The 288,358-nt window shown below is 43.7% G+C and overlaps 1 protein-coding gene across 2 annotated transcripts; it reads left to right on the forward strand.

Annotated features, from left to right (window-relative positions):
• The first annotated feature begins 1,703 nt into the window (after positions 1–1,703).
• Positions 1,704–232,254, forward strand: BRINP1 (BMP/retinoic acid inducible neural specific 1). Of its 2 annotated transcripts, XM_065737611.1 has the most exons (9): positions 1,704–1,721; positions 152,204–152,430; positions 178,530–178,797; positions 208,385–208,575; positions 213,696–213,865; positions 215,119–215,224; positions 220,598–220,834; positions 225,421–225,643; positions 230,238–232,254. In XM_065737611.1, exons 3-9 carry the CDS (start codon positions 178,580–178,582, stop codon positions 231,376–231,378), a joined length of 2,286 nt encoding a protein of 761 aa, XP_065593683.1. In that variant the 5' UTR covers positions 1,704–1,721; positions 152,204–152,430; positions 178,530–178,579; the 3' UTR covers positions 231,379–232,254. The 2 variants fall into 2 exon arrangements, with proteins under 2 accessions (XP_065593683.1, XP_065593681.1); XM_065737609.1 differs by lacking the exon at positions 1,704–1,721 and having other exon boundaries at positions 152,182–152,430.
• The last annotated feature ends 56,104 nt before the right edge of the window (positions 232,255–288,358 follow it).

Raw genomic sequence — 288,358 nt, forward strand, 5'->3', positions numbered from 1 at the left:
TCAGGCAAATAAGGGCAAGGTCTGTGGTTTGGAACATAACATCTCATGTCAGATTCAGTGGCTTTAGATACACTGAAATATCTCAGGAGGATAATGATTTCATATAGAAGCAAATTAGTTTGACATCTGAAATAGGGTTGTCTCTGAAATGGCTCACAACCAATTATATATATTTTTCTCTATATAAGCAGTGGTTACATACCATCAGTAAAACGTTTCCCGAATGAAATAAAGCAGGAAGGAACAAAAAGTAGTCCTATTTCCCGTGTGTGCATGTTCCTCCTGAAATGCTCCTTCTGTTCAGCTCCAGAAACTCCTGCCATGCCTCCCAAACACTTAAGGATGCAATATGTAAGAATCACTTTGGTATACCCCGTGTATTTTCAGTGCTGCTAGCTCATCCTGGGCCTTCCTTATCACAATGTGAGCAGCAGAAATTATGTCCCATGTTGGGAGATTAAGATGCACTATAGGACTGAGTCACCCATTGTTTGGGCATGCTGATCCTGGCTTCATCCCAAAGACATCCTGTCAATGTACTTAGGGGCCCAAGGTCTCCTCTCTGCCCCTTTTACTCAGTTGGGCCTCCCAGAGCCCCACGGCTGTTGCCCCCAGCTATGTTTCTATTTTATTTGCAATCCTTTGAAAGCAATAGCCAGTGCTGGCAGATGAATTATATTGAGAAGCAGGGGGGGATGGCTGAGACTGTCTCTTTCTCCCTCTCTCCCTGAATTCTAATTTAAAGTGAGGAAACAAGATTTCATTGAATTTTAACAAATTAACCATTAATCACTTATGAAAACCTCCTGATGAGGACATGGATAGCCTGGGTTATGAATGGGAACAGCTTCATTTTGCTGTGATTGCTAGACCGTGATAATCCCCAGATCTCTTTCTCTACCTCCATCGTGCTCCTCACCACATTCCCTGTGTCCCTCATCACTGCTTTTGTCTCCTTTCCCCCACCTCCACCCAGCACACACACCCTGCTCCCTCATGTCCTCTTCCCTGGATGCACAGCCCCTGCTGAACTCGTCTCTGAATCATTTTTTGATGTCATGCTGAATATGGAAATTAAGGAAAAAACAATGTCTTCCGCTGGCTGTGCGCTGTGAATATTTATGAGGGAGCCAGTGAGGAAGCTAAATAGGAGCTGCGAGCAAGCCAGCCAGAGAGGATGGCAGCTGACAAGGGCTCATTCAGCAGCACATCCTTGGCTGCCGGCAGCATCCCGGCAGTGGGGGTTGTATGAGTGACAGAGCAGCAGCAACCTTGCCTGGGCAGCACGAAAGAAACCCTAAGTTGCAGCCGTTTCTCTGCCTCCTTTGTATTCCTCTCGTCTCCAGCTGATCAATTCCAGCTAAAATAATAATAATAAAAAATCCTTGGATGGCATTCAGCTCCAGCAGACGATTAGACCCTAAAAATCAATGTTTATGTTCAACAGGGCTATAAAAACCAATGCTTCCCTCCACTTATCAAATCAGAATTGGAATCAGAAAAGCCCCTTGGCTCATCGTACAAGGGGTCATGGATGGTGGCACGTGGTGATGAAATCTGTGGCAAGCCAAGGCTCCCCACAGTGCTGTCTTCCTTCTGCTGCTGTATTCCCATACTCGATAGCAATCTCTCCCACAGGGAAGCATCACTCTGCTGAATGCCACACAAGAGGCCTGAGCACAGATGGGTACCAGAGGCCCAGAGAGAAAAAAAAAAGGATGGTGTAAGTCTATCCATTGGAGCCCCAGATGGAGCTCTAAAAAGTGCCATCTTTATTTTTCCCCTGAAGGATAAAACAGATCTGGGAAGGAAAGTGATCTGGAGATGGTACTGAGCATGGGCCAGATGGGGAATGATGCAAGTGTTGAAGTGAAGAATTGATCCTTTTGCTTCCTCTGTAGTCTGCAGAACCTCTGGGCTGTGGTTACTCCATGCCTTAGCTTCTGGGGATGGGGCTGTTCCTGCTTCCAGGTGCAGGATGCATAGGGGGTGGGGAGAGAAATTCTGCCTCTCCAAGTCACAATCTTTCTTATAATAAAATCTCTGATCCTCACAAGGAGATGCTCATGATTCCAAATGTGAAATTATTAAAAATTAATTACTAACAAAATTACTTATAAATAGACCAATTTATTGACTGTAGGATGTATAAGCCCCAGGGATTGGATAGTGTTGCTTTTTTGAAGAACATCATGACTTCTGCCCCTTGAATGGATGGACATCATTTTTAAGGATGTTACGTACAGCAGGTCTCCCCAGAAAGCATGTTTCAAATGATCCAGCAATTAGCTGCCAAAGGAATGGATACGCATGAGAATCCATGCCCTAGGTGACATCAAAGACACTCAACCACAGACCAGATCTATTACACCTTTGCACTGTCAGAGCCCTCAGCCATCTGACCCCAGGCTGAGTGCAGAAGCTCCTTCTATAGTTTCCTAGTCCAGACCCAGGGTTTTCCCCACCCAGTATCTTTCACTGATTCCTTTTCAGAGTGCTCTGGACTGACTCTTCTCGTGGTCACTTGCAAACAAGCACGTGACTTTCTGTAATGATGTAGGACTATGCATTCCATCCTTAATTATAATCTTTTCACAATGATATATAGCCTTGTCTGACTCAGCTGGAATATCATTTCACTTCCAGACACATACTGTGGCTTGTACATATGTCTGGGCTCGAAATTGCTTGGTCCATCTGGGTAATCCTGTTAATCCTTCTGCTCACAAACACTACATTTCTGGTCATAAAGTTGGTCTTCACTGCTGCTTTTCATCCTTTTCCCACCAAGATTTTATCAAGGCACTCAAAGTGTATGGCAAGCCACAGGCCAGTGGATGGACTTGACAGTAGAGGAGCATCCTGAACTGTGAAACAAAAAGGCAAGAGGGTGAATCTAATGAGGTGGATGGAACTATTGATATATTAATCCCATGGGATACTGTGTTGAAATATATCACTGATGCCATAAGAAAAAAGTGGCTCTACTGTCTGGCACTGCAGCAAATAAGATGTCTGTAACATGCTATAAACTTATGTGAACCACATCACTGCAATATAGGAGACTTTTAAATTAAAATTGATTAGTCTATCTATCTCCATTGACAAATGGTACTGAAATCCATATAGGCAAGTTGGGCAAAATCATCCTAAGGACACTCTAAATTTTGTGACTCTGCTCATCCTTCTGCATAGATGGACATTTATATAAATTATGGGTGCAAAAATAAACACCCAAAAGCCAAATCTCAGACCTCCTATTTCCAGCGCCAGTCAGACATGGCCGTGATATAAGATGCTTTAAAGGTACCTGGATATATCTGTGTTCCCAAAGGTATCACCATTTGGATATTAGTCTTGATCATTCATTTTCTCAGTTATTAAGTCACTGAAAATATCTGTCCTCAATCATAGTTGGTATTAAATTTCCACTTATTTACTCCTTGCAATCCATCAGTCATTTTAACATTGAGAAGTTCAAAAAACTTGAGGGCAGCAGAAGGATTATTGCAGAGTTGGCTTCAGAGAAATGAGAGAAGCCACAGCAAATGTAGCTTCAATGCCATGTGTTCTCGGAGTTAGTGCGAATCATATGCTTGTTGTCCCCAACTCTGGGTCAGAAGAACATAATTTCATTAGAAAGATTTGTTGAGGGAAGCGCAGCTAATTGAGATGACCATTAACTAGCTGATGTACGAAGGTATATAAAGCTCAATATTTTACTGCATTATAGCTGATTAATAAATACGAGGACTGGTCATAGATTCTACAGTGGAAAGCTCTGAGCAATGAGTAGCTGCTTCCTTATTATCATTTGTGAAACTGCAGATAAATAGGCGAGCAGCCTTCCAGGTGGATAGTAACTCACTGAAATGTATTAATGGCTTGGCTAACATGGTTGCAGAAATGGTGTAACATCCTGACAGCAACTTAGTGCTTCTGCCTTTCTCTGTAACAAAAGAACCCAAACACCCAAGCTCAGAAGAGGCCATTATTTAAATAGCTGTCTCATTTCGTGTAATTTCAAGTTCAATGGTGCGGCAATTCTGCAGTATTAGATCTACTGAATGATTATTAAAATCATACCTATTCAAGATTAACCATGAATTAACTATGAGAGGAATTCAGAAATTCAGATGCCTTCTGGGATAGGCTCTAGGGTCAGGGTAGGGTAAGAGTCAAAATCTGGCACAGGCTAAACTTGCTGTGATTTTTTCCAAGCATATGTTCCTCTTCATTTTAACACCTGTACTGGACAGGTGATTACTTGCACCCTGGATCTGCAGAAGGGATGCATCTAAAAAGTTATATGAGACATATCTGAGATGTGTTCTTTCTTCGAGATAAAGGGAATCCAGATGATTATCTCGGAGGTAGAGAGGGACACCCACATCTAGAAAGGATGAGTCCCCATTGGGAAAAGCTAAAGCATGCAGCCATTGAAGGAGATAAAATGTAAAATGAGCTTCAGCCCTTGATGTTCTACCACATTTGAATTTGTAGAGTACACTGTGGGTTATCTGTTGGAGTTCAGCTGTGGAGTTATGCCCCACATATGAAGCAAAGCATGCCCTGCGTACCTGGGCAATAGCAGTGCTTCTGCTTGGTGCTGTATTAAAGTCTTACACATCCAGCCTACCTCTGCTCCTCCGTTCTTTCCTCTCTCAAGTCTACTTCTGTCAGTTTTATGCAGGGATTCCTCAGGTTCTGTGGCAGTAGGTGTTTTTTTACAGATGTAAGATAGCTGGCTAGGCAGGCAGAGAGTGGAATAGGTCCAGATGCTTCCGTGCATGGCAAAGTAAGAGAAGAAATCAATCGTGTTTCCCTGTCTGCAGCAGGTCGTCAGAAGACAGCCACTGCATGTCAGGCTCAGAGAAAGGTCTTTGGCTGGACTGGCAGCGTGGGGGACATCTGTCATTTCTAATAAGGGAAATGCTCCCTGCTAGAGCTCCTTCTGGCTCTGCAGTCTGGAATGGGAATCTCCAAACTTTTGGTTACAGCTGCCTCAAACGCTTGCAATAATTCACTTGTGCATCTTCTGCTGGGCAGTGAACGTTTCTGCTCTGCTTCTATTTCTTTCCAGGTCAGAAGGACACAGTGTTACTGGGAACCAGCAGGAGGAGGGGGCAGTGCATGATGGATTCAGCCCCCTCTCTGCTGGAGACGTACAACCCAAATGCATTCGGGTTGTAATAATTTTATTTTCTACAATGGCATTCACACAGACATGGAAGAAATGGGGGCATGGCATAGACTCACAGTTGTTAGTTTGCCAACTGTCCTTTTCTGCCAAGGTCTTGTGTATGCACATTTATTCTTTCACCACTGTCCACAGAATCAATCAATTACTGTGGTGCCCAACTAATATAGGTATTAAATAGAGCAGTAGATTTCAATGACAGAGGAGATAATCTCTAGTGATTAGATAGAGCAGTAGATTTCAGTGATCTAGGAGATACCTTCAGTGATATGGCTGAACCTCTCTGGAGCCAGCTGTGATGTGTAGGCATTACTCAGAGCACAGCTTGATGCGTAACAGACTTTTGCCCTTGCAGTAGGGGCACTATAGCAACTTCTTAATCCCAACCTGCTTTTCTTCACCTCTTCTCCAAAAGACAGACATGAAGGCCATACCAGACTTTGTCCATTAAAAACCATCTACCAGGTAGGAAAAATTGGGGTTTGGACCCAATATCTCAGGCAATATCCTCATCTTCCCACCTATGTCAAAAAGAACCTCAGGAAAGGATCTATCTGGGAACAGGCTGAATTTTTCTGTTGGGGGCCATCCCCTTATTGCCACATTGACTTTACTCAGCAATGTGGGAGAGTGCAGAGTTTTAAGACAGGGCATGAACAGCTGCAAATATGTCAAGGAAAGATAGTTTCACGTGATTTAAAGGGCAACAGATTGCTCTGTGAGGCTGACACTAAGCAAAGGCCAACACTCTGGAGGCAAGCATGAATTTGTATCAGAATCACTATTACTTTTTCAGCAAATTTCTAACTTCCTCACTTGTGAAATGACCCTGAAAGAAGCTCAGCTGGAGATGCACGTACTGGATTTTCTCATTAGGGTTTGGCTGTCCCCTCCAACTTCTGCTTTCTGTTTCAAAATGTCTCCTAAGGAAAATGTGAAGCCGCCAGTTTTCCAGTGGGTTCAGCATTTGGCAGAATGAATTTGTTCATTGCTAATTAAAACAAAAGATTTCAGAAGCGCTTTCCACTTTGGTTTATTAGCTTCCCTGTGCGATAGCAAATCGGAGCCCTTGTTACACTGTCAGCAGAGCTATTATTATTATTATTTATTATTTACAGTACAACTTGTGAGTCACTTCCTATGTTGGTGTATCTTTCACCATCTGTTAAAAAAAATAATAGCAGTCATTTTCTGAAATATTATTTTAATCCAAGTGTTAAAATAGAACCATATGAAGCCAATTAAATAGAGTGCGTGTTGTTAATCTGAGCTGCTTCAGCTCAGCTAAAGAGAAAGCACGAAAAATAAAATAAAAGATTTGAGAAAGGCAAAAATGTATAAGCAAAGATGCAAGCTTCAGAAATCTGGGAAGGTTCTGCCAACATTTTCTTGGAATTCTAAATTTCAAAAGAAAAGGAAATGTAAAAAATGTCATCTTTTAGTGTAAGTTTAGGAGGGGACATGGATCCAAATCTGGATGTAAGATTTCAACTCCATACCAGGCTTTATGGGAATCTTTAAAAGACCAGAAAATTTCTGTTTTAATCCCTTTAATATTTAGTGCTCTTAGCTGTTTTTGTTCTTACTCCGAGTGAAAAATATATTTGATCTGGTTTGGTTGCCTCCACCTGAGAGTTTTATGTAAGCTTATGACTAATTAACATGAAGTTCCCAGGTGGTGCTTTGAAAGACATTGCCCCTGCCTGCAGAAGTCAAGGAGAGATGAAGCAAATACATAACGAGGAAATTACAGTGGTCAAGCATGAGTCTGCTGTCCCTACAGCACGGTGATCAATAGCAGCTTCACATCAAACATGTACATGTGAGCATTTCTTTGGACTTCAGATTTCTGAGTTTGAGCCAAAGCATGTTTGAAACAAGCAGATTTCTACCCCATTTCATGCTCAATATATATATTTTTATGATCCCTCTGGAGCTACATGTCCACTGGATTTTTTTTTCTAACTGAATTTGGGCTAGACATTACAAATCCTCAGCCAGATTCTGGAAAGGCAACGCATGAGAATCATAGAATCTTAGAATGGCTTGGGTTGGGAAGGGACCTCAAAGATCGTGTAAATTCCACCCCGTGTTGTGGGCAGGATTGCCAACCAGTAAATTGGGAACTAGATCAGGACCCCATCCAACCTGGCCTTGAACACCTCCAGGGATCAGGCATCCACAGTGTCTCTGGGAAAATCTTGCAGAGTATGGGGTTATTCAGTGTGATCATCTCATGACCTATGTACAAATGAGGAATTGGTCATCTCATGACTTAATCAGTACAGTGGAAATCCATACCAGTTTTAGAATATGCGATGTTTGCCTCTGTTAAAACCTAAAGAGAGCTCTTTTGGTTGTGGTCACAAAAAAACAGTACCTGGCCAAAGACTCCAGCATAGAGGGACCACAAATGCATGAATGTTGAACAGTTGTAAGATTTTTTTTAATCCATTTTTCATACCCGAATGGAAATGTCCCTTGAAAACTGATCTCTAGAGAGACAGCCTTGGTTCTCCAGAGGCTGGAGATGGAGCCAGAAAGGCTGGAGTGCAGCAGCATCCTCCATTCTGGGAATGGAGCTGGGAAATGGCAGGGGTTGATCCCTGCACATTGTCTAACTCCTGGGACTGAGTGGCCCAACTGCATTCCTGGCTGCAGTTATTTATATTCCCTGAACAGCGTTGTTTACACAAACTGCATGAATGCAAATCAATGTGAGGAAGTGCTGGAGCCGGTGAGGTGTGCAGCAGTAACAGTCTCCTGGGATTGGTTTTAGTAATGTAGTGTTAACACAGCTACACATGGCTACACACACTTTCATATCCAAGTGAGGGAGAGGGAGAAGGAACACTCATTACCTGGGACACTGGCCGAGTCCTTGTACCTCGACAAGAGATAAAAAATAAAAATGGACTTCATTATCACAGGGTGCCTGTCAATCAGCTGCCATTGCACTGAGCCTGCCGTGCATTTCTCCGGCTGAAAGGTTCCCATCACCACTGGCAAGGGAGAGATGTGTGAAAGGAGCCAGAGCAGGTAACACAATGGCTAGCATCACTCTGCTGGCTGCTCTCTTGCCCTGCAGTACACATACAATCGAGCACAGCCTGTTAGGAAAGGGTTTTTTAAGACAAATACCCATGCAAATGAACAGAGTGTAGGTATATCTCAGATAGTGGTCCAGTGGGCAGTGGCATTGCTCACCTGCAGGTGATGTCAGATAGCAACACTGGGAGGCTGTTCCTTAAATATTCACTTCATTTCCAGTGCTACAGTATCCCTACACCTCTAAATTTACCAGTTTGCAACCAAGTGAGACAAAACTCACTGATATTTAGGTATTGAATCTCCCTCCGGGGATCCTAAATACTGTTGTTGGAGATCTTTAGGGCTGCTTCCTTCCTCCGTTTTTCTCGTGAGTAAAAGAGGGTTAATGATGCCTCAAAGCAGGTTTACCGACGTGTTGCCGAGATCTCTTGAGTGCCAGTGACCTTTTATTTAACCCATCAGCATCAAGCTGTCTTTCATTCCATCACCGCCTATTCTCAGGAGGCTTTGATGGCAATTCAGTCTTTTCTTTCTTGGCACTTACGTTTTCTCAAGTACAGTAAAACAATAATAATAAAAATCTATTTAAACAAGCTCCTTGCTAGTTTATGGTAATTAAAGGAAATAAATATTCCTGCACGCAATGCTGTAGACCTTGACTCAACGGTGGGTCAATACTGCTTTCCTGGTGAGGCTGAGTAATAAATCTTTATTCCTTTTTGAATGGAAATAAGGACGGGATTTTATTCATGAATTCTGTGACCCGTTGAAGTGACATTTTCAAAACAAACACTCCAGAAATGAGAAGTTTTCTCTGCAGAGTGGGTTAATCTGTTCTCTTCTCAGCATGTCTCTTTCAGCCTGATGATTTGCCTGATGCCTTTTTAATCCCAGCAGCAACTTCTCAGTGAGCAGGAAGAAAACTGAAATAAAGTAGCTCGGAGAGAACCGAGACACACGTGCTGCTGGGAAGCTGCAAGGAAAGGGGTACATAGGTGAAGAAGACTGTTGAGAAGAAGTCCCTGAAGATCTGGCACTCCAGATTCTGTGTCTGCTCATGCTTTTGCTTGCTCTGAGGCTCGGTGTGGCTTTTGAGTCCCAGTCCTACACAGCTACATCACTCCTGCTTCCTCAGCTGTCGGCCTTCATTAGCTTCTACTACTAGACAGAGGGTGTTCCTCTGAACCCAGACCAAACAGTAGCTTTTGTGCTCATCTGCAATTGACTTCATTTGGTTATGTAATCTAATTGGCTTGGGATGCTCCGTGAGCAGGGGAGTGAAGCCAGGGGTTTATAAAACAAACATGCAGTGCAAAGCATGCACGTTTCCATCAAATCCCATTCTTTCTGTACAAGTCAAGCACCAAGATCAAGTCTTTAGGTTATTTTTTCTCTTTCTGAGAGACTGCTCCCTCTTTGGAGGAGGCTAAGCATAGCAAGGGGCATCTTCTCCAGTAGAAAGGATTAATCATCAGCTAAGTTGCTGTTTGTCATTAAGCACAAAATGAGCTTGGGTCCAGGCTTGCCATGGTGGGATGGAGTATTTGAGATGCTGTCTGCATTAAGTGGTAGGGAGAGAGCTTTCCTTCTGCAGTACAAGCAATGGGTTTTAAAAGCCTCAGGTTCATCCTCCTCAGGTCCCTTCCTCAACTGTGATGGGACAGAGGGGCATCTGTTTTCTTTCTATTTATTTGGAAGTTGGAAGGAAGGCTCTGCAACCTGCCCCGACCCTGTACTTAAGGGAGTAGACAGAGGGAAAAGGCAAGGTCCATTAACCAACATGAGACCAAATGTGTTGAAATATATGTGTTACCGACACGTGGTCAGGGAGCAGTTCTGCCATCACCCACTTCCCTGGGCAGCTTTTTTCCCATTCCACTGAAACTGAAGCACCATCAGGATTCACAGGGAAAAGCTTTGAGGTGTTCTGACCTACAATAGCTGCTGCAAGCCATGGGAAGGACGTAGATGCTACAGTCACCAGAAAAGCATCCCTTCAAATGGGACAGAACTGTTGTTAGGTGGTCCCCACTCAAGCTGCCATGAAAGAAAAAAGGCAGGATTAAAACCATGCTTTCTCCTTAGACTCAGAGCACTGAAGTGTCAGGGGCAGTCACCAAGACTAATTTAAGTTATTTTAATTATCATTCTCTCCTCTCTCTCTGACTTCCCTTCTCCTCTCTCACATACGCTGCATGGACATGGAGCTGCAGGTTTTCTTCCACTTAGGATTAATTAAAAAGGAAAAGTCAATAAGTTTCTCAGCAATTACTGTCTTTTCCATTTGGTCATTTGAGACAGTCAGGGGCTCAGAAATTGAATTTCTAGAGAGAAATCATGTCTTGTGGATCCTAGCACAGGATTCTTGGAGGGAAAAATAACCACATTCTCTTTAGACTGTCACCACACTGGTTTCCCAGCTTCCTACCCTTCACAGCAGAATCAGTTTTGCTATTTCAATAACCCTCAGTTCAGATGATCTGGGAGGATTTTCTCCATGTCTATACTGGGTATGTAAGATGTCTGAGAGAGGGCGAGCAGCAACACAGACAAGAGGCTGGAGGTGATAATGACAAACTATGACCGGTCAGGGATTTATTGACATTTTCTTTACCAGATAAGGTGGCTGGTCATTATCTGAGCTCTAATCTAAAGCCTCGGTAAGTCAATGGAAATCTTTCCACAGACATCAGTGATCTTTAGATCAAACTTCACCTGATATCTGTGACCATATATACATGTAGTTCAGCAGCAACGTGTAGCTGCTTTCCATATTTTTAGTGTGACTCTGCCATTTGAGACCAAACCAGAACAGAGTGACACGCTATAGAATTCTATTTTTTACTTAGGAAAAACGGGAGCTGGAGTGGAGAAAAGGTGTTTCAGATCCAGAACATGGGAAAGGGAAGTAAAATGATCAGAGGCCAAAAGAGGGTGATGGAAAAGAGAATAATAAGAGAAAAAAAGGAAAAAAATAAAAAAGAAGAAATTACTGTGCCATCTCACTTGGTTTTGGTTTACAGTGGGACTACCCCATGCTACTGTGTATAAGAATAAGTACAGATTTGTTCCTTCTTCTCTCCATTTAAACTCAGCAGAAGCATAGCTTCTGTTTTATTTTCATATTCCCATTGAGTGTTTTTTTTTTCTGCAAGTATTTCTCAGAATGAAAGAGGAGAAGAAAAAGAAAACAAATATCTCTGCCTCTGTGCATGCTTTTTTGCTAACCAGGCTGCTTTGCCCCAGAGACCCTGCTGGGTGTGCGGCAGTGCTCCCTGCAGCTTTGTTTAGGAAAGTTACATTTGCTTCTCCCTTGGTGAGGCTATTAGCAGCCTCTTCCAGAAAACCAGCCTCCTTTTGTTTACTGTCACCTGAAATTGCTGGGGAATGAAATAAAACTAGATTCAATGGGTCAATAAATAAATATGATGGAAAGGAGAGGAAAAGGGAAAAGGGAAAAAAAGGGAAAAGAAGGGAAAAGGAAAAGGGAAAAGAAGGGAAAAGAGGGAAAAGAAGGGAAAAGAAGGGAAAAGAAGGGAAAAGGGAAAAGGGAAAAGGGAAAAGGGAAAAGGGAAAGGAAGGGAGGAAGGGAAGGGAAGGGAAGGGAAGGGAAGGAAGGGAAGGAAGGGAAGGGAAGAGGAAGGGAAGAGGAAGGGAAGGGAAGGGAAGGAAGGGAAGGGAAGGAAGGGAAGGAAGGGAAGGGAAGGGAAGGAGGGAAGGAAGGGGAAGGAAGGGGAAGGGAAGGGAAGGGAAGGGAAGGGAAGGGAAGGGAAGGGAAGGGAAGGGAAGGAAGGGAAGGGAAGGGAAGGGAAGGGAAGGGAAGGAAGGGAAGGAAGGGAAGGGAAGGGAAGGAAAGAAGGAAGGAAAGGGAAAGGAAAGGAAAGGAAAGGAAAGGAAAGGAAAGGAAAGGAAAGGAAAGGAAAGGAAAGGAAAGGAAAGGAAAGGAAAAGGAAAGGAAAGGAAAGGAAAGGAAAGGAAAGGAAAGGAAAGGAAAGGAAAGGAAAGGAAAGGAAAGGAAAGGAAAGGAAAGGAAAGGAAAGGAAAGGAAAGGAAAGGAAAGGAAAGGAAAGGAAAGGAAAGGAAAGGAAGGAAAGGAAAGAGAGCAAAAAGAAAAGAGAAGAGAAGAGAAGAGAAGAGAAGAAGAGAAGAGAAGAGAAGAGAAGAGAAGAGAAGAGAAGAGAAGAGAAGAGAAGAGAAGAGAAGAGAAGAGAAGAGAAGAGAAGAGAAGAAAGAGAAGAGAAGAGAAGAGAAGAGAAGAGAAGAGGAAGAGAAGAGAAGAGAGAAGAGAAGAGAAGAGAAGAGAAGAGAAGAGAAGAGAAGAGAAGAGAAGAGAAAAAGAGGAGAATTGGAGAGTCAGAGAGATTTTTACTGGGAAAAACTACCCCAAAGAAAAAAAAACCCTGTACTTCAGTACTATGTTGTGTCTGATACAGGCTCTCTGCAGCTCCTGGTTGGTTGGACTCTGGCTCGAGCACGCTCACAGCAAGACTGATTATGCTGTCACCACAAACAGCGTGTAAAAAATTGTGCCTTATTTTATTAGCTGGAAAACAGTGTTTAATGCAGCTGGAGCTGCAGCTCAGGGTAAACGATGGAAGTTTCCCTCTTGGAAAACTGTCAGTGCGGTAATGACATCATTTCTCCATGGGTTTGATCTAGTTAGGGCCGTGGATATCTGTGTTTGTTCTTCTTTACTCTCTTGCCTGGCAAATACAGCATTCTAAGAGAGCTCAAGGGCTTTAAGTCTGTACTGACACACAGGAGAAGCCATGGCAGCACGGAGTGGACCCCAGCCTTGGTTAACCTGTCACTGGAGGACAGATAAAGATTTCCCTCATGCCATGGCAAAACCATAAGTGTGCCATCGAGAACTGGGATTAATTCTCATCTACTAACAACAGCAAATGACTTCAGCCAGTGTTTAAACCCCCTCTCTGCACCCTGTCACTGTGAAATACAGGAGGGCACAGTTTCCCTAATTTGTGTCCTTTTGCACAAGGATCCTGAAAACCTCTGTGGCAGTAAAGATCATCAGGTAAATCCATGGCTGTCAATATCTCGTTTCCATCTATGAATGTAATGTTACATTCTCCAGGTGTGACAGTACGTAACACAAAGGCAGTCAGGAGGAATAGCATCCTCTGAAAGACCAATGAAAAGGTAATTTCTGAGGAGTGAAATGGGCTGACAGCACTGGGACCCAACTGTTGTAACTCGTCCCTACAGCAGTACAACCACAGGACAACAGCACTGGGCTGAAGGCACAGTGAGCCCTATGTCCAGGCAACTTAGACAGTATTACCTGTTTAGCAAGGTGATTCATGGAGGGCTTTCTTTCAAGGAAAGATTGCATGGAGAGCCCTCTCTTGTTGCCAATGGAGATGGGGGTAAATCTCTGCCTGTGTCAATCCACAGCACACAGTGAACACAGATTTTCAGCTGACTACAGTGGAAAATGTGACTTGTTACTGGTTTTCTGTCTATTGAGCTGGAGTATTGAGCTTTCCTGACATTCAGAGCTAGACATATAACAAGCTATTCATTAGAAAAATGCAGTTGTCCTCTCCTACAAATTGGCCACTCACAAATTGCAGAATTCCCAACTGCTATTCTTTGCTAAAATGGCTATTTACAAATATCTTCGGAGGGTGAGAATCGAAGTTACTAAGCTGTTCACCAAAAGTTGATTGAAAATATCCAACATTTGAAGTTAGAAATTCAAGCTGCATGGATAGTTACATGAGTTATATTGTATTATTTCTGTTCTCTCATTGGGCAAGTTCTGTAACTAATCACATCAGAACCAGCATCCATTTCGAACTGCATGTTCATGTGTGTAATTTGGAATACGCTTTTGGAAAATATTAAGCTATTTGAGTTCCAAATTGACTTCTGATGAGTATTCACACTGGTAAAACTCATTTGCTAGAGTATTTGTGGAAAGCAGCCATAGAAACAGACCAGGAGATTCAAAGCAAATTTGTTCAGGACTTCAAATGAATATACACAGGCATCTTTCTGCAGTAGTCACTCACCATTAGTAATGTTGCAGTAATACCTGCAGTACATACTTATAACCAAGTTGGACTTCCCCCTGCAAAGCTCTTGTTTGTGAGATTTATTAGCTCAGAGGTTTCAGATTTTTTTATACCAAGTTCCTAGCTTGGAGAGCCACTGTCTGAGTCCATCCCCTTACGCTCCCTCTCCTCTTCCCTCTGCAAACCATCACAATAATTTCAGCAGTTGATCTCTTCTATAGCTCAAAAGCTCGAGCACAGAAAAATAGAGGAGAAAAAGGGTAGCTGAGGGGAGGGTCAAAGAATTTTAAACACTGAAGCGGAGAAGCTTCGTGTTCTCTATAACCTGACTTTCTCATGCTCACTGAGAATCCCCAGAAGCGTGAGTAATAAAAGAAAATGCTCTAAAGGTAAAACTTAAAGGACAATATGTGAAATCTCATTTACAAGAGGAAGCAAATGAGGCAGAATCCAAATGCTATATAGCAAAGTCGACTCTAAATCAACATTTATAACACTGACTTGGCAGGTGGGTTTTACCTGCATATGCTTTAAAGTTAACAGGCCAAAATCTGTTCTTTGTTACATTCAATCAACTCTGAGCTAAATTTACTGAATATAAGAAGTTGTACGCACGTAACTATGGGCAGAATGTGCCCTCAAAAAGGTCTCCTAGGGAACTTTGACTTCTAGGAAAACTTAGCTAAACCGAAATATCTCCAAGAAGATCTCATTTGCAGAACCAACAGATCTTATAGAAATAAATATCTAAACTTCTCCCCAGTAAGGTACAGTCTAGTTGTGATGTAAATGGAATTGTACATAAACATTGTTCCATTGCATTTTCTCTCTTTTATTCTGCTCTACCTCATCATCAACATTTCCTCTATGTCTGTGCTTTTCAAAACCAATTTGGATTTAGTTGAGACAAGCTGGATGACCCCAGAAGTTTCTTAACCATGGCATCAGAGATTGGTGTTTCCGCTAATCACCACAGTCAGAATTCAGAAGACACAACCAGGATTCATGGGGTTGTTCTGGGATTGCCATCTGTCAAATTGATATGACAGGTGAGACTGTCAGCAGACCCCATGCTGATGGTGTCCTGGCACACATGGGCCCATCCTCTCAGTGCTTGATCCTGGTGTTGTCCTTTTTTGTTTGCCCACGGAGCTCAGGGATTCACCACTTTGCTGCAAAGCGTCAGAGTCCAAAGTTGAAGCACTTGAGCTCTCAGAAGAAGAGTGGTTGTTTTTGCTGCTAGACAGCTGTATCTCAGTACACTGTTTGCTATAACCGCATGCTGATTGAGTCTTGTAGTAACAAAATGCATTGCCCTATAAACATAAAACAAGCTGTCACAGCATATCAGCACATGAAGAGGCAAAGCAATATTGGAACAGGGGACCAGAATAGTGTGTGTGCTTCCAGTATCATTCTGGAAGAGGGCTGTTCTTATCAAGACAAAGAAGGTTTTGCACTTGATGTTTGAAAACTCTGGTGCTTTTTGTAAGAGTTATTTCCAGTTGTTTTCTAGAATGGATAGAAACATTAAAAAGTTAAATCATGCGTCCTAAGAAGGGAACAGAGTTCACCTGAGGCAAAATTAGAACTCAAACCAAAGGCACATAATGGATATTTTGCTCTTACCACTAGTCAATGGAAAGGCAAAAATAGAAAGGGACCACCTGAGGGTGATCCCAATCCCATTTCCTCTGATTGCAAGCAGGCATGGAGTAGAAATGTCTATACCAAATACAGAATATTCCCCAATGTCTAATCTGAAGAAAAAAGGAAATTTTTAACAGGAAATATGTTTCAAAATCCAGTCAAACTGCTTTTTCTTCCTGCATGAACCCTCCTGTCCAATGTGGAAGGCTGTAGATTGTTCACAGCAGCTGCCCTATATCCTCTCAGCATCTCTGACTCCTCTGCTGAGCCTCCCTCATGGGCAGAGGAAGCAGTAACACCTGGCTGCAGAGCCAGCACATGCCTCCCCAGGCACCCATATGTCTAAAGGTGTACCTTTGGTCTGAGGAGTTGCTACTTTGGCTTTTTCTGCAGTTACCATTTGCAAATATTTCCGGTGTTAGAGTTTTCTCGTTGAGCAAAGGTTTGGGCACCGAGCTGTAAGTGAACAAAAACACATTCCAAAATAACACCATGCAAAACACAGATTTGCTCCTGACAAAAGATACACATTTACAAAATTTCAGTGTATCTGCTTATTATATCGTCAATGCCTGCAGTTAGCTTGATAATTTTGAGCCTCATTGCTGGGCTGTAATGTGTAGCCTGGAACTCCTTGAAGCAGGTATTGTCTTTTTGTTCTGCACTCAGACGTTCCCAGCATAAAGGAATCTTGGTCCAGGGTTGAGGGTCCCTCAGTGCTACTGGAATGCAGATCAATAGTGGGAAGAACATCTTCAGTACTCAATTTCATGCTTCTAAGTGTCTCTGATTTGTACTTGGAAAGCAATTATTGCACTATTACAAACCAACATATGACAGCTGTGAATAAAAATGCCTTTCTATAGGGTAGTAGGATATTTCAGGTTAAAGGCAAGCTTTTTTTTTTACATGCAACGTAGGTAAATGAAGAGGACTTGACCCACACTTTTCTTTAATGTTAAATTAATGGGATGGATGAGTCACCAGATTGTTATTAAAATGAGAGAACTGCATGGCTGACCATGCTAATAATACTCCCTCTGATGCTCAGCTGTGTTTAATATGCACCTGAGAGAATATGCATATTTGCTGGGCAGCTAAGGAAGCCAGGAGTACATATCTGAAACAGAGCCTTGCTTCACCTTGGGGAAAGGAGAATATGAACTTAGTCCCATCCTCCTCCATTGACAGTGAGGGGATAACCATAACTTGCTCTCCAGCTTGTGTAATGCTTGTTGGTGTAATAAACCATGGTTGCATGCATGTTTTTCTCTTCAGGTTTTGGACCTGATTCTCACCTAGGATTTACCTTTTTGACTGAACAGAGACCGAAGATGATTTGCTCAGACATGCACACATCAAGCCTGGGACTGATGGTTCCCTTCTGCCAGCTATTGATTGTTCAGGAACATCCAACTTGTCCTTACCCCCGCTTTGGTGGGGTGGTCAGTAGAAAGGTTGTAGAGTAGAAGGGTTTTCCTGGAACACCTTCTCATCCTTGATTCAGAAATGTGTGCTAAATTCTGAGGCTCCAGAATTGCTCTTTGGAGAAGGTGTGTTTGGCTTGGAGTGAATCTCCCAAAAGCAAAGAGGAGAAACTCATTGTGCCCCTCTTCTCTCTTTCCTTCCGTACCTGTGTCCTCATGGCTTTAGCTTTCAGACCAAGCCAGAAAAGCATCACAGCCTCTGCAAACCTGCATTGTTAATAATCTCCAGGTTGGTAATTTACCACACAGTTAATTACAACTCTTCCAAGGCTCCTTCTTATGTCTCCTCCCTCCTCTGTCTCCTTTTCATTTCCTGTGTCCCAGGCCTTGAAATGGTTGGCCTCAACATGATAATTGATGGCTGCTGGCTGTACAAACACAAAGATCTGGAGTATAAATAGAGTCAGATGGAGATGGAATCGTACTGTGTATTTTTCTTAAATGAGGGAAAGATTAATAAATTGATGAAATTTATTGTAAATAAGAAGTCATTGTCCCTTTGTAATAGTTTACTGTAATTGAAAAATATCTGTGACTAATCTGCTCATGGGTCATGTCGCTTTGTTTTCTCTTTGTTGCTCTCTTGAAGTGCTCACACAGATGCTTTGTGCCTCCTGTGCCCAACTGGGCTCCGTGTGTCACATTCACTCTTACTGAGTGCTGCTGAGCTCAAAGATACTGGTGTTATGCATCCACAACTTCTGTTTTGGATAGGTCTTAACTAAACGAAATGAGGCCAAGTGCCTCAGTCCAGGGAATATCAAAACCTGGGCTGAAATTTTGGTTACTCTTGAAACCATTGGACACTGTGCAAGAAGAGCAGCTCTTCTGGTGTGGGTCTTGGATTTCACTGCAGTTCCATCTTGCTCACCTTTTAGGGGCAGCCCATGGGAATTGGGAAAGGCCTGCCAGATTCCTGTTGCTCTTTTGCTCACTGCACAATAAAACCCACCATAAATCCTGCTCTAAAAATTCTTTATGGAGTTCACCTGTCCACAGCAAATAAATCAATTGCTCTAAATTAAATTCTGTAAAAGCTGAGTGGCATAGGGTACCATGTCTGGATTTATTTGGGAGCCAGCAAGACTGTAATTTTCTAAGTCAACACTCTGACCCTGTTTTATTCATTTGCTGTTCGTGATAAAACTGGATCTCTCCCTATATTTTTGGCTGGTTGTTTCTTCTCTCTGTGATAGCTGTAATAAGCATGTCCCTGAGAAGGGGGGTAGTGGGGAGGAGGCACAGAGGGCTGTCATCCAAAGGAGAGAATTAAATCAGGATGTATCTGCTCACGCTGGCTCCTGTTTTTGCACAGCCTTCTGCTTATATTTTCCCTGCATTAACTTCTCACAAGCAAAGCTAAAGTGCCAGGCAAAGGCCTTGTTAGACACACATCTTGGGGAACTCTGATGTGCCATTAATTAAGCTCTTTCAGTGCCTCTTTCCTGCTGGTTTCAAGGACCAGCCTGCGTGCCTTAACTCTTTTCTGCTCTTTCATCTCCTTCTCTCCTCAACAGTGCTCTGACAAGAGCAGCGCGGATCTCTGCTGCAGATGGGGCCAGGATGGTGAAGTGCCCTCTGAGTGAACTCTCAAGTCTTCTCTAGTAGAGGGAAAGCCCTTGCCAAGTTTGTCAGACAGCGGTGTGCAGAGCCATTCTCTGTCAATGGATTTGCTGGGCAAAGTCAGGGCTTGACAAAGAAGAAGTAGACACCAGCACATTCTGGCATGGCAGCACTGTACGGATCCATCCCCCTGCTGCTACCCTTCAGCTGGTGGCACTGGGAGCCTTCCCATCAGAAGGGTTTGCACTGTCAGCCTGATTGATACCCCCAGCTAATGACTCAAATCAGAATCCATAATATATCACTCCCAGTGTTGCTTTTCTTTCGTTTTATTGTTTTTCTTCCTCTGTTGACCCTCTCAGCAAAGTTTAGGGGTAATTTAACTCATGGTGGCATGCTCTTAGAAATGCAGGGTGTACTGGCTGAGCTATTCCCCACTGCATTTATGCTCTGTCCCATAAAACCACTTTACCAGGTGAATATCCTGTCCCCAACCCTCACCCCACAACCAGTGGCTGATTAAGCCAAGTCACCCTCCCCCTAAACTTGAACTAGAGACTATAGATGTGCTTCAAAACTGCACCTATCTATCCTAAATACACTTCATGCCAAGAAATGATCGGTCAGGTCTAATTCAGCTTCTGGAGGGATATTTTAATGTGTATTTATGTGCTAGAAGAAGGGGAAATGTTACACCATATATCTCTCAGAGCTAAGAAGCTATGAGATGGAGATGATGCTAGTATTTTGATCTCTATCTTCTCTTGGCAGCTCAATCTTCTTTTCACACATCTTAGAGGAAAATTGGGTGTCACTTTCTGCTGACTCTACTGCCTACTCTGTCCTTAACGACACACTTTGTCCCTATAACCAAAATCCCAACTATACAAGGATTTAGCAATGGATCTTATTTCAGGTCCTGAACCATCTCTTTCTTCTCTTGCAGCTGCTTCAACCCTCACTCCCTGTCCCTGAACTGGGTTTGCAGGCAGGGATGCTGGTGCCAGGGAGCATGAAATCCCTCTGCTGGCTCCTCCTGCCCTGCCATTTTGCAGGTAGTAGGGCCAAGCTCTATTCTGTGTGAGAGCCGAAGCAGAGCTCTGTTGGTGACACAGAGAAGGTGACAGCTCAGCAGGAGGACTTCTCACTCACGGCAGCTCCTCTCCACTCTCTGCCTGCTGTAATTAATATCCTTTTCCCTGCAGGCTGTGAGGCTCTGACAGGCTTTATTTTTAACTCCACTTAATGACAGAGTATTAAGACAAAATGCAACTTTGGTGTGCTCCAGGCCTCAGGGAGGCGTGAGGGTCTCAGAGCATTGCTGTGCTGGCAAGGCAGGCCTGTGTGCACAGCACAGTGAGCTCATCGTGCCAGGATGCATGATCATCTGACATATGTCCAGGAGTGGGTTTTCAAGAGGATGATCCCCATGGGCCCCACAAAACAAAGAGGTATTTGACAGAAATGGGAGAATCTCCACCAGGAGGTCGTGCATACACGATCTCGAGACAGATGGAGGTTCAAGTTTTCACGTTTAATGAGGAAAGTGAACGATGGGAGTGGTGGCTTGAAGTTTCCTGCAATGTAAATTCATTGAAGATGAGGAGTGAAAACAGGCAATAAATGATACTCACAGTTTAACCAGGAGACAAGTCAGGGAAAGATAACAAAGAGTTGGAATCAACAAAGAGTGAGCAGCGAATGCATTGGTTCTTAAACAAAATGCTGGCCACAGTTTGTGTATCCCTCACATAGAATCATGGAGTGACTTGGGTTGGAAGGCATCTCAAAGATCATGCTGTTGCAACTCCTGCTGTGGACTGGCTGCTCCCCCACCTGCTCAGGCTGCCCAGGACCCTATCCATGGCCTTGGGCACCTCCAGGAATGGGGCACCCACAGGTCTGGGCAGCAGTGCCAGGGCCTCACCACCTTCTGAATAAAGAATTTCTTCTAACATCTAACCTAAAGAAACAAACGAGAGAAGCATTTGGAAGTGTAGTGTGAAAAAATATTAACACAGAAAAATGATCTTCCTAGAAATAAAAGTTCTGGTCATTCTTCATATACTTTTTTAGGTTAATAGGTTCATAGGTTCATAGTTTCATAAGGTTGGAAAGGACCTACAAGATCATCTAGTCCAACCATCCTCCTATCACTATCCCTACCCAACTACTAAATCAAATCCCTTAGGATTTGGGATGTTAGAAAGATCAGGAAAAGGACTACCACACACTTTATCTCCTTCTAGATCTGAATAAAGGATAAAGTGAAAAAAAAAGATATTCTAAAATAGCTAGACATTGACAGTTTTTATTTCAGAAGTTACGCTTTCAGCGTAGCTTTGAGTGAACATCACAGATTTATTTTTCAACTGTCCCTTAGAAATAACAAAGATAATAAAGACTTGTTTTCACTTCATATCATGACAACTTTTCAGGAGCAGCTCTTAAGGCAAAATTTCTGATTAAACTCCAAGATTCTAGGCTGGGAAAAGGGCAATATGGAAAATTTTGGCTCAAGCCTCGTCTCTGGCACAGGTGTGTAGTATACTCGTGACTGACTGGAGGCATGATATGAATTCATATTTCTCTGGGTTAGCCTTATGCAGCTGGAAAGAGATTTCTTTTGCTTGAAAAAGAAGCAAAGCTTGATCAGATCAATCATTACAGAGATGTGCATGTATCTGGTTAACATTTCTTCCAAGATGAAGCTGCCATTCTCCACTACGTTTTACAGGATTTTTATCTCTTCTCTCTTTTCTGCAGAAAGTGTGGGCAGTGTGAGTTAAAGAGGGAAGTGTTTTTCTGTGAACACTCTGAGCATTTACTTTCTGTGATAATACTGTGTTTAGAGTGTCACCAGACATTGTTTTAAGCAAATGATGCCAAAATTTAGGGGCAATAAGCAATGAAATTAGCAGAAGCTGCAGATTTGACTTTTATCATCGCTTTGCTTACCCTGAAGCCTCAGACTGTATTGTGAAAACATCCTGAGTCTATACTTGTTCTTGCAGGACTCAAAATCCTGCAAAATTCAGTTAATACGTCACTTGCCAAGGTGTCTTCTTCTACTGAGAAGGAACCAGCATCTCTTCAACATTACTTGAAGTAGCTGCAGTGACTTTTTTCCAGCATGTTCTCTCCTGACTTGCATTCTGTGAAGAAAACACCACCAATGGTCCAAGGTGACCTCAAGCACATTCCTGATTTATTTTTACTTGCAGTCCACAACACCGGTAGCAAGAGGCAGGTGTTCCCCTTTTAGGATATTAGACTTTCCATCATCCCATATTCCCAGTGGCCTCTTTTGAATAGTGATACTTCCTCATAATCCTCTGTCCATCCTCCAGCTGAAGAAGCTCCCCTATAATTAGCACCACTGGTGCTGCCGATGGATTCCAGGCCAATGCGCAGAGTAATTGCTGCTCGAGATTACTTATGACACAAATGTTGACATTCTGTTGGCATAACTTGCAATAATGTATGCAGATTGCATCCTTCTAGTGCCTTAATTATTACTTCTCTGCAAGAAATAGTCAGGTTATCCTCTGCTTTGATTTGAAGGAGATAATTCCACCTTGAAGCACAGTTGTTTAGAGAAAGGGAAAGGGCAGAAGGAGAGGAAAGGAACAGACTGAGATGCCATTATCATGGTTTTTCCTCCACATGGGATGAGTTTGTAGCTCAACCTTGGCTACAACTTCCTCTTTTTTTCTGCCTCACTGTGGGAGTGGGGAGGTCTCTTTCAAGGTGAAACTTTCCCTGGGAAAACACAGAAGTGCCGCATTTAATGAGCCAAGACAGATGTCCTATTCAACAGCCAGCAGCATGCATGAAAATACTTAGTATTTATTATCTACAGCATGACAGTGTCTGGAGTCCACAACCAAGGCTGAGGTTTTGTTGGGTTGTTAGATAAAATTCCTAACCCACAAAGTTTAAGCTACACATTAAACAGGAGGCAGAGTGAGGAGAAAGGAAAACGAGATCCATCTGCAAAGCACAGATCAATGAAAAAGCCTGGAACAGAAAAACAATAAATTTAATGCCTTACCCTTAGAGTCTGCATTTTGTCTCTAGCTAGAAGAATCCTGGGAAACCTGAGATTTTATTATACAGAAATGCTGTTTTCAGACAAGTTTATGTTAAAGGAACAACAACAAATAAAAAGAACTCTAGAAACCCGATCTAGGAAAGGGAGCACATGGCTCAGATTCTCCTACATGTATAACATTATAATTTTATTTTTATAAACTGACTAACACCTGAAGACATTCAGAATAGAAAATGGGACAGAGGAAAATATCTAGCAAAGTATATCCTTGGAGAATACAGTTGCACAGCAACAGAGGATGTATTCCTGAAGCTCTGGAAATAAAACTGCTAAAGACTCATGTTTCATACATGGGGGAAGGAGAATGCTGCATGTCTTTGAAAGGTGGGGAAAAAGTCTCTGCAAGAGGACGGGCCACTGCTTTGATGTGCAGATAAACAGTTATTTCTTTTTCCTGGCCAAAGTGCTTTCGAATTTTTGAGTTATGCAAAGATTTTCTCTATCCTGCTTTTTATACTGACTCATATTTTCTGGTATCCTGCACTAATACCCAATGACTTGGAGAAATTATGTTGGTCAATCCTATGCCCAATTCCTAAACACTACAGAGTGTATGTAGCCTCCTGTGAAAATCTCTGGTGGAGAAGGAAAACCCCTGCTCAGGCCTGCCCAAGTTACCCATGTAGCTTGAACTGAGATCTCCCTCTCAGGCTTGCTTGGAAATTGATGCTGTTACTATATAGGAAAATAACTAACATTCTTAAGAAGAACGGGAGCCTGGTGGATTCCTTGTCTCAACAACCTCCCTGAGGCACCGAACTGTGAATGTCACCTTAAGCTGGGTGCACCTCCCCAAACTGTCTTTTTGGTTTCTCTAATTGTGTCTGTATTCTTGCACTCTCTAATGGAAAAGGAACAGGTCTGCTCGGATTAAACTGAAAGGGATTGTGAGAAACAAGTCTCCTGAGATAATCTGTGGAAGATAATTGACATCACTGGGAGCATTCGATTTCTGTAAGTCCTTTTTGGTCAGAAGGGATCAATTTTCCAGGATCGAGATAAAAACGGAGTCCCCCTAAATCATTTCCTATCATTGTCCCAGAAGCCAATAAACACAAGGAACCATGACCATTCTTTCCTCCTGGGGACAGCTGAATCGAAACCTGAAAGTTAAGTAATATACTTAGATACTATGGTGATCGAGTTCTCCCACAATTGTAGGCACAATCAATGAATAACAAATCATCTCATTTCTGAACAGCTAGAACTCCATCTTTCCAAAGCAGAGGGAGAGAGGTTGTAGAAAAGATCGATCTAATTATTTCTACAGGATCTTGGTGCTACCACCTCAACAGCTCCAACACAGCTGTGGGTCTGCGTTGCAGTGAGTCCCTTAGCATCGATGCTGTTGTGTGCCAGGCTGGAAGACAATAGTTCAGTGTTAAAAATGAAGTCGAAGAAGATCATGATGTTGTGAGTGTTTTACACCATTTTTAAAACAGCAGCTGACCTGGCAGGACTCTCCTTCATGAACCAATTTCATTCTGCCTTGTTCAATAAATGCACAAACTGTTGCCCAGAGTGTGTATATATATCTGTGACAGCACAGCTTTGTGCCATATGAGCCTTATATGCAGGAATTTGGCTAACCCCTGGGCCAAGATCTCGTTTGCATTTTCTAGGAACAGTTTACATTCACTTTCTAATAGATTTGGGGAAATTCGTGTACAATTTACTCCTCCCTTTTTCTTTCTTCATCCATCCACTCCTTTCTTCTGTTCTTGCCCCCAAAAAGTGTTGTTTTTTTCCCTTCCTGAGTTGCCTTTCATTTATCTCCCATCTCAGGTGGACAGGAGGAGCATGACATTATGCCCCTGCCATTATGGGTCTCTAGGGCATGGCCTCCCTTATCTCTGGCTCCTTCCCTTTGCCTTTAGCCCCAGGCTCTTCCCTCCCAGCCATCCCCAGCATGATAAGGACCATGGGCAGCAGCACTGCCCCAGCCCTGGCGCTGGGAGGGAGACAGTGTCCTATTCCCATCATTCACTCTGTCCCCACCACTTCCCATCTGCACTGCTCTCTCCCCCTCCAGTGAAACACAGCCTAGGTTTGTTTAGTCAACTTGAAGCGAAATGCTGCACGTTGGCCAAAACCCTCCATGAAAATCCTGTTAATTTGTTTGATGAGCTGCCTCCAGCTGCAGCCAGACGAATAAATGCTGATTGGCTCTTTTGCTTAAACTCTCCATAATGAAATGAGCCAGCTCCGTGCCTCGGCTGCGTGTGCCAGCCGGGCTGGGCGAGAGGTGGATGTGAGGGGCTGCGTGGGGAGGGAAGCGAGAGGCGGGGGGAGACGCATCTAGTGGCATCATTTCCACTTCACAATAGCTAATCCTGCCTAAATCAACAGAGCCCTGGCATCCTAATGAAATTGGGTTGGAACTTGTTCAGTTTATGATGAGCTTTTTAACCTCAGCTTCTTAATTAGCCTGATGTGGGATTGAAATGGGAAAAAAAATGGAGAGTTTTTCTCTCTGACCCATCTCTTACCGGCAGTGTAGAAGTGGTGAAATTAGATGCTAATCTGTTGGTTAGGTTTAAAAATAATCTCAGCATTTAATGGTTTCGGGGATGTGGTGTGGAAGATAGAGCAGGTTTTTCATGTGTATGGTGTTGGCATCTTGCTGGGATGTGTGTTTCCCACACAGGAGGGAATGGGAACTCAAAGAGTCCTGCAGAGTGAGGGCAAAACCCCCGGACAGTGGGGAGGTGGAAGGGAGGATGAGAGGAAAGAGAAATCTTGTCCCAATTTGTGAGATCAGATGGAATAGAAATGTTGCCATTTTTTTCTGCAGAAATGACAGTGTTTTGGAATCAGATGAGACCTTCTGATGGAATTTGAGGTGGTTGTCCTGAAAAGCATCTCAGGGAAGGAAGAAGACCTAAGAGCAAAGGGACTGAACCAGCTTGAAGGAAATCAACACTCCGGAAAGGGAAGGATACACCCTCCTCTGTCAGAAGCACTCCAGGTCACACTGTTAACTATGGTTTCTTTGAGCACAAAACTTGTTTTCATAGCAAGGGGGAGAAAACATCTCTGCAACTCCTTTGGTAGGTCCTTCCATGGGAAAGGAAGGCCAGACATCTACCCACTTCTCTTTACACCCAGGAGTTATTCTTTGGTGAAGTCTCACAATACTAGAGAGAATTGGGATGTCACTGGGAGACATTCAGGGAAAGAAGCAGCTCCTCTTGTTCTGCAGCTTTCTCCCCAAAGAGAGAGGAAAGAAAACATACCTTCTTTTCCCCCATCATCCTCTCCAGCAGAATAAAATGTGACTTTTTCTCTAAATAATTTACAGCCTGTCCTCTTCTTGAAAGTTTTGGTTAGTACAAAATGACACTTCTTACCCTTTAATGCTCTGATGAAATATCCTTCCATGTATAATTTAGGAACTGGCAGCTGGTAGTAGCTGGGCAGGTGCAGTGCTGGCGTCTGCAGGCAAATCCCTTGGCACTGGTTTGCTCCTGGGTGATGGGAGGAGACAGCATGGGAAGAGCTGAGGACAGGATCAGCTCAGAGATGCCCCTGCCAAACCTGTGCTTCTGAAAGGGTAAAGAGCAGCTGGGAAACAAGCACTGATGCAGCTCAGGGGAATATCACTCTTCCAGGGAAGGTAGTGCTCAGCAGAGGCATACTGGGCCTTTGAGAGACGAGCCTAAGGAAAGGGAAACAAGGTCAGAGGCTTGCTCTGCTGCAGGTTCCTTTGTGGCTCAGCTCAGTGCTGCAGGCTCAGATCAGCCAACGTGTCAGTGGTGTTTGTAGGCTGTTCTTCAGATGCTCCTCAGCTTTCACAAGAATAGGCCCTCCTCTCTTTGTGTCCAGAGAAGAGAAATGACTGCTTCTTGTCTGAGTGCTTTAACCAAAGAAAGAATTACTTCCATTTTTAGAGATGCATTTTGAAATACAACAGGTGTTCCATTGCTCCTGGAGCATTATCATCCTGTTTCAGGTTCAATTTTCAAAACTGTACAAGGAGGAGCTACCAGCAGTGTTCAGGCTATGTTCCAAACACGTTCTGTGCAAAATCTACCATTAGATTTTGAGGACGTTTGTTTTTCCTGCTCATTTTCTGCCAGCCAGAACATCCCTTGCGCAGCACACAGAGAGCACAGATTGCACTGTCCCACAACAGAGAGATGGTACGCTCCCATCCCACCACTATGACACCAAAGGAGCTCAAGGTACATCCAGACACAGACACGTTGTATCCAGCAGCAGGAGCATTACCCGCTCTTTATGGGAGATGAAATAAAGTGACAGTAAAATGGGAAAATGAAACCGTCCTGTTTGCAAACTAGTGAGGGCACTTTTGACTTTTGCCCTTCTCCTGCTGCCCACTGCCCCGCCTGCAAGGCATAATTAGCCTTGAGCTCCTGCAGCTCTCCTGTGCAATGGCTGTGCAAAGCAGGCGTGCCTCCAGCCATGGGCTTCTCGCAGATATTTCATTAACGTTCAGAAATGGCACTTACTCGCTAATAATCTCCCAACATTTAATAAAAACAACCCAAGAGCTTTATAACCTGTTAACTTCCGAGTGGCAATAATTAAACAAAAATGATAAATAATTAAGGCTTAATTACATAGTATCAGTCATTTCATTTTCCAGCACGCATGTTAAGTGCATTTGCCACTGGTGACTGGGGGCCCGTTCCGCGGGTGCTCAGCTCTTTCTCTGCGTGCCTGGATGGAGAGACAGGTTCCATGCAGCTTAATGGTGGAGAAGAAAGAGGAAAATGTGCTTCATTAACTAGGTAATTATCCCCTTCCAACACTGAAAATAATTCCCTTTGAGGCTGTTCTATGTCATGAGTTTGGGAAACGGGTAAATGGAGATGTTTATGTCCCCGGTTTCTGTGAGATACTGACTTGTAGGAGGTGGGACAGATGTGGAGAAGCAGCTTCATGCTGCCCATAGAGATATCTCTTTTCACTCTCCATCATTTCGTTTCTGGATCCCAAATTAATGGTTGCAAATTGGTTCTTATATAATGAGATGAAACAAAACCCAGTGACTAGACAGATGGCAAACATTTTAAATAGTTGTATCAGGGCTCAAACACATCATGAGATCTACAACAGACCAAGATCCACTGTAGCACCAGTTTACAGCAGCTGAAATTATCTGCTCTGGAATTCTTGTGGCTGGATATTCATAGAATCATATAATCATAAAATCACAACAGCCATTAAGGTTGAAAAGACCAATAAGGTCCAACCATCAGTCAGTGCCAGTGACTGCCTGAAGACAGGCTGGCTTTCCATAGCCTGTCAGCTGGGAAACTCAGGACAGAACTTGCATGGAGCTGGTGAGAAAAAGGAGGGCTAGATAGCACTGAAGCTCAGCAGGGGTAGGAGTACGCAGCAGTTACAAGAGCAGGACACCAAAGTTCTCAGTGCACTTAATGGACACAGATAGATGGCTGAGCCTGATACAGGCTAATAACAGGGGAGATGAGCTGACAGCACAGAAGACTGAAGCTCTCTATCTGGCCAGAGCACAGGGATAACACAGGGCTGGTGAAAGGATCAGGAGGGAAAGCATGCACTAAATCCACTTAGTTATCTGCTGCCAGGGCAGCATTTGTCTGCTACAGGGAATAAATGGCCTCCATTGCTTCGAAAGCAGGGAATTGGTTTAATTGATCTCTAGTGGACCTTTAGTCAACGAGGAGCCTTGCTCATGCTTTAGTTGTTTCCCTGAAGCTGCTCATTGAGCTGGTTTGCTTCAGTTAATTTTCAAATGGTTGCAACAGTATTCAAACCCCACACAATTTTTTTTTTGTTGTTGTTTTTTTGTATTTAGGTTTGTTGAGGTTTTTTTTGCCCAGCTGATTCTACTTCAGCCCCTCCAGGTAGGGGACATAATCTGATTTTCTGCAAAGAATCTATTTCCTCATTACTGAGACCTACTGGTGCAAGCTTTGTTTATGCCTGGCAGCCCATTGGCAATCCTCAACATCCCAGCACCATGGCCCTAGAGTATACAAATTTACTGCAATAGGAGGAGGGGTGAGATGCAAACATGCTCCTAGAAATGTTCTTCTTCTCTGTTTTTCCATTTGATTATCTTACTGTTAAAGGGCAAGGGCTATAAGCCTCTGTACTACAGAAGAGTCTTTTTAAGTCATGAGTCATGCAGGTGATCACTTCAAATATCTTAACTATTTCTAGGGCTTAAGAAAGGCTGTGATTGCCAGACTTTTCTTCCCAGCTGGCAGTGGTGTATCACCAACTGCTTAATGAACTTTTATGTCTGGGTTCCAAGGCTTCCATAGATTTTGTTTTCCAATTTGTTTCTTCTCCAGATGGAAAGAGACCGAGGATGAGGTATGAGGATGAGGTGCAGGGTCAGGTGGTGACCACTCCATGGTAGATCTTCTTCAGGAACTTCATGTAATCTGGAACCCTGCTGCAAATACAGAGCAACACAGCTTAGAGGAGAAGCTGGAATGAGTTGCCCTACATTTGCCATAGTAAAGGAATTTGCTTCACATGAATTTGCTTCACATCAGACATGGAGCCTCAGCTGAAGAGTGAGGGCTATTACTCCGCAGCATCTAAGTGCACATTTCTAGGTCTAATTGCACACTGCGGGTGCTGGAAGGAAGTCTGAACCAGCATCCCGAATCAATGTTTATCCTTTCTGCTCTCATTAACCAGCCCTACCCAAACACTACATTCACGCTCCTGGCCACTCACTTGTCTTTCAGCTGAGATTCAAAACTGCTTTGGGAAAATCAAAGTGCCCTGCTAGCAAAATTCATCCCGCAAATCACAGAGAACCCTCAACATCCACCAAAAGCTCAATATTCCCACTTCAGCAGCTGGGGAGTCAATCAGGCAAGGTGTTTCTTTACCACCCGGAGCATTACATAATGAAATGCTGAGGAAACCACCTCACACGGACAGAAAGTAAATTCTCCACAGGGGAGAATATAGTGAGAGAAGCAAGTGGGGATGCATTAGCAGAACAATGCAGATCCTCACAGAAATGGGGGCACATGTCAGTTGCATCCCACTGTGAATGATGTGTGGTGCTGTGTTCGAGGAGCTGAAGCATCATCAAGCTCACTGGATTGCACAGAATTGCAAGACTGCTGCTAAGTAAGTAGCAACCCCGAATTGCTGTCTCTGTGTGCCTGACTTGGTGTGCCATTGGGGATGTAAGGGCTTACACTGCCTGGATCCAAAACCAGACATTCTATTGTAGGTGGGCTGATGGGGGATGTGAGGTTTGACTTGAGGTTTGCCAGCCCTCATGTTTGTGGGTTTGAAACTATGGACCTATTGGAAGATCCTTCTTGGAAGAAAGCCCAGTGACAGCTCCCTGTGTTCCTATCTCCTGTTGTTCCTATTATATTATTTGCAAAATGAGGCTTGGGGAATGGTTTATCTTCAAATGACACTGCCTTACCCCAAGGTAGACTGCTCCATTCTGTCTGAGACCAAGCTTCTTCCAAAGATGGCTTAAAAGAGCGTTATTTCCACACTCAAGAACCCACTTAGCCAGCAGCACTAAGATATTTAGAAATGTCTTAAGTACTGATTTTAGAGACTACTGTTAGAAGTGCTAGTGTAGCCTGTTCTGAGTTAAAAATAGACCTTCTCTACCCAGAGCTGGAGGAATAACAGCATTTTCCCATTTTCCAGTTACCCTTAGATGGCTACGTTATCACAGCATCCATACTTAGTCCAGCCATTAGAGTGCACTACTGTGCTAGTGGATTTCACTCTGGGTTAATGCAGTTTCAAGGCAAAGGGATACCTGCTTAGCACAGTATTAACACACAGAGCCATTGCTGGAAAGGCTGGATGCTCTGTCTGCAGAATCTGCAGAATGTATTTGCTGGGCCAGAGGCTCCAGCAGCTGCGGGGAGGTGATATAGAAAGCATAGCTATTACAGTAGGGATGCAGAGACTTGACTCATTGACAAAGATCCATTTCAGCATCAGAAAGGCAAGTTCAGAGTGAGTAGTGCTGGATCTGAGCATGTGCCTGGTCTGATGCTTTCTGGGATGTAACCAGTTGGCCTTGCACCTGCTGCTTGGACATGACAGTTGTGCTCCTCACCAAGACTCTGGCCTGCAGGTAAGCAACTCTGGCATGAGACAAAGAAGCACAGTTGCTAGGAGCTAAGATAAGCTCGTTTCCACTGAAGCTACTCTCCTGCAAGCTCTTCAAAGAGATTACATGCACCCAAAATATTCTCACCATGACCAGCTTCTTTCCTCCTGTCCCAATTTACATTATCCAGTCCTCTCACCAGCCGCTATTGTACAAACTCAATTGCCTTAATTACTAGAGCCCCTGGTCTACTTTGCCATATATGTTGATGTCTGGGCATTAAATATTTATCAAAAGATTCATTATTTGGGCATTAAATATTAATTTGTCTGAGGGAATGAATGGGGTGATTTGTATTTGTTTCTCACAAACTGTCTTCGAATTGGAAATTTCTGGTTCCTATGGGGCGATGCTCGGGGGCAGCTGATTTCTTCCTCCTGCCCTTTCTGTGGAAGTCCTTATTGCCTGTCCTTCAGACATCTTTTTCCCCACTGTGGCTGGCTGCCTGGGCTCGGAAGATTAACTTTGCTATCAATATGTTTGAGTTTTGTTTACTAACCATACAGTTTAGGAATACTTCTTTCTGACTTCTCACTCAGTCTTTCTCTCTTACGCACACACAAAAGAGACTTCACTTAAGACGCTCGAGCTTTAGTATAATTGTTTTTGTTACCGGGGGATGTCTGGTTCTGTTCTGCCTCTTTAAGTGAAGTTTATGGCCTGAAAGGTAATTGATTTGCAATGGTATTTAAGACAAGAGCTGGAGGATACTGCTGTGCTCTTCTGCAATACAGTTGCCTGGAGAAAACCATTGCTAAAGCAAAAGCATTGACTTTTTTTTTTTTTTTGTGATGTGGTCTCTTCTGATGCACTCAGCAGGGGAGAAGTTTGCTCTATTTTTACAGAATTGTCTGCTATTTTTACAAAAGCAGTTTGGACATTGCACAGTCTTGCAAGTTGTGCTGTAAATTAGGCAGTGGGTGCAGGAAGGGAGGGCAGGACGCTCCATGCTTTTGATTGCTGTCCACTCCTTTATCTTTTTGCATTGGATTAAGTTTAACTTGTTTTATTTTTTCCCAGACAAAGGTGGTTTTATGAAGTAGTCAAGCAGAGCTGGGCAGTCTGCTGAAGTTTTGCAGTGTATAATGGCACTATGGGAGGGATAAATACTATGGTGATTATGGGCAGTGATAATGCCAGAATAATATTAAGGGGCACAGGATAAAAGAAGGCAGACAGGAAGATTTTCCTAACACACTTGAGTCATTTCCACAATAGGACCATCTCAGAAAAACTGTGTAAATTGAAGTTGGCTGCAGATACGAGAGAACACAAATGCCCCAACATCAACAGCACATCTCCTGCATTCAGAAGAGTTTTAATTTCACCCACTCTCTATGGAGCAGGAATACAAAAGCAATTGTTTCTCTTAGCTTTAAAAAAGCATTAGGCAGGAGGAACCTCAGTAAGATACGTGACCAACCGAGTGTATCAAACTGTTCTTGTAGATCACTGGACTATGTAGGACCTCCATCCCACAGATATTTCCCAGATTAAAATTATGGAGATCCTGGAATGAGTTACTACTGCAGTATGTACAGAAATAAGCAAGTCGATCGTTTCATGCCAAGACTTCTGCCAGGAGCCAGCAGATCTTCTCAGGGAGAGACAAACTGCTAAAAATTGGTTTCCAGAAATCCATCTACACAGCTAATGAATTCCCCTAGGCATTGACTATACCACTGAGATGTACATTGTGACTCCAGATTGCTGCATGCTAGGAGAAAGCCTGTCCTGGGATTGATGCAAGTGGCACTGATGCATCAAAAATCAGGGTGCAACAAGGACATCGTGACAGTAGGAGTTAGAAATTCTTTCACTGCTCAGACATGACTTGCCAAGGGAATATCTACCATACACTTTAACTCAGATGAATTTTCCTTCTTATGCTATGTAACTTAAATCTAAGGGAATGTGACACAATAAAGAAGTTTTCTGCCTCCAAAGGAAACTGAACACCTTCTATAAGTCAGCTTTCCTCTGAAATCATGCTTGGAAACTAAGCTACAGGTAAATAGGAGCTGCTCTATTCCTCCACAGCACAGGTCAAGACTAAATTGGAGAGTTTATCAAAGATTATTACACAGGTCCTATGGGAAGCTGCTGAGGGAACTGGGATGGGTCAATCCAGAGCAAAGGAGGCTCAGGGGAAATGTAATTGCTCTCTACAGCTCCCTGAAAGGAGGTTGTGGCGATTTGGGGTAGGCCTCTGCTCCCAGGTAACAGTGATAGGATGAGAGGTGATGGCCTCACGTTGTGCCAGGGGATTTTCTGGTTGAATATTAGGAGAAATTTAGTCTCCAAATGAGTGGTGATGCACAGGCTGCTCAGGGAGTGGTGGGGTCACCGTCCCTGGAGGTGATCAAGAACAGTGAAGATATGGTACTGAGGGACATGACATGTCTGTAGGCATGGAGGGGGGGGGAGGTGGTTGGAGTTGAACTTGGGCATTTTAGATGTTTTTTCAACCTTAACAATTTTATGATTCTGTGATTACTTATTTGTAATGACGTCCTGAACTGACACCTGAACAATGTCCTTTCTCCTATCACATGGAGTCACAGATTCTCTGTGCTCTCTTTCCCTCTCCACCTTAAGCAGAGATGACTCCAGCCCACCTTAATTTTTTATGCACTCACTGAATAATAACCTTTTTGGTCATTTACTCAGGAAGGATTTGTCATTCCAATACTTCATTAATCCTATAACATAAAATCCAAAAGATACGTACATGGCTGAGAAGAAGCACGTAATTCCTTTGGTAGTATTCACACTTAAATATAACACAGTGTAAGAGCAAATCAGTCTTAAAGTGAGGTGTCAAAGCCACACTCTTCCACCAGTTTTGGGGATCACTGTCACCAGGATGTTAATTAGGCATGGAGAGGAGATATGGCTATTCCAGCAGATCAGAATTCCCTGGGAAACTCTTAGCTGCATCAATGTGTAAATGCTGGGAAATACAGTTTATTCCTGTAATTTGGTTTCATCCTTGTGCCAATGGCTCCACTTTGGACAAGGGGGTGCTCTGAAAGTTGCTGGAGATGCTCTGCCTGATACTCGGGGCACAGTCCCTCTCACACATGGTTTTCTGAGGAGAGTGCCCACTCTCTCAAACACCTGGGGAGAACTGCTTTTGTGGGATTATTACAGAACCCCCTGGGGAAAAGACAAATCAGGCTTTTTATCTGCTTTTTGGCTTGCCACAAGCTAGTCCCAACTTCCTACCACTAAAGGCACTTCTGCTTCTCTCCGCTCTGTCAAAGGACTTAAGGTGATCAATTTATAATGTCTACAGAGTGCTGGGATGAAAAGATGTTCTGAAAATGCTTTGGATGAAAAGAAGCTGTAAAAAAATAATCTTTACCCTGATAGACTGATTACAATCTATTGTGCCATGGATTAGTGGGTGAGTATTTATTCAGCTTATATTTTATTCCTATGTACAGATGCTCTGGACCACAATGACCCCTTTGAAGTCATTATTGGCTCTTGCATCCATGAGAGGTATGGAGGGCACATTAATAAACTGTGTATAGAAAAAGACAATGAAGTCCCCAAGAAGTCATTAAGAGTCTATTGTGACAGTCTGACTGTGGCCCACAAAAGACACTGAATATGTAAGCTAAAAATATCCTTCGGAAATGCTGTTGACACAGTTATTTTACATTGGCAGCAACATCTTCCCTCCACATATACATGCTCCCCTTGCTAATCCTGCTCAGAGCAATCCATGTTCTGGGAATCATCTGTTTTTTCTTGGGATTCAGAGACCTCCAGATACCAGCACTCTACTGGCACTTTGCAGCTTTGTTAGTGATGTACAAGGGAAAAACTTGTATATATACATGCATTTTATTCCTGCTCCACACTCTCCTATGTAGGAAGTGCTGCACAATTACCCAACAGATGACTACTGCTATGTCAAAGGGTGGTCAGCTGAAAAGGACAGAGGATAAAAATATGGGAAGGGAACAGGTACACACAGTTGTTCTGTCCTTTTGGACCCAGCAGTGCCCTCAACTCTCAGCCCCTCTGCTTTCAGTACTTACATCCAAGAGGGGCACTCAGCGCAGCAGTGGGGCAGTTGACCTCAGGTTTTTCTGATGACACCAGCACTGATACACTGCCTCCTCCACATTGGCAGGGATGCTTAGAAGAGCTGGTCCCAAAGGTAAGGAACCTTCTCAGGGAATGGAGAAGCTCAGCTGACTCAGAGCACTGGCTCCGGGCTGTCTGCAGGCTCAAGCAGCATTACCGAGTGCACCTCTCACAACCATTGTGCTTAGGGACGTTTTTCCTTCTTTGAATAGAAGCTGAAATTTGGTAGTTGCTAGCTGAAATCAAGACTGAGAGAGCAGTGCATGTTCAGTCCTAAATTAAGAGGACAGCTCATATCATCCTTAGAGGTCGTATCGCTGATGACCAAAGAAAATAATGCAAGACCCTCCAGTGGTGCATTTACATTATAAAAACCTATATACCAACACAACAGACCTACCCACACACCTTCAACTGCTCTGATCCCTTCTTGCAAGTGCATTATGCTTGAAAGTTATTTCATTAGAGGGCTTGCATAGTCCTCTAATATGAAGCTGCCCCAGCTCTGCATGTTCTAATCCTGCAGGAAGACAATGCAGAGTATAAACAACAACGGAAACAAGGAGAAAAAAGAAGGGAATTGATGTGATATCCAGGTCTGCTTTCTCGTTTCCTGCTAAAAGAGGATAAGAAGCAAGATAATTCGCTGCCTCACTTGGCCGTGAAATCTACAACACTGTGTCTGACTCACGCTGAGTAATGTGTATTGATTGCTTGGTTACAAGTTTTCTTGTTCAGCCCATCACCAATAAAAAGTTTATGTAAAACAAGAGTTGAAGTAAGCCAGTGAGAGACAGCAAGCAGGAGAGTGTAAATGCACACGGGGGGGGTAAATGCTGTTTTTCTTTCCACATCTTGTGCCCAAATTTTGGTGGCAGGAATTTATTTTTAAACGTTTTAAAGCCTTCAGATGAAGAGGTTTCTGTTTTGTTTTGTTTGGCCCAGTGTTTTGTTTTGTTTTGTCTTTGTTTCCCTACTTGCTCATGTGCAGATTTTCTTAGATAAACAAAGCACCAGAATATAAAGCAAAAAAAGGTAACAATAAAAAATTTACATATGAAAAGCAGTGGCTGAATATTTTTCTGCATTTAAAAGGACGGAAAAAAAGAAAGAATGGGGATTAACAAGTAGAAAAACAGAGTTGGTGAAACAGCTTTCATGCCTGGGTTTCCTAAATGCAGATTGGGAGAACTGGGGGACAAAACTACCAGCATGTCTCTCTGCTCCCAAGTGGCTCTGGGCTGAAAACTACTTCATTTCCATGATCAATCGTCTTGCATACAATATAGTTCACTAGGATGTCAAACGAAATGGGGCCAGCCTGTTTGTGAAGGGGAATGATTCCCTCTGTTAACAGCTTGACCGTGATCCACCCAATTTGCTTCCTAACCACTGGAACTGCCCCACCAGTGAGTAGGTAAGGACACAGACACAGGCAATTAAAAGGGCTTGGATGATGGACCAGCCCTCCAGCACACCATTATGGGATGGTACTATGTCACAAAATGAAGATGGTCCTCTTACCCGAGCCCAGCCCTCCGTGCGAGCTGCTGTTGTTGCTGGGTGTCCCTGTAGAGCATCAAGGACATTTGTCAACACTGAGGTCACATTAACTTTTCTTGGCCTCAGAAAATAAAACTGTGGAGTTAACTTCATTCATTTAACCAGTGGGATGGGGGTGGGGGGAAAATAGACAGAAAGAATTTTCTTTTAGTCTGATGGATACAGGATGCCACGTTCGCATTCCCGATGCAGTCGGCAGTGTCAGCACTCGTAGCATCTCAAGCTTGGCAAATAATGATTCACTTGGTTCAGTGGTCAAACTGAAGGAAAATCAGGAAAGAAAAAGAAAAAAAAAAGTATTTCACGGTTATTCTGCAAAGTATTTTGACCCAAGACAAAAGAAATGATCTTCATTTTAGGACTCTTTCTCCTTTTTTTTTTTTTTGGATTCTTTTCTAATTAGCAGAAGACAAAGAGGCCAATTTCAAATGTGCAGTTTCAGAAGGGAAAGTGGAAGACTTCTGGTGGGAAATGAATGTTAGAAAATATTTTGATCTCTTTTTTTTGTTTCTTAATTTTAATTTTGTATTTTTTGCCATAAGTGAAATTGTCCACATGCTGAGTTTGTCCTGGCAGGTAGTGCCACTTTCCCTAGGTGCTGTGTGTCAATGAATTAGACATTTACACAAAGAACATCACCCCCCTCTTCTCTCATGATCCTGGTCCTGCTGAGGTGAAATGCAAGCAAAAAAAAAAAAAAAGACTGGAACAGGTAGCAGAGAAGTGGCTGCTGAAGTATCAACATCACACTTTAAGAGTTGGAAGAGGGATAAACATGGAGCATTTATCTTATTTTATTTGTGTTTTTCTCATAGAGCTGCTCACCCTTCAGCTCGAAGGCTGTCTGTCTGGGGCTGCTTCTTGGCACTGTAATGAGTAGGGCAGAATTGTTTTCTGAGCTCCAAGAAAAGTGGGGGCTGTAGACTCGAAGTTTAACCATGGGTCACTAGAATAGGATAGCATATGGAAATCAGAGAACAGTGCTTAGCAGATGTGAGAACAGTGAAAATAAGAAACAAAACCCCATTACCCACAATCGTTAACAGCCTCCCTCCTCTTGGAATTAAAAACAAGCTATTTAGGCTTTTATTAAGAAGCTGCTGGATATTGGCATTGATAACTTGCCACTAAAACCAGGCAGGGAGCCTTCTGTACCAAATCCCTTTTAACAACAAAATAAAGAAGCTGGTTATCTGTGTAACTCTCCATTAACCATGCTTAGTTTGAAAAGAATATACTGTCTCTGTTTCTCATGATCTTGTTCGAAATCTTTGGGCAGTCTTCACAGTATGATTAGATCACCTGTTTCACAAAGACACTGTAACTGGAAATCCAAATTCTAAGATGGTAAGAAAAAAAAGTGAGAAAATAACCTAGAGGTGACTTGTAAAAAATTACTTCAGCTGTGGAATGGCATTGGAGGCAAGCTACTTGCTGTGGTTGTTACACATCCTGCAATATGTTCTGTGGGCAGTGGATGAACATCCCTGTTAGTTATTGTTGGCTAACAAGAAGTGCTGACAGGGCAGTGCAACACACCACCATTGAAATGCAGCCACTTCTGGGCACTGATGTGGTGGAGGTATGTGGAAAACTCTATATGCAAAGGATAGAAAGCAGAGAGTAGGAGAGGAGCAGAGAGGATCTCAAAAGCTAGGTGATCCTTGCCAAAACCTGACACTTCCTGTGGCAGATGTCATTTTAGACATGAACAACGAAGGATTCCACCTAGACTAAAGAAGCAATTCCTGATGGTTTCACTTGTTTTATCCAGTTGCAGCACTCTTCCTTTGATAGGTATGGCAAATTCCTTTCATTGAATCAGGAACAAGAGGTTTTTGCTGTGTTTGAGTGAGCAAAAACCCAAATGATTCTCTTCCTAATTAGCCTAATGAGCCTTTTGGCTCTCACATGATGACAAGTAAATGAATTTGCCCTTTCCTTGACAAGTTCTTATGGGAATGATCCGAAGCCTTTTGTAACAATGCATCAAAAGTACAAAGTCATTAAAAACAGTTGTCCAACTATGAAATTAGTTATTGATTAATATTGCTTCCAGACAGCCATATTGTTCATTCAAAAAAGAAAAAAAAAGAAGGAAAAAAAAAAGGATAGAAATGAATCTCAGTGTTCATATTTCTTCATGAAAGTAATTTATTGAGGTACACAAAACATTTGAGACCCTGAGATCATATCTGTCAGTATTCCTGTGCTCAGCCACGCTTACTTCTCTCATTTGGAGCTCAACAGGGGTCTTGCACTGAGAAGAAGTGGTTGATTACCATAAACATCTTGACTAATTTCGTCTTGATATCCCCATTCCCAGGTGTAGAGATCAGCTTCTTTTGGAAGAAACCTATCTAAAATGAGCAGAAGTGCCCTCCTGTGTATCACGGGGATGCTATCATCTCCCAGGCTGTGATGTGTGGTTAAAAAAAGAACAGAGGGCTCCTAAAAGTAGCCCAAAAGCACATGATCTGTGAATAGAGCCAGGAGAGAACTGAGTCATCTCAAGTGCTACAAAGGGCCAGAAGAGTGGTCCTGGAGTGAACACAAGTGCAGAGCAGGCTGTGAGCAATGGCCCCATCTCCATGATTTCCATAGTCACACTGGCAGTACAAGAGATGTGTGCTTCTGCATTTGCATCATTCAGACTCCGTATTTTCTCATTCTTTGAATGGAGAATAAGGAAAGTGATGGACAAAAAGAATCAGTAGGACAACACTTGAAATCACATCTGCCAGAAAGCCTCTGCTCTGCTAAGACTGGTGGTTGACAATGGGAAAGAACTAAACTCCTACTACAGTGATGTTGATACTGACAGTTGCATGTTTAAAACAATCATGTATTTTGAATTCCACTCTCTTTCACAGAAGTCATGTTTGCCAGAAACTTGAAAAAAATCCAATTGTGGTTCATGTTTCATTTCACTCTGAGGTAACTGCCAGTCAGCAGCCATTTGTGGTCTAAGATGACTGGAAATTTTAAAGCAGAATGTAGACTTTTCCCACTTAGCTACTTACCAAACCAATGTCCCTTGGGAAAAAAAAAATCGGCACAATAAACAACAAAACAAAACAATCTCAGAGGAATCTGGCACACAAATGACACAGTTAAAATGTTGCTCAGCTATTACAATTGCTTCAGAATGATTACTATCCTTCTATTTCATCCTCAGCTGATTAGTCTCAAGGCTCAATTGCTTTCAGATGAATAAAACACCATTTATTTGTGTTTTCTTTTTTCTTTTGCTTCCGTGAGAAAAAAAAAAAAAATTCTACTTACTGTGATAAAGAGATTGGTTTTGTCTGTGTGGACTTTTGTTCTGAGGAATGTAATAATTTTGCTGGTACTGAAATTCTGATTTTTGAGTGTCTTTAATTGGACTATTGTCTGTTCCGTTGATTTGAGAAATGGTTTGCATAACTGACCCAAACACCTCTGGAAGCTTAAACTGAATTTTGGAAAGCATTACAGAATATTTTTCCTGTCTTTCTCCTCACTGGACAGAAAAAGCTGAAAAGCCCAGAGCATAGTTAGACACACAAACCCACAGAAATGCTTTTCTCATCATCAGTTGTTCAGGAAATTCTGTACTTAAAAGATATCAGGTCATTGCCCTTTTTCAATACAAGGTGTTCAGATAGTTTTGAAAAATGTTCAATTGTCATCCAAGATGAATCTTATCATGTTTGCCCATTATTTCTTATCAAATCTGAAACATGACAAGCATAATTTGGTCTGAGATACTTGGCATTTCCCAAACCCTTGCCTCATGTCACTCAAAGCCATTGATGGGCACTTCAAAGAAAACCAGGGTGCGACTTTGAGCAATTCTTCACAAGTTTCTTTGTGGCAAAATTTCTTACTTGGAAGCTCTCTAGTTAAAGCTCGCATTTCTGATAAATTTCCATGCATTATTAACCTAATTGGACCCAACATATATTCTAAGATTCTCATTAATATTTTTTAACATGTTACGGCATCTTTACCCTTGAGCAGTCAACCAAATGTTCATCTTCATAAAAATGGGTTCCTCATAATCAGACAGTCCAATCATTTCCAGTCCATAAGGTAAATTTCCTCTATATTCTTTGATTTTACAGTTTTTTACCGATCAGCATAATACATTTCACCCTATGGATTATTTTGCCATAAAGCTTGCCACTGTTGCTGGAAGCTTCTAACTGGAAAGGATGCCAACTTGAGCTGGAGGACACATCTAAGAGATGACCTCAGGACAAATGAAAGAAGGTAGAATTCAGAGCATTTTAGCTGGATTGTTCCATTTATTCTTGTAATTTAGACACTTCACTGACTCTGATCATCTTCAGAATGGATAAAATGCCAATGGACCATACTGAATGGTAAATAAATGGTACTGCAGCCCACTGATCATTAGTCGTTCATTAATATATCTGCCTAGGCATAACGCTGGAGACTATAAAACTGTTAAGAATATAAAACCGAATAAAACTGTCTGAGGTGTTACAAAAAAGAACATGAAAAGGATGACCCTGAACTAAGGAGGTTGCTGGTGCTTGGTAAGTGCTGTGTCTATAATAACAACAATAATCAGATAGAACAACTATTGGGTAGAAAAGAGACTTTTTTCATATAAGCGCAGAATGGTTTTATTGTTATTATCTAAAATTGAACTATGTATATTATTTTAAGAGGGTAAATTTTTGTTTTGTACCCATGAAATTGCTACCACATTAACAAGATTTTCCAGACATTAATGGATTGATTTCTGTATAACTGTAACTATATTAATTCATCCCAATTACCTCTAAGTAAAATTTAAATTAAGTTAAATTGAAGAAATTAAAAATGTTTGAAAACCCTGCATGGAAACCTTGAGGCATCATAAGATTGTCATTTCTCATCTTCAGTGTCATTCATTTTGTAACTGAGAACACAACATAAGTAGTCTCAGTTCTCCCAAGATTTGTAAACTGCTATATTTCTGTACAATTCAAAGGTAAACTGAAGATACCTTTATGAATCCAATTCAAAGCATTTTTTTCCCCACTGATGGAAATGGCCATTTCCTTCTTTCCTAAGAAGGAAGTTGATGTACAGATTATCCATTTATAGATATAGAAGATATTCAGCCATAATGAGAGGTTTAAATGAATGCAGGAAGCACTGCCATTGGCCTCACAGAGATAGCATTCAGAGTAGGCATAGAGGGAAGTGCTGACCACCCAGTGGTGAACCCCCAAAAATACCCTTCTTCCCAAGGTTATGGCTAGGTTTAGCCTTCTGCAAAACTTGGTGGCAGACCTGGGCTGAAATAGTTTTAATTTGATACTTGATAACACAGCTATATTCTGGTTTAGCCAGCCTCTGAGTTGCTGATGACTGGGCAAGAAGTACTTGAGTTGAAATTGACTTTAAATGGCAATTGTTTCAAGAATTCTGCCAAATTATGTTAAAATTTACAGGGTAAAAAGAATGGGGAATAGAAATGTGCTTTGGGAATCTCAGCACACGTTATCTCAAAGTGCTTGTTCATCTTCTGATCAACTGCTTCTTGAAAAAGGCCCTTCCAAAGGTATACCTCTCCAGATCCTGATTTCTGGACACATTCTGAGTTTGGAAGGGCCTTGGCTGCATGTCTGTGAAGGTAGACGGTGGGCTGCATTGAGATGGAGATCAGAGATCGAGATTTATTAATGGAGGATGTCATGCTGCAAAACTGTTAGCAATTCGTGTCTTCTCTTGGACTACCCTTGTCCTTGAAAGCTGTGTAGGCTCCAAGGTTGGCCCAGTGGTCTGCTCAGAGAGATAACAGCTAACCAGAACTAGCAGAAACCAGACAAAGTACTCAGTTTAGATCATCCGTGCTCTGAGAGAATTAGACGGATGCAGGTCACGCTGAGGAGAACCAGGGAAGCTGTTCTCCTCCCTGCAGCAGAGTCATTCAAACTGAGAGAAAGCTGCTCGCAGGAAGGAGGCTCGTAGAAAGGTGCTTCTTAATTGCATTTTGGTTCTGGACCCTCTGGTGAGCAGAGACACTGGGAACAAATGAAAGTTTCTGGTGCTGGGAAAAGAAAAAAAAATAGGAGGAAAAAGTTTTGCCGCTTAGAGCAGGGAAATAGTTTGAGGCTATGTTTTAATTAAAATGAATATCTGCGCTATCTTAATGTTATTGCCAGTTAAGTGTAGCAGGGTGATTTAGAGTTCTATAACACAATTATACTCCGGTAATGAAGCTCCGCAGAATTATCCCAGGAATTCAGAATGCAGAGGGGAGCAGTAGCTCTCATCTGTAACCATGTTATAACCTTTATTGTTACAATATTTTCTGTTTTCCTCAAAGATTAACTCAGTCCTATTTAAGTCTCTGGTTACATTAAAGAGAAATTGGGAACGGGTGACAGGAGCTTTTTTACTGTCCCTGCAGCAGTTCAATTCAGTATGTTCCATAACAGACTGCTGACTGCCTTAACCTGCTCAAGCTCTTGGTCTTTCTAATGGGGGACAGCCTGTATGATGCTAGCTAGGGATATCACAAGAAATATAGCTTTTCAGGTGAGGCCTCAAATAAACAAATGTTCCAGCAGGGAAGTCTTTATTGGTGATGTCTTGACAGCTGGTATGAAGCCTTTCAAAGGTGCTCTGCTCCTTTGAAATGCATCTACATCTGTTTCCTGTGGGTTTGTGTTACATCCAGGAGCTGTGTGCTGAGGATGTCTCCTTTGCTCCTGAGCTCGTGGTTGGATTTCCATGTGGTACAAGCTCCAGTGGAAAAGAAGGGCTGCGTGGGAACCAGTAGATCCCTGCTCTGCTCACTCCCATCCTGTATACTTGAAAAAAACTTCGGTATTTTTGTAGCTGTGTCTCCAATAGAGCTCAGGAAATGTGGGGCCAAACTCACAAGACATTGAGTTTGAACTCAGAGGAGTACCCACGTCACGCCTGGCTTCTGTACCTTGGTGTGGAAACATTCCTGTCTCATTCATGAGACATTTGAGGAGAACACTCAAATTCTAATGGTTTGACCTATCTATGCACAAGAAGCGCTTTATTTCTCCACCCCAAGAATTAACTTTATCAGTACAAAACTGAGCTAGAGCATGAGCTCTTCGTGGCCACAGAAAGGCTGGCCTTTAGTGTGGTACTGAGTTAGAGTGCACGTGATGGGGTATCCACACCAGAAATTGCCCTTTCAGTGTGATTCCTCATCACTGACTGAGAAAAGTACAATTTCTTATTTCCAGAAACAGGAAATCTGCTTGGAGAAAGCAAGAAGTCCTACTCCATCTGCAGTCCTATTGGGATATAAAACTGTTCAGCACTGAGGAAAGCAGGAATTGAAACTGAGCTAACTTTACTCGAGTGTTCGATTTGCAGCAAACAGATTAAAAGCAGAAATGAATCGATACAGTAATACGATCAATCCTCAGGAACACCTCCAGATCCCTGTGGCAGACCCCAGCAGTCCGATTAATCAAAGCATACAGCCTGTGGATAAGACTCTTTGCCTTTGTTTTTCCCACAGTTTTATGTCACAACTGGGGTCCAGGCTGCTCAAATGAGGCGTATGTGTCAGCCTACAGGATTGTCACTCTTCAAACCTCAAATCATATTCTTGCAGATGCAGAGAGTCTAGCTCCAACCTACTAACACTTTCAGGGAAAAAAAAATTACAGAATGGACAATAAAAGCATGTTTTATACGTTAGTTATTGTTTCACTTTACAATTCGGTTTGAAATAAATTAGGAAGAAGGAAATGCTTTAAATCTGAAATATGTGTGGGTTTATTTTAAACATTTTTTAAAAGGGAATATTTCAATTTGCTCGCTTATCAGTATGCTTAGTTTGTTCATTTCTTTCCAGAAGAGACTTTTGCAACCATGTTTCCTAGACCTTAACAATAAGAAAAATCTTTCTTTCAAGTTCTGGGCTATTCACACTGAGCTGCACTTTTCCACCTTCAGGCCCTCTAAAACGTTATCCACTGGGGAAAAATGTGATTCAACATGCGTACAGACCCCAACTTTCACCTTTAGGTCAATTTCAGCTCTACAGCCCCAAATGTACAATTCTTCCATTGTTAAGCTTTACCTGAGGAGTAAAGGCTGTCACCTCACAGCTGTGTGAAAACCCACAGCTTAAGCTTCAGCTCCAGGAAGAAGCAGACTGTTAGCATAAAAAATAGGTCAGGCTGTTTTCTGCAGAAAACAGTCTTTCTGCAAATCTTTGGTCCCTCTCCAACAGCTCACTAAAAGCTCATGACCATGGAATAAAGACTAAGGTCAAATGGCCTGTAGCTATGAGACGATATCTCAGGATGCAGGTGTCCTTGGGCTCTGATTTAGGTTTCCATGTGTCTTATTGCATTTGCTTAATGATTTTCTAGGCACCTATGGCCATAGCATCTGGGCTGCTGCCACAAATTAAATGCAATCAGACATTAAATCAAACTGTCTACAGCAGACTGCAGAAACAGGCCTCCTCCTGCTGACACTATCAGACATCAGTAACCCAGAAATGGTTCAAATCCATGCAAAGCCATTGCTGAAATGACGTATCTTATGGTGCTCTTGGAAAGTCAGCAATCACTGCTGTATTACCAGGAAATCCATGCTCTGAACTGGAATTCTTCTACTATAAATATCAAAGAAAATAGGCCTGGAATGCATCTCAAGGGCTCACACATTCTACAGCCTCACTGCGTAAGGAATCTGCCCTTGGTTTTCCATTTAGGCAAAATCTTACACATCATTTATATAGCACAAGACCCTGAGGTTCAGACAGTAAGATTTTGGTGTTTTATGGCTTGTTATTAGAGATTTATTCCCAGTGTGACTACTTGAATCTACGATAGTGCATGTTGAGGAAGATGCATACCTTTCAGGAGCTACTGCCTGGTGTGAGTGTTCGTGCCTGCCCTTATATTTGATCTCATTTGGGATTTGATATTCTGTATGTTACTATTGGAGATAGACTCACGCATGGCCATTATCTACCATAGTGATAGCAGCTGGAATGTACAAATTGTCTAGTACATACAAAAGATTACCAAGAAATGTTTCCAAACTCAATAACATAAATTCAGCCTTGTTCTCAAGTATGAAAGAATGGCATATCCCGAACACCATGACAATATGAAGTCATATCTGAAATAGTGGCTCAATTATAGTTTGTTAAAACAGCTTGAATAGCCAAAAATATTCAGCAAGTGTAATCCCCTTCATCATAAGGGAGGGAGGCAGAATCTCAGAGCATGTAAAATCTGTCTGCGTGTGCCCATCTGCTTGCACTGGCTTTGTATTGCAGCTTGTTTGGAAAGTATTATTGGTTCTTCACATGAGAAAGAAAGGTCACTGTTCCTGAAGGACGAATTCCGCCTCTCTGTCCAACCCTCTCCAGGAGTCATTGGTCACCCTCAGATGACAGCTCTGAAGTGGAGGGCAATGTTTGCTGCACTTATTTCGCAGAGTAATTCAGTGGGCGTGGGGAGGAGGGTGCTGTGCAGTAGGCAGAGTTCATGGTGTGAAAGACACTGTAGGCCACGGTCACCTCAAAAACACTCAGGGATATTTACAGAACAGAAAAAAAAAATAATCAGAAGCTGTTTACTGATTAAACTTGAAGCAAGCCCAGTCCTTCCAAAAGAGCAATCATCTGCTATTCATCACAGATTTCTGCAAGTCTGGATGCAGGAGCTACTGCACAGCTCTGAAAGTCCTTCGCATTCAAAGTCACTTCCCGTTGTCAGTAATAGTGATAACAGCAGCTCCTAGAAACCTTGACTGAGCCTTGTTTTAACTTGACAGAAAAAAAACATTCCTAACTGCAAGGTTGGCACAGAGAGCATGTAACACACCTGCTGTTGTGGTGTCATGGTGGTGGCACACCTAGGAAGTGAAGCTGGACTTCAGTCACACTCGAATATCTCAACTGTGGAGCCACACAGCACCAAATTATGGTCAGCCACAGCTTCAGACGAAGTTAGAACTGAAGGTCATAAGCTGCAAAGTAGCTGAACAAGAAAACCACTCTCTTGAGTGAAAAAATCCCAAGATATTAAATTAATTTGTAGACCCTCTCTGCATTAATCTGTAGACCCTCTCTCTCAACCAAACCCTCTCCTTGGTTTTAAATAGGCTTCCTAAGAAAACAAGTTATTGCAATGGGATTGTCCCATTGTCTGCCTATTTTGGATCCAGTTGGCCAGTGTCAAACACAATTGGTAGAGTGGACAGAAGTTCCTGCCAGCTTTGTTCAGAGGTTCATAGGTTCATAGGTACATTAGGTTGGAAAGGACCTACATGATCATCTAGTCCAACCATCCTCCTATCACCATCCCTACCCACTAAACTACTAAATCAAATCCCTTATCAAATCCCTTGTGAAGTCAGGCAGATGAGTGAAGAGAAAGGAGGCCAAGCAGAATTGCATGGCACCAGCCAATACAGTCATTGCTGCACACCTGAAATAGTGGAGTTCTCTCTTGACTCAGAAGTCTGTTTTTAAACACAGCCTCTGCAGCTGCATCAGGCCAGCTTGTGTGGCATGTGTCTCCTATGCTGATAATCGCCTTCAGAGTTGTAGAACAATGGGTGCAATTGGGCACTAATCATAAACTATTAGTTTTGGTTTCATAAGCCACTGAACACTTCTAAATACGGAGGTACTGCCATGTGAGTGGCAGGACAGAAAAGGCAGTGAATTTTCCCAGCAGTTTCCTTCCCTTTGGACTGAGATCAGAGTTTTCAGAGATGTCACAAACTGAAGAGTTAAATTTGATTTATTTTCCACAGCAGAACACCAGATCACCATGATAGTTTTTTCCCCTTTAGATAGTCATCTTCCATTAGGAAAAAAGAATTCATTTGGCAAGAATTTTCTCTTGCTCCTAGCAGAGCTGCTGTGTAGGTGGAACTGTCACGTATTAAAACTGCTTTCGATCATCAGCAAAACTCAAAAAGCAGCAACTTCATTTCTCTGCTTCGCTCTCAGTTTGATAGAACACTCACAGCCTTTCCTGAGAAACTGTCTCATACCTTGAACACAAATGAGAAGGTAAAGGAAGATCGGTTTGGTGCTAAGCAGATAAAGAACCTGACAGAGAAAATGAAGCAGCAATCTTCAAGAAAGGCATGCCTGGTGGGACAGACCCCATAGGCTTGACCAAAGCACACTCTCTAGCACTGAACTCAAAGAAAACTTGAGGCAGGAATGAATTATACCACATACAGTTTCTCATCTCAGGGACATCATTGCAGACATTACCTGGATAACGCAGATAAACCCTGTAGCCAGAAGTGTGCTTTGGTTATTGGAAGTCAGAATGAGCTGTGATAGGACATGGGTTTTAAACTAAATTGAACAATGACTCTCTGCACATTTTAGATCAAGTTATTTCATTTCTCTGCACTTCTCTGCTTAGTGAGGACCATAATTATCATAGGTGCTGGAACACTGTAAAGCTTCATCTGCTGAAATTACTGTTGCTCTTTGTTACTATGGAATGTTATGGGAAGAGATAACAGAAGCACAAGTGAGTTTCACATTTGAATGGTAGTCATTATGACTTGCAAGAGTTCTCTGATTTTGAAGATGCTATATTTATTCACTCTAGTGAAAAAAATCATCCTGCTGGGAGTCATCTTGTGTATAAATCTGGAGTACATAGACCTAATTTTTATTGTATTACCCATGGTGGTATTATTTACTCTAGAGAAAAGTGAGTGTGTAACTACTATTTTTGACCAGCATCCCAGTTAGAAACACATGCCCAAAAAGGAATGCTACAAGAGGATAAAAATTCCCCACTGTCTTTCACTGGTAGCAATAGTGACATGCATTACACTTCTGGTTGACAGAAGTCAGGAATGTGTGGCTCAAATCCTCTTCTGAAGATCTCCTTTGGAAATCAAGTACAGTCCCTTGTCTAAATATTTTTTCTTTATGGATGCTTGGTACACAGATAATATCTTCCATTACAGGAAAATGTCAGTCCTTCTATTTACAGATGGGTGGATGCAAATGAAGTGGAAGGATTGTCACAGGTCTATGCAGGAGTTATTTGATGCACATGGATGAGCACAGTGTGCACACATGGCACACACAGATCGTGAGCTTGGTGTATTTTATTGCATATGCTCATGTGAATTGCAGACGAAGCTTTCTCAAACTCATGATGTGGTTTCTGGGGAGCTGAGCTCATGTGCTCAGTGTGCACACAGATATCTCCTCCTCGAGTGTCTACCAAATGTGCAAGATGGACATGGAAGACATATCCCAGAAAATGTGGATGGGGAAAGGGATACCTGGAGAAAGAGACATGAGACATACCCATGAAAGCCAGGAACTGAGCCCTAGCTCTCCTGGTGTTCAGCCAAGTGTTTATGCATTACATCCTTCCTTCTGGCTGTACATACCATCTCAAGCTGCTGAAACACTTCTGTAGGTTAGATCTAGGGTTGTGTGTCAGTCTAGTCCTCATGCTAAAAATCACCAAAAAATAAATGCTTTGAAACGGAGAGGAGAATTTTGTAGAGAGCCAGGACTGTAAGAGTTGTGACAAATAAATGGTTTTTTATTCGTTAAAATTCAAATGCAGATAAATAATCAACAGCACCAGTGAGGATTATGGAACTTCAGTATTTATGAAGCAGCAGAAATTTTATAAACATTGACATTGTCTATTTTCTGCCTATATACCTTTCTTTTTCTTACATCTTCTTTTTCTTCCTTTTTTTTCAAGCAATAACATTTGCTAGTCCAGCAATAATACTACACAATTATGCAGCAGCACTTCACTAACTTTGGCTGATGAAGCTTTACAGAATTCCTACAGGGGCAAATGATGTATTGTTATCTCTACTTTACAAACTGACAAAGGTTTGCACTAAATATCAGAGTATTCTGTCCAGAGGCAAAGGCTGAGAACAAGGCTGAGCTCTAGAGCTTGGCAGCAGCATAGAGAAGATGTCCTCCAACTGAGGGATTTCACCACTTTAAAGATGAAGTTGAAGGAAGTGGAGTTAATGTGATAACTGGTGGCCCAAACTTAGAGCATGTCAATCACCTCGTGCTCGCTGTCTATCTGCATGTTGTAGATTATGGTAAATGAAAACAACTTACTCTTGCAGGTCAGCATCAATATAGTATGCAATAAATAGGATCCCAGAGGGTAGATCAGCTCAGACAGCACTGGGTAGTAAATAGCTGCGTTGCTTTGTGTATTCTGTTAGGTTAGGTATCTCTACATAGCACTGCATTATGCCATGTAAATGTCACTTTTATGGATAAGGTCAATTTAAAATGTGTTCCAACAGCAGCAGCACCAGGCACAACAACAACAACAACCCCGAAGATGTTTTAAAGCTTGTCAAAACTTCTCCTCTACAAGGCTTTTTAATGAAATTTCCACCTGCTTTAGAATGGATTTGAAAATAGAAGTTCAATCATGAAGAATATGTGAAGGAAAAAAAGTGTCAAAATCAAAGTAAAAATAAATACTGACTGAACAGAACATGTATAAGGAACAACTTCTATCATTTAAAAAAAATACAGGAAATTAAAAGTGTAAATAGATGCAGCCTATTTTCAAAAAGAAAACTACTAGAATGTCAAAATATGGAACAGGAGCCTTGGGCCATTCCCTGCCCAGACGAGAGTATCCTCCACCAGACATCACAAAGTACCTCTGACAATTAGGAGGTAGGTCCTTTCTTATATTCAGTTCTTTTTTCTTTCCATTTTTGTTATCTATCTGACACTCCTTTAAGTGATCAAGATTACAGGACTGAATAACCACCAAGCAATTAATTGGCTCAACTGAGGTTAAGTTGATTAAGTAATCTTAATGCCAGAAGGGAAGACGATGAGATTCCATGATTCTATGGTGCTAACTGAATCTGTGGGTACCCAAATTTATTTTGCTGGTCACAATCCCCAGCTGATGGGTTGCAATCTGATGGTGGGCAGCAGGTGGCATTGCTCTGTCCCGGAATCACTCACATGCCATTTTGAAGTGGATTTTGCATCAGCACTTTTGCACATAATGCTGCCTGGGAACTTCTTATTTAATCTGAAGTCCTGTCTCTCACCTGCTAATTTATATCAATCCTTTCCTTTTCCATTTATACAGTAACACCTCTTTAAATCAAGCACGGGTGTCTTTTTAAGGGCTTCAGGTGGCAGGGAATCCACATCATTTAGCTCTGTAGTGATTAATTACCACTGCTGTTTAGAGTCACACCTCCATCTAAGTTCGAATGCACCTTTGAAGTTTGCATCCATTGGCTTTTGCTAGAATTTATTTGGCTTTAATGTAAGTGCATTTTGATAGCAAGCTTCTAGCCCACGTAAATACTGAATGATCACGATGGAGTCATCACTTTGTTCTTTACTGCGTTAACACGACCAGGAAACTGTCATTTCAACTTCTACATTTTAGCTCTCGAGGAATGAAAGTACAGCCCTCCGTGAGGCACACAGCTTCCTCTTGGCATGCACAAGGCCAGAGTTCTCATCTGATGTTATTAAAGGAAATCTGCTCTGAAGGAAGATGTTTGAGAAAAAAAATTGCTCAGATTTTCTCATTTCATTAGGACTTGCATGTCTTACCCTTGACTGTTTCTCCCCAACTTTAAATATAGCTGGGCTTCAGTGGCAAAGCCATCACTCATGATCACCCCCTTCAAGAAATTCTCTCTTATGGCCTGAATATCCTGAGTTCTGTCCAGATTCCCAGGCAAAGAACAACACTAAAAGGGTTTCTTATTGTCCCTGGTGACCAGTACCTGCTATGCTGCTTTCCTACTGCTGGCCCTCAACAGATGGATCGGGCAGCATCAGAGTGGAAGGTTCATAGTCCAATGGATTAATGACTCTTTGATTGACTTGATGTTGTCTGATGTGTTGTAGATACGCTCTGTCTGTGTCTCCTGTCTCTTTATCTTCCCTGTGCAGTCCCACTGACAGCTTTGCAACCTCCCTCCTGAAGCTGTTCAGCAAAGGAGTTTCTCAGCAGGAAGTTTTGCCTTTGTTTCCTGGGTTCTCTCTATCACCCATAAAGCAATCCATCCTGGTTTTGTAATGAACACGATAACTCATTTATAAAGGAAAGTGCTTAACTTGTTCTTTGCAAAAGAGTCACATCAAAACCCCTGGACCCTAATCCTTAGGAGTACAAAAGACTGCTGCACCACAAAAGCTGAATCCAAAGCCAAATTTGTCACTCTCATGCACGTTGCTCAACGTGCATAATCACTGATGTGCCACAGGAGTGGGGATGGCTTCCCACCACCTGAAAGTCACAGTGAAGAAGGCTGCCAGGCACAGACTGCACCTTCCACTAGTGCTCCTTATCTTTTGTGGCCCTACCAGAACACACAGTCCAGACTACAGCACAGTTCTGGGCTCTTTTCCCAGTGTGTGAATGTGGGAGATGCTGGAGGTGTAAAGAGGAACTTAGGTGCTGGAGTTCTGGCACATCTGATGGGATGACAGCTGAGGTCTAGGAAGACTCAAATATAGAAAAAGAAAAAGAAAGGTGAATCTGACTGCAGCAATACTTGAAAACCAAATATCTGATGGCTCTAGTGATAAATTAGCTGCACTGCACAGGGGTCTCAATCTCCAGACTCTGACTGACAGTAAGTTCCATTGTGTTCTGTTCTTTCTCTTAGTGTTAAGTGTAGCTCTCATCACCCTTCCTTTTAACTGTTTGAGCTTTCCAGGAAAATGACAGGATTTCTTACAAAGCTTACTGAAACTCAAAGAAGTCAGAGCCTTGTGTACCTAGTTACAATTCCTGTAAATACCGATACTACCAGTCAGAAAGGGAAATGCTAAATTTCAGAATTACCCCACTGAAAAAATGCCTATTAAACCTTCTCCCCCCTCCTTCCCACTTTGAGAAAATCTTCCATGATTTGCAGTGTGACTTTCTATGTGTGTATGACTAACTCAGGTTTCATCCCACTGAAAGTTCTTGATTTGCTGAGACCATGTCTGATGCTCTGGGCATGATCTTCACAGCCAAGGAGGTGAAAGTACATAGAATCACAGAAAACAAATTTAAAAATAGTAGGCCTCAGGAGGTTGTTCTGTCCATCCCACCCCAAAGATGGATCATCTGCACCTAAATCTTTCTTGACAGGTTGTTTTTTAACCTGCTTTTAAAAACCTCCAGTGGTTCCAACCTTGTAGGAATCTATCCCAATTCTTGACTGTCCATGTTGGTAGATGTTCTACCTTCAAATCTAATCTAAAATAGACATTTATTCCCATATGATCGCTCCTTCGGAGACAGAAAATATCTGCTTTCAGATGATGAGACAGCACTTCTTAACTCGAAAAGCATCATTCTCCAGGCAGGATGTATAGGCAGCCTTCTTGTCCTCTGAACTCAAACACTGCTGTACTTTTCATTGTATTTTTGCACATTTTTCTTTGCCATGAACAAATCCCCTTTTGTTTTTCTTCCTCTCTCTCTGTATTTTCTCTCGCCTCACGTTATAATCCTTGTCCATGCATCCAGCCCTTTCCAGCCCTAAATCTTCTGACTCTTTTTTGCTTGTGTTTGCAACACCTCCTTTGTCACTTCACACAGCAGATGCAGACTGAGCAACTGCAGCTCCGCATCAGTAGATGTCTTTGGAAACTGAACTGCTGCATCTGATGTCAAGGATAGATTTCAGTTTTGTCCTACTGGCTCTTCTCTGAACTATTGATGTAAATAGGTGGCAAGAACGTCCCTCATGCAGGCTGTTACTCTCAAATGAAAACATGACATGTCCATAAAATGTGATCTATGTGTAATCATCATACACATGCCTTCAGATAGGGGAGAGAAGTGACTTGCTAATTAAGTTTTACAATCCAGCGGTTGCGAGAAAGATAAAAACATGTCCCCGGTCAATCCATTACGAAGAGAACAGAACATCTGACCTTTTCATCCTGCCTTCCGTTTGCACTCGCTAGATCCATAACCTTTTCCAGCTGGAACGGAAAGTTCAATTAAGTTTTGTTGGCTCAGAAAACTGCCCATGTCCTGGAGAGTAGATTAGGCACTCAGGGGCTGCAATTATCCATCTGGTGCCACTTCAGCTATAATATCTATATATTTATATACGTACTGTCATTGTTTGCAAGGATAAACATTGTGCTGAGCTGCTCAGGGTCACAAGCCTTCCTGCAAGGGATTCTTCTGATCCCCAGGACTGAAGATACCAGGCTCCTTGCAAAATTACCCCAGTGTCAGTGCAGTTTGTGCCATTCGTAGCCTCGGAGGAAATGAGTCCAAGAGGAAAAGATTCATCCGTACCACACAACCTTTCAGGTTTGAATCTGTAAATCCATTGATTTATGGATTTACACTTCTCCACTTTCTGGGTGAGGCATACAGAACATTTAGAAATCATTTAATCTCTATTGAGATAGAAATTAAACATATACACACACATATATATTATATAATTAATACTTTTGAGGACAAAGTACCTGGCCTTGGCAAATTATTCATGCAATTACATCAAAGATGAGGCACTGACAGCAACCAACGCATCAATCATCCGACTGATCGATAATGCCTGCAGAACACACAATCAAACCTAATCAGACTCACATCGCCTCAGGATGAGAGAACATCTGAGTTCCTTACCACACGCTGCGAGGCTGCAGCTTCAAGGGCTTGTCGGAAAGTTTGCTAAGCAGATTTTTCCCTCTGGGGCTCTCTCTGTCCTGTTTGCAGATCTGCAGCTCTCTCTGAATGGGAAGCATACATGCTTAGGACTTCATGCCAAGCTAAGTGGGCTCCTTAAGTAAGGAGATGCCACATTCATATTTATTCAGTGTAAATCTCAAGCCCAGTGGGCAGTACAACTTGTAACACAAGTCTCTGCCTTAACTGGAATTTTATAAAATGTTATTAAATCATAAATTTTTTCTTATCCACTGGCCACCAAGAAAGCCAGCAAACAAACAGGTATTTATATTACAACTGATAGTCCACTGGGGTGCAGGCTGTTACTGCAGCAAGTCAGAGTATCTTTTTACCCCTAAAACATGAGAACAAGGACTGCTTTGCTCAAAATACTAAGAGTTCTTCACCCTACCATCAACAACAGAGAAATTCTTGGCTTCCTGCTTCAGTAGTTCCAAGATTTGGATGTATCTGTTCCAAAATGTATCTGAGCTCCATCAGGGGTTTTAACCCAGATGCTGATGAGCACAGCTCTTCCCCAAGAGGCCACTGCAGTCATCAAGTCCTTCAGCTGCAAGCAGTAAGCATACCTCTTCCATCAGTACTGGTGTTGGATGTAGGAGCATTCATCATGTGTAACAGGCAGCAATTTCTTAATTACATCTCTGTTAGAGTTAGATCAACAGTTTTGCTCAGCCAGTTTGGTTGATCTGATCACCAGTTCCCTACTGCTAAGGCTTATTTAGCTTGGAGAAGAGAAGGCCCTGGGAAGATCTCATTGTGGCCTTCCGGTACATGAAGGGAGCTTATAAACAGGAGGGGGACTGACTTTTTACATGGCCTAATATTAATAGGACAAGAAGGAATGGCTTTAAACTAAAACAGGGGAAATTTAGGTTAAATGTTAGGAAGAAATGATTTATTCAAAAGGTGCTGATGTCATGACACTGCTTCCCAGAGCTGTGGGTGCTCCATTCCTGGAGGTGCCCAAGGCCATGGATGGGCCCTGGGTTGCCTGACCTGGTGGGAGACAACCACAGAAGGAGCTGGAGCCTGATGATCTTCAAGGTCACTTCTAACCTAAGCCATTCTATGATTCTGTGATGAACTCCATCCTGAAATAATAACTTCCAGCAGTGATGCTGCACTATAAATGACGAATAGTCAAGCTACAATTGTTCTGTTTCTATCTTCCAGGGCATTACTTGGCTGCCTATTGCCCACAGCCTGCTCCATAACGCAGCTGCCATCCAGATGTGCCCCTCATTCACCACGGGGCCAGGATCCCACCTGGCCCAGCCCACCCTCCCTCTGCCACAGCTGTGGGCTGAGTCTGCAAATCTTCAGGAGCCTCCTGCCTTTCCCCGACAGTCCCCATGCTGCGCCTCATTAGCTGCTCAGCTCCCTTCAGCTTGGAGACAGGAATCTGGCAGGAAGGTGTAAACAGCCAGTTTAATTGGGTGTTTAGAACAAAAGGAGCAGTGGCAGTGCTGTCATTTTCAAGCTAGCTTACAAACAGGTAGTTTGAAAATCATTTCCTTCCATCTGCACAGAGTTAAATCTCCCAACACATGCAAGCGAACGTCTCTCTGAACATGGGAGAAGCAAACAAACAAAGTGATGCCTTTTCAGTGTAAGACTCTGTTTCTGTCCTGGATTATATCCTGTCCAGTGCAATTGTTTTTGATCTGCCTTGAGGCTCAGCAAGTTTGAAACTACCCTTGTTTTTTTTTCCCTACCTCCTTGCACTTGTGCGTAAATGCAATGTGCACATCTTTACCTTTCATCGTCTTACTCCTGATGATTGTCAAGGCCTGGACAGTCAACAGTAGGTGCCAAAAATGTCCAGATGTGATGACAACAGTGTTATGTTATACCTTGAAAATGGGGGCACATTTTCTGCTGCCTTTCTTCGTGCAGTCTCCTAAAATTATCCATCCCTATGACAGACAGCTCTTTGTTTATTATTTTTCTTCCTATGCTTAAACTCTGTGTTTCTGAAGGGAAAGAAAAGAAGGAAAGAAAACTAAAAACTGTCCAGAGATGTCCTGCCTGCACTCCTAAATGCAGATGTAGATTTATTTAGGTTGCTTAGAAACCTGCATTTGTGGCCTGGCTGGTCCCTTCGTGTTTATTTAAAATCATATCTAACAGAAAAAGACACAGCCATAAGGCTCAAGAGTGAAAGTTTACCAGGGTGACTGGTTCTGCACCTGAACCATTTAACTGATCTCTCCTCCCAAGCCAAACAATCCACTTCTGTACCAATGGGATCCTAGTGAGCAAAGCACAGGACTTCAGCAGGGGGGTCTTCACCCAGGGCTTGTGCCCTGCCCCAGGAAAGCAGTATTCTTGTGTGATGGGAGTGACAGAATTTCAGGGTGACAAGCATCTTTGTTTCCCTAGAAGTATCCCATTTTTTTTCCTAGATATCTCCTTGATACAGATCCAGGCTTTAGGACCCATACTGATAGAAGCCCAAGGATTGCTGACGTCTGGCTGCAGATTTGATTTCCAAACCAGTCTGATGGTGGCTTAATTTACACTTAAGCACAAAGCCCAACTCCTTACTATTCTCCTTTCTTTCAATGAAATAAAAATGATCTAGAACCAACAAATTGAAATGTAACTAATTCAGAATGTAATGGATTCATAAATTTCGAACATGAGACCATTATGATTTAATGCTCTGCCTCGCTGCATAACCAAGGCTGTAGATTTTTTACGCTTACAGTTTCTGCATGAACCACAGTTTAATTCTGGTTTAAGCAGAGACATGCAGTCTTTGACACGAGTCCCAGCATGACCACATTCCTGAAAAGGGTTTTCCTGTGACCACTTCCACTGGGAACTGGGTGATACCTTAATTCAGCTTTGAACTTATATCTCTTGTTTCCCATCAGAAGATGATAATGCAACAGCTGAAAAGCTGAACTGAAAAACTCTTGAGGATCTGTTCAGCGTAGCCATAAACAGAACATAAAAGGAATCTCATCAGTCTGAGTTTGCTGACAGTGTCTGCACTGGAGATCTGCAGCATCGTGCTGGAGAGGAAACAAACTTTCAGAGTGCTGGAACCATACCTTTGACATTTTAGCAGTTCACTGCCTATAAATAAGGGTTTTTTAACGGAAAGTCTTGTCACAAATCACAGCCACGAGGGCTTAGAGTGCTGTCTAATTTTTCAGCTTCCTACACTGGGGCTGGATTGTTTTCAATGGGCTTTTGTGTTCTTAGTTTATGAAAAATCAATACTTTAATATAGAAAATGAATCTCCTAGCTCTCTATTTAGGGTAGTGTTACCTCCAGCACTGTCACTCCAACACACTGGCACACATGTTCAACCTGCACGGTAGGATTCCCTCACTCAAGCAGTGTCATAGATTCACAGGATCAGTAAGGGTGGAGAAGACCTCTAAGATTCCCAAGTCCAGCCCCAGTCCATCCCATCATACCCACTGACACATCTGTCAGTGCCACATCTCCATGGTTCTGGGACATCCCCAGGGATGGTGACTTCACCTCCCTGGGCAGCCTGTGCCAGTGCAGCACCGTTCTTTCTGGGAAGAAACTTTTTTGACTCTCCAACCTGAACGTCCCCTGGTGCAACTTACAGCTATTACTTCATGTCCTATTGATTTCTTTTGTCCTATTCTCACCTATTTGTCAGTTGCAGGACGTGCATGGGAAGGCAACACGTCATCTCTAGCAAGGAGTCGCTTCCCTCCTCTGAGCTCCTGTGACATGGATTTTGAATGTAAAAAGCCTGGAATTTGCATGCTGCCTGCTCCTCAGTACTATGTGACTAACGAGGAATTTTCTGACTGAATAATCTTGTCTGATTGGAAGGTAAGGAACTGTTAACATAAAGAGGAAAAACACCATATTTTTTTTCCAGTTCTGAAATAGACAAACAAAAAACCGAAACATACCAAAAAAATAAAAAGAAAAAGAAAAAGACAAGACAGCTTTCAGAAAATTACACTTTCAGTATTCATTTGGCTGTTCACAGGAAATAAAACAGGTTTGAGACATTCAATTTTTACAACAGGTAAACTCCAGATTCAAAATAGAACGTTTTGAAAACAACGGATACTCCGTTATAAATACATCAAATGATTCATTTTCTCTGTGCTTTGCATTTGGTGCCATGGACATCTGCCATGGCTGGGGCAGCTCTGCAGCAGCACTGCAGACACCACAGTCATGCACAGCTCTGCTTTTTCCTTCTCTAGCACTGTTTCTATAGGAAGGGATGCTGTAGCAAAGCCCACTGCTGAGAGCCATCCGGTTCCTGTTACTCCTGCTGAGGGCAGAGGGACTTCGTGTTGGTGTAAATCACTTTGCTTTCTCCTACCACATTCCTGATGCCCTCCAGTGAGAGCTCATGAAAGCAAATCTTTTCTTTTCTCCACTTCCTTTATTTTTTCTATTCAATCACAGGCCTGCCTAGTGCTGAGAAAAGTTGCCTCAACCTCATTTCTCCTCTCTCATGGCAAAAGGAGAGGGTGGGAAACATGAGGATCAGCTATTTGAAAAAGCAGAAACGTGTCACGATGTCATACTGCTTTCTCCCATCCCTCAAGCTCCAAGCCCAGTGGCTGTTCACCCCCCTGCCATACCAAGAAATCACCCTAAAACAAAAGCAAAGGAGTTGGGAATACATGGTCTCTGCAGGTAGGTAAGCAGCTTGGTGCACAGAGTTATTTTTGGCTGAGGATGAAGCACCACGTGGTACAACCTGCACAAAATGCCAAGCAGTCAGAACCAGAGCCACGTGCTCCTAACCTCTTGCACTGAGGTAAAAATAAACCTTAATAAAAGGGCTGAAGAGGCTTAATGGGAAGTGGAAATGCAAAAAGGAAATAAAAAAAAGAGACCTCTGTTCGGATGAGCCTATTCAGAGAGGAGGGGACACAATGGGATGTCTCTGTATTGACTTCCATTGTTGCTGTCTTTCTGTCACAGGAGCTTGGTCCTCCAGGTTGCAGCTATGGCAGCACTGGGAGAATTTGAAAGTGTTTGGCTCTTATTTAACAATGGACTCAGATGTGATGAGACTGACACAAAGGATAGCCATAAAGCCAAAGCACTGTGAGTTTCCAGTTACCAGCACTGACACTGGTTTTGCCAACACCTATCAGCACTTCATTTTCCTGTCTTGCCCTTTTTAAGGACTCTGGAAAAAAAGTTATCCAAAAATGGGCACAACTGCCCCTACTGTGATTTCCTACATCTTCAGCACACTGAACCTCAGTCTGCAAGCAGTAAGCATTTCCTAGTTGTTAAGTGGGTGCTTACAATTTAAGACAGGCTCAGAAATTATCTTAAAATATCTATTTGAACACTTTGAAAACCTTAGTAGTGGTTTCCATCTCCAGCTTTGCAACTTCAGACTCCTGGTAGATAGTCCACCAATGTGGTTTCATTTTACCATGAGTTTCCATCCCTGGAGGTGCTCAGGCCCAGGTTGGACAGAGTCCTGGGCACCCTGACCTAGTTCCTGGTTTAGTGGCTGGCAACCCTGCCTGCAGAAGGGGCTGGAACTGGATGATCTTTGAAGACCCTTCCAACCCAAACCGTTACATGATTCTGCGATTCTCCTGGGAAGGTGTTTCTCAAAAGTCTGGGGTGGTTTATGAGACAGGTTTATGAGGTCAACTTCAGCCCCAATTTTCTTTCATTTTGCCAGAGTTCTTCCATCTATTTTATTTATTTTTTTCCATCAGTGCTTGTCATCTAATGGCTGGTGAGGAAAGAAAGACCAGCTCCACCATCCAACGACACCAAACTACAACACAGTAAGAGAACTCTCTATGTCAGCATAATTGCTGAAACAAAGAGTATGCTAAAACAGTGTCATGACACAACTCCCTCTGTGTTTATGTATATATCTGTCTCAAACAGCTCTGAGTAAAGCAAACTAGCTGGAGGGTGAAAGTCCTCCGAATGGGACTGTGGCTGTCTGATAGGAACAGCGCTGCAGATCTGCAGAGCAGCTGTCCTCCTGCAGTGCCTTATCAAAGGAGGATTAAGCCTGCCTGCTAGCCTGGGACTGTGCCTATTTGCAGGGCTCCTGGGAGGTCAGACTGCCATTTGCCTGATAAAGGAGGGCTCCTGGAGGCAGGATCCATAGGCAGTGTAGCCAAGATGGAGCTCATCTCATCTGACCCATCCCGGCTCTGAGCATTGGTTCTGCTGTCCTAGGTATGGAGCATCCCTGGGCACTGAGAAGCACTGCCATGATGTAAGTGTTCCAGAACTGAATTTAGAGAGGCTTCAGTAGGTGGCATGTATAGGCTGGAGTGGCTGATGATCTCAATCACAGCACAGTCCATCTCTGTCTTGTGGTTCTTGTCAGTGCAGGAGATGTACTTAAGCACCAGGACCCAGCAACAAAATCCAAAGCCCTGGCATCAAAGTGAGGAGGAAGGGATGGACAGGCTCAGAGGTTTGAGCTCAAAGGAGAAGATGAATGTTCTGGATGCTGTAGGGCACTGCAGCAGTTCTCCCCAGTTTGGTAGCGTCCTACTATCTGCTGCCAGGCTGATCAGTTTTTGCCTGGACTGGGGGCACAGAAATGCTAGGAAGAGCTGAGCATCCCCTGCCCTACGGAGGGAGTGGAGGAGAGGGGAAAGCGGGAAAAGTGAGATAAAAACATTTTTACTTCAAATTAAGTCTCCTCTTGAGCCATGCAAACATGAATGCAAAACCCTTACAGAAAAAGAAAAAAGATGGTTAAGAAGTCAGGGAGCACAGGGTCCTGAGGGGAAGTGAGTGTGCATGGCTCTGCCCAGGGCTGGCCCAAGAACTGTGCAAGGAATAAGACAGAAGATGGCATGTCCTAAGGTCACAAGGGATTCACTCTGCTTTTAAAAATGAAGCTAAGAGAGGAGTGTAAAAAATCCAGCGAGGAATAATAATTAAAATGTCCCAGAGCAGAGACAGAGCAGTGAACGCAGGCAGTCTGACAGTTTCAATTTTCACTTCGACAGGATTTCTCAGGACTGATAGCCTTCTCCTCCTGCTGACAAGCATCTCTCACTGCTGTAAATCCTAGACCTAGCGGCTGCTGCTCGCCTTCCTGCCCTCACCAGTGCCAATGAGCCTCTATAAGGTGGTGGCAATGGTGACAACACTGTCTCATACTGGCAGAACACCTCAAACTGGAAGAGACAGTGGTGTGAGGCAGTAGTCAAACAGTCAGCATCACCTGGGTAAAACAAATGCTTTTGCACTGGATTAAAATGTCTGAGTAGGACTGTGCTAACAACACTCCTTACATTGGTTGTTCTGTCCTCTGTGACCACAGGGATGCTGCTGAGAAGGAAAACAAGGGGAGATGCCGAGATGGGGGAGACATTGTGAGGTCAGGGTGCTGCTGTAAAATAAGAAAACAGATCAAAGAGGTGGGCCATGCTGGCAAACACTGGTACTGAAACTGCTGGACATGCATTTCCCTGCTTCTCTCTGCATTTTTAGTATCAGGATGGGAGAACACTGACTAGTACCACTGCATAGGAATCCCTTGAAGATTTAACCTCTCATGTTAAGGAGTGTTAACAACACTATTACTGGAGGGGGAGAAAAAGAAAAGTAAAATAGCCCATACTGAGCCTCAGGAGCTCTAACTCCACCCTGAGCTCGAGTGCTGGATGTTTAAACCATGGTTTTGCTTCCCTTTGCCTGACAATGCCTGACAATTGCCTGACAGTTCATTAATATTCAGAGCTAAACCTGGGGGGGTTCAGGAAAAGTCAGAGATCAGAGAGGGTGCAAACTCAGAATCAGAGATGGACCTGAACCAAACCCCTGGGTCAGACCAGGACTCTGCTAAAGAACAGGCAGGCGGGGTGAATTTTGCAGCTCAGCCCAATCTATAATTCATTATGTATTGCTGGTATTTCTAAGAAGGCTACAGCTGTGATATTTAAATGCCAAACCTTTGTGCATCTTTAGACTCATACTTCTGTTGTTGTTTTTGAGAAGCTGAAATAGTTTTCTCTCCACCTTGTTTCCAGAGAAAACCAGAGAGTGAGAATGTGTTGGCAGCATCCTGGATGGACTTTTTTCTTGCTACTGCAGCATCCAGAACACTCTGAACTAGTGAGCCTGAAGCTCCAAGCCATCTAAAGACCACTTCACTCTTAATTTCAAGGTGAGTGGGTAGAGAAAAATCCAACTACCTCCAACCTCAACAGGACAAACACTGTGTTCTCTATGGGTTATGATTCTTTGGGGCATGAATTCTGTGACACTTTATTCCTATGAACAAAGAGAACAAAGAGGTGTGAACTGATATCACTCACTGAGCATATGGGGAGGCTTCTGTGGTAAATAGCTTGAAACAGTAAAAGGGGAAAAAAGGAGAAGAACTGGAGAAGATTTTGGCAGCGCAGGGGAAATTAAATCATGAAACCACAGAATTGTTTGAGTTGGAAGGGGCCTTTAAAGGCCATCTAGTCCAACTCCCCTGCAATGAACAGGGCTCCTACAGCTCGATCCCATCTATAAATGAAAAGTATCTTTTTCTGTCTCTCACCCCTTGTCAGGTCTGTCAAAGAAATTTATGAGCGTTCTGGGGGCTGATAATTTTTTATATTAAAAAATATGCATATATGCAACAATTAGTTGAAATTCTTCACAGAAAAGCTCAAGCAATGTATTCATTGACATTTAACCCCCTCTCCCTGCAATCAAAGTCTTTTAAATAGAGATTGCATCAAATCTGATTCCATTTTGGCAGTTATATTTCTTGAAAGGAAAAGAAAAATAATAAGAGGGAGAAAAAATTCTGAAGTGAAACAGGCTGTGACAAAGCAATATGTATCTGCAGAGGAGAAAAAAAAAACCTTCTAAAAGCACTAGAATTAAGATGTCAAGGAACAGAACACAAGGTAAGGAATGGGAGAAGGAAAGAAAAATATTAGGAGAAATAACGATGGGGTTAAAATACAGTGATAATGTCCTCCATAATGCCCTGAGCCCCAGTCCTGCTATGCCCTGATGAGAATCAGGCACAGCCAATGGAGAGCTGGGGACAGCCACAAAGCCACGGTGCTGTGGGAGACGTGGCAACATCAGTTACTGATATTTTTCCTTCAAACACAGCATTAAGCGAGCAGTTGCAGCAGGGTATGAGGTGAACACAGGCTGAATGGATAAACATCCTTCCTTTCAGAAAAGAAAGTGAGCTAAAAAGCTGTGTTTAGTCTGGAGGCAGCTGGCTCACCTGGAGAGGGGCAGCTGTGTTAGCCAAGGCTATTCTGCAGAATCTTTATGGCAATCCCCCCTCCATCAGTATGAGCACAGTATCCACTGCTTTTCATATTTTGATTCATACACCTGCCATAAGTTTCATCCCGAGACGCAGCCTGTGCTTATAGGGGACTATAGCTTGAGGATCCCTCAACTCCCAAGCAAGGAACTGCTTATCTCATACAACACTCCCATCACGGGGCATGTGCTGCATTGTTCTGCAGCTTTTTGGGATGCATTGGGTGGATAGCCTATCTCCCTCCAGAGCCTGGGAAGCCTTTTGGGACCCAGAGGAATGAGAAGCTCTGTAAGATGCTTTTACCATTATTAATGGGAACACTTGTATTCAGAGGGAGATGGAGAGGAGATTTGGGAAACGTGAGACCTGTAAGTCCCGATTCCAGCAGCAGGGGGTTATAGATACTGGCTACGCTAATCAGCAGCAGAAGAGGGAAGCTACCCTGGGAATTGTGATTTAATTAAAGATAGCTGCCAGGGAGGAAAAAACAAGCCTAACAAACTCTTTGAAGGAGCATACAAAAGGAAAAGTTGCCAAGACCAAGCAGAGGAATGATCTTAACTTTGGCAGGAGGAAAGCTGTGAATAGGTGTCAAAATCCCTCTGCTGGGTGTTTTCTCCCAGCCTTCAGTATGGAAAATGGTGGCACAGTGCAGGCAGCACAGCTGGAATGGGATGGCAGCTTACATGTGAACGTAAAGTTCTGGGCAAGTTCATGAAGGAAAGGTGACTTCACCTTGAACTTGCTTGCTAATCTTTGACAATTCTTCATTTCAGTAATGAGGCCCATTTCAGAAAGCTGGAAGTCCCATTTACAACTTGTGGAACTTTGACTTTAGATTATTATTCCATTGGACATGTTTGAACATCTCTTCCCTAACAGGATGACATCCCTCTCTCATCTAAACCTGTCACCAGTTAACAGGCTTTGGTGCTGTGAGAAGCTCCAAGAGAAGACAAGGATGTGGAGCAGTGGCTCCACTCCTCAGCAATCATTTATGTTATCAGTCATCCTCAAATCCCAGCACAAACAACACCTACAGGGGCAGAAGCATGGCCGATGCCAACGCTGTGCTCTTGGCAGGTTAGATATACTGCTTCATTTTACTTCTGGGCTCCAGGCAATATTAATTTTTTAAAGCAAGGTTAGAACTCAAACATTTGTCAAAGGCGTCGCTCACAAAGCTGAGATCCATCTCCTTCCTCTTGCCACTCCCTTGTTGTTTTTTTTCCTGCCTCTTTTGTCTTAAACTACTCTAACGTGCCCCAGAAGTCAGAGCTCTCCTCTTTGCTGACCCTCTTGGCTAAACCATCAGTCACTGTTTATCATCCTCTCTAATAGGATAGGAAATGGCTTTTTCAGAGGAAATGCCGAGCTGTGATCTCCAGTGGAGGCAGCCACGTCCTTGATACCAGAAGCACAGAGAGTGCGTGAGATCCCATCCAGAGCCAGCCCTGGGGCAGGAGCTGAGCTGGAGGAACCATCACGAATCATCCTTGGGCCTAGACTCTGCTGGTAGCAAACCCTGGCTGAGATCTGGATGGTATCTCCAGGATATCAACATTCAGAAGCAGACTGGTGCGAGCTAACTTCTTCATGAGCGGCATCGAGAGGTTGCTGGTACTTTCTTTCTCTCTTCCTTTCTCTTTTCCCACTCTACCTTAAAGGGAGAATAAATTAAGAGTTTATCTGTAATTTTCTCAGCAGGACAACTTCATTGAAGTGCCAGGCAGGATCCCCCATTGTATAAATCAATGCATTTTATCACAAACCTGGGCCTTCTGGTAATAAACTAAACAAGAGCTGCTGCTTTCCTCATGGATGTAATCAGCAAACAGGTGAGCACAAGAGCTTTCCTTGTACTAATGGGGCAAGGGGGGAAGCAGTTAATTTGACCTGGACTGCGGATTTAGCCTCTCCTGCAGCAGAGTTATTCCTGCAGTTATCTCTCCAAGTCCAGCCTCTGTGACTTTCTGTCTTATTTCCAGTCCAGACATGCTCTGGAAACCATTACCATATTCATAAAGCTACCTGGACTCACAGAGCATGCATGAAAGAGTAAGAAAGACCTATCTATTTTACCAGCTGTGCAGCCAGCATCTGTAAGTGAGAAAAGGAGAAGAGGAAGGAAGGAAAAGAGGTTATTCTGTAGTTGCTGTGTGGGAAAAACCTGTGTGACCCTTCAAAGGCAGCATTCACTAACACAAGGGAGCAGAGATACCCATACTGTACAAGTCAATCTGCCCCTGAGGGTAAGTAGCAGCTTATCACATACCCCTGTTTGGATTTATTGCATTGCCAGGAAACATTTCTGTGAGTGTGTCTGTCTTCAGGCAAGTGGAGAACATGGGTTGAGATAAGGAGGATACAGGGAGCAGAAGGAATCTTCGTTGCAGGTTCTAATTCCAGGCTCAGACATGGGTTTCATATATGACTTTAGCCAAGCAAGAGGATTGTAATGGTTATAACAGAAGTATATTTCCTTTACCAGGTAATGAGCATTGGTAAGAGTCCTTAAATCCTTGGACAGAAGATATTCAGGATCTAAAAAGTATGATCACAGCTATTCTAAATGAAAGCCTCCTGGTGTGTCAACACTTTTATCTCTGTTATCACTCATCTAATTCTTTAGTGGTGTAGTAGTACTGAAGACAAAGATGTTCTTGAATAAAACTGTACGAATTATATCATACAACTTCAAGGTATTATTGCAGAGTCCATCACTTGGCCTGAGGCACTGAGTACACCAATTCTACAGCAAGGACATTTGGGGAGCGTGTCTCATAGGGGAAGCCTGCAGGGGATTCCCATTCCTCTCAAGCTCACATGCTCAGGTTTTAGCTAGAGTATCTCTTTCAGCTCCTGAGAATGCAGTTTTATCTTTATCTTTGAAGGGAAGATGATAGAGTGATTATAATGCTGTCTCTCACATATGAGGTGGGAGAACCAGCTACACAGGGATGGTTTCCAGTACAGAGAAGAGGTCATATTTACGGAGTATTTAGTGGGTCTGAGAAGTGTTGGCTAAAAAAAATCACTGTAAAGGTTAGAGAAAAAAAAGTCTTTTTCAGGCTTTTTAGACTTGTCTTTGTGTAGTAGAACAGACATGAAGAAGATAACACTGAGAGATGATTCACTTTGCTTGCTCTGGTGAGAGCAGATCGGCAGCTACTTACACCCAGTGTAAGAAAAAAAGGAAAAAAATATTGATCCAAAGTTCCCACATCTATGATCTACATCCTTGTGTTTCCCCTAAAGAAAATTTATGGCTCCCCATCAGCAGTAAATCAGAGGACCGACTTTCCTGCTCCTTCTCAGACAGATGCTCTGTTGTACAACATGAGAGAAAGTCCCCAAAGTGTGGAGGATATGAGGGTTTAACACACGGGCAGGTCTGGATAAATGTTCAGAGCAAGGAGAAGAAAGACAGATCAGCTGCCAACCTGGTGGAAAATAGCAAGCTTTTCATTACGTTTAATGCATTTGCTAACTGCAGTTCTATAGAATGCTAGTGTATAAATAGAGAGTTATTTATACTAATATTTATAACTATATGTATAAATATGACTTTGTAAATGTATATTTATTAAACTAAATAAATGCATATTTATAAATGGATATTTAATGCATTTAATAAACATACAGATCTTGCTGCCATGCTGGAGGATAAAACAAGGTGAAGAGAATTGGAAGTCAGCCTCAGCAAAAAATAACCTTAGATTGACACTTTATTCCTAATGGATTGCAAAGCTCTGTTTTACTCTAATTTACACACTGGTGAGAGATCTGGTTGTGATGTGCAGCAGCCTCTGAGATGAGATACGGTAACTGTGCAACCAAAATAGCAGCACCACAGCTGAGTGCCTCCTAAAAAGTAAAATACTATTTTTTTTCAGTTAATCTTAGACAAACTTCTCAGCTTGGGTGAAATGATTCTAGTTTATAGTGAGTAAAGTCCTAACCACAGAATCAAGCTGAGAGGATGTCTGTATTAAAGATCTGTATATAGATATATGAGCTTTTTTGGAGTTAGTTAACAGCAGGTTGGAAGTTGATGAGGACTATAAAGCCCTGAAAAAAAAAAGGAATAAATCTGCCCATTCTGAAGAGTTTTGCTAGATTAAAGTGGGCTTGGGTATGGCTACAGCAGTACTGGAGGAGTTCAGAGGGGCTGGCAGGTGGTTTTGACCCCAGGGTTAGTTTACCTGCTCTTGTAAAATGAGAAACAGGAGCCCAAATTATCCACTCCTTTGTGATTGAGTCGGGTGAGTGACATGAAGGTAAAATTGAATGAGAACTGAGATATTCAATGAAGAGGAATGATAGAGATAAGAATGGTACTGCTTCCTGTGTGACAGAATTATTAAGGATGGAAAACACCACTAAGATTCCCCAAGATCCAACCCAAACCCACCCCACCATGCCCACTGACACATCCCTCAGTGCCACATCTCCACAGTTCCGGACCATTCCCAGAGGTGGTGACCCCACTCCCTGTGCAGTCTGTGCCAGTGCGTCACCACTCGTGTCTAGTTATGAAAGAGGGAAATCCAGCCAGCTTTGCCATTACCTTTGCCACAAGCAGGAGGTCATTCAGCCAGCTGCCATCTGAGCTAGATCAGGTCATTGTTGCGCTGACTGAAAAGCAACCAGCACCTCTTTCATCAGTGAGATTTAAATCCCAGCTCTTCTCCCCACTCCAAGGTCTCACTAATGCCCTTGGCCTCCTGATGGGAATAGTTGAAATGTAGTAGGCTCGCCAGTTTGGAATTGTTATTTCTGTCATGCTCAGCAGGAAAACAGAGCACTGCTGGGTTTAGTAACTGGATTAAAACAAACTGCAGCTCAGGATTTGAACTCAGGCCTCTTACCTTTCAGCTGCGTGATTTAACCGAAGTCCATCTTCTCTCTCCATGAAGAGGAACATCATGGTATCAACATCTGTCTTCAGCACACGCTGCTCTGGGCTTGTTTCGCATTCTGGATGGATCTGTGAATGAACACTTTTCAAATGCTATCAATATTTTATGAATTTCTATCCACTTACTTTAATGGGGGATTGTAAAAGCATTTAACCATATTACACCCAATCTCTCAGACACTGCATTATTTCAACGGAGCTATTTTATTAGAAGCAACTGGCAGAGTTTCTGTGATTTTGTTTAAATATATATATGAAATATATAATACCATATATCTCAAACCAGATGAAATCAGATACCAGGAAAGGGGAAGCAGCCATGGAAACACTGCATCTCAGGTTTGTTCTAATGTACCGGGAACGTTTCATTTGCTGTGCATGGCTGCATGCAGACTTCTTAAGTGATTGTTTTTATAGACTGGGCTGAGACTGAGTCTGGCTGTCTGCTGCACTCTCTCTCCTTCCCACAGCACTAAATCCAGATGCAAACACATGGCATCATTCAGAAACACAGCTATGCAGAGTCCCTGATATTTGGCTTGAGATGTCCCTCTGTGAGGGCATCACTGGTTCCCTGGCAGGGACCCAGGTGAGATATTATTTTGCATCTGCCAGAAACCAGTGGGAACAGGCAGGAAAGAGAGTTTCCATCAGACGTGTCAAATGCAATTCTTTCAGGTCTTCTTTAGGCTTTTGCCAAGAGACCCAGCAGTCACAGACCCGATGCTTTCCTCCTACTTGATTTGGCAATGCATGGGACAGATGTGCTCCAGGACAGTCAGACAGAAGGATGCTTCACTCATCAGAGGACAAAGATGGCACTTTCTTCTCCTCCTTGCATTCCATCCACTCGCTGTTTTGTTGCCCATAGGCTGTTCAAAGCCTACCAAGTTGATTTTGACCACATCACTGTTGGGTAAATGAATTTACGATCAGCCAGCCTTCCTTACAAATCCCCATTCTGTTTCAGACAGGAGGACTGGTGATTGTCTATGTTCAGCCATGCAGGACAGTGAGTTGTTCTGATCAAAGAAGCCCTGATTTTACTGGCATGATTTATTCAAGCCAGAAGAATTACAACAGGATCACTCTTGCACAGCACAGTAATCGCAGGTCAGAGGCAACTTCTCCCATCAAAGACTCTGACTCCGTAGCCTGGGATGCTGGAAGATTTTGCCCTTACTCATTCCTCCTGCTGCCCTCAAAATACAGCAGCTGCTCAGCTGTACCTAAGGACTTTGTAATCCACGTCAGAATGACAGCACACAAGTTTCTCTTATTGGTTGTGCCTTTTGGGTCTCTGCTATTCACATACCAGAAAGAGCAGCTCTGCAAAGCCAGCCTTGTTGTTCATTACCATCAGTTATTAAAATATTGGACATCTCTGCTTCCAGATGGCAAACTAAGTTTTATATGGCATTCCTCACACAATGGTTCAATACATTTTTTAAGCTCTTTCCTGACAATTACCTGTAAATCACAAATAAAGCATCACATAATTTATATTTATTTGTTTGTTTGTTTGTTTGTTTGTTTGTTTTATTCATTTTTGGTGGGACAAATGACACCAAAAATTAGTTTTCCTCCTGTGGTTTTATTTTTATTTTTATTTTTTACTTTTTTTTTTTTTTGTGACTGCTTCAACACTCAGCCAAGAACTCTTCTTCTCCATGCCAATATTCAGACAAGGTTTTTCTAAATCTTCTCTGCATTGTGACTCCTAACCAAAGTCAAAGAAGTATAAAGTATAAGAAAATCAGAATTTCTCCTTCCATCTGTCCAGAAAGGAAGGTCAAGAACTACAGTAACTTCTGGACCGATTCATCAAACTCTTGGAAGTCACAACTCCCAGATTAAAAGAGCAGTGATTGATGATACTTTTTCCAGGGGTTACATTGGAAAAATGTGCTCCTTATAATGGAAACAGAGAGGAAATTAGTTCTCCTATCTCTCTTGAGTTTTAGTGGAAGTGGAAAACTGTAGATAAGAGGCTAAATCCCAATATCTCTCCTCCAAAAACCAGCCCACTGAGCCTGAGTTCTTTAACCATCTTCTTCCCTTTACACTTTCTCTACATGCATGACTCTAAATGACTCTGAAAGTGAGTTACTGTATACCTCTGGGTAGTAGTGGCTTATTGACATGAGAATCAGATGCTTTTAGCACAAACATTTGCTAAGATCTTTTAAGCTTGCTGGAACACTAGTCCAGGACCAACAAAACCCACTGTCCCAAATTTCACAGACATCCTAACTGACTTTTAACAAACACTACATGTTTCCATATGCCAAATTAAATAATTTCACACTTCTTTGCCATGCATTGTTGTGAGGTGATTGGGCACTGTAGTGATAGAATTTAGAGAAAGTATGAAAACATTTTGCAATATGACTCATTAATGGCTCGTACCCCTCAGTGTACCTGTGTAAAGTCACCCTGCTGGAATTCTTCACTCAAGGAAACGGAGTTGGAGAAAAAGAAAGGAGCTATAAAAGTCTGGCCCAGATAAGATGTACGCTCTTAAACATAACAGGGAGGTTTATAGCCGTGAAAGATTCCTCATACCCAATCCCAGTGACAAGGCTGTTTTGACAGGGCTGTTTTGACAATACTGAGAGGAGTGAGATCAAAAGACACTGATCTGTTAAAGGACTGGACCCACAAAGAAGAAGAGGACAAAGCTGTCAAGAGGCTGACATAAAGCCAGGGGCTTCAGCAAGCAGGTTCCCCAGGAGAGCAGATGACACCGAGACAAAGTAAATGCAAAAGAAAGACATTCTGGGCACAGAGATTTTATTTCAGCTTTCTTCTCCAAGCACGGGGTTGTTTTCAAAACCAAATATGATTTTCATTGTCAAGAGAAGCTGCTTCTAAGTTCTGGCTCTCTGTTACTTGCTGGAGGCTCTGGGAGGTGGGGTGGAAGCGACGGCTACCAACATATCTGCTGATGTGCTAAGAAGTGTGGTTAGGAAGGATTTGATCTGGTTGATAGGTCCAACTGTAGGGTGTGTTTGGAAGGGCCGTTCCTTTGGGAAAAGTTTGCTGGTAGGATTTGCATCCCAGACTAGGGGGGAATCCAAGCATCCCACTCTTGTGATGCTATACAGCACACTGCAGAAATCCCTTCCCCTGCCTTCAAGAGAATGCTTAAATGAGCTTGTTTCTTTTACAGATGAATACTGAATAATGAAAACCAGAGAAATAAAAAAGACAGTTTGCCAAGCAGTACAGTGACAGCTATCAACATCTGAAGAGGGGGAAACCTGTTTCCGTGGCCCCAGTCAGGTCTTGGTTGTCACTAGGATCTGGGGCAAAATCCCAACTCTCAGCAATAGTGCTGAGGCATGCCTGCTTGAGATGTATCCACTGCTCACAAAAGAAATCCCTGTACATGTCATGTGCTGACATGAAAGCCAAGACATGTGAAATATGAAAATGATCACAGCTTAGAAGGGACGCCAAAGCCAGTCTGAGGAGTCCTGGGTGTTAGCCAACAAGTAGCTTAAAACACAAGATGAACAATACTCCAAAGACAAATCAGTGCCATGCAGTTTCTACTAAGACGTCAGGCTGTCATTCCTCCACTTGATAAACACCACCTGTACTACTTCAGAAAAACAGTGGCTTCCCTGTTTCTTCCATTTTACCAGGAAATCTTTGCCACCATGTTGGGGCTTTCTAATCATTATTTTGCAGTCGTAACATCTAGTGCATAGGCCTTCCTTTTCACCCCAGAGCTTCCCTGCTGCTCCTTAGCTCCAGAAGCATGCATGGCCCTGTGCTGACTGTCTCTCAGCCCCGTAGCCTGGACTTCAGCCCAGATCACAGTCTGAAGCCTCACATCCAGACTATACCATATACAGCCTATTCTCTCATAACATCTCTAAATAGATGTGACCTTTCCTCCCCTGCCTTGCAGCCAAAGCTTTTGTCCAGCTTCTCACTTCATGTCTCATAATGACTGCAGGGAATAGCCTTTCCTCTGGGATTAATAAACACAGCCTGGCACCACTCTCCCATCTTTCCAGGATATGGAAGCGGAGATCTCTTCCCCATTGCATTGCAGTCAGTGTGTCATCCCTCCCTACACTCCCCTCTGTGGCACCTCTCCTCTATCACTTCAAACATATGTTGCACATACGTGCTTTCGCAGTCCATCTTCACCCACCCTCTCCCTCATCTGTCACTCAGCCTGGGAACGTTCATTCTCACCTCCAATTGGCCTCCAGTGCCAGTCTTCCCTCGCCTACTGCTTCCATCTTCAAATGTGCTCTCCTTGTGTTCATCCCATGCTCTCTTTGACATCCGCAATGTTATCTTGTCATCCTCCCCCAAATCCTTTCTTAAATCAAACTCATCAACATGATGTCTGCTAAAACCACGACAATTACTCTGCTGGCACTGGTCTCTCACTCTGACCCACTTCATCTCATTACTTCCCTACATTCCCATCTGTCTCATTCACTTCTTACCTTATATCTACATAGAAAACTCTTTGAAAGTGATTTTCATGTACAACACCTATCATATATACAACTCAGTCCTAGCTTAAGATGAGTAGTGACATGGAAGCAACACAAGATAATTGCGTGTCACTTTCCCTAAGTGGAAAAATACTACTTCAAATTTCTGTGAAATTGGATTCTCATTTGCCTTCACTTCATGGCCACAATTGTGCCTACATAAACATTCAAGACAGTGATGCTCCAGTCCTCAGGAATGCTCTGAGATGTTACTAGGACATGAAGTATTGCTTAAGTATCTCTGTATTTGTGTGTATTTTTTCAGAAATTATGTTCTTTCCAATTTATGGCTTGTTAGAAAGAATACAGTTTGATTCTGCTACCCAAGAGGAAAAATCTAGATATAGATAGGAGGGGATGTGTCAGGGGCAAGTGAGAATAAATAGTAAGAAATTACCCTTGGAACATATCATCCCATATTCCTAAAAATGAGAGTGTTTTTGCCTAGTTGTATAACTGGTAGCAGCATCTGTCGCTTCACCAGAATAGCAGCCAAGTCCTGGTTGAGAAAACAATGTGCAGGGGGAGCTCGTTCTTTCGACACGCACTCCCAACAAATCAGACATCAGTCACTCATTTTTCCTGTTAATGCTCTTTCTGGATGCTGCAATAACAACAATGTCTTTGTCCTGTGCTTCCTTGCCTTGCATGCCTTTGTCTATATCAGGTTGTCACTGTGGAGCAAATTTGGAGCTGCCTTCCACCCCAACTAGTCCGTGCCGGACTTTTGCAAGGGAGAGGCTTTCTTGGAGAATTATTTCTCATTCAAGGCAGCAAACATATCAGCCTGTGGCAGTCTCACAGCCACCTGGTGTCTTGCATCTGAAATGCTAACCAAGCCAGGGAGTCAGGCTCTGTTTCCTTCGCTCACTGCTCTGCCCTGAAATAACAGGTCTGGGATGGCAAGGAAGGGTCGGGGAAATAATAACCCATCTCCCCCGTCATTTGATGGGACCCCTGCTGTTTGCATGTCCATCAGCTTCCTGGCAGGCAATCACAGAGCACTTAAAGCCTTTGGTCCAGTCTTTCACTGCAAACGGAATTTGTGTAAAGTATTCCCTGAGCTCCCAAAGCCTGAAGGCCCTTTGGACTGCTCCCCACGAGGAAGTAGGGAAAAACACAACAGAAGGAGCCAAGGCAAGCATCAGACTTGCTGAAAACCCTGTCGTGGAAACAAGAGGAGCTGCCAAGGTACTGAGAGCATGGATCTGACTCTGGCTCCACTCTAAGAGCAGTAAAGTGACCCGAGGGCATCAATAAACTATGAAGCAAAACTCCAACCACACGGCACTATGCATTTGAATAATGTCTACTTAGGCTCAGAAATGATGTAATTTCTCTCATTGAAACACACATCCACCACATCTTCCATTTGTGCTAAAGTCACGTTTAAGGTGAGTTCATGCTACCGAGCAGAAGAGAATTGAATTTGAAATGAAAGCGTCCACCTGCAAAATCAAAATCACTGTGTTTTGTACTGGAACATCATTAAAATGGATTTTGCAAGAGGATCTCAGATCAGCTCAGCTGTGCTGTGCCTCTGTTCTTTCCCATGCTTTGCACTCCCCAGATGGACTTCAATTCCCAGCACACACTGTGGTGTTCCCTTGGGTCAGGTGACTGTCATTCTAACATCGCCCGAATCAAGATCAAACTGTTTGCTCAAAGACTGAGGTTTCCTAAGGGATGGAAGCTGTTATTTGAAACAAACCCTTATTATTTAGGCTGTACTTGTAGTTCCGAAAGGAATTGGCATCAAGATTGATTTTATGCACTGATAGCCAGGGAATATGAGAATTTCTGGTGCATAGCTTTTGTTCTGGATGCAGAGTACACATTGTTTACCTAGTATATAAATAAGATATTAACATCTCCCCATGAAATCACCAGATGTAATGCGGTTATAAGAAAGCAGCAGGAAATAGTGAGTTAGCTCTTGTCCCTAGAAAACAAAGTTTGGGATAGCTTCACATTCTACAAAACCCTGTTGGTAAATTTTAAAATAGCTCTTCATCTTTCACACGAATTTTTACCAGGCAGTTGTAAAAAGAGCCCTTGCTTCCAACCTGCCTGATGTGTTTGTTAGCTTCCGTAACTAGATTCTGAATGTACACTTCCCCCTTATTTGTTTGCAGCTGTAATCCCCAACAGTATCTAAATTGGATCCCAGGAGTCCAAAACATTGTCTGTTTCAAGAAGCACGCCAAGTCTGGACAACTCTAGCAGATATATGTGTGGATATCACATATATAGTCTCTGAAGCAGTTTTTTGGAGACAAAAATTTGAATATATTTCACACAGGAATAACACATCTATCTGTTTGAGAGATAGAGACATTCCACGTAAGTATTCTGCTTTCATAAATTAATGAATGCCATTGATTGAGTTTATCCTAGTAAATTAAAGAAAGATCTTGCAATTTTAGAATAGAAAAGGTACATTTCCTCACATGTATATTACCATCTGGCGTGGAGATGTATTAATATCTTGCAATATTTAGGTCATAAATCAAATCTAAGCCCTTATTGCACATCCAGAGAAAATTACTTTCTAGTGACATATGGCATAACCTTCAACTTCTATAAATTAATAAAATTCTAGCAAATCTACTTAAATTCAGATATTTTGTATCCACATTTTATTTTTATGGATGCTGCTCACCACTCGTACCATTGGAGGTCTTAGGTCAACACTGAGAGTTTATTCCAGAGCTAAAGGAAATTACCTTTCAGTAACCCAGGGCACAAACTTTGGCTCCCAACAGTCAACGAGGAGTTCTGATCTTACGGCAGTTGATACATACAGGACACCAAAATTATATGCTGGGTCTCGTTTAAGGGTTTTTAGAAGGAGCACTGTTACAGTTGACTATGGAAATGTCTGACAAGGGAATCAGTTTGTTGAATTGTGCAGGTTTAACGCTTGTCTTCCCAGAATTCCCCTCTTACAGTGCTCGTTCCTTCTTTGTGTCTGTAACAGACTCTTTGTGACCTTAGAATTCATTGTGCAAAAATCAGAATATATGGGTAATTTGTCTTTCATTAGTAGCTGTATTTTTATACAGCTGAGGACTGCTCAGAAGGGACAAAAAATCTTGCTTTGAGGTGCCTTGGTTTAGTTCTGCTTTTGAAATTGGAACATTTTTGTAAATTATTGTAAAAACCATGTTTGCCTGAATCATATTTCTCTGTGGTTGTTGAGCAAAGCATCGCTGACGTTTGTGGCTTTCAAGTGGAGCTGTTGGGACTTAGATCTACTAGTGCAAAATTAGAAACAGGAGACACCATGTGGTATGCATCTAGTCTGTCCTGGCTCCTTGTCTGCTCTTGCAGGTCTTTCCCCAGTCCACAGTTTCTGTTCTGCTGCCACGTTGAACCTGCCTCTTTGCCCCAAACCTCTCCATGCATTCAGTTTTCCACCAGAATCTGTTTATTTGTTCCACTTTCCCTCAGTTTTGCTGCTGCTGCAAAAAAAACACTTCCTTGCTTATGCTTTTTCTGCATTTCCATGTCTGTTTCACATCTGGTTGTTCCCTTCCAACCCCCATTTCTAGAAGAAAGCAACGTAGAGACTGGTTTAGATTTTCCATCTCCTCAAAAGATCAAAAGGCTCATGAAATCCAAAATTCCTCACATACAAATCTCTGCCCTTCTCTGTTAGCAGTGCCCCAGTGCTGTGCTTACCGTGGTCATCAGGTTGAGTTTGTGCTTTTTCTTTTTTACTGTTGCGCTGCTTTGCCTCTCTTTCAGTCTGCTGTTTACATGGAGAAAATGTTATGTCAAGACATAGCATCTTTCTCTTGCACACACCCACTTCTTCAGTTCCTTCTATCAGATGAGGTGGCTGGAATTTGAGGTTGTCAGTGTTGATGTCACAAATTAGAGGCTCATTTTTAACAATAAGAGCAATTAGTCATCGGAGCAGGTTCTAAGAAGTAATGTGAGTCAGCCTCTTTTGTGAAGCTGACTAACATTTCTAAAGGTTGTATTCTGAAATTAAAACCATAAGTTCTTGGGCTTGATGAGAGAACCACTGTATGAGCTCCTGCAGTTTGTGTTTTGCAGCAAGACAAGCTGCAATCATCCTAATGGCTTCCTTTGGCCTTTAAAAGGTGATTTCTGTCCTTGGTGAATTTCAAGCTCAGTTTTAAGGATTGTCACAGATTTCCTCCTGTCCAACTTTGTCTTGCTTTATATCCTCTGCTCCTCATAGTCCTGTGCTTTCTTTGCTCCTCCCGAAGAATTTTCTTCATAGATTTTTCAGTAGTTTGTAGTTCAGTAGATTACTGCATGAAGATCTTTGTGTTTGACTTCTCTTGATGGGAATTTGTAACTGCCTGAGCTCATTAAATAACTCATTCTATATCTCTTTGGGCTCAAAGACTGCAACTCCAGACAGCATAGAGAAGAATACAGAAGATTTCTGAACTACTCATCTCCCAGTCTTCCAGTGTGCTCATGACTGATCTTAACCCAGACTAATCAGAAATACAAAAGAGGATTACAAAGGCTCCCAGTCTGGGAAATGTGCACGTGAAAAGGAGAAAGAATTGCTAAGGATGGCTGGTGAGGAGCAGTGATAGTTCCTATGCTCTTCCCTGGCATCTATTATTAATGACTTCTGGAGACAGGATAGTGGCCTGGATGGTCTCATCTGGCTGATGTGGCATTTCCAGCAGTACAGGAATCCGAGAGGGTGTGATAGCAAATCAATCCACATGGATAACGGGAATCAATTCCAGGTGATTTTAAAATTCCCTGTAAAACATACATATATAAATCTAACCCAAAAATCATGTATTAATGATGGTCCTTTATCTAACTCAGAAAGTATTTGATATATCTCCTGTTGGGCTCATGCTCCTCTAAATAATGATTATTTTCCTTTTTTTTTTCCCTCACAAAGAATTCTAGGCAAATCTATTTCTTACAGAATCCATGGCTGCAACAGAAAGTCAGGCCTCAGGAGGAAACTTTTGCACATTTCTGTAGTTGGTTGGCAATTTATCTTGTCTGGCTTCCCCTTCCCTTCCTCTCTAACCCCGAACTCCTGGCTTTAACTACTCCCTCCAATCAAAGCATTAAAAGTTTAAACAAAACAGAAAAGAAAACTTAAGTTGGATGTCAGGGAAAGATTCCTATCAGTGAGGTCTGCCAGAGCACAGAATAATCTCCTGTTGGGAGCAGTGGGAGTCCATCACTGGGATAGACTAAAACTAGATGAAACTAAAATCAAAATCAATATCATCATTAAGGGAAGCAGCCTGAAAGGCTGAGGGATGGACAGGAAAATGTGATGCCCCTAGAGTTTAAGAAAATGGCTGTGACCTGCTGTCTGGCATTTAACCAGAGCTTTGATCAGAGTGATACAAAGAAGGTGAAGGATTGTTTTTGCAGCACAAATGCTATATATATATATATATATTTTTTTTTTTATTATTACTTTTTGTGTGCTTAGTTTTCAAACAGTTTTCTGTTTTTGTGGATGAGAAAGGTGTTTGTATGCAGAAAAAACAATATTCAGTAAGATATTTAGGAAGAACATGAGGTATATAAGTGTTATAGTACTTTATTAACTGTGAGTTTAACGAGGAAGAAGAATGAGTAGGATGAGGCCACAGCTCAAGATCCAACAATGGCCACTGATGGCACTGTCTAATAATGCAAACAGATTGTATGAGCTTTCTTGCTGTGCAGCTAGGAGTGACATCTTGTAGAACCTGAATATTTTTTAACTGCCAGCCTCTGTCCCTAACACCTTCTGGCCCCATTATACATATTAAATTTTGGATCTCCACATCCTTGGAAGAAAAGTCCTGCTTGTGCTGAGTTTGGAAATGACTCAAGTGCTGCCATTTAACCAGATGCAGTGGAAGTGTGCGTGACTTGGACATACAGAAACAAACAACACACCAAAGCCCAAGTGCTCTGTGTTATTGCAAAATGTGTTGCTAAACATTTTTTATTAAGAATTTCTCCACTTACTAGAGTCCTGCCAACTTTCATCTAAAGCTACCAGAAGCAAATCCCTATAACAGGGCTGAGTTTCCTAGTGGCAAGGAGCTATAGGGAAAGGAACCACAGGAACACAACAAAACCAAACTCGAAAAGCCAAAGAACCTGTCCCTAGATGGGAATAACTCAGTGGTCATCTCTCAAACAAACCAGAGTGCTGTACTTTTTGTCATAAACCTTTCAAACGATCCAAAATCACCTCTACCCTGTTAAAAATTCACCACCTCATTTCTACTGCAGTATCAATTACCAATTACCCAATTATCAATTACCCAATTACCAGCCCCCCCAGCTTAGCTCCATGTAGTATCCCACCTCACTTCCTCCTTGTGCACTGTTTTTTGACAGCCTCTGTAATGGATAGCAGAGTGTGTATATAAGCTGAAAAATAAAGCCATGTTTTATTGTTCTGACCTCTGTAATGCTAAATGTGAATCAGACAATTGCCTTTATTAATGATTTGTAGACAGCACTACGTGAACAGAACAGTTTTGCCTTATCCTGGAAAAAAAATATTAAAGAAAAAGCATCTCAGCTCCTGGAGATTGATTCCTGCTGTCAGGAATCATTAGGGTTTTGGTACTTCTGTAGGTGTTGGGCTGTGGGCCCATGTTGGATAATCCTTCAATCCCTAAATCATTTAACTGTAAACATAATCTTTGAGTAACAAAGTTGGTCTTGGGCATCTGCCAGCATCTTGGGATGAAGCTTGTCAAATGATTTCTCCAATTGCCTTTGGATGTAAATGGCTTGAAAGCCTGAATGCTTGGCAAAGCTGAGGTTGCTGAATCAGCAGTGAAAAAGAAATATGTACCCACTCTGCTCTGAGTATGTGGAAGCCTGAGATGAAATCCCCACCTGGAGTCCTACCAGCCTCCAGGAAACTTGTGCTCACCCACTGATCCAGCCCACTCACCCAACTCATCTTCTTCCATGCAGTGGACAACCAAATAGTTCCTCTTAATTAGAGGTTGCCTTGAACTTGGGAGCCATGTGCCACCTTCTTATTGATGCCTTCCTCCATGACAAGGCTGTGGGTCTGAGCTCTTTTTCTGGGAGTTAAAACCCTGCCTGGCAGACCCCTCATTTTTCTGAGCCACAAACTGCACAGCCTCTTTTCATTATTCCTTTCCAAAACACTGAACACAGAGAGATTTTTCCCAGCACTTCTCTGGTGTAGTCTGTCTGGGGCTTTCTCAGAAGGAGATGAAGCTTTCCTGCACTTGTATGGCATGGAGGAAATAGCTGCTTGGTATTGTACATGGCTTATGTTCAGATTTACTGTGATTTGAAAATATAACAGATCTCTTTTTGAAATATGTTTTATTACTTTTCTGTGTATCTCAGCCTAGTCAGGACTTGTCAAAAATATCCTTTACTTATTGGACATTAGTGAGATTGAGTTGACTAACCATGCAGCACCAAACGTCAAGAGACTGGCTTGTATTTTTCTCACGTGAAAGCCTCTTTTAGGTATTATACCAAAGGAGACTTTGATGCAGTACAGATTACATGTTTATGGAAGGATTTATAGAAAAGTTGCTTATTTGGAAATACAGATGCCAGAGGAGACTGGCCTTGTCCATCTTGCTGAAAAGTAAAGGATGTTCAGGTATGTTCAGAGTTGCTTCAGTTCCTGGGGCTGCTGAGGGCTGACAGGGGCTGCAGCAGCCCTGTTCATCCTTTGCTCAGAGGGAACATGGGATAATGTAGTTGGATGAGAGACCTTTGTTGTCTTAGAGAATAGATTGGAAAATATGCCTCTGCTTAAAGTAAGTGGAAAAGCAGAAATACAAGCTTTAGGCCAAAGGGCAGAAGGGAGAAGGCAGTATCTCCATACTTAGCACTGCACATTTTGCCACGAGCCTAACAAAACTATGACTCTCACAGCAAAGTCAGTGCAGAAAGCACTGTCAGGGACCCCTGAACTACCCAACCCCTTCTTCTCACTGCCCCTTAACCACACTGTAACACCCACAGGATGCTAAAGGTGTTCCAAAGTTGCTTGCTGCTTTTAATCCCACTGGTCTGAATATCAGGTACCTTACTATGGTTGCCTTACTTTACCACGTCCTTGCACGCCCACTGGATTTCATGCTGATACTTTTCTCTATTTGCAATCTCATGCCATTCCCTGAATTTTTACCTCCCTTGCCCTAGAGAGAGGGTTCACCTCCTCTCAGCCACAATGTCCCAAACAAACTAAACTCTTCTGCTCACATTTCTCAAAGCAAGGGAAGTAAAGAACCTTTCAAATGGTCCCTGCATCCACCCACACTGAATTTATCTTTTCTGACCCTGGGTGATCAAAGCTGTCATGCCATAGTCCTGATAAAAGAACATTGGGTCTTTGCATAATGGCATTAATATCTCTCCATCTCTCTGGGGGATTCTTTGCTTAGTACATCCTAGGATATCGTTTGACATTTTCATGGACCAAACTCATTGGTGATTCACAGTCCTCCTTTGATCAGCTTGTACACCCTGATGTTTCTCCTCTCGTGACATTTGCAGAGGATGTGTTCCCAGTCTCAACACATGTATCTGTGAATTATGGTATCACATGCCAGGCCCTTACCCCAGCTCTTGAGATCATCCTAATCCTCCTCTGCACAATACCTGCCTGCTTCACTGAAACCTTGCCTCCCGACTCCAAATCAGCAAATACTTGATCACAGCTGAAAAATTGCAATCCAAGGCCATGCATGAATAAATCTATTGACTTCCAAAACCCATTCCTCTTTCGGCTTTATTGTTTCTTATCTGGCCTTAAAGCACTAGCTGGAACTAGTTTACAGGACTTTAATTCTCAGCAAAACTAATGGAACTAACATGACTTAGTTGAAATATTACACCAAAACCAAGATTGGTCAAATACACTAGTGTTCCTTTCTCCCTCCCTGTCTCTCTCTCTCTCAAAAAAAAAAAAAAAATCATTTCCTTGGAGAAATGAGGCTAGTCTGGAACCATCTATCTTTGGAAATTGAGCTGATGAGAATGATTTCAGAATGTCTGGGTATTTGCTGACAGGAATGGATCTATTTTAGGTATTTACGTAGTTCATATTGTTGTAGCATGTGAGACCATCGTGGTCTGCAAAGTATTTATTTTCTACAGGCTCCTGAAAGAAGTGAGATGATGTCCAATTTAGTAAGATGCGCATGGCCACTTGAGAAGTGCTTCTTGGTAACAGAACAAAATCTGAGTCCTTGCTTATAGAAGTAGCATTTCTTAGAGGCTTCAATCCCAGATCCCTTGCTACGTACTCCCTTTCTGTCTTCTTTCCCTGGGTATTCTTATACTTTCTGGCTAATATGAATTCACAGCAAGTAAATGTTCTTTGGTTCGGAATGCTGCCAGAAACACAGCACTCACTTTCTTGCCACTGAGCTGGGACTTGGTATCTCCCAGGGAAAGAAAAGAGTATGTTGATGTCTGTCCAAATGGTAAAGTCCTCTTTTTTTTTTTTTTTTCATATGGTGCCATAGTACTTTGTTTTCAAGAAAACCTCTAATTGTACTGAGTCCTTAAGCACTTTGCAGGTGATCTGTGCAAAGCATCATTTCACCTACCATTGAAATGCAGCCTCTGCTGCATGGAGAAGCAAGCAGTTTGCACCTAAACCACAGGGATTTTTGAGAGCCAATGGGAGGAACAAGTGAAAGTGCAGAAGGAATCAAAGCAGGGAAAATCAGCTCATTAGAGACCTCACTGCCTTTCCCCTTGGAATAATACAGCACAGAAATCTGCATCAAAAGCAAGCAGCTTGGGACTATATTATGCCTTGCTCAAAATCCATGTCTCCAACCCATTGTTCAGCCTGCCACACCATCCTCTGCATTTCAGAAGAGGATAGAAATGCCAAGGGCTGCTTCAGGGAGTGAACACGACCCAAGAGGTCAATCCAAAGCATTCAATTATAAATTCTTTGGGTGAAGCCATCCTGGTGGCTGCCCCTGGGCACTGCAGTGATGCAGGGAGCAGAAGCAGTTGTGATCGTGAACCACAGATGAGTATTTTGGTCCAGATGCTTTTATCAAAGCCACTTTAAAGCAGAGGAAGGCAGGCCCTGCGGTCACTAACATGACATCCCCTGGCCCTGCCAGCTTCAAAGGGGAAGGATTTACCCCGTTGTCCTGAGGGATCTGTCACATCTGCCTGATTTATATCTGAACCCAGCTTGTGCCAGCAGTAGCTAGATTTGCCCTGTCACAACTTCAACCCTGACCTGGTTGGAGGCTACAAACATCCCTCTGAGAGGCCTCACTTAGGATGTGGCTTTACCACTTTGGACACTATTGCTGTGGCCTGGCAGCTCTTTATGATCCAGGCTCCTTAACATTCCCACTAAAGCACACTGATTGAATCATGCCTCTAATTGCTTTCCTCATTGCACAGACATAAAACTCCTCTCCGTAACATAGAGCTGAGCTATTTCAGCCTGCATGCCTCTAGCTCTCTGTTAAACTTTCTTCAGCAGCTATAGCAGCTTCCCCACTGCCCACTCCCTTCTGAGCTGTGCCTCACTGCTGATCCTCTGCCTCCCCTCTTTAAATCTCCACCTGATCCCTCCATCCCCGTTTTTGGGGAGCTGTGGGGTCGGCTTCCTCCCTCGGGCTGCCCTCCGGTGGCCGCATGGGAAAAATGCAGCATCAGCTCTCGCTGTAGGGTCCCCGAGGGGAAAATGCCCCTTTCCTCTGACCCATGAAGATTCCACAGCTGTCTCTTCCCTCTGAAATAAATGCTCCTCTCTTCTATACAACCTTTGGATGCCAATATGTGCTGGTTAGCTAGAAGCACTGCAGAGCACAGAACATGGAGTCCCTTCTGCTTTGGCCCATCACTCTCAGTAGTGCGGAAGGGAGATGTATATACGATGCTCAGAGAGATCATCTCTAATCCCAGAGGAGCTCTGAAGGCCATGAGGGGGCTTAAATTTGCTATTGGGTCCTTCTGGGTGGCAGTTTTCTTGCACCCCCATGACTCAGGGGCATCTCACTACCGCTGCAGAGCAGCTCCAATGCTGGAGGGTGTCACACTCATGCCCCTCTAACCCTTGTTCTCCACATTCAAGACATTCACACTGACATCTAGGCCTGAGTAGCTCCTGGGACTGTTGTTCATAGCATCACTGAGCTGCTGTCCAAAGTACCAGCTGGAGCTCATCACTGGCACTGCCAGACACAAGTTGTTCCTGCTGGGGTTGCTGGAAGTTTCTGGGCAGAACCTCAGGTTGAAAAGATGGCACTGAGCCACCATCTTGATAACTGTCCATGAAAATAGCTGTTTCCCTTCTGGAGTCAAACCCATCTTCCCCTCAGGCATCTCTGCTGGAAGCGGGACAGCCATTAACAAGCCCAGCTGAGCAGCCACATGGCTCTGCACTTGCCTGAACCTCCTGAAGGTCATTGGTTTTGCAAAAAGAGAGAACCTGTGAACCTCAAACTGTTTAAGCACTGGAAAACTACTTGAGATCATTACTGGGAAGAGGTGCGTACAGAAGACTTCTGTGGCTCTGCCTGCTGCTCAGTGTGATACTCTATGTGATGCTGTGTCAGCTCATTGCTGGAGGGAGCCACATGAGCAGTGAAGAAGCTGCTGTTGTAGGAATTGTCATCCCCACATGCAAGTGATGGCCAGCGTAAGAAGAGAGCCAAACTCCAAGAGATGTTGCTTAATATAGCTCTTCTCAGAAGTCAGTGCTATCTCACAGCTTGAAAGGGTTCATGATGTGAAAGCCCAGAACGTGTCAGGTTTTTCTTGTTTGGACATTCGTAGCTTTCTTCCTGCTCTTCATATCTCCATCTGCTACTGCAGGGTTGGCTGCCAAAGACTGCTTCTGTCCTAAAGACCGACTCCTGGGAGCAGCCACAACAGAAAGACACTGCAGGCCCTACAGAAGACTGCTCCATGGTGGGAAGGAGAAGAGCCCCTTGCAAGGGAAGATGAAAGACCATGAAGTTTTCATCCATCAGAGAACACCACGACAATAGTTAAGTGTGATTGGCAGGAAAGACAGATCTGGAGAAATCCCAGAGTTCACTCAGAAACCCGGTGCTATTTTAAGGCCACATTTGATGTGTCAGAATATAGGTACCAGGCACTGTTCTTATGGAGATGAAGCTGCACACTGGTGACTAAGTCCTCCAGATGTGAGGCTAAATCAGACACAGCTCAGGGCTGGTGCCCCATTTAATCACTCTCTCGAAGAACAGGTTGGGTCCAGGTTCAAGAAACCTGGTGGAAAGGAAACAGGATACGTGAGTTCTGCTATCAGCTCAGCCACCAAGCTAGGAGGTGAGCATGGGCAACTCAGTCCTTCGTGTTGTGATTATTCTCCCCTCTGCAAAGTGTCTTGGTCCAAGAAATTTTACTGCTGTATGTGTTTGTACAGCATCCATCAACAGGCTCTGAACTGCTTTTTTGCAAGAATAAAGCCACCCTAAAATACCTCGGTAGTAAGTTGCTCCAAGAACAGCATCCAATTACAGAAAAGGAAAGGAGGGATGACATCTGCCACTGATTCTTTAGGAGGAGGATAGGGGGAAGATGGCACCTACTGTCACATCCCAGGATACAAGTGGAGATGATCTCCCTTTCTCCCAGAGCTGCTGTTTCTGCTGCAAGGCATGGGCTGACCCTGCTGTCAGCTCCATCATTGCAAAGGAGGAGGGGACATATTCTAATGTCTGGGCAGGAGCTGCCAAGGTTTCTTGGTGCTGAGCTGCCTGCCCTTCCCAGCAGGCTCAGCTTGTCACCTTAGATTCACTCTGATGTCACTCATTTGACTGAAGTGGCTCAATTCTCCCCAACGCACGGGGCTAGGACGACAGAGCTTGCTGATGAAGCTGGTGTGTCTGTTAGCAGGAAGGACAGCCAGCAACAAACCAAGAGTATCTTTGCTCAGCACCATTTCTGAAGGGCACAGACCAAGTTAGCTGAGGACCTTTTGCACAAGAAGGCTTCATTTCCCTCTGGCAAGTCAGGATCCAAGGGGAGGGCCACCTTTGAAAATGCTCCAACAGCATCTCTCTTCTTGCTTATCCATTTCCTGGCAAGGATCAACGAAGATGTACCAACATCTCTTCCCAAGAGTGTTCCAAGGCCCCATGCTTGACTGGCCCTTGTTTCCCACCTGTCTGTCTCCCTGTACCTTGTCTGCTGCATACTGGCTTTGTGGTGACTCATTCATGCCTGCTGGCTCCCTGCAGTAATTACCAGCGGAGCTTTCTGTCCTCACAGCTCTTGAGGTGGGCTCACGCTGTGATAAATAAGCTGCTTAGCAGCATGGAAAGAAATGGTATTTAAAGTTTAATATCTTTTTTTAGCACCTTTTCAAAGGATGCTGATTTTGTGATTTGTTTGGGAAGATGCGGTAGGTTTTGTTTGGGGAGAGGTACAGCCAGGGGAAGGGGGAAGTGTGTGTGTGCTTGTACGTGAGGCATGGCAGATTCAGGATGTGTCCCTTCTATCTCACCTCTCTAACTCTTATAGAAGTGACTGGTACCCTCATTACACAGTTTAATTTCAGTCTGGCAGCTTAATTTGGCGTTGCAGCTTTAGTCATATCAGTGCTTTGCACCCATGCCCCAACCAGTTCCTTCCCCAGGAGTAGAGAAAAATAATTATGACCTGATATCAGTAGGCAAAATTTGCTACCCAAGTTCTCATGGGACTCTCTGGACCCCACCGTGGGGTGACATAGTCTGTAGATCACCACTTTCCAGGCTGAGCATCCTGAGATCACACGAGTGCAGCAGCTCAGCTTTGTGCAGCTGCTGATGTTTCTCACCATAAACCCTGCTCAAAGCTTAGTGCTTACCTTCCCAGCCCCAAATCCTGTAGGAAAGAGGGGGGTGGGGGAGAAGGCGGGAGGGTGGGGGGGAATAAAACAAGAAGCTCCTTTTCTCAGCCACATGATCATAAGGCTTAGTCTTCCCACAGTTCTTTCTGTCCAGGTGCTGCAGGCAAGGATGGTAGCTCACTATGGATCTCAGCCAGTACATAGGTTTCTCCCAGTCTTCAGGAGGGGGATTTACATCATCTTCTGTCAAACCAACCACAACACTCTGGGTAGGTTGTTCACTGTCTTCACACTTCAGATGGAGAAGCTGAGATGTGGAGAGGGAGTGCTGCAGCCCCTCTCCCAAAGTAGCCCCCAAGTCAGCAGAAGAACATTCATCAAACCAATATATCTTGCTTTAATCACTAATCAACATTATATCTTGGGATGATGATGGGGCACAAGATGTCTATCCTAAGCCAGGGTGATTGGTGTTCAAAAGCAGTAAGGAAAATTCTCAAGCCACACGACCACATGCTCTTGATGACTCTGAATCCCTTCCAACCTAAGCTATTCTCTCCCAATGCAAGATTCAAGTATCCCAAGGCAGTTGCAAGGAGAGCATCACTGTCCAGCCGGCATGCATGAGCAAGGAAACCGTGGTGGGCACCACCCAAAGTCACCTGGGCCTGACAAGGCTGTAGACAGCATTAGACAAAAGAGGTTTCTGCTATTGCTATGAATTTGACGTTCAGTCTTCACAACTCCAGCAATGCTGGCAGATTCCAGACAAGCTCTCTGAATTCAAAATCCTTTGCATCAAGTTAACAAGAACCTGTGAGTGATTCCAAAGGCTCGTACTGCTTTGAGTAACAATTTATAACAACAAAAGCCTCATTTAAGACAGGGACCCCTGTGGGAACGTTCCTATTCATTTCTCTCTTCCGTGGGTAATTACAGGAAGATGACATTTAAGTTGTTTTACAAAAGTGGCAAGGAAAAAAAAAATAAAAGGAGAGAAGGAGAAAAAAAGGAAGAGAGAGTAAGATGGTATGGTGGAATAAGGTAAAGAAAGTCTGGCTAAGTTCTCCAGAGTACAGGGAATTTACAAATAAGCAGAAAAAGGTTTAACCTGCATAGCAATCTTGGCTCGCATCAGGATGATATCAGCTGTGCGTACTGAGGGCCGTAGAAATGAGGCATGGAGGAAGGAAAGCTCCCCTAGGCACAGGAGCACAGCCCATCCCTAGAGTTGATGGGCAGACATAAGGTGTGGGTGGGAACCAGGCTTCAGACACAGCTGTCCATTGTCTTGTCATGAAAAGGAGAACCTCGGCTGCCTGAATGCCTCTGCCAGTGGCTGAAGAGGTGAAGCTGTGTGTGGTCAGTGCTAAGGAACTTCAAATCTCTTTCAGCATCCTGTATAGAATGAAGTAGACCAGGTCCCAAAGGTTGGTAGTACCCACTCTCAGATAGGCTGAACAAATCCCTCTGGGATGAAGAACTACATTCTTCCTGCCTTGCATGGAGGCAGCAAACCCTCTTGCACGCTCTAGCTTTTTAGAGATTTACTACATATTATAGTGGTTTAAATGTGTGCAATGTAATTAAACTCAAGAGGAAACGCAAGCATTTAATGTCTCATGATTTCTAAAATATGTAGAAAAGTACCTTTTTCTCCTCCACCTTTCAGTACTCCTGCCCATGGTGACAGGTTTGAGGAACCCACAGCTGGGGCTTAATCCACTGAGCTGAGCAGCTGCACGTGTGTGTGTGCAAAGTCATTATAATGATCCACAGCGGAAGGGGAAGTGGGAGAGGAAGGGTGGGTGATGAGTGGGGCAATGCAGAGATAATTGGCCCTGCAATGGTAATGGCAAGCTGGCTGTCAGCCTCTAACAAAGTGTGCAAGAGATGAAGTGACACCCTGACAGGTCCCGCCGACGTCCTGCACTGCCCTGCCTCTGCCAAACAAATGATTACAGCCTTCCTACTGACATCCAGGAAAGTAAATTGGAGGTAATGACTTTCCTGAGGGGATTGGAATAGGGATGGCACGAGGGAGCCTCGTAGCTTTACACCTCACTTGGGACATCCTCTCTATTCTGCACTCTTCCCAGTGAGGTCACCACCTTTTCCCATGGTGGCAATCGCATGGGTGTGCTGAGATTCTGCCCTCCCTGATCTCCTTCCCCACCACAGGTTCATATATATCCACCTATGCCAGCACGCCTGGATACTGAATGGGATAGAGCTGGAGACCTCTCAGCATCACCCCAGCTTTGGCTTTCATTTGCTTTCCCTTTGTTTTTCCTCTCCCTCCCATTTCACATCTCAAACTGACTTTCACTTTCTGCTCTCTTGATCTCTACAGAAGCAAGGGGCCCATGTTATGTGCTCACAGAAAGAACAACAAAAGAATGATACAAACCACTCCTGTAGCTCCTACTGCAACAGCCTGGTTAATTTCAGGTCTCCTTAAAGCTGAATCTTGTATCACAAAGGGTACATTGCCATGCAAGAACAGGATGATGTCAATCTCCATAGTTATCTACCAGGCTGCATTCCTGCTGAAATGATTTAGTGCAGCTGGAGTATCATGTTTCCGATAGCAGCGTACTCAAAACTAAATCCAAATGTGTGGTTGTGAACTTCTTGGGTCTCCCATTTTACTGTAAAGTCACACTGCAGTGGCCACACTTGGATTTGCATTTATTGTGGCTGTGTGGAAGGATAGAGGGAGATAAAAACTTGAAACTTGTTGGCTGGAAAGAGTTACAAGCACATACAGCTTGTAAGCACCTCCTCATCGTATTCAAGTTTGTCATATCTGAATAAATATGCTTGGAAATTGTCCATCACAAGGGAAAACAGTCATCTGAAGGGTACTGCTGAAAGCATGTGTCAAAGGTAAGGCTGTGGGCATGTAAATTGATTGAGAGTACTTAATTGGCACTGTTTTCTTTAGCACACTGATGTCATTCCAGAACAACCCAACCCCCAGCACACCAACAGCAGGTTATATTCTGAGCCTATTTACTTCACAAGGTTATTTCCTCTGACTTCAACGGATTAACCATTTCTGTACTGAAGTAGAGAGGGGTCAGATCTAGATCTCTCCCATTTATATTGAAAAAAATAGATATATATAATTTTTGCATTTGTTAATAGAAAATGCAACACACTTTCAAAATAGAAGAAAATGGAAAATACATTTGCATTCCCATAACACATCACATCATCCTAAGCACATCACAGAGCTCACTCTGACAGATGTCATACATGTATTGACAGACCAAACTTTCCTATTTATAGGCAAAACACCCCAATGACGGCACAGCTTTCGTTGGTAAATGTATCAGAGAGCTATTTTACACCCCAAAACCACAGCCATTCAATGCCTGCTTGAGAGAAACAAGCTCAATTGCTTTCCTGGATTATCCCTCATCTTTTCTAATCCTTCCTGAAGACCTCTTATCTCAATGGCTAGCAGTATTTAGAAAACTTTTCTTTTTCTTTGGTGATTGCCCTGCTTAGTACTACTGATTCATAGCCTGATAAGATTCGAAGAAAAAATCCTGTCTTGCCTTTTTTCTTCCACAAAGGCCATTGCAGAGTGACCCAGCCCTTCTCCCAAGTATTACCCCAGCTATTGCCTGCTGCTCATCACCAGCAAAGCCTTAAATTATTCAGATCCTTCTTGGTCCATTAACCCTTTGCTTGCCTAATTTGGAAAAAGTCTCATAAATTGCTGCAGTCACTGCAAGAATTTTCCCTTATTTGTTGCCATAATTAGCCCAATACAAGCTCTTATTTCTGCTCAGCTTGAACAGCAATGTGCATAGAAGATATATGTTCACACATCTATTTCACGAGAGCCGTCCTTGAGGGAAGACCTTCAGTGAAGTGACTGCCACAGCGAATTGCCTTCCTCCTCATGGGCACCATGTGGGAGACTCGAAGCAGTAACACCAGCTAAGACCTGTAGCCAGGACCTGATCTGCTCCATTTTGAGGTGCTTTTTCCCCATCAGTGCAGATAACAGAAACTGAGTTCTGCTCTGAGCTCCCTGTCTGAATAATATTATTTTACTGTGGCAGCAAAAGGACCCAACTGAGAACTGGCTCCATTTTGTGCTTCGTGATGCACAAAGATAGTAAGGGCTTCTCTTGTCCTGTGAGCTTGCAGTTCATAGCCACAATTCTTCACGTCACATTGTGCTGCCTGATGACCTGCTCTTTCTTTCTTAAGACAGCTGAGCCCTTGGTGTCACATCAGCTCTACCTACTCAAATAACAGAGAAATCACTCCGTTGGCCAATTAGTGTCCATGCCTTTCTAAAGACTGCCTCGGAGCTGCTTCCAGGAAAAAGGTCTTTCAGGAGTTAATCTGGGGAATGTTTGTGTTGTGTTGTTGCAGTAGAAAAAGTCTCTGAAGGAATATACACATGCCCAAAACAATCACAGTTCTGGAAATGTGATGTTGCCACTGTAGAACAATTTCTTTCTGGAGAAAGGCCGAACAGGCTGTAGAAACAGCCATCAATTGTCACTGGACATTTAAGATCACTGATACGAATGCCCAAATTAAAGCCCTGATTTGGAGCATGAATTTGAAGCTCTTCTACCATTCTAGCTTTACAATTTCTAGGAACCAGCAATGGCTTCTCACCAGAAATTCCACCTTGCACAAAAACTTCAGCTAGGTTACATTTTATTGAAAAACTTGGGATTAAACAAATGGCTGCTTTGAGTGAAAAACAGCTTTGGTCCAGTTGCGCTGTGCTCCTCAAGCATCTTTTAAGTTCCCACTGTGAAAGCTTTGCTGGTGGCTCACGATGGACTTTGGATAAGCATTCCCTCATTGTCAAGCACATATCTCACACGTTGTAGCCCCAGACAGTGGCTGAGTGGGGAACTCTGTTAACTGGGTATATCTGCCTTGAATGTCTGGCTACCAGCTGGCAGAGGCAATGGCCCTTGCACTGCCACCTTGGCAGAGGTGCTCTACGACTGCCATCTGTTGGCTTCCAGAATCACATTTGCTAGATAAACACGGCCTCTCAGTGGGAAATATGGCTTCTCATGATGAGTGAACATAAAACATCCGTCCAGTTTTGGTGTGATCCTCAGGAATCTGCTGGATCATAACTAAATGCTACCTAAGATGTCTGTATTTAAAAAGATAAAAAAATAAATGATTTTGATGTTGCTGTGGGGTTTTGTTTGCTTATTTGTTTTGCTTTTGTTTTTCCCCATTGGTGATGGTGAATGTTTAATCGCACTTTCATCAGAATATGAATTTCTCTTTGGATTTCTCTCTGGGCTGTAGTGGCTGATCCTGGCTCAAGAACAGACCTCAGGCATTTGATCCCAATGGGCTCTTGTTTTGTTCATACTTGGCTGCTCTTTCTAGTTTCCTGAAAGGCCTTAAGGCCCACAGAGAAAAAACTGCACACGTGTACATGTTTATATGGGCAATACATGTATATATAGTCCCAGAGGTTTTTTTTTTTTTAAAGGAGATTTCCTATTGGAGGAAGAATGTAATAAAATATGAATTTTCTTCTGAACTGTTGTCAGAGAAAGCTATTTTGGTTCCCTGGGTGCCAAGGAATATCACCTTCATGATATCCACAGAGGGCAGACAGAAATTTCTGTGGAATTCTTCCAGTAAATAAATAGCTTGTGAATACAATATTTGCTACAGAAGGTTGCATATTTCCTCTAAAATATGGATAGCAGAGTTCAAAACTTTAGGTGATGGCTATCACCAGTGGAATATGCACTGTCTTTGCTGGCATAACCATTTCTGACAGATTGATTAATAATTAGAAGATCAGTACTCATAGCAACAGGATCACAACAGAACAGGTATGTCAGTTCATAAATAATGCTATTCCCAACATCTCTCTGTTACAACAGGTAATATTCACCCTCTTTAAAAAGCAAATATTTGGAAAAGATTATCTGAAAAACAAAACAAAACAAACAAACAAACAAAAAAAAAACAACAGTGTATGACTGTTTCAAGTATATTAACTGAAGTACTGTTTATATTCCTTCCTTCCTTCTCTTTTTCCCTCCTTTCTTTCAAAACTACATTGACAGAATTTCAAAACATCCCCAAATATCTCTCAGGAAATACTGCAAAGAAGAAGTTCGTTACAAGACTCTGGTTTATACATGTTCTCAAGGGCCAGAAAACTCTAGAGGCCTAAGATCAAATCCTAAACTGGACATGCTGAACAAAGCACCTGGAGCATTTCCTATGAACCACCAACTCCCCCAGGACTGCTGCGTTCGTGTGTTGACTTCTCATAACAGAGCTTTCCAGCCTTCTTCCAGAGCAAGCTGCCTGTGTAACCAAAGAACCAGGAATTACTGCTACTAGGAACTTGGTTTCAGTGCCCCAGGGCTAAACAAGCTCAAATTTGTGTTTTACCAGTCCAAAGAGGCATTTCATGTGTTTCAGCCAGCATCACAAACATGCTAGGAAGGAAATGTGATCTTGGCTGCCCCTGTTGTCAACACTGAGATTCTGAGTGCTGCAGTAGAGTGGGGAAGCCTTTGATTCTGTGAAAATCAACTATAGAAATGGTTTGGGTTTTTTTTCCCTTTTGTTTTGTTTTCTGTACTTTTGCTTCTCTTACTATTCATCTGAAGATTAAACACTGGAGGTTGGGCTCATTAAGATGTATGGAGCTGTTTGCTTTGAGCAAGGGACATTGAGAAGCCAGGCTCTGAATCAACAAGTTGCTTAACTTTTCAACTTCTTAATCATAAGAACAAATGATAATCCTGTTGACTTCAGCATGTCCTTAATGCTTTGTTGAACCACAGCCTTAGTCCAGTTAGCAAGCTTGCCATGAGCTGATCCTGATTTATACGAATGAGCTTATTATTTGTAAGTATTCACCAAATAGGATGAACAAATAATTTGTCGACCTATTGGCTTTTACTGTTTGCTTTAGACTGTTTGCCAGTAATTCATTATTCATTACAATTGGTCAAGTGCAACACATGATGCTTGTGGACACAAAGGGGAGGTGGGTGAGGAAAAAGAATAATGAATAATGAATGCTGTAGTTCCTGGTCTGAAACTTCATTTCAAAGTGGGAGAAATATGAAAAATTTGCCAATATTTTATAAATTCTCAGTTGTTGTCTGTGTGTTCATTGATAGAAATAATGACGAATCATTGTTTACACAGTAGGCATTTAAATACACTCCCTTAGATACTCACTAGAAGCAAGTGCCAAAAAATGCCAATGGAAAACCAGTAGGACTTACTAAGATGCTTAAGCTTGCAGAAAGCACCTGGTACAGCAGAAGGAGATGCTCTTGGAAATCTGAAATTCCCTCTTGGTACTTATCTGCATCCTGGACTATATGATCTCCAGAGGTCCCTTCCAACCTCAGCCATTCTGTGATTCTTTGAAAATCCTCAGTTCAGTCCCACCCAGCGTTCTCAGCATGAGGCTGCAGACGAATCTCCTGAATCATTATTTATGAAACAAAGAGCTTAGGAACATGCCTGACCACAATGCACATGCTTAAATCCTGCTGGAGGATGAAGTTATACTGAGGATGTGTTGTGATCTCAGAGCAGGGAGAAAAGAGCAAGGAAACTCTGGGGAGAAGCTGCTGGGATCCCTCCAGGATTGCTCAGTGCTCTGAAGGCTGTGGAGGTCACTACTCTAGGATGCAATAGATCTGATTGGAAGCAAAGGTTTTATTTGCTTCTCTTTCAATCAGAAGTAATAATTTTATATATATAAAAACAAACAAGAACAAAAAAAATGAACAAGCTTTTTCTCATATTTTAGCTGAAAAGCTTTTGGTTTGAGCAAATGAACAAGCTCTATGGAAATGACAGTTTTCTGTAGACAGCAGGAAAACGTGTTCAGCTGAAAATGCCATTTGTATTCGCTGAAAACCTCCTTCCACTGAAACTTCTGGAGAAGGTTGGCAGGGTTTTGTTGCTAGGATTTTGCACTCGAGGTGAAGCTGAGGGCATAGTGCTTTGGGTTTAGCTCACAAAGCACAGCTGAGTCATTTCCACTTGGAAGAAAACAACCTCCATCCTTCTCTCTACAGAAAGTTCCCCACATCTCACTGGAGAAGTTTTCTCCCCTTTGCACAGTGAGGTGCTTTGAGCAGACCTTGTCCTGCACAAGGGATGCTCTGACTCCTTTGGCACACACCATTTCCAATCCCTTCCTCCCGGTGTTGATGGAGATCTCTTCTCCTCATGCCTCCCACTGATGCCATCTGGGTACAGGAACCAAGCATCAGAAACAATGGATTTACGAGTTCACCATCAGCCGCAGTGCCCCGCTCATTAGGAACAATTTGCATGCTGAACATCAGCATGACAGCCCTAGCGAGGGATTTGTTTAGCTAATTTAGAGTAATGGAGAAGAGAAATTAATCACTTTAACACTGATGCTCCCTGGCACAGGAAGGCTGGTAGTCATCCCCTCACCTGTCAGCAAGGCAACCCCCTTCTCTCCCCCAATTTCGGTGCTGTTTGCCCACCAAAAAGAACTCAGACAGGTAATAACGGGGCTGCAGTGCTGCCGGCACGGACAAAAACAAGGCAGCGCCCGAGCACTTACAGCAAGGTTAAAGCAAACAGGATTATCTGCTCAAAGCACTTAAGAGTGCTGATGCTCTCAAACCAAAGGACGAGGACAGGAGCTCCGTTCAGCTGTCCTCCAATGCAATGCTTCAGCTGGGGAGAACCTGATCCCGAGCACAGCTCGAGCAGTGATTTATGGAGGGAATAGTGCTGGGGTGGAGGAATCCTGCAGCCCTGCTCTCCAGGTGTTTCATCCTGGGTCAGCACGGGCTGCGCTCAGGGGGCTGTGGAAGAAAGTCAGAAACTGTTTCAGCTCCAGCTCTACATTTTGCCCTTTTTTGTGCCTTTCAACATAAAAGTTTTGGCTTGTATCCTTCTATCTAGAATATATATATATATATATATATATATAAAGATCTGTAGTAAAATATTTTGCTAAACTGCAAATGCAAAATATTCCCCCTTTACCAGAAACAAATCCTCAGTTTTTAAATCTATTCCACATATTTTCCGTTCCTGTGTATTTCAAGTATATTTTAGGCATATGCCCTATTCAAATAAATAAAGATAGAAGTTTGTGACAATTGTGTTAGGAACAGAATTCATATTATGGACTTAAACATGTATTATGATCATTCATTATTTAATATTCATGATCACTCTGCTCTCAGGTGCTACCGTGCATGGCAGTGCTCCTTCTCCAGTGCTCTTGTCTACAGACCCAGTGTGGGTGTTGCTCCCTGGACAGACTTTCCCTGCATATTCAGTTTCCATGCACTGCTCACCAGTCCTCACCTGGCAGAGGCAGGGCTGCTGCCAAGTGTTGGCCCTTTTCTGCTACACAAGTGCCCAGAAGACAGCTCTCTGACTGCACTTGCAACCCAGAGTATGGGGACAGGCTGTTTTTCATGGAGTTCCTCTGCTGTAGGACTTCCAGCCACAGAAAAGCATTAGAAACCCACATATCATCATTTATAGGCGCAATCCAAAACTCATCTCCTTTTATGGGCCCTAGCTTAATAATTGTGGCTGCAGAATGGCCATCAGTATTATTCCCAGAATAAGAACTACTGAACTTAAACAAGTGTAATGCAATAAGGGAGAGATGGAAGTACCAAAGCTTTTATGTACAGAAATGATGCCAGACTGTAAAAATGTGAGTGCTGTAAAATAATGTCCTTAATTATATACATAGGAAGGAAGGTTTCAGAGCAGATGTCTGAAGACAGGAGCTCAAACCGTGGAACAATCAGTATACTCTGGAAGTAAAATAGAGGGCATTCAGACATGGAGTGACAGGGGTGATGTTGGATTTCCTTAGATATACATGTGCGTGTAAATCCAGAACTTACTGCTTAATTGCAATTGATGTAATGGATAGGAAGATTAAAAATATCTATTTGGTGCTACATCCAGAAGAAACCAAAAAAAGAGAAATCACATTACTAGATGCTTTTTCTATGAGTTCAGAGGGATTTCTATCACATCCCAACAAAGGTATTTCTGTCCAAGGCTTCTCAGTAATTGGAGATGTGTGGGGAGTTTCACCCAGCACTTAATCAGAACAATTGCCATCTTTCTAAAAGATTATCCTAATGTTGAGATTTCTTTCTTTAATGTTTTATAATAAAGTCCCAGAAATAAAGGTTGCAGTGTGGTTGCAATAGAGCGTACATTAGCATATTTGGAGAGTTTTTTGATCATTTCTGCATGCATTAGAATGAAATATTCTGTAAAAATTAAACATTATATGCAAATGAGTGCAACAAAACTACATTTTGAATAATAATAATTCATTATCCCACTATAATATATGTAAGTGGCTTCCTCTCTTTTTTTTTTTTAAATAAAAAGGGGGGAATGCACTGTAGACATTAATTCAGCACAGCAGAAGTTTACAGAAGAGATCCACTGAAATTAGAATAGAAGAACACATTCTTCATTTGCATAAATCCCAGAATCCCTCCTGCCAAACCCCTCCAGCTATTAATAGGTGATATGAATGTCACTCGATGCTCATTTATAGTAGTGTTGCTGTAATATAATGCGTATTTAGGACAGATTTTAAAAATCATTGTAATTAACAAAGCACACCATTACCAGCAAGTGTTTATTTGTGTTATAGGATAAAGATGTTGCATTAGGAAACAATTACAACTCGAGGTGTTGAATTACCCCCTTTGGAAGCGTTGCTCCCTTTTAGTGCGTGCAATACTTTTTCCACAGGCTACTTGCATGGAAAAAATGATTTAAAGAAATGGCACTTCTGAGCATTAGCAATGATAACAATCATTCCTGTCCCAGGCCGTGTCTGTATGACATGCATTTTTTTTTTTTTCACCCCAGGGCTGTCTGTGTTTGAAAGCGTTCTTCACCCCTCAGAGTTCTGAATGGGGAAATGGAGTTATGGAAATGTGAGAGTAGGTGCTTCGAAGCAGCTTCATGGCCTTTAAATGCACATTGATGGGTGCAGTTCCTGTGCACCCTGCTGTCTTCACTTGTTTGAGTTCTGATATCAAGAGGGCAGATCTGTGCAGGATAGGGCATGTTACAGCCAAGAGTTTCTGGAAGCAAAATGACTGGAAGGAATTATATTCACGGTACATGTTGTTCAGGTTGGTACTGAATTCCTTCCACAGTAATCATAGAATCACCAGCGTTGGAAAAGACCTCTCAGATCACCAAGTCCAACCACCAACCTATCCCACCATGTCACTGACACATCCCTCAGTGCCTCATCTCCACTCTTCCAGATCACCTCCAGGGATGGTAGCTCCAACACACGCTGGTCCTGAACCTCCCTGGTGCAACGTAAGGCCACTGCTTCATCCTATCACTGTTATCTGGGAGCAGAGGCTGACCCCACTTGATCACAACCTCTTTTCAGGGATTGTAGGGAGCAATAAGGTCTCCCCAAGCATCTTCTGCTCCACACAGAGCAATCCCCTCAGCTGCTCCCCTTCACACTTGTGCTCCAGAGTGTTCAGAGTTTTGTTGCCCATTTCTGGACACTCTCCAGTGCCTCAGTGTCTTATAGTGAGGGGCTCAACACTGAACACAGCACTCGAGGTGCAGCCCCACCAGTGCTGAGTACAAAGCAATAATCACCAAACTTATTCCAGCATAACTAAATGCTTCAGGACTAGGCCACACATAAGTTCCTTAATGTTTGTGCCATGCAATGATGTCCCATGTCCCACCCTGGGCACAATCCCGGCCCCAGCTGGGCAGTGAGAGGATAAAATCCATTCCAGCAGCAGCAGAGCTGCAGGCAAGGAAAAAGTGAGATTCTCACATCTTTCATACGAGTGGATTTATTCATCCAAATCTGAATTTTTAATGCAAATCTCTTTAATTTTTCAGTTTTTCAAACATTTCTACCTCTTCCCTTATAAAACTGGTTATATCCTGCCTACAGTGCAGGACTGATAGGGACAGACATAGCCAGAGATGTAACAGTCTCCAGGCACTGCTCAGGACAGATTTCAGTTCAGATTTTAACTAACCAATGCGATAAGAAAATAGTGTGGCTTTTTTTTTTTTTCCTTCACTCCTTTTCTCTTTTTCTTTCTCTCCTCTGCAGTATTTCAACAAAACGGAAGAATAATCTTACATGCTTTCCAGAGGGAAAAAAGATTAAAAGCAATATATATATATATATATATATTTTTTTTTTTTTTTTGTCAGAGAAGCCTAACCAAATTTGATAGAGATACATCTGTTTGGAGAATACAGAAGGGAAAAAAAAAAAAAAAAAGGAAAAGACAAATGGATGCTCTCCCACTGCTGCCTGAGCACTGCTGAGAACAGAGACTTGTTGATCCTCGGGCTTTCTGCTTGCCCGAGGAGAAGAAATAATTAAAAACATTAAGTGAACAAAACACTATCTGAAAAAGAGAACCAATCTCTTCAGCTGAAAAACCTTCCTTGTTTTCGAAAGGCCTCCGTACAGCGATCAGCTGATGGGCTCCCACATCCTGGATCCTCCTGCAGAAGCATCTTGCACCAACACAATTATGTTGGAGCCCCTGCTTACCATGGGCAGTCCTTATGCCTCTGCCTCAGCTCAGGCAGAGCAGTCTATTATACAAGACTGACAGCTTGATATGATCAAATCCATCTCAGTTTATGCTCTTTCTTGGCTGAGCTGTGGCAATGCTTTGTAACGGATGTTACAAGGCGCAATCATTGGAAAGTCACTCGGGGTCACCCGTGGGTTCAGATGCACTTTATCAGATTGATGCCACTCCTTTGCCTTGCCGCTTCCTCCAGCTGCTTTCTTGTTTTGATGCCTTCATCTGTGTTCCCCAGTGGAGATCAGCCACCCCCGGAAGGGCTGCAGGGAACACATCCCTCTGTAGGAGTGATCAGAGGAAGGAGCTTTCAGCTTGCCTGCTGTTTTCATGGGAACGCTTGGGAGCAGTGCTTTAGACCTGTGCCTGCTCTGATGTCCTGCAGGCTGCCCCCGATTTCCTGACGTGACTTGGAAAAAAGAATAAAATTAAATAAAAAATAATAACAAAGGAAGAAAATAGCAAAAATGGACTATTCCCTAGAAATTTGCTGTCAGATTTAGGGACGCAGGATGCAAAGGGCTAGTGCAACTCACATCAAGCAGTGCTGCTGTGCAGTAGTTTGTTATTGCAGGCATTTTGTTTGCTACGACACCAAAGGCAGAGCCGTGAGCTGTCTGTTTCTCCTCACCTTGGCTTTCCCTCCTTGGGGTGCCATGCTCAGTGTCCAGCCAAACCTGGCATTGCACCAGGACCAGCGACGTCCAAGCCTGTGGTTATCTTCATGCAATGCAGTCACGAGGCAAACCCCACCAGGCTTCTGCGTGTGGACTCCTATACCTTCCTCCAGTACATGCAAAAATCCAGATGCATGTTTATAGGTATGCACATGCAGCCCTCATGCCTGCAGCTCCGTGGACAAAAAGCAATGCAGACTACACACACCTCCAGAGCAGCACACACGCAGTCTCCCATAGGCACTCCCCGCTGTACTGATGTTCCTCTGACACACAAAGTGCACGCAGCTGCCTGTAAATAAACACACTGACATGGCACCAGCCTCAGCATTAGCTCCCCTCAGCCTTTTGGCTGAAACATAAGCGTTGGCTCTGCTCCAGGAGGAGGTACAAGTGGTTTCAGCCTCAAACAAATTGTTATGAATCCCATTTGCAGCGTGAAAACGCTTAGCGAATGTTTCTTTCTCTAATGAGACCAAAATAGCAATTAACAGGAGTCCTAATGCTGTAATTCCTGGGAAATATGCACATCTATATTTTTATCCTTAAGATTATTCTCATCTGGCTTCAACTGTAGGAGCCATCTTGTCTAAACACACATGTCACACGTCACTCCTGCACTTGTACCTTTCCATTGCACACTTGGGCATGGCAGGATTGTGATGTGCAGGGAAGGATGTTGGCTTTGAATCCTAGCAGATCCAAGTTCTCATCGCTGGTAAATCCCAGCACTTTTTTCCTCTTCTGATTTTGTGTTTTGCCCTCTGGACAATGATGTAGAAACAGTGTTCCTCCCATCTTCCTTGTTTGCTGTGTTCAGATTTCCCTATGTGGATTTTCCATTTATTCCTTCTTCTGATGTCCTTTTTTCCCTTCCCTACAGCCAATAGATGGCCTGGTGAATAAAAAATCATCCAATTCAGACAGGGGAACGTACATCAGAAGACAGCAGGAGGGAAATAGAAGCATGATCAGCGCTTCTCAAATGGGTTCTTTTGTCCTCCATGCATAGATGAATGGGCTCATCATGTCCACCACCCTTATTCCAAACATCAATTGAAATAGATGAGAATTACAAGGAAAGCAAATTGCCCATTGGTTTCCTGCTGCCTTTCCTGGGCCTCTCATGGGTCAGGGAATGGTCTGCTCTCCTTAGGACATTTGTTTTGTCCTTCGAGGAGGTAAGCTATGCTTAGAGTCTATGTGGTGAAAGAAAAGTTGATATTCAACATTTTGCATTCCTGTTTCCAGTTTTGTAGGGAAAATGATAATGACAGCTATGAGTAATGGCCCCTAGAAAGCTGCTGATCATCTGGGTAACATCAGCACTGCTCTGGAATACTCTTTCTTGTTTTGCATCCTTTGGGTAGGGGAAGCAAAGATCTTTAAATGGAAGGGAAATCTTCAGGAGACCATTTTCATTGACTTTTTGCAATGACCTTTTAAGGTCCCCACAAGTGTCAGGGAATCTAGTCCATAGAGTATCCTGGAAGGCCAAGTCAACAATATTATTGACTAATTTGTTAAAAAAAAATAAAAAAAGTTTCCTCAGGTGTGTGGAACTGTGGCTTTAGAGTAAGAAGGGGAAATAAATCCACTCTTAGCAGATATCTGCAGCAACATGTCTAGAATAACAATAATTGCAGCAGTAGCACATCAGCACAAAGCTGCTGGACATCACTGGTTCTTGAGAGAATGGGTTTTAGCTGCGCTGGTTTCCAGTTACCTGCCCGTGATCTCATTTAGCCTTGCCAGACTGACTTCTCTAATCATATCTTTCATTATGTCTCTTCTCTCCCTCTTCACCAGTTCCCATCCCCACTGTATCTCCCAAGAATGGCTGATTTCCAAAGTGCCAGCGAGTGCCTGAGAGTTGTGTAATTGCAATATAATTAATGAATTAAAAGAATGAGATGTTTTAAGTGCTTTCAATATCCCAGTCTCTGTAATTATCTACAGAAAAAGTGTTCATTAACAGCCTCAGAGTGCAAGGCTGTGGCTCCTTGCTCTGACTGTTTCTTCCTCTGGTGGGGCTGGAGGTGGAGGTGGGAGCAGGGGAAAGGCTTTTGCAAATCTTTAGAAAGCTCTGCCTTCTGACTGGGTTTAGGGCAAGTCAAAAGTAGAGAGTCTGCAGAACATTCAGCTGTTTTCAGCAGATATGAAGGCAGTGTGATCTGCTAGAGCAGAGGCATAGAGCCTATTTCCTAGGCCTGAACTGGGATGTATGAACTGGGATGGACATGTGAAATTTAACAGCAGAACATCTATCCCCTTCCCCATCTCATAGACTGAAGTGGTGTCTGCTTCTGCTGGGATGGAATCATTTATGTATGAGTAATTGTGCACTATTTATTAAAGAAATAGTGTGGCCAAACACAGGGAGGGGAACGTCAGGTCTCACTTGTGCTGGTGTGGAAATATTTGTCATTCCCTCTTCTGGATTCTCAGCAGAGCTGGGGAGGAAAGCTCTCATGAAGAGATGTGCAGTGCCTTCATCAGGACTTAGTGGCATGTATGGAGAGGCTGGTTTTACTTATGTGGGTGTAAATCAAAATCAATTCCTTTGATGTCAATGGAGTGGCCAACATAAGTGAGAGGAGAACATGGCCTATTGGTATTGAAAGCACTTAAAACATCTCTTGAGGACACTCCTATGATGGAGCTCGCTTTGTGAGGCTGATTGACAGGGTACAGCTCTGCTCAGTGCTCTGTCCTTCCCAGTATCCTAAATTGTAAATTAACTCAGCTGATGTGACTAACACATTCCCCATCTGAAACGTTTTAGCTGCATAGCAGGCTGCAGGCTCCATAAATTGTTTTTTCTTAAACTTTGGGAATAAATGACCAGTTCATTTGAAAGGGTTGAGCAAGCAGCACACTGATATCGGCCCAGTGCTCAAGGAAGGGAAATGACAAAGGATGAGTTATGGGTTATCTCTGCTGTTCAACAATCCCCCACGTTTCGATTACAATAAGCTCTTGCTGAAAAGGCAATATGCCCCAGCAGACAGGGGTTAAATACCCTGCAGCTCAGGAAGAAGCAGAAAAGGCAGAAGAACTACAGCAGGGGCAAGAGTTAATGAAGAGAGATTTTTGATGAGGAGAGGAAGAACTCAGCAGCTGACAAGGCTGGGCCCTGGAGGGCAGGGGAGCTATGGCATTGTCATCCAGAGGGACACTTGTCCACAGTGTGTTCGCTCTCTTTGGATGTAGCATTCAGCATCCTTGAGCACCAGCACAAAGGGAAGATCCATGATTGGGTATGATTGAGCTTTTTGAGCTTAATGGGACAAAATTAACTGAAGAAACATAATTAAAGCAAAAGCTGGTTCCTATCACTGTTTTCATATGGAAATAGATGGAGAGAAACAGCCCAGGTCTCTGCAGTACCATCTGTATATCAAGACCTCCAAGTAGAATCATAGGATCATAGAATCATCTGAGTTGGAAGGGTCATTTAAAAACTATCTAGTCCAAAACCCTACAGTGAACAGAGACACACAGAGCTCCATCAGTTGTCCAGTGCCCCGTCCACCCTGACCTTGAATGTCTCCAGGGATGGGGCATCCAAAACTTCTTTGGGCAGCGCACCCCACTGCTTCACTACTCTTATCGTAAAACACTCCTTCCTTAAATGCTGCCTAAATCTCCCCTCTTGTAGATTGAAACCATTTCCCCTTTGTCCTCACACAGCAGTCTCTGCTAAAAAGGCTGTCCCCTTCTTCCCTATAGCCCCCATCAGCCATTTAGAATGAGGAGAGGTAAAACATTTCAGTGGAATAAGGAGAAAACAGTTTCTTTGCTTTGCAAACCTTGGCTTTTTTGCCTTATGAAAGCCTCATCCTCAGGCAGTATGAGAAGCCAGAATTCTGAAAATGTTCATACAACTGAGCTCTGGAAAATATAATTTAAATAATTTTGAAATATTACGCTTTGATTTGGGCATTTTCTAAAAAAACTACTTCAGTTTGTAACAGACAAGTCATTTTAAAGGGGAAATCTAGATGGTTTTGTTTCAAAGCGAGAAAATGGAAATTTTGGCAATCTTAAAAGGAATAATGTTTTTGCAACATGTAAAAAAGCCATGAAAACTGTCTCTTTACTGAAAATATTTTCATTTTTGACAGTTTGCTATTTTTCAACCAAAAAGTGTTATTAGAAACATCTGAAAATAAACACAGAAGGAAAAAACTTATCTGCAGTGGGAAAGACAGGTACACATCTGTGCAATAAAATGAACTCCTTGATGTCTGCTGAGCACTGCTGTTAGACTAAATCATGAGCACACGAGTCAGGATCTGTTGTTTTTTTTTCTTTATGCTATGAGGTGGCCAGGCCATAACACTGCTTGGAGTGTTTTGGGGCTACAAAAATTCAGCACAGACAACCTAAATATATCATATTATATATATATGGTGGTGATGACTTGACAGGTGGACTAGAGGACCTTAGTGGTCTTTTCCAACCTCAATGATTTTATGATTTTATGATATACAGTTATATATAATGGGCAGAGCCATCAACCTCTAACTTCATGGATCATTCAGTTCCTTCCCCTCATTTTCACTCTGCAGGGAAGTCCAAGAGTTGGGCTGATTTATTCATGGGATAATCCACCTCTACATGAAGTCCAATCATTCATCCCCTTTTTGCACTGGAATTACACTTCACTTTCCTGTCCTTGTGCCAGCCCCAAGCCCAGTGCTTCAGTGGTGGTGCTGGGTTGGTGGGGCTGAGCCATTTGCCCTCAATGGTCCCTAGTGCTGGCAGCAGCAGCAGCAACATAGGAAGAAGTCAAAGTCAGCTCTCATGGCAGCATGGGGTACACATCAGTAGGTGGCTTTCCTTTGGACACTGGCTGTATTTAAATGCCAGTGTATGAGTTGTCAGGGAAGTGAGACATATCCTGAGAAGGCAGGACAGCATCCAACAATTTCAGGATACATAGAAGAAGAGTTGAGAAGAAGAGTTGCCTTTGGTCCCTCCTTTCCTCCCTCCTTCCCTCCCTCCCTCCCTCCTTCCTTCCCTCCTTCCTTCCCTCTTTCCTTCCCTCCTTCCTTCCTTCCTTCCTTGTGGCATGTGGAAAATTAGAGGATGATCCAGAAGAATTTAAAGCAGAAGATGTTACCAGATAAATTTTCTTTATCTACTAACACTTTTAATTCTGGACTAGTTAAAAACAGAACAACAAAATAAAAACAAAACAGAAACAAAACAAAACAAAAACCCAACCAAGACAGAACAACTTCTTCTGCCAGTTTCAAGGCGTATGGCTTTGAAGAAGAATTATAACCAAACCAGTTCTTGGGTTTCTTTATCTGAAGAATATAAATTATAACACTTTTCTTCCTGACATTGTTCTCAGCAAGTGTAATTCATTAACTTTCCTGAAGTGCTTTTAAATCTCCCTTTTCAGGCACTACACAGGTATTCAAAAAAGAGTTCACAGAGCTAGCGAAAAACACTTAAAATGAAATTAAAGTGCTGTTATTTCCAGATTATGATAAATCACACTCCAAGAAGTTCTGACGACAAGGGTATGAAGGCTTCTGTGTTTGTGAGGCTGCAGTATTTCTGATGGTCCTTTGGAGCCTGAAAATTCCACCACATTTTTGGAATTTCCCATTTTAGGTCCCCATTGCATAGCTGAGAAAGGAAAGAGAAACTGAGTAGGTGATATCCAGCGTCTCACCCTCTCCAAGTCTCCAGTAAAACCATTGACACTCAGAAACTGAATCCTCGTGGCTGCCAGATATAAGTTCCCCTTGGACACAGCACGCTTCTGCCCTGGAGATTCGCGTGGGTTGTGTTGCATCTTCAGTGCTGCCAGGGGAAGGGACCAGTGTCAAGCCTGCAGGGGATCTGCCAGGCTGGTGCTGGTGTTGAAAGGGAGGCAAGCTGTCCTTTAATATGTGAGCATGTCTGTCCCGCTCTCTCTGTTCTCCCTGTGTTCAATAATGTAAATAAAGTCTTTAAGAAGCCCATTACTTTCATCTGTAGTTCTGAGAGAATCGTTCAGATTCTCCCCTGGCAGTTTTGTTTGTGCGTAATAATAATTAAAAAGAAAAAAAAAGCAATAAGAGTACTAGCAAAATAAGGAAAGCTAGCGTCCTTTTTAAGTTTTGCCTTTCAAAGACATTTCCCCCGTTTTAAAGAGAAATAATAAAAAAGGGAAGACCTTGATAGTATCAAACACCTCTGCCTGCATTTGAAAGGCTGATGAAGGGCAGCGTTTGGCTTTTCAGAGAGAAGGGTGCAAGAATCCTTTCGCTGGGCTTCGTGCTGGGCTCTGAGCACTGCTGGACCAGTCCCAGGCTGGTGCCTTTTTCTCCTTTCACACCACTTTCTATTTGCCTTTCAAATCTTGGTAGTGCCGTGTCACACCACTAAACTTGCAGCTCAGAAACAGAGCCTAATGCTGGAAAAACCAAACAATGTCGAAATGTCTCTTTTAACATTCTCACCCTTTCACTTTTTCATTAGATTTTTAGAGAACCTTTTCATTTTGAACTGTTATTAATGTATGCTTTTTTTCTTACTGATAAATTGAAGCAAAACATTTTGTGAAAACAAGACGCCCATCCAACTTCAGATACATTATTTGCTTGGATGGTTTATTATTTTTTTTAGTACTTTCCCTCTGGGGAGGAATTGCAAACTCTTGTTCTTCTCATGCCATTTGGCCTCGTGTCAGGTTTAGATGGACTTTATAGAGTTGATCTACCTGCTTATTTGTGTTAATAATTAATTCTTTAATATCCCAAATGAAAACTGACAACCCTTTTTAATTACAGTAAAAAATGTCCTCCTTCACTAGGTGGGTTACAAAAGTACTTCTCATCATAACCACAGTCCAAATGCAATCAGTGGGAAATCCTCCATCAGCCTCTTGAGACCTTTCCATGCCACCCTGGGAGGACAAAGCTTCAGCAAATGCAATTCCTTTAGTTCAGTACTGTTCTTCTTTCCTTATCCGCAACCCCCTTCTTTTTCTCCACCTAATCTTTATGTATTAAAAGTAATCACTCGAAGGTCAGTTTTATTCTGTTCCATTTTTCCTTTAAAAATTGAAACAATCTCACTGTGTTCCTCACACAACTCTGTGTTGTGCTCTTTGCTCTGCTCATCACCTTGGTCTCTTTTCCCTGGGCCAGCCTGTTTCCCAAAGAAGGACCCTATAAATATTTTATTGTCCATCTTTGTGAGTCAGTCTTTGCCTTGATTGAATTTGACGACAAGTTAGAGAACAACAAGCTAATGCTGCTGCTGGAGCAGACAGCAAGGTAGGCAAAGGATGGTCTATTGCCAGCTGGTCAGGCCTCCCCATCCCATTTTTAGACCCCTTTGGAGTCACACTACTTAAAAGAGGAGGATCTGCAAAACAGATGTGAAACTGTACCATCACCTCTGTTTTTGAACATCTATTGGCATCATTCAAGCTGTCAGGAAATGGAGGTTTCCAAGAAAAGGGTAGATGTGGCACTGAGGGACATGGTTAGCAGGTATAGAGGGGATGAGTTGGGGTTGGACTTGGTGATCTTAGAGGTCTTTTCCAACCTGATTTCTATGATTCTATGGTTCTATGATTCTATGTAATACAGACTAAACCAAGCACAGGGTTCAACCCCATTTCAACCCCATGGTTCATGCTGCCTGCTTCCTGGTCCCCCAGCCCTTCCCCTTCCTTTGTGCATAACCTCCAGCACAGTTATTCAAGGTTTAGAAGAATAAGTTTGATCTATAATTAAAATGAATAGTGTTTTTTTTTTCATTGTTCTATTGAAACAAAAATATAACTCTGTTGAAACAAATAGAGCTCCATTAAAACAAAAGCATGTCAGAGTAATGCTTCAATTTCCATCACATTTTCAACAGAAGAAGGCATAAACACATAGTTTCTCTTCTCATTGTGTGGAAGTGAGACTTTTCCTTTTGGCTGTGGTGAAAATATTCATTTTGATGACATTGCTGATGTCGCACTCTTTAAACACATGGCTTATATTGAAACAATGAGCAAATGTTATTTGATGTTTCCTGTTATGTTCACTTTTCACTGTAATAGCTTGACATTGTTGAAGTAGGAGATGCTCATAAAAATCAAGCATTATGTTGTTCCCAACAATATTTTGACAATCTTGATCCAAGGGTAATTTTGCATTTGCATTTTGATGTGTGACAAAAACAAACGTTAAAAATTGAGAGAATTAGCTGTGTTCTGACCATGGGGAATGAAGCATTTCTCTGTGATTGTATTTGGACAGTGGTTGTGATGAGAAGCACTTCTGCAACTGAAAGAGGAACAGTTTTGCTATAATTGAAGAGAGTTGGTGGTTTTCATTTGTGATATTAAAGAATTAAAGAATTAAATACCAGAACCACATTAGAGATTCTACAGAATTTTGTTCAGGAAAAGAATCCTCTTTTAAGGGGGACAAAATCCAGCTTTTTCCAGTCATTTCTCTCTTTCCTTATATTTAAATGAATAGCAGGGAAAAGCTGCATTACCCATAATTCATCTTGCTTAAAAATACCTTTTTTTTTTCTTTAAATAACTCTGAGTTGTTTGTTAAAACACAGAATTAGAAAATGCCCCTCTGCTCACCTCCTCTTCTCTAGGCCAGAATTATGCTTTGATTTGTAATAATATTTGACACAAATCTGACAACATTTTGACCAGGCTTTGCATCCTGGAAATTAAAAGTAAGCATTGGGAAACAGGTCGTGGTTGCATTCCCTGGTGCCTCTCCTTCCCACTGCTTCTCCTTCCTTGAACCCCAGAGTCTCCTTGGTCCCATCCCTCTGCTTGAGTCCCTCATGTCACCTTGACAGAAAGGGCTTTCTCCACTCCCTCTGTCCGCCTGGCTTCCTTCCACCGCCCCGTCCTCACGTCACAGCATCATGGCGTGGGCGCCGTCACTGTCCCTTACATCCCTCACAAATTGAATTCATCATGAACATATGAATAAATCCCCAAGAGAATAAAAGTTCTCAGAGGTAATTGAATCACACAAGAGTGATAGGGCTTTTTTTTTCATTTTTTTTTCTTCACTCATTCCCAGAGTGAGGTTCAATCAGCATTCATTACTCCCACCTCCCTCCATCAGAACTGGCAGAGGAACTGGGTGAAGGAGGACTCTCAGCCTTCTGATTAAATCTTGCAAACATGATGGCCTATCGAGCCCAGTAATTTGTGAGCCAGGAAACATGAGATTTTAATTCAACACAGATTAAAAAGACCAAAAACCATAGAACTGACTGAGAAGAACAGAGGAACAGAGCTGTACAGCGATGCTGAATTTTCTTTGGGAAGGGTAGGTTAATTAAAAAGTGCTTGAAAATATTTTCAAGCGTAGAGCCACTTACAGTAGAAAAATATTAGAACAATTAGCAATCAAAAGAAAATCTTCTGAGTTGACATCTTTTTTGCCCTCTTATTCGATTTTGCTGCAGTTTCAGGGAAACATTAGGAAAAAAAACCCTAAAATTGAACTGGAATAAGAGCAATATTCTGCACGTACGTGCCACTTAATTAAACATTTAGATCGCAGTGTTTTGACGTTCTCAAAATGAAACATTTTGACATTATCAAATGGAATATTTCAATACGCTTGTTTTGATCTTGTTTGATCAAAAAATATCTTGGGATTCTCCCTCCAAACGGTGCTCTGAGGATTCGCTTTGGAGGCTGATTTGAGGGACTGAGATCGCTGCTTTGCCAGGGCTCCTGTGGCAAGTGATGTGGGTTGTGATGGGGATCGTGGCTCATCCTACACCATCCCCAGCAATGGCTCTGGGGTTGCACTGTGGGATCGTGTGGAAACACAGTGAACTGCTCGAGCTGCAGCCTCACACGTGCTGTTATGCCAATGAGCTGAGTCAGCCTTCAGAAATCCACCACGAAGGCGCTGATGTCCTCAGCCTGTGACCTTCAGCACTAAGAACACAAGACTTCACTGCAACAGCTAGAGGAAATATTCTGAATCTGTAATAAAATTCCAAGCTCTGCCATGCATTTGCCCACTAGAGGGAAGTGCATTCACACACACGCGTATTGCTGTGCACATGCAATGCGTTTGTACACTCACTGCCTGCATGGAAACTGAGCTGGAGCCAATGGGAGGTTACCAGCTGCCTCTGCCAGTGCACTGGTGGCAGCTGGGCATTGCCTGAGTGACCATATCCACATTCCCCATCACTCACCATCTTGTACACACACAGCCCCACTGTAGGTAAATATCCCCTTGGTGGGAAAAAAAATGCAAAAAAATACATACGGTGGCAAAACTTGAGCTCTGCAGGGGAGGGTTTCAACTGTGTGCTTGCTATAAAGTTGTGCTTGAATTGGTGGAGTGATATGGAGCATCTGGTCCTGAGCCATTTCAGTGCTGTCTGCGCTTAGAAAGCTGCTATATGCACAGATGTGATTCGTACAGATGGGTTTTAAACATGAGCAGCCATGGCAATGCAGTCAAGTGCACTCAGTGACAGTGTATATATGTAAGCAATCAAAAGCAGGCTGTACGAAATTATATATATGTACCCAAATACATGCTGTGCTGTCTATTTGTCCAGCCAGCCACGTCAGATTATCTTCTCCACAGTACTCTGGTTTATAAGGCAAAGCTCCTACATGCTTATGGTAATGTGAAAGAATCTATATCTCCATAAACGCAAAAGCAAGGTAAGCATATATTTATGATATGCAGACTATTAAAGGGAGCCACACAAACCAATGGATAAGGACTGGTGGAAAACTCAGCATAGCAGCATGTGCCTATGCACAAAAAGGTGCAGCAGTGGATGCAGAGAAAGGCTGTTGTGTGCAGGAGTGTGGAACCTCCCGTGAGTGCCCCATCCCTGGAGACATCAAGGTCAGAGCTGGATGGGGCTCTGAGCACTGATGGAGCTGTGGGTGTCCCTGTTCTTTGCAGGGAGTTGGACCAGGTGGCCTTTAAGGGTCCCTTCTGACTCTACGATTCTATGAGGTAGAAAACCTTATTCTTCAGCTTTCGGTTTAAGACAAACTTCCGACCAGGAAATAACATTATCATTACCCCGTTGCTAAATATTTTCTTCATGAGTGTTCAAACTTTTGCGAGCTTCTAAACTTCTGTAGTTTATTTACTCTGCAGCCCAAAGGGGCTGTCTGATAGGGAAAAACACCGCTATTTCCACTTCTCTTTGTCAGTCTGTTTCAAAAACTACAGCACTTACATCTTTGCCTTGGTTCACTCCAATGGTTCTCAGGAGCAAAGTCTTTGACCAATTTAAATTTGTGATGCCCTGTGGAAAGTAATAGAGATGTAATGGAGCTACTTTGTGTCAGAGCATCTGGCCCCCAATTCTCCCGGGAGGCAAACTATCTTGTACCACATCAAAGGGCCAGGTTGATGTGTGCTACAAACAGAGAATGGGGAGATTTGTTGAGATGGAAAATGATTTTGCCACCTGCTTCCTCACCTTGAATAGGACCTAAACCAAAGTCCCTGGCAGGGTTCCTAAATGGAGTTATATTACAGTAATTAACAGGAATATTACTACTACCAGTAGTAATTTTTGATTTACAGTTTCATGCGTTCCTAACTTCCTTCATTTTTTCACCACTTCGAAAAAGAAGAGGCAGAATATTATATGGAGAGGCTCTTGATGTCATGTTTTAAATATATTTGACAGCTAGAAATATGGAAAACCCATAAAGAAAGCCTATCTGGGTAGAATGAGATTTCCAGGATAATGTTTTTACTGCTCTGGATGTACTGCTGAAAACTCAGCCCAGGTTTGGGGTGTTTTTCCACCAAGAGCACCACAAGACTTGGTCTTACTTCTCATCTGAACACAAGGCTTCTCTATCACTTGTATGTTCAATGTAGGCTCACTGCTCCTGAACTGGAAGTCAGTTTATTTTTATATTAATCCCATGCAATGACAGCATAAAGCAGAAAATATATGGGGTACACAGAGCAGTGTTGCACTCTGGCCCTTAATTTCCAAATCAAGGAGGCATTGGTGAGTGCCGTAGGGTACTCTTCAGGTCTGCATGGCAAGGTAAAGAACAATGTTCAGTACTGTGTGTGAGCAACAAAATCTAGGCATGACTCGAAGTGCCGTGCTGACTTTAAGAAGTGAAAGAAGAATAGGGACATTTCTATGTGCCTTACCAACACTGTGAGTGGGAGCTCTGGTATGAAACAGATTCCATCTCCATGACATCAAGTATTCTGCCATTTTGCAATCTAAAACACCCCGCTCAGCATCAGCATTGGCCATCTGAAATGCGGCCTACCCTATCTGTCACATCAGCTGAGCAGTTTATGATGGCTTCGGGGGGAGATTTTGGTCACGTCAAGCTCCTCCTTTCCCCTTTCCTTTTCTGTGGTGAGGGTGGTTACCAGATCTCAGCTCTCACTGTATAACTGGAAACCCCAAAAAGAAAAAGCATGAAGAGGAGACGCATAATTTTGTTTGCTTATAAACTCAGCCCAGCAGCTTTCCTTGTAACCAGGATGGCTGCTGCTGTCTCCATGTTGCAGAGCCTCTGTCAGCACAATATAAGGCTGCAGCAGTGCACAGAGCATCTGTCACCAAGGAGTGTTGTGACAGGACAGATTCCCTGACACCGTGCTTGGGAAAGCACAGCTCCACAAAGCAACGTGTACATAGATCAGCAGCACTGTATACCTGCTTTAGTACGCACTCTAATATACCCATGTAAATAGTTATCTGCCTTTCTATCAGAGGCCTACACAAATAAATGTTTAGAGTTTTCATGGAAAGATTAATCTGCCTCAAACTTCTATTATGACTGAGAAGGAATATTAGTTTGTCTGCCTGATAAGCTACCTATGGAAGACAACATGACAAGAATTACAAACAGCAAAGTTGACTCCTGTGCTGGGGACACATGCCACCTACTGAGGTTGTGGAAGAGCATTAGATAATTCTGCCAAAAAGACAGGAAAGCTGCCTTTATCATTATCTTTTGAGGGAGATTTCTCAGTCTGCCACTGCTTACAGGAAGATTGATCCTGGTTTGCTTCCATCCAATGAAATCCTTGTCTTGTATTTGTGCTGTTACCAGGAACTAGATCAGTAGAAAATGTTTCAGGATATATTTTTGATGGATTGGGTATGTTGGGATTTAATTCTGAACTGGTGTGACCCTTGTTATGGCACTGTGATTCAACTTTATAAAAAATACCATGTGACAAAACAAATAATGCCTGGAAGGATTCACAAGAATGCTCATGGAAATGCAGAACTTTTGGCCCATTTATTTTCTCACTGATGTAAGAAGGGTATGGAGCCATGAAATCCTATCAATCCCTTCTTGGACTCCTCATCCATTCCCTACTGTGGGAAGTCAGTCTGAAGGACAAAAACTGGCAATATATCCGGTGACTAAAGCTAGAAACAAATGAACTGTTCATTAGACAATTTAAGCGGCTTAAAGAGAAGAGCTATCCTTCTACGGTTTTCTTTGAAATAAAAGATAACGTGACAGATCTTTTCCTTTTCCAAACATCCAGAAAGGTTTGTCCATGTGGATGTTAGTTTTGGTTGCACAGATATCTCCAAGCATGATGCAGCTCAGGGTCAACTACAAGATGATGTTTGCAAGCTGGAATCAACCTGACACAAAGGCTGTGGTCAGGTAAGGTCTCTGCCCTTTCTTCATGTACTTGAAGCATTTTCAAACTGTCAACATCTATTAATCTGCCAAAATGAGTGGACAATATCAAGAGAGGGGGATTTTTTTAAAAACATTTGTCATTTTCTGCTTTCTTATGCTTCAGCAATACTGTCAGAATTAGCTGCCTTGCTGGCGTTTCAGGACATCTGCATTTGATTCCAGGTGGAATCAGAATGATTGGAAAACACTGAAATGTAGAGTGAAATATTCTTTTAATGAAAGAGAACACTCTTGGGTAAGAGTTGAAGTCTTTTTTTTTTTTTTTCATTAATTTGAATTGAGATTCTTCATGCCTTAGATCTCAACCAACGTTCTTATCTTAACTAGGAAACATGTCCCAGTAGATCTCCACTTTGGTGATGCTTCTTGCCTAAAGTCTGTCTGAAGTGGAGGAAAACTGAGTGCATCTGCTTGGCTTTCTTTTTTCCCATCCATTTTTGTTTTGTTCTTCTTGTTTACACAGGCTAATGATAAATTAATGGGATAAACCAAAGGCCTTGCTGGAACAGCTGTAAACTCAAAGCAGGAAGTCATTCAAAGCCTCCGAAACCTGGCTGTGTAACGCTGGAGGAGTTAATGACGAAGAACCGAATCCTCAGCTGGCACAAATTGGCATAGTTTGCTTGAAATACATGAGTTTCACTGATTTACAGTAGTTAGGGATGTGGCCTGAAGTGTCTCACTATTCTGCTTTGTTTGCATTTTAAAGCGATCTCTGCTGGTTTCTTAATGGTTTTGTCTCCTATTGACAGATTTGCGGGATGCCAGTTACTGTGCTGGTCTCCAGCAAGCGCAGATGGTAGAGCATGGAAAAGCACTAGCTCACTTTCCTGGGAAAATCTTTTTCTAAGAATTTAGGAACAGCAGTGAGGCCCCTGCAAAGGTTTCTATGTGCTAACAGCTGGTACAGCCATAAGATCTAGTATCTGAGGTTTATCTATCCTCTTCTAAACATGAGGCAATTTAATTTTGGAGTGGCTCAAAGATGGTCTTAAATTATAGAGGATATTTAGATGAGATTTCTAACACTACAGAGAGTGAAATGTTGGGAAAAAAATAGCCCAGGATAATGGTGTAATCCTAGAATCACAGAAAAGACCACTAAGATCATGAAGCCCAACCCCAACCCTACCATGGCTACTAACCCATGTCAGTCAGTGCCACATCTCCACAAAGAGCAGAAAATTCCTCATATACTACTTGATACATCATGACTAAGGAGTTTGGAAAATGACTTGAGTACATCATTTGGATCCAACACTAGTAGATCGATTCTGTCTTAGACCAGTGGGATTGACACCCACTGTCAGCTGTTTTCCTCTGCGGCTGTATATCTTCTATGAGTATACTAAATTTAACCTTGCTTAAAAGATTGCTGAATTTACCAAAAGGAACAGTGAACAAGAAATGAGTTATGCATTTGCTCTTCGGGAGCCAGAGAACTATCAGTCAGCCTAGCCAAGAGATGGTCTTTTTTCTGGTGATCATATCAGCTGATGATCCCAGCATCACCTGGATCTCTGGTGTGTGAGAAAAAATTATGAATGTTAGCAGATGCAGAGAATCATGTCATCACATTTAGCCATAAAGTGTTTTTACAGGAGAACACATGAGCATTTAGCTCTGTACTTTCCTGAAAATTAAGGCCTTAAAAATTGGAGGAAACAAGGTGTTGAAATTAAGCATAGGTGTTGAAATTAACCCCCCATTTTGCTGTAGGGTTTTGGTGCTGTTGTTCCGTTGTTTTTTATTTATTTATTTTTCTGATGGTATATCAAAGAGGGAGGGAAGATAAAATTTCCAAAGTGTCAGGTTGTGCAGTCTGTAACCACAATTTGCTGTTTCTAATTTTTTTTTCTTCTAAGAGAGTCTTGATTTAGAAAATGGGATTTCTGCATGAATGTGTTGTAAAAGGTGATTACAAGAAAGGAAGGAAACAAGAAGTCAACAGGGAAATAAAATAGAAATCATTGGAACAGATTGCTTTGTACAACCTGTTCTGATATTTTTCCTGAAATTATTGGTTTGCGCTGCCCTTAACATTCTGAATTTCATGTAAGAAAACAATGGGAGGAAAACAGTGTTAGACATCTTACAAATGCTTGCATGGAAGTGTTTTCCATTTGCTTGTAGATGCACCAAGCCTGTATCCTGCTAGGGACCTCATGGTTCTCAATGCCTCAGTGAAACTGAACTCAATCTCTTCTCAGAATGGGAAGAATTCAAGGAGAAAAAGTCAATAGTTCCCAACACTGGTGATTCTGTTACAAATTATCAAGGTCAGAATATAAATATATATATATAGGAACCCCAATTGCAAGTTTTTTCCCCTATGGAATGCTCCCTTTGGTCATCAAGATATCCAAAGCCATTTGAGATTCAACATATTCATTTTGTTTCTGCGCTTAGCAGGATTATGATTCTCATTTCTGTGGCAGCCAGTCCAACTCATTCTACTTCCTTCATATGATATCTGAACATGTTGAACTTGCACTGCTGCAGTACTTGGCTATACACTGTTGCAGGTCTTGCCTCCTTCTCAGGGTTATTTCCCTCCAGTCACTAGATTCAAAATCCAGTCCCAACCGAAATCCAATTCCAGCATGCCATCCAAGCATTCAAAACTTTCCTAGTTCTTTGCTTGCACAAATCTCTCCTGCCTCCTTCTCCTTTGATTCACCTGCCTCTGAAAGGCTTGTGCATTTTGCAGACAGCATGGAGGCGGAGGGTGGGGGTGGAAGGGAAGATAAAGAACTTGGTGATATACTGAGTATATAGAACAGTGTATAATATACTGAGTGAAGCAGCAGCGAAAGAGCTAAGTGGATGCCACTGCCTTGTGATTTACTACTTGCAAATGGCTTCTCTTCTTCTGAAATACTGTTAATTTAATAGACAAACATCCTAGGATAAAGGCTTGCCAGAGATGCAACTGATGGGATAAACATCGAGAGATTAAAGACCTGTGGGGAAAGTGTATAATTCTGTTATTAAAATCCCAAAGTGCTCCCTTAAAATTAGACCCTAGCAGAGGAAGAGGAGTAGAAAACCTATGCTTAAAAGGGGGAGTTATTGTGTTGAGCACTTCAGAATCATTTGCTAAGCAAAGTTAAAAGGAATAATAGTGCCGAGCTGGGTCTTCTGCTTGTTTCCTCCTGCTGTCCTTAACTATCAAAGTGGTATAAAAGAAACCTACTTATTAGCTATGTGTTGAGAACATTTTACAAAGGCAGACAGAAAGCCATCAGTGACAGCATTTCTGTGACCTCCTAATTGCACCCCATACGATGTGGCTGCTGTTAGGCCAGAAGACAGATGCATTTGCAAAGCATGTCCTGTGTCATTACATCCCAGCTCGTGGGCAAGCTTACCATACTGAATGGTGCCTGTTAGGGTCTATTTTAGCAATATCTAGTGATCCAACTGAGATCAAGCTGTCAGTGGACTAACTGCTGCTCAGGCTATGACACAGACTTTGTTCAAAAAGGATAGACTCAGTAGAGAGACCAAAAAAAGATGTTATAACCAGAAAACTGGATGGATGGAGGAAGGTGAGATAGAGGGATCCCAATTCACTGGGCAACCCTGATCTGAACAAATCCTGGTCAGCCCTGGGAGCACAGGTGAAGGCAATTCACCTGTGTGACTGAAAGGGGTGAAGCCAGGTTCCACCCCTCTTAGACCTCATTTAAGGACTGCCACTGAGGAAGACTCTCTTGTTGGAGATCCCTCCTTTGTGGGGTTTTTCCTATGAGCCTAGCTCCTTGAAGATGGGAGAACATTTCATTTTCTTCTTTATTGTAACACCTTCTCATTGCACTGGTCCTGTTGCCATTACAACCACTATCAAGCAAAGAGAGATCTGCATTCTCCTGCCAGAAGTACATCAGCTAGAGGGACATGGCTTCTGCTGGTTACCAAAGAGGCTAAGAGCTTGGCAATGGGATGTGAGCATTAGGTTGCCAAGAACAAAGGCAAGGAGAACTAGAGTACCTGACTCTGCTTTCTGCCTGAATACCAGATGTATTTGTGTTAGGTAAGCATTACTGGTGGTATCATCTAGATACAGCAGGTAAAAAATTGATGAAGACTTAGCTGCTCATTACCACAGATAGCACAGTCGGGTACAGGAGTGTTCTTTATTAGTGCTATGGTCAGAACTCGGGCTTTCTATTTCCAATACACATTTAGAATAATATAATTTTTTACAAACTACCTACAGTTCCCTCTTACTGCCCCTTCCCACCCCCTATATACACTTCATTTCTATATGCAAGAATGATAGCGAATCTTCAGGGGAAGGATAATATTTTAAGACAGAGGAAAAGAAAAACTCACAACAAAAGAAGAAACAAAAAACAATCAAGCAACCAACTAAATATTCTGTTACCACAGACTAAACAGCTATCTTCAGATGAAATTTTACTGAAAGCAGTGTTTGTTCCTGTAGCATGTTTTGATTTTGACAAATTGATGTTTTCCAGTGGGAGAAGATGCCAGCTACTTCTGTGATCGGTGGAAATGAAGCTCATTTGCCATGAATATGTATCTCGTGGTTGAATTCCTGGGTGTGTAGTTAATTAGGAACTCAGATGGAATTAACTTTTTCATGAAACTTGTGAGAATTTAATGTGTTTGATTTTACTAGCTCTAAATCACACTTGATTGCAATTGGTCAATTTGTTCAACTGCAGATGGGATAGTGGAGTGAAATGGGGAAATAGGTGTTCTCACATCCAAAACAGGATGTTTTTCTTAAGAGATGATTGAGCCAGTTTCCTACAGGTTGTTTTTGGCTGTGCATTGATAGAGGCATGTTATGTTATGCAACTGGACACTAGAGATATGAACGGCATTGTTCTTTGATCTAGAAATCCCTGATGCTCCCAGCAAAGTCAGTGTCACCCTGGAAAACTGTGCCAGGGCCCATCCTGAACTCTGAGCTTCTCCTTGAGTGGGTTGCTCCACTCCTTGCTGTATACAAGGACACTGTACAAGGACACCACCATAGCAGGACTCCATCTGGGCACAACTTACGGAGCTGCAGTAGGAGAGAGTGGAAGAGAACCCCCAGACTAACAATTGCCAATGACAAATTACTCTGAAATCAACCGATCATGACAAAATGCACTTTACTATGTATTAGTCGCGTATCACTGATAGCAATATGAGAGTCCATAAACATGCTTTTAATGATCAAATATTATTTAATGTATGCCGAATCTCACAGTAAGTGGAAATTAAATGGACAATTTAGTGTATCATCTCTATGCATAGGCTCGGAAGCATTTCTCCAGCGGATAAACATTGACAATAAAGCTGTTGTTCAACAGAATACCACAGCTGCCAGATGTTAAAGGTTTTGGCCTTTGAACGTGTTGTCCCACAGAAAAAGGTTGACATTTTCTGTCACACTGGCATATGTTTTGTAGCGAGAAAAAAAAAGGAATAGCAGTTCTTTTCTGACAGCAGTAAGTGTGGGTGGGTAAAGGGAGGGTAATAAAAGACCTAAAAGATAGCTGTTTTCAAGGTTGCAGTTGGTTAATTGAGTGGTCATGTCCTCCTCATCTGATTTCCTTTTCTCACCATTCTCGTCTTCTGTGCAACAGCTTGTGCACCTATACATCAGCAGGAAATAATGCCAGTGGTTCAGTCACATACCAGCCCTGACACCAGGACTAAGAGGCAGTAAGAAAGTTTCCTTGGCTTGACTCTGCCCATTGGTAGTCATAGGAATCCTCTCCCAGTCTCAGAAGGAAAGATTTCTGTTGGTTTGCTGTTTCTAACCTGTATTAGTCCTTCAAAGAGATACAGCAATAAGAAGTATTACATAATTTGGCATGCAAGACAGAGAGCACCTGTTAACTCCCTGGTACCACACTGCGTTTGCAGAGGTGGCTGTTAAGAAAACAAATTTCTTTTTTTATTTGTAGACTGAACAAATATAAATTGGAGTCCTTGAGCACAGCCAGTGAACCTCATTGAGCTTTTTGTTTAAAGATCAGAAAAGGAGGCACTTCTCAAGAAGATATTTTAAATACATTGAACTCTGCAATTCTAAACTTCCATCAGACTCAAGTGAATCACAGAAATACTATTACACTCACATAATCACACAGCGTTGCAGATTGAGGAGTCAGGTCTTGGTATACCTGTTCACTTTGAGGTAAACCAAGGGAAAAGAATATCAAGATAGAAATGAAAAACAATGCCTGATGATAGTGCTAGGCATGTTCAACAGACATGTTAGACAGGTTATTCGCATAAGGGTTCCTTCTCCTTCAGTGGTTTGGATGGGCATTTGCATTTAAAAATAAATCAAATTACGGACCTTTGGAAAGTCTCCTATATCAATGGCAATTATGGTTTCCAGTACCTTCCATGTCTGTCTGTGTCGCAGTCAGGATGGATGACCATTCCTAGCTCTTCCATGGAAGAAATGCTGCAAGAAAATATTTGTACTGAGGCAGTGAGCAAGGAATTCTCCTCAGGGGAGTATTTACGACCCCAAATCAAAGTAACTGACTTGCACTGTAAAACTCCCCAAGCTCCAGCTTCACCTTCAACCCTGGCAATGCTAAAGGTGGCAAATGGTACACTTCCCACTCTCCCACTTTCAGATAATCTGTTTAAGATTTTTTTTTATAAACTTCCAAAGAGAGGATATATGAGCAACACTTAACTCCTTGTGTACTATGATGCCAGTTACTTTGCAAAGCAGTCTTACCACAGTTGTGATTATGAGTGCCAGATTATATCCTCCTGATAACCTGCTCCAAAACAGCCTCCCAAGAGCCTGTTTGCTCAGAGTCTTGTACGCAAATCCCCAGTTCATCCATAAAATCGCAATGATGGGCTAGTGAAAAAAATTGAATTCTTGTCCCCCCATCTTAATATTTTAGTTTGTCGCTTTGCACAGGCTTGCCTTTGCACACAGGAGCTGTAAATCCAGCATGTCACTTTTATGATTATTAGTGGTTAGGCCTGATGAATATTGATATGTGGCAAGCGCTCTTTTGGCATTAAATACATTTGCCAATTTTCCTCCTGCAAACTCCACCCGTTAATGCTTCATCCAATATGAATCAATATTGGTTTAATAATTAACATGTTTAAACATTTTTTAATGTATATTTCATGATGAGAAGATCTATGTTTATTTTATGATGATAAAATATTTAGGGCCCGGGAAATTTTACTGTGCTGTCATCACAGAGTTAGTTGGGTCCTTTTCATTGTGCCTGAGGGGCATCTCTCTGTCTCTCCTAGGCAAAGCCAAGGCAGAAAGGTTTCATCCACTTCCGTAGAAGAGCTGTTTATGTGGATCTGAAGCTACCTGAATCATAGAATCATTAAGGTTAGAAAAAACCTATAATATAATCAAGTCCAACCATCTGCCTACCACCAATGTAGCCCACTAGACCATGTCCCTAAGTACTACATGTGCCCTTTCCTTAAACACCTCCTGAGATGTTGACTCCACCACTCACTGAGAAGCCTGAGATAGTGCCAAACTGCTCTTTACGAGAAGAAATTTTTCCTGATACCCAACCTGAACTTCCCCTGGCACAACTTGAGGCCATTTCCTCTTGTCATCTCACTGTTATCTGGGAGAAGAAGCCAACCCCTCACCTCACCACAGCCTCCTTTCAGGGAGTGAATATCTGGTGGGACTGGAATGGACTGACATTGCCTTTGCTATAGAAGGACAGTGCCCACCATTGACTCAAGCTCAAAACTAGAACAAAGGGATCTTACAAATGGGAGGGGGAATGACTTTTTACACAGTCTATTAGTGATACGACAAGTGGAAATGGCTTCTAACTGAGAGAGAAGATTTAGGTTAGATGTTAAGAAGAAATTTTTTACTCGAGGGTGAGGCACTGCCACAGGCTGCTCAGAGAATCTGTGTGTGCCCCATTTCTGGAGGCATTCAAGGCCAGGTTGGATGAACCCTGGGCAGCCTGATCTAGGGGCTGGCAACCAGCCCATGGTAGGGGGTTGGAACTACGTGATCTTTAAGGTACCCTCCAACATAAGTCATTCTGTGATTCTACGATTCAACAAGATGAACCAGGATCTGATCTTCAGACTTGTAACAGATTCGGCTTCAAAAGTAATTCAGAATAGAAGTTCAGGTCTACAAAAACATGCACAAAGTGATCAAGGTAAGAGAGAGAGAGACTAACTCCTGCTCTGGGAAGACTTTAAAGATCCCATGGTGCTTGCTGCAGAACGGAGGCTTATTCTTCCTCTTGAAGCCAGCAGGCTTGGCTTTCTACTGCTCTTTCTGTACTGGTGAAAGCAAGTGTTAAAACAAGTTTCCTGGAGTGGGAATGTTTTGTGGGAGTTGAAAACCTTCCTATATAAGTGAACCGGTTATTCCTTAGTGCCTATATAACAAGTGGATGGTTTTGACAGCTAGAGAGGGAAGGGAAAATTCTATAGGGTGGAAGCACAGATTTGGTGCTCTGCTGCTTGGCCTGCACTGTGTATGGCTGCACAGATCTTACAAGGCCTCATCACCAAGTCACCTTGTAGAGGTCAAAACCACAGAACCATGCAAATGGCATGCAGGTGATGCACTGGCCTTGTGGTGGATTTTAAACAAGGGTGAGTTTTGCTCTGGCTGCCCAGGGCCACCAGAGAATGAGGGATAATGAACGGACTGGCTCTGAATTCACTGAAATCCATGTAGGTTTCCTGAGAGACTGTGATTAACGTGATGAAGATGATTATGTTTATTTCCACGTATTTGTTGAGAATTACTCAACTGGTCACAGTCCAGCAGCTCCTGATGTTCCACTTCTGGGCAGCAAGACAAATACATCGTAGTACATCTGATCTGTCTCTAATCAGGTACCAGCACTGACAACAGTACTTGTGGCAATGGGTTGGAGAAGCACTGTGAGCCATTTTCAAAGGGGTGTTGATTGCAGGGAATTGTTTTTCTTGCAATATTTACTGCAACTTTTTATTCCAGAAATACATATATATATACATACATATATATATAAATCATAATGTCTCCTGAAAAGACATTTTGTGACTTCTTTGTCAAGGTGTGTTTGTGTTTGTTTGGTAGGACATCCAGAGATGAAAATACGGTGTGGTTTCAGGCTTTGCTTTTGGAACCTATGTAAACTTTTTGTACTCACAAGAAACACATCTCTATGACCTGGCTATGTGTTTTGTGAAGCTTCTAGGACCTTCACAGAAGAAAAAAATCCAATAAGGGCACAGAAACCAAAAAAGGTAACACCTCTGGCTCAAGGAGTCCCTGAGCTGCTACTTGCTGGAGTATGAGAAAGGGTACAAGGGAATGCAGCTACACTTCCCCTGGTATAGTCCTGGTGGTGGTTCTTGGCCACTATAGAACAGAAGATACTGGGATAGATCAGACCAATTTCTTCTTTTTGTTCTCATGGAATGACCCAAAATACTTGGGGGGTTGGATCTCCAGATGTCCCTTCTAAGCCTTACAGTTCTGTCATATGTGGAACAGGGATGGGGAAGGTCAGCTTGCGTGTTGCTCTCCGAAAAATTCACTGTTTTTTGATCTGAGCATCAAAATCTCCCTGAAAAGGGAGAAGAAGGGGAATGTGGGAATGCTTGCATATCCTGCTTGACATCAGAGAACTTCCTGAAAGATATGCACAGACTAAAATAGTGCAAAACAACCCCTGACAGGTTTCAAAGGTTTTATTTAACTTCATTGTGATTATTTTCTGAGGATGTGGTAAGGAGTAGCAATTATATTAATCCTTCTCCTCCAGGTTGTTAATCCAAGCAAAGCAACCTGTTGCGTGGAAGATTGTATGTTGTTAAGGAGCACCCTGAGAACATTTATTCATGCTTGGGGAGCACGTTCCTAATGCATGCACTTTTCATTTAGGCTGAAATTCACCCCTAGGAGGGGGGGCTGTGCTCAGAGCCTAGGTATCACTTAATTCCCACTTAAACCCTTCAAATCGGAGGATAAAATGAAAACCAGTGGAAAACTCTACTGATGTGGTTAGGAAGTCTCAGCACAGAAATCAGTGGGGCTTTAAGTGAGAAAAGAGAGCTCGCCAAAATTAAAGTCTCTTCCTCTGAATTTGATGGATCTGGGCCGGTGTGAGAGATGGGAGGCAGAAAAAAAAAGATGCTTGCATAGTTATATGAACTTGTATATTTATGCTCCAAACCTGAGTGCATAGTGTAAATCGGATAAGACAAGTAAATTGCACCCAACGAGCAGTGAAAGCGGGCAACAGCATTCATGCGGAATCTCAATTTACACCGCAGCTGGGGTCCGGAGGAGCTTCAGTGCAAAAGCAGGGGGCTGAATTGCAATCTGCTTTTTATTTATTTATTTCCCCCCCCCCCCCCCATCTCTCTTTTTCTTTCTTCCCCCTGCTGATACAACATAGTAGGTTTGTTTCAGAGCAGCCATACAGCACTGCGAGGCTGCGAACCAGTCACCCGGTGCCTGCACGCTAGCGTCCCACATCTGAGGATGCGTTCCTCATACTGCTAATAGCCGAAGAAAGATTTGCATGGGCACCGTGCTCTGACATGGATTGCTGTCATTTCCATGTTAATACGCTGCTGCTCACCAGCCAGCAACCTTTGTCCTTGTAAAATGCTCCCTTGGCTCTGTCACAGCACAGTGGCTCAGGGGGCGAGCCAAGCAGCCTTGCTGCCTAATGCTAACGGTGAGATTTTCCATCAGAGAACCTCTGTGACTTTTTTCTTTTTTTTCCCCTTTAAATCCATCTGGGCAAATTTGAAATTTAGTCTCTCTGGGCTTGTTTAAAAGACCTGATAAGCTGGCTGTGCACCAGCACCTCGCAGCACTGCGGACCACCCCGCTCCCCATGAGATGCACACCCCATGCATCACTGCCCCCCGTGCCAGCAGATGTAGCAGTGGTCTTACAGGGCCACGGGCAGAGGCTATGGGATGGCCCATCTGCACACTGGGGCTAAGGCTCTTCCCTTCTTGCTTCCAACCACCTTCAGCCAGGCGAGGTGTCTAGGCTCCCCTTACAGTAGAGAAATAAGCAATTCCGCAGCACAATTCATATGACTTGCTTTAGACGTCTGCCTTAGAAAGAGACGAATTGGCCTCTCAAAGTGACAGCTCCTCTGCCTTGATCATAAAGGGAGGCTCTCCAAGCCTCAGGGATGCAGGCCTGTACTCTCCAGATGTCTGTGCACAGTCAGATAAATCCCAGCACTGACAACTCATAGCCAAGTAGCCCAGGGATTCCCCACTCCCACGGCAGCTCCCATGGTTCTGCCCTCCACTGGAACAAGATCTCCTCTCCCTAAAAAAAAATAAACTGAGGTCCCAGCTTGGAGGAGCAGTGCCTCATTTCTCTTGATCACTGTGGTTTGCTATGACAGATATTCCGATCTGTCCCTGTATAAATCTCTTCTGAGAAGCTGTCAGGCCGTGTAAGAAAGAAAGATGGAGCTCCTTCTCATGATGTGCTGACAGTGTGCTGCCAGCCCTGGCACGACAGGGCACTGTGTGAGCATGTCTTGCCCCTTTCTCAGCTCCTCCTGTCCCAGCTGAAGCATGAGAAAGGCTTTTTTCTGCTTTGTTTTATTTTTCATTCCAGTAATAAAATACAATTAATATATATATATATATTCCCTGCCAGTTTTCTTGGTGCATTTAAATCAGTGCTTGATTCCATTCTGTTCTTGCCAAGTGTTTGTTTACAAAGCCACTGCAGTTCACAGACACATTTCCAGGGGAGATTTTATTCATATGGCAGCAGGCATCCTCCCTCGAATGCACTGATCCAGACACTGAGCGCTGACTCTCCTGTATTTGGAAGCATTTTAATTCAGCTCTCTGTAGCCCACTGCTCAGAAGGGCCTCAGCAAGCTCTGCTCCCTGTGGCTGCTGCAGATCTCATAGAACCATAGAATGGCTTAGGTTGGAAAATCTTCTAGCTCTGCCCCCTGCCATGGGCTAGTTGCTCCCTCCAGAGGTTGTGTTGCCCAAGGCCTATCCAAGGCCTTGGGAACCTCCAGGGATGGGGCACCCACAGCTCTGAGCAGCAGTGCCAGCACCTCACCACTCTCTGAGGATATAGTTTCTTCCTAACAGCTAACCTAAATCTCTCTTCTTTTAGTTTAAAGCTATTCACCCTTGTCCTATCACTATCAGACCATGTAAAATGTCACTTCCATTCCTGTTTATAAGCTGTCTTTAAGCACTGGAAGCAATCTCTGCAGGAGCTGGCCCAGCATCATACACACTGACCCTTCACCAATCGTCTGACATCTGACAGCATACCCTGAAAGGAAGAAGCAAGAGATGCCTAGGAAAAAAGAAATACTTTTAGATCTGCTTTGGTGCATTTTCCATGCATGCCTCTCTTTGCATGCTTCCATGTTGCTCAGGTGTCACCGAGGGCACAGAAGCATAAGAGAAAAGGGAAAATTGTGGAATCACAGTATATAGATAATGTTGACCTTAAGGTAATCATAGAACCATTAAGGTTGGAATTGATTTCTAAGATCACCAAGCTCAACTCCAACCCAAGTGTACACACATCGAGCACGTGCATGTAGCACAGAGACCCACAAAACTGGGGGAGTTCTGTATACCCACACAATCACATACAAATGCAGTATGAGCAACCGCACTGTATTTATTTACTGGGAAATAGCCATCTTAAGACCTATAGCAACCTCCTCTCCGTGCACAGATGTGCACAGACAAACTCTTTCCCCTGGATTTTCGTGCACTCTCCAGGGGTGGTTGGATGTGCCTGGTCTGCCTCACAGATCTATCACATTCCAGGATTTTATCCAGACCCTTTCAATGAGGTTTCAAATGTTTCTGTGCATGTTTCAATCAGTTCGGGCATGTCAGACAAGTAAGTGCTGTGGAGGTACCTGCAAATTACACCATCTGGCTGCCTCGGTGAGCCAGACAGAGCAGACTGCAAGGAGAGGGAGAACCCAGACCTTCAAGGAAAGCAGGGGGTGGAAAACTAATCATTTGCTGAGGAGGAACAACTGAAAACCACTCCAAATAATCTTACAGCGAACATTTGCCCATTTCATTTTATGAACCAAATCTGATGGGTGTGAAAGACTTTCTTTTGGAGGGAACCCAGCCCACTGGAAGATCATTTCCAGCGTAACCATCCTGCATTAGATGCCAGGAAAGGTCCCATGCAGCAGAATTTGCCTGTTCCCAAGTCTCCTGTGGAAGAAGCAATCCGTAATGAGATACCAGTGTGTTCATCCCAGCTGTTAGAAATAGACAGCTCCATGGGTAGATAACAGCTGACAGGGCCTTTTGTTTCCAAACCAGTTTAAAATGTAATATAGGTAAATTTTCATGCATGAGTCTGCATGAAATAATGTCATTTCCAGCTGAAGAATGGGCTGGGCAGGCTTTCTGTCTTACGTAGAGCATTTCAAGTTCTCATTAAAGACAAAATCACCTTTGCAGGTAGCTTTAAATCAAAACCGTGTGTTTATTATGGGGGGAGGGATACTTTCAGGGGAAATGAATTATTTTCAGACAAAGCAGGGCTTTTCTTTCAGAAGGCTTAAAAGGAGAGAAAAAAAATATTTTCTATTAGAAAAAGAGATAAAACCTGTTAAGCAGGCTCAGAGTGGGTTCCCAGACTGGGATGGATGGATGGATGGATGCTGATGGATAGGGGTGAGTGCTTGGAGGCAAACTTGCTTGCTCATCTTGAGGAGCAGGAACAGGGACCAACACAACAGCCTGTGCCATCAGGACACTGACTACCCCTACCCAGAGCCAAAGCAAAGAAGCTCATGTCCTGTGATTTTGATCCGACAGTTTCCTCTCACACAAAGCTCCTAGCAGGAAAAGTAAGGAGAAGAAATAAAACCATTCATTTGTTGAGAGGGGAGCATGTTTTTATTCACTCAGCCTTCATTAAACAGCTCTCATTATTGTCGCAATGTGAGCTGTTGGCTCTGCTCTGTCTCCAACCCTAAATTTATCTGGGAAAGGCAAAGGGATCCCAAGCCATCCCTTGCTCCATCCCCATCCCAAGCCACGTGGCTGGGCTGTGAGGTGCTGGGAGCCCCATGGCAGGGCCATAAATCTCACTCTGTCAGAAAGGAAGATTTATGCTCACAGCTTGGAAACGACGCCCGTAGCATGCGCACATACACACACTCACATTCCCACACAGCAAAAAAAATAATAAAATAATAATAATAAACACAGCAGCTTTGCCAGAAATGAGGCTCGAGACAAGGTGCAGTCCCAGGAACAGCTGAATTGCTTTCATGACTTTCCAGCAGCGTTTGGAAGACAAATTGGGGGCTCGTGTTTTAAATGTATCCCCAATTTGCATTTTGATTGGCTAACAGGCCACGCAAATTCCACTGTAAGGTATTGATCTGTCAAAGGCATCTGACAGTTTTCAACAATTGCTGAAATGGCTTTCAAAAACAGACCAGTGAGAGCTGGGGAGAAAGAAAAAAATAAAAAAGAGAGAGAGAAAAAAAGGATATATCAAAAAAACTCCGCCTGATGAGTGAGTTCTTTCATCTGCTAAAAGCTCTCCAAGCCCACAGGCCTGAGGCTGACTTTAAATAGAGTCAATGGAGAAATATCTTCTAGACAGAGGAATGACGAAACCCTCCCACAGTCTATCTGCCCTTTGGTTGCACACTCTCTGTATTTACCTGTCCTCTCTCCGTCCCTCTGGAAAACAGCCCTATCCAAGCTGCCCCTGTTGTTTGTGGAGGTCAGAGTTGGGTTTCATGGTGGTCTTCCACCCACATGGGATGTCCTCCAGATGGGGCTTTAAGGCATTTTCGCTGTGAAAGAATGGGATTCTTCTGCTTCTGGGATCCTTAGACAAGTCACAAGGAGTTTTGCCACTGGGCTGCCAATCAGAAACTGCTTTTTTGGGATTCCACCAGGAGACAAAATATTTCCTGGGGATATGCCATAGGGAGGCATTGGCTACCCTTAAATACAGCTTGGCAGTGTGAAATGAAGCTGCTCACAGGCACCACAATGGACCACTGCATAAACACTTGATTGAAAGCAAAAGAGGTTTTGAGAGGAAGCAGAAAGAACTCATTCACCTTTCACCAGTTTGTCACAATTCTTTGGGGACATGTAAGGAAACAGAGAGAGCCTCTCATTTTCCAGGGCAGCACAGCTGTGCTGGGTTATCTGTCTCCAAACATTTTTGTAAGTTTGAAAAATGGTCATATCCCGAAGCAAGTTGCAAGGCTGAAATTTCAAGTCCTCTGCAAAGTCAAAATAAGTAAAATACATAGAGAAAACCAATCTCTTTCAATCAAGTGAAACTTGCTCTTTTAACAGGGTACAAACCTTTCTCTTTCTTTTTGTCACGTATTGACAAAGCAAACGAAAAACCCTTGAATCTCATAATTTGCTAAGCTGCAGAATGAGAAAAGACACTGCAAACTAGAGAACTGTCATTTTCCATCTCACGCCAGTGATAGCTTCTGGACAGTGTCCAAGCCTCCCTTCCCCCAAAAATTTTGTGTAAAGAAGATACTGAAATTGAGTGTATCTCCTACAAAAAAAAAAAAAAAAAAAGAGTTTTCAATGAATTTTCAGCTTTGGTTGAGAGAGCCCTGAGAGAAGTCATATCAAATAGATCCTGAGAAGCTGTTAGAAAAATGATGGATACCGAAAACTGCAGTTTCAGGCTACGAAGAGTCCAAGCAGTTTCTGATCGCAGAGGTTTAAAGATCACACCCACTCCTTTTCTGTGCACAACAAAGTCAGCTGATTGTTGGGCACCTTTTTATAGATCAGCTTGCTGACCTCTGCAGAGCCCTTAGGCCATCCCCATGCACAGTGACATAATAATGATGGATAATAATCATTTACAGTTTGGGGGGGAGAGGCAGAGCAAAAACAATGTTTCCCAGGCCTGCCCTGAACCATGGAGCCCAGCTCTGCTCCGACCTGCTTCTTTTCCCAGAGCAGTGCTCAGCATCTCACACATTCCTCTCTGCCCTACAGCTTAGCTCCAGTGTCCCTCAGCTCATATACTTTTGACCTCACAAGCATTGTGCAATCTGCCTATGAGCCTGTTCCTCCTCCTGCTGTGACTGAGCTTTCCTTCTTTTCCTTTCCTGCTGAGTGTCAAAAGGTGGTCCGTGTGTCATGCGTGGGGATGAGGAGAGCAGGTTGGTCCTCATCAAGCGTGGGCTGGCAGAGATCAGGGATACCTTTGGATTAGCCATGTAGAGAAAAAATAGTGACACACGTGGGATATACGTGTGTAAACTACAGGGCTGTGAGGACAATGTGTTGTTTGCAGTAAGGTGAAATGTCCAAATACTTAGAATGTGGATCATCCCTCTGGGGACCATGAACATTCCTCCTTGCTTGTTCCAGGTGAAATGATCCCACCAGGTGACAGCTGAGCCTGGAGTAAGTGCAGAGGAGAGAGATCTGCAGTCGAGGGACTCTATCTCCAAGACAACATTCCTGAAGCTTCTGATCCAGCTCTGCACAGTGATGTATGGCTTTCACAGCTTGCATTAGCCTTGCATTAGTAATAACTGATGAATCTCTGCAACACTTGTCTTTGCATGCTCTGGATGGCCTCAGCAAAGAGCCTCAGTGCTCAGCTTCTCCTCTACACAGCTCTGGCCTCACTGGATCTCTGTGTTCAGCTCTTCCCCTGCTCTGCTCAACATTCAGTCCTCAGTCTTACCTCAGTGACTCCCTCCCTTTATGTTCTCTACCCATTTAACTCAAGGATATTAGTGATTTCATCATCCACTTCATCCTTAGTTGAGGCCAGTTGCATTATATCCTTGAGAGAGGAAAAGCAAGCAAGGTGTTTTACACTACTTGCCCTCTTTTCCCAGGCCATCTCCCCACCAGATTTCCCTTTGGCCTTAGCTAATCAGAAGATCCATCTCAGAGAGTGGGGACATCTGCCTCAAGGCACAGTTCAAGCATCTTTCTCCTCAGCAGCTTCTTTGTGACTGTTCACACTCAGCTTTTAGCAGCAGGTTCTTAGTTTTTAATTCCCCACCTCCATCAGGAAGATGGCATACACAGGTCACTGGTCTTGCAACTCATAGAAGTTTTCTACTTGGCAGTGGTTTTTTTTTTCTTTCTTTTCTTAAATGCGTTGCCCCAGCACAGCCTTGACATCTTGGTGGGTCAAAGATACAGAGGAGGATATGTAAGAAGACATTGTGATTCCCATGTGTAACTCAGCAATTAGAACTGGACTGCTCTTTTCTTTTTCTCCCCCATTCTCCCCTTGTCCCTTGTGATGGTCATCAGTAGCAATTTGTGTCATGTTATCCTGGACTCTAAGAATCTGCAGATCCATTCATTACAGCCCCCAGGAACAAACCCCATCAAATCACCAGTTTATAAACTGCATTTCAGATATGTTACACGAGCACTGATTGCAAAGCTGGAGACATTTCCATTTTGCCTGAGGCCAAGATTCTTAATTTAAAAAAAAAAAAAAAAAGGAAAGGACCCTGTCAGGGTCTGTGCAAAGGCTCTTCAGATATTCCAACCAGCACAGTTTATTTAAAAATTCAATAAGGTAATTTTCATGGCAGCAAGGAAGGAGAAGCAGGGCTGGTGTCTGCACACCCCGGGAGGAGGAAGAAGCAGCCAGCATCCCAGACACCTTCAACCAGACTTAGCTGCTGCCTCGTTTCAGCTCTCACCAGCCTGCAGCCCAAACGCTGAGATACCCCTTCTGTTTGAGTGGAACGAGGATATGGGAGGAGGAAATAAAAAAAGGTCTTTTTAGAATCATCTGCTGCCCCAGCAGTCCCGTTATCTAACACACAGCAAGTGTAAATAATCTAAACTACCTCTGGACTTTGTGAGCCTGATGGCAACTGTTAAAGGAAAGGAGTGGATATCTTTGCATGCTGTACCTATAAAAAGTGGACACAAGGTAAGTAGGATGCATGTCCAAAGTGGCTACTCTCTGCTTTCTAAGCTACTCCTTGGGACACAGAAAGAAAATTGGTTTGCTCTGTTCTGACTAGTGGCCAATGAACACTCCCTGCCTGCTCTAACCACGGAACAGAAGTATTTTCTGCTAGCATATAGCAAATGCTATTTTGCTATCTGTTCCTTAGCTAGGTACAAATGGCCTAGATACCCTTTACTTTTTGAAGGCATTAGAATACACTCAGGAGATTCCATGGAAGAAAGGGGGAGCATAAAATTACCAAGGCTTGCATCAAACAAGATGAAGACAGCTCATCCACTCATCCAGCCCAGAACCTCAGCCCACATACTCGCTCCCCAGAGGGAAATGTGTGACTTCTCACATGATACACATCCAGGTCTCAGCCCATCGGCAGAGGTGCTGAAAGACTTTCTGATCCTGCTGCTAATGAGATCATTAAGATAAACACAGCGATTACGTGTACCATTCCAGTCAGAAGGATGAGGTGGGGTTTTAATTAAGGTAATTATACTCAGCTGGAAAGGCTATTTACAAAGGCATTTAAAGTCTCTATACTGGCACATTTGGTTTAAAGATAGTACTATACATAGGGCCTGGAGCAAGTAAAATGTGCTGCCTGTGTGGACTACCAGACTCAAACTGCTGGCGGTTATGTTGTTTGCTGGAGAGCCCTGATGCTGTGAGTGAGTGACAAGACCATGTCTTGCTGATGGAATTGCTAAGGATAAGTTTATGCTGCAGCGTGTCCATCACAGCAGAGGATGATGCTCTGCTCTCCTACTCGGGAGTTTTTGGAGTGTCAGCACTTCTCTCCAAAAGAGAATGAAGGCTTTGAACTTTAGAAATGTTCCTAGGTCAGTAGGAAGTGGACAGTAGCTGCGTTAGGTCAGCTGGCATTTTGTGTTGGTAATCGAGGTACAGTCTTTGTGGTTTTTTTTGTTTTTGTTTTTTTCTTAAATCTTTTTTTTTTCTCTTACTGTAGTGATATACAATTTCTATATGAAAAGCTATTCCAGCTTGAAATTGGGGACTTGACATTCTGACAGTGTCACATTTCTGGCGATTCAGAATGTCTATGATTTACAGAAGATGAGTTGGAACTGACCCTGGCCTTCAAGAACCTGAGATTCTGACAAATCAGTATTTTCCTACACAAGTTTCCATAGAAGACTTCTAACCAGCTCTTGTGTCCACTTTATTCCCTTTTTTCCCCCCTCTTTCTGATTAAATGCTGTTTACAAACTCATCGCCCCTTGTTAGAGACCTGTCCTTCACTATTTTATAGCAGCTTTGCTGAGTGTCGGGGGCCCATGGTAAGGACATCTCATTGTTTCCTTATCTGCAAGAAAGAACAAATCAACGTGACTTACACTTCACCCTTTCCCATTCAGCGCTACTTCTCATTTCGTTCTGTTTTTAATATCATCTTTATTGCAAGTCTGTTCTAATGCTGCCTGTTTATTTATGGCTTTTACCGAGACGATGCTTTAATTGTCGGATCAGTGCTTCCAGTCCATCAGCAAAGAAGCAGGCAGCCCTCTATAGGCATCGTTTTTATTTTGCTATGCCACGCGCACACAATTAGGAACGATGGTGGTGTGATTCCCGAAGAAACCTCGTTCCGTTCTTTGTAATTTTACCCCCTCTTGAAAAGGACAGCTTTTGTGCCTGTTTACTGTTCCTTCTGCACTGAGCATTTTGCTTTGCAGATCTGGAAAAAGGAAATTTAATTAGAGTAGTATTCAGGATGTTTTTTATATATATTTTCTACCAATTAGCATTTCATTAAGGCGGTTAAATTGCATTTGCTAGAGACAGACACAACCCATTGCAGAGTATTATTTTAAGAACTCATTTCTTTTTCTCATCTTGCAAGCTGAAAATGAAATCAGGTAGTGATTGATTAATTATTAATTCATTACCAGTGATTGGGTTGGGATGGAGCTGGTCGGGAGTGTGAGAGAAAGTGCTAAGACACAATCTCGTTTTATTTCTTTGGACATCTCTGCAGGAGCTGCCTGAGATTGTCAGACTCATCCTCAAGTGTGGATGCTGGGCTGCCTCAGATGCCTGGCACTGCCTGTGAGTATTCCATTCCTGCAGCATGGAGATGAGAGGTGAGGAGTGGTGATGTAGCAGTATCATTTCTAATGTCTTTTGGGCAAGGACCATTGCACCCTGTGGTTAAGCCCTCTTTCTCATGATGCACCCATTAGTGGGATGGTTGCTTTGCTCTTCCTTGAGGGCTGGTGAAAGAATGCATCCCTATGTGCAGCGTGCTTCCCTGGCTGATAACATGCGACCTCAGTGCATATCTGCTTTGCTCTAGAAGAGGGCTATGCTCTACCTTCCCTTTAATGTCTGCTCTCTCCATCCCACCTTCAGTTTGCAGTGCAGCTTTGTCTCTCTTCATTGCTCTCAAGGTCACCATTGATCAGATTGCGAGTGCTTTACAGCTGCAGCCTTGGATGGGCAGAACGAGAAATTGATTGCAGTCAATTCAGCAGCAGATTGAACTGTATTGACTCATCCCCTGTTCATGCAGACGAGGAGCTTTGCTACCTTTTAATTACCATGGCTATCCCTTCTTGGCATCAATGGGACAGCTGCACAGGAGCTGGGGGGAGGTGCTGCTTATATGGCCTTAAGTAAAGGCTTTAGGGTGTGCAGGGATTTATCCAGACCCAACAAGACCACAGGAGATAAGACAGATTGAGGCTGGTGAAGGGGTCTGAGTGATTCGATCTTCTCATCTCTGTGCAGTGCCTCTTCCCAGAGGAATCTCTGCCACTGAGAGTGACTTCTATTTATTTTCCATGGTGGAAACCAGCCATTTCCAAGCAAGTGGCACTCTGCTGGAGAAACAGCAGCCGCAGGTGGTGTAAGGGTGTTATTCCTTTGAGGTGGGCATATTTGGCAGGAAAGGCAGAAGTTTGTTTGGCAGAAGTAGTATTGAAAAACATCGCTCCCACTCTCCCTGCCTTTGTCTCAGTACACAGAGGAGGGATGTGCTGCTTCAAGCTCTCTCCAACAGCTGGATGAGCCAGGCTCCTGATGAACAAAGTCCTTGAGCCAAATGATGTGGCCTGTGCTTGCATGTAGGGATCAGGAGAGGCTGGGATGAGTTCAGCTGATCCCAGTGGAGAACAAGATGGACATGACTGATTTCCATAGAGCTGCTTCTCACCCTGGATTCTGCTCCTAGCACTGTCTGTGGGATCTGCCATCACCATCTCAGGGATTCATCGCTATCACAGAAAGTACAGTTGGTATTTTTGAAAGGTGCAGGATTGACAGCCTTAGAAGACTGAAATCCTCTGTTCATCTGCTGAATTGATGCCAACAGTACCAGAAGTAGGAATGAGAGGAGTGCAGCAATTCCAACACGGCTGGCAAATAACCCACAGTTCTTATTATTTTTTTAGTTAAATGGAAACCAGAACAGCAAAATGGCTTTCATTTAGGGCAAGAAAAAGACTAGTCTTAGTAGTCAAAAAAGCTATGCTGAGTAAGATAAAGATATTAAAGGAAATATCAGAAGAGTCATTTTAAGCCACAGCTAAAATCAACATCTTAAAGACAAGTGGGGAAAAATGTTAATTCCCCCCATCCTGACTGCATTTGTCTTTTCCCCTGTTTTCCTCCCCTAGAAGCAGTTTAGACATTCAAATTCTTCAAAATGTTTTTGTGTGACCAAACACTGGTTTATCTTCCTGCCCCAAAATGATGTCAAAAACTCTTACTTCTTTAATCTCCAGCACTACTTGAGCCAAGAGGTGGCCCTTGGAAAAGTGCTAGCACCAGAAGTGTGTCTGCACTGCATGTTCACAGACACTGGAAGATGGGCAAGGACAGCAATTAACTTTACACAAGCACTGCAAAATTAGAAGGGATATTCAATACTTACATAGAATATCTGAGTTGGAAGGGACCTTCAGAAATTCCCTGGGCCAGCTGTCTGGCCACTTCAGGGCTTAACAAAAGTTGAAGCATATTATTGAGGGCATTATCCAAATTCTCCTTGAACACTGACAACATGAGGCATTGGCTGCTTCCTTCTGAATGATTGTTAAATGGAAGTTATCCCTTGTCTTAACAAAATGACAAATCCTCTGGATTACACAGAATGGCCTCAGCCCCACACTCCAGCTTCCTTGGTGAAGAGTTTTCATTGTCACTCTTAACATACCAAGGATATCCATCAACTCCTGTAATCCTCACTGAAACCTAACACAGAGCCTGGCTTTATAGATCCAAAGCCCTTCCTCCTGCCCTTGTAGAGAGACCATTCCTCTCCTCTGCTCAGCATCCCAAAGGGCAGACGTGAATTCCAGCAGTTTACAACTCCCAGGGAGAGAATGTATAGTGATAATCTCCCCCAGATTCTAGCTGTTAAAATAAATTCTTCCCATGTTAGTAAGGCTCCCTGAGGCCTCAGGAGAACAGGTGCTCATTTGACCCATGTGTCACCTCCACCTAATATATCACATCAGCCTCAGGGGGAAAAATGCAGCCAAAGTTTCCTTCCCCACACCCACCCAAGGGAGGGCTGGCTCAGCACGGCTGCAGATGGAGACCTGCATGTGTGCTGGAAGCTGCACAGAACACACCTCTCCAGAGACAGGATTTGCTTATTGTGCCACTTAGCCAGGTTGCCTGCTGTCCTGCCTCCCATGATGAATGGTTATTTGGAAGGCTAGAAGAAGGTGTGTAAGACATCAATTCATCAGTGAGTTTGGAGGTGAGGCATAACACTAAGCGTCCTTCTACCAGGTGGCCATCTGCTGACATCTTGAAGAAGGCTTTTGGATTCTTGTGGCTTTACCTCACAGAGATAGCACGGCTGCTCTTCATCATGGGCACAAGCAGCTTCCTCTCATTTTGATTAATGAGCATTTTCTTGTGCAACTCTGAGAAATGGAAAGAAGAGATAAAAAAGCTTCAGGGAATGTTTCTTCCTACTTTAGAAAACCCCAGGTCATCTAGTGCCAACAACTCTTAGGATAACAGGATCATTTGAGTTGGAAGGGACCCTTAAAAGTCATCTGGTCCGATTCTCCTGCAAAGGAAAGGGGGTACCTACAGGTAGATCAGGTTGCTCAGAGAATGGTTTAGCCTGACCTTGAGTATTTCCAAGAATAGGGCATCCACTCATGCTTCCCTACCTATATCAAAAATATTTGCTGAGGTGCTCTTGATGCCACTGTTCGTGTCATTGATAAAGATATTGAAGAGCATTGGTTCCAGTCGCAGATGAGAGACACCACTCATCCCTGACCTCCATCTGGACATTGAGCCACTGTCCCGTCCCATAGCAAACTTAAGGTGAGAAGTCTTGCTTGAAATAGATGGAATGATGATACATCCAGAGAAAGATGACTCAGGTTAAGGGTATTAAGGCCATCACGCACAATATTTTCTCTAAAACCAGAATGTGGCATCTTCTTGACATGTGGATCTGGTTGGCCACAGTGGGATTCTGGAGGTGGATTTTAAGAATAGTAAATCGTATCTTGTGAAGTTCTTGGAGTCAGATGCTCTTAAAAAGTTAGAAATAGGTCTGCTATTAATCAAGGGAAATATATTCAAAATAACATTGAGGCACATGTTACTTCGTAAGAAAAGCTACTCCAACACCACACCAGCCATAACGGGCTTCAAATATTGTTTGCATTTTGATCTTTTTCAGTACAACCCAAACTCAAAAAGCACATACTTAATTAGGCACTTGATTTTTGTCCACACCTAATTGTGTGCTAATTATTTAGCAGATTATTAATTATTTGGCTAATTACTTAGACTAGAATCTGCACACGAGTGGTTATTCCAGATGATGTACAACATGGGTTAATTTCACGCTTCATGCTATGTTTATACCAAAGTCAAAAGGGCTTTTATTTTTTCCATGATTAAAGAGCCACATAGAGGTGACTGTGAAACCATTGCGCAGCACAGGGTTCCTGGGAACCTCAGCTGGGAAATCTAAGTCAGCCAGGACCTCGAGTTATCTTCCACTCTATGTGAAACTGAACAGTCATGTTTTGCTGCTGCAATGTTTTGTGAGAACTCGCAGAAACTGTGCAAGCCTCTAGCTACAACAGCTCAGGAGCTGTGGTCTAACCTGGAAATAGGTCCAACAGGACTTTGTCATTTAACTGACCAATAGCTGCATAGTAACTGCCACCCTGTGAACGTTTCTGAGCATCTGTTGGAAGAGAAGGAGCTGCCTGGGATCCGAGCACTAATGGCTATGCACAATGAAGATGTTTCAGAAAATTAAAGTATGTACGTGGAAATCTCTGGCAGAAAGAGAGATTTTGCATGGCTAGTAAATTTCTCAAGCTCTAGAAATAACAAATTGCAGGAAAAGCATATGAAGTGATGCAAGTGAAAAGGAATTGCTACATTTACTTGATGTGAAATGATGAGCAAATGGAAACAGATAAGAAATACGGTGATGCTCTGAAAAGATTTCGGTCAGTTTTCCTGTCAGTAATTTGCTGCTCTTGCTCCCTTCTCCTGTCTGTAAATGTCGGATAATATTGATACTCCTTCAAGGACAGCTGTAGGTCAAGGGGGAAGGGAAAAGAGGAAGGACAACACATGGGAAGCACCTTGCCTGTGTCATATCCTTGCAGTTCATGCTGAGGAACTGGAGAAGAAAAGACAGCCAGCCCTGCAATATGAACTGAAAAGGCACAAATAAACTTTTAACACGATTCTTACTTCACTCCCCTTATTAAAGTACAGGAGAAATGCAGTCCTCTGTAGCAGAGCTTGTGCTTTTTCCCTCATAGAAGGCTTACAAACTTTTCCTGAGGGCTGCTTGTAGAGCAAAGCTTGCTCACCATGGCCATCTGGGAGTCACAAGAGCCAGACGAAGTATTGGTATTATTTATTTCCCTGTTCACTGTAACCAATTAAACAAAAGCTCAGTTCATAAACAGCAATAGCCTGGGGACAGTGGGAGGGAGAGGCTTTGCAAAGAGGCATTTTATCTTTGACACGTGCTCCTGGGATTGAAGGTCAATGCATACACACCATACCAGGCTGATTAGTCTTGACAACCATTCACTTAGTTTTATGAAATTATCAATTGATCTGTGATTGCAAAATCTAATCAATGCTTAGGAAATACAGTGGGTGGAAAAGCGAGTCAGGTTAGATTGTCCTGTTTCTGGCTGTGCAGGAGGGGGCTCTCCAGGAATGGCACGGCTTTCTGGAACAGAGTTTGTCACTTCCCCCTACACAGCTTGGTGGGAGGACAGCTTTTGCTGTCATCCTGCTTATTTTCTAGATCTCAGGTCATTCTGTCCCTTTGTGATGTTTTAATACTGATTCAAGGAGCATAGATTTACTCACCCACTACTAAAATGACAGAGCTGTGGCAATGAGATTGATATTATGAAGACACTCATTTGGATTTGGCATCTGGGTGGAAAGCTGCTTTTGGCAGCATTTTAAAGCTATGATAGGTCTCTGGGCGTTGACTGTTCCATATCACCAAGAAAACGAAATATTGTTTATAGAATCATAGACTGGCTTAGTTTAGTAGGGACCTCAGAGATTACCTAGTTCCAACACCCTTGCCATGGGCAGCTGGATCAAGGTAGTAATTCCTAAAGGCCCTTCAACAAACCCTACAGAAAGGTAAGTCATTAGCTTAGAAAAGAGGCAACTCCTGGAGCAGAACTCAGCAGTGCTTGCTGGAGCCTGAGAAGTGGTATCAGAAGGGAGAAGGGAACATATACACAGGGGGAAATCTAATAGTTTGTTTTATTTGCAATAGGATGTAAGGCATCCTGAGAAAATAATGGAAAAAAAAAAAGGACTTCATCAGTAATGTGCACTGGTATCATTTTAATCAGATTATTGTGAACCTCATAATATCAATTCTATTCTGAAAGATGTATTCTGTTGACATATAATTATCGGATAGTTCATCTGTTAGCTAATTGATAAAAACATCAAGCTTCCAATCTTCATAATAGAAAATAAAAGCTAGAAAATCTTGTGTGACCATTTTGAAGGATCAGAAAATAGAAGGAACATAAAATATCCTTTCCCATTTCATGTTTTCTATTTTATAGAAAGTGTGTTACAGATGGTAGAGAAAAGATGTTGTGTATTTTTTTATAAACGCTTGAACTTATCATGGACATTGTGTCAATACATGGATTTTTTCCTAGAGCTCTCCAATCTGAAACTGAACAGATCTGCTATATCACCATTCTGTTTCTAGCAGGATGTACTATGTACATATCTGCACTATTTTTTTCTATGCTGTTTCTACCATAGATACATAGCATAGCCCTTTCAAATTCTTTGTTCTGTCTTTGGAAGCACCGTGGTCAGAGATATTACCCGAAATTTGGAGTCCAGCATTAACAGATCATTAATTACATTAATAACAGCAAAAATGTTGCTGCTACACTTCTGTAAGCATTCCTGCACAGATTAGCCTTGCATTGCTTTTGAGGATGACAAGATCAGCACCGCAGGTGGGATGATATTGATGAGTTTTGCCTGCTCTGACAAACCTCCAAAAGGCAGAAGTAACAGCCATTAAGGATCCTCAGCAATGTTCGTTTCAGATGGCAACTGATGAAATTACTCAAATGAAAAACTGGGGGGAAAAAAAAATTACCAACTGCAATACAGGAGCAACTCAGAGCTCTTGCAAAGATCAAGGCACTGTTGTACCATGGGATGTTCAGACATGTAAGTAGAGACGTATGTGGACTGAGGATATTCCTATCTAAGCATACAGAAGAATTTATAGAATCTAAAATATTCCAAAATGATAATTATTTTCTCCAAGTTAACAATATTGACTGAAGAGCACATGACTTAAATTAAAAAATAACGAAAGAATTTGGAGAGGTGGAGTGTGCCCTCTTTTGCTGACTAAGGAGGATTCATATTCATTATCTTTTTTTCTGTTGGTTTAAGGAGGTATGAATGTATTACTTCTTTCCAAATGAAGGAAGCACCTATTCAAAGCAAAAGGGCAAAACCTTGACATTCTGGAGCTCTGGTAAAAGCATTGGTTATAATGACAACTCAGACTATAACAGAATATTTTCTCTAAAACAAACAACAGATAAAAAAGAGGTCCCACTTTTCAGAAGAGAGGGTGACTGTTCAGAGTCACACCGGGGACTGTTCAAGTGGTATGATGGTGATAATTGGAATTGGTAGCTGTGATCTGCCAGTGCTGTTTTCCACCTTCACAGCCTGGCTTTTAAACCTCTCTGGTACTCTACCAGCAGTTGGAAGAAAATATCTGTATCAGTTAAAACCCACACCTTTATTTCCAATTTCCAGGACCACATTTCTTCTCACAAGGCAGAAGAGAAATTGGAGGGATGATCCCATGCCCTCTCTTGATCTGATTGAGGTGGCTCCAGCAAGCAAATGTATTTCCACTCTCCTTTTAACATGCTTTACACTTTAATAAAATGGAAAATCAAATTGCAAGAGAACAAAATGATTTTCATAAACACTGTTCTGGGCAAAGGGGTCCCTTGGATAATAGCACTTTTATCTCTGTTTTTGAATCTTCAGGCTGCCCTAAATGCATGTAATAACAGTAAGTCATTCACAACATGTACATTTTCACAGAATTACTGTATTAAACAACTATGTTAAACTGGTGAGAAGCCAAGGTATATCTTCTTTTATTATCTCTGCAAACAGAACATAAGCCCATTGGTAGAAGGTAGCCTTGCTGCTGCAGATAGAGATCTAAGCCTATGGAGGTCAGCTTAGACAGTCATTACTTAAAGGTAATGTGCTGTGGTCACAAAACAGCAGTGGAGGGGTGGGCATAAGGGGTGGTGAAACTTGAGATGTGATGGCAGAAGAGGCTTTCTTCTGTGGAGATTTATCCTCACAGAGATTAAGACAGGCTGGAGAACTGGGGTGATGATGTTTCCTTCATACTCTGTAAGAGATGTCAAAACAAATCCTCAGTCAACAGTCTCTTCCAACCCAGTATTGTGGCTAAGGTCAAACTTTGGCTCAAGCTGAATGAATTTTACCATCAGGACTGAAGAGGAGCATCAATGGAGTTGTCCTGTCTCTAATTACTTCTTCAATATGCTATCAGCAGAAGAAACTGTAGATAAAGATGTATTCCAGGAACAAAATTTGATCTTTCCACAGCACTTGCATGGGTATTATGCAGAGGAGCTGAAAAGAAATCTCACAATCTGCATTGCACTCTGTGCCAGAGATGACAGGAACTGCCATTTCTGCCTCTGTCTGTATACCTCACTTTAGTATTAGTCAGTAGGACAGAAGAGTGAGCACGGAAGATGAAAGGGACAGGCAAACCATAAGGTGGAACTACCATGTCCTTTCCTACAGGTTCTATGTGGGGGAGAACTCCATCTGATACTTGGGTAGAGACAGATCATGTAAGAATTAAGTAATAACTGAACTAGAATCCCAGGATCTGGACATACCTGCACATCCCATGTTGCCAGGCTGAAAATTTCCCTTTTTCTTTTTTTTACTGGAAGTAATACCAGTGACTGAGAAAGTTTACTAAAGAAAAATCTTTCCCCTGCAAAGTTTGGTGTTTAAAAACCCTAACATTCTTGAATGAAAAGAACAAGCAAACAAACACATTTCATCAGAAAATGTACACCCAGCTCTATTCTGTAGGTATCGATCAATTTGTATGTTTGTAATAAGTGCTGAGATGGAACATTTTGTCTCTGGTGAATATGGCTTGTTTGGGGAAACCATGTGTTTGATGGATTGCTCTCAGAGCCTTCTGTTATTAGAGATGTTTCCCCATTTGGACTCTAAGGGGTAGAAAAGGTTATCTTTAGTAGCAGGTGGCAGATATATCACTGTGGTGGAAATACGTCCCTTCATGCTGAGAACTCTTTAGTAATATTTTCATGGAGAATTATTTTGAATTTTTCTTTTTCATTATGATTTATCCTGTAAAACCTTTTGAGCAGACCATCTAAAAGAAACAGTGGCAGAGCTGAGGTGGCAAAAATGAGGACAGCCAGTTATTCTCAGGGAGTCAAGTCTTCCATTGTACACAAAGCCATATTGGTTAATTCTTTGTGTATTTCCGATGATACGAAGTCATGCATTTTAAGGCCCTGTGGAATGAAAGCTTCTGTTAGAAGGTGGTTGGCTCAGAGGGAAAGGAAAACGCCTGCTATATTAGAAGAAATTGTTAATTTTTTTTCCTGGATACACTTTTTCTATTACTCTGGGGATAAGACCCCTCAGTCTGTCAGATTCTCATCTGCAAAAATAGTAAGAGAATTTCTACCTTATTCTAAATGTATTAGGAAATAAATACAGGAGACTGAAGTTTTCTATCTACCTGTGTGTACAAGACATATACCTACACTCCTTCATCCTTTTCTGCAGAGATGTTACTTCATTCTTACAGCAGAGTCACAGCTTCCAGAAGGCAAAAGTGTTGGCTCGACCCTGAACCTTCTCTTTTTCCTGTTCAAAATTTCATTCTAAAGATGACACAACATTTTGCCACCAGACATCAATTTCATGATGCTCTCTGCAGCTGAGGCACGTCCTGGTTGAATGCTATTGTGAGTAAGCTCATCTAAAGAGGAATTTGTCTACTGAGAACTGAATCAAGTGAGAGGAATTTGTCTACTGAGAATTGAATCAAGTGGTACTCACTATAACAATGTGGATCAAAACCTGTTAACACCTTAACAAGCTATAGCTGTGTATCATATATAAATAACAAATATTAATCAATTTATGTGTTATAATTATCACTCTTACTAGTCTGAAGAATCACAATATATTTTGGCCTAAACATAGGGATTTTCAATTCCTTTTTTTTTTTTTTTTTTTAGAATATTCCTCTTTCTGTGTGTAGAACACAACCTGAGATTAAAGAATTGGTCTGGGAGAGCTAAAATCTGTTCTACAGGTCTGTGTGTCAATTTCAATTAATGCTTTGACATTCTGGCTTGAATTTCCTTATACGCAAAAATAAATAAAATAAAATTAAAAAATAAAATAAAATAAAATAAAATAAAATAAAATAAATAAAATGAAATAAAAAAATAATAAATATATATATAGAGAGAAACCTTGTCCCATTACTGTGATTCTAAAATAATGCTAGTAAATTAACTTCAAAATAAATGCATCTAGAGCTATACAAAGCAGCTAAATGATCATCTGTTCACATTTTAATGTCCATTGCTCTACATCAGGAAAAGAGAGTCATAGAATATTTTGGCCTCCTGTAGAAAGTGAACCTTTCTCACCTTCAGCATTAGGGACGGGATAACCTCGTGTTGATCCTATAAAAGTATGGTGAACATCTCTGCTTGTCACTGAGACAACGTCAAAGTGCAATGGATACACAATCAGGACACACTGTGCTTGGAGTTCGCTTTTCCACACTTCTCCAGGCCTCTCCTACCATTCTGTCAGTGAGTACACCTGTTGGGAGTTTTGTCTATGGGTCTGATGAGAAACCTACTTGGAATACGAAGGAATCCTACTTTTTAGCAAGCAGGACTTGAATGTGATAGTTTGTAATACTGCTTGGGTCTCCCTGGGATGAAAGACACTATATTGAAATTCAAAAGTAAAAAAAAAAATTCCTTCTTCCACAGCTCACTATTCACATGAATATTGGTACACCTCCCTACTTCAGCACACTGAAATGAATATCTGCTTATCAAAACCTAAACACCATACAACCAGCCTTCTCTATAGATGCAAACGCTTACTGAGAGGCAGCAAAAAGAATTAAACTCAACAGATGAAGACAGCGACTCATTAAATAGAGTTATAACAAATCAGTTATCAGACATTTAAAGAAAAAACTTGTTAGAATAAACCTGTTAAATAAATCCTCAGCAAAGCTAATTAGGTCGGTGTTGCACAGTCACAATGGCTCCATTCCTCCGTAGAAGACTTAATGATAGTATAAGCCTGTTAAAGGAATGCACTAAGTATACAATAAGCCAGCTATTTAAAGGATACCTCCGTCATTTCATTCTCTAAATCTGACCTACCTACAGATTGTCACTGGTGAGAAATATCTCTTAGGCTCCAAATGCCTATTGAAAACTCAGACCTGTGCACTGTGGCATTTGTGAAAGGGACATCCATGGACGGGCTCTTTTTCTGAACAAAGGGGCTGGTGATTATGGAAGAACTATGTGATCAAGGGGTTTTTGTTTTTCTTTGTTTTCCTATGTGGTACTCAAGGTGTAGATTAACCAACAGAACCTATTCTTGGAGCTTTAATGACAATATTGATCAGCTATTGGTGAAGCAGAAAGGAAAGAAAGAAAATAAAAATAATTACTTTGCCTTTTTATGGTGGCTTTTGTCAGCACATGTGTAAAGATGGATGATTTGGAGATTAACAATGCTTAACAGAGGCTAGGGATATCTGAGTTTGTCCCTACTCCTGCTTCTGGTTTTGTGCAAAACACATTCTTTCTCATAAACTGCAGGGGAAACAACAGGGTGACTAGCATCTCCTTTTGATTTCACCTGTTGTGATATTGAGGTCTGCGAAGCAAGCCCTGCATCTCCCCTTGGAAAAGTCTACAAAGCCAAATGACACTTTGGTAGTGCATATTAGCATTCCTGTATTGTCTTAGTCTTGCTGGTGTGGGTAACTGCAGGAATGGAGACGTGAGTGCAAACCATGATGCTTTCAGCACTGCCATTTCCCACACTAGCTAGGTAAAGCCAGTACAAATACATTCTTGTCTACTGCCATCGTGCCTTCACTCCGCTTGTAGACAAAAAGCTGGGTGTATAACTGCAGTTAGCTCAGCTCTGGCTTCTGGGAAACAGTTGTAGAAACAACTATAATTCTGACAAGATGAGAGAATTAGATTGATGTGTTACCACTTGTATTGCATAGATGGAAGTGAGAGTGAAATGATCCCCCTGAGGTTATATGGCCATACAGCAGCAGAGCCAGAAATAGATTTCAGGTGTCCAAGTCAGTCCTGTGCTTTAGGTCACTCCCTCCAGAGGTGAACAGGTTGATTTTCCTCAAGAGATGTGGGAAGAATTAAACGCTGAATGGCTTAGAGGGAAGTGGTCTAAAACTAGCAGGGGAAGAAGTGTTTGTTTCTGGAGATGTTGAGAGCAAAAGAAAAGCTGGAAAAAAAGAATTGAACACTACGTACAGAAACATTAGACAGGCATAGTCGTTTGTCTTGAATATCTGTGCACAAAATCAATTGCTGGCAACCAAAAAGCAATGTTGGTTCTAAACGCTGAACCTAAGGTGTGAGTCTACTGTAATAGCACTGTGACACTGAAGAGGACAGTGCTCTAGGGCTGGCTCAGAAGCTGTAATGGACAAGCAGGCTCCCAGGAAGGGAAAAGGTAGGAAATAACCTGGTACAAAAGAAATGCAGTGAATAGAGTGCTTAGCATGGAAAGATGTACCATGATGCCACACAGACGTATCTGGATTGCAGGAGGTGAAGAATACTGTAGGTGAAGTTCACTGTTAGCAATACTACTGCTTGCAGAGAAAGATGGCAGCTGAGTTGAGGAGTGCTCTGGGAGAGGTATGCCTTCACAGAGCAAGTAGCAGTCTTTGCTTTGGGAAGATTCCAAATAAAATAAACAAGGTGTAGTTTTTATACACACTCTTTAATGTGCTGCTTGGGAAACTGTGGCATAAAATCTATATCTAAACAGTCTGGCAGCTGTGCTCCTCACTACACACCAAGAACTTCATCCTACACAGCTGTATGTGGTACACAAAGGCTTCTTATTGGATAGCTTGACTTTGTTTCCTAAAACACATTCCCAAATCTTTTGATTTGTCTTCTACTCTGACCACTAACCAGAATAGTTTAAGAGGCTGTGTTTATGCAGAGATTTTCTGTAAAAATGCAAACACTGGTATCCCTGTTAGCTGGGCAATGAGATCTTTTTCTCACAAATCTTTCACAAATATCAGGAGATAACAGTGCCTCTTCCTTTGCCATCCCATTCGCAATGAACATTTCTGGGGTTCCCAGAGAAATGAAAGAGGTTCAAGAGCACAGATAGGTTGGAGTGAAGAATAAGAAAAACAAGCTCAAGTGAACATTCTAGTCCTTGCATTTGACTGCATGTAGGTTTCATCTACCAACACTTTTTTTTTTTTTGGGTGGTCTGAAGTTCTAAGTGATTGCAGATAGAAGAAGAGTGAGGCTTGAAGCCTTCTGTACAGTGTGCAGCTCATGATGGTTTGGGAGTTACAAGTAGTTTGATTTCAAAAGCCTTAGTCCAAGTTCAGAAGGAAGCTAAGCTGCAGGTGATGAATACTGATGGCTTGTACTTGTTACTACACAATAGTAACAATGGTGAATATGAAAGAGTGCTAATAAAAAGGATAGATTTGTGACTAAGATGGGAAATGCAGCAGATATGGATTCATTTGCTTGCATTCCCATGCACATCAGCAAGCTCCAGAGGATAGGACTCAACTCTTCTGAGTTCATCGAAGTAAAATTTCACAATTCAGTCTAAGCTGCTAATTTTTTCCCCTTAGAGTCAACAAAGAGAGCGAGTTTCAGTAGGAAATTCATCTTATATATAAGACAGTGTCTAAGATAACAAGATAATACCTCAAATTAAACCTCTTTCCACCGACTGAAGAAAATATTTAGACAAATATCTGAAACCAAACACCTGTTCTGTTATAGTTCCACGTTAATTCAGTGAATCATATCATTAATTTTGCTTCAATTAACCCTGGCTAAGAACTTTCATATCAACATTTCTTCTGAGCTGGGAAATGATCTGTTCTTACTCTTTTCTGCCCACTGTGTCTTCCTAGAATTGACCTTATAGTGGTCGATGTCTTATTTTAAGCTTCAATGACAAACTACTATCACTTCTTTTCTTTTTTCTTTTTCACAAGCCATCTGCTTTCTACCCAAGACCAGTAGTAAAAATACCAAAAAAAAAAAAAGCTCATCAGAAAGTTAAATCTCAGGAGATTGAAAACCTCATTCTGCAGCCCCAGAGGCTCACAGTGCTCAGAACAAGTATCCTGAAAGATGAGTGCCTAGGACAGCAAATTCAATCTTAAAACTGTAGTATTTCTTCCTTTGCTGATTTGAAACTGGAAAGTGATTTATCTCAATAGATAATTTGGGGATATGTTAATTTAGGTGCAGTGATGGAACAGCACCCACTTGGAAAATTCAGTGAGTTCAGTGTCTTTCAGGCTTTTAGAACTGCACTGAGGATGATTTAATTTAATGCAGAGGAGCCAGCTATCAGGAACTCCTGTCAGAAAAACTAAGTTCCCAACAGTTTCTTCCCACTCTCCTGGGACCTGTCAACATTTTTGCTTAGCTTTGACTGTAAACCTTTAATTCTGCACTAGGTATGGTGCTAAAAAGTCTCTGCCAGCTCCTTGCCTCTTAACCCTGACCTTTGAGTCCACTCTGACTTTTTCTATCATCCATCAAAACAGCTTGGTATTTGTCTGGCCACACAGCCCCGAGTATCACCCATCCAGCTTTGTGAACTGTGAGCCACCTGCCAACCTGTTAAGGGATACCAACAGCAAATTAATCTGATTTGTGCTTAGGAGTTGGATATCTACACAATGAACACAAAACACGGTCTAAATAAGATCAGTACTTATTGTGGTATTGTTTGCAGGGAAGATAGGAAATACATTTCATAAGAGACTGGGAGAGCACCAGAATACCAATACTATGCTCACAAAGCAAGTTTAATCCATTTTTAGCCTGTAATAAACAAGGAAGTCTGCAAAACACTGACAAGAATATGTTCTGCATCCTCAAGGAAAGTAACACAAGAGGATACATAGAAAGGAGAAGTTTGCTGGTAGCACAAGAAAAAACTCAAGAGTAGGGTCTGATTATTTTCACCAACCTAGGGGACTCTGAAGTTTCGCTGCAGAATCACAAATAGAAATGAAGCACTCACCACGTGCACTTGGCACATACAGATACTTTTTGCACTAGGAAATAACACTTGGAGCATGTAGTGGAAACTCACCTGAACATGGACACTTACTTCTGCTTTTCAGATCTCTCAGTATCAAGTAATGTCTTGCTAAGCTTCTGACAGTCCAAATTACTGTTTCTCTATCCTCACCACCATTTTTTTCTGCCTACTATTTGCAAATGGGAGACTTTTTTTTACACCACATGTTACGAATTTCTATTCTCCTTCATATCCTCTCTTGATTGACTAGTTTCTATTTTCTTCATGGGAAGAATATTGTAATTTAAAAAACCGTAATCATTGCTTTCAAGACAACTGTTGGAAGAGAAGAACTGAGAATTGGACACGCTAAAATTGTTAACAACTCAGAAAAACTCCTCACTGGAAGAAGAAATAAAGATTCATGTTCAATGGAGCTTTGCTGATCTGGGGTAAAGATACAGACTTCGTTCATTGCAGGCAGAAGGCAAGCTGAAATATCCAAGACTAAAGAGAAGAGATGACAGAAAAAAGAAAGCTACTGGAGTGAAATAATTTTGTTTTTAAAAATGGCATCCAGAAGTCTTATCTTTGACACATAAGAACAGACACATAGCTAAATATGCTGTAACCTGCTTAGGTTTCCAAAGCAGCAAATCAAACCAGTGGACTATGCAGTGAGTGTCCATTCAGATGAGCAAAGCTCATTGAACACAACAATACTGTAAGAGAACATGCTGAATACTCAATGCACCAAATAATCCTCTTTTGATGGAGAAACAGTAAAAGCTTATGGAAAAGAGGAGGGAAGAGTGTGTTTATGAACTGGGGTGGAAGAGAGACAACAGTCTGGGGCAGGAAAAGTATGAGCAAAACTTCTGTTTTCATTTTGATTTGTTCTCCTCTTATAAGTTTATGATATCAGTGGCAATTCTAGTTTTCAGTCAGGACACTGATCAGAGACTTTTGTTAACTCTGACCTTGTGGAAGAGGGTGTTACATTGTAGGGAATTTTTGAGTTGTTCTTTAGATCCTTGAGACCTTTGGGTGACTGAATAGTATCAGCTCACCTGTATTCTCTTGCTGACTCCTCATAGGAATATGAAATATTCATCTGAGTTGTCCCAGGTCTTGCTAGACCTAATCACACGGTAACCTTCCCTGGGGCAATGAGGAAAGGTACCCAGTATCGTTCTGTTAGATGAATCAGTAAATCCCATGTGACAACAGCAGTTGCTCCTTCCTGGAGATTTTGCTTTGATTTTAAATATCCTCATCTAAGATCTCTCTCTAAGATCTAGGATCTCACTCTTATTTCTGGTAAATGCCATGATCAACAAAGAAAATACACGAGTGATAACCCTAGGCACTATTTTTTGTTGTTGTTGTTGTTTAAACAAATGCTTTGCTGATTTATGGTCTATGTAAGAGCTAATCTTTCAAACCTCTCTGTCATGGTGTATGCCATTCCCCTGCAGCCTTGTACCAGGAAGATCTGTGAGAATTATTTCATTATTTCTTACATGAGCCAAAAAGATAGAATCAGAGGTGGTTTACTGAGAAGCATGCTTTGCAGCTGAACTTTGCCTGCAAAAAAAAAGTAAAACTCAAAAGCTTTGGGTACACTGTAACTGAGATAAGCTAAGCTTCAACCCTATCAGAGCAGCCTAGAGTTTAAGCAAATAGCTTCTAATTCTGCTTAGGAAAGATTTGCTGAAGATTTAGCTTAAGACAATGTTCTGCAGCCACAGGGGATGGGTGAGAGAAGGGCAGAACTGGCTCTCCTTGAGAAAGGAGGTGGGAGGAGGGTATCTTCCATTGTCCTTCCTGCCCCATATACCCTGCACAGTGACTGAACATTTTCCCTTCTGACAACGCGGTACAGCTAGTGATTTCTCTGAGAGGTCTCTGGCTAGAAACCTCACACAATGGTAGGGAATGTTAAATGCTCTTTCTGCGCTGGGCTTTGCTGGACTGCGGAGATTTGTCTGGGTGAGCGATGCCCTTGAGGCACCTCCGTCTCCAACTCATTCCTCCCTTGTCTTTCTTACATTATTTTTGAAGCGCTCAGGCAGTTACAGAGGTCCATCCTGTAAATGTGAACCAGAGGCAAGCTGAGGAAGTGCAGGAGATCCCATTCCCAAACCTTCTCCAGCTGCGCATTGGGATTTTCACCCACTCTGCCGGGCGAACCCAACCTAGAAACGGAGCGAGGAGGCACGGGGGAGCGCAGCTGGATGCTCGCTGCCTCCAGGGGTGGCTCAGCTCAGCTCGGCTCAGCTCAGCTCGGCTCGGCTCGGTTCTGATGCTCCCCGGGGAAGGCTCCGGGGGCTCCGGGCGGACCCCGGGCGCGGAGGCACCGCTGGGACGGAGCTGTCCGTGGTGCTGAACCGCCCCCGGCCGCCCGGCTCCTTCCGCCCGCCCCGAGAGGCGGGGGCAGTCCAGCGTGGAGCCAGAGCTGGGGGAGCAGCCCCCCGTGTCCTCCCGCCCTGCTTCTTTCCTTCCTTCCTTCCTTCCTTCCGTCCTGCTCGGAGGATCGAGCCCTGTGCTGCCTGGCTCCGGTAAGGAGAAAACGAGGGAGGGAAAGGGAAAGGAGAGAAAAAGGAAAAAAATAGATATCTAAAATATTTAACGGATGGGGGCTGCCTGGAATAGTAACCAGCTTCGCTGTAGCTTCCTCTCCCAAAAGGGGGGTGTTGGGGGGGGGGGGGGGGGGGGACAGGCAAGTTTAGGTCCCCCACAGCCCCGTCCAGCGGCCCTTCCCAGTCTCATCCTCCCTTCCCACGGCCCAGGCTCCGTCTGGACGGAGCTTAAGTCCCTCCTTTTTGCTCCCCCCTCTCCGCCCCTCCCCCTTTCCTAATTATGTACAAAACACTTCTTAGAATAAAATGGCCAGGCTGCGGCTCCTCCCTGCTTTCCTGTTCCCCATTCATCCTCTCCAGTCGGCTCCAAGCCCCTCCCCCTTGTGTCAAGCCCAGCCTCTCGCTTCCCTCCTGGAGCCCTTTTCATTTTTATTTCTAACCCCCTCTCCATTCTCCCTGCTGCCTCTGCTCCTTCCCCCGATGGCTACGAACTGAGCAGCAGAGGAGAGGGGGGGGGGGGCACAGGAATAAGGAAAAGGGGGGAATAAAAAGCAAGAATAAAAGAAAAAGCAGAAAGAAAGAGGGAAGGAAAAAAAAAGGATTTTTTTTTTTCCTCTGCCCTTAATGCCCGCGATCTGGATCAAGGAGGGGGATTTTCTGTCTGAGCATGAAAAGGACTGCTAGAGCCCCAGGATTTTCACGCCTGCATTATCAACCCAGCACCCAGTATGCAAGCTGGACAGAGAAGCTCTCCCACAAGTTCCTACCGAGCCGAATAAAACCCACGGGCGAGCAGATCTCCGCCAGAGAGGGACATTAGCATCAGGTAAGGAGAGCGCGGCGCTGCGGCTGCAGCGATGCCACTGCCCCGGCGTCCCCGTCCTGCCTCGGCCGCGTTGTGTAACGCCCGCGGCACCTCCGCCCCCCAAACCCCGCACAAGTGTGCCTCTGCTCCGCACCCCACCTCGGGCAGCACGGAGTTCCCGAGAGGCAGCATGGCAGAGGTCCTGTGTAGTACTTGGGGGGAGAGGGGGGGGGTAAGGGGAGAGCGTGGGGCCGAGCTTTGTCGGCACTTGGGAGCACTGGGAAGGGCGCAGCCCTTGGAGGATGCCCGGCAATGGGGGGGCTCAGCTCCGGCTGTGTTGGCAGCGAGCCGGGGGTGGGAGGCAGCCAGGCTCCATCTGTATTCCGAGTATCGATACATCCCGGAGAGAGGGGAGGGGGGGGTTGGGGGGGGGGGGGGACCGTCCCCAAGGAGATGGTGTCATCTCCACTTAATTCACCGCTCCGTTTTAGCAAGTGACAAGCAAATCGCGGAGGAAAAGGAAAGTCTGTCGCCTCGAATCTCACACTGGGCTGATTGCTTCTACTCCGAGTGGGGACTGGGAGACAGCAGCAGAGCCGGGGGAGGGCAGCGATGGCGGAGGGGCCGCATCCCACAGCGCAGGAGGTTGGATTCCCCCAGCTCACTGCTGCCGTGGAGCACAAGTTTGCCTTTTTCTGCCCGCGGGGAATAGGATGACAGAGGGTATCTCCCCACCATGACATCATCCCCGGGGTCCGACACAGCCTGGGGTTAAAATCCAGCTATGACCAAAAGAGAGGGGTGCTGTAGGTGTGAGTGTATCTTTTGGCTTCGGAGAGTCCCTCTGTGAGACGAGAAAAGAGAGGGGAATCACTTCTTACATACAGTTCTCTTTTTGTGGAGAGAAACAAGCAGCAGATGAAGCACTGGCAGCTTTAATGTGTGGATTTAGCCTTGAGATCGACATCTGCACTAGGTAGGACGGAAGGATCCTTCGTGCTTTACTCTGGCTGCTCATCTGGGTGCATAACAATCATTTGTTAATGGCAGTTAAGCTGCTTTTCTGGGAGTTGTAGAGAAGTGTTTGAGGGTTGCTGAAAAGCGGAGACGCCAAGTCCAAAGGAGGTGATGCTTTGCTGCAAGAAATATAGAAGGATATGTATTTTTTTTTATGCCTTGAAAAAGATTGATCAGATCTTCTCGTGAGTGACAGCCGGACAAACCCAGGCTCTCTCCTTCCCACACAGCACACAGACACGTTGCACACGAAGCACACAAAACACACGTTGTGAGCTCACCCCATCCACCCCACGCTGAGCACAAGGTCTCGGTCTCACCCTGGCATGGAGGCTGCACAGCCCCGCAGTTCCCCCGCACGCAGACACTGTAGTGTGCAGGACTGCGCTGATACTCTCGTGATGTGAATCAAGGATTCAGACGTTCACACAAGCATGCACACGCTGCCTTCCTTGCAGGTCTCCCGGTGGGTGATTTACACCTTCGGTACTGTTTTCTCCTTTGTAGCTGATTCCAGGCACTGATCTGGGGGTTGTCTGCCTCCGAAGCCCTTTGCCACTCGGCAGAAAAAGCGTTTTGTGAGTGCGTGTTTGTTTTAGTGCTCTTTGCGTGTTCCCGGGAACTCAGCGCTGATTTCAGTGCTGGAAGAGCAGAGCGGCAACGAGGGAGGAGGGAATGGCTTGGGGGAGAGGTGGCAACCCCACAGCCGTCATTCCCTCTCTGTTCAAGGACCACTCTGTGAGAAAGTGAAGAGCTCTGCTAGAGTCGCATGGCTTCTTCCATCTGCGAGCAAAACCACACACGCATCCGTAGCTGAATACGCGCAGTGCAGACTATGCTTCAGTCTCACCCAGGTTCACAGCAAATCCCATCCGCAGAGTGCAAACACAAATCTCCCCTCGTGAGCCCCCCCCCCCCCCCCCCCCAGTCAGAGCACAGAGCACACAGTGGAGGGGATGTCAGTGCATTAGAGGTATTTAAGCAGCATCCCCCTCTCACCTTCCTCCCCTTCCCCTTTCTGTAGGGCCTAGGAAGGAGGCTGTGCTGTTCTCTCACAGCAGGATTGCGAGGAGGCCAACTGAAGTCCATGGTGAAACTTTGGAGAGGGTGAAAAGGTGTGCTGTAGGCAAAAGGGTGTCCCGAAGGAGACACAGAACACTGATGGAGAGCGTAACCCTGTTCCCTCCTCACCTGCACTGTTTACTACACTGGAAGTATGCATGAGGCTGATGCTGCACACTCTTAGGGAGCCCTGAGTGCTGCTGTCTGTGCAGCACAGATAGCTCAGAGCCTCCTGTTCTGCTCAGGCACAGTCCCAGCGCCCGCTCACATCATCTCCCTGGAGATGGATGTGGATTTTTGGAGTTTACACCCAAGGTGTGCAGCAGCTGATGGAAGGAGGTTCACTCACTCCCCCCCTCCCCCCAGGAAAAAAAAACAAAACCAATTAGCATTGCCAAAGCACACAAAAACGGCACTGCAGAGCCCTGAGGCACCTCACGGCACACCGCTCCTGCGCAGGGCACCACGCGTGGGCCTCTGTTCCATCAGCTCGGCCGCACAGCTCCATCCGCGGCCGCGAAGCTCCGCGCCCTTTTGCGCCCCTGCGGAGCCCCTCCGCGGCCGCGGGGCGGGCGGCGCCGCTTTGGCCCAGGAGGGGGCGCTGTGGCTCCATGCAGCGTTCGGGCGCGGAGCCGAGCGGGACCGAGTGGGGCCGAGCGGAGCCGAGCGGGACCGAGTGGGGCCGAGCGGAGCCGAGCGGGACCGAGTGGGGCCGAGCAGAGCCGAGCGGGACCGAGTGGGGCCGAGCGGAGCCGAGCAGGGCACGGCCGCCTCCCTCAGCGAGGAGTGGGAGCTGGCCGTTGCTGATAACTTGGGGGTGAGGGTGGGGGAAGCGATAAATAACATCACGGCACTCCTCTCCGAGGAGCCCAGATGCGGCTGAATGAGTTTGGGCCAGATCGCGGCGGGTGCAGGAGTCCTGCTGAGGATCTGGCCCCCGTGCACGCAGGAATCCTTTACCCGGTGATGAAATGCAGCTAGTTCTGGGACGGAGCCCAGCAGCTTCTCCGTGCCAGCAAATACTACAGGGGAAGTGAAAAATCACTTCACGCATTGAAAGTGCAGAGATGAACTTAGTGAGGCAGAATATAAATTACCCGGCGTTGGGTAGCTGGTGTCCTACGGTTTGATTTACGCCGTCCCTCTCGCAAAACTACCGTGAGATCTTTAACAGCCGTAAGGACCTTGGCCCATTTCCCCCCAGAAGGCTTATCAGAGAGGGAGAGCATCCATGCATGGAGAGGGAGGGCTTCTGGAAGACCCACGGTCTTGCTCTGATGGCTGCCTTATAGGGTTGGGTTGGGGCAGAGCATCTCAGCTGTGGGGCAGCCCAGAGTGCCCTGGGCTTTTCCCTGCTCTCTGTGCAGCTCGGTGTTGCTGTGCAGAGGTGCAGAGCTTAATGCGATGGGGCTGCAGGCTGTGGTTGCTGTGGGAATGGGAAATGGGGTATGGCTGCTGGGTTCCTCTGTTCAGAGGGGGTCAAGCATGGAGCAGGATGGACTGGATGAACGAGGTGATGTTCACCAGGGTTTTGGAGTAGGCATGGGACAACTGTGCTGCCATGATGAGCTGAATTGTTCCATTTCAGGGAAGAAAAAGTGCTAAGACTTGTGGGTGGGAGGAGTGCAAGAAAGAGCAGGAACCAGAGAGGCAGCGGATGCAGGATGAGATGAAAAAAACCTAAAGTTTACTTCAGGGATGCTGGATCAGATCTTAAGTGAAGGTGGCATGAACAATTCACTTTGAAAAGAAGCTGAGCATCAGGCCCTGGGTTCCCTCAGTGCTTGGGCTGGGGATACAACACATCCGCACCTTTGCAGCCCTCTGCACAGTGAGCTGTTTGCTTGCAGCCTGGAGGCAGGAGGGCCTGTGAGCAGCATCACAGGAGAAAGAGAGAGAGAGAGAAAGATGCTTACTTATTTTTTCTATTTGTTCTTCTGAAGTCATGTGCTCTACATCCATCTTACAATTGCCTACAAGGCATAGCTTACCTATTCTCAGCACTGTTGCCATGCCTGCTGCCAGGCTCGCTTGGTGCTGGGTCCCCATGGAGGCACCAAACCTCCCCCCCTGCTGATGGCATGTCTCTGGGTGCTGGCACAGTAAGCTGCAATCTCACTGACACCATTTCCCCCTCCTGTTCTGTTGTGCTGCTGATGGTTCGCTCCTTACAGTATCAGTAGGAGTAGCAGTTGAGTTGAAGCAGCAGAAGCTGAGCAGAGCAAAGAATCTAGATGCAGACTTGTTCAAATGGTGGCCTCCATGTCCAGAGGAGGACAGGGTGAGCAGCCTTTGCCAGACACACTGTCATTGTGCAGTGTTGGCATGAGTGGTAGAAATGATGGGAAGAGGTAGAAACTCAGGTGCCAGGAGCACCAGTGCAGCTTTCAATCCCTACAGTTCCTCTGTGTGTATTAGCAGCAACACCATCGCAGTGTCATCTTTCCTCTCCCAGGTTAACAAATCACAACAAAGCCAACTCTGTGCTGATGCATACCAAGCAGTGACACAAAACCTTGCAAACCAAGAGGTTCTCACACACAAGGGCAGCTCAAAATAAATAAATAAATACAGAAATGAAAAAAAAAAAAATTGCTCCAGGGCATTTTGTTGGAAATGAAAACACAACACAGGAGCAGAGGGAGCTTCACACTCCTCTCTCCTGTTTCGCATGATTTCCAGCTGAGTAAAGGGATCTAAGACCACAGAGGAGCTCTGGTTCTTACAGTCCCTTCATGATTGTGACCTTTTTCATAGCTCTCCATGCTATTTCACCATGCTTACAGAAGAAAAAACCTGGAGCCTTATGGCAGGTGTTCTTGTGGCTGGGACTTTTATATCTGTGCATACTGCAGCTGAAATGTGCTGTACAGTGAGTACCTGTGAAAAGCCAGGAACTGCTTGCTGTTAAGTCAGCGCAGCCTGCCGAAGCTGGGGGAGTTAACTGGCTTCGTGGTGAGTGAGGATCTCTATCATGAGGTTTGATTCAGAGTGTGATTTAGAACCTGGCCTGCTGTCTAGATTCTGCTGTGTCCACCGTGGTTTTGGATGTGGTTTTGGCCAGAAGCACTGAGTCGGCACAACTGATCCCATTTAGCCATCTCTTTACCTGCAGCAGCAATGCATGAGGTTGTCAGATACACTGCAAACATTGGAGACCTTTGTGATAATTTATCCTTGCAGTTGTGGATGCTGACTTGCTAAGCAGCATGGAAGACAGGGAAGGCCAGCTTTAGAACCATTGCCTTGTGCAAGCAATACATCCCAGACAAGCTGCCAGGACCAGGAGAATAAATAAAAGATGTTCAGAGCGATAGTTAGAAAAGTGCAAAGAAACTAAAACTAACCATGGAAGGAACTCAACTGTGGCCCTGGGGAGGAAGCCAGTGCGTCAGGACAAGCAGGAGAACCAAGGCGAGCAGGTGTGAATCTCTAGCTGGACTTCTGGGATGGATGGAAAATACAGCAGTCAGGCAGGATAAAAGTGCTGGAGCAGCCTGTGTGCTTTCTCTATGTGACTGCTCTTCAGACAGGTACAGATGGTGAGCGGGTAGCAAAACCCTCAGACATATGCTGGGGTACATATGTGGCTTTAGGTCTCTCCTGGCTCAGGCCACCTCCTTGCCTACAGTAAGGAGATGCTAGAGTTGTTCCAGGCTTTTCTTGCACTGCTCAGTGCGGGGAGGGAAATGCAGTCAAAATCAGCTGTGTGTTTTAAGGGAGCGGGGAGAGATTTTGAGACATGGGGTAAGAAATGCTGAGAAAGTCGAAGGAGAGAATTAACAGAGACAACATAATGTTTGTACTGAAACCGTGAACGGAGGGAGAGCAGCATGTACATGCTACACATGTAATGTAGCCTTAAGACCAGCAGCTATTTCTAGAATTGCTTATGTCATGCCGTCCAAATTCGGAGTTGCTTCTGCAAAACAACTCCAGGCTTCACTGTTTTGTGCCTGAGAATGCTGATAATGTGTTTATCTGCCATTTCCATTCTCCTGAAGAGAACTATAAAGTATATGAAAGGGAGGGTGGGTTGCTGCACTGTATTTTAGGCCAGGCAGATGAATGTAACCAGGCAGGGAAAAGCCACCAGTTAGGATTCTACATTAATATTTATGCCATGCTGGCTAAAAGCAGCTTATTAGCTGAAATTTGAGTTCTTATAAATGTTTTTATATATATTTTGTGTGAGTGTGTGTGCATTTATAGATAGACGTGTCAATAATCTTCTTTACTTTTCAGGGAGGAGACTTAATGGTAAAAGTGATCAGAAGTGAGTGTGCTGCTCAGGATGTATGGTGGTGAAATGGAGGAAGGAGGGGTACATTGTGGCAATGGAGCTGGGTCAGACTGCATTAAAAATGGGAGCAGCTAAGAAGTGGTTGCACCAGAACAGTGGGAGGAAGCAGTATTTGCTGAAATTGCTGGAACAGAATATCTTTACAGAATGGGAAAAATAAATACAGGGTCCAAACATCAGAGGCCAATGGAAGTCCCTCAATTAGGACACCAAGATGGGATGACAGTGGAAGAGCTGTATGAGAGCTGCCACCCGGGGTGAAGTGAAGGTCCGTTTAGCGATGACGTTGTGTCCCATGGGTTGGTAGTGGGCTCTGTAGGGCTTGAGAAAGCCTGGAGTAGTGCTGTCTGCAGCTGGCTGGGGGTGTGCTAAGTCACCAGTTGTGTCACGGCAGCCGTGTGCGGTGTCACTGGGAGTCTATCTCTTGTGAGTGCAGCTCTTCCCTCCCAAAGTCCTTTTGTGCTTTTGGTTTTCCCAGCATCAATCTTGTTGATTTTTTTTTGTTGTTGTTGTTGAATTTCAATTTTGTTTTGTTTTGTTTTCTACATCTGCTACCACGTAATTTCCTTGGGTGTCTCCAACTGTAAGATGAGAAAGTGAGTAACCATTTTTCATTCTCCATCCCTGCTCTGTTTGTGACTGGGCAGATATCACATCACATCCTTGTCTGCATAGCATGCAGGCCACGCTTCTGCAGAATACGTTACTGAGGGCTTAAATATTGCTCAAAGAATATTGAACATAGGCTTTTAAATATGTGCTGAAGTGTCACCAACCCAGAGCCATCATGTCTGCAAAGGGCCCGGTCCTGCAGCCTGAATTGCATAGACAGATTTCCAATTACCATGGGCATAATGAAATCTGATTCCAAGATCAAAGTCTAAGCAACTGCAAATCCATACGCGTGTGGAGTGCAGAGTGAATCATGTTTATGATCCGATGGAGTTCAGTTTCTTTGTTCCAAAATGCTGGTCAGGAAGGCAGAAGAAATATTCCCCAGGATATTATAAAGACTAACATATCATCAGGAGGAGAATCAATGGAGATTGATGGCAAATTAAATGGATACTTGAGACATTAAAAGGAAGGATGAAAAATAGAAACGATATTATAATTGAACTATATTAATATACTTTAAATTGCTTTACAAATATTAACAAGTTAAATGAGGAAAGACTGGAAAGAATAGTTTATTTAGTCAGGGAAAGCTTAGGAGCAAGAAGGTACATTTGGGTTCCAGCACAAAAGTATCTGAAGGTTAGAAAGAAAAGTCATCAGAAACATTTTAAAGCTTTGATGATACAAGAACAAGGGACACATCAAAATTAGAGGGCACAACTTTTAAAACAAATTAAAAGGAAACAGTCCTTTCTTCAGCCTATAGCAAAGCTGCACAATTCCCTGCTGCAGGATGTCGCTGAGATGAAAGTCTGGGTGGATTTGAAGTGTAAAGGGCTACACAACTCTGTAGCAATTAATAGCATTTGGAGCTCTGCAATCTAGGACAATGGTAATCAGATCTCATGCTTCAAAGCAAAGGCTGACCATCTTCTGGGGTCAGGAAGGACATTTTCTTTCTGCCTAGTAAGGATATGATATGGTTGGCCAGGCAATATGGCTGGTTGTGGTAACATGACTGGTAGAGGTAATATGACTGATTGAAGCTAAGTCAGCAAAGAGATTAGCAAATTGCTTCTGTGGGTGCTGGATTAAGGTGGTACCTTTTAAAAAGGTTTTCATCATTGCCAAACAGAACATCAATCCAACAGTCTCTTCCTCTATGTCAACTCCCACATAAGTAATTTCAAAGATGACGGCAGATATTGAAGCTGCACATAAAATGGGTGATTGTAAGCAGTTGCAATGACCCTGAGCTGCACATTTCAGCTTCCCCTATCACTGCTGTTATCTGCGGGATGGCACGGAGCCCTGAGGAGCTTGCAGTGTCCTGTGTGAGGTACTGTATGGGTGCAAGCTCTCTGCCTTTGAGGGCCTGCAGTCCAGACAGCAGGGAAAGAGGCAGGGAATGCTTCCACCTCTGCTCTGTAGCAGGGGAAGTGTAACACAAAGCTCAGGGATCAATTCAAATCCTATTACAGTCAGTGGAAGCATTTTGGTTTGCAGGAATGGGAGCTCACTCTTAGCCTTTACTAATTTTGAAAGTAGTCAGTGGCAAAATAGCAGAACGTTTGAGTGAAGAGGGCCTTAAATATTGCAGGAGGATATGTTGAACACTCAGAAAATCAGCTTCTAGGGTATGTGTGAATTGTCACATATTTCCCTGGACTCACAGAGGAAGGCTGCGGCAGAGATAAATGACTCAGTGTATCTGGGGTTTCAATCAAACTGCCCTGGTAAGGGAGATACCAGTGACAGAGCCCTTTGGTGTCCCATTTCCTCCATCCCATGCCACAGCTCTGTGCACCAAGGTGTTCCAAGGTGCTCTCCAGATGAGGATCGCCCCTTGGGGCTGTATGCTGGCCAGAATCCTGTCCAATGTCTTCCACCACCACCAGTGCCACATTGGTGGGAAGACAGAGGAACTGGCCCTCCTGCATAGCTGTCCTCTCACATCAGCCTTATTTTCCTGTTGCCAAAGGGAGAGCATGCTGTTGTACACAGACAGGGGTGCTCTGCTTTGGCAGGGGATGCTTCCTGAAGACCACATCTTGTGGCTGTAGGCATCACCAGGTGTGCAAAGAGGCTGCTCTTCCATAACCTGCTGCCCTAGGACAGGTAATTAAAGTGTGTTTCCTTTAGAAAGATAGGAAGGAAGAAAAGCTGATGGCTGTGAGAAGAGCACATACTGTAGATGGAATAAAGATCCAGGAGAGATATGTGGCTGGAGCTGGGAGGGAGAGGAGAGCTGGTGGGCAGGAACACAGAGCTCACTGGCAAAGCAAGTGCAAGTGCTGAGACAAATTGCCACATCGAGAAAAAATGATTCTTTTGCTTCCTGGCTTGCAAACAATAGAGAGATGTGACAGGCAGGTGCAAATCTGATCGCAAGGTGTTCTGTAGGTGTGATGATTACTGTTTGATAGGCTTGGCTGGAAAGAAGGATGGACAAAGGAGCTTTCATTCTGCAAAATGCATGAGAAAGAAGCGTGCCGACAAGTAGCCGTGGGTTAGATTGCAGTTTACTTGCAGTATTGGAAGAATGATTTCTGAAGAAGGGAGCAGAAAAGAGGGGGGAAGTAACATTTAGAGACAGCAAGAGTGCTAAGTTCTGTATTTTTTTGCATTAAAAACAGACAGAAGGGAGAAAGAAACCAGCAGGCTGGCATTGGTGAAGTTCTGCTGGGTTTGCCCTCAGGGAATGAGAATTGTCCCTGCACTTCAAGCTCCTGAAAGGCTTAAAACACTAGCAAGGCTGAAAGGTGAGGTGTGGGTTGGAAAGGAGAATAGCTGGCAGGAGTAAGCAGATTGTAAGCTAGGCTGGATAACTCAGGGATCTGCAATAAAACTGCACAGTGACGGATAGTGAATAAAAGACTATGGGTATATTATGGTTTACGGAGCACAGGACAGATGTGTCTCTAAGGAGACTGCGATAAGGAGTGGAAGGCAGCAGCAGTCTGGGAGCAGAGGATGTTTTGGGATGCAACAGCACTGTGTGAATAAAGCAGCGCCGTGGCAAGATAGTTCAATTCTGATGCTGTCACCGACGTGTTATATATGACCTTGGGCAGGTCGCTTAGGTTGGTATCTTCCAGAAGAGCTTTTTAAATGCATGTGTTTCCATACACAGGAGCTGAATTTCTTCAGTCGAAGCTGCAGTTCCGAGCCCTCCGGCTCACACTGTGAGTATGAAGCGCTCAGGGAACTCAGCTCCACATTTGGCATGAGGAAAAATCTGGATTTTTTGAAGAATTCAGCAACCGGTGTCCTCAGGAAATATAGTCCCCCAAAGACTGGTGTTAAGCAGTGCTGAGTCTTTACATTTCCAGTACTGGGCAAAAGCAGCTCTGGTTTGGATCTGACTCCCTCCACCACCTCAGCAAAATGGCTCTGTGTTTAGATGTCTGACCTGCATTTACTTATCTTCTCATTACCAAAGACCTCTAATGAAGTTAGCCTTAAGCTGGAATATACAGGGGAAGAACACGTTGATTGTCTCTCTTCCCCTCCTGCACACAGATGTGGGGTTTTTGCTTACACAGTGTGCACAAGGAAGTATGCAAGTGCACGTATCCATACATGCACATACATACTGTTCTTTGAGACACCTGAATAGAGATTACTTTTTTTACCAACTTCAACATTCGCAGTAAATAGCAATTAATGATAAAACCGCTCACATTAAGAAGGAAGAGCAGAAGTCCTTCCTGCCAGTGGATTCTCCTGCAGTGTTTCTCATTACTTTGTTTGTTTTTAATTTTGAAAACAGTCAGTATGTTTTCCCATAGCATTTCATTCTCACTTCTGCTTCTCTGGGCTGATCACGGTAGAAGAATCCCAGTGTTAGGAAGGACACAGCTCTGGGTTTGTCTCTGCCTTTGCAGCTCGTGTCAAGGTAATGCACAGCTGCATCTTCTCCCCTGTTAATACAACAGGCTGTGAGAGGAAGGGAGGAAGCACAGAGCCTTGAGACCAGCAAAGAGCAATCCCCAGACCCATCCAGTCACGTGGGTCAGGGATACTTTTCTGGTGCTGGTGCCATAATAGACATGGCCAGAAGGGCTGGGGACAAACACACACTCTTCTGTGCTTGCACACCATTACTGTTTGCCTGCAGATATCTGTGAATACAATTCAGTTTTAAACCCACTGGATGCAGGAAGCTAAGCAGGTGATGCTTCCCTTAGTGTCTCTACGACTGAGACTGGCAGCTTGAGAGCTCAGGAGTGAGAATGGATGGCAGAAGATGCCCAAGGAGCAGGAGAGCAGGATCCCCTGTACATGCTGCTGCTCCTGCTGCCTACATCTCATTCAGAGCACTCTTTGGTGGGTTGGATTTGAGATTGCCAATACTAGCGAGCCGTGCGTTTTTGTTTTGTTTAATGTCAGATACACTTGGATATCACTCATTCCAGTTTTCAGTGAGAGACCTTACGCCTCTGGTTACATGTTAGAGAGAGCTGTGCTTAAAAAATCGGAGAAGATCCAAAAGAAGAGAAAAGCAAGATTTCAGAGAAATAAGAGGTAAAATGGGATGCTGTGACTGTCTTAAAATAAAACAGCACTACATGGCAATTTCTAATGGAAAAGGTAAATCCAGTCTCTCTGAGATTATTTCCTGGGAACTGCTCTCACATTTGGGAAGCAAGGATTAGCTCACTTGTTTTGCTGTAAATCTGTTTTACTTTAAATTCCCCATTAAATGTAGATTTAGACTAATAGAGAGTAAGGTACTGTAACAGTCAACAGCTCAGTGTGAGAGTTTAGAAATAAGACAGTTATACTTTGACTCGTTTAGATTTCTCCCATCCTTGTTTTTTTTTCTTTTTTCTTTTTTCTTTTTTCTTTTTTCTTTTTTCTTTTTTCTTTTTTCTTTTTTCTTTTTTCTTTTTTCTTTTTTCTTTTTTCTTTTTTCTTTTTTCTTTTTTCTTTTTTCTTTTCTCTTTTCTCTTTTCTCTTTTTTCTTTTCTCTTTTTTCTTTTTTCTTTTTTCTTTTTTCTTTTCTCTTTTTTCTTTTCTCTTTTTTCTTTTCTCTTTTCTCCTTTCTTTTTTCTTTTCTCCTTTCTCTTTTCTTTTCTTTTCTTTTCTTTTCTTTTCTTTTCTTTTCTTTTCTTTTCTTTTCTTTTCTTTTCTTTTCTTTTCTTTTCTTTTCTTTTCTTTTCTTTTCTTTTCTTTTCTTTTCTTTTCTTTTCTTTTCTTTTCTTCTCTTCTCTTCTCTTCTCTTCTCTTCTCTTCTCTTCTCTTCTCTTCTCTTCTCTTCTCTTCTCTTCTCTTCTCTTCTTTCCCTTTCCCTTTCCCTTTCCCTTTCCCTTTCCCTTTCCCTTTCCCTTTCCCTTTCCCTTTCCCTTTCCCTTTCCCTTTCCCTTTCCCTTTCCCTTTCCCTTTCCCTTTCCCTTTCCCTTTCCCTTTCCCTTCCCTTCCCTTCCCTTTTCTGACAACCACTATCTAGTGGATTCAGCCTGAATTAATAAGCATTGTCAGTCGATTCCTAACCACTTTTTTGTGCCTGATTTTAGTGTGTGTTAAAAATAATGCCTCACATCTTCAGTGCCTATGATTGCAGTTTCCTTTGTGCTACACACAGTTAAAAACAATTCATACCTCAAATAACTTATACTCAAAGGGTACAGAACAGTGGGAGATAAGAGAGAAAATAAAAAGATTAGTCTGGAGTCACAGAGTAAATCAGTAGTAGCAGCCTTCGGAGGAGCATACACTCTTGACTCCCATTCCCCTGCTCTCTCACTAGACTGCAGATTAATTACAAATCCCTTTCTCACCCGTTAGGTTTTTCTCATAGTTCTTCTCCTGCACTTTCTCATTCACACCTTCAATTCTTTGTCGTTCTTTCTCTAATTTGACTTTCCTTCCTCTCCCTTTTTACACACTTTCCTCTTTTCTCCTACTCTGTTCCTCCTGTAGAAGGTGACTAATGAAGTGGCGAGTGTTAATAACATGTCCTGTCTGTGCCTACTGCAAGGGGCAAACAAGGAGCAGGATGGGTGGAGAAGAGAAGCAAAGAAGGGAAGGGACAGATGTGAACAGATTTCAGCTGAAGGTGTGTAAGAAGGTGGGCAGGGACCAGAAGCCTTGGTTGCAGTAGGAGCATAGAACATCTAAGGAGGAAAGTATAAGCCTTTCTGAAAGCTGGGACTTGTCTCCTCAAGGGCCAAAAACAGAGCAGAGTCTTACAGGGCAGAGAGATATGTGGGCAAAGAGGAACGAACAGCTTTTTCCTCTTTGCTGTGGCAGGACCTGAAGTCTGGATGTCTCACGTTTGATTTGTCTGGATGAGTTAGTGCACAGAGACTTCTAGTGCTCGAGTAAAATCAGATGTGAGTATGCATATTCAATCAGACAGGGGTTACGGGTGCTCTCTGCGCGCTGGGTATTGCGTGCTGGCAGGGATTAGACTGCCATCTGCTTGGTACAGTGCACAGTATGGGGTCCAAACCTGAATCCAGGATGCTGCTGGAACTCCTGCCGATGTCCTCAAGTTGTGCAGAGTAACGTTTTTGTCTCTGGAGTCTGTTGTGTGGTTAATGGACTGATGTGAACAGAGCGCATGGATTTAGGGAGGAGAAGCATTTAAGGGCCAGATAGGAGCAGAAACTAAAGAATCCATATCTGGGCTGGTACGTATAGCTCCCTGGTGAATAGAGGCCAAGAACAGAGCAGCTGGTGGTGGGGACTGTACTGATACTCTGGGAACAAAGCCTGCAATCCAGGCAGGGGAAGGGAGAAAACTGAGATGTAAATTAGGAAGGCACTTCCTTGAGCTGCTTTGAGCCAAGAATATTACATCAAGAATAAAATGTCCAAGAATAGTTGGCTGTCTTTGTAAACAGTCACATTAGACATGATAGATGACTTCAGGCTTATGCCTTCCTGAGCACTGTAGACTTTAAATATCCTTCTTTGGAAACTCCTTCCAAACACCTTCGATCTCACAGGGATAAGCCAGCTAGCCATTCTTGTTCTTGTTCTGCATTTGATTTGCCACTCATAGGAAATTATTTATCTATCTAGTTATTTATTATCTAATTCTATGGCTGCATTTGAGAAAAATCTATTTATTCCCTTTCCACAGCAGCGTCTCTTTCTCCAGCAGCTCTTGCTGGTAGCTGCCCTGGGGAATGTCGAAGCAGAATTAATTAGTCATGACCAGTGATGGAGGTGTTTTTCAGATTTGGTTTTGGCTAGCTGATAGCACAATGTCTTCCTGGGAGTCAGGCTGTTAGAGAAACAAATGTGATGCCTGCTCTGGATCGCTGTCAGACAGTCACTTGGGGAAGATGCAGAGGTATGCGGGATCTATCAACCAGTGGGGAACTCAGCTGTGTTCATGCTGGTGCGGGGAGCCTGGCTCTTTCTTTGGTAGGACTCTGTGCTAGTAATGATAAGCTGCAGTTCAACGTGTCCTGTCCTGTTCCCACCCTGCAAAGGTGTGAATCTGTTGGCATCCACAAGGAATCTTCTGGGTAGACCCTCATTCTAAATATCCCCTTTGGAACAGGAGGAGCTGTGATGGCATCTGACACACACGCCAAACTGAAAATCACCCCTCCAGCATGCCCACAAGTGCAGCACTGGCCAACTGCACAGGTTGTGCTGAAGCTGTAGCATTTGGTTTACAAATAGCCTCCGTATTCTTCCAGACCTTCTTCCCTCCTGTTGCAGAGACGAGCAGAGCATGTGCTATTCTTCCTGGTCAATGATTTCCTCCTGGCAATAAAGAAAGGTCAAGTGTCCATGCCAATTCTTTTCGATCTGTCAGCAGCCTTCAAATCCTCTGGCAATGAAGGGCTAATGATTTCCAGTACCTGGCTTGGATGGGCAATCTCTCCCTGCAGGAGTATTCTTCCTCTCCAAGAAGACTCCACAGTGCAGCTTGGCGTCACGAAGCATTTCTCTCAAGGACTCTTCCAGGGGATAATTCAGTGCTTGGTGGTGCTGCTGCTGTCAAAGGATGGGGCTGCAATATTATAGATATGCAGGTGACAAGATGAGATCGCCCTTCAAGTTACTAAGTCCCAATTTTCAAATTTCTTCATCCTCTATCATGTTTTACTGCCTCTGACTTGCTCCAGCATTGTCTAACATGGAAACAAATCGAGGCACTTTGCTCCTCTCACGCCGCGGCAGCGAGGCCAAGTGTACAGAAGTGTCATCTGGGAGGGAGCCATTTGTGGGGCGGGGAGGTGGGAACATCAGCCCTTAATGGAAGTCTCAGACTAGAGCAGTGCCTTGCTATTAGCAAAAAAGCTGTAATCTGTAGTGACAGACCAGCTGGAGCAGCTGTAGACAACCAGGTGAATCTGCATGCGAAGGTGCACGCTGAGCAGCTGCATGGGGGGGGATCCAGCATTTCACTTGTGGTGCCTGGCTATAGGAACACGTCCCTTAAAGAAGGAAAGCAGGCAGAAAAGCTCCTGCTATGTTAAATAAACCTCCAAAGACAGGGGATTCTCATTCTTCATTCTCTTGCCTCTCAGCCCACAGGTAGCAGCTGGCAGCGTGGCCTAGCAGAGCTCGGCACAGCACCGAGCCCTGCTGCCCTCCATCTCCAATTGAACCACTGCAAATGCACAGGGGCCATTGGGGACATTTTCATCCATGAAATGAAGAATCGATAGAGCTGCCTCATTGCAGGCTCTGCTCTGTGTGGCCGTTCTCACTTCTCTTTTGCCCTTTTTTTCAACCCGCTTTCACCACCTCCTGCACTGTCTTGATGGCACAAATGCACGGGGAGCAATTCCCCTCTGCTGTGCATGGAGGAGCAAAAATGGGCTCTAAAAGATAGAGTGAGAGAAAAAAAAAAGCACAAACAAGTAGACTCCAAGGAGAAGGAGGTATGTATCTTTTAAAAACCCCTAAGTGGTTTAGAAACCAAAGGCCCCAGGAGGTCAGTGGAATTAAGACGTTTAAGTCCCTGACGCTCATGAAAACATTACACACAGATTCCAGCCTGGGAAAATCTGCATTTTCCGTATTTATCTATTATTTCTTTCTTTACTGATAAAACAAACAGAGAATCTGTTTTTCCTATGTGCAGAGGAGATCTGAGCTGTGAGATGCAGTCACTGACCTGACAGAGCTGCTCGGAAAACAGACACGCGATTTCCTCACCAAATTCTTGCCTTTTGATTTCTGCTATCTGTGCTTGTGTTACTTTTTGTGGTTTTACTTATTTATTTATTTATTGAAACTCCATTTTGAGTCAGAACTTTGCTCTTACGAGCACAAATCTCTCCAGGCAAAAAAAAAACAAAAAAAAAAAACCAAGAAATAAAAATAATTTGAGACCATCAATATCTTCTGCTTCTGCAGTATTAAAGTGCTACAGGAAATATTTGGCATGGTATAATGTTAATAAATATTAGAACTAAAACACCATCAAATACTTTGTGCACTATATAATATATTTTAAACATATTAAACATACATCAACACCGTACAGAATAAGTAAAAATGTCAAAACAAATTAATTGAAACAACATAAAAATAATGTGTTTGTCTTCACAAAATGAAACACTTCAGTACAACTGAAATGAGGAGAGAAAATCAAAATGATTTGTTTTGACACTTTAAACATAAAAAAGTTTGTCAAAATTGACATCTTCCCATGTAATGTTTCGATTTCAAGAGAACTACGTTTTCCTGCGAAAAACTGTTCTGTCAAAATTTTTTGACCAGCTCTACTTGCAGTCTATCTAAACAGACAAGCATCACAGCCAAGACTCTCAAACGCTCCAGGTGGTCACCAGATAGATTTAGCACAGAGCAGAACAGTCTCAGAGAAGGAAATAAATAAAGCTCACAGATAGAGGTGGCCTTACGCTTGGGTACCAAGCTGCTTTAATGTTTGAGATGCTCAGACCTGAGTGGTTTTGGAATCCAGTCCTAGTGATGACTGAGGTTCTTCAGTTTTTAGGGAAGCTGTGTAGCAGGATTGATGCACTGATGGAAAAGGCTATTATTTGTGGTGGTCATATGCCAGTGCAGATTCTCAATATCCTCTGGGATGTTTCAATTCCTGGCATTGGTTAGGATCTGGATACTAACAAGCCTTTTGTGCTTCCTACATTAATACTAGGAAGTATGAGATGGCTTTATTATCCATTCTTCCTTCCTTCTCACTGGAATTCCCAGAATGGGGGCTTATGAAATTGGTTGAAATGCAGCACTGCAGGTAGATTGGCTCTGGGATTCAGAAATGGTAAAAAGAGTGTTGACTAGGAATTCTCCCACCCTCATGATGCACAGATTTTAAATCTTCTCATTATATAAAAGCAGTTTCAGGTTAATTTGTGCTTCTAATTTAATATGCTGTTCCAAATTAAGAGTTAATATGATATTTGATTATCTTTTTGCAATGAGATTCAACTTAAGGCTCATTGACTTCAATAGACCTTCCAGTAGAACCTGCAACTGCTGAGTACTGCACGGATGCACTGCAGGAGAACTGCATTTGAAGACTTCTGGCTTCTGTTTCAGAAGCTGCTAAAAATAGAGTTATTTGGGACTATTACATTTTTTAGCTCACATTTATAGTCTGAATTTAAAATCTTGTGTATGAATGTGCTTTTAACTTCCCCTATATGGGGAAGCTGGGCAATAGAAGGAGCTGAACTTGAACCTAAAGCTCCCTCAGAGCAGTATCCTATAAAGTACCCTCAGAGTAGTGTCCTATGGACTGTAGTGTCCTTCCTAAAGCCTTATGTTGGTGAGTGAATCATGTGGCACACCTCTCACTGAATAGTACCCATCATTTAACTGCTGGGGTTTCAAACTCACATCAGCAGCCATTTATCTTCACCCTGGCTCCAGGCACAGCTCTGTTTCCCCTCAACAGCTCAAGCTATGCCAGGTCTGCAAGGTCTCAGCCTGGCAGGACTCCTACACAAGGATCTGCAGTGTTGGCTGCAGAACTGATGTGGTTAAATTCATGGAGATCTTATGGCCATGCCAAATTCTGCATTCACTCAGTGTGATAACAGATGTGGGTCTGGCCACAATTTGCAACCAACAGCCTGGGGTCCCTTTATCCTCCCATTTTCAGCTGCCCCTTGTTCCCTTGGCATCATCCAGTGGGAGAGATGGCAGAACCTGTGCCCATAGGAAGCACTGAGCTAAATGGGGCTTTTCATCCTGGCAGGCAGAGTGGCTGTTATCCCAGCAGCAGGAGCTGTACCAGGACGAGCCATGGCTTGAGGATTTTAACCCCTAGTGTTCCCCCAGCCAGGGCTGAGATGCAAAAGACCCTCGTCAGGAACTAAGCTCCTTTCTGAGGGGTAAAATACCCCAAAAAAACAACACCAAGAAGATACATAGGCTGCAAGGATCATTGGGTAGCCTCATGTTCCTAGCATGACAAAATAGGCATTGTTTGCTTGCATTTCCAAGGGATCACTTGACGTGGCTGTGGTGGCATGGTGTCTGCCCAAAAGTGAACTTCAGAACAACAGAAATATTGCAAAGAATGTCAGGTGTGGGAGAACAGTCACCCTTTTGGATTGAACATTTCATTTTTTACTCTTCAGGGCAGTTTTGGCATTGATTTTTCTCCTTCGGGCTCTCTGTTTACAAGTCCAAATTGCTGCAATGAATATACTAAGAAAGGAGAGGCCAGCACACAGAATGTAGTAAGCATGATGGCAAGAATCAGGGTTTAAGGACTCTGATCCAGACCTCTTGGAACTCAGTTTTTGTGATAGGGAATGGTGAAATTTTTGTTTAGTTTATTCAGGTGTTTCTAAAAAATTTTTATTCCAAAATGCAACAGAAGTATTAATTGAATTTGGACATTTCCTTTGTGCATAATTACAAAACTTCTTTTTGTTCAGTCACAACATGCTGTTTAAGAAAACACTTCATTTTGATTTTCGTTGTATATTATTCAACATGTAACGAAAAACAAAACACAATCTTGAACCAATCCTTTCCAAATAGAAAACTCAACACATTTTGTTTCAAAGAAAAGCTGACTTTATCAAAATGCTTTCTTTTTATTCCCCTTAAATCAACAAATTTCTACAAAGCGTTTTGCCTCTGATGAATTGGCATTTTTCTGACATCAAAATGAGCAATCCAAAAAAATTCTAAGCAGCTCTGTGGAAAGTCTTAGCTAATTCTGGAACAGTAGCATGAAGGTGCGTAGGAGGGGTACTGCAAGGAGATGTAGTGTCGAGCTGAGACTTAAAAGATTTGGGTTGAATTCCTGGAGCACTTATGAAATGATCTGGGGTGAGCCATTAATCTACCCCGTGTCTCAATTCCCATTCTGCAGAATGGGAAAAACAGCATTTCCCCATCTCCTCAAGCTACTGCAAGGATAAAAACCTATTAACACTTATGAGATTGCTGGACTTTGATATAAGGTGTATAAATACTGAGGAAGACAGAAAGCAGAGCTGTATTTTTGTGCATCTTAGAATGAAATTATGGGGAAGTGGACTAGCTTGGACAATAATTTAATAATAGTAGAAATAATTTCAAGTTCGGGGCAGTGTTTAATAGAAATCACTGCTCACCACCCACCATATTTTTTCCTAATAAGCAGCTCAGAAAAGTGCGATTTATCATTATTATTATCATCTACATTCATTCTATCTTTGCCACTTCACAAATGAGAGGAGTTCCTCACAAACATCTACAAAGCTAGCTCATTATCCAGCCTCCCTATTTATAACTCTCATTTATGACAATAGCTATCAAAATCTTGCCAACACTAGGGCTGCTGGTGTGCTGACACCACTGCTCCGCAGCACGCTGAGCGGTATTATCTCACTGTTCCCTTGCGTTTCCCCATCTGTCCCTGGCCATCTGGTGCCCTTGGACTTCTAATTAGATTGTAAGCTTTTTGGGGCATAGACTGCCTTCCTGGTTGTACAGCACCTATCATGATATTGTTCCAGTCCCAGATTAAGCGGGACTGTCTTCAGAATGGGATTCTTCCTTCCATATCAGTGTGCACATGCAGAAGATATTGTCCAGCAACACCTGGGGGAGGTTGCACCCACGGCACTCTGGTTTCAAGCTGCCTCTGGACCTCATCATAATAACATTTAGTAGTTTATAATTAGCTGGAGTACAGGGACAAATGAGCTGAAATAAGGTATCTAGTTGTTACCGGTGTGATTCTCAGCTCGTTCTAGGCAGGGAGCAATTAGTGGCTTTGCACAAAAGCTGCTTCCTTTAGACTGCTGGTTGAACTTCATTAATAAAGAAGGATACGTGGGGTGATCTTGGTTCACTGAGTATTCTGACAAGTTGTAAGCAGAGTGTTGACAAACTGAAAAGAAAAAGACCTTTCTTCCTCTAAGTCATTAGGGGTCAAAAGAAATGTTTTTCTAACTGTTCTCTCCCAAGAGTCTGAAGGGACAAATCAAAAGGGGAAAAGTTATCCCTGGTAGTTTCAAACAGAAATTTGGACATGTGTCCCCTTGGTTCTCTCAAAACCAAAAGAAATGTTGCTCAATCATTATTTTTTTTCAGCATGAACAGTTTGGCAAAAAAAAAGAAGTGCATTTTTCAACTGTGCTGTTACTTTTGGAGAAGAATTTCTCATCACCCCTTCTTGCCATCCCTCACCCCTAAATTTCCCAGCTGATGAATGTCTCCCAGGTTTAACTGCTCAAACATATTCCAAACTGAAATGGGTAAAGAGTAAGTGAAAATTTAGGCACTGATCAGAAAGTCAGAGCAACCACTGACTTGTAGCTCCACCGTGGCCTCCAGTTGGATATCAGCCATTGCAGTTTGAGCTATAATATCTCGAGGGATAAATGGCCAGATTCTGTGTTCCCAGGACTCAGACTTATCCTCAGAACTTTGTGTGACTTAACAAACCCTGACAGATTGGCTTCTCCATCCCTTTCTGTTCGTGTATGTTCCCTGTTTCCCCCTGGCCCTGACACACAAGAGATGCCCTCAGCTTGGTTGGACTGATGGACAGTGTTTCCAGGAGCAGCTAATGCTGCCTCGTGGGCAGTAACTACCTTCCAGCACTTTCATCTCTGAGTTACATGCAGGACATATATTGCTCCATTTGCAACCTACCAGGTGCTAAACCCTAAAGATGAAGGGCAGTAGGTATCCATCTAGCAGGAGAGAGTGCAAGTTACTTTAAAGCAGAAATTGCTGAATAAAACCTAGATCTCCCATACTTAAAATTAGGTGTACACTTAAGCTGTTTGCTGAAATGAGGTCAGATGTTCCTCACTTTGCAGGGTCGAGCTCTAAACTAACATAAGCTGTTTCATCTCTCCCTTGACACTTCAGTCTTTTACTAATTTATCAGCATCCTAAAGCAGTGTGTGAAGTTGCTGCAGAACAGAAGTGTTTCAGATACAAATAGCAATTGTTAGCCTCTTCCCTCTGGTAAATGGCAGCAGGCAGAAACCTCTCTCAACCTGCCAAGAACGAAATGTGGGACACAAGAATGAATTATTGGTGCATGAAGCTTAAAGAGATAGGGAACTTATTTCTTCACAACAAATAATGTGCTCAGTAATTTCCTGAGTCTGCATTTCTGATGGAAATAGTTTACAGCAATGAGCATGGGAAAACAGAAGGGATGTGTGCAAGATCAGTTTGACTTTAATAGAAGGGATAAGCGAAAAGTACAGAGGTTAGAAGAAAGGTGGAAAATCCCAGGAGGCAGAGGAAAAGAGGAGTGCTTGGAACAGGCAACGAACAGTCAGTTCCTGCACTCAACACAGCCTTCCTGATAAGAAAAAGATCTTGCAGAATCATTTTGTGCAAAATCTATCATTCTGAGCTATCTCACTGTAGAAAAATTACCTTTTAAGTGGCTAAGTAGACACTCAGCTTTATTCCTTTCTCCTTATTTCAAGAAACAATGGGAGTAACAGCACTTGCCTGCCTTACTAGAGTGCTGAGAGCTTTAATTAATGTCTCTAATTCAATTTGAACTCCTTGGATAAAAGGCACTGCCTTGTGACAGCAGAGGTATTGCCCAAAATAGAATATAATTAACACACAGATATCAATCACAATGAAATTAAGTGTACGTTCAAATACAACTTGCACTTTACAGAAAGCACCTGCCTATTTTTCCTCCAAGAATCCTGAAGACTCATAAGACAAGGGACATGTAATGTTCCAGGCTGAATTCAGATTACAATAAGGCCATCTTTAGCTGACTAATTAAGAGGGTTTGTAACATTGGCACTGACAGATACACCTTCTTGATGGACAGTGCTGGAAACTGACCATAAAATGACTTGGAATCAGTACTTCTCACATTTCACATCCAGCACTTATTTACTGTGAACTTTAGCCTATGTCCTGGCTCACCCACTGATCATGTTTATTAACAGATGTGATAATTGCATCGTTTAGTTCATTGAGATGATCCAGAAGAACCCAGATCACTGCATTACTGTGTAATGCTCCCGAGTGGGAATGGGCTTTGTAGCTTGGATTTTTCTAACTGCTGTGCTGCAAAGCCTGCATACAGCTTGGGGTGGTTGGTTCTCGTTGCTTTTAGGAGATGAACACCTAATGCAGCATGTATGCAGCAGGACTGTGTTTTGCTGAGTGCTGTGCTCAGATGGTGGCCTCTCCGACCAGATTGCAAATCTGTCAAATAAATAATGCTCTATATCCAAACTGATAATTGGAAAGTGAGGCAAAAAAAAATAAAATTATTTAAAGGCATTGCCCAAAATGGCAGAGATGTCTTGGGCAGATTTGAAAAGAATGCTGTATTCCTGGATCAAAATCCACCTCCACCAAGACTGAGATTGCTTCTGTGCCAGATTTAGCTTTCAGTTAGTCCTGGGTCTCCTACCCAAAAGCTTACATACTTGGAGATATCCCCCCTTCCCCTTCTTTCCCCATATGCCTTGCACAATCCTCAGAACGTATCTTGTATCTGTGGAGCTACATAGCACCACATAACAAATTAATTTCTGATTCAAACTTGTTAGGAGTTAGATTGAATAGACCTCACATTATTGCCTTAGACGCAGGATAATCCCACTTCAGTAAGCTTTAGAGCTTCCACAGGGACCAGCCCCATGGTGTGTATTAATATTTAACGTGAAACAACATCTCTACAGCAGCTACAGGGGGGAAAAAGATACTACTAAAAAATTAAAGTTGGTTTTGTGGTAGTCATCTAGACCCAGTTGTACTCTACCATCCTCACTGCCTCGGGCACCTTTGCTTGCTCTCAGCAGTGATACCTCCAGCCAGCTTCCAGAAGGTGAGGAGGACACTTCTTGGGATCTCAAGGCAAGTGCTTGTCATGTCTAGAAGTCTTGGTTAAGTCATCACAATGCCACTCATCTGACTCCAAAAGAAAAAGGAGGGAGGATGATGAAGAGTTGTGTGGGGGAAGTTAATGAATATTGCGTCTCTCTTGTAAGCTGAAATTTCCCCAGTGTGTGCTGCTTGTGGATGTGAGGACACACTGGGATTTCTCTGAAACCCACTTCATTTGATTCCTCTCCTGTTTCAGTTTGTGCATGTACTGTGCTGGGAACTGGAGGTAGGCTGTCACTCCACTTTGGTATGTCAGGGCTCCCTTCCTTTCTGCAATAGAAATTCAATAGGAAGTGAAATGTTTAAAGGAAAACTGATCCAGGATGGCTGATGGAGGAAGTAGTTACAGAAGAGTTTAATGAACAGACAAGCAAGCGAGTTTGGACGATGTGTACAGATGGTTATCAGCAGCAAATCTACATACCCATCTAATGGCAAATACGCTGAGCTTGCAGCTGCTTACTGCAATGGCAGTGCTGTGGGTGGACAAAGAGCAGTGGGGAAGAGAGACGGGAGAAACTGGAATTTGGAAGTGCCCAGGGTGGCACATAGGTGGGAGCATTTCCAAATAATCACGTCAGGTTCGTGCCACGTGTGAGTGGAAGCAGATGTGTACCACATCCCACTGGAAGTACGCTGTGTTCTCCTCAGTGTGGGGCTAGAAACTCTCCAAGCTGGGTGATGTAAGATAAAGTAGAACCACTCCTTCTTGAGAGGCGATGGGCTGAAGCACTGAGACGTGTCCTGTTTATGGCAGAAATGGGAGGTGATGGTGAGGGCGAATATTCAAAATGGCTCCACAGAGGGAACAGCCTCTTCAGTCATGAGCTACAGGTGCCATTAGGTTTAATAACAATAATATTCCATCAGCAATTGGAAAGAAGTTGATACGTGCCCAGCAGAAAAAAAGCAAACATAGTTAATGTTTTCCATTTCTTCCTGCAGCGCAACAGCTGATTGTCGTTTTTAACCAGACTTCCACAACTCCGTTTTGTCAAGTGCTGCTGAGCTCTCTGCAGCTCCACGAGCACATGCTGTGCACACGTGCAGACTCCCACACGCTCGGTGCACACATACTCTAGTCTCTTGTGTTCCCCATCACACTCCCAGGTTATATACGCCTGTGCAGAGACGTGTGCTCTCTGCCATGGGCTGCAGCAATGCTTTGGTCCCAGTGAAGGCTCCTGGAGCAGTGGAGATGGCCACACTGGCTGCAGAGCTGGTGCCCTCTGGTCTATACAATGGTGCTTGCAGCACTGTAGCTCTCACGTCCACCTGCAGTGCTGCAAACGTGTATCTGTCCAGGCTCTCTGTGCTATATTCTGCAGAAGTTGGTGTCTATCAGCTGTCTTGAGGACAATCTTTGGCTAGGTTGGCACACCCAGAGAGGAGCACACGGCTCTGAGACCACTTTGCCTGCCTGGGCATCCATACCATGCTGCCTCATCCCTGCAACGACGGAGCCCAGCAGGGTGGGCAAACAGACAAGATGTGAGCAGCAGAATGAACGTGCCCTGTGCATGGAGAGGAGCACAGCAGCCTCACCAACACCCTGTGTCATGAATGTTCTGCCCCAATGAGTCGGGGAGCCCGTGGGGGTGCTCCTGCCCCACCCTGCACATGGGGCTGCTGCTGTACTGCATTCCCTTGCACGTAGCAAGCCACAGGAGAAGGGGCTGCTGCCAGGCATGGGTGCCAATGAACCAAGCTGCTCCTCTTGCACTGATGGAGCACACAGCTCTGTTTGGAGAGAGGCATGGTGCCAGCAGCATCACTGTGGAGGTGGATGATCTAACGGCCGAAATGCTGGAAATGGGATTGAGGAGTCGAGGGCTCTCTTCCAGCTGTATCCAAAGCTTGCTGCGTAACCTTTGGCAAGGTGTTTCGCCCCTCTGTTTCCCTTCCCACTCATCATATGTCTTGTCTATTCAGACGTTGAATGCACTGGGGAGAGGAATCGGGCTGCCTGCAGCCACAATTCGCACAGGAGGGATGGCGTGCCCCACACCAGGTGCTGCAGAGCATCCCCTTCAGCTCCCTAGTAAAATATGTTAAATATGCATGTTCAGCATGTCGCCCCACAGAGCCTTGATCTTGGGAAGAGCCTCAAGGTCCTACGGGTCCTATCCCCCACCTCCAAACACACACCTCCCTGGCACTCAGGCAGCAAAGCAGGTTGGGGTGACTTTTTTTAGCTTTCAAAATTTGGCAGCATTCCATAGCTGTGTGTGTGTGTGTGTGTCTGCGTCTGCATGTGCTCATTGCTGAAACCTGGGTAATTATTTTGTTTTATTTCTTTTTTGGCAACACTTTAAAGTGAAGAGCTGGGTCTTTATAGATTGCTCAGGTTGCACAGAGTATGGATTACAGATCGTCAGAGAGACATGAAAGCAGAAGACACGTTTCTCTGGCACAGCATTAAAGGGACAATAAGCGGGTAATTGTAGCCCGGGGTGCGGCCACCTTCTGCGCCCAGCCCTCGCTCATCTCTGCAGCATTGCGGAGAATTTCATGAGGGAAATGATGGAAAAGCTGGGGTGAGGATGTCTCAGGTCAGGACCTGGTTATTTCAAAGGTGGTATGTGCTCAGGAGGTTAAAGGCACCACTTAGATACATGAATAAAACACTGCCGAATACTTGAAGCAGTAACACACAGGCAGACTGAAGGCTTTTAAAATGTGATTTTTCATGTCTGTTTTCACCCTGAGAGTTGATTGTCAAAGGATCAAAGCAATTCCCATTTTTAAACTTTCTCTTTCTCTCCCTTCTCCCTCCCCTCCATTTCTCTCTTTCCTTCCTCCTCTTCCCTCTCTTTTTCAACAGGACTCCACAGAATGGAGCAAGAATGAGAGGAAGAAGGCAGACAGAAAAGCATGAACTGGAGGCTTGTTGAGTTCCTCTACCTCCTGTTTATATGGGACCATATACTAGTACAGCCCTCCCACCAGGACCCAGCTGCCACCAACCAACATGTCTCCAAGGAGTTTGATTGGCTTATTTCAGACAGGGGGCCTTTCCACCACTCGCGGAGCTACTTATCCTTTGTGGAAAGACATCGTCAAGGATTTACAACCAGATATAAAATATACAGGTATGTTGGTTTCCTACAGCACCTGAAACTTGGATGAGTTAGGTGGTGGGCATGCAGCCAGTTCCCTTGGGATCAAGGCTTGTTGTCAATGGAGGGATGAGTCACTGTATCCCATCCACCTGGAAACGCTTCTCTGGTTCCTCACAGTCCTCTGCTGGCAATGCAGATTGCTTTGGAGACTTGGCTGTAGTGCTGTCATGTAGTTTGAGAACTTCAACTTGTGCACTTCATTTGTGGGACATTTCTCACATCAGTGTCCCAAGCAGCACACCAAGTTTCCGTACCAAATTCATGCACTGCCAACAGCTTAAAGTTCACACGGGGAAGAGTACACATGAAGATGCACAGTGCATGCGCCTTAGCTGCCTGCTGCCTTCTGCAGCCCTTTGTGGATGATCCCTGTGCATGGGTTGGACTTGTCCCCAGAACCGTGAGCTTGGTTTGAATGTCATTCAATTAAAAAGCTACAGCAAATAAGCAGAATTTGGATTTCCCTTCGCCTTCTAGGTTTTGAAGCCTTTGTTGTTGCCTGTTTCAAGTGCTTCTTGGCAGCTGTGATATTTAGAAATACACTTATCTTTTTGCTATTTGAATATGAAAAGCTGGAGTGCTCATGTGAGTCTCCTATTACAGCAGCAGGCACTTTGGAAGGAAGGGGAATAAGCCAGCAAGTATCATGAGATTTGGGCTAAAACCCAGAGAGACTGCAAAACTCTCACAGACATGTGCACATTTACATAATTATACAGTCCTGTTGTGTTTCAGAAAGACCCTTGCAAACATATCGATGCAAACTAGTAGGTGGGAAAGTGTTGGTGAATAGCCTACAGGCAGCATGCATGCAGATGCACACACAGACTACCGGGGTCAGGAGGAGCAGAAAACCAAGTGCACGTGGTAGCATTCTCCCATGGGCAGAAAGCCAAAAGCGTTTGCAGAGTAATAGCAACGTGCGAGACATCATCTATGTGTGGGGAAGAAAAATGAGTTCTGCCTGTCCCATGGCCTCCAGCGAGTGCAGCATCCCCTCCCCTTGCAGCAGCCACAGAGCAAGGGCAGGTTAGCATGGTTTGAAGATGCTGTCCTGGCTTGTTGTCTTCATTCAAAACAGCCTGGGGGATGTCAGCCCCAAAAAACAGAAATGATGTTGCCACGCTTTCTTTAAGGACACCTCACAGGTTTTGCTAGCACAGAGGAGCAGGGAATACATGCCTTTTTTCACAAAGACTTTCCTGACTGTGCTTAACCCCAGCTCCCCCTGTCCCCTGCCTGACAGCTTGCACCCTGATCTAGGCTGCACACCCCTGCCCCATGCAGTGCCTCTGGAAGTGGCTGTGCCCTTTGCTAAAGAGCTTTTCAGCCCTCGGTGCCACTGCAGCAGTCTGCAGGAGCTGTAGTAGGAGGGAAATGCCTGCAATGTATGTGTTCAGACGCATCCAGGAACTGTCAGTGTAGGTCAGGGCAGAGATCCATCAAGCCTGGGATCCTGTCTCTGAGAATCATGGAGAAACGGAGCTGGAAGGACCTTGAGAGGTCATTTAATCCATGCCTCTCCCCCAAGGCAGTCTCAGCCATACCTGTGTTGCATCTGACAAAGGTTTGTGGCAATCTCTCATGAAAGGTTTCCTGTGAAGGAGAATTCACACCCCGAGCCGGCAGCCTGTGCCGCCGCTTTGCTGTCCCCGTCTTCATAAAAGAGTGAAAATTTTGCTCACATTTAATGTGAAGCCTGTGATTTCTGGCTGGTGAGGAGAAAAATCTCCTTTGGTTTATAGGAGACTGCAAAGAGTTGAGGGCCTATTTCGGTTCAGGGTGAATTTTGTGCACGGAAAGTGGAATAGGGGCCGCGTTTCTCCATTTCTGCTGGATATTGCTGAAGTACTCCTTGCATAGGGGAGGACACAGTGTCCTACCTCTTCAGAAGAGGGAGAAAATCTAGGGGTGCATTTCTTTAACATATATAATGACAGGGAGGTGTGTGCTTTGCTAGCATTGTTTGGGAATGTCTTTTGGACCCACTGCAGTCATCAGGAGTGGGAGGCCTCTCTGCCACCAGCACAGCAAGGGAGGCATTAGGTTGGGGTTTGGAAGGTCGTTTGTTTTTCATATCTGGCCGTGCTTGCAGGACTGGTCCATGCATTTTTGAAGCAGTCTCAGAATCAGTCTAGCTGTGGTGAATGAGTGAAGTCACTTGCAGTGCTTCGCAGATGGACCCTGAGCACACACGCTCCGGAACATGCCATAGTACGAAGACCCACAGGGGGAAAATCTCATTTTGCAAGTTCCTTAAATTGACTTCAAGAATCTGTGAAGCTGTTGGGATTTTGTCAACTGTTTAATTCCAACGTAGAGGCCTTTTTCCTCCCAAATGATGTCTCTCAATTGCTCTTTGCACTAGACTAGCCCAAGGGAGGCACATATTCTGCATTAAGCATGGCACTCCTTTCCGTAGGATAGCAGCTGATTTGGAGCATGGGAATTTTCCTACGTTGTCTTCTCTTTCAGTGCTCCTTTTCTCCCAGACTTTCTGTTAGTTTCTTTGGCTGTTTTTTCCCCTTAACCCAACAGTTCTATGGCAATTTTTCAATGGGGGCTGACCTGGCCACCACTGTTCCCCAAAGTTCAATAGCAGCAGATCTCAAACCACCCTCAGTGACCAAGGTTTTGGAGTAGATGTGAAATCAGACAAGGGGACCTCATGCATCCCTAATTGAAACACTGTCACTTGTTTAATGGTGTTTTCCCTGGTGTCTTGCTGTACAGGAGCGTGGACACAGTGTATTAGAATTGTGTCATTTACACTGAAAACCCACAGAGAGGATGCCAGTGTCAATGTTGCACAGCAGTGTAAGGCAATGGAAAGTGTCCAACTTTTACAGGTGCATCATCAGACTAAAAACTGCAACACTCCTCCTTCCATCGCAGGTGATGACCACATGTCTGTCAACAGCGAGGAAGAGCCCGTTTGGGTTATCAAGGCTGACACTGTATGAGCAGAACTGCTGTACAACTGTGTATTTTTTCATAGATCCAGACCCAGATCTACCATCTAGCCCCAAAGCAGCTCCCTGTTGCAGTCTCCCAAGACTCATTCTCTTCTGTGTTTTGCATTTTGGCAGATTTTAGGACTTTTTCTTTTAGGCTTTTAGACCACTGATTTTACTGATGCCCTCAGTCAAGGTTTGCACCCTGCTACTTTATCAAGAGGAGGACAAGTATAGTATATATGTTTTATATTGAATCATGGACAGTAGGGGTAGAAACAATTGCATTAAGGAGGCACATTCATCAGCATTGATTCACACTAATAAGACTAGTTCAGGGGGGCCTCTGGCAGGAAAATGCTGCTTTGATCATTATCTGTGCACTCTGATGATAATGAAGTTAGGGTGGCAGATGCTGAGAGTGGTTTGTGGGATGTCTGAATATTCATTATCACCATCCTTGTTGTTGTTCCTACTCATGAGAGCCTTGGGTGCTAGATACTACACAAGGACTGATGAAGCTCAGCTTGGCTTGTCTTTGGGGCTAGGGCACTGCCTGGACCAGATAGCATTCCTGTTACCACAAGAGCAGGGCAGGATGAACTTTGCTTTAAGCAAGAGGTTGGACTGAGCACCCCGAGGGCCCTGTCTCACTGATGTCTCCATGGTTTCCCCACTTCTCTAATTCAGAGCGGGCACTAAACCAGGTGCTCATAAAGGGATTTGCAGTACCGAGCACAGCTTTGGCCATGCTGAAGGTTTTTATTTAGTCCTAGAAAACTCACACATCTGAGCAGCTACGTGCTCTGTAATTCCCTCGACAAAGAGGAGGAGATTTACCATGAAGTGAGGTCTTTACCGTGCACAGAGCACAAGCTGCAATTGACTTAGAAACGCAGCTGCTTTTCTGCTGTTTAAATGGTGAGGAAATTAAAAAAAAAAAAAAAAAGAGGAGGAGAAAAAAAATAAAAAAAAAGGAAATTTGGTGTCACAAAACTTTCAAAATTTTATGGCACCACACACGAAAACCATTCAGCCTGGTCCTGTGTGAAATGGATACGTGAATCTGTTGACTTCCAGGAAAAGTCACCCATTTTTGTTGCTGGGGAATCTGCTGTTGCATGGCCACTGCCCCCAGCCCCACATGGCCGCGTGGGGCTGCTGCACGTCTGGCTGGATGTGTGTGGCCTATTCTTATTCCTAGGTGAGAGGAGAATCCTACGTTCAGGCACTGGACTTGCACAATCTGCCTAAGTGGAGGTGAGCTTGTAAAGACTGCTTTCCATAGCTCCTAGTACAGGAAATTTGGCTTCCTTAGCCAGAACTCCCAGGCAGTTTCATGCAAAGCTGTGGTTTCCACAGCAGAGGGACTGATCTGGCAGAAAACCGAGCTTTCAGGAAAACAAACAGAAGAAGTTAGTTTTCAGCCAGATTACTTTTCCAGTCTCATTCATTATGTACCCAGGGACTATTAAAGCAATGGGGCTATAGGGACAGAGGCAGAACGGGACTGATGAGACTGCTGTTCTCAGCAACAGTGTGGATTGGAGTTGTACTGAAGTAGCTGTGAAATGGCACCCTAAGTTTGGGCAGAGAGGAGCCCGATTAGAGCTGCTTGCACCATTGCTTCAGTCCATTTTGTTTCAGTTCGTTTTTTTCTTCCATCTCTCCACTCCTCGTTGACTCCTTGTGCTGTTTCTCTATTGGATTGAATTTAATCTGCTGGTCACTAGAGATGTACAAATAATTGATTTTGTGGTTCACTGGTTATATGGAAGAAAAATAACATTAAAAATGGGCTGATCTGAAACTGATGTTTGTTCAGATTTTCAGTGAAATGAAAAAATCAAAACATTTCATTTTAGGCTCAGTGGTATGTTTAAGCTTTGCTGTTTGCCTTATTTATCTTTTAATCCAGTGAAAAAACAGTATTTTTTTTCCCCAATTTTGAAAGCGTTATCAGTTCACCTCACAGCACAAAGCCAACTACGGCCACTTAAGAAATGTCAGTAGGGAAACACTGATTCAGTGTGCATTTTGTTGGGCTGTTTCCTTGTCAGCGTGCTCGTTTAATTTGTGTTGAATTTGCAAGTGGTCGTTAAGTCCTCGAAGCTATCAATTCAGAAGAAAAACTAAGACAGCCTGGCTGTCTTTATTGTTCTTTGTGAGACCTTGAATCTGACAGTTACCCAGGGTTCAGCTTTGCCTTCTCTTGGGTTCAGCTTTTGTCATCCTGCAGTAAAGAAACACACGTATATACATACTTACATATATATATAGATGCATTTTTCCTTCAGCACTGCTCGGCAAGGGAGGCATAGCCAAAATTCAGCAGCAGAATGACAGCTTTGCTATGGGAAGGCTCTCGTTTGCTCAAAACTCAATGGGATGCTGAGACCCAAGTGCTATGGACCGAGACAGAGCATCAGCACGGATGCAGTTGTGGTTCCTCTCTCTCACACATAACCTGGCAAGCTTTCAGTCCCGTTCCAGTTGTTTGGATGCCTGCAGCATCCCAAAAAGCACCGTGAAGGTTCTTCTCAAACAGCATTAAGGTGATGCTCTGCTCTGGTACAAATTGATAGGCACCGTTAGGCTTTTTAATCTTTGCTTTGGCTTTTTTAGTCATGCTGAAGTTCTGCTGACAAGGTTTTCCTATTAGCTTTTTATGCTATCTGTTTAAAGGGGACATCAACTTTTATGTTTTCCAGTCAGAGGCAAGGTGTTTGGGTTTTTTTTTAGGAGAAGCAATGCAGCAATTGAAGGACAGAGGGAGCTGAGATGAAAGGAGGCTCTTGCCTCTGTGTGGAATGAGCAATGGGAATCTGTACAGCATTGCATGGCGAAAAAATACAAAATCTCCATAGTTTACATTATGCATGTAAACAAGTGATGTACATTGGTTTGTAATCAGCAAATGCCTTGTAAATAAATGTGTGTAAACCAAAAAATTTAAATCTATTTCCATAGTGCATGTAAACAATGAAGCCTTCCAGTGTTCTCTTCAATGTAAATGTTAATCCGAAAATGACATTACTACAAGTTGATGCAACTTTACAAGGGAGCCATAATTTTCATTCCTGTCTCACCAGCTCTAACACAGCAGCTTGGCAGATGTGAGCCCTTCAGAGCTCGGAGTAAACCTGCCCATCCCATCTCACAGCATCTCCTTTTAGCCACAGCCTTCATCCTTCATGCCGCTCAGGGACACGCGTTGCTGCGTTCCCTGCATAATATGCCTCCCTGTGTATGGAAAGCTTTTCATATATTTGCATAAGGAGAGAGGCAGGAGGAGGGAGGCAGGGGATGGCTGGGGCTGAGCTGTGTGGTGCTGAGCCCTGGGAGCGGGGCTGCAGGAGCAGCTGTGCTGGCTGTGGGAGGATTCAGATGGCAAGAGCTCACAAACATCCCTGGCAGCTGTAGGAGCTGACAGAAGGATGCATCCCTCCCCTCCTTTTCCTTTGATATTCTTGAGAACAGAGGGCAAATGGAAGGATAAATGGCACCAGCCTTTGATATGATCAGAGCTGCTAAGATCCGGGGAGAGAATATCCCGGCAAGCTTTGGGGAAGGGCAGACCCTCATCTCAGCTTGGCAGCTCACAGCTGTGGGGAACGGTGGAGGAGCACTGTTAGTTGGTGAGTCTGGGTCCTGGTAGGGTGCTGGTGATTAGGACAGAGGAGATCTGCAGAAAAGCATGCACAGGAGCTGCACAAGAGCAGGGAGGTGATCATCATTGGGATCAGCATTGTTCTGTAGAGTGGCAAAGCCAAGCACCAAAACTTCCCTTCTGAACCCAGAGTTAAACATTGAAACCATCCTCCCAACCACCCAGAGAAGACAAATATTTTGAGTTGCCGAGGCTTCTAAATAGATCCACGCCCTGTTGGGCTGGCAGGGAGCATCCTACAGAGCCCCATGGAGAACTTGTGTGGGGTTCTCCCCTCTGCTTGGAGATGAGGGCAGGAGGGCACTTCCCAGCTGGCCCCAAAAGGCTGCTTCAGCTTGCTGCCACAGCACGTTCATTTCAGACTCCTTCAAACCAACAGACAACAGTCCAGTGGCTTGATAACATATTTTAAAGGTGAACAAGACAAGGAGAAACCTTGGCTCTTTTTCCCTTTTTTTTTTTCTGAGCAGATTATTAATTCTGCTTTTACATCAGGCAGATGCTTATTTCAGCAGAGAAGCTGTTACATTAAAAAAATATAACAAAAAAAAAAATACCCTGTTAGATGCATGGGATAATTTTGTTCTGGCACCAGCAGCACTGGGAGATGGCATGACTATACCTATTATAGGGGTTTTTCTATTTCTGGATCCCTCTAATGTTTCCCATGGGTTCCACAAAGTATGGTTTCTTTTTCCTTTTTCCTTTCTTTTTTGCTGATTGCCACCCACCAGCCTCTGTAAATGGAACAAGACACGTCCCACTGGGGCAGGCAGAGCCATGCAGACTGGCTTCCTGTGTTAAATGACTAAATGCAGGTACAGAACCCAAGGACACCTCCAAAAAGAAATCTAGGAATCAGCTTTGCCTGGTGCAGGGACAAAGGAGGGCTTGGGGCAACCTCTTGTGCAAGGCTCTCCTCTCCCAGCAGCATCCAACCAAGTCCACAATGAGCTGGTGGCAGCTCTGAGTGCAGCCTGACTTAGCCCAGAGAGCTCTGGGCATGTGACCCCTGCTTCTCACCTGGGGAATGGGGTGGAGGCAGGGTTTAGGTTTGTGTGGAATGGGATTTAGGTGGTGTCCCACTGCCCCATGATGGGCATGATGGTGGGCCAATGTGAGATGGTGGGCCAATGTGAGCTGGCAGCTCCACATCTTAGCAGTCAGATTGCATTTCAAACCCATGGCACTTCGCAAGTTCCACCCTGCTGATCCCATACTGTGCACAAGGGAAGCATCCCACCTGCCCTGAGAGGTCAGCCCTCAGCTCTGACTTGAGCAGGATCCAGTTTGGGGGCAGCGAGGGGATGGGATTCTCCCAAGTATCTGCTGTGCATCTAAATCACAGCCCTGCTGACAGCACAGAGCACTAACGGCCTGCCTGGGGCCCTGCTCCCACAGTCATGTGACAACATCCAAATTTAAGCTTTAATTAAGAAACAAGCAGAGGGAGGGAGGGAAGACTCTCTAGCCCTCACGACTGCAAAGGAAAGCTTGGAAACGTGACCCAAGTACGAGCAACATCTGCTTCAATGTGCAGCCGGCTCTTGGCAGAGGGAAAACAGCTGGGAGGAAAAACTACTACATCTGATTCCCATCCAGGTCAGCCTGCTTGTTCTTCTGCTGGTCATGAAAGCATTTGCTTGGAGAAAGGAGGGTTCCTACAAAAGCTGAGTGATGGCAGAATTGCACCAGGGTGCTGGCTGATCCATGTTCTTGCAGGCTCTGTTGGGCAAAGAAGAAGAGCATATTTTAAGCAGCAAGGTAGAAATTGTCTGTTCCATGCTTATGGCAGGAGATGGTTTACCTCCTAGAGCTTTCAAAGATGAATCCTTTGCTATTCCTCTGTGGCAGGCCACCCCTCAACCTGCTATCCCCAAGGCCCATGTTGCATTTGCTGTGCCTTCTCCTTCCATCCGTTTCAGCAAAGCCAGGGAGCAAATAGACATTTCAGAGAGCAGTTAAGGAGAACCCCTGGATGCCCTCCATCCCTCGAGGATGCACCTTTGGCAAGGTTCACTGAAGAAAAACCTTATTTGAAGGATATGCTCTCAGCCAGCACAGAGGGACTGGAGGCTGTGATGTGCTTGGTACTGCAACAGGCTTTTCTTCCCGTAGATGAGTAACACAAAAGGCAGCGGAGGGGCTGCTGCACTGTAGCTCGTAGTTTGGGCCTGTCTGACTCACTGATAGATCTAGCAAGCTTCCTGACACTGACCCCTGTGCTGACATGGCTGGAGATCTTGTAATTTCTGCCATAAACGTTCCACTTTGGGAACTGCAAACAAGGGATTCGTGGACTGGTAGCTTCCGGCAGGGTGCTTGAAGCACAGGGATGAGTTTGAGCACTGATTTCAATAGCTGAGCACTGTGGGGCACTCAGGGGATTCGGCATACCTAAGAGCCTGGGCACATATCCACAAATGGACCCTGCCTCCCCACAGCTACCTGAGGTGGAAAAAGGATGAGGTGAATCCCTGTGCTGTGTCTCAGGAGGGCAAAAGGTGTTTCCATAGTGCACATGCCCCTGCCCAACCTGGTTCTCTATCTTCCACACTGATTTTTCTCCTCTCAGCAAAGGAAAACCTGCCTGTGGCATATGCAGCAGTAAATATTTCAGTGTTAGCTTCCAGCTCTTGAGCAAAAAAATAATCAAAACAGCACGAACGTTACTTTTTACTCCCCTCCAAACGTCTGGGGCTTTCCCCAGGGAGCGCAGCCGTGCAGCCTGGCTAACACTAATAAGAGAGCTCGGTACACAGGGCAAACTGTGTGCTGCATGACTAAGAGAATAGGAAGACAAGAAGATAATAAGAAAAGAATGTTGCTGCCTTCATCTCTAGTTAAAGATCAGTCCACATCAGACTAAGTTTTTTCCCCTTGCGCTTGACATCCCTTCCTCTCTGTTTTTCTCACCCTGCAAAAATCTCCAACTTTCCCCCTCCTGCCCATGAAAGACTCCCGACTGTTTCAGGGGAGAATTGGGTATTTGAAATCCGTGCCGTACTCCGGCAGCCGAGTGTTGCCGAGTCATGTGGTGAAGCTGTATCTGAAGACTGTTTAGCGTCTCTTCAAATCCCACTCTTTCAGAGTCCTCTGATTATGTAAGAGTCTCAACTCAATTTTTAAAGTAAGTTTACGGCCCTCGTAATTGCAGAGGGAAACTTGATAATGTGACTCCTACATACTCAGAAAGCAGAAGGCAAAAAAGAAAAAGAAGAAAGGAAAAAGCAAACCTGAAGTTTATCAGATTTAAAAAGTCTCATGAATTTTAAAACCAATCTCTTAATTCTTTTTTGGAGCCTGACTCATGATTTTCAAACAGTTAGCAATATGGCTGTAGGGATTGTAAGGCTGGTTTGTTATCTTGTTAGATAACTTACATAAAATATCCAAACCCACGGAGACTCCAAGATTGAGTATTGCACTTGAGGACAGAGCCGGAGAGAACAGTGCCTTGTGTTCTGCATGGATGCTGAGGACCTGCTCTTAACCCAGCTCTCTATCCACTACGGCAGCATCAATATTTCCCAGAACGATATTAGAGCTAATTGTATGAATGAGAATAGCCATAATATTGATCTTCATAATACTTAGGTTATTAAATTTGAGTTTGAAGGTAGTTTTGTGAGGCGATTCATAATTGTAAATCTCATCAGGCTGCATAAGGAGGGAAAACAAGTCACAGAGCAAGAGCACTGCAAACACAAAGGGAAATACATTCTGGAGTTTTCCGTCCTGCTGTAAAATTGCATGCTGAACAGACACATATGGATGCTAGCAATGTGAATTGTGTGATAATATCAGATAAGCTTAATTAATCGTGTGTTGCAACAACCTGCTCTAGTGTTTCCTTGAAGCACATGCATCACCCTGGGGCACTTTATAAATGGAATATTTGCACACATGCATCAAGACAGGGCTACTCCTGTGATGAGATGAAGGGGGACTGCCACTGTCACCACTGAGCAGTAGGCTCACATTTCCCAGCTGTGTTTACCCAGACTGACCATATTCAGTTTCTGGGTCATGCCCACTGGAGAGGTAGGGAGGCAGCAAGCTTGTAGTGCTTGTAGATGTGCCCGGAGCCTCACAGATGTGAGCAGTAGTGTTTGAGGTGCACTCAGATGTTGGGGTGATGAGCGTCTTGTGTGGCTGTGGTGGATTAAAGGAAATCTGAAGATACTCTCCTGTGAAATGTCTCGATAGTAGGGGACAGAATAAGTCCTACCAGCTCTTCCAGCATACAACAAAAGAGGAATAAAGAGCGTGGAAGAGGCTGAATGCTACTATATATAATAAGCTTACAAGATAATTGCCAACTGTATTTGGACTGATTTTTCTTCTGCAGAAGAGGCGTAAAAGCAAGTGTATTGTTTTCACTCCCGGGGACTGAGATATTTTCACCATGCCTTTCGAAAACACAGTGCTTCATCTCCCCACTTAAGCATATCAGCTCCATTGGTGGCTGTCTCCTGCACGACTGTGGGTCAGCATCAAAGGTAAAGATGCTGTAAGCGCAGCTGCTGCCTGCTGTCTGCTATGGAAGCTGCTCAGCAATCTGTCAAAGTCTTGCAAGTGTTTGTACCACTGGGGTGGGATTATTTCTCACAGTGGCAGGGATTGCATGCTGAAAAGAAAAGAGACCCAGTGTGCTTCTAGAAGGACAAGGGAAGGCAAATGGCAGGATGACAGAGCCTTTGTGTTTTACGTGTAATAATATTGCCTCGGGGAAGAAAATATTTTGCTCAAAGTGAGGTTTTGTCAACGTGTTTTGTTTTGTCGGCACAAAGTGTTTGAGGCTGATGAATTGGCTTCAACGCGTTTGTGAAGTCACAACCTCTCAGGTCACTAGTGACTGTGGCAAAAGAGAGATCTAAGAAATGAGCCACTCTGACAAAATTTCGTCTGGTGAAAACATTGCAACCTGTTCCAGATCCTTCCAGAATGGAATGACGCCAGATCCTGCAGCCCTGAAAGTAACAGTGAAAAGGCATAATCTCCTGGATGGCTCCAGCCACCACTGCAGTCAGAGCTCTCCAGAACATGAGCGATTTAGGCTTTGTCTGGAGACACAAAGCTCAAGTCCATCCCAATTACAGATGAGTTACCATCAGGTGCCACGGGGACAGTGCAAAGGGACTGAGGAGTAACGGATTAGCCAGTGTGCACAGAAATATCGAGCAACCCACTACTACCTCCTATTGTGCTCGTGCCAGTGGAAATCCTTCTTAGTACGGCATATTTTATTCAATTTTTAAGAGCTCTCAATTTTTCATTTAGGAGGAGAAGTTGGAGCAGCATCCAATCTGTAATCAATCAGCCTGCCTTTGCAGAGCGGCTCTGAGGAAGCGCTCTTGCTCTTTGCTCCTTTATCTTCTCTGTGAACTCACAGAAATTATATTTCTGAATGGGATTAAGAGTGAGGGAGAACTACATCCAGGGCAATACTCAATAAACCTTGCAGACCGTCAACTTGTAGTAACTGGCCCTACTGAGTATATCCCCAAGCACAGCACTTCAGGCAGAAGCAGATGATGCCCCTGAGAAGCTTGGTTCCCACTTTGAAAAGGCATTTTAAATACTTCTTTTTTTATGGTCCTTAACTGTTTGAGTGTCATATTCCTGCAGGTTTTAGTGGGCATTATAAAATCAGGAACTTTTGATCAGGATCTGTCACTACCTTAAATGAGACTGTCCATAGCATAAGCCATGGTTTTATTACACCTGGTAATAAATGGCTAGAAATACACAATTGAAAAGGGAACAGTAGAAAACACAGACCATCCAGGGATCTCAGAGCTCTATACAGCCCTTACTTAGGGTTGTTTTTAATAGCTGAGGATAAGATTGAGTTTTGTTTGTTTGTTTCAAATGAATAAATTAATCATTAGTAAAATATTATGCAGTTCATCAAATATATTATTCACCAGCTATTTGTCAAAATAACAGCTCACTCATATATTATCAGAGCTAAGCATTTATAATGTGTGTGTATATCTAGTCAGCAGATGATTTATTCAAGCTTTGAAGGAATGGGTTAGTTATTGACCAGTTTAAATCACGGCTCCCTTGGGAGGTGGAGATATATTAGTCTGTGAGCTCTTGGTGAACCTGGAGCACCTTTTTTGCTGCATTGCTGTTCAGTGCTTGGCCCCACAAGCAGAGTCTTGTGGCTGGGTTTCCTTTTGATGCTACGTCAGTAAGAATAATTCTAGTTCTGCTTATCTATATTCAAGTCTATCTTGGGAGGAAAAATTCAGCCACTGGTTCAAGATCAAACCATGACCTGAGTTCTCTACACTCTTGTAGCACCAGCATCTGACCCCAGCACCAAAGTCCTCATTCCTTCTTCCACATCTCAACTCTTCAGTGTGTCTCTCCACCTCCCAGTTGCAGGAAAAGTGTTGAGCAATCCCTGGCCTCAGCTCCCCCTGCTCATGTGATTTTTGTACTGCTGGGAAGGAACAGAGAAGCCCTTTACCAGGTTCTTCCCAGCTCCTTGCCCGTGCCAGTGGGCTGGCCTCCTTCCAGCAGAGCCTCAGCAGAGCAGAGCTGTGTGACTGACACTCACTGCCTCCCTCTGGCATTTGTGACCAGCATCCCAGAAGGCAGCTCCTTCTTCCATGCCTTTATTGGTGTCAAACGTCGCAGCCTCTCCCTTGGGTTTTATTAGGAAAGCTGATGCCAAATCACCCACCTTCCTCCTACTCGATAAAAAATGTTTATAACCCAGTAAATTTTAACATATCAGCCGCTTGTTATGGAGGGAAAAGGTCACCGGGAGAGAAAGAAGCAAAAAGAAAGGGTGCCCTTCCATTGGAAATTCTGTCTGGGTACGTGCGAAGGAGTCAGCACCAGGAAAATATCTTTTGATATGATAAAGTCTCATAATAGAAAATGTTGCTGCAATACAGGCCTCATTTCTTCAGATAAATATTTAATATAGATCACTAAAGATTAATCGAGTACAGAAAAGAGTCTCTCCTATGGTTGGTGTAAAGAAAACATCTTCTCGTTAATTTATTATGGAGCCTGAAATGAGAAAAATCCTATAGAGAGAAATGCAGGGTACGGTTTCCATAGAGAAGCAGCGCACCGCACCAGAATTTATTTAGTGTGTGGGCAGAGACCTTCCCAGAACCAGCTGCAGCGTGGCATGCACATGATAAAAAACCCCAGTGTAGGAAGAAGCCTCGCAGACTCATCGTGCTTTGCTGGGAGTTGTCTGACTCCTGCAGACTCCGGTGCTCCCGGAGCAGTGAGGAGGTGGGGCCATGAGCTCTCTCATTCTGCACCCTGGATATTGGAAATCATCATTCCAGTCTGTGCAATGGCAGTGCAACATCCCACGTGCTCTTCCAGGAGGGGACATGTGGTCCTTTTTCGGCTGTTTGGAGAAAGGTGATGTCCAAATTCACTGCAAGGAGAGAAGCATGAGTATCTTAGAATCATAGAATAGCCCTGTTGGAAGGGATCCTAAGGCCTAACTTTGGAAAGGACAAGAGGGAAAGGACAAGTGGCCTCAAGTTGCTCGAGGGGAGATTCAGGTTGGGCATTAGGATATACTACATCTCCAAAAGAGTAGTCAGGCACTGGAATGGGCTGCCCATGGAGGCGGTGGAGTCACCGACCCTGGAGATGTTCAAGGAGCATTTAGAAGTTGTGCTGAGGGACACGGTTTAGTAAGAAGTATTAGTGATAGGTGGACTGTTGGATGGGATGGTCTTGTACGTCTTTTGCAACCTTGGTGATTCTATGATTCTGATTGAGTTCATCTCCTGGCTGGATCCACATAGGACTACCCAAAGATCAAACAGAGCTTTGTGCAGATGCTTCTTGAATTGAAGCCATGACCACTTCCCCAGGGAGTTTGCTTCAGCTGGAAGTCCCCATAGCATCTCCCTGCCAGTTTCTCCAAGGAGTCATGGCCATTTCACACGGTGCTCCTGACTTTTTGGCAGTGAAGTAAGAATCCAGGTAACTAGTGAGAGCTTTCCATCTCTTGTCAGCTCCACTGTGATCAGTAAATGAGAGGATGCCATTGCTTTCCAAAACTTCTACAGAAATCATCTCCCCAGCAATTCTGCAGCATTAATTGGAGTGGTTACATAGAATAAGTCACGAATTGCAGCAGAGAGAGTAAAAAGCCTGGTAAGAAAAGGGTTGAGTTTTCTAGGACCAAAAGGACCCTCTGAGTCCCAGTCTCCCACCTCCTGCTCTGTCAGGCTGAATCCCAGCCTAATCCTACAGGTCAGTACACACCATCTCTTTGCACACTGCATCTCCCAGCTGCTGGCTGCTCCCTGAACCCCAAGCAATATCCAGAAACCTGTATAATAATCCTCTCTAGCTCTACCACAGGCTGTTGGACTTGACTCAGGTGTGACTGGATGGCAGGCTCTAGCCTGGGGCTGTGCAAGGGAAAGAATAACAGATTTTTAATGGCAGCAGGGACTCCTGCAGTCATCTAATGTAAAACTAATCTGCATTTAGAACAGTAATTTGCAGTGTGAAGAGCTAGTCAGAAGTGCAACAGCCCCCAGGACAACCTGGGGCTGACTGAGGGGCTCCTGTTTGCGTCTCCACAAAGCCTGGGCCTGGCCTGCAGCTCGGCCATGCCACGTCGGTGCCCTCCTGCTGCACTGACTCACACGTACCATCTAAATAACACCAACATGATTTCATAATAAGTTTTCTGTGCAGCCGGGATAAAATGCCAAACAGAATCAGAAAACAATCAGTCGGAGAAACTCGGCACTGCCGATGAGCGAGCGGCCTGCAACGGTTCAGTGCTCAGGAAGATTGAGGCTGTACATCCAGCCCCAACCTGCCCTCCCTGGCATGGGGACAGCGGGGCAGGACAGAGGGCACGTGTGGGGTGTGGGTGCCCAGCACCGTTCCCATTGGGAGCCCAGAACTGGGGCTGGATAGATATACCTCATCTGGAGACTGCTGATTTTAGCTGGGGAGCAGCAAGCAGAGCAGCAGCTGGGCTTGGTAAGTAACCATGGATGTTGGTGGGATGGCAGTAGATGCTGAACCTTCCCACCAATATTCCATTTCATTTTGTTGCTGTGTAACAGATGGCAGCCGGGGGGCTATGTGACATAATGGTGTCTGTCATGGAAGTGCTCATGGAGCAAAGGGGTGCCACTCAATTCCTCCGTGCAAAGAAATGGCACCCACTGACATTCATTGATGCTTGCTGAACATTGATGGAGACCAGAGGGTGTCAGCACAGAGAGGTGGTGAGTGGTTCATTTCACCAGAGGTGACAGTGCACAGGCAAAGACCTGCCAAGCCAAAGAGGTGACAGTGGTCACCTCTGCTGGTGCAGATTTTGATGAGCATGGCATGTGGGCTCTTGTTCATCACTGGCAAAAATGCACACGTAATGGAGGTGACTGAGTAGAAAGTAGCTGAGAATTTGCTCTATCAAATAATGTATTGTGCTCTTTGCAGCTGTTGTGGTTTCCATGGAAATAAATAGGAGACATTACACTCAGATTGACCAAGTTGATAGTCATTCTCTGCCCATGTGAAAAGTCACTCTCCCTCCTGTTTAAAAGATCCTTTAAGTACTGGAAGGCCACAGTGAGGCTTCCCTCCCTTCTCTTCTCCAGGCTGAACACCCTAGCCCTCAGCTTTCTTCACAGCAGAGGTGGTCCAGCTCTTTGAGCATCCTCCTCTGGACCTGCTCCAACAGCTCTACATCTTCCTTGTGCTGGGAGACCCAGACCTTGTCTCAGTATTCCAGATGGGGCCTCACAGGGGTGGAACAGAAGTGGACAGTCCCCTCCCTGCCCACTGCCACCCCTCTGTCGATGCAGACCAGGATAATGTTGGCCTTCAGGGCTTCAAGCACACATTGCTGGCTCATGTGCAGCTTTCTATCTCTCCTTTTTTGGGACCCCTGAAGTCCTTCTCAACAGGGTTGCTCTCAAGGAGTTCTTCTCCCAGTCTGTACAGATATCTGGGACTGATATCCTGCTGATAGCAGGAAACTCTGGGACCAGTTCTCTACTAGATCTCACAGATTTTACTTTCTCCAATCTTTGTAAAACTTGTGAGGGGATTCATAACATTTTTTTTTCCCCTCTTGCCTGCACTTCCAGGTTTGAGTCACGTAATTGTATAACTCACAGCTTCCATTTAAAAATTAAGAACAGACTGTCTTTTAGGATTGCAAAGAAAATCCAGAAAAGATGAGTCTTTAAATCTCAAAACACAGCAGGCAAATAAAAAGCGTTGCAGATATTGCTGTTTTGTTCAGTAGGTAAATATATACATATGCATATGCCTCAGAATCCTGGGGTCTGCTTCATTATTTCTGAGCAGAGGCTCAGAGGTGCAATAGCACATAAACCCTTATTCAGCCATAGCTATGGCTTTAGCTGACATGCAGGCTGGGAGCTGGTGCTTTTACCTTTTTTTAGCTATGAGAGGAGGTCTTCTCAGCCTCTGATCACCCCCAGAATGGGTTTCCAGAGCCTTGCTTTGGAGACATCCTGACTTCCACTTAACCAAAAAAAAAAAGCTTACCATGAAAGTGAGCAGTGCAGGCAGAGGGGAAGAGCTGACCTCGCAGAAGCTCCCACCCAGCCTCAGTAAAGGATTTCGGAGCCATGACAAAGGCACAAAGCAAAGACCTGCCAAGCCAAAATGAAAATCTGAGGCGTAAGAGCCCTTACCAAAGAACAACCCCTTCACTCTCAATTTCACTCCCTAGTAACCTTGAAAAACTAAAACAACTCCCCACACAGCGGACTCCTCTTTCCTCCTTACGTACCCTGAATGGTGATGCTGCCTTAAAAAAGGCAGAGCCGTATTCAGGGCCTTTCCCCAGCCCCAGATTCCAACGCAGCAGAGCAGCTCTGCTTGCAATGCAGAGCCCTGCTGGACCTTGAGATTGCTTTTGCACTTGGGGCTGCATGTTGCCTGTGCTGAAGTCAAGGAGGTTTTGCTCTTAGGTTCCCCGGGACCTGAATTTCAAATGTGGACCTTAGCATGCATGCGAATGTTTCTCTGCAGCTGAATTAAGTGATTCTTGCAGGCGGCTCTGCACACATTGCAGGGCAGTTAGCAATTTGCATTGCTGCCCTTATGCTGAACTCTCTCCCATCCCTGTAGTTGTTGTGCCTACATAGTGGGTAGAACAAACCCAGCTATTTTGGGTGTGCCTGAGGCTTAGCTGGCTGAGGAACCACTCTGAGCCTCCTTTTTACTCTAAACCAACCTTCTGGATCACATGGCTCTGGTATAGTCATAGAAAGGAAAGAATTTGGCAGCCTTGGAGGTCTGCAGCCTCTTCTCGCAGAACAATCTGCACGTCCTCCTTTACTGACTGGGAAATCACAGTTGGCAGTCAGCATCACCTTCCCAAAGAAAGTGGTTTGCATTTCATTAGATTGATTTCATGGTGCTGTAGTGCTACTACCACCTAGAAGATAAATGTCATAGGTGTGCATCTGATCCCTCTCACTTTTACTACAAACAAATCCACCAGTTCCCTCTTGGCAGTATCACATACTTCTCCACTGCTTGCACAGGGGCCTGATGTCCTCCCCAGAGTTCCAGGATTTGGGAATCACAAAACTGTTTGATTTGGAACAGATCATTAAAGGCCATCGGGTCCCACTCCCTGCACTGAACATGGACACCCACAGCTCCATCAGTGCTCAGAGCCCCAACAGCCTGACCTTGGCTGTCTGCAGGGATGGGGCATCCCCCCACCTCTCTGGACAACCTGTTCCTGTCCCACCTGCAGTGGTGTTTTCTGAAGACATTTATCTCCTGCTCTTCTTCTGTTCTCCATCACCACTGTGGGGCTGGGTCTGCATGCTGCTGCTTCAGTCCGTTCTGTTGAAATGCTCAAGTCTGGCCCCAGTCCTGGGTTAATTTTGTCCATGGTTGTGCTTCCTGGTGGATGTCTTCCTTGGAAGAGTTCTTTGTCTCTTGCTGCCTCGGTTTCACTGTCTGCACTGACACATTTGTTTAAAAGTGTTTGGAGATCCATACATCAAAGTCACAGGTAACGGTTAAAGGAAACATGACGAGATTGGGAAATTACTAAGCACATGCCTGAATAACCAAGTTCTTCAGAGCATCACAAACAGATCCCAGAAAACAAAGGTATTTGCATTCACTCAACCCTGTTCCCTGGATAGGACATGACAAAAATAAAGCTACTCCTTTATGAAATGTTTCACAAAAGGCACGGTTGTCTTTTTATTGCAGGCTACTTTGCAGCATGCAAAAAGATTGCCTTTCTTCATGAGTTTGTGAATTTTTATTTTATTGTAGCCTTTTTATTTCCTCCATCAAAACATGTCTGAGATCGAAATGGCATGACTGGAAATGAAAATTAAATACATCAAAACTGATTTTGGTTGAAATGAGATTTTGAAGCGGCTGGGGAATGTTCAAGGCTTTCTCACTGCTCGTGTTGAGGTTTTTTGGTTGTTTTTTTTTTTCTGTTTGTTTGTTTTTTTGCTAAAGAGGGATGTAGTCTGAGGAAATGGGTCACCTTTTTCCTAGAGAAAATTTCTTCCCTTTTCCTGTAATTCTGAAATGTCACAGGCTTTTGGGGACTTTTTTTTTTCTTTTTTCTTTTTCTTTTTTTTGCTGCAGTTATTCTCTGCAGCCTAATTTCTCAGCCTTTACTGCTAACTTCATGCCCAGTTACCATCTGCATTCTGTGGATTCGGTGGACTCGGTGAGAGGAGGCAGACTCTGGGAATAACCACTGAACATATCTCGGCTTGCTGGTTGTAACTGTTGAAACTGGAAGCCTTGGTCTGGCTGTAAAAGCACAGCTCAGAAAGCAGGCAGATGTTGAGCCACAGAGCTTTGGGTGAGGGAATCAGGAATGGGTGTCCCAAGGAACTGTGAGCAGGAACCACAGTTTACCCCTAACCCAAGGCAGAGGAAACACTGTTAGAACAATCACAGGAATAAAGTAGCAAGGATTGGTGTGGGAGCAGGAGGTTGTTTCGTTTTATGATGGCAAAACTGATTTTGCTCTCTTCTGCTCTCATTTCCCACATCCTTCTGAGTGCTTTCTGCGCAAGGGGGAGTGCTGAAGGATGCCAGCCCCTGAACCTTTCCATCTCCTGGGTTATTCTTAGGCTGGCGACCAGGTGCTGGGTCTGGGTGTGCCATTAATGGGCAGACATGACCACTCTCCCCACCGTATTGCATCTCTGCAGGTCATGATTCGCTGTGCACCTACGTGCAGCCCCAGCAGAGCCCCCAGAGGAGCCCCCAGGAGCACTGTCTTCCAATTGAAGGACATTCCTAAGGGTACAGAGCCCCTTCCCTTCATTTAACCTGGGCTAAACCCCAGCATGAGGCACAAGGTTCCTGATGCAAGCAGGCTGCATTGCCAAATGGCTGGCATTAGCCACCCAAATCACCCAGCAGCACCCACTGCAGCATCATCTCCATCAGCTGAGAATGACTCAGGGGCAAGGGGTGTGCGAGGGTATCACTTCACCATTGCTGCTCCCTCTAAGCCTGCAGGCACACTCGCAGTGCCCAGATGGCTCTGCCAGGACGTGCTGGGGGGCACAGCTGGGTGTAGGAGGAAGGAGGGGTTCGATGTTTAAACAACACTTTTTTTCTCCTCCTGGCACTGTGAATCTGTAGCTTTGCCAAGAGCGTAGCACCACTGACCAGAGGGGGGTGATGGCTCCATTTTCTAACAACAGTTCACATTTTGAAACATGGTTGCATGCTGCGTTGGAGAAAATTCTGTGCTTTTTCAGAAGAAGGGCAATCGAGGCTAAATTTCTGGTGCTTGTTTTCCCAGTATTGACAAATGCTGTGCATCAGTTGCCAGTAGTGCAGCAGTCAGGTACCCGCACCTGTAACATGAGAAATTAAAGTTCAAGTACACATTTATCATACTTTTTTCCATCTGAATTTACTGTGAATCACAATAAGTAAAGAGCGAAGCTTGGGGCTGTGGTGTTGCAAGCTGAGGTTATCAGTTTGCTGGAGCTAAAGTTAGGGGAAAATATCACCACAAGTCCAAACACCGATATCTTCAGGAAATGAAGCAAGTGCAATTTAATGAAACAGCTTGTTCCAAACTGTGTTCTTGTTGCAGCCTTTGATTCATAGTGTTGTGCTCATAAAAATACTGGTGAGCAATGGTGAGTTTTGTGGCAGGGCTGGCCTGGCCTGGTGAGAGGATCTGTGGGATGGGGTGAGCTCACCAAGGCATGGCACAGAGCATGTATCTCCCCTGGGGGATTTTCTGTCTGCTCTGGAAATGAGAATGTCTGTCTGTCTTCCATTTGAAATTTGCTTTAAGAAATAGCAAAAGTGAAATATTTTCACATACTATTTAGCCACATCAGGAGGGTTTTCTGAGGATTTTAAGCCTCTGTCCTACTAGAGCCCAAACAAACACTTGGACATGAAGAATTATCTCTTTGTTTGTTTTTTACCATGCTGCCCAATTTCTGCTTTTCTCCCATGCTCAAGCTTAGGTTTCTCACCATCCTATGTCTTAGCTTCCTTCCAGCCCCTTATAACAGGCTGTGGAAAGGAACACAAGAGAAGAAGGGAACTGGAAGAAAAAGAAGCTAATTTTGCATTGATTCCCCCAAGTTTCCTCAAGACTATACTGAACTCCACCAGTGACTCAGATGTTCCCGTCTGTTGCTTCCCACTGCTGGTCCTTGTGACATCCTGTGGACTTCCCAGCATCTGCTTTCTCCTGAGTTCTGGGTCTTAGGGGAGAAACATAAATCCAGGAGATCGTGCTGTGAAAAAAAACACCAATATCTGAGTCATTGCCATCGTAACGGCAGCATCGAAAATGCCTGGTTGGTAGACAAGTTTCTCTAGTTGACTTCAGGTATTTTAATGGAGAATTGCTCTGGCTGCATCTCCTGTGATTTTTATCATAATTCACCGTGAAGGAATGGGTGTTTCTGTATTGTCTGTTTCAGTGCTTGAAGCACAGGACCTGGCATCCCATTAGAACAGCTTCTTCAGTAGCTTAACAAACCACGTCTGGTTCAGGCAGGCTTTTAGGAAGAAAACAGCAACAGAACAGACCACTTCCTATTGTTGCTAATGTTTGTTAAGCTGCAGCCGTGCTAACAATGCTGGAAGCTCTGGTAGAGATGTCACTCCAGCTTCTAGCAGCCACTATCAACCGCTATGTAAATTGTAGTGGCTCAAAAGAAGCGCCGTCAGCACAATGCTGAAAACAGCTGAAATGGTGTTAACAGTAATGGGAACTACTTACAAGCAAGTCTCCAGGGTGGAGGAAGCTTAAGTAGGCTGGTGTTGGAAAGGGCATCTCTAATGCCTGAGGTTTGTGCTGCTTGCAATGAATTCTGCACAAAGTGCATTACGGTGAGAGTTGAGTGGAACAAATGTCCCACAGGCAGTTGCACTGTAACCTGATGGGTGTGATGGAAGGGAATTGGACCAGCTGACTCGGGTGGAATATGAGAATGGATCAATAGATGACAGACGAGAGTAACTGGTGAGTTCACTCTGTGCTCAGGCAGTTTAGAAGTTACTATGTGTTAGCTGAGAGTGCAGAAATGTCTAACTTGGAATTGACCTCGTTCAGTGGAAGGGATAGTAACCTACTCTTCTGGTCTTGCTTATGGTTGTCTGCCATGGTAGCTGTGTTTGGATATTAAATCTGGACCGGAAATCACAGCTACATCTTGGATATGATGACATTTAACATTGAGCAAACTTAATAATGACCAGAATTAATGACCTGTCTTTAAACTCATACTCACCTACGCTGAATCACTCTGCCTTGACTCTGTAGTAATAAATTTATTCCAGTTTCATCTTCTTTTAAATAAATAGATCTTTCCAGCACCCAACAATTACTTGCTGTCTCCTGAGAGATCCAGGTGTAGTCACATCCTAACAGGGAAGACAAGGCTCAGAGTCATGTTTGTCTGATTGGTTTTTAATTCACTGCTGGAACAATCTGTTTACCCAGATACTTTCAAGGTCACACGAAATCCACCTAACTTTGAAGTAATTTTCTTTCTTATTGTTTCTTGCAAACTTCATGTCACTCTGGACTTATTATTCATCTCCCTCTCATTCTAAAAAAAAAAGAAAGCTATTTTTTCAGCACCTGAACTATATATATATATATTTAATTTGGGAAAAATAGCAGAGAGACAAAAGCCAAAACTCTGCAGCAGGCTGAAGTGATTGCCTAGAACAAGGGGAGATGCTGAGGTCTCAGACACCTCAGCTGAGAGCAAACATATGGCCAAAAAATAGACCAAGGAAAACCAGCAGAAGATTCTTCCACCGTCCTGAGGAACACGAAGGTGTCAGTCATACGAAAGCACTCTATTTCTTCTAGATGGTTATCTGGAGTGACCCAGGCACTGATGGACTTCACTTTGGGTTCAGTCCTGTGCAGGTGTATGCTCCTAAAGGAATAAATCTGTTGTGGACAGCACAGCATTAATCAATAGATCAATAGTCAGTTTCTTTATCTTACTCACCTGCTGGTTGTCATGTGGCAGCCTGTCTGCTGGCCTGGTTGTTATGCAAAATGCTGTCAGATTTTCAGCTTAAATTATTCCTTTTTCATACTTCTTTAGATATTTTTTCTCTCTCTTTCTTATATAGCAAGTCTTCATCCTCTGTCTAATTTGGAACTGGCTTGAATCTATGGGCTGGAGTTTTCTTAAACAGATTAGGGGGGATGAGTGCCAAGCCCTCACAGGAAACTAATTCTTGTAGGGCCTTTGAAAAGCTCAGCTTTGAAGGCTGACTTCTTCATGCTGGCCTAGATAAAGAAGGGGCAAGGCTGTGGAGGGAATTGCTGAAGTAATATTGCAGTGCTCAGCCTTGGGCTGTCTGGCGTTTTGAGGGCACAGACTAGAAATAAAACATCACCAAGCCCACCATGACCACAGATAGCCAGCACAGGCTCACATTAAGCCAGATCTGGCAGTAAAAGATAAGCATTACAGTGCTGCCATCCCGCTCCTGCCCTGCCTCCGTGCCATTGTTTGCAGTCAGGCTCACAGCAGCCTGGACAAGCCATCACCCTGGGGACTGGAGATAACTGGCACTTCGTGCAGCCCCTGGCTGGGACAATTAGATTGAGAAAAGGAAAAACAAACAGAGCAAACAAACAGAAATCCCAGCTCTGTTGTAGGAGCATCCAGGAGGATTTCAGAGGATGCTCGGCTCAGTTCCTGATGCTATCAAAAAGCTTCTGTTTCACCTGGAAGAAGTCTAAAAACTGTGTTCTAGTTCACATGCAAACAGCTAATAACACTTCTCTGCAACATAAGGGTGCCCCAAAATGTCACCCTGAATGATTGTGAGGTACTTGGATGAAAACAAGGGGTAAACACAAGCTGAGGGAGTTGCGCATGCACCAAAACCCAAGAGAACAGAAAGGCTTAAGGAGCTCTCTGTCTCTTATCCAGCATCCTACTGACATCACTGTAAGTGCTGCAGGGCAGGTGGAGGGCATTAAGCAATGTTTACAACTTGCTATTACTGAAGAGAGTGCTGCCCTGTTTGTAAAGACTCTGCTCACCAGAGAGGTGAGAGGTAATGGCTTTAAGTTTTGCCAGCAAAGGTTCAGGTTGGAAATTAGAAAAAAATTATTCCAAGAAACAGTGGTGAGATATCGGAACAGGCTGCTCAGGGAGTAGTGGTGTCCAAGAAAAGGGTAAATGTCACACTGAGGGACATGGTTAGTGGGCATGGGTGGGGTGGGCTGGGGGTTGAGCTTGATGATCTTAGTGATCTTTCCAACCTTCTTGATTCTACGACTGTTGGATCAGTCAGTGGCTTTTGAGCTGTGTTCTATAACACAGATAAAGAACCACTGAGCAGGAGGGAGCTGGTGCCCTTATCCTGCCCAATTCCCACTGACATATGCAGCATCACAGGAGCAGAAGGCATTGGATGATATGTAATAGTTATGGACTTTGTTCAGTTTCTCTCTATTCTTTTTTTTTTTTTTTCTTCTGAACAGAATCTGTCTCATTCATTGTTTAATGCATTTAATTTCTTTTTGGTTTCAAGCAACAATCCCTGAGGTCTGTACTGAACTTATTTCTTCTCTTACGTCCTTTGGTCGCCTTGGCTGTTTGAAGATGGGGAATTTAATTTGCTCCGACGGCCTCTCTTCTTCAGACTTCTCTCCCTGTTCCTGCCCTTGGATTCTCCTAGTCCCTCTGTTGTTGCAGTGGGGGTCTGGGTGATGTTCCCATTCTAGGCTTCTGACTTGTCACTTCAGCAATCTTTCCTCCTCCCCTTACACAATTTTTTTGTGTGTGTTTCCCTGGAGGGGTCATAGTGCTAATGAGCACTGAGGTGTCCCCAGTGACTCTGTCTGTCAGACTTGATGGCTGCTCATTAACACAGACTCTGGGAGGGGGGCTAAGTATTTTCCCAGATAGAGCCATATACAAATCAAATGCATCCCCTTACTTGACAAAGAGGAAGGACCGAAATATGCACATCTGCCTCCCTGAAGCGACTGCATGTACTTCATCCCTCACTTTCCTATCCTCTCTTTTAGGTACTAGCAGTGAGACACTACCCCTTCCAGCCATTAAGAGTAGACTCTTCAGTGCTTTCACCAGAAATTAGAGAGCAGACTGCTCTCCACTGACCTGGCAGGCATTTTCCTGAGTACTCTCCCCATTAGCAAGGGCTGTCTACACTGGCGAGACGTTAGAGCATAAACAAGTGCCTCTCCTCCACTACTCAGACGTTAGCTCATAGTTTCTCCTTATCCCGTCTCCACATCAGGGATACAGATCCTTTCTCCTCCTTGTTAAGAGGTTTATCTCCTTTCTGAAGCCCATAAAAGCCTTCCCACTGGCAGAGGTTCAGGTCCTGGCTAGGGATTTCCCCCAAGGGTCACAAGGCTGTATTAATCTCGACCACCATCAGGGGATACCATCACTCACATCACATAATGGTCAACTCTTTGCAGCTTCTCCACCTGGAAAACTACAAAACATGATTTTTCTCTTATGAAGTGCCTCGAGACCCATGGAGCCTCACCTGTGCTTTCCGGGCAGTGGCACTGATGTTACTGAGAAGCAATGGTCAGTGAAATGACATCTGAGAAGGATTTCTGGGAGGAAGAATTTCAGTTTCCCTCTGCACACAGTATCCATAAACCCGAGGCCTTGAGGAGTCCTCCAAGGATTCACACACTGGAGGATTCAGTGGTGACAATCAGGCTTGTTTGCCTGGCCCAGAACCTCGGATTCTGCTTTGGCCAACAGCAGCTGCTTCTGTAGAAAATGCAATTAAGTCTGACATTGAAAGTTAATAGAAAACCTGTTCTTGGAGGTGTTTCTTCACAGATTTCAGGAGTTACTAGTTGGATTATCCCCTACGGCTGGAGGTATACTGCTCCCTGCAAACCTTCTTTTCTTTTCAGTCACTTCAATAATTCTCAGTCATTTCACCGGCCATATTCATTAATGTCAAGTCTGTTTTCCAAAATTGTACCATAAGCTTGTCCTCGAGTGCATCCTACAGCACAGATTTCTATGGTTTACATGGGAGATTGCTAGTATTCAGAGCATTGCTTTGAATTTAAAATATTCTGGTACTGAGGAAGCCAAGTTTAAAATGCGGAAAGGTATTTGTGGTCATTAATGAGGAAGCTAGACAATACTGTGTCATTTGATTGACCAGTCCCAAGCAATCAGCAATACACAAGGAGAGAATACAGACAAATACTATGCTACAGCCTAAAAAACTGTAGCTTGAAGAATGTCACTAAGTAAATTCAAATAATGCATAAATTAGAGGGAATTGCAGCTGGCTGTTAGATATTCCATGTGCTGAAGATAAACATCTAAGTTAGTTGCATAAATTATTCATCATAACATATTTGCTCAGATTTTCTCATCAGCTATGAAAGCCACACATCTAGGCAACTGGAGAGGATAACAGAACTGGGCTTTCACCTCTATGGTATGCCCTGAGAGCAGGGAGTGCTGGGGAGGATCTGCATGCAAGAGAACGAGGTAGAAGACTTCTCTTTCAGTATGATGCTGTAGTGTGGATGTGGATGCTGCCAAGGACTTCTATACTCCATGAATGGGGCTGGAATTGTCCCCTGGGGGCAGGCAAAGTTAGTGATATGTCAGCGATTTCTCCCCTTTTGCCCCCTCCTCCTGCTGTCAAGAGGTTATGTGGGATCTGATATTAAGAAAAGAAACAACAACAAACATCTTTCTGTACATTACTTACCAAACATCCTTTTCTTCTCCTGTCTTCTCCCATCTGCGTTGCCTACTGCATGCTATTACATGGCCTTAATTCCAGCTGTTTGCCCAGCCCATCTCCACCCACTTTCCTTGGGTTCCTTGAGGGCTTTCCTTGGGTTTGTGTGTTAATATGTTAGTAAGACCCTACTTGAAGAGCAGAATGCTTCAGCTGTGTTGTGTTTTGGTTTTTTTTTTGCTTTGGTATAGGTATTTTGATAGTGAACAAACGCAAAATTTCTGTCGTTTTTTTCTGGCAACATGAAGTATTCCCACTTTTCTTTCTGCAAGCATCCTGGCCCTGGAGGGCTGAAGTGTCTCCTGACTTTACTGATAGCGCTTCCAGGAAGCAGCAATCTGAGAGCAGAAGTACATTTGATTTTATGTGATCTAAAAATTGAAGAGGAAGCACAGATGGCATTTTTCCTACACTTAGGGTCTTTATGGTAGGAAATGGGAATTTCTATATATTATGAAACTTCGCCTGTCTTTTAGCATCCAGATCTATATCTCCCCATAAAGTGTATCTGCTCTGTCAGTGGGAAATGCTCTGTCCTGAAGGGACCATTTCTTCTTTATGCAAAAGGGTGTTTTTTTTTTTTTTCTAGAGCCAGTTTTGGAATCATGAATGAGATCAACCTCTCCCTGCAGTGTCCACATAAGCTCTCTTTATTTTTAAAGTTCTACTTATTGTTGAAAGCAATTGTGAGACCCTCAAATGTGTCTCTTCCACAGAAACTAAGAATTTGTCTTTTTTTATAAAGCACAAGAAACTGCTCCATGCCATAACTTCATGGACATTGCTAGTGTACTTGTTTTCCACAGTTCCTGAGCCAATGGTCTACGTCTACTTGTGATGTTAAGATCTTGGTACACTCTATCCCTGCCCCTTTCCCCTCCTTTTTTTTTTCCTCTTTTTTGGTCCTTTTGGCAGATATTTTTCTGGAGAAAACCTATGCTCCTGCAGATTTCAAGGTTTGACATTAATGACTTCTAGAATGTTATCAGAGGGGTGTTCTGCTTTGGGCTATTTACTTGGCTTGTGAAAGCCTAGGAGTTACAGAGGGGGCATTAGCTCAGATGGAAGGAGACATTTTGAAGAAAAAAGCCACCACTTTGCTATTTTAATGAATGCAACTGCTGTTAGGCAGCCTGGGGTGTTGTGATGGAATGCAATCCAAATAAATACATGCATAATTGTGTTAAGTAAAGGAACCTAATACACATAAAATGGACTGGGTGTAGTGTCAACCTCTGAAGAAAAAGCTCTGCTTTGTGACCCTGGCTTTGAAGCTGACTGATGGTATCTCCAGATCTGTCTGCATGTCAGGTTCTCCTCCAGCAGTGTGGGACTGCAGGTGCTGGTTGACAAACATAGATAGAAAGTGCCATGCCAGTGCCAGGTATTGTCATTCCTATTATTTAAATGCAATTTTGGTCTTAAATCCCATTTACAGGAATAATTGAATGAAAAGGGACAGAGAAGGCTGTGACTAGATTATCTGGGAAATGGGTTAAGATAGCGCAGGTGCGTCGTAGGAGAGTGGTTATAAATAATATTCGTTCCTTTTTAAGAAGCCTTGCTCAATATTTTTCAAAGGGCATTATCAGGTTTCTCATCTTCCAGGTGCTCAGCTGGTGATGTATTTCAGAGGCCTGGTTTTTAGTTCACAGGTGTGCAAGGCTTTCTCAAGACACTTGCCTTTGTGTTGGTTCAAAATGGATCCTTGCAATGAAGAGCTGCATCTGCAAACATTTCACTTAATTTTTTTTTCACCTGTTGATATTGGTTTAAAAGAAGGGATTTGAAAATCAATTTATACTTAAAAAAATAATAAAACGAACAAAGAAGCGAATAAAACTTTCATTTTCATCTGGTCCTTCTGCTTGTATCTGAATTGATCCTTTTAGATGGTTTAGCAAATGTACTGTTTTTCAAGCTGTTCTTTTGCTGTACTTCCTGGTACTGAAAGATGTTTGAAGATAATGCATTTCCTTCAGCCAAAAACAATGCGTTTCCTTCAGCTTTGTGGGGGTTTGTGGATGTGAAGACAGGAGGATATAGAAATGATTGGACCAATCTGGGTTTCAAGTATATCTAACTGACTTGTTCTTCTTTTTCACTCAGAAGTGGTGAGGCACTGGTGCTGCTGCCCAGAGTGGTGGGTGCCCCATCCTTGGAGATGACCATGTCCATGGATGGGGTCCTGGGCAGCCTGAGCTGGTGGGGGGCAATCAGATCTTGGCAGAGGTTGGAACTGGATGATTTTTAAGCTAAGCCATTCTATGATTCTATGATTTGGTGACAGAGACCGGAATTTGCTTCTTTAGGGAGAAGTGTAAGACCCCAAAGTATGAGGGGGTGTAAGGGCCAGCTTGCTTTCTTTGAAGGGAAATGCAGCTCTCTGCCAGACACCTCTGGAGATTCCAAGGCCATCTCCTCACCAGCCCAGACCCCAATCCCTGAAGTGCTTTGTTGCCTTGCAGTAACTCCTCATTTCTCTTCTCCTCCCCTCCCTTTCTGTCTAGCCACATGTGTATCCATGCGGGGTTGTCCAGTGGGATCATTATCCCCTTCTCCATCCTCCTTTCCTGCCCTCATGGGCTCTCCTTGCTCCTCCGGACTCAGCACCTCACTCCTCTTGTGTTCCTGTCTTGTCGTGTAGGGAGTTTGCCCGTTGGAAGGTGAGGAACACAGCCATCGAGCGGAGGGACCTGCTCCACAACCCACTGCCCCTGATGCCCGAGTTCCAGAGGAGCATCCGCCTCCTGGGCCGGAGACCCACCACGCAGCAGTTCATCGATACCATCATCAAAAAGTACGGCACCCACATCCTCATCTCTGCCACCCTGGGAGGTAGGTGGACAGCCCGGGCTCTTCTCTTGCACTGGTTTAGGTATGGGGTGGAAAGGCACTGGGCAACACCCATAGGCCATTGGCCATGCCACGTGGAGGCCCCTGGCCCAAGGCTGTTTCATCATTAGGATTAAAAATCCCCAAATAGCCTTTGCAAATGAATTCAGAGCACTGCGTGCACATTCGGCATCTGTGATACGTGTGCACCTGTGCTGCTCTGACAGCAGACTGTGTGCCGGTGTGCAGCAAGATAAACGTGCTTCATTTAGCAGGAACCTGTCTGCTGCTCCTCTGCCCCTGTCCTTAATTTATCAATAGAGTGGGTTGATTCCTATTTTTGCAGTATGAAACCAAATGCAGAGGGAAAATATGCTTTCTTGGTGGAACTGGAGGAACTGTAATGAGCTCTGGGAAAAGGAGCTGGGCAGGGAACATGTACAGCAGGGGAAGAGGTGGCCAAGGAGGTCTGGGCTGAATGCAAAAGAAAAAGCAGCAACGTGGACCTGACTGCTGGAAAATCATGATTGACTGAAATTCAAAGTGTACAGACAAGGACTGCAGAGGGGTTTGTATGGGCAGAGAGAATTTGTCTAGTGGTGACAAGACAGAGAACTGTAGTACCATTAACCCACGTGTATGCTCTGCCATTGGTGCTGCATTTTGAGTACTGAGAATACGAGGGGTAAAAATCAGCATCTCCTCTTGAAAATCCATGATTTCTTTTTTCCTTGAATCATTTTTGTCATTGTTTACCACTTTAGAGCATGCATTTAAATTCCTTTCCTTTGAGAACATGTACCCATAAGGTTGCTGTGCTGGTAAAGGGTTTTAATTTCAGTAGAGTTCGTTACTGTTGTACTTGACCTCCACCCTTGCCACACTGTGAAGTTTGCAGTGAACTTTGAGGAATTTCTGGCCATCTGCCTATTCCCAAAGCATTCCGCAGATGCTCAGATGAGATGTAGATGAGATTAGATCTGTGCATGTGATTCATGCACAAATGAGGTGGTAAGTAAATTGGCGCAGTTCCACTGAAGTCAAATGACCTCTCGTGCAGCGAGCATCCTTCAAAGAACCTCGGGCTGCTCCTCCTGCTCAGCCACTCAAACTGGCTGCTCCATCAGCAAGAAATGTGAGAGAGAAGGTCTCCATGCACTGAAATGTTTGAGTGCTGCCAGCATCAGTCACTAAAGAACTCGCTGTACGGATAAACACCTCTTCATCGAGGAAATAGTTTTCAGGACTGTATTTTATTATAGAGCCCAAACCAGCCAAGTTTTAAACTAGGAAGGTGTTGAGAGTTCTCTGTTCGGGCTCACTTTCCACTGACATGCCTTTTTTCCCCTCCTCCCTGTTCACATCCCTGGAAATTTGAAATAAAAAAGACCTTTGATGTTGAAATATATTTTTAATTTTGCCTGGGTGAGGTTGTGAATTATTCACAGTGGCTTGTTTCTTCTCCTCATTTTACAACACAACAATTTCAAATATGCAGAGACTTGCAACGAGAACTGGTATTGGAGAGGAGAGCTAACTGCTCTATCAGCCAGAGCACCGTGAGCTGCAATGGAGGGAAAAAAACGAATGTATCTTGGCAATGGCAGCCCTACAGAAGATGCAGATGAGGCTGAGCACACATTATGCATGGAGGAGACACTCCTATCACAGTCTATGGGCTAAACAAGACCACTGGGGCACAAAACCAGACATGCACTGACCTTCCTAAGACCTCTGAGAGATCTCCTAAAAAAACAAAAGCTCCAGAACTCTTGCTTTGGATCATAGGGGTTTGCAACTTAGCCTGATGTCTTATTACGTTGCAAATGAGTGACAAATGCAGAGAACATTTTTTGCTTTTCAGTGCCATCTGTTGCACAGATCACAGGAGGCTGGGTCAGACCAGCCCAGGCTAAATGCAGCTCGTTTCACACACGGCCACGTGAGGAACAGCCCCCATGCCCTCCAAACTACAGAGCGTCCAGGTCCTCGTGGAGCCTAAAATCCAGCTGTACTCCAGTTTGGTTCTGACAAAGGAACCGGTGAAGGGTCATTTTGAGGGCATCCATGCGCCAGGATGGAGCACACAGAGCTGAGAGCCAATTTGCAGGGAAAGCCCTGAAGGAAAGACAACTTTGAACATAGCATCCGCTTAATAAACGAGAAATTAAGACTTAATAATGCAGCAAAAGTCTATTAACCTCTCTTGATCTAAGGGTTGCTTGCTCACGCTCACTATCCATGGGGATGCTATGCTTTCCCTGGTCTGCACACATGTGCACGGAATAGGTTTCCAGCAGCGTTATCTCTGCTCAGCACCCTTCCTTCCTAGGGACTGAATTTGTCCTTCAGGAAATCGTCATATCTCAAGGGCTTTACTTTCCTCTCCTTTCTTCCTCTCAGCGGAGGGGTTCAGACACCTCAAGGAACATAAGTGATGACTTTTGCAGTAAAACCTTTCATCTCCAGCACCTCAAAGCATTGGGTCCTTCTGTCTGATGTCTAGGAGCTGTCCCAGTGGCTCGTTGCCTGCTCTGTGCTGTCTGGGAGGTCCAAGGCTGATGCTGACTCTCAAGCTGGTGTCACTGCCTCAGCAGTTCAAGCCAAGCTTCCTGGTTGCTCTCTGTCCAATGCATCTCCAGACTCAGCATTCCTCTAGCTAATGAGTCTCAGAACCTGCACTGAGAAGCTCCTGAGTGTTGTGCCTCAGCTATTAGAAGGAGGGATCAGGTGTTTTTTCCACAAATAGCCTCTTTTTCCACTTCCTGGTGAAATCCCAGAGTCGGTGCTGCCTAAATCCCACAGGTTCCTTAGAGAGCATTCAGGCAGCATTACTCCAGGTCTTCCCTCTCCATTCGCAGCTATGTGCAATGGAAGTGAAGCCCTGTTTATGTTTGCAGCATCTCCATGTAGTTAAATAGCCTGGTTAGCTGAGAAGTACTTCTGCCTCAATCCACACCACTTTGCTCCACCAGTCCTCTCCCACAAAGCTGTCCTTGCAGTGGCAAACAAGCTGCCCGATGAAAATTCACGAAGCCTGACCTTCTTTCAGTCCCCCTGTGAAAATCCACCACAACAATGAGACCTGGAAATGCACTGACAGCAAGAAGGCATCTGGCACTCTGTGACCACTGCTTCTCACACTAATCGCTGTCATCTCGTCGCCATGTGCTTTCCTGGGTGTTTGCTGCATGTAGCTGTGGTGTCTCATTGGATTCTTGGATTGTAAGTCCTCCAGGACAGGGACTGTCTTTCTCTTGTTTGTGTGGATGTAACAGAGCCTTGATCCTTTCCAAGGGTTCCATGCATCGCTCAGTGCATAATGATGTTTACAGTGAGAAGGGAAATCAGAACTGGTCATTTTCCAGGGAAAATATTTACCTGGGAGTCAATAACGAAGATGCTCTTTCTGCTACAACTCTGTGGTCAGAGGATAGTAGGTAAGAGAATGTAAGAGTAAGTTTTACATGCCAAACTTCTCCACTCGGTTCTCATGAAGCCAATTACAAGTTGTCAACCGATCCATTATTCTGATGAAAAATATCTTCTTTCCATCAAAAATTTCCACTTTTCATCTCAAAGCCAGAGGCTTAATCCTTTATTGCTAGAAAAAGCAATTGCTAGGAAAAAAAAATAACAACGAAATCCAATAAAAATATTTTGATTTTCAGCCAGAATTATTTTTTTTAATTCAGACATTTGCTTTCCAGATAAGATCTGGAACATGTCCAGGGAAAGGGGGGAGAGACTATAAAGTTGTGTGGTTATTTTGTTGTTTTGATTTTGTGTGTGTTTTTAAGATTTTTATTTATTTCTTATGCATATAATAATATAATAATAATAAAAATGTTCGGACAAACCAAACGATTTCAGCTAATCAACATTTTTTAAGGAAAGTAAGCACTTTTAGTCTAAAAGAATTGCAAAAATGCTGAAGAGCAAAGAATTTCTTGGCCTAAGAAGTAGTGATGTGGGGTTTCTTTTTTTTTTTGACCAGGCCATCACTTCCAGAGGCAATGAATTCATCAGTGGCTCATCTATCAAACCTCCATAAAGGAGCTATGTAGAAATGGCACATTCCTACCCTCAGTGTCTGTTCTCTTCATTTATTAAAATCAGAGCTTCACATGTTGAGGAGACAGGATGGTATTCTACGCCTTTGATGGATTTTAATTTAGCTCACGTAGCACAAATAGAACTTTGAAGTAAATATAACTTCTCGGCTTTGTGTCCTTTTCATATGTCTTTAGATTCGTGTTTCTGATAATATTCAGGATGCCTGGTGCTATCAGATCTAACTGCCTCACTACCAAAGTCCCTGTGCTTACTGGCTCAAAGTAACCTGTTATCCCTTACCTCACACATTATCTCTCTTTTTCCACTTAAATTCACTAAAAGAGACACTAGGACAGGAAGGAAAACAGAAGGGAGACTTGGCTTAGCTTAACTTTCTCATTTTATCTTTCCTTCTATTGCTCCCCTTCACTCACCCTCTGTCCTTACCCTTTTCATGACCACTGAAAGCTAAACAGGTATGGTCAGTATTAGTTTGACTTGTGTATGCACCTGTATACCTATGTCCTGTTTGCAACTTAAAGCATCATAAGTTTCTACACAAAACCAGCACAGAGAATTGCATAAATGGCCTCTGCTCCTGTCAGGTGTGCATCATTCTAGAAACAGTTCCTACAGAAAAGAGTGTTCCTATTGTTGGCCAAGTGGCCTGAATCCTTTCCAGCAGTTGTGCTGAAGCTCTGCTGACTGATGAGCATCCAAAGTGTCATCTACTGAATTAAGCAGAGCTGATCGACAAGCGTGGTGCATCTAGCCTTATTGGTTGAATAGAGAAAGAGGTTCTAGCTCCTTAAAACTGATGACGAAAGGTAGATACATATAATAGTGTTTTATGTGTCAAGATTTTCTTCCAATAGATGTAAAATAGGATATCACAAAATCACAGAATTGTAGACCATCTCGAGTTGGAAGGGACCCATAAGGATCTTTGACACCAGCTCCTGGGATATCTTGTCTTCTCATGCTGGGATATCTTGTCTTCCCAAGGAGTAGACCCTATGTGGTAGCCTCCTGGGCCCCATGGGCAGCTCCTTTTCTTCTCACTGCAGGAGAGGAAGCCTTGACCATGTACATGGACAAAAGTCGCCTCGACAGGAAGTCAGGAAACGCTACCCAAAGCGTGGAAGCTTTGCACCAGCTCGCTTCCTCCTACTTCGTAGACCGTGATGGCACCATGAGGAGACTCCATGAAATCCAGATCTCTACCGGAGCAATCAAGGTATTGTGTCGAGCTACATATTCCCATACCAATAATGTAGGGTTTGGGGCAGGACCTCTCCAGTCCAGTGTGATGCCATTGTTGGTCACAAGTTGTTTTGTTCCCATACTAGTTTCCCTGGAATGAATTGTGTTGTGAGCTCCTGAGACGAGTAATGTCTGGAAAGAGGTGGGAATTCATTGTGATGGTTATGTAGGCTAGATTTTTACTATGTGTGCCAGTGACTTCTGGAAGGAAGAGAGGGAACAGATAATCCAGACCAGCAATGAAGATGGGAAGGGAAAGGCATATCTGTGAACTGGACAACCCGTGCAACCCAAGAGGATTTTTCCCTTGTGGCTAGAGGACTGATAAACATCTCTCTGACGAACTCACTGCAAGAGAAGGTGAAAAACTGAGTGTGGCATTACCAAGGCATCTGGAATAAAATGGTCTGAGAGACAGCTTGGGGGTTGGAGCAGGAAGGAGGGAGAGCTGCTCAGAGCATACAAAATAGGGAAAATGGCTCTGCAGACAAAGGCTGCCTTCTCTGAAAGCAATCATCCTATACTGGGGAGGGATTTTATTGTTGCAGAGTTCACTCCAGGGAAGGCGAATGTGGATGGAGTTGTCATTGTTAGCCATTTCTGAAAGGTTTCAGCTCTTATTATTGTTCTGTGGTGTCTCATGGTTGAGTCTGTTCCCTCCTGGATGGGAAATCGGATTGAGATATTGAAACAGTGACAGCAGATAATCACCCTCTGTGAATTCAAGAAGGGCAGGCTCTCCTCCATGGCTGGAAACCAACAGCAACAGCCCCAAAAGCAGCATTGCAGGTCATCTGTTTCTCCTTCTATCCTTAGCACTGGGATGGTGTATGCATATGCTGTGGGAGCACTAGGTGCCATAGCAGGCTGGCAATCCATCTTGCATCTTGCTTTCTATTAAGAGAAGCCATTGAATTGTTCCTCTACTGACTTCTGGTGTTCTCCACTGGAGATCCTCCTTATTTCCAAGCCCAGAGTAACATGCTGTTCCATAAAGAAAGCAGGCACAACTCACTGCGTTTTTTCCAGCTCGTGGGTGCCTCAAGCATTAGCCATGTCTGTCCAGTAAGGAGCATATTTTCTCAACTATATAAGATGCATTTTGGATCACCAGCATCAGCTGGTGGCAATGGGTCAATAGATCACAAGGTCTGAACCTGCCCGGGGAAGATGTGTCACTGGGACCAAAGGCAACACTTCGTTCTCTCTTTTCTACACCCTCCATAGGTAACAGAAACTCGGACTGGCCCCCTGGGCTGTAACAGCTACGACAATCTGGACTCTGTGAGTTCTGTCCTTCTGCAAAGCACTGAAAGCAAACTCCACCTGCAAGGTAGGACACAGGAAAGGAAGGAGGGAGAGGGGCAATCAGGGCATGGAGCAGGGGGATGCGATGAGAGAGGGGTGTCCTTTTTTTAGACTTTTCCCTGTTTGCTGTGATCATCCTCTGCACTGCAAGTTCCCTGCAGGGTTAGGACTCAACAGAGCTGAGCTAAAGATTTTGTCAGATTTCTGTGGATTATACATACACCAAAATAAATGGACGTCTACTTTTCCATTAATATCGATGGAACATACTGCCCACATTTTGTCCCTCCCAAGCCGATGATTTGCAGAAAAGCTGTGCAGATCAACTTTTGGGACTCTCTAATAACATAATCTTTGAGAAAAATCACCCAAGTTTTATTTGGAGGCTGGAAGCCATGGCTTCGGTCCCATCTGGGGAACTAGCCTAGAAGTCTACAGGCAGATGTCATGACTGAATTAATAAATTAAACAAAACATGCTGGTTATCAAGAAGTCAACTTCAGTAGAAGGAGAAAATTCAATGGAAGCATGATTTCCTAAGGTTATTCCCAATTTTTTTATAAATGAAGGAATTGTGGGATTTAATTGCTCATTTGCCCAGATGTTTTTATTTCTGGAATCTTTGTACTTTCACAAATTCTAATTTTTCAGATGAATAGGCTACATTACATCTTCAGCTTTAAGTGTAATTTGGCAAGTGCTATTTTAATCTTGGTTTCAAAGAAACTGGGTTTAATTTACTGAGTCATATTATTACTGATATTATTTGCCCTTAAAAATAATAGGCAGGTTGCTTTCATTTCTCTTGTGATTCTCGAAATCACTGAATTTTGATACTTAACTTAATTAACAATAAGCAATTTGAGGCTTTCTGTATACTGTGATGATGATTATTGGTAATGAAAACCAAAGAATGATAGATCAGCTAAGTAAGTAAAGAGCTAAACAGATTGACAACTTGGTTTATAGGCAGACAAATGGGTAAGTAAGTGAATCAGTAGATCTCTATTGGCTATCTGATCCTAAAAGGAAGAGCAAAAGCAAGATGGCTGGAAGGGAGAAGTAGAGGGAATTAGTGGGGAATTTTAGAAAAGAGAGAGCAGGTAAGGTGGACGAGGCAGCAGACAGAGGGATCTGGCTGTAGGACCTCATGGTCAACAAGAAATGGGTTTCATGGAGTTACATGGCATAACCCAGGGGTCAGACCCAGTCCAGAGGAGACAGTGATGGAAGGAGGGAAGGTGAGAGCTGTTCTTAATAGGACAAGGTGACCTTAGAAGCTACACCTGAGTGTTTTCTTTCTAATCTGGAGAGCAGCTTTTGGGATAATTACCCAGGATCCTTTGTCTGCTCTGAGAGGCCTCATTAGGAATTAGTCACAGGACTGTGGGTAATGGATCGTGACCAAGTCTCCTCCAATCTGATTAGCAGCCAAGCAAAAGCTGCTGACAGAAATCCATGTCGCTATCTTCACGTCACTGTGGCTCTGAGGTCAGCTCAATGAAAGAGCAGCATCTTCATGACAGGGAGGATTTCTGTTCCTTGTTGCATCCCAGGTCTGAGAGTCATGTTTTCAAAGATGTACCATTTGGTCACGGTGGCTGGGACCAGAGCTACCTCCATGCCTGCATGGGCCTGGGGAGGGCAGCCAGCCTGGAGGTGTAGGGAAGGACTGGGCAGGGCACACATGGTGCAAAGCCCAACCCCTATGGTTACATGGACCTCTTCAGCAGAAAGAGGATAAATGTGAAGTTCTGCTTCCTGATAAACATTGCTGGGCTGCAACTGGAAAATTGGAGTGAAGAAAACCAACATTCTTACAAGTTCTGCAGAATTAAAATTCCAGAGGCAGCCACTTGGGCAATCTGTCTGCCTTGCAACATGGCACTGTTTCAACAAGGTAAAAATCTTCCTGTGCTGTTCTAAACATCTCAACATTAATCAGGAGATACTGCACATCGGGTAGATTGTTACACTGAATATGGTAATAGAATATTAAAATTCACATCACAATTAATATTAAAGTCTTCACCAAGATGGGCAGAGCCATAATGACAATGAAAACATTTCAGCTTTTCAGCGAAACAAAATGAGGAAGTATGAAAAACACACTTAGACCTTTCCCTGTCAAAAGTGCTTTTTGAGTCAACGTGTTCTCACAAAATGCTTCAATGAAACTGCATTTTCAACAGAGAACTCTTCTATGGAAAATGTTTCAAATAGCTCTAATTTAGAGCAGGGGAAATTTACCTCTTCTAATGCAGGAAGCCTTTTGTATGCAGCCCAAAGCCAAACATCTCTCTCTAATAGATTTTCTAGGTGAATTAAGGACATGTTCCCTTGTCAGATACTTCATATTCAGCCTGTAGCTTATAAACCAAACCTATACCAAACCTGTGTTCCTCTCTGTTTTCAAAGAGAAACTTAACACTTCAGAATTCCCTATTCTGACCAGTATCTTCAAAACCAACACGTTTTCCCTATTAGTAGTCACTGGCTTCTTCCTGCACTGTCAGCTCCCAAGGCTGCTGTGGAGGAAAAAGCCAATTCCTCATGCACCTGGCTTGCACTGAGGTGTTCACCCCATGATATTGGTTCACGATCCCAGTCTGTAAGGACTCCCTGCTTGGCTGCTGACATGGGATTAATCAGTAGATGAAAATGAGGGAATAAATAGGAACTTATTTGCATGTTTGCAGGAGTCAAAGACAATACCTAGGGAATTAAACAGCACATGGGATGCTTTGTTAGGGCTGGGGCTGGTAGTAATTTCTTCTGCAAGGAAACTTTTGTCTGGAAGATCCCAGAAAACATGCAATTCCTGTAGAGCATTTGCTTGAGTTCTGTGTTTGGAGTAGATACACGCATGCTTCAATGGCTGGTCGGATTTGTACATTACATGTCTGCCAGGCCTAAGCATGTATTTGAATACATGCTTCTTGTTAAGTGCTACAATTAACTGCACAGATTTCAGCAGAACTCCTTACCTGATTGAAGTTAGGTGTTGATACAAGTGTTTTGTTGAATTGGTGCTAAGTGTACAGAGGGTCTGACTGTCACTTAAACGAAGGGTCATTTACACTGACACGGGAATATGAAATTATTTCTCATAAGAAAATTTTGTCTTGGAAACGTTTGTCAGAAGCCACAAATTTCAGAGATAAAAATCAAATATCTGCAGCGTGGGATGTGACCATGGAGTTTTTTTGGAGATTACAAGGTATTCATGTTTCTTCATGTGCTGGGACACAGTGCATATGTCTTTTCCAATCGAAAGTGGTTTCCCTGCATCTTTAGTGGCTTGTTTCACACCTTTCCACTCCAGAAAAAGACTGTAAAGCCACTGCCATTTGTAGCTAGAACCAGACAGCATGTCGGTGTTCTTACCCGAGTTAAAATTCAAACAGAAAACACAGTGAGCTGAAGAGCCTGTGGGCTTTTGGGCTTCATACTCAAAGGTTGAGGCCAGGGCAGGTTACTCCTCCGTGAAGCAAAATGTGGAAAGATTTATTCACGGGACTTGGACCATGCATAAATAGGGTCAGTGCACAGCGAGGAGCCTGGCCCCATCTTTGGTGAGCATGAGAGCTCAGGGAGTGCAGCAGCCTTCGGGCTCTCCAACCTTCTTCTGTAGGTCTCAGCTCTCCAACAGCTCAGTGCTTTCTTTCCGTTCCTCGGTGTTAGAGCCTGGCAGGAGAAACCACCCATAATGTCAGTGAGGAGGTTTGAAAAGAGATCATCCTTCTGTGGTGGCAGCTTCAGATAAATCCCTAAAAGAGCCTGAATGTCAGCCCTTCCTGCAGTCTAGAGGAGGAAAGCTATGTTTTTAATTCAGATACATCTCAGGAAAGAGCAAAGAAACCTCAAAATGCTGCCGTTGCCCTGATCCTCCTCAGACTAGCTCTGCAATGCTTGCAGGGATGCTGTAATCTGCTCAGACTCATGCATGCTCCCTCCTTTCCTGAGGCCCGGCCTGAAGCCCTGCTGTGTGTCACAAGATGAGCTCTGCCCCGTGCTCATCTCACCTGGCAGCTGCCACCGCTCTGTGCCCAGCTGCAAATTGGGTCAGACAGGGCTGCCACCAGGCAGTGGGGGGAGGAAGGGATGTCCCCGTGGTTCTCCTTGCCCCCTGATGCCCCCAGGACCGGGGGACCTTGCCAAGGCTGAGCTGTCTGTGCAGAACCAGAGGACAGGGGGCTATGGGGTGCTCGGGGGTCTGAGGTGAACGTGACCCAGCACAGAGTTGGGCTTGAACTCCTGGATGGCGGTGTGGCCCTTCCTGCACGCTCTCACCCTCTGAATTATTGCCTTATTTTCATTCCACTCCAATGAGCTGTCAGCAACGGATACGGTAATTCAGCGCCGCAGAAACACAAACAGATGGGTAATTGACCCGCGCGCCTTGCTTGCGCTGGAGTTCAGCGCTGCTGTTCGAGCCATAAACTCCTCTGCTGCTCCATCGTCCCTGGGCCATTTACAAGGGATGAGCCCACGGGCCTCATCGCTGCCTCGTGCACCCTGAGTGATGCTGACAGCCCCAGTGCAGGGAAACAGCTGTGAGTCCCCAAAAGCCTCAGGGCCTTCAGCAGGGAGCCCAGAGATGGCGGCTGGAGGAGGAGAGGCTGCCAACGCGTCTGTGCTGTGCACAGGGCACACAGGGAAACTGCCATCACGTCCTCGAGTACCCGAGCAGGCATCCGCCCACACGTGTGCCTGCACAGATGGATGGATGCACAAACACTCGCTGAGGAGAAAGAGAGCTGGGGATTGATCTCTCAGCTAATGTAAACCTTCCGAGCACCACTGAAATCCCTGGCACTAAATCCATTTTCACTTTTATAGGATTTGGCAAGTAGCCCTCCTAGCAGGGAGTGAGCTGGAAAGACTCAGGTACCCGGCTCCTGTATTTATGCTGTGGGAGCTGGGCACTTAACTCTGCAAGGCTCTTTTAGAAATCCCTCCCTTATTATTTTCCATTCTTCTGTTTTCCTTTCTCTTTTTTTTTTTTTCCCAGTTTTTGTTTCTGTGGTACCAAACCTCTCCCAGAACAGCGTGATGCTCATCACTTCTAAAGTAGTGCTTGTCTGCAAAGCATAAAAACCAATACATGGGGTAAGGGAGGCTTTGCTCTCATCTGCTTCACACTGTAGGGGAATCCAGGACTGGGAGGAAGAGGGGAACTGGGCATCTGATCTCAGCTGACCTACTGCTTGCACCCAAAGCATATATTTTCTAACAATCTTCCTTACCTGTGACAGCACTGAGAGAAATCTTCCAACAGCTTTGAAGTCCTCAGCATCACTTCCCTGAGCTGTTAATGAAACAGATTTTGAAAACAGAGCAGATAACCCGAAGTTTGTTTGTTTCATTTCCCCTTACATTCGTGCTTCTTTTCCAGGTCTCCAGATCATCTTCCCCCAGTACCTACAAGAGAAGTTTGTCCAGTCTGCCTTGAGCTACATCATGTGCAATGGGGAGGGCGAGTACATCTGCCGGAACAGCCAGTGCGGCTGCCAGTGCGCGGAGGAGTTCCCGCAGTGCAACTGCCCCATCACCGACATCCAGATCATGGAGTACACACTAGCCAACATGGCCAAGACCTGGACAGAAGCCTATAAAGATCTGGAGAATTCAGGTAACCTAACAAAGCACGTTTTTCAATTGATTTCTTTCAAACAGAATATGTCGGTGCTAGTTGAGAATCATTTTCTTCCCCTATATAGTGTTACAGTTCGGATAAAAAAGAGATGGCATGATCTTGATCATGAAGAATTGTTGTTTTTTCTCTACACACACACATTTAATACCACACACACTGCATGTAATGATATGTGTACGGAGATGTTTTCCATGGAAGTTTTTTTTAAATTAAAAATCTGATTTTTCAATCCAAACCAGCTCAGGATCTTTCTTTAATAGCCCTACAGAGAAACTTCCACAATATGAATGATGCAGAAATTGCTTTTCAGATTTGCATGAATGATTTATTCTGCTTTGGTGAAAGGCAATTCACAGGGAGAGCACAGGCCAGATGACACCTCATTTGAGACAGAGAGAAGGGAAAATGACTTCTCCCTCCTACAGCACCGATGTCTGTTGGTGTGAACATTTCTCTTCTTTCCTCTGCTTTCTCCCACTGTGACACTGCTGACAGTGTCAGTGGAGTTTGTTCCACGTTAATGCTGATGGGAGGCTGGAACTGGATGATCTTCAAGGTCCCTTCCAATCCAAGCAATTCTTTGAGTCTGTAATGCTTGCAAAACCCATAGTCAAGCATGCTAGATTTCTCATGCAACAAACTCCCAGGGGCTTGAGACGAAACAGCCTTGTGCTTGAGAGAGCACTCAGAGCAGCAGCCAATGGCCCAAAGTTGATGGATGACCACCTGGATGACAGCTGCAGGGCACATACTATGGGGAGCCACAGTGTGGGGCAGTGGCAGACCACTAGCTGAACAGCTCGGTGGTTTTCTGGTGATTTCTACAGATTTATGGATGGAGTGGTAACAACAGGGTTAAAGCAGAGGCTGAGTTTTGTTAGCTCAGTACTGTACAAAACCCATGTTACTTGTTGCTACCTCTGGTATGGGAATTCCACACTAGCTGCTCCAGAGTCATATGTTGGCCACCACTCATCAAACTCCTTTCCAGGGGATCTAACCCAGGCATGCTGATGGTGAGAGCCCTATGGAGGACAGAGAATTACAGTCCCCCAGTGATGGTTTTACTATTGCACTGGGCACTTGTTGCAATTGATCTAAGCAAAGACTGCAATAGATAATTATATTCAGTCTCCCTTGCCTTGAGATTTCAACAGGGGAGGGTGTTTTTCATTTGCCATGTTAAAGTGACACATTGCAGTGCAATTCTCCGCTGCGCTGTGGCCATATTCCACCCAGTACTGGAGGTTTTTCAGGGCTAGATGGAGTGATTATCTTTATGTTTAAAGCTGCTGCATCTCATTCATCATTTTGTTGCATCATGCATGAACTTATCCTTTGAGATGAAAGTTGCTGTCACAGAAGACTATAGCATTAGTGTTTTGCTTCTTTGTTTTAATAAAAATTCCCAATAACTGGAGGATTTCCTTTATAATGAACAGCAGAAGAAAAATCTCTAACGACATCTGAAGGCTTTTTCAATAAAGAGGGGCGAAAGGCACATGAGTGCTCTGAAAGCAAATAGCATTCGTGCAGGGAGATGCTGATAGCCTAAAAGGTCTATATTCTGTTTCTGATCTGTATTGGATTCCTACATCAATTCAAAAAATAAAAGAAATCATGCAGGGGGAAACGAAGGGATGGTGTGATTTGGGAGAGCACCTCCTCCAGAGGTGGGACCTTGGACCTGTACTGCCTGCAGTGATGAGTCATGCCCAGCAGTGGGGTGACTCAGCAGAAAGGAGCGGGGCACTCTGGGAGATGTAGTCCCAGCTGTCAGCAATATTCTCTTTAACAATGAATACAACAGCAACAAAAGGAGAACAACCTGGGGAGTGAATTGGGATCCTCTGGGTTAAGAATGAACTATTCCCAGAGAAGTACAGGGCTTAGCAGATCCTTGGCTGTGGGGCCTCCAGAGATGGCTAGAATATAAATACTGAAGAAATAGAAGAAATACTTTTTGGAAAGTCTCCTCTCCTTTTTTTTTTTTTCTTTTTCCTTTCCCCTTTTTAAGAAACAACACCGTTCAGCTGTTAGTTTGCCAGATTTCTTTGCTCATTTGTTTTTCCCCCAACGTTGCACTGCAGTATCAAAATGTGCACACTGCACCGAAATTTCTCCCTTACCCGTCTCTATGAAAAATGTAGCACATTCATCATCGGAGGGAAAAAAGCCTGGTCTTTTGCACAAACAGGCTTTTGAGGAAATTGATTTATAAGGGGCGGGAAGCAAATGCAAGGCTTTTACTGCTGAAAGGTACCAGGAGTAATCAGCATGGTCAACAGAAGCAATTATACATGATGATAGTTTCAGAGGACCACTGCACGGGAGAGAATCATTTTTGGGGAGGAGAAGGGCACCAAAAGCTGCACTGCTGATGGAGTGAAAAGCTGAGAGGTGATTAAAAAAACCCACATCTCCCAGTTATCTTTTGGCAAAGAAAGAAGACAAGCAGGTATCCTGTGGATCATGATAGTGCAGTGCTGATAATTATTTTTATTAGGTGCTCAGTTTTGCTGTGCGACAAGTAAGACACGATCATCCATTTACCATCCATATAATGATCCCACCAACTAGATATTCTTTGCTAAGCAGTTAAGAATGAATTGCAGATTGTTAAATAATCGGAAAACTGTTATGCAAATATATATAGTCATATGAATTCATGTATATGAGCTTTGTACAATAGGCTCTAAATTATCTGCTTTGATAATTCTATGTAATACTGTGGATTATTTCTTCTTCTTAAATGTCTGTCTTTTCAAGCTTTTTTTTTTTTTAATTTTTCTTTTCCTTCTGAAAATGAGACAAAGATAAAAATTTTAAATAATGAGGAAAGGAGGAAAGATCATTTTGATAACTTACCAGGGCTGCGTTCTTCACTGACTGCACTGTGGGTTGGGGATGAGGGTTTGATCCAACTTGCGACCAGAAGCAGTGACCATCACTAGCACTATATCAGCTGTGGTTTTGCTCAGCAGTCTAAAATGAGAGACTCTTTGTCATCTCTGGGCAGCCTGCTCCAGCACTGCATTACCTCCAAGTGAAGTTTTCCAACAAGTCACTTGAACTTCTCAAGCTGACGGCTGTGTCTGTTATTCCTTGTTATATCATCTGTCTCTAATAAGAAGACTTTCTCCCCTTCATGTTTGTAACTATCTCTGAGAAGTGTCATTGGATTGCCCCTTGGCTTCTGTTTCATCAGATTAAAGAAGTGTAGATCCCTGCACCTGGCCTTTCAGGACCTGTGCTCAGGCCCCTGATCACCTCTATAGCTCTCAACTGTGCCCTCCCCAGTTTCTTAACAGCCATTTTTAATTGGGTGTCCCTAAAACTGGACATGTAACATCAGCAGTGCCAAGCAATAGGGAATATTTACTTCCCCTAATCTACTGGATTTAGCCCCATATGCAGTTTGCCATAAGGGTAGAGAGAACATGGTGTTGACCCACTTTTAGCAGGGTGCTCACCACAAACCTGGGACCATTTCAGCTGCTGTTGGCTGTTTCCAGGCTTGTGCTGATGTTGGGGTTGTTCTGCTCTGGCACAGAGCTTTGTGCTTTTCTTTATTGCACTTTATGAGGTTTGTGTTGGCCCACTCGTCGAGTTTCTCAAGGTCCCAGTGTGCCAAACAGTTTTCTGGTATCCAAAAAAATAGGCTATTTTCTACTGAGTTTGTTGGAACCATCTGTCTCTTCCACGTGAGGATGTCCCAGCCTGGCAATCAGAGTCTGAGCAAACTAATCTTGATTTGGAAAAAAAAAAAGAATGGTCATAAACAGAAAAAGAATCAGATTTTCTGTTCTGTGATGGGAGAAAAAAAACAACACCCAGATCTAACATAAAGTTTTTTATTATTATTATTATCAAGCAAAATCAAACAGAAATGAAATGATCACAAAACATTTAGCAGCATCTTTTTGGATCGGTTAGATTTTTTTCCTTTGCTCAAGCAGTCACATTTTTTCTGACTTTAACCCTGCAAAATATTTTGTTTTGTTTTCATTGTTCCATAAAGTGACTCATTTAACTTCAAATGAAGAAAAAAAAGTGTCTTTTATTTAAAAAAATGAGAGAGTAGGACATTTCAGTACAATGCAAACCATTCCATTGGGGATTTTCTTAAGCCTTTTTCCCCCCTTTTTTCATAATGACACAGCCACGGTGATTTGACTTCCAGCAACAAATAGCATTTTAGGAGCATCTGAAAAACAATTGAGATGAGCACTCTAGCTGAGGGTGATTACAGCTCCCTGCCTTTTGTTCACAATCCCCAGACTATACCCCTATGCCGCAGGGACTGTGCTGTTGTCTATCTCTACCCTGTACAAATTAACTGTATTATTTCACGGGTTTCATTTCCCATACTGTAGCAGCAATGGAAGTGGTGGGTTTCCTGGGGCAGGGTGACAGCCCAGTGGGTAACCAGCCACCAGCTCCCCTTAGCAGAGCTTTTGCACCCCATACGTCATCGCTGCTTCTCCATCCTGCGCATGAAACTCTTCAAAACTTCACTGCAGTCCTATGGTTTCATTTCTCCACATTCCTGTGCGTTCCAGATGAGTTCAAATCCTTCATGAAAAGGCTACCTAGCAACCACTTCCTGACCATTGCGAGCATCCACCAGCACTGGGGGAACGACTGGGACCTGCAGAACCGCTACAAGCTGCTGCAGAGCTCCTTGGAAGCCCAGCGCCAGAAGATCCAGCGCACTGCCCGCAAACTCTTCGGCCTCAGTGTCCGGTGTCGGCACAACCCCAACCACCAGCTGCCTAGAGAAAGGTAACCTTCATCCTTCACGGGGATGGGAGAGGTGCAGAGGGGCTGGGCTTGGTGACCTAAACCCTGCGGCGAAAGCGATTTGATGGAGGCATGGAGGTTTGGAGGTGGAAAACTTTGCAACCTGCATTGACCAGAAGCCTTGTGATGTTATTACACATGGAGAAGGCAGATTTTCCACTACGACAAAAATAACTATTGATATCCAATAGTCACCTCCTGCTGGCTCTTCTAGCCCTGCCCTATGGCCGAGTTTGTTTATTTCCCAATGCTTTTGTAGTACTGCATCTGTGGAGTTTTATTCAACATCTTGCTGTTTATTTCTACATTTTCTGGAATGAAATAACACTGAAAATCATGTGGAAAAGGAAGAGTCAGAGTGCCCTTTTCTTCCATGCATCTCTGGAAGAAGTCAGGCCAGGTTAACGCTAACTGGGTTTTAGTTCCTTTATTGCATATATATTCAAACTCAAGAGAAAATGAGCTGACTTTCGTGTCCTATTATCGTCCTGCCCACTGGCTGCTAAGCATGTTAAGTTTTTGTTTCACTGTGGTGAAGCTCAGGAAACTCTTCCAGGGATTCAGATCTCTTTAATTACCCAGAATTTTCATTTCCCTGGACAATGACTCGATGGTGTTACCATGGGTGAGGAGAAATATCTATTAAGTGTTTGTGAGAAGAAGTCTTTGGAGAACTTCCTGGAGGTGGCCCATTGCTGCCAATTGGCTCCAGTGCTACAAACAAGCCCATGGGTGGAGGAGCCACAAGCAAGTCCAGGCTTTATTTTGAGTTATGCCACAATAGCACTGAGCAGAGATCCCCGCTGCTCCAAGCATTCAGCTACATATGTCTTTAGCATTTCTCTTCTATTTTAAAAAGTCAGCCAGGCAGAAAGGGAGCCTCCAACTTGTATTATAGAATCTGGGGAAAGGAGGACAAAATGGATGATGGCAGCTGGGTTTTTTAACCGACTGATGTGCTTGATTTGTTTAAGTCAACACCACCAGGCATATTATCATTTCTTTTCTTATTTGTCATTCTGCATTCGTAGCTAGTCAGGGGAGGGGCTCGGTAGACAGCTCTGTGGTGGAAGAGGTATGCATTTCATTGCTCTTTTCACACAGCTTGGAAATACTCTAATTTTCTAATTGTTACGTACAGAACAACAGACACTTATCAAGCATGCCAGTGGCTTTGAAAGGATGGAAAGGTTCTATTAAGAGCAAGCCTCTCTCTCTTTTTTATACACATAATAGTGAGCCTACATTATATATTCAAAAGCAACATAAAAAAAAAGAAATAGGACTGTCGTCTATTACCCTCAGGGAAAGGATGATGTGGTATTTCCAGCAGAAATTAAAATTAGGGTTTTTTTTGCAATTAGGCTGATTTTTCCATGACCTTTGGTAGGAGCTAAAAATAGGAAATATAAATGTATATATTTGCTTATGTTTCACTTAAAAGCACCTTTTTGCAGCCAAGTTTGTTGGTTTAAAAAGGAAACCACTCCGCAGTTGTTAAAGCTTCAATATTGAATGAGCACCTCTAGTTGTATTTTAAAATTCTATACGTAAAATATAAGACCCAGAGGAGGGGGTTGATACGTGTTCTGGGCTCCAGCCATATTGTCATTAGTTACAAATACTCCTCCCAGCTGCTGAATGAAAGCAGTGGTGTCTACCTCACCACTCCATACAGAAAGCCCAAAGTTATCTCCACAGCAGCTAGTGCTGCTGGAACAGGGAAAGGTGAGTTTACAAAGGAGAACTGGTAGAATTAAATTCCCACCTTTCTTCTTGCAATTGAAAAAATAAAGAGAAGAGAAAGGAAAAGGAAAAGAGAACCTGTTCTGCTTGATGGTGGTTGGGTTGGGGTTTTTTTTGGTGTGTTTTATTGTTGTTGTTTTTGTGCAATAGGTTTCAAATGGTGAAACAGGACCTCTTGGCTCTTAGTTCCCAGCACTTCTAGGCGATTGCATGACTCCTGTGAGCATCTGCAAGAAACCACTTCAACTTAATGCTCACAGTTCTGCCTGGATGTTATTATTTTCATTTCAGTTTGGAGCATCAGATATTAAAGTTGGACGTAAAATTGCTTTCCATTCACATTTGTAGACACAGTTTTCTTTTTTATTAATTTCAAACGCTCTAGTACTTCATATTTAAATTGTTGGAGGTTTCAAACATTAAGAAAAATAACTCTTGCAGTGATATTAAGGGAGAGAAAGAGAAACTGATGACAGCTTAATGAAAGAGAAAATAATAAAGTCAATGGTGACTCTGCTACTGACTCTCAGCTCTCAAACAGTGGCTCTTTTCAGCTTCCTTCTGTCTTCTCTTGGTTACATTCACACAAGCCTGAGCCACCAAGGGCAGTATTTTAAGAAGTTGCCTCCTGTCAGCCCAAGGGCTCTGACTGGTTCTCTGTATATTCTTATCCTGTCCAAGCTGGAAGATAAAATGGGGTAATTTTACCATTTTTCCTCTCTCTCTCTATCACGCTTCCCATTGTCATGTTTGTAGCCAGTGCCCAGCTCTGCCCTGGATTCTGCATTTTCATTTAATTACATCCTTTATTGCTGCCATCAGCAGATGGTGGGTAGTTCTTTTCTTTGCTTTTGTCCTACTTGTGTCTTTGCTGAGCGCTAAGACGCGCACACACAAAACACTTCTTTCTGCAGATCTCCTTCCATCTTCCCTCCACTAAGTTGATCTGAGGAACAGGAAAATTACTAGTTTCAATTGCAAAATATCAACTGAAACTCCTTTCTTGTTTTGTTCTGCCAACAGTTGGTAAAAGATAAGGAAGAATAGCTCTTTTATTTTTTTTTCTTTTCTTTTTTATTTTTTCCTTTTTTTTTCTTCTTTTCTAGGACAGAACACGCCAACTGGATAGGATGTGGTCATCTTATTCCAATTTTACAGCATCCCTTCTGTACTGCTCATTTCACAAGAACTGAGTGGCATTATCAACACATGAAATCTGTGTCATAAAGCTTCAAACCTGCACTGCTCCAAGCAGAGCTGTCCAAGAAGCCAGGAAATGTCTTGGGCCCTTTTCCTAGGGATGAGGCTTTTCCATTGGCAGGAGAGTTCCAGCTCTGAGTGTAGGAAGGTGTCCCTGGCAGCCCTGTACCACAGGAGAAACCATTGCCCCTTCCTACATTCAAGGCTTCAGAGTCTTTGTGATAATTCTTTTTTTTTTCCCTCACTGTTTTTTTCTCAGTTTTCTCTGTGCTTCTTTTCTTCCTTTCCATTCCTCTGTCTTTCAGTTATTCCTTGTTTCAGTTTTCACCTTTCTCCATCCTTAAGCCTTCTGCATTTCTTGCCTATTTTTCCTTTTACCTGCACATTTTCCCCTCTTCTTTCCCTTTCAACTTCTGCTCCTCGATTATTTCTTTCCTTCCAGCACTTTCCCCTGTTTTACACACTCATCCCTCCTCTCACTCCCTCCCCCTAATCATCTTGCTGTTCTTTGCTGCTGTATCATTTAATGCCTTCTTTGATACAGCCTACAGCTTAATGATTATTCGGAGGTCAGGCGATGCAGGTGCCATGAATTTCACTAATCCAGCTCTGAGAGCCTCTGTCCATAATCACTCCTCCTGTTCTACAGGGACTGAATCCTAATTTGTCATTAGCCAGTCCTCTCACTGCAGTGCTACCAAGAACTTTTTGCCCAGAAGAGACAATGAAGTATTCATTAGCTGGGGGGAAGGCGGAGGGGAGGGAGCTGGACGAGGCTGAACGAGGCGTTCTGCTGGAGGCTGCAGAGAAAGGAGTTGCTGTGCTGAGATTTCCCTGGGAGGGGGGAGAAGGGGCAGTGAGGCAGCTTTGCGAGGCGGTGATACGAAAAGCAAACGTGGGTTATGGTGTCATTCATTAAGAGCTGATGCAGGGCTGTGGGACGCGGAGATGAGGGTGCTCATGGAGCGTTGATGGGAGTGGTGGGACCTAGGAATGGGCAAGCATGGCTGGAGGAGAGGCTGTAAGAGATTAATTAGCAGCAGATTTTTTTAAAGGAGAAGCTGTTCCAGCAGCTAGGTCTGATTTGCATGTTCTTTTCAGCTGCTTTTTGTACTGTGCACCATGAGCTGAGGTTACTATTGGCTTTGCCTCACCTCATTACAAAATTTGTTTTTGGGGAGTGGAGGAAATTGCCTGTGATATGGAGATGGGCGGCTGCCTCCTGCCAGCCTAGGAGTTACACTGCAATACCTGATAACACTTCAGCCTCTGGCACTGCTTTGTCAGCTCTGTTCCCATGGTTGAACTTTCTCACCACTACGCTGATGTCAGGAGGCTGAGCCAGTCTCAGCTCTTAGAGCAGCGTGAAGAGAAAGCCCTCAGATGATTGGAGCTAACTTATGGCTATTTCTTAGAGGGCTTTTGTTCTCTGTGGGAGAAATAAACACCAGATGTAGGATTTAGCCTAGAAGTAACCTGGAATAGTTCCCAAATGCTGTAGCAGGGCATCAGCACTCTGAGAACTCAGCTTCAGTTGTATCCCTAAAAGCACTATGACCATAGAAAGATGCCAACACCAAAGATTCTGGGAGGTTCTATGATGCTAATCCTCTCTTCTTCCTACCTGCAGGACAATACAGGAATGGCTTACCCGGGTCCAGTCCCTACTGTACTGCAATGAGAATGGGTTTTGGGGCACTTTTTTGGAAAGCCAGCGGAGCTGTGTTTGCCATGGTGGCACCAGCTTGTGCCAGCGTCCCATCCCTTGCATCATTGGGGGCAACAACAGCTGTGCCATGTGCAGCCTTGCCAACATCTCTCTCTGTGGCTCGTGCAACAAGGGCTATAAGCTTTATCGGGGCCGTTGCGAGCCTCAGAACGTAGACTCAGAGAGGAGTGAGCAATTCATCAGCTTCGAGACGGACTTGGACTTCCAGGACCTAGAGCTGAAGTACCTGCTGCAGAAAATGGACTCTCGCCTGTATGTGCATACCACCTTCATCAGCAACGAGATCCGCCTGGACACCTTCTTTGACCCCAGGTGGCGCAAACGCATGTCCCTCACCTTGAAGAGCAACAAGAACAGGATGGACTTCATCCACATGGTGATTGGGATCTCCATGCGCATCTGCCAGATGCGCAACAGCAGCCTGGACCCCATGTTCTTTGTCTACGTCAACCCGTTCAGCGGGAGTCACTCCGAGGGCTGGAACATGCCCTTCGGGGAGTACGGCTACCCACGCTGGGAGAAAATCCGCCTCCAAAACAGCCAGTGCTACAACTGGACCCTGCTGCTGGGCAACCGGTGGAAAACCTTTTTCGAGACCGTCCACATCTACCTACGCAGCCGGACACGGCTGCCCTCCCTGCTGCGAAATGAGACGGGCCAAGGGCCCGTGGACCTTTCTGACCCCAGCAAGCGCCAGTTCTATATCAAGATCTCGGACGTGCAGGTGTATGGCTACAGCCTGCGCTTCAACGCTGACCTTCTGCGCAGCGCCGTGCAGCAGGTCAACCAGTCGTACACGCAAGGTGGGCAGTTCTATTCTTCCTCCTCCGTCATGCTCTTGCTGCTGGATATTCGGGACCGAATCAATAGACTGGCACCTCCTGTGGCTCCGGGGAAACCCCAGCTGGATCTATTCTCTTGTATGCTCAAGCACCGCCTGAAGCTCACCAACAGTGAGATCATCCGTGTGAACCACGCTCTAGACCTGTACAACACTGAGATCCTCAAACAGTCAGACCAGATGACGGCCAAACTCTGCTAACCCGGACTTTTCAGTGGGACACGTGGGTGACTGATCCTTTTGCTGTAAAAAAATAAAAATAAAAGAGAAAAAAAAAAAAGGAAAAAAAAAGGAAAAAGAAAGGAAGAAAAGGGGGAAAAAAAAAGCAAAGAAGGGGGAAAAACAAAATTTGTAAAATGTAATTAATATACAAAAGAGAAAAAAAAGAGGAAATTCTTCATTTGTTGAAAACTAAACCCGTTCTAGCAGCTGTATAAAACTGTCAGGCATGTTTGTTATTTCTATAATCCGTCATAAAAGAGTAACACCTTACTCTCTCTTGACCTTGGAGGTGTTGCTTGCTAGTCCTCAGGGGCAGCAGGGTAAATAAATAAAGGGAGGAGCTGAGAAAGGGGCAAATTTCTGTAATGAACTGTAAAGATTTCTGCTATGCAGGTGCCAAGACAAAGAGACAAAAAACAAAAATATCAAAGCAAACAAACAAAGAAGAATTATATGTAAATGTACAAGAACTGCCATTATTCCTAGTGGGAGTAAATGGTTAAAGATAAAAGATATTTCTCCTGTTGAGATTTATGCCAGCTTTATGTTGAGTCATTCACCCAATCCGTGCTGAGCTTTGCTGAAGGACAGAAGGTGATGGCAGTCCTTTGAGGGTAAAGCAGATGCCTCATCAGGGGAAACACATCAGGTGGATGGGTGGATGCAGATCTGAGGTGGCTTTGCTTCAGCTTTTTCACCTTGGAAGACTTCTCACCAGAGGTAGTGTCAGCTCTTGCTGAAGGGAGGGATGTGCCAGGTCCCCTTTCATTACATCCCATGCCTGGCAGCAGGCTGCACTTGTCTTCAGTGAGGCCAGAGCTCTACTCCTGTAAAACTTCCTGAATCACTGCTCTTTAAGGTGTCTCAACAGCCAAAAATTGTGAAAGTCAAAATTATATTTCACACTGGAAAATCTTGAGTTAGAAGCAAACCTGAGTTTGGTTTCTAACCATGTTCTGGGATGTCTAATAACACTGGGAAACCATCATCACCACAAAAACCCGAAGTGCATTTTAAGAAAACATATTTCCAAGGAAACCTGGAGATGCTGAGGGGCACACAAGTTATCTTAGTTCTTTGGGAACGGAAAAAATCCTTTATATTTTCTTACGATTCTGTAGCTATGAAGAATATCCTTCTTTCACAGATTCTTTGTCCATAAAACAAACAAACAAACAGACAAAACCAAACAGAAAACAGATGAGAAAGATTTTATTACAATATCTCCAGAACTCACAAAAATCTGCTCTCAGTTTACAAAGATGAAGACAGATTTAAAAGGGTCGAGTTATCAGACAGACAAAAAAACCCTGAAATAACAAAAAGCAGTGTAAAATTCTACAGTGTGTGTGCATGTGTTTGGATATATATATTTTTAAATATAGGGTAGAGTGTATGAATGTAGGATCAGCCGAGCTGGGTGATAAAGCCTGAACAGAATGGGATGAAAACAGTGGGTTATTTCTATTAATTTCACTATTTTTAGTTAAAATTCTTTGTCAAAACTGCTAGTGATGGACAGTTCTGCCCTTCTAGAAGGAATAAACAAAACTCTCATCCTTCCGACTTCTAGGGCTGGAGGAGTGTCCTGTGGAAAAGTAGGACTGAGCAGGAGGCCTTGACCCTACACCCAATTCAGATCCAACTCAAGACTTAACATGGTGGTTCAGTCAAGCTCCAAACCGTGCGGGTTTTAACCTTATGTGTGGATTTTAGAATAACATCAGTTCTTCTGGAAAAGTGCTAAATGCATTGTGGTGTTACTCATACGACTCCAGGGACTTAGACAATTAAGTCTGGCTTCAGGTTTTGTTCAATTTGAGAGATTTTGGTTGATGCAAATCAAAGCTGGGAAGGAGTTAGATACCTTGAGGAAAATAAACATTCAATGAACTCTCCTGCGGAACTAATGATGGAGGGCATACAATAAACTACCTGTCTAGTTAGTAAAAAAACAAAACATAGAATCCTAGTCATAAAAGAGCACATCAGCCCTTGTCTGTCCACCAAAGGGAGGCGATACGCATGAGGCTGAAGAAGATTTGAGTGAATTAAACAAAGATGTTTCTAGGGACATTCATCCATTTCAGCTGGTAGTAACTTACTACTTCGTGTTTTCCCCAGCACACACTGAGATCTCTTTCTGACTTTACTGATCAGTCCCTCCAAGAGTCCGCAAGGTTGCCTTCTTCTTTATTTGTTCATTTCTTTGTTGGTTGGGTTTTTTTGTGGGTTTTTTTTTGTTTGTTTGTTTGATTTGATTTGTCTTTGTTTGCACAGCAGAGTTTCATGCTTACAGACCCCCACCATTCAAACATTTCTTTATAGCTGTGACATTTCAATGTCAGTTTTCCAGTAAGGGAAAATTCATTGGCAGCTGTGTGCATGGAAGCTAGTTTTAAGCAAATAGTGAAGAGTATTCATGGGAAATGAATGTCAAATTAGTAATTATGAGTGAAAATAATGTTCCTGACAGTTTCATCCATCCAAGCAGGGAATAGAAATATACTGTTTAATTTACATGTATGACCTGAGGAGCTGACACTGAAAAAGAACTATAGTTATTACTCTAAAAATACTGACTACTGCTTATGAGCAACCTATAGCCTGAGATGTAGTCTGCATTCAGTGATGGGATCTGTTCATGGCTGGGAATAGTGAATATACTCACATAAAGTGAAATTAATTCGATAAATTGCTTTCCTATGAGATAAGTATCCAGCTCTAGTGACTAGCAGCCAGAGAAGTTGCAATTAAGTCTCAGATCTCGTGGGTAACTAACAACACATTAGCTAAAACTTGCCCAGTGTTTGTGGGGCTGTTAGAGATCAAATTGATTGCTCTCATGTATTTCTAATGATGCCTGGGGATGACCAGCCCCAATTCTACTGGGCTTCAGCAAGGGCAACACCAGGAACTTTAAACAAGGCATTGGGAGCCAACAGAACTTGCTGTCCAGGCAAGACCAAAGCATGGCCAGCAGAGGGATTGCAGATGCATTGCCTGACATGGACAAGCATTTCCACCACAGCTGTGAGTGTCCTCTGCTTTTGGTGACAGAAACATATGTCTGAGTCCAGTTTACATAGTGCAGAAATTTTCATGCCCTACCTTCCAAACGTGAAACGTCCATAGTACCTCAAACAGAGCACACATCCTGCTTCCACTGCTCAGTCCCATCAGCCCTTGTAAGAAGAAGCTGTAACTACCAGGTCCAGAATCATATTTCACAGATTTGTTTTTGGGTATTTGATCTGCAAGCAATGCAGGCATCTCCTATACTGTCTGTGCTAAGACACGGTAGCTTAGATCACTCCAGAGAAGCCATACCATTGCTGCAATGGTATTAATGGCCTTTTGAGGGAGTTGTGTTCAAGTCCTCCACTTGGATAGAAAAATACTTTACAAGACAGTGTAAGATTGGAGGGTAATTAGTAGAGGAGAATTAAATTGCACTCAGAGAGTACTTTCACCTATAACATTAGGATCAGTAAGCAGTGTGGCTGGTAGGCATTGCTACATGGTACAGTGTTAAAAAGGGATCCTCAGACTTTTAGATGTGGGTAATCACTGTCTGACCGGATCAGAATGGAACTCAGCTCATTTCTCCCGTACAAGAGAGAGATAGGGAGCAAACTCTGAGATGGTCCACCCCAACTGATACTGGGGTGGTCCTACTGACTCATGGCAGATGCTTATCCCCTGCTGCAGTTAGGGACTCTGTGAAAGCTGAAGCTTCCAAAAAAAAAAAATATCAGAGAAATACAGAAAGAAAAGCCAGACAGCAGATGTCCTAAAGGCTAAGAATGGCAAAGACCAGCAGGTAGAGCAGACTCTACCTACTTTTAGCCCACAAATGCAGAAGAGTTCTGGGATCAGTTGCTTCCAGTCACATGAGAGAATGGACTAGGAGCTTATTAAGAAAAGTGCTTTTTAAAAGTTATTCAAATTTAGAGTTCCCAGCCGATGTGGCAGAAAGCAAAGGACGTCAGCAAATCTTATTAATATGCTGATGCTACGGCTTCAGAAGTGTACAGAATGCCCATTTGGATCAGGGCTAAGAGCACAGCATGGAGTTGCTATGGAGACGTGGGGAGGCCATTAATTAGCTCTCACATGAAATCATCAGGAAGAATTTAGACCTCAGCAGCTCTGCCCTCCTCAGAAGCCAAGGGCATGGCCCTGCTGACCCCCAGCCTTACCTCTGCAGCTCCAACAACCGTGTCCTGGAGCAGACATGTCCTGCCAGCATCAGAGGTGGGTGCACAAGGAGTAAGGGGGAAGTGACGATAGGAGCAAACATAGGATGGATGTTGTTCCATCACTTATTTTCCTCTTCTCAGAAAGTCTGTTTGCTGTTGCAGAAAAGAACACAAGAGATGTGCTGCCTTTGGGGCCAATGAGACTAATGACTGTGACCTCAAAAAAGTCAGGGCTGGCCACAAGGCTCTGACAAGCTCAGTTAGAGGTGTCAGTGTCTGCCTGGGTGAGCTGCACCCAAGAATGCCAATGCTTCTCAGTGCTATCCTGCTCCTCTGAGGAATTTCTGGCCACGTTAAGCCAGCGTTTCCCTTCCCCTGAGGGAAACATGGGCAAAGAAGGGAGGTTTGCTGGCCAGGTGCCCAACCTCCCCACAGAGCCAGATCCACCTCCAGCCCAGGCTGTGCGTGCATGTTCCATGACAGCTGTGACGGACTTCAGCTGCCATGCACAGGATGTGCTTTTTAGCCCACTTGCTGAAACACCACTCAGAAGGACGTTTGGCAGATGGCATCTCCTGCACTAGAGCACACTGCGAGATCCCCAGCCCGACTGCTCAGCTCTCAGCACTGAGTGGCAGCCCAGCCTGTGCACTCCTGTCTCCAGCTAAAGCACTTTCTTCAGTGAATCTCGTTGAAAGGGGAAATGGCACCAGGCTCAGGTGCTGCAGGTCCTTGTCTGAAAGCAGACAGAGGAGATGGAGATAGCAGTTGGGTGTCAGGGGAGAGGCACGAGGGAGATAAGACAGGGCATAAGGAGGTCATGAAGACATTTCCACACTCCTTCCAGCCTGGAGGGTTTGAAATGGACCTCCTGGACCCAGGCAGATCATGGTCTTTGTTCAAGATCCTTTCTCAGAACCACTTACCAGCTAAGTCCCTCCTGTCTTCTCTGCACTTTCTTCCAGTAATCTTTATTTTTCTGAGCCTAAAGCTAACTTCTCTGAGTGTCATCGGGATTATTAACCTTCTGTAAATTAAATAAACCTGAAAAACAACAAGGACTAAAAGCTCTATAAGAGAACCTGTTAGAAATTTCACCTCCCCGTCTTGAGTTTCCAAATTGTGACTTTTCCTGACATGAGATGGGTGTTTGATACGAGTCCACTGTTCAAGCAAAGGCAACTTTCCCTTTTTGTAAGAAGAAAAAAAACCAACTCAGTGCAATATGTGCTCCTGGGATGCCCGAAACTAACCTCACATTCAAAATCGCCAATAGCAATCCTGACCACCAGAAACAACTTTGTGCACTAAATACATCTCCACGGGGCTTGCAGATCCAGCCACACCATTCTGTGCCCTCATTATCAGTGGCGAGCGGTAGAGCAGTGCAACCACTGGGTGGTTCCCACTGCCCTCCAGTGCTTGCTTTCCTCAGAACACAGGCAGGAAAGAAATCTGACCTCGGAGAGAGATGCAGAGAAAACAGGCCATGGGTCCCTCCCCAGGAGAACTCCAAAAGGTATTACTGCTAGAAAAAATTATCACTGCAGCAAGAGCCTGCGGAGGAGAAGGATCTGGTTAGGTGACCCTGAAGAGATACAGTCAGGCACAAAAGAAATTGGATTAGTGACCTCACTGTGCAGGGAGGACTCTCTTACTCCCCAAACCAATCCTGTCACTGACCCTTCCCTCTCATCAGTTTTGGCTCAATAATGAACAGCACCAGCCCATGAGCTTCGTATGTGAGGCACACCCTGTAAGTACAGCTCAAAATAGTATCTTAATGCTATGGAAAAAACTCAAACAAATGTAACTGAACAAACAAAACAAAACAAACAGGAAAATCACAAGGACACCTATTAGGGATGCTTTAGCCAGAGGTGCACTGCTGTGAGATGTGCTGGCTGTTACCAGCACCACAGCCTGCAGCAGAAAATGGCCAACTGAATTATTTTGACTGAAATTCTAAAAGAAGCCTAAAAGAAAATAAATATCTATAAAAAGGAGAATTTAAAATTCACTATTTCTGATGGAAATAAGAGCTAAAATATGTTCCTTTTAAATTATCCAAGCCACACCCGGTTTCGAATACTTGTCATTCATCTCATCTAGAACATAGACTTGTCTAAGTGGGAAAAAGGAGTTCAGCTTTGATGGTTTTGCAGAGTGCTCAGATTCACTTTGAACAGGGTGTGCCAAGGGGATCTGAAGTCACGAGCTCTCAAAGATGCTGCCAGGAGCAGAGCAAAGAGCACCTGCTGCTGCTAAATGCAAGGAAGTCAAGAGACTCGATAGCACGAAGCCAGAAACACACTGCATATATATCATTTCTACATACAGTTGTGTATCCCATCCACTACTTGTTAGTCTCAGCCATCAGACTGTATCAACAGGAGGAGAGACAACAGGACAGGAGGTGTTATTCCAGATATGCTTTTATTTTCCCTGACAGTTCTGCTGTCTGAGTGCCCCGCTCTCATAAGCATTGATAGTGACCTTGAGAAAGATACACAGCGATGTGCCTCTGTGGTGTGGATTTAGTTTCAGTCTTGAGACATCCCAAATGCTCAGGTCAAGGCTGAAAGCACTGCCTTTGCCTGACTGTGGTGCAAAGAGAAGCCAGCAACAGAAATATTCTAGAGGCGAAACAATCCTTATTTCAGCCTGTTTTCTGGGGCAGGCTTCTTGACAACGTGCAGCATGTCTCTCTGAGCTAGGTTGTGGTGTAATTTAGGACTGAATCTTGTTCTGCAATGTGATGACAGGATCAGATTATACAAATGTCATGCAGCTAACAACTGAGATCTGGTTTTCAAGCTTCCCTAAGACACTTAGGGTTCTGTTAAGTCTCATTCCAGAGTGAGAAAAGAAAGCCTGGATATTGTCTGGGTTGGGATTAGGCACTAATTCTGAACTCACTGTGTTTTAGCAAACTACTGGATGAAGGGAGTTTGCTCCTGACTTACTCCTGGATATTTGGCAACCACCTCCATGCTTTCACTCTCTCTTGATATGAAAATCTAATCATATTCACTGCTCAAAATCAACTCCAGTGAAGACTAATGCAAAAGGCTCAGCCTAAGCAAGCAGCTTGCTCAGTAAATGTAGATAAGAAGCCCTTGTGGTTTGCTTTGAAAGTCAATAGACTTGGGTTTAGAAGGATTAGTGAGGAGCTCAGTCCTGTGTGGTGCTGAGCACTGTGAACTGCACTACTGGGTGTGTGCATGTATGAAAGGCAAAAGGACTGTCCAAAACCAGGAGATAAGATTGAGATGATGTATTTCTCTGTTTCAGAGCCAAAGCTCTGAGTAACAGGTAATGGGTGTTGAGCTTTAGGGGAATCCCAGATCTCAGGGATATAAAGGCCTGAGAGTTCTGAGATCCCAAAGCAACTTGCCAGCCTGAATTACTTTTCTTATTTCAGGGCTTGGGTTGGGTTTGGTCACTCCAGGCAGGGGACGTTAGACTGATATGAACTCTTACACCACACCCACAGCAACCAGTGAAGAACACAGCAAGTACCCAAATAGACACAAACTGTATCACTTCTTAATGAGAATTAATACCTCAGATGTGGCACTGGGGGACCTCAGTCATGCACCAAGACACCAGAGGGGATGGCATTTCACTGAGACATAACAAAAAAGAGACCTTGTTTCAAGAAGCATCTCAGGAGAACGCCAATTAAGACGAAAACACATTTGATACCAACTGAAGTACCCAATCATTTTTCAAGGGTCAGTCTCACAGAGGAGGACCTGTCCATCATCTGTTTCTTAGGGTATTTGCTGCCCTCTCTTCCCAGAGAATGTTGAACAGAAACGATTGCTTTTGTCTTTCTGCATCTCTTCCCATTTGCAAAGTGTTTTTTTCACTACTTTGATATTTCTCATGGGGTAAGGAGTGTTTTTTTTCTCAGCCCAATATTACTTGTGCATTCATCATAGGCCCCAGTTAATGAAAATACAAAAATAGGAAAACAAAAAATAAAAAAAAAGGTCAACTAGACAACAGCCACAATAAACCTGTCCAAAAAGTGTTCATTTCAGATGAGAAGGCAAAAGCAGACAGTGAAACAGCTGGATAGGGTCTCGTAGTGGCAAAGAAGAAAATACAGGTCTGAGTGCTCTGATCATACCCACCCCATGTCAGCACCCTTCAAAGTCTGCTCTTACAGAAGAGTCTATTGGGAGATGTAGGGCTTGTTGCCAGGGTGGAGGGAGATACGTAGCCAAAACTGTATCTACAGTACGTCTTCTTGCCTTTAGTTATCAGCAGTAAAATTGCCCAGATTTTTCTGAATTATCTGGCCAGAGGCAAGGTATTATACTTCAAGGTACACAGTTGCTCTAATGGACCTGGCATATCCTAACTTTCTGAGTTCACCTGTAAAACAATAATGTCATTTTCTTCTTCATTATGCATCACACATCAGTCTGACTGCTCATTAACAGCTTTGACCTGAATCTGTCACCTTACAACAAACTCCTGTAGGATTCCAGGTTTACTGCCATATAACTGCATTATTATACATGGAAGGCTGCAATAAGCTGATTACAAAAAAATATATTTTTTTTAAGACTTGAAATGTACTTTTCTGACATCAGATAAGTACAGAATAAACCTGAAACTTCACCCAAAATGCATTATGCAAAGAAATCTGTTGCTATAAAAACCACACAGGGCTCCCTTCATCGACTCCTCTGCATTGCCTTGGCTGCATGAGGAGCTCTGCTGTGGCAACTGTTAGTTTTTTACATGCCTTGAGTCAAACCACCCTGTCTGTTATTCAGTTAGTAAAAGACAACTGTCTTCCTAAGGAAGGCAGCTTTCTGGAAGAATATTTTGTGCATTGTGGAGGAAAAGTCCTAAAGTTAAAAATGAAAAGCACTGTCAAAGTGTAGGGTGGAAAGCAAACTCCCATCCCATTCTCTTTCAGCTTTGGGAATCTCAGGAAAGCCTTCTTGAAGGGGAACTGTGTTAAATGATTGAAAGAGGTAATTCCAGCAAGGGCTTCTCTGCTGGATTTTGATTACTTCATGCCAGATGAAACAGAGCTGGCCAAATGCTAAAGTGGAAGTGAAGTGTTTCAATAATTTCCCATAAAAAAAATGTCAACAAAATATTTTGCTGAATTTGCTCTTCTTTAAGAGAAAGCTGTTCAGCTGGGGAAAAAAATCCTTGGTCAGCTCCATCAGCAGAGTTGGCTGTGGGAAGCGAGGTTCATCACATCTGGGCTAATGGGCTGTGAAAAGTTGGCCTTGCTCATACTGCTCCTGAGAGGCCTCAAGAGCTCCTGGGAGAAAGGATTGAGCCCTGATTGCTCTGTCTCCTGTCTACACAGCTATAACTGTAGAATCATAGAGTGGTTTGGGTTGGAAGGGACCTTTAAGATTACGTAGTTCCATTCTCTGCTGTAGGCAGGGACACCTCCCTCTAGACGAGGTTGCTCAGAGCCCCATCCAGCCCAGCCTTGAATGCTGCCAGGGAAGGGGCATTCACAACCTTTCTGGGCAACCCATTCCAGAGCTCTCTGAACCGTTCCAACCCGGTGTCAGAGGTAGCAAGACAAAAAATAATCATAATAAAAGAAGAAGAATCAATATCTAAGAGAGAAATATGGCTTGTATAAAATTAAACAATAAGGTGTACATACATTATGATTTCCCATACACAGCTCAGCACAGAAGATATCTAGAAAGGGTTCATGATGGTGATGTGAGGAAATCTGTTCTGATAGTGGTGAAGAACTGTCCCGGGCAGAGAAAACCAAAGTTAATATACCTATGGACATCTACAATAGATCTATGAGCAATATATTCCATAAACTACTCTGATGTTTAGCTTGCAGGGAATGAGGTGATATCTCCAAAAGGAGTCAGCTATCTCATGGGATACAGCTTCCTAGGGTGCAAGACCTCAGAACAGAATAGTAGCACGTATGGCCAAGCAGAACAGTGCTTTCAGGAAAAAAAATAAAGAATTATGACAGTCATCTGCAGTATTTTACAGCAGGATTTTACAAGACAGTGCCCAACCTTAAAGGGAGAGATGGTATTTTGAGTTTTACATCTAAGCCATTGATAGTGGCAGGGTTTTGCAGTGTATGCCATACAATCAGGGAACAAAAGCACTAGCTATCTCTATTAATCAAAGCCCATCTTTTCAATCATTTATTGGGTTTTTCCTCTTGTTGCAATCAGGGACCAGCACAAGTTGAATTACAGTGTTCTTTATTAACTGGCACGGCTTGCTCCACCTTAATTAGTGCAGACCAGTGGAGCTAAGGTGAATGAGGTGAACATTAGATGCAATTTCATCATTGATGTTGAAAAGACAACCAGACCTCTACTTTTCTCTCTGTAAGTGCATGCCTTCCTTTTGTGAGATGATCAATAGCACTTCCACTGGAGGAGGTGGGCAAAGCACCTTTCAGAACTGATAATTGTGCAGGATCCAAATCTGTTCTAATAAAATTTTTCAAAACCCTGACAAAATTTCTACTGAAGGCCAGCTTTCCTAGGAGACCTATAATTATTGAGAGCAAAAGAGAAAAGAAATGAGAGTTACCAACCTGGTTCAGATAAATAGGACCAACTCAAACAAGGGATCTGAAAGACAGAGATATGGAAAATGAAGCAAGAGGGGAAAAAAACAATCATGATAATAAAAGAACAAGGATCAATATCTCTAAGAGGAAAAAAAACATTTAATTTTATACAAACCATAAGGTGTACACACATTCTGTGATTTCCCAGAGGTCTCCTGGACGATTCTTTTTCCTTGTTAAATTCGCATCTTTACACACTGCATCCCCAGCTCCTATCTCAGTGATACAAAATGTACATTCAGACCACAGGACATCCCAAGAGATTGATTCCCTTGATGCTGCTCTTCTTCTATCTTTGAAAGTCAAATATTTATCACTCGGCATCTTCTGTGTTTTGCTCTGATCCTTAAAAGAAAAAAAAAATCCCCTCTCTTTGCCCTCACTTGGGAAAACCACAAAGGCAGGGCAGCACCATCATCAGTGGAGTGGCCAGGAAGGATGCAGCTTAAAACTGCAGATAACATAAGATAGGAAAATGTCTCTCAAGCGTTTGTTACCCCAAAAAGGTGGCAATACATCAGTGTACTGAATTACTCACAAGCCCGGTGTCTGGGAGGGAAAAACACCAATTCAGGTTGACAGATACACTCAGACACCTTCCCATGCTTTTGAAAATATCTGCTATCTTCACAGCATTATGGCAGGGCATGACTTATGCTGAATCACTTTGAGGATACGGTCCCTTCTATGAAGGCTGGGGACCAAATATGGTTCTTTGCACACTCAGGTCAGTGCATCCCATGGTCTTCTCTAAGACATCCCTAAAGAATGTTTGTGGGATGCATGTTCTAAGTTTATCCCCATCTAAAGACGTTTGCCTTCCCCTAAATTTGAGTATAAGAAATGAAGGCAGTGGTCCTGTCTCCTTGCTGACAAAGTGCAACATTGAAAATCAGTGAAACTGCGTGGGGTAGTATGCAAAAAGGTCAAAAGTGAAAATAAAACCCCAGTGACGTCTCTCCCTCCTACCACAAATGCACACAACTCCTGTAGGAAGGAGACCTTTCCCCACCTGCCTGTGGAGGTTCAGCTTTTTGTCTCTTCCACTTAGCACAGAGGTGAGAGAAGAGCAGCCAAAATAAGACGATGAAACACAAGCCAAAGAAAGGAGGAAATGCCCACACAGCAAGAACTGAAAACTTCCTTAAATGTCCATATGGAAGCCAGCTCACTGAGGTAACCCCAATGATGGCAATAAGGACAGGAGGGAGACAAAAAAAGGGGGAAAAAAATCATTACATTGAAATCTCACTTGAAATAAGCAGGGGAACGTGGGTCTGTGCCAGTTGCAGCTCCCATTACTGCTGCTGTGTGAGCAGTGCTCATCATCCTGCGTAGTTCTATCTATCAGGTGATTACTCTAAAAATACCTTATCTGCCACGGTTAAAAATAATTTCTTTCTTTCTATTTATTGACCTCCCTCCTTACCTGCATGACCTCCCATTCCCAAACATCTCTCAAGTACTTAAAAATAACACTCTTTCTTCCTTCCCAGACTAATTTGATTAGCTCTCCTAACTGGGTGCATACAGAAAATGAGGACCTATGAGAGGAGCCATGTGTTTGCTCTTCAGCATGGCACTCCATCTCGTCCCCCCCTCACAGGAGTGAGCCCAGCTCCTTGCACACTGTCCTCTGCAAGAGCCAGCCCTCCAGTGTAGTTTGGACAGTGCCTTCCCAGACACTGCTTAACTGCCACCTCTTATGGATTGAAGTGGGACAGCAATAAGAAGCAACCTTGAAGTCACTGAAGAAAATAAGCCTCATAGCACAGCCACTTCATACTCACATATCCCTAAGCCATCATATATTTTCATTATAAACATTAACTTATGTAAGAGAGAATGTGCTTGTGGGAGTCTGCAGAGGTAGGCACGGAAGGACCAGGCTCTGAGCAACGTGGTGGAGCTACGGGTGCCACTGTTCATTGCAGGGAGTTGGACCAGATGGTTTTTAAGGGTCCCCTTCAACTCACTTCTATAATTTTATGCCTCTATGATGTGCAGGTTGTCTGTCCTGCTTTGATTTGGGAGGAAGATTTAGAATTGGACCATTCAACCTATGCAAGAGACATGGTATTATTTGGCAGGTGATAGTAAGAAATGCAGGAGGGAAAAATATCAAGCAGAATAGATACAGATGCACTTCATTTAATTTAGTACTTTCATGCTCCTCACTTTATGATTGGGGACGCAGAGAACAGCAGCCACTCAATGCTGCAAGCACAGCTTTTTATAAGGGCTTTGCAGTACCTTTAGCTCTATTAACACTTGCTGTATTCTACTCCCTGGCTTAATTATTCATCTTATACCCAAAAGTGCAGCTATGATTAAACTGAAGAGCAGTTAGGCATTTTCGAATGGAAGTGATGCTGCAGCACTGGAGAGAGGCTTCTTTCAAGGGTACGATTTTGTCCCTCTCACTCTGCCCACATCTCCTCTCTACTGAGCCTTGCCCCTGTGTTCCTCCCCTGCTCAGCCTTTAAAGCATCTCTCCTGGTTTCCTTCTCCCCCCCCCCCCCCCCCACGTGTTTACATCCTTTGGCTCTCTTGTGCCATCACCTTCCCCCTCTGTTGATTTGCCTCTGCAACTGAATTTTCTCTGTTGCTCTCTCTGCAGGTTTGGATGAAAGCCCACTGAAGACAATCAGAATTTTTTCTTACAGATTTCTGGAAGGCATTGTTGAAAGGAAGCAATAGTAGGGATAACATAACTTAGCTTTCTGTCTAGGGTTTGGGGATGGGCTAAGTGACTTCTACTTATCCTTCCAATAGGCTTTCGTTTCTCTGACTCTATGAAACCTGAGAAATCCATCTCAGCACCATTTTGAAGGACAAAGATCTGCCAGTTCCAGAAGGAAACACAAAAGCAGTCCTTTGAAAGGGTCATCTACTGAGAAGTAAACTTTCTTTCAAACATCACTCTGAATTTTGAAAGTAGCTCAAGACCAATTTGGGTAACAGTAAAGTTGGTTAATTTCTGCCAAAAACTTAGGCTTTCAGTTGAAGCTAGTCATTTAAGCCATAGAAAGAGAAGCTGATGCCTTTGGAGGATGAATCATGCCACCCACTTTTAGGCACTGCACGTTGGAAGAGGTGACTCACCCCCTGGAGATGCCTCCCTTTCTCTCCTCAGCCTGTACATGAAACCTGGATCACTGGCTTAGACATCTCAAATTTTAAATGGCTAAAACTAGGTACAAGTAATCTTTCCTGAAGAAGATACAGATATCAGCATGCCTCCCAGAACAGCACTAGGATGAACATCGCACCACTGTTGCTCTATTTGTAGGATGCTCGGGGCAGGTGAAAGCCTTGCTGAGCAGCAGTGGGTCAGGGCAGGTTTAGGCTAGATCTGACTTGAGCTCTCATGGGAGACAGCAGCCTTGTTTTCTGTTTCCTGCTTGATGAGCTATAATGCAATGGAAAATACAGCAATAATAGCAGTTTAACAAAGTCCTAGGCTACAGCAAGTGAGGACAAGCTTAAACACAGCAACTACAGACACAAAAACAAAGAAAGAAGATTTGGTTACCTGTGGAAGGCCTCTGGTAGGCAGGGATGTCCAGCAAAAAATGTTAGCATCCACTGCCAACCCTTAAATGAGTTCTGGGAAGGGGTGGATCCTGGCTCCACTCCTTTCAGTCACTCAGGTGCACTGCATACACCTGATCTCCTCTGGGCTGGCCATGCCTTCCTGCCAGGTGCTCAATCACTGCTTTGAGCTCATACTTAGCATTTCTGCTACAATGCTATATGGCATGGAGCACTCGGAGCCTTCAATGTCTTCAAAAACCCTTTCCCTTCTGTTCTCCACTATGCTGCTTGGACCCTGCACACATGGGCTGTGATGTCTTCTTTCCATCCTGAGTTCATTAACTCTATTCCAGCATCTCCAGCAAGTTAGGCCTGGTGTCTCTGACACTACATCCCAAGATCCTATGAGCAGATGGGAAGTGAAAACAGCACTCAGCAGCATTTCCCAGATGTGCCTGCAGCTGGGCTGGCTGTGCCCATCCCTGCTGCGTTGGCCTGGAAGCACAGTCCAGCACTTGGCGATATTCCTGGAGCACATCCAATTCTCTGATGACAGAGCGTGAGAGCAGCGTTCACATTTTCCATTTCCAGAAAGCCATGTGACAGAAAAGAAGTCAGGACTTGTACTTGCTCTTTCACGCTCAGAGTTTCTCCCTTGCATTCTGTTGAGGGCTGCATCAGTACATTCATTTATAAAACTGACCTGAAGACAAATGTGCACAAGCTTTCTTGCCTTCCCATTGCTATCTTGGAGGCAAGGCTCCAGTTTTTAGCCATATGACACAGTGAGATAAGCCTTACAATAAAAAGCAAACAATACAAGACCAGCCCCGGGCCTCCAAGTCGCGATCTCCGTTTGTTCAGCGTTTTCCCAGAAGGTTGTTGGAGATACCTGTGGGTAAGGCTGAACGCAGAGAGTCAACTTTGCAGAAGCAAAGAGCACAGCATTCTGGGTTATTAAACCATTTGTCTTACAGCCCTGGGGAAAATGAGTTTGCTACAGAAAGTTACTAATGGACCGAGTTTCCTCATCTCAAGCTTTCTTTGCATTTTGAAGCATGCCCAGCTTGGCACCATTGTAAGCATGAGCACCAACTTGTGTTGAGAAGAGAGCAGAGACCGAGAAATGCAAAAAAGGGATGTGTCAGAAAAGCTATTTTTGAAACTGTCTCTGGCTCTTGACTGCATTATCTCCAGATCTCCCCTTGACTCTATTTTTTTATCGTTCATGGTAGGTTGAAGGCGTTTTTTATCGCGGTGTTAAAAGAACATTGCAAATTCATCAAGAATTTCCTTCATAATTAACAAAACAGAAACAAAACCAGAGTTGAGACTGTCAAAAAAATCATTCTAGGAGTAAACTATATTCTCTGTGGCATGGTAATACAATATGCTGTTAAATTCTTTCACTCAGAAGGGAATAAAGGATATTTGAGCATAAATGCATTATCCACAATCCACAATAGCACAGCCTATCCCCCTGTGGATAATGCTATTAGTGCTACATTTCAAATTAAAAAGCATATGCTCTTCTTCTTTCAAAAACAAGGGAGTGTTGCCCACTTCCTTCGCTTGACTAAAAACAAAAGCTTTTAAAGTGATAAAACAGCATTCATTTGATAAAAACAACCATCTGCACCTGATTTAGCTAAGTGTTGGCTTTTAATGACAAATTGCTGGTTGGGAAAAATTAAATGGAAGCACAAAGGTTGACTTGATTTGACCACGAACTGGTTTCTACTGTCCTCACCAGTCCTACCCCTAATTCTGATGCCAAGTTGTGACCTTAAATAACAAATTTCAATCAAGAGCTCTTCAAATCATGTTACTTATAATCCCACAAACAATCAAGCTCCCAGGCTCACCTCCTCTCTTCTCAACCTATTAGTCTGCATTAGTTAAAGTGGGTTGCTTATTTTTATATCTTCAGAATAATTTGGAAAGACACCAAGGTCTTAATGTACCAGATTTCCATAACGCAACGTGATATTAACAAACATCAAACTCCATCAATGATCTGTGCAGCAGGCATCCTTAAAGCATGTAATTAAAGTAACAGAAGATAACATCAGCCACACACACAAAAAAAAAATTAAAAGAATAAGAAAAAAGAAAGTGGAGGAGGGAACACAACTGCAGATTTGTGAAGAGGCCACACTGAAGTCACTCCTTTGAGGTCGGGATGTGGCAGCAACATGGGAACAGGGAAACTGTTATACTACACCAAACTAAGAGGGATGTAATTTTTCATGGATCAAACTCAGAACGACAGCAGCTGGCACAGCCAGAATGGAAGATGGATGGTGGAGAAACAAGGTGCTCCTTTAGGAATAGTTACAGAGACTTACAGTCCTCCAATGTTATAAGTATTCCTTGGATTTTTTCATTCAATGGGCAGCAACACCTGGCTACTAAGAGTACTTTTCCTCAGTACACCTCGAAGGCTTTGCCAAGGAAATCAGCGTTGGGTTCTGCACGCATTAAAGTCACCTGGTGTTTTTCCTATGCCATTCTGCTAGGCATCCCCAAACAGGTGGATGTGTCATGCTGGAACAGGAAGGGTACTGACAAAACAATCAGTCCAGAAGCCAAAATCGTCACTATTTTCTCTTTGTGCTTTCAAGTATCACCCAGTCCTCCACCTACTGGGCTACTTCCACATAGGCTTGGAGGGAAGTGGAAAAAGTACTTTCTTTACAAAATGTTCCCAAAGGCTGTGAGAAGTGTCGGTGGCTGTGCACACCACACCACCCAATCTCTTCTCACTGGTGGATGGCTCGATATTTTCGTGCCGGGAAATGCGGTTTGTGCATGTGTCTGCTGTTCCTGTTTCTAGCATAGCTGAGTACATCCATACACAACAGAACATGTATATTTAGCTGTTTAAAATATATATATATATATAAATCCCAGCACATCATGATAGCAAGTTTATTTCCCACTGGAACATTCCACCCATTTGGGCAAAACTTTCTCCATTCTTAGACAGTAATAGAGAAACCCAAATATATATTTTAACATCAGAGAGGAGAGATGACAAAGCGCTTTTCAAACGCATAAGTAACTTTGGGGTAATAAAACCTCTTCTCCCTATTCTCAACCCCCAGTGCCAGGCAGAAAAGTAAACCAATTTGTCACTGCTGCTCCCCAATGCCAGGATAAAAGTGTGTGCTGTTCCCACTCCTTTGCCAGAGGTCACTGGATGCAATGTCTCAAAGACTGTCTGAAGGAAAACAAGTGAGTAGAAACATAACAAATTGCAAGGAGGAAGCTCTGTCGTGACTGGGATGAAGGTGGATGGGAATGATATCTTCTGGGGAAGGCAGAAAAAAAAAAAACAAAAAAGATGTGCATGTATCATCCAGCACAAGACTACTTTAATCACTCTGTGAGGGGATGGCTGCTTTCAAGGACAAATGGATAATACATGTTTCGCTAGCGCCGATAGTGAGATAGTGAGTATCTTTGAATGTACTGATACAGCAATTAAGTGAACCAGTGTCCTTGGGCAGCTGCTGAGGTTTAGGAAAAGTGGAGTTTCAGACAGCGCTTCAAGTCTTCCCTCTGTGCAGTGGGGATGCATAGACAACATGCTACCATGAATGCTGGCAAGAGCAGAATACCTTCTGGGGACATCATTCCCTTCTCCAGTGCTGGGGACATCATTCCCTCCTCCAGCTCCATGACCTTTTGTACCCATGAGCTGCTGCACATCGTGACAATTGAGCCATAAAATGTGTACCTGGGCTCGCTTTCCTGTGCAGCTTGGACAGGTCTAATTTATGGGGTGATATAAATGACATCCTACTTTTGGTATCCTCAGATGCATAAGGGTGGGTCCAGCATCACCCATGTACACCAGCAGTGCATGCACAGGGGATCTCCAAAGACCTCTAGAGAAACAGCAGCAGAACAGATGCCACTTCATCTGACCACAGAAACTGGGAAATAAGCCCTGCTAAGCTGGAAGTCATACGAGGCTTGATAGTGAGAGGTACAAACCTAGTATCTGTCTCCTACCAGGAACAGGCTGGGCACACATTGAGACATCTGTTAGCTGATGAGCAATGGGTTGCAGGAGTTTCATAAAGGAGTGAAATAGACCCTTAATTCCCACTTTCCTCCCAACTCTGACATGTCTGCACGTGTACATACACGCTGAGCCGCTCTTCACGCTCAGCATCACCCAGAGGGAAGTTACATTGTACCTGTGCACTGCAGTGATTAACTTCTAGCCAAAGGTTTATTAGGCTAATTTTGCTTCTTTCTAATTTATTAGACTCATTTTGCCTTTCTGTGAATTATCCTCCTACAACTGAGATCATTAATCCTTTGGATTTATTTGCCTTTTTTTTTTTTTCCCTGGAATTATTTTTCTGTGTCTTAACTTACTTGAATTGTAAGCTTCTGCAGGTTGTCTTTTTTGTTCTGTTTGCAGGCCCATCTAGCACTTTGACTGGGAGCACACTGTCCCTCTGTGAGATATATATATATATATAATAGACAGTGCATTGTCAGTACTCTGTATCCCATGCTTGTGTTGCAGTGGTTAGTTCTGACACAGCCCAGAGTTCACATGCTGTGTGTCCATCCCCCCAATCTCATATACATTTCCCTATCAAAGCCAGTTGTTAGGGCTGAAGCTTAGAAACAAAGTTGAGTTCCCTGTTATATTCCCCAGCAGTCATTCCCAAGCGTGGGAAAAGGAGGTGCAGGCACAGAGCAAACAACTGCTGTATTAATTAGGCTGTTATTTTTGGAAAGTGTTTTGAGGCATTTGCTCATTGTTATTTGGCTCCCTTTTGTGGAGTGCCTGTGCCTCATGACCCCACCTGACACTCTCACCACCATCCTTGCTCTTTCAAGGCATTTTTTATTGCCCAGACAAAGGGAAAAAATAGATATTTGGATGTGACCACCACGTAGGCCGTTGCTAACATCTCTACAATAGAAAAAGGAATTGCAGAATAAAGACATTGTTGGTATTATTGGGGAGCCAGGTGTGGGCAGGGCTGAAGTGGTATCACACATTGCAAGGATTAAAGGTTGCTGGCCCTGGCTTTGGGCAGATTCTCAGCTGGTGTAAGCTGAAGTATCTTGAACAGAAAAATAGGAACTATGCCTATTATGTTCTGTGACTTCACTGCAGTTGGAGAACACACGATGGGAAAAGATTTCGAAGACCATTACATCCAGTCCTTTGCTATCTCAGGCAACGGCACCACACAATCCCACACATAAACTGATCAAGCTTCATCATAAAACCAGTCAGGCTGCTGCTTGCCACCCACTCCTCCTGCTGGAAGGCTGTTCTGGAGCTTCCCTCCTCTGCTGGCTGCAAACTCTTTCCAGCTTTCAAAGAGAATTTATTAAACAGAACACATTTCAGCTTGCTTTCTGAATGCACAATTTTAATCCAGCTTGGGGGGAAGCACAGGATGAAGGCACTTCTTTGCATTTCTTTTATTTCAAAAATCTGGGAAAATCTTCCCTGGATATAGGAGGCCCCCTGCCTGGATGAAAGGTGGGGATCAGCTCTCCACCTTCTCTACAGGCACAGTGATGTCACTGTGGCTGCTGAACTTCTTGTCATGTCACTTTGGGTTTTTCTTCAAAGATGGTTTTCTCCCAGGAAGGTTTTCTTTCCCTTCTTTTATTTTTTTTTTCCTGCATGGTGAAATGCCCCAGGACAATTAGAAGCAAGAAGAATACATCTTTATAAATGGTGTGTCCAAAATCTCAGATGAACAACAAGAAAACTGCAGATAGTTCATTCAGGAGTGCATAGGATCACCGGGCCAAGCTTGAAAATCATTAAATGCTGAGAACTTCACAGCGAGCAGCAAGATGGGTTACTTCTGCCCTCTAGACCCTGACTGTGTTATGGCATTATAACACGCAGAATAAATTAGGCGATACCCATGAAGGTTCATCTAACTATGATACTTCACATTGGGTGAGGTCTGCTGATGACACAAAGTTTTCTTTCTGCATTAAACATAATTTTGACCGTATAAATTTGACAACCATAATAGGGGCACCTGACTGATGCCAGTGTGAGTAAGGCTGCAACAGCAATGAAATGGAAACCCAAGTCTAGTCTTCATCTACACCCAGCTCTGGTGACAGGCACAAGCCCTCTTCATCCTAACCCTTCTTGACAGTGGGTGACAGCCCAGTCTGTCCAACTGTGTCCTGGGCTTGGGTCACTGTGAGCACATTACAGGTATATTTAGCCAAAGAGGTTTCAAATCCTGGAATGTCCAATATTTTCCGGGTTACAACCTGAAATATTCTTGACTAACATTTTCACTTTGCTGAATATGAAAGGATATCAAAGGAAAAATGCTTTATATATAAAAAGATAAAACTAATCATTTTGATAAGCAAGATTCTCAGGAGGGATATGATCAGATGAAGGATGAGTTCACTTCTGGACTTCCATTTGTCTGCACAAAAGGATACCACTGTTTTGCCTGTTTTTTTCTTAGGACTAAAATGACAGTGATTAAGAGATTCATTTAGCAAGCTTATGGTCCTTCCTTCCTGGCACACTCTCCGTGGAGAAGTTAAATTGGAAATCCAAGGAGGCTTCTGATAGCAGGGTGCTTGGAGGAAATAGGGAGAGTGTGTTTCAGCAGGTACTGAGGGTGCCAGCAACTCCAAGCGAAGCAGGAAGGATTTGTTGTGTCTGCCATGCTGCAGGTGGCTTTGAGTTCTCTTTTCATCTCTCTCTTTTCTTTCCACAAACCTTTGCACTTCTGTCTCCATCACTCCCTCTTTATGTTACCCCCATCCTTCTGTTCTTCAACCTTTTTTTTCCCCATCCTGATTCATCAAGACAGATCACATTTTCTTGCTACTCTCTTATTTTCCTTCCTTTATCTTGGATCTGTCCCAGTCCTTCCCGTTCCTCCTTGCCTCTCTGGGGAGGAGATGTGCAACAGCTGATGTCAGGAGCTGGAGCTCTGCACCTAAGGTGATGCTGCTCAGTTGTGTTCTCTGGGAGCACCATGGGGGATGAACATTTAGCAAGGACACAGAAGCACACCTGCCCCTCACTGGCTTTTGAAATGGACTTCAGAAGCGCGAAATGGATCAATAAAAAACATGAAATTAAATTGATGTAAGAGGTTGTGTGGAGATGACAATAAATAGCTTAACAGACTTGAATTCCCCCTCAGCTGGGATCTCCTGCTCTTGGCCAAGTAAACTGGTGCTGCAGTGTACAGACACAGGCAGGGGACAAGGGCAGCTATACAAGCCATCACGGTCACCAACTGCTTAGACCTTATGGAGAACCCTACCTAAGGTGTCCATCAGTTTTGTGCTGAGTGGCAGTGTATCAGATTATAAAATAATGTCAGAGCAGGGGGTGTACATAATTACTAGTGATAAAAAGCAAAACTGCAGGAAGATTTTCCCTTTTAAGCTTATTTTGTCAACTATTGTTCCACATTTACTTTCTTCCATCTTACACTAAGAAATAGATCCTCCTCCTGCATTGTAAGAAGTGCTTTTTGAAGACAAGGAAGAAAGAATGTGAAATAATAGTGAAATATAAAACAAACCCTGGAGCCCATGGCTCTACTCACAGGTGAAAGGAGATTTCAAAGGGAAGCATTTGTAATTCAGATTTCTGAACAGCAGTGAAGAAGAGCCCCACTACTGATTTGTCCCACTGAAGAGGCTGGGGCTGCGTTCCTCAGCCACTGCCAGTGACAAAAACTTGGGAGTAAGCACAGATCGTTGGTGTGCTCAAGGACACAGGCAAGAGAAATGCACTTGAGCACTGAGAGTGGAGGGAGAGAGGGTTAAGATGTGGAAAACATCGATCTGTGTGTGTGTGTGTGTGTGTGTGTGTGTGCATAGGTGCATGTGCCGTGTGAAAGGTTGGGCTAGGGAAACATTGGAAATGTTTGTTATAGAGATGGGAAGAAAAACAAACAAAAAATTAAAATGAAGACGGAAAAAGAAAAAGAAATAAGTAAAGAAACCGCAACCACAAAACAGCCATCCAGCCCCTCCAGCTGCTTAGTTAAATCTTAGTCAGATGAATTCTGCAAGTCACTCAGATGACTCAGATCAGGGTTTTGCTGCCCAGCTTCCTCCCACGATCTCCTCTCACTGCCTGGAGAGGCCAGATCCTGCTGCAGCAAGGAAACTGCCTTCAGCTGCTGCTGCCATCCATGAAGGGGACGTGTGGCTGGGCAGACGTTTGGACACTATTGTTGCTGCTCATACAGAGCAGTGGGGGCCCAGCAGAGGCACACTCAGCTGGCAGGAGGTCGCTGCCACTACAGAAGGGGTTGGAGCAACACTTCCAGGGCCCCATCCGAGCTGTGTTGGCTGTTCCTATTGCCAGCTGCCTTAGGACTAGCTCATTTCATCCTTCATCTTCTCAGGCAGTGAGTCTCCAGTGCCCGTGTCCTGTATTTGTCACCACTGAGGACCACTGGCAATCCTCTGCTCCAGCCAAAGGACTCAAGTCAGTGCAGCAAGGTGAATTCAAGGTGCTGATTTTAATTTGGAGGAGAAATGAACTGTAATAAGATCCCCATCACCATCAGCAGCCCCCTATGGCTCTGGTATTTGAATGAGAGCTGTGCAGAACAAGGGGAAAATATTATAACAGGGGCTGTGCTGAGTGCTCCCCACCCCCTCGCCCCACCACTGTTTATTAAAGGTGAATTCCTGAGGGTGTTTGGAATCTGCCTCTGAGTAGCAGAGATAATAACATTGAAAGCTTTGATGAGACCAGACCGAGCTTCCAAATTTCTGAATCTATATGAGATTTTGAACTCCTGAGGGGTTAATATAGCCAGGTGAGAGAGTGGACAGCCAACCTACGTCTATCAGCCAGTCAGACGTCATGTCAGAGCTACAGGAGTTGCTGTGGGACAGAGGACATCCCTCTCATACCCCTCAAGCTCCTTCCAACCCCACTTCTGGGGGTGAAATGGCAGCAGCATTGCTGGCTGTGCACTGGTGGGGCATAGGGCCATGGTGCTGGGCCTGCTGTCTCTCTGCGCCCAGAGCTTAGCACTGTGAGCAGGAGAGGGCTTTCACCCCTTTGTCTAAAGACACACCATTTAACATCAGGAGCTACTCATGTGGCTTTGTCTCACTAAAGGACACTCCCACAGTTTTCTTCTCCATCAGTGTCCACCCTCATCCAGAATTCTGCAATGCAAGATGCAGCTCATAGGTTCATAAGGTTGGAAAGGACCTACAAGATCATCTAGTCCAACCATCCTCCTATCACTATCCCTACCCAACTACTAAATCAAATCCCTTAGCACTTCATCTAAACGCTTCTTGAACAGCGCTAGGGATAACTATAGCTATATCCATTTCCCCAGGATTTCTTCCATCAGATTTCTGCTCCTTTTGCTTGAATTGCAGGCTGGCAGGACTTCGGCTAACTTCCACCTGAACAAGATGTACTGTTAATGGGTTTGTCAGTCCAAAAGGACAGGACTTTTTTTGCACCTCCAAACTGGATTTTATTCACAGGTGGGGGAACGCAGCATTTGCTCTCATACAGTAAGATCCAGGCTGTACTCAAAGCCTTCAGCAAACTTTATTTAAATAAATATATATATATATACTTAAATCCCAGGATTCCAAAAACTGTGCAGACATTTTCTGAGTGAGCCTGTAACTAGTGCACTGCTGTCTAACAAACAGAACCTCTTGAGTTAGGAGGGGTAACAAGTGTGCCTTACACTTCTGGATTGTTCTCCCTTTGGCACTAGTAATTCCAAACCTTCAGAAGGCAAATTCTAAGCTATATACACAGCATGGAGGATCTAAGTTTCTAGCAGCCAAATCTGAAATGACTTTTTCCTCTTTTCCTGTATGGATTGAGACAAAGTGAAGTTGTTTCACTGCTCAGTCTAAAACGGGAGTTTTGCAACTAGAAGCAGAATTAAATCCTGTTGACTGAACACACAGAGAAAAAAAAGTAGGAAGGTCGGGACCAGCTGAGTGTCATCCAGTGCCTCAGACCTCCTGTGTCTGTCTTAGGTCCCCTCTGAGGCAAAAAGTCAGTTAATAGATTCCTCCCAGTTCTGGGAATAAGTTCTGGGGGAGAACAAGGCCAAACCAGCACATGGAGAAGCAAGGACAGAAGGAAAGACTTTGCCAGCTGTTCCAGAAACAAACCTTACGTAATTAACAGGAACTGTAAATGAAGCAAAGCCAACATGACAGTCACAGCTGGATTGTCTTCACTGCAGAGCTGTGTCTCCTTCAGACCAAATGCAGACATCAGCATCCCTTGCCTCACCGGGTGCCAGGTGCATCCTTGGCTCTCCCCTGACGACTCTGGTCCACCTGTTCCAGATGATAAACAGCTTCTTGCAGAAAAGACCTCTCTGTCCATGTGTGGTGACCTTTGCTGAGCCATCCAGGGGCTGGAAGCCAAAGGCCTCTGCTCACCTTGGGTGCTGGCTGCTTCCCCTTTCCAGTCTTGTTACCACTCTTTACTGGATTGCTTGCTGCAGCAGAGCTCCCTTTACATCTATCAGTTTTTCTTCTAGGCATTCATGCAGGGGAATGAATCCACAGGCTATGTGCATCTCTCACTTCATGTCTCTCCATGTGCCAAGTAGTCCTGATTTAACCTCTCCTCTACGTAGTTTTCAGTTCACTGGCAAACTTCACCTTTCTTGTACAAGATCTTCAAACCATTTCCTGTATGAAACCAGTTCAAAAAGGAGGTGCTCTCTTCATAGAAACAAGCAAGTCTCTGGTTGGCAGCAGTTCTCAACAGTTTTATTCCTCCACCCCCACCTGCTGTTGTTTGGAAGTTCACTGCTGTCCTGTGGCTCTCCTTCCCCTGATAAAGCTGATGGTGCCTGATGTGGTTTCTGGATTGGAATGATATCTTGTCATGAACATGCCCCGTAGATGAAAATAAATCTTCATGGAGATGCCTGGGACGCACAACCCTTGAGGGGCCAAAGCAAACACTGCATTTGGTACATCTACAGAAATTGCTCAGAGGTTCCTGGTGATAGCAATAATTGGAGTTTCAGATCTTTGTTACAACTCCTCTTTGTGCTGATTTCTTCTCTTCGTTTCCATCCTTTCCTGCTTCACCCTTGATCTATCCTATTAAGTCTGTGTGTGTGTGTGTCCTGAGTTCCCAGCCCGACAACCCCTGATGATGAGTTGCTGATCCCGTGAATCATAGAGCTCTTAAGCTCTTTCTCATCCCCTCCAAATGCATCCCTTCACTCTGGATGATGCAGTGAGCTTCTTACATCTCTCTCAGTTGCCTGGTTACCAGGTTAACACTGATGACAAATGCTAGATGACAGTTTGTTTAACACTGCTTCCTCTGTGATCTGGGCTACAGCCTTCTTCATTCCTAACCTCCTGCAGTGTCACATCTTCAGATGCTGCTGTTCACAGTGTCTCTCTCCAGCAGCCAAACTCTTGCATTCTACCCTCACTTTATTCTATCCTATAATCTCCAGTGTCCTCTGATTGAATTTCCTTGTCACATTGTCACAGACCAGTTTTGGCATGATCCCTCAAAAAATTTTGTGATTTAATACCTCTAATGTCAAGAAGACTGTTGCAGGAAATCCCATGTGTTTCCTCTCCACTTGCAATGGAAGAAGATATATCCACATGTCACCACACATCATTGGTTCCTTGCCTTAAACATTCTCAGTCCTGAGGAGATATGTCTGTCTTAATCTGTGTTCACATATACAGTCTTAATGTTGAAACTGTAATATAAAGGAATAATATTAGTAACAATTCATGTGACTGCAGAACCTCTCTTCTCATCACTCATATGCAGATGATGCCCTTTATGATACAGGCCACTTCTCTTCTGAATATTTATAAAGTTGAGCTCTATGGGGCTCTCACGTGTTCCAACAATGCAAATAAAAGATAATTTTAAACCCAGGTTTCTTTCTGTCTGGAAAATGAAGAAGGGTTTTTTCATATTCCTTAGTTTGAGATTCTACCTCTTTTTTTTTGTACTTAGTATCATTAGACACACTGTTGAGCGTAAGCATCTGACTTCCTAACACCAGAACTCCTTCTCATAGAACTTTAATGATTAAATTCTCCTCTGAGTCTGCCTCAGTGTGATCCTAGCACACCTCCAGCATTCCAGAGCACCTTCCTCCTCAAAGCTACAACAGGACCTCCATCACCTCACAGCCAAAAGCATTCTACAGTTGAATGGCCATTTGGAAAGGTGTCCCAGTGGCTGCATGGGAGGCACTGATCCAGCTGGCACCGGGATTGACCAATATATATTTTATTCTTCCTGTGCTGGAGCCCAGAGTTTTGGATGAATATGTGCTTAACTATTTATAATTGACCTTTGCACAAAAGAACATGAAATTTTTATAGCCTAAAGCCTCATTTATTAACTTTACTGGAGTGTAAAATATTGCTGTTTGCTATAAATTCGTACCAGGACAAACAATATATATGCTAATTAGTGGCTGTGCAGCCATTCAGGGGCGTATGTGCTCACCAGTCATTTCCAACAGGCAACAGTGAAGCATGGAATAGACAAATGACAATTGAGTAGTTTGATACTCTCTATTCAAACAGTGAAGTCTGAAGAGGTGAATTAATGGTGTTCATTATAACAAGTCCATTTCCTTTTCATTTCCTTTATAAATTAGTCCAGGTAACATGCTGTGTCCCTGAGAGAGCCGATCAGAGGCAACCTGCTGAGATGCACCTGCAAAACCGATCACTCTGGAGTTCTCTCATCCTTCCTTACTCAGCTTTTCCCTTCCTTTACCTTACTCCAGCCCACCTATTCATCTTCTCTCTCTCTCTCCTCCATTTGCCCTATTTTCTTTGATCTTTCCCTTTCCTTTTGATTTTACATTTCCTTCCTTTCGTTTTCCTTTCTGTTCCTGTCCTTTTCTTATTATTTCTTTTTCCCTTTTCTTTATGTTACCCCTTCCTACCTTTTCTCCTTGGTATCTTCTCACCACACATTATGCTGTTGGCAGTACTTCTGGTATCTCATTGCTGTTTTATAACCTTTGGATCACATATGCACAGATACACCTAAATATCATCAAAACTCCATATGAAATACAACTACAGGAAAAATAAATAAATAAGAAGGAAGTGAGATGTGTTCAGTTCCTTGTGGCCAAATCAGCTGTTTCATGGTTCGCTGAAACCAAAGAAGAGAGGTTGGAGGGACAATAAGAGGAGTTCATTGGAAACATCTCTAACAGTTCAATCTCTGCAGCTGCATTTGAAGATCTCCTCTTCCTGGGAGTGTTTGTCACAGGCAGATCAGTTTTTACAGACCAAAAGGTAAGTGGCAAGCTGCTAGCTATGCATGCGACTGCTTTTACTAGTTGTCAGAGAATGGGAGAGACCAATGCCATTCTGGGCCTGGATGGACCAAATGTGGCATGGACCTGAACTGATGCTCCTCAGGTGGCCCTCCTCTCCCATCTTGCTGCACACCTCCAGGACACCACCTACAGGGGTAGATGGTACCTACATTACCTACTTAAACAACCAGAGGAAGCGAGGAACAGCCCAAGCAAAACTTAACATCTGACCAACCACCTCTGGGAACTGCAGAAGTCAGATGCGATCCATGGACACAACTGAGAAAATCCCAGTGATTAAAAACAAACAACAGTAAAAACTGCAGACATATTCCCCATCAGCAAAGAGGTAAACAACTACAAGGGCTGGAGGCAACCAGCGTGACCCTTCAGCACAGCCATGGTGAGGACTGCCAAGTGCCTCTCCTGGTTTTGCCTCCTTGGCTGTGCACCCAGTGGCAAGACAGACAACACAGGCATTTCTGTGCCAGTCAGACAAGACAGATGTGTCTGTGGCAGGTGTCAGTTTCAGCCAGTTCCCCACTCAGGGCAACTAATCCATAACACTTCAGAAGGCTTCACAAGTTCCCATAAGGATGTGGTTTTCCATGGAACTCAGCCCATGTAAAGAACTACACTCAGCTCATTGAGCTGTGGGAGATGGTGAGGGATCTTCCATCAGAGCATTTGCAAGAAAGTATTTAGTTTCTACCAGGAAAAAAAAATCAGCTGAAAAATATCAACATGGCAGAAATTACTTCCAATTTTCTTTTGAAGATGACAGGTATATCCTTACTCTGAAGCCCATGGGAGAGAGTAACATGCCCCAGAATAGCATTATCTTGAAACAAATTGACATATCTGGAGGACTCTAAAATAAGATTTCTAGCATTTTCACACTATCCTTTAACTAGTTTGCAACAAAATTGAGTTATATTTAACTCTCCATCCTATCAATCCTATTGATATATTGAAATATCATACTGGAGCAAAATTCTGCCTGTGAACCCATCTGTATTCTGCTATAAATGTTAAATAAAAGCACTTCCCTAAAACCACAAACTTTCTGCTTGCTGGGGAATAACAGAAACCCTGCCGTGAAGCTGTCTTTAGGTATGAGCAAAGGTAAACAAACAAATATTTCATTAACAAAACAGTGGTGTAGAAAAAATACGAGTACATCAATTTCTGAGTTCATGCATGCTAAGAGAAAAATGCTTCCTCTAATGACTTTTACTTTCTCTTAGTTTCCCATTAATTTTAACAGTTTTCAAACGCTTGCAATAACACACCAAAAACTCCAGGGTTCCTCATTTTGACAGAAACATTTTCCTGAAAGCAGAGTTTGCTCTCTTTTCATTTAAGGACAAACTTTTGGGGGAAGCAATATATAGGTGTGAAGGTAAGAACTACTTAATAGGCAGGATATACCATTTGAGGTTCAAATCTGCAATGCTATTAGAGATTGCTTTTCACTTTCTATAACGTGATGGAAAGATACCACACCAAGCAAGTGTTTGTTCAAATGCAACAGCTACAAAACAAAAGAAAACACCACTTACCTTCAGAAGGCCACAGCTACTGCCAAACCTTAAATGGGGTTGGGATGGGGTGGATCCTGGCTCCACCCCTTCTGATCATTGGTACATTGCATGCACCTGAACTCCCCTGGGTTGGCCCTGTCTTCCCATCACTGCTTCAAGCCCTGACTGCATTTCTGCTACGCTTTGTTTGCCAAAGGGCGTATCGCCTCCGTGCCTCAGTTTCCCTCCGGCAGAAGGGGTGATTTTGAAATAGAAGCAAAGTTGGATGGCCTTCATGTTTCATGGCAATTTGGGAAAGTGAGAGGATAGCAGTAGAGTGGTCAGGGTGCTCCAACGAGACCCCCCAGCTCTATGCCATGATATTGCTGGGGCTGCTGGCAGCACAGGGCCCAGATCAGGATGGAGCTTCATAGGAGAGTGGCAGCATGAGCTGATCTAACAGTGCTCGAACACCCACTGCCTTCAGAGATTATTTTTTAAATTGCCGATCGTGAGGAAAAATTATGGACCAAATTGTCTGCTGATGTAGCTCATCTCAGCTCCAGCAGAGTTATTGTAGGAGATGCTTCGACTGCAGCCAGAGTGTGCCCAGCTATACGTGTTCAAACAGCATGAGAGTAGCTGGAAAAATGCATGAGGTTTTTATAAATACATTTTGAATTCTTGTTTATGTGTCTTTTCTCTTTTACATCTTCAGGCTATGCTCAGGTATTTTTTTTTTCAGCTGTATCTGCAGAAGAAAAACACGGCGTGTTTTCTTACACAAAAATGAGACTCTCTGTTAGTTCCTCTTTCCAAGAAATGTAGATCCACCTGAAAAAAAAAAAAACAAACAAAGCTGATAATGCTGGATAAGGGGTGAAGCATGCATGGGATTTTGAATAGGGAGCAGCGATATGCAGGTTCCATCCTATTAATCCTTCGTATCACAGATGCTCTCCTCAGCATCCTCCTGGGCACTCTATTTCACATGAGAATAAGTTGGAGATCTCCACAATCCTTTTGGCACTTTCCCACAGTCTCAGCAGGGGAATGAATATTTAATGACTGCAATTCTCACTTCCGGCAGCCGTAGACCCAGCCCAAATCAGACCTGGCAGCCCCAGCCCTTCCACCTTGTCAGCAATTCAGTATTGTCCCACTACATTAAATTCATCAATAAAGAGTTCAAAAGACCTTCCTCCCATCCATTTTATTGTCATGTAGGAACTGAATTATTCACGTTCCCATAAGTTTAAGCATAAACTGAGCTTTATGATCAATTTTCTTCCCATCTTTTTTTTTTTTTTTAGACAAACAGTGTCTCAGCAAAGGCCATCATCATATAAAAATACTGATCCACTATGTACCTGGCACAAGATATCATTGATTTCAAAGGTGTTGTGGAATTCAGTTCACTGCTATAAACATTTCCCATGAAGTCTTGTTCAACAGGCATCTGGAATACCTCCTTCCTCCGATGTCACAGAACAACAGGGGAGTGGCAAAGCCATTCAGATACTTTCCTGTGGTTTTGAAGCTGACAGCTTAAACCTTCCTCCATCCCTACACAACCCTCCTGTGCTTCGTCACGTGCACGAAGTGGCTTTCTGTGTCATTTCATCCCCAGTCAAATAAATAATGCCTAAGATTGGAGTGGCTGAGCCAGCTCCAGAGTTAGACGGCTTTTCTGGACCATGTTCAGTGCCCAACAGGCCTGGCAGCAGCATCCAGTTTTAACTGTTGTGAGGGAAGGGACCGCTTTCCCCTGACTACTCCCGCACAAAGATTTTGCTGCCACTGCTAATATTTGAACAATGTGTTTGCCAATTACGTTAATACAAATAAGTCCCCTGGATTCAAGGGAAAAGGCTGTGCAAACCCAAAAAGAAAGAGCTGCTGGAGGCCTGGCTGCTCTGCAGATGTTGGTGCTAGGAGGCAGGAGAAGCTAGGCAAGGACAAGACAGAGAAATGAGACTTTTCCAGCAGGGACAGTCTGAATTTGCAACATGGCTTAGCTGGGCTGAGTGATGGGTCACTCCCCAAACTCACCCCGTGGTGTGGATAGATGGATGGGGATAACAGAGACTGCAGGATGGTGAAGTGCCCCCAGGAGTCCAACTCTGACTTCTTGCCTTTGATTTCTCCAGATATATCTTTTCTTGAATAAAATTTGTCCAGGTGAATTAAGATATTTTACATTTATTTTCCATCTCTGAGTGATCTGCTGTAGTGCTGAAGGTCAGTGTCCTTTAGCTGTACTTAGCAGGTAAGCTCTCCAATGTGAGTGAAAGCTCTGGAAGTGAGTGCAGGCTCAAATCAAATACTACATATATACATATATACAAGGGGGTAGAAGTCTCCAGCATCTTTGTTATTGTCTATATTCTTCATCATCCATCTGGAAATTGTAACAGTAAGTATGGTTGCCTTTCTTCTGACTCGCCCTGGGATGAAACAAGCTGAGCACCTCCAGTGGCATGACAGATATTAGAAAACAGCCCCAGCCCTCCACTGCCCTCTCAGCTTCCCAGCAGTCTCCATTTAATATCCTCATCCTTTAGTTCACTGCAGTCCTTCCAGTCCTGACACACACACATACAACATGCCTACATGTGCATCCTCGCACTGAAAACTGGCACAGACTTTGCCATTCCTGGTCCTGTGAAACAGCAAACACTGCACAGCTGGTTTAATAGTCTCTAAAAGGCTCATTTGGAGCTGTTCAGGAGCTAAGCCCCTTCACCAAGGCACAGAGGTCTGCTTGTCAAGCTGTCGCCATGAATTACCACCTCCTGCCACCATAGTACTGAGATCATGTCTCTGGGAGCAGGAGGAGGGGTTCCACCTGGGCTCCAGCTCCCAACTGGGCTGCTGCAGGCACCCAGACAGCATGGCCAGCATCTTCACAGCCTCCTGCTATCTCAAAGTTTGTGATTCTCCCATTCTGTCCCTGCCCATCAGTTTCCAGCCATTTCCTAAATTATACGTGAGCTGCCTCCATTTGTTTCCTTCTGAACCTGCTCCAATATCGTGAGTCTGAAAGTTCACCTCCAACCTGGTCATTATTGGCTTTGCCTTCCACTTAGAAGCAATCAGGAAAAACAGGAGGGGAGAGAAGCAAGCAAGAGTCCTGAGAAAGAATGAACAAATTCCATGCCATATGAGCTCAGAAAGGCATTTTCCAGCCCAAATAGAAAATGCAGCTTGCACATTCATTTTAGATCAGAAATAGGTATCTGTTGCTTTGTTTTTGTTGTTTATAGTAGGTCGTTCTTAAGAAATTCAGAAGGAATGGACAGAGATGAAATTAGAGCAAAGTGAGCTCAAAGAAAGAGATCACCAAGTGCTCATGGCACTGCTCCTCTGCATGGGAATTCTCCTTGCCTGTGTTTGCCCCTGGCTGTCCACCTCCCAGCCTCTCCTCCTCTATAAATCGATACCACATCCCAGTGCTCCACTCCTACATCCCTCTTCTGCCTCAGGTCGATCAATGCTCCTACCACTCTCAGGCCTCTCTGTGCAGCACTCCTTTCTTCACAATCTTCAGTGCCACTCCTCTCAGTCCTGGACCTACTTGTCAATTTTGTCAGTCAAAATTGTCAGTTTTGCCTTTCCTTCCACGTCCTTCATGTGCTCCAATTGCTCATTTAATCCCTCTCTCCTTTCTCTCATTGCAATGGCTTCTTCCCTGTTATCATAGAATAACCCAAGTTGGAAGGGACCTATAAAGATCATTGAGTTCAACTCCTGGACTCTGTTGACATCTCACATTCCACCCCTTCGCCTTTAGCCCTTTCCCCTAACCCTAGCTTTCCCTTTTTAGCCATTCAATCTCAGACTTTGCTATACACCACAGAAACATCAGCATGGAGACACAGCTCCTTTTGCAGTTTTCTTTGCTGGGTCTTCACTTCACTCTTTTTTTTACTTTCTTTCCCTGTTTTCCCCATTGGAGAAACATAAATCAGAGTTTAATCGGGACACTTCCTAATCAGCTCTCAGTGACTGCTGCCACTCGGGCTGCTGAGATGTTGCTCCAGACCTGCTGCAGATGCACAGCCATTCCCACCTCCCTGGCAAAAAAATCTTATTTGATGGAAAATGAGGGAGGAAAGAAGAGAATCTGTATTTTTATTTATCTGTATGAACTGATAATTTTAGATATCCATAGTGAGCTGCCTACCCACCCATCAGTTCAATTCTTTGCTATCCTCCCAGGGACTGCTGCCCTTACAGCTGCTGGGTGAGTGCCAGTTGTGCCCCAACCTTGGCTGGGTTTTTCTTGCATTTCTCCTGCAAGTGAGTTTTTATAGCTTCCATCTCCTCCAATCTCATGCTTCAGGAGCTGACCACTGGGATAAAGCTTGTATGAGGATAGAAACTCCCTCCTGAGTGTGCTGGAGATGCAGAACACAGCCTGGATGGTGCTCAGGAGAGAAGAGCCAGTCACTCAAGGGATGCTTTAGTGAGTTCCAGAGGGAAAAGCCGGGTGTGATGGTGCATGTAATGCCAGCACAGCAGTGGGCCCTGAGGCAGGTCTTGCTCGCAACCGCAGGACACCTTGTCCTTTCCTGCTGCTAGTTCAAGACCACCTGGGCACTGCTGAGACTTAGCAGGGCTCATTTCTGCCTCCTTCAGCATCCAGTGCCTTGTGGATGGCTGCAAATCTCCTTGAGAGACCCGTGGAACATTTAAAAGAGGAGTCACGACATTTTCTTTTTAAAGAGCTGTTCTTTCTCCAGCTAAAGTGCTATTGCAGCTCACTTCTGGGAGGCAGAAGCCTCCTCTGGCTGTGCGATTCTGCTGCTTCAGACTGGGCTCCCTGGGGATCCACCATAAACACGCTGCTGTGACAGCCTGATGCCCCCCCAGCAGCCTCTCAGAAGTTCTGCTACTGCCTGGGATGGGGTTGGGGATGGGGATGGCATGGCCAGAATGCAGCCCCAGGGATGGGCACTGCTTTTTCACCTTGGGGAATTCTCCAAATTGGACAGCAGCAGCAAGTTATTTCTCTTGTCCCAAAGCACCAAATTACCAAGCACTCAAGCCCAGGCAGCTTGCAGCTATTTTGCATTTGAGCAGTGTCGTGTGGTTCATTGGCACCTGAGGATCTCCAGCTGCTCGCTCCCATTCACCCTGCAGCCCCACCACACGCTCCCCTTCGTGACCCCATGCAGAACCCCCCACTTTCCCCACTCTGTGCAATGGCTCTTCCAGCCCTCAGCAGCAGAGTGATCTCTTGCAAAATCAGGCTGGGTGTTTCTCTGCAGACCTGAGATGCTTGCCATGGAAAACACCCACTCACTGAATTTCACCGTGGGTTTATTATCTGCTGTGTGATGTTTTGTGACAGTCATCATCCACAGCCCATTTCTGACCTCCTTCGAGTTGATAACCAAAACAGATGTCCTTACAAGGACTGCAATCCTGGGCTTCCCTTTGCAGTAGCACTAGCACATAAATGGAAACGAGGGGGAGAAAAATGCGAAAAAAAATCAAATCCTCAAGACTTTCACACTCTGAACCATAGCAACAGCACTGCAATCTCTGTCCTCCCTTTGCTTCCCCCCCAGGGGAGCGGGTCCCTTGCAGTGCTGTGTTAACTCAGGGACTGAGAATGTGGCAGTTTGTTAACAGTGCTTGCATCTGACTTGGGAGGGACATCCATGTCCTTTCTTGGGGTTCTGAAAAACTCCAGCCCTTGCAGTCACAATATTTTGTATGGATCAAATCAATTTTCCCTTTCTCTTTCACATATATTATTTCATTTATTGTAAACATGATTATTACAGGTTTGCAATTTGAAGCAAAGAAAAAAAATTAGTAAGGAAATTTAAACAAAGAGACGAAGCAGAAATGCATACAAACACCCATTTATACCCATTCATTTCTAATCTTTTTCCGTAAAATATAATTATCCTTACAATGAGATCTTGATTTTTATGAATCTGCCACCTGATTATTGGGGCTGGAAGTGCAACTACCTATTGTGAATGGTTGAGCTTATTCACAACAGTAAACACTAGCTGTGGTAATGAGGATTAATTGGTGGGAAGGAGCAATGACCCCAATAATGGGGTGTTTGGGATGTCTTTCAGAGCCTTTAGTTCTCTGTGGGCCTGGCAATGAACCTGAGGGTCAGATCTCTGGGAAAACAGCAGCAGGGGATCATCATCATCTTCACACAGAGCTGATGGGATGGGCTGGGGCATGGTAGTGTCAGCAACCAGCAACCCTGGGGAGAGCAGTGTGGACATCACACCAAGCCAGCTCTCACTCACTGCTGATAATTAATTACTCGCTTAAAACTAGGTTTCATCTCCTGGCTTTGTGTCCGTAGGAAGCCACTATGTTAGCCTGATTTCTATACTCATTATCACACTCTAATCCTAAATAAACATGTAGGTAAATGATAGCATCCATCAAATGACCGTACAATGTGAAAATCCATTGCAGGGTGTATTTTTTTTTAATAGCACCATTGAACATATTAAAAAGGTAGCAGAGCAGTAACCTTGAGATAAATGATAACACGGTTTTATTTTTTATTTAGGAAAAAAAAAAGAGGATGACACAGTTTTATCATATTTATAATAAAAGTCATTGACATAATAAAACACTCCCATCACATCAGTATTCATTTCTGCAAATAGAGTGCTGACGTTTTATAATATTAACATGTGTTATAAATGTCACTGATATATTAAGATTTTCAGTCTCTCTAACCAAAAATATAGAGAGATGAGTGAGGAAGAGATGACTAATTCTAAGAGATTAAAGAGAACGTTTTCTCATGCAATTAAATCATCTGCTGATTGTGAGCCAAGGAAAACACACAGAAGTCCTGTCCTGTTACTGCAGGTTTCACCACCAGCACAGTGACTACCTGGGGCACGGAGTGATGGGGGCACTGGGGAACTTAGCATGCTGGGGGATTCACGAGTTGGAGAGATGCTGCAGGGTCAGGGTCAGGGTTAGGGTTAGGGTTAGGATTAGGGTTAGGGTCAGGGTTAGGGTTAGGGTCAGGGTTAGGGTTAGGGTTAGGGTCAGGGTTAGAGTCAGGGGCAGGGTTAGGGGCAGCTCAGGCTGCTCAGAGGTTTGTGGGAACCTGCTAGCAGAGCTGGAACTGGATGGTTTTTAACACCTCTTCCAAACCAAGCCGCTCTAAGATTCTGTGATCCAGAGGCAGAATGAAGTCTTCAGTGCAACAAACCCCCGACCCCGGGGGATGAGCATTAGGGTGAGATCCAGGAATGCAAGCTGCTAATGATAAACACTCTGAGTACAGTTAAACAAGCAAGGAATGACATAGTCCCTCGATACTATGACTAATTCTTTCTAATAAAACCTCTCTATGTTTCCAGGGTCCCATCAGCCTTAGAGGCCAAATCAGGCATTGGGCCGTCAGTGCTGCTGCCCTTGGTTACTGCAGGAACACAGAGAAACCTCTGAGGTTCCCGCTGCTTTGAAGGGGTCCAGCAGGGTTTATTTGGGTCACTGTTTGGGTTTCCTCCCCCAGGAGCCCCACTTACAACTGTGTCAGGGAAGGAGAAATGTAAATTCATATCCACAGATGAACTCATTGGTGCCAACAAGAACCATTTCCGTTATAAAACATCACGTATATAAAATGACAGAGACCTTGGACAGCAGAGAGCAGGAAACCATCAACATTTGCCCAGCAGGGAAATGAATTTGTTCCCTGCCCACCTCTCCTTTTCGCTCCATCGCATAGGAACGGTGAGGGTTGGAACAGTGGGGCCAGGGCTGGGAGTCGGAGGGAGAAGCAAAGGCAGCAGAAATGGAGATTTTGTACTTACTAAAGCAAGCTATTTTTCAACCTGTGCTCAGCTCTAAAGTTCACCGCTGAATTATTAAGTGTGGCAGGCTTAGAATCTGTTCCAGCAAATAACAGCTATATTTCTCTGGGGGAGCATGGGAGCCCGAACCTCACGACTGTGTGCGGAGCAGAGCAGCTTTGGCAGCAGCCCATCACACCACCCCAGGAGGTGGTCCAGGTGCAAGGTTCTGCTCTTTGTTCATGTCCTGCCCCGTGCCTGCTTCTCTCTTGTTCCAGCCCTAACGTCACACAGCCATGGGGAAATGATGCAGGCTCATAGTAGGCAGTGGGAGAAGCAGATGGTACCAAAGACAGGGTTCAGGTTCACGTGAGGACTCCACCTTCTCTGAAGTAAAGGTCAGGATCAGTGCAAAATGCGGGTAACTTTGCATTTATCTAGGTGTTGCCAAAAATTGACAGTTTGCACAGGAGTCAATTGCCAGTGCATACATCTGTGCCAATTGACTGAAGGGCAGAAATCATCTTCTGAATCTTATCCACAAGTTGTACCCAGGTTAAACAAGTCACTGCTGACAACACACCCCTCGGATCTCTGTGAACTGTCAGCTCTGTTATTATTTTGGCTGCAAGGGAAATATTTACCCTCACTGATTTGCAAGAATACGACCTTGAGGTTTCAGTGTGGTTACACCACAACAATGAGGGGAAAACCCAGAGCTGCTCTGCCATTCTCAAGCCAACATCGCTGAGAAGAGGGGGTTTGATCCCCACTGCGAAGATTCCTCTTGCTACTGAAGTACTGAAGACCTAATTATGTTTTTAGATGATAACTCAGATTCAGCAGCACAGGCAGTGCTGTAAAACAGGGAAGCTGACTCAATGAGACACCCAAGACAGCCCAGCCCAGCCCCTCCAAATGCATTGCACAAATGATTGCTTTTCCTACAAGATTAAAAACTGAAGCAACATGAAGGGTTAGTATGTTTCACAATGAATTCTGATTTATCAAACATGATTAGTGGATTATGAATATGGATGGGATTTCTAAAAACAAAAGAAAGTTCATGGGTTTATCTTTCTTTAAGAGATTAATTTAAACTCGAGGAGCATTAGCAGCAACACAAATATATTTTGTGTAAGATCAGGAAATACAAAGAGGAAGGAGTTGATAGTGAGGGAAGAGAAGAACAGGAAAATCAGGTGAATTGAAGTAGGATGGGTTACGCACAGGGATTTGCTGTAGCTTTACATAGTAAAGGCAGTCTTAGAATTTGAACGAGTCATCCACAATATATTTTTACTTTTGTCATTAGCCCTTGTGCTTCAATTTGCTCCTGAGCTGGTGATCCAGAGAGATGGGTCTGGATATAATTCTCTCTCAGCCATACAATTTTGTCTTTCTCTTCCTTTCCCCTGACACAGCCCCCAAGGTCTGGCATGACGAGGGGCCAAGGGGCCGGGGAAGGCCCAGCACAGTTCTAGCAGCACTGCCTGGAGAGGAGGAGACCCTTCAGAGCACGGAGGTGGATGCAAAGCATAGAGCTGTGCCCTGTGACAGTGATGAACACATCTGGGAGCTGGTTGCAAACTCACTGAGGCCATGCGTGGCCAGTTTGGACCTTGCACATTGTAGAGGTGACCTTCATCTATATTTTAAGCCCAAATTCCAGCTTTTCTGTCTGAAAGCAGGGTGAGCCTTGCTTCAGGACAGCTTCCAGGTGCTCCTCATGAGGCAGCACAAACATCAGTGATGATGTTTCCATGCAGTGGATGAAAGAGCTACTCCTCTGCTGTGAGGGCTGTATACCTCCAACAAATATAATATTTATCAAGATAGCACTCTATCTAAGCATACAAGGTCTCCTATGCACATCACCATGGTATCTGAGTGTCTCATTTATTATAGAAACAAACAACTCACTTCAGAAACGAGTTAAGGTTGCTAAGTGACAACAATGTACTTACTTATCACATCATTTGCAAAACCCTCACACTTAAAAGCAAGAAAATGAATGATTAAGAACTCCCGAAACTCTGTATTGCCCACATAATAAATATATATTTTTAAGCTGAGTACAAAAAAAGTGCACTTTTTATTTCAGCCAAACAACCCTTTGCTCACCCTGTGAATTGCTTTTATTTCCTCCATCTTTATGTGTTATTTTTATTGCACTGAATTGCATGTACAAACATCCTCTTTTAAGGAATATTCATAAGTGGAAAATAAGATTAGTTAGTTCAAGTAATTCCAAGTACCACTACTATGGGCTAATGTTGCTTTTGTAATAAGCAAATATGTGCAGATTTTTATTGGAGGAAAAAAATCATTTTCGTACTGCTGTTCATTTGCTAATCAACATTAGTTTTGTATGTGTGTTCCAAATTTTTCCAAAGGCTTTGTTTTCTGTTCCAGAGACTCTAGAAGTACTGATAGAGATCTAGAAATACTCATAGAGAAGTATCTCTCTTGGGTTAGAGTTGAGATTATTGAGGTGTCTTACAACTCACGTTCTATCGTGTTTGTCAAAACAGATAATGGGTAAAATAGGCAAAATCCAAGTTAATCTAAAGTTAAGGAGAACTTTGACATCATCCTCAGGTGGGTCAGGATTTCACTCTCTATATGTTCTATATAAGCAATAAAAGATGTATGAAGCTCTTAATTATTAATCTCCTGGCTTTTAAGCGCTTGGGTTTAGTACCTAATGCAATGGGGACAAGTGGAGCTGAGGGACTAGAGCTGTTACTTCCTTGTAGTTTGTTTGAGAAACAAAACTGCTGCTTGTTTCAGGTTTCCCTGGATCACTCAGTTGTTTATTTTCTGCTTTTCTACCTTCTATATATATATTTTTTTTGTGCTGATTAATTAAGGTGTAGGGCTTCCTTCATTTGCAGCGAGGTAGCATGGGAAGATGTGAATCTATATCTCTGGAGGAGCCAGCCAGGTGCTGGGGCATCCCCACTGTGGCTGTGTCCCCCTGCAGACCCTTGGCTGGTGGCAGTTCTCTTGCTGAGCTGTGCAGTGTTCTGTCCTTCCAAGAAAACAAAATGTAATGGAGAAGGCAGATTTTTCAAAGCATTTTCTTTCCCTTGTCCATGCCATTGCAGTACAAGCAAGGAGAGTTTCTAAAGGATTCAGTGCCCATCAAACTGTGCTCTCTTGAAAAATGCAGCCACTCACATTGAGGCCTAAATGGGAGCTGGGTAATGTGGCTTTGGTTGCTGGAAGAATTAGTCAATGACAAAAGGGCAGTCACAGCAGCTCTTCTCCATTAGCTTCCTCTTTCCTTCAACAATATCAATTATGGAAGCTCTAGCCCAAGGTCCCAAATAATAGCTATTTCTCTACAATATCACTATTTTTGCACATAAAAATGCCTTTTGCATGAACTACTGTCAAGGTCTAATCTAATCTATTTATCTGTATTTACAAGGCACTTATCTATTGGAGTATCTAAGTGCTCCACACAGATGAACAGAAAGCACTGTTAGCCAAATATGGCATTATTCCCACTGAACAATCTCCTGAGCTAAGATCTTCTCTTTTGGATCTCTTAGAAAGCACAATGAGAAACCTGGTCGTGCAAAAACACTATGGACCAAAATGGTTGGCAATGGATTTAGCATCAGCAGACTTTAAGCTGTGTGCCTCTTCGTGCTGGTACAGAAGAGGTCTGTGCCCAGCACCGTGTATTAATGTATGACCTGGCCTCCTCTTCCTTGTCTTATGCACTCCTCTGCTACAGCAGCAGTCCCAAGCCAGCAGTGGGCCCTGTGTTCCTTTCACTTGAAATGTGACTCTGGGATATGTGGTACAGTTAGACAAGAGATGAAAAATGGACAGGAAATATGGGTCATTAACACAGCAGTAGATAGATATATTTTCAAAACTAAACTAGAATAAATTTCTGGTTCTCCCTTTCCTTCATTCTTAATTTCCCTAAATGAGATACCTTCTGTGATGAATTCTCCACAGGCAATATAAAACCAGATTTTCCTCTGAATTTGGCTGGCTGGGTCAGGCCAAAGCTGCCTGAGAAGGCCTATACATCACAGGGCAGGAAGGAGAGATGAAGAAGCTAGACAGCACAGCAGGAAAACGAAACCCCACACAGAGGAAAGAGAAAATGAACAAATTTTGGTAGGGGAGAGATGAGGATTCTGTCACCAAATTCCCCATGAGAGGCAGTGTTGTGTGAGAGAGAGGAAGAATTGCTTAGCAAGGGGTGAAAGAAAAAGTGGTTATTAGAAACCACTACTGAGAGCCCCACAGTAGAAAAGCAGGTATCCAGATCCAGCTATAAATGCAGGCAAATTTCCTAGCTGTGAGAAAAGGCAGAGCAGCTGTCATTGCAATCTCCTAATTGGAAATAATTGAGATTTCCTCTTAAACCTAAAAGCCTCGAGTTAGCTATCACAGCCTACACCTGGAAGCATCTCCACTGGCATCCAGCTCCCATCAGCCAAGTGATGTCCACTGCATCCCAAGCACCCTGTGGGAAGGGATGCTCAGGAGCAAAGGGTAAGAGCTGCTGGTGGCCTTGAGAGCTGAAGCTCCACTGGGATGCCAGAACAACCAAGGGTTAGGGACAGTCAGGGGATGCAGGGAATAGAGGAGGATAGGGAGGGGGACTTATCAAGGCAGCCCTGCAGATGCTCCACATCACACGCTAGGAGAAAACTTGTAGGGATCAGCACTTTTTGCTGCTTATGTTAATGGGTCCTTTGTGCTGCTCCTATGCTTGTGTATAATTAAGATGAGATTTATTTGTTTGCTTTAGTTTTTGCATTACAAGAGAGAACAGGGAGAATTGTGACAATTGTAAAGAAAGATTATGAGATGATATAAGCCATTTTGAGAGGGTTTGTTTGTTTGGGGGGGAACAAACAATTCAACATGACAATTGAAAATAGCTGGAGCAGGGAAGAGTGAATCCCCAGAGAGCCTTGGAGAGAGTTACCTATTGAGGTGAGTGCTTGTGGAAGGACAAGCTTTCCAAGAGAGCTAGGCTCCAGGACACTCAGAGATACAGGTTTTTTGAGTTCCTTACAGCATCTCCCTGTGGGCTGAAGGTGCTCTGCACAATCAGTGACCTCCCATTGCCCTGCAGACCATTTTGTGGCACTCAGATGGAGAGCTGGTGGCCAGCTGGCCTCTCCAGAAATTCAAAGAGGACAGAGCCAGCTGGAGAAGCAAAGGTGGGATGGACGAGCAGCCCACGAGGCAAGAAGTGACTCTGTGTGCCTTTGGTACAACATCTGTGACCAACACAGCAGCAGCAAATCCTCCCAGGAACCCTGACCTATTCTTTGTGGGCAGGCAGTGGATGGAGCTGCTTTAAGAGCCACAGACTCTAACTACTGCATAGACATCTCTGTACAGGGAGAAGAGTGGAAAGACCATCAGATACAAAATGTCTCAGGGTACACACAGTGTTACTCATTGCCTTTCCTTCTGCATGTTCCAGGCTTCCTTCTTTTCATACACCAAAGCATTGAAGCCCTGGAACTGGGGACTGCAGACAGTTTAACAGAGTTAACAGATGCTTTTAAAGCACATACATTCTAACCTGAATGCCTTGGAGCCATTTTAGTTCTGGTATTGCACTTAGAGGTTTTTTCATCCTGGAACTGAGGAGACTAAAGAGACCATGGGGAAGTCTGATGCATCTTGATAACAAATTGGACCTAATTGCCTGAGTACCCTGTGCCTGGGGCAGGTGCTGCAATGAAGCTAGAAAACATTGGGGAAAAACTGCTCCACCTCTGTTAGATCTGCATGATTCTGGAGCAAAGGGAGACTTTTTCTCTGGACATCATCCTTTGCTGGCATTTCTTAACTGAGTTTAGTAGCTGGCTGAGTTATTCTAGCTTTTCTGGGGAAGTTTCACTAGCTCATGTTTTGCTTCCCATCTTGGATCTTAACTAGCCAAGCAGACTCTTCCATCTGCCTACTAATTTCTTAGGGTAAAGTTCAGCATTTAACAGTCACCAGTGAGCATGAGCTGGTCTGCAAGCACCTTGGGGCCCCCACCTTACTCCTGTCTCAGCTTCAGACAGGAGGAGGGTAGAAACATCTCTCCTTACTGATTTTATGAGTCCCTTCATGTCTGCAATATTAGGCTGCACTGTGCTTAGCATGGTGGGTTCGTGACCAAAGAGATGATCCTTGCCCTAAAATGCTTATAGTCTCAGTGGGAAGAAGGGGAAGTAGAAAAGGAAAGGCCAAAGGGGCACACAATGAATCTCTGAGGCACCAGCTGGTTTTTAAGAGCCCAGTGGTCACTCCTCTGTTTTTTAGGCTGTCAAGGTCTGCTTCCAGCAACGTAACATGGGTTTCCCCTGCTGGAAACAAATGGACAACAAAAGGATGGGAGGAAGGAAGAGATTGCAAATACTGTGATATACGTGTATACGAACCTCACTTTTTCCACTGAGTTGTATACATTGTCAAAATGTTCTCATCATATCCCCAGGTAAATATCAAACAAATTGCTAAGTTTTGCTCTTAGGGAAGACAAATCATGAGTAGCCCAGACGCACTGCTACAATCCTTCCAGAGTACCTCTGGGAGAGAGCTGCTGTGGGCTGTGTTCCAGATCAGTGAAACACACACACTGAGCACTGGGATTAATCTATGAGAGCACTGGGGAAGCTCCTGCACCCTCTTTCTGTTTGTGTGGTCTCAACTTGGCAGCAAAAGGTTGGGTATTTATGCTGACAAAACTTAAGAGCAAAGCAACATCAACCTAGCTAGGACAACTCTTAAGAGAACTCCTCTTTTTCTGAATGCAGTGGAATTCAAACCAACTTTCATCTTTTCTTTCACTTGGATTACCTATACTCCTGTTTTCTTTTCTTTCCCTAAGTCCCAATCCAGTCTTCTGTTCATGATCATTCCATTCCCAGCATCAGTTCTGTAAATTACACTAATCCCATCTATAAATTAGTTCATTCTCTGGACATCAAAGCACAAACCAGTGTGATGGTGTCTTTTCCTAGCCATAATCCTGAATCAATATTGTTTCATTCTCCTGTCTAAATCGGCAGTGATGATCTGTGCTACCAGTTCAAGTGCTAATGGTCCCCCTGTTATGGGACACAGTAGGATCTGGTTCACTATAGACGTCGTCAAGCCATTCTATGGCCTAAAATCCACATAGTCTACAAGGTGGGGTTTCAGTCCCTGATAATAAAAGCTTAAGAGGAAAAGATGCTTAGGAACAGCCTGGAACAGAGCTTGATAACTGTAGCTGGGTATAGTGTTACTGGTCAATTTTCTGTTCACTGAAAAAGTAATTTCAGAGCACAGAAAGCTTTTCATGAATTTGTTTTGACTCCCTCCAATAGCTAATGTGAAAACAAGAGCAAATAAGAAAGATAATATCCCACTCCAGCATTTTAAAATTGAAGAGCCTTTTCAAAAGAAAACAGTGTTTTCTGTTACCCAGATTGTACTTATTTGTCCAAAGCCTAAAGATTTCCAAAGATGAAAAGAATTTTTATGATTGGCGGAAAACAAAACTTTTCCATTCAGCCTCAGAGAAATTTTCTGTTCCTTTTATTTTCCCTAGGAAAAGCAAAGGGGAAAAAATGCATAATCCATATTGGTTTGGATGAATCCTAACATTTGTTTTGCCCCTTTGCTCTGCCCAGGGAAGCAGGTAGAAAAATGGCAGCCTTGCAGAGACGCTGCGCCTAAAGGATTTTTACTGCAAGGGATCAGATTGAGTTTTGAAGCAGGAACAATTTTTTTTCTATTTTACCCCTGTACAAGCACACTGAAAATGAGCTTTACAAATCAATCAGATGCCAAGGACAGAACTGTTTACTGAGATGCACATGCTTCATTCCTAGGGACAAGGCCTCCGCATTCATGATTCTGGTTGGGTGGGACTCGTACCCAGAGGGGCTGTGACAGAGAAATCACTTTCCATTTGTTAAGACACTTACTTAACTACACTCGACAGGAGTGTGAGGACAGAGCTGGAGGCCTTGAGCCACTTGTTAGTCAAAGAAGACTCCAAAATGCTTCAGTGTTCTGAGCATCAGCAGCAGAGAAGTGGCAAGACCTGGAGGGAGCAGAGCAGCCCAGGCAAGTTCCTCCCAGGATGTCTGCTTTTAGATGCAGTCCGAAGAGGAAGATTGCCAAGTGGGAAGACATATATCTATGCAGGCAAAATATTTGCTTCCTCCCCCTGTCTGATCTCATTCTGTATTAAAATGAAGTGCACCACGAGCTGAAGGAATTTGCTTTCAAGGAGGTCCCACGAGCAGTTATGCAAAATTGAGGTGCTAACAATTTACTTCCCTTTGTTTTCCTTATCTGTAATGATTTCCCTTTGCTACAGTAAGGTCTCCTGCAATAATAGTAATAATAGTAATAGTAATAACAATAATAATAAACAATGATATGTGCGCTCTCCTTCACAACTTGCCACCAGCATCTCCCTGCTAAAATTAATAAGTGCTAGAATAGAAAGAAATGATGTGACACTGACATATGTACAGTATCCTGAGCTGAGGACATAGGAATGACACAAGATTTACGTTTTTTTTCTTTTTATAAAATCCTTTTAAGCAAATGTACCTGCCCAAAATTTCTGCAAAGCATCCAACATCCCCAGCACAACTTCCTGTAACGCTCCCCACCTGCTTGTAGTCACAGATGGGCCCCATCTGCCACAGAAAACTGAGACTCTGTACCCAGGGAGCAAACTGGTATAAGGATAAAGAACAGCCAGGAAGAAGCTGACCTGCAAACCCATGCAGAGCCATGCTGTGATCTGCATGTCATCTGGTCTTCTGGTGTCTATTGACCCATTTGGAAGGTGAACTTATGGGAAATCGCTGCTCCTGAACAGCAGTAAGTACACACCTGGGATGAAACCCAACACTGAGCCACAACGGGCTGCAGAAAAAGCCCTGACAGTCTCACTGCTGTAGATAAACATAGTGCAGTGCAGGGGAAGAAAGGCATGGGGCTTTCACCTCTATCTCCCCTGCTAAGGCTGTCACCAGGCTGCTCCCAGGGCATTCTTGCCCTGCAGAAGCAAGCTTCATGCTTAAGGGGGAATCATGTAGGGGAAAGCTGCCAGGAACACCCGGGGCTGAGCACTGTGCCATGGCTTCTTCAGTGCAGCACAGGAACAGTCTGACTTTTATACTCAGTCCTCTGTTTGTGTAAATTTCTCCTGTGCTCCTGGACTTCCTCAGGACATCCTCTTGCAGAACACAGTCCTCAAGTTAGGGCAAGTGGCCAAACCTTCTATTAAACCTGGCCCCACTTCCTTCTCATTGCAGCTTACACTAAATTGGCCTGTGGAAAAGTGAAAAAGAGAACTCGTTTCAATGTGTGCCCAGAGGAGGGAGACAGGAAAATCCCAGCCACCCAACCACATAGCTGAGCTCCCCAGCTGCAGCTCTCCATGGGTCAGACAGAGGTGGATGATGTTGGACAGATTCCTGGTGTGCTGTTCCCTGGTTTTCCAGGTCCCCCCTCATCTCCAAGCTCAGGAACATCCCCCATTTCAGTGCTACCCTAGAAACTGTTCTCCTGGATATGTGGAGATACTTTTAGGATTCCCCTTCTTGAAACGGTTCTCACATCGGAGGCAGAGATGTGGGAAGGAACACAAAGGGCTCTCACTCTATTCATCCACTATCCACCCTGATTAATTTTACAGCTAATGACTCTCCAGACATGGTGATGTATGGGGCTGTGTCGGTGACAAAAAAAATTGAACTTTTACTAATTAAGTAGAACATCTTCATAGGGTGAAAGGTTTTGCTAACGAAAGTAACTCACAAAGAATTATGTTGGCTAGAGACTGCCGCTGAGCTCACACAGAGCAAGAACAGAGAGAGAGGGATAAAATATTCACTGCAGCTACCAGGCCAACTGGTTGTCTGTGCACAGAGCCTGTAACACGATTACATTGCATACAAAGGAGGGCTATGAAGATGGCAGAGGGTCTGGAGGGCAAAGTGTGTGAGGAGCATCTGAGGTCTCACAGTTTGTTCCACCCAGAGAAGAGGAGGATGAGGGGAGGGCTGCAGCTTCTTCGTGGCAGCCTGCAGCTCCTCATGGTGGCCTGCAGCTTCTCACAGGGAGCAGAGGAGCTGCCATGGGATTTGGGTTTGGGTGGTGCTGTGTTCAGCTGGGAGTTGGGCTCAGCAATCCCCACCATGGGTCCGTTCCAACTCAGGGCAGTCTGTGGTTTTATGATTCCTAGGGATGCCACCAGGATACTACACTGAGTGCTCTGTGCCACTCTCCTGTGCAAGAGAACAGCCTCAAATGTCAATCAGTGCAAACATGGCCTTCATGAAAGAACCACGAAAAGGATTTAATGTGCAAATAAACAAATATACTCCAAATAAAACTGGCCCTGAGAAGTCACAGAAAAGGAAAGCTCTGCCGTGCTTTTATACAAAGAATTGGTGAATGGTAGAACTGCAAACTGGTTGAGACTTTCTTCCCCAGTAAGCACTGGGAAGGAGCACTTGAAACAAGGCATTGCTGCAGTCACTGTGCAGCGGTGACTCCTACTTGATGAAGACATGCCATGAGTTCTGCAGCCTTGCCTCACTTCTTTCCCTTCCCATCTCCCATCCTGCCCTCTTCCCACTTGCTGCAATGCTCATTACTTTAGTAATGCTATTGTCTCCCTTTCATGGAGAGATTTGTGGTGTTTTAACCAAGAAACCTACATTAAAATATTGAAATAGGTCATTAAATATTTATTTTCTTCAGCTACTTGTAAAGACAGAAGGAAATTGGGAAAAAACCTGTCAGAAAGGAGCATAATATTCACATTTTTTGAAGAGGCTGTTTATGGTTATGTTGCCTGAGGGACCTGCAAAGACAGAATCACAGAGGCCATGGTATTAGCTTTTCCTCCATGCACTTTGTCTCCCTCTCCAGTGGCCTTCTTTATTCTGGATTCAGCTTGTTGTGCCTAATTTCTCCACTCTTCTTCTCCAGTATAAATCAAGGTTAGCTCTGTTCAGGCTGGTCAGCAAAGCAGCCATATACTACTTTGTTCTCAGGATGGAAATACGGGGACTGACCTCCATCCACATGCCCCTGAACAGATGTCCCAACATGGTCCCTGCTTCTCCTCCCACGTATGCTGATGGACACCAAGCACAGCTCTACCAGAGACACATCAAATCTTTGTGACCCCTTTCTTTAGCCCAAGGTATTCAACTCCAGCTTCTGCAGAGCCTGCTCATTTTTTTTTCATTTCATGGATGAAAAGTAGAGATGGGAGAAGATGGCAAAAATAACCTCCATGGGTGGCAGACAGCTTTGAGAGCAGGGAAATGCTCCAGGTTTTCGTCATTAGACAACAGCTGCTGTCCTAGGAGGACACAACCCCAGGATCTCTGAAAAAGCTCAGTGCCTGGGGCCAGCAGCTCAGGCTGGTGTGACCTCACTGGGGGCATCTTCATTAATTTGTCCCTTACCGTGGCTTAAAGTTTTCCTCTGGAGTTATGAATTCTCATATCTAGAATAACAATTCAATCTTGTACAACCTGAACAACCAGGCTGACAGCTGCAGTCCTATTGCCTCTCTTTAGCCCAAAAATCCGTCACATGTGATGTCATGGGGTGTGCAACTGGGGCAGAACCAGTGTGCCTTAGCCCTGGCCATGGAAATTTCATCCTTAAAAGAGATGTAGTCTGTAGTTACAGAAAAACTGAAGAACACTTTGCTGTGTTTCTCCACTTCCTCATAAGCATGCTCCCTCTCTCCAGTGTCAAGCACAACATTTCTAGGGTGCTTAATGATTTATTTACAGCAGTATTCTTTGTTCTGCACTCCCATATGCAGGCACATTCCTGGCCACAATGCATTATTGTCGCCTGACTTTCAAATCATTTCATTTTCATCTGCAGGTGATGGATAGTACCAAGGGAGCCAAATGATTATGGCCACAAAACTAAAATAGCTCAGCTATTTGTGGAGCAGTTGGCCAGCACAGGCAGCAAACAGAAATACACTGGAGCTGGTTCTGCATGGATTCACTGGGCAGTTGGGCTTGTGGGATAAAGTGAAGATAAGGAGGAGACCCTGCTTGGTTCACCTGTCTCTGCAAATCTGTGCATGAAGGTCAGGGGAATATTCTTCCAGGGAGCTGGAGCTCAAAGCAGCAGCACTGACACCAGGCACATTGTGTTCAGCACCTCAAGATCTGGAGGTAAAAGACACTCTCAAAGACCTATTCAGAGAAAGGCAGGGCACACAGCATTTAGGGTGTTATTGCAGAGACCAATGCAGGTTCTGTCTGCAACCTTTTTTTCTGCATTATCTGGCCAAAAATGCATTCTTCCCTTTGATAATATATCAAATGGTACTCACGTATGCAATAATGCACCAGATAAAGAAGTAGAAACAGAGGAAAACTGTTCAGGAATGTGGGGAAGGACTCCAGGAAACACTGAGTTCTATGGCAGGTGGGAATATTTGGATTTTCTGCCCCATCAAGTGCACTTCCCCCTCCCCATCACTCCCTAAAAGTGCTAAAAGTACGTAATGTACCTTTAGAAAATCCATCATCATTCCCTAGTCATTTTGTTCACTCATGTTTGACTGTATTTCTGGTGTGCAGAAATTAAATATTTCACCCTTGAGTCCCTGGTTTCAAAGAAGAGTTCTTTCTTTGGGACACTGTTTCAGCTCAGTTTTCTTTTTGACAAAAAGCATAAGCGTGGACGCTACAATACAAAGTTGGCACTCCCAATGACAGTTCGCAATAATTATAAAATGAATTGTTTTGAGCTGCTCCATGCTTTGCTGGGTTTTCAGTTCTTTTTCTCTTGCCTGTCTGGGAAATGGGGGAAACTCTGCCAGCTGTTGGCCCAGGTACGTGGGAATAGAACAAAGAAGATTTCTTTGAGACACAAATAAGACCCACCTTACGCATGACTCAGCACCTCATGTCAGAATTTGGTCCACTTCAAAAAGAACACAAAAGGCTGATCACAATGAGCAATAATCCAAAAATAAGTTGGCGAGAGGAGCACACTGTGGATTTGAGTGGGGCATGACAATTAGAGCTGTGCAAGATAGTCACAGGGACGAAAATAGATCCAATTCCAAGTGGAAGGTGCCTTTGAAATTTGGGATTTGCATTTTTTTTTGTGTGTGTGTGTGTGCGTGTGTGTGCTTTCAACTCAGAAATAGCAACTTGGTTAAATAGAAAAGGCAAAGTGAGAGGATAAGAATAAATATTAATTTATTTTAACAATAATATATCTAAATCTGGAAGAAACCCAGAAGTACTTCTTGTGCAAGATTTAACACAAAGGATTGTGCTTTGTTTTGTTTGGCTTTAACAAATCCGTTTCTAATTCTAAACTCTTTATGAGAAAAACTATAGCTCCTTTCCATTCACTATTCAGAAAGAATGCATCTCAGATTAAGAAGGTGCCCAGTGACATCAGGAACTGTTCCTGTTCTTGATCTTCCATTGACTTCTTGGATGGCTTCAGCTCTTCATGGGTACCCAGTGGGATTCTCAGATGTATTTCAGAGCCTGACAGCAACACACATACTTTTTGGCATGTGCTATTCCCTCTGCATCATAGGTCATTATCTGTACCATGGGGATGGCACATTTCTTCAAATCCCATGGAAAAGAAAAAAAGAAAAAAAAAGGCATGCTTAGGAAAGGCTTTGATGGGAATCAGAGAAGCTTTAAGGGCTAGTGTAATCAAAATCTTTGAAAAAGTTTGACAACAGAAAAGAAAATAAATAAAACTACAAAACTAACTTTTCTCTCCACTTTTCACCTAGGACACTCCAGCCTTTTGACTTTGTCTGACACTCATTGCAGAGAGGGAGATGGATATAAAGAGCATCTGAAGTAATCCAAAGATGATATTTGCCTTCCTCATAATTAACATTTGAGACTGGATATTAAAGACTCTCCTTGGAGCTAATATTTTGACTCTTTCAACCTCTTTCTAAATAATGCCTAGCTCTTCTGAAACCTTTGTTTTGTTGTGATAGCCCCACAAGGTCACTACATCCAACAGGCTGTGAGAGCTGGGGATGTTCAGCCTGGAATTGAGAGTGCTCCACGGAGAGATGAGAGCAGCATTTTGCTATTTAAGGGGGGCTGTAAGAAACAAGGGGGCAGATTATTTAGCAGGTTCTGTTGTGAAAGGAAAAGGAGAAATGGTTTCAGACTAAAAGAGGGGAAATGCAGATTGTGAATATGGAAGATGTTTTTTACAATTAGTGAAGCACTGGCACAGACTGCCCATAGAGATGGATGATGCCCCATCCCTGGAGACATCCAAGGTCAGGCTGGACAGGGCTCTGAGCACCTGATGGAGCTGTGGGTGTCCCTGTTCATTGCAGGGGAGTTGGACCAGATGACCTTTAAAGATCTCTTCCAACTCAAACGTTTCTATGATTCTATGATTAATCCTCACCTGGGTCTCTCTTTCAGCCCTCTAGCTCTTTGCAGATAGGTTCTGCCTCAGGTAAAAGCAACTTCATGCTTTTCCTATATTTATTCTGCTACTTGCCTCTAACAACATTTTCCAAGGTATATTAGGTTGTTAATACACCATTAGGACTTGCAGCTGATGCTTGAAATTCTAACATTTTCCACATTTTGTAAAACAGTTCATTACAGAATTGTGCTCCTGTGCTGGTGTTTTTCTGTAGCTTTGCCTCTTTCTCATACTTTTGTCCCAGACATCCAGAGATGACTTGATACCTTTCTGATGTTTTAACTATCTTTTGTCTCCTTTTCCACATGGGTGAAACAGAAGAGTTTCCTCATAAGAAAGACCTCAGAACAGTTATTGTATTTATTGTGCTTGAGGCCACCCCACTCTAATTTTTAACTGCTTTTGCTAAGCCCAGTGATCTATCCAGTCTTGCAAACAAGTAGATGCAAAAATCCTTAAACCAAGTCCCAGGACAGCAGTAAGGAACATCACACAACCAATCTGAACGCTGACAACACTCATCAGTTTATCAGCTTGCCAGTATAAGAGAGAGAACTGAAGACCACATTTCCCATCAACTTTCACAGAAAAAGAAAATCTTACTCTTATCAGGGCTGTGATTTGATTTCATTTGTTGGAGTAGATGGGGCGACTGGGTCTGATTCTGATTGAGATGAACAGTTCTTCTCTCCACCCGCTCCTCTTTTGGCTCTCTTGCACTTTCACATTTATTTGGAGAAATTAGGTCATTACAGAGTATTTTGGAACGAGGTACCTGGCACATGTAATGGTTGAAAGGATGCTATGGCCAGGGCCATAGCACTTACCTGGATTTCACAGAGACCTAATGTCATAAAGAAAAATTTGGGGATGTATGCCAAAGTCAGCCAATGAAGGCTCACATCAAGAACAAACTCAGCCCAAGTGCTATTTGATGGGGCCCACAAAACAGTCTTCCTTGAGAAAGAATAGTTCTCTGGCCCACCTAACAGCACTGCTGCCAAGCTCCAAAGCTCACTGCAGCACCACTTGCCTTACCAGCAGAATTAGAGCTTGGACAGTTATGAGGCAGCAGAGAGAAAGGGTTGAGAAGAACCCCGGAAAGTATCCCTGACCTTCCCAGAGCTGCCTCTTTCCCTCACCTGCTTCACATTTTACTCTTGTCTGTGTTTCTGGGACTATGAAGAAGGTTCAAAAGCAAAGGGTTAACCCCCTCTGGGTTGAAAAGGCAGAGTATTCCCCAACTGTTTCCTGCAATGACTTGTTTGTTCAAATTCATGCAGGATTGGTTATCTCATCCACTGCCTTAAAAATGCTGACAACAAGCCATCCTGCCCACAATACAAAAGGCAGTGCACATAGTTGCTTTGGGCAGCTTTTCTCGTAGGGATGCAGACATCTCCAGACAGATGCTCTTTGTGAGGATCTCCTGTGACAGTTTCTATCAGATGCCTCTGATCTGAGCAGTCACTGACCATTGCAGCACAGAAACCTCTTCTGCCTCTCCATATCCCATCATCAGAAAGGCACTCTGGTTATTTTATTTAACACCCTTTTTTCATCTTTCTGGGTTGACAAATTGCATGAGACATACAGAGAAAGGGTGTGGTGCTTAGAGTTCAAATCTGAGACAAGAAAAATGTCAGGGAACTATTTTTACCTCTGCCTTACACAAAACACTTGCCTATTCCTTTTTCCTTCTTGCCTTGCCTTGCCTTGCCTTGCCTTGCCTTGCCTTGCCTTGCCTTGCCTTGCCTTGCCTTGCCTTGCCTTGCCTTGCCTTGCCTTGCCTTGCCTTGCCTTGCCTTGCCTTGCCTTGCCTTGCCTTGCCTTCCCTTCCCTTCCCTTCCCTTCCCTTCCCTTCCCTTCCCTTCCCTTCCCTTCCCTTCCCTTCCCTTCCCTTCCCTTCCCTTCCCTTCCCTTCCCTTCCCTTCCCTTCTTCCCAACTTTCTGGGAGTCATCGCTATTTTTTTCTCTCCTTCCTTCTCCCTCCCAAACAGACTTGAACAGTATGACAGAAAAAGAGATCAAGAAAAAATCCACTACTATCACTACCAAACCCTCCACAGTTAAAGCTCTGAAAGTTTGTTGCGATGTCAGCAGGAAAAACAATATCGGCTTCTGAAAAATTAATATGATGTTCACTTGCTGTCTAGTTCTCTCTCTGCTTGTCAATAATTCTGTTCATTCCACAAATATTAAACCTGTTTGCCAGAGCCCTTAATGTCACAAGAAGCTGGTGCCTGAAAGCACGATTACTTTCAACTGCAAATCATATTTAATTTATTACATAACCTGATGTTATTGCTTTTATTGATGAACTGTATGGTGTAAAATGATTATTTGTTAAAGATTTCACCGTGGTAAAATAAAAAAAAAGAAAAAAGAAAAGAAAAAGAGAAAAATATTTATTGCTCAAGAAAAGCTATTTGTATTTTTTTTATTTTTTTTTATTTTTTTTAAATTCCGGAATGGGAGTTACTATTATTACCTGATTTGGGGCTTTATACATTCTTTGCACTGCAGAACAGATCCACCTTTCTCCATGACTTAAATTCAATCTCCTTACTGAAATGGGAATAGGCAGCAGAGGAGCAGATAGGATGATGTATACATAACTCTTCCACACTCTGCATCATTAAATCTAGGTAGCTGTTTGGGCAGTACTGGGATTTGTATCTAAGCTTAAGCCTCATCTTTTCCTTTGTATTACTGTAATATGATAAAAGCTCATTGGTCATTTACACTGAGAGAGTGTCTTTTGGGCCCAAATCTGTTAAGATGCTGCACGCTGGCAAACTGAAAGATGAGATGCCTTGAAAGAGCCTACACTCTGATTAGAAATGGTAATAAAACAGGAATATTGTTTTCTGCTTATGAGGAACTGCAGATCAGAGACATGTTATAATTAATTCTCATACTGCAACTTAATTTCTATAAAGGTGTTATATATGGCTTCCAAGTTGTCCACTGAATTGGCTGGTCTTTTCACTAGCTCTAAAAGGACACAGAAATCTAAGGTGACTGTTTTGCATGCTGATGGCTGAGTCATTGGATAAAGCCCCCCGTCCATTTCCCTTCACTTTAAGCATCTAATTCAGAGGTATGAATGGCTATCCTGAAAAAAAAAAAAAAAAAAAAAAGGATAGTCTCTGAGCACATTGATGGCAAGAGGCTGTTGTAGTCCACCTCTTGACATTTCAACTTTCAAGGACAAGACACTGACTTGCAACTCTAAAAGCCATCAGGACCTTTCATTGAGTCTCCATGCATAATGCCTTCCTAATTCTAAACCCAGAGATAAAGGCTGTCAATACCCTCTACAAAACCAATCACAGCAGGAGACTGCAAAATAGAGAGAAAATCCCCAGTGGAGCATCCCAGTACAGTGCCTTAGTCATAGTGCCATCCTTCTAGAGATGTAATTGGTTTCTATTTGTTAATTAGAGGGTGGAGGAGTGAAGTTCTGTTATGGGGAAATGAGTAAAAAATCAAAATGAGAAGAATAATGCATGACTCAGTTTCAAGGTTTAGAAGTGCATTATCTACTGATTCCTGAAACCATGATATCAGCTGGAGTTTTATCTCAGGTTTCAGTCAGGTAAGTACACATCACTTTGAACAGAAGACATTTTCCAGTCTGCCACCTAAATAGAGATGTCTGCTGTGATTAAAAGGTGCGCTGTATTTCCATAACACACTGTAAGAAATTCAGCCTCAGAAGAAATCTTGGGATAGTTTGGTACTGAATCAGATGAAATGAAGAATTCAACTTGCTGCCGAGAGACATTTTTCTTGTGAATTGGTTATACATAATATTACTGATGGCATCAATATATGAAACAAGAATTAAGAAATAAGGAGGCCTGACCACATTCGTGTCTCATGGCTGATTGCAAATGCCAGTGGAATACAAGCTTGATGGGGATTTTCTAAAATAGCTCTTCTTCTGTAGACTTTTTTCTCCCTGAAAATCTTGGACCTTGCTGCAGTCTCCATTTTCAGAAGCACCTACATAGAATCTCCCAATTCTATCCACCCGCCTGGATGAAGCATAACAAAGCAAACTGCGATGATTTTCTTTTCAGGGTTTTGACCTGACCCGAGGTGAAAGGAAATGTTGGGGCTAAAAACAGAAATTCAAATCCAAGTGCTCTGCATTTTGCAGAAAGACTTAAGTGACAGGAGGGATTAAACTTGTTACTCCATTACCTTCATGACCCCCACCACTTTCTGTCTGCTAGATGCCCACAAGATCTTAACTGGGATTCTGGGAAACACCACAAGAGATCTACAGCTCCTGATCATATAAAAAGAATGGAGTAAGAAATAGAGATGAAGAAACAAGGAGAAATTAAGATCGACTAAAACAGATGAGTGAAAAAAAAAGAGCTACAGAACTGATAAGACTTCCAGATTGCCCAGGGAATTTAAATCATTCCCAAGATACTGGTGTTTATCGAAATAAAGATCTTCCTCCTCTGCCATCTGAGTTAGCCACTCCAAGAGCGCAATTTTTCCTCCTTCTCTTTTTTAGCTCAATTTCTTCTTTCTTTCCTCACTTCCTCACTTTCTCTTCAATACCAATGTCTTCTAAATGACAGCTTCTACTCTCCAGGCCAACTAGCAAGTCATGCAGGGCACTGGGGGCAAAAGGGAGATGCAGTGGTTCAAGACCAGCGTTGCCATTCAGGCTTTACACTGTGACAAGATCTCCCCAGAACGTGTTGCTCCTGCTGCCATCTCAACCCATTCCTCTGTAGCCTCCCACATACCTACTGCTGCACCAATGCAGGTGCATTGATCTCTGCCTGACCCAGCAGAGAGGATAAAGGATAGTGAATGTTATCCATTCTTACCCTAAAGGACTCGTAAGAAGCCTCTCAGTTACCTGTTTTCCTTTGCTTGCACACCCACCATTCTAGCCATCCAACTTAAACTCCTGGGTAATTAAAAGGAGAGCTGATGTAAGAGTTACGGGCTTTGTTTTTGTTTTTCACTCTCTTGCTCATCTCCAAGGAATTTAGCAGACTTTATTTCTCAATTGCTTTTTTGATTTCTTCTCTGACGGCGTGCTCTGTGCCAGGGATGTGGCATTGACCTCCAGCAGCGGAACTTCGCTTTGTTCCTGACACTGTCCCAAAGCGAAATGCAACTCATTGAAAATCCATTAATTCTCTGTCTGCGCCCTATCAGATTAAAACTTCCCTTCAAATAACATTTCAAATATCAGTTGCTTCGCCTTAATATCTTTCTTCCATAACATTTCTCAGAGCTCCGCACACACACTTCTCTCCCCTGGGTAATTCCCTTTTCTATGCGTATAGTTGATTCTTTAAGAACACACAGTCTCTGCTCCCTATTTTTGCTGATCTCTATTGCATCTTGCTCTCTCCTACTTCTCTCTTTCTCTCTCTTACAACTTCTTGTACATTCAGAGGTGGAAGGTCTTTTCTACCTTTCTCAG

The sequence above is a fragment of the Cyrtonyx montezumae genome, unplaced genomic scaffold (genome assembly GCF_038088225.1).
Source record: "Cyrtonyx montezumae isolate F1298 unplaced genomic scaffold, pur_monq_1.0 scaffold_20, whole genome shotgun sequence".
Lineage (NCBI taxonomy): Eukaryota > Metazoa > Chordata > Aves > Galliformes > Odontophoridae > Cyrtonyx > Cyrtonyx montezumae.

Bases quoted from the DNA above. Each gene is read 5' to 3' on its own strand.
- BRINP1 (XM_065737611.1), top strand. From the start codon at position 178,580: ATGAACTGGAGGCTTGTTGAGTTCCTCTACCTCCTGTTTATATGGGAC. The intron at 178,798-208,384 runs GTATGTTGGTTT...CTTGTCGTGTAG, and splicing joins ACCAGATATAAAATATACAG to GGAGTTTGCCCGTTGGAAGG. The intron at 213,866-215,118 runs GTATTGTGTCGA...CACCCTCCATAG, and splicing joins TCTCTACCGGAGCAATCAAG to GTAACAGAAACTCGGACTGG.